General features: G+C 46.0%; 4 protein-coding genes, 1 long non-coding RNA gene, 1 other non-coding gene and 1 pseudogene across 55 annotated transcripts, besides 40 other annotated features; 3 read left to right on the top strand and 4 right to left on the bottom strand.

Moving 5' to 3' along the window:
* Positions 11,083-11,739: an enhancer, noted in NCBI's record as "OCT4-NANOG-H3K27ac-H3K4me1 hESC enhancer chr10:74057879-74058535 (GRCh37/hg19 assembly coordinates)". NCBI's record gives its function as "activates a minimal SCP1, AML or CMV promoter by ChIP-STARR-seq in naive H9 embryonic stem cells {active_cell/tissue: H9 hESC(naive)}" and the evidence as "EXISTENCE:reporter gene assay evidence [ECO:0000049][PMID:30033119]".
* Positions 11,381-11,470: an enhancer, noted in NCBI's record as "active region_3539". NCBI's record gives its function as "activates an Ori minimal core promoter by ATAC-STARR-seq in GM12878 lymphoblastoid cells {active_cell/tissue: GM12878}" and the evidence as "EXISTENCE:reporter gene assay evidence [ECO:0000049][PMID:35858748]".
* Positions 11,761-12,030: a silencer, noted in NCBI's record as "silent region_2472". NCBI's record gives its function as "represses an Ori minimal core promoter by ATAC-STARR-seq in GM12878 lymphoblastoid cells {active_cell/tissue: GM12878}" and the evidence as "EXISTENCE:reporter gene assay evidence [ECO:0000049][PMID:35858748]".
* Positions 12,391-12,690: an enhancer, noted in NCBI's record as "active region_3538". NCBI's record gives its function as "activates an Ori minimal core promoter by ATAC-STARR-seq in GM12878 lymphoblastoid cells {active_cell/tissue: GM12878}" and the evidence as "EXISTENCE:reporter gene assay evidence [ECO:0000049][PMID:35858748]".
* Positions 13,695-13,989: an enhancer, noted in NCBI's record as "tiled region #1217; HepG2 Activating DNase unmatched - State 8:EnhW". NCBI's record gives its function as "activates a minimal TATA promoter and a strong SV40 promoter by Sharpr-MPRA in HepG2 cells {active_cell/tissue: HepG2}" and the evidence as "EXISTENCE:reporter gene assay evidence [ECO:0000049][PMID:27701403]".
* Positions 17,233-17,282: a silencer, noted in NCBI's record as "silent region_2471". NCBI's record gives its function as "represses an Ori minimal core promoter by ATAC-STARR-seq in GM12878 lymphoblastoid cells {active_cell/tissue: GM12878}" and the evidence as "EXISTENCE:reporter gene assay evidence [ECO:0000049][PMID:35858748]".
* Positions 17,483-17,622: an enhancer, noted in NCBI's record as "active region_3537". NCBI's record gives its function as "activates an Ori minimal core promoter by ATAC-STARR-seq in GM12878 lymphoblastoid cells {active_cell/tissue: GM12878}" and the evidence as "EXISTENCE:reporter gene assay evidence [ECO:0000049][PMID:35858748]".
* Positions 22,841-23,341: an enhancer, noted in NCBI's record as "H3K27ac hESC enhancer chr10:74046277-74046777 (GRCh37/hg19 assembly coordinates)". NCBI's record gives its function as "activates a minimal SCP1, AML or CMV promoter by ChIP-STARR-seq in naive H9 embryonic stem cells {active_cell/tissue: H9 hESC(naive)}" and the evidence as "EXISTENCE:reporter gene assay evidence [ECO:0000049][PMID:30033119]".
* Positions 33,770-34,293: an enhancer, noted in NCBI's record as "H3K4me1 hESC enhancer chr10:74035325-74035848 (GRCh37/hg19 assembly coordinates)". NCBI's record gives its function as "activates a minimal SCP1, AML or CMV promoter by ChIP-STARR-seq in primed H9 embryonic stem cells {active_cell/tissue: H9 hESC(primed)}" and the evidence as "EXISTENCE:reporter gene assay evidence [ECO:0000049][PMID:30033119]".
* DDIT4 (DNA damage inducible transcript 4) lies at positions 33,824-35,936 on the bottom strand. The gene is made up of 3 exons (NM_019058.4): positions 35,800-35,936; positions 35,439-35,703; positions 33,824-35,165 (listed from the first exon to the last, which is right to left on the bottom strand). The coding sequence occupies exons 2-3, from the start codon at positions 35,641-35,643 to the stop codon at positions 34,672-34,674; spliced, it is 699 nt and encodes a 232-aa protein (NP_061931.1). The 5' UTR covers positions 35,644-35,703; positions 35,800-35,936; the 3' UTR covers positions 33,824-34,671.
* Positions 35,562-35,681: an enhancer, noted in NCBI's record as "active region_3536". NCBI's record gives its function as "activates an Ori minimal core promoter by ATAC-STARR-seq in GM12878 lymphoblastoid cells {active_cell/tissue: GM12878}" and the evidence as "EXISTENCE:reporter gene assay evidence [ECO:0000049][PMID:35858748]".
* A 212-nt stretch (positions 35,937-36,148) lies between the features above and the next one.
* DDIT4-AS1 (DDIT4 antisense RNA 1) lies at positions 36,149-38,474 on the top strand. Of its 3 annotated transcripts, NR_186444.1 has the most exons (3): positions 36,149-36,196; positions 36,787-37,010; positions 37,343-38,474. It is a non-coding gene; the product is annotated as a DDIT4 antisense RNA 1 (long non-coding RNA). The 3 variants fall into 3 exon arrangements; NR_186445.1 differs by having other exon boundaries at positions 36,149-37,010; NR_186443.1 differs by having other exon boundaries at positions 36,149-38,474.
* Positions 36,392-36,915: an enhancer, noted in NCBI's record as "NANOG-H3K27ac-H3K4me1 hESC enhancer chr10:74032703-74033226 (GRCh37/hg19 assembly coordinates)". NCBI's record gives its function as "activates a minimal SCP1, AML or CMV promoter by ChIP-STARR-seq in primed H9 embryonic stem cells {active_cell/tissue: H9 hESC(primed)}" and the evidence as "EXISTENCE:reporter gene assay evidence [ECO:0000049][PMID:30033119]".
* Positions 36,916-37,439: an enhancer, noted in NCBI's record as "NANOG-H3K27ac-H3K4me1 hESC enhancer chr10:74032179-74032702 (GRCh37/hg19 assembly coordinates)". NCBI's record gives its function as "activates a minimal SCP1, AML or CMV promoter by ChIP-STARR-seq in primed H9 embryonic stem cells {active_cell/tissue: H9 hESC(primed)}" and the evidence as "EXISTENCE:reporter gene assay evidence [ECO:0000049][PMID:30033119]".
* Positions 38,407-38,907: an enhancer, noted in NCBI's record as "H3K27ac hESC enhancer chr10:74030711-74031211 (GRCh37/hg19 assembly coordinates)". NCBI's record gives its function as "activates a minimal SCP1, AML or CMV promoter by ChIP-STARR-seq in naive H9 embryonic stem cells {active_cell/tissue: H9 hESC(naive)}" and the evidence as "EXISTENCE:reporter gene assay evidence [ECO:0000049][PMID:30033119]".
* Positions 38,908-39,408: an enhancer, noted in NCBI's record as "H3K27ac hESC enhancer chr10:74030210-74030710 (GRCh37/hg19 assembly coordinates)". NCBI's record gives its function as "activates a minimal SCP1, AML or CMV promoter by ChIP-STARR-seq in naive H9 embryonic stem cells {active_cell/tissue: H9 hESC(naive)}" and the evidence as "EXISTENCE:reporter gene assay evidence [ECO:0000049][PMID:30033119]".
* Positions 48,388-48,497: an enhancer, noted in NCBI's record as "active region_3535". NCBI's record gives its function as "activates an Ori minimal core promoter by ATAC-STARR-seq in GM12878 lymphoblastoid cells {active_cell/tissue: GM12878}" and the evidence as "EXISTENCE:reporter gene assay evidence [ECO:0000049][PMID:35858748]".
* Positions 48,518-48,657: an enhancer, noted in NCBI's record as "active region_3534". NCBI's record gives its function as "activates an Ori minimal core promoter by ATAC-STARR-seq in GM12878 lymphoblastoid cells {active_cell/tissue: GM12878}" and the evidence as "EXISTENCE:reporter gene assay evidence [ECO:0000049][PMID:35858748]".
* Positions 48,828-49,037: a silencer, noted in NCBI's record as "silent region_2470". NCBI's record gives its function as "represses an Ori minimal core promoter by ATAC-STARR-seq in GM12878 lymphoblastoid cells {active_cell/tissue: GM12878}" and the evidence as "EXISTENCE:reporter gene assay evidence [ECO:0000049][PMID:35858748]".
* Positions 48,828-49,595: a biological region, named in NCBI's record as "NANOG-H3K27ac-H3K4me1 hESC enhancer GRCh37_chr10:74020023-74020666".
* Positions 48,952-49,595: an enhancer, noted in NCBI's record as "NANOG-H3K27ac-H3K4me1 hESC enhancer chr10:74020023-74020666 (GRCh37/hg19 assembly coordinates)". NCBI's record gives its function as "activates a minimal SCP1, AML or CMV promoter by ChIP-STARR-seq in primed H9 embryonic stem cells {active_cell/tissue: H9 hESC(primed)}" and the evidence as "EXISTENCE:reporter gene assay evidence [ECO:0000049][PMID:30033119]".
* Positions 49,708-49,777: an enhancer, noted in NCBI's record as "active region_3533". NCBI's record gives its function as "activates an Ori minimal core promoter by ATAC-STARR-seq in GM12878 lymphoblastoid cells {active_cell/tissue: GM12878}" and the evidence as "EXISTENCE:reporter gene assay evidence [ECO:0000049][PMID:35858748]".
* Positions 49,808-50,027: an enhancer, noted in NCBI's record as "active region_3532". NCBI's record gives its function as "activates an Ori minimal core promoter by ATAC-STARR-seq in GM12878 lymphoblastoid cells {active_cell/tissue: GM12878}" and the evidence as "EXISTENCE:reporter gene assay evidence [ECO:0000049][PMID:35858748]".
* Positions 54,435-54,729: an enhancer, noted in NCBI's record as "tiled region #8691; K562 Activating DNase unmatched - State 5:Enh". NCBI's record gives its function as "activates a minimal TATA promoter and a strong SV40 promoter by Sharpr-MPRA in K562 cells {active_cell/tissue: K562}" and the evidence as "EXISTENCE:reporter gene assay evidence [ECO:0000049][PMID:27701403]".
* Positions 54,435-54,855: a biological region, named in NCBI's record as "Sharpr-MPRA regulatory region 8691".
* Positions 54,616-54,855: an enhancer, noted in NCBI's record as "active region_3531". NCBI's record gives its function as "activates an Ori minimal core promoter by ATAC-STARR-seq in GM12878 lymphoblastoid cells {active_cell/tissue: GM12878}" and the evidence as "EXISTENCE:reporter gene assay evidence [ECO:0000049][PMID:35858748]".
* Positions 60,257-60,823: an enhancer, noted in NCBI's record as "H3K27ac-H3K4me1 hESC enhancer chr10:74008795-74009361 (GRCh37/hg19 assembly coordinates)". NCBI's record gives its function as "activates a minimal SCP1, AML or CMV promoter by ChIP-STARR-seq in naive H9 embryonic stem cells {active_cell/tissue: H9 hESC(naive)}" and the evidence as "EXISTENCE:reporter gene assay evidence [ECO:0000049][PMID:30033119]".
* Positions 60,689-60,788: an enhancer, noted in NCBI's record as "active region_3530". NCBI's record gives its function as "activates an Ori minimal core promoter by ATAC-STARR-seq in GM12878 lymphoblastoid cells {active_cell/tissue: GM12878}" and the evidence as "EXISTENCE:reporter gene assay evidence [ECO:0000049][PMID:35858748]".
* Positions 60,824-61,392: an enhancer, noted in NCBI's record as "H3K27ac-H3K4me1 hESC enhancer chr10:74008226-74008794 (GRCh37/hg19 assembly coordinates)". NCBI's record gives its function as "activates a minimal SCP1, AML or CMV promoter by ChIP-STARR-seq in naive H9 embryonic stem cells {active_cell/tissue: H9 hESC(naive)}" and the evidence as "EXISTENCE:reporter gene assay evidence [ECO:0000049][PMID:30033119]".
* Positions 61,393-61,960: an enhancer, noted in NCBI's record as "H3K27ac-H3K4me1 hESC enhancer chr10:74007658-74008225 (GRCh37/hg19 assembly coordinates)". NCBI's record gives its function as "activates a minimal SCP1, AML or CMV promoter by ChIP-STARR-seq in naive H9 embryonic stem cells {active_cell/tissue: H9 hESC(naive)}" and the evidence as "EXISTENCE:reporter gene assay evidence [ECO:0000049][PMID:30033119]".
* Positions 64,408-64,487: an enhancer, noted in NCBI's record as "active region_3529". NCBI's record gives its function as "activates an Ori minimal core promoter by ATAC-STARR-seq in GM12878 lymphoblastoid cells {active_cell/tissue: GM12878}" and the evidence as "EXISTENCE:reporter gene assay evidence [ECO:0000049][PMID:35858748]".
* On the bottom strand, positions 74,000-93,848 carry ANAPC16 (anaphase promoting complex subunit 16). 9 transcript variants are annotated; one of them, NM_001242546.2, is made up of 5 exons: positions 93,722-93,848; positions 89,481-89,806; positions 85,804-85,972; positions 79,420-79,494; positions 74,000-76,859 (listed from the first exon to the last, which is right to left on the bottom strand). In NM_001242546.2, the coding sequence occupies exons 3-5, from the start codon at positions 85,943-85,945 to the stop codon at positions 76,744-76,746; spliced, it is 333 nt and encodes a 110-aa protein (NP_001229475.1). In that variant the 5' UTR covers positions 85,946-85,972; positions 89,481-89,806; positions 93,722-93,848; the 3' UTR covers positions 74,000-76,743. The 9 variants fall into 9 exon arrangements, 7 of the variants coding, with proteins under 7 accessions (NP_001229475.1, XP_047280536.1, XP_047280538.1 ...); XM_047424580.1 differs by having other exon boundaries at positions 89,481-89,800; XM_047424582.1 differs by having other exon boundaries at positions 93,788-93,848.
* Positions 92,047-92,588: an enhancer, noted in NCBI's record as "H3K4me1 hESC enhancer chr10:73977030-73977571 (GRCh37/hg19 assembly coordinates)". NCBI's record gives its function as "activates a minimal SCP1, AML or CMV promoter by ChIP-STARR-seq in primed H9 embryonic stem cells {active_cell/tissue: H9 hESC(primed)}" and the evidence as "EXISTENCE:reporter gene assay evidence [ECO:0000049][PMID:30033119]".
* On the top strand, positions 92,726-213,828 carry ASCC1 (activating signal cointegrator 1 complex subunit 1). 38 transcript variants are annotated; one of them, NM_001198799.3, is made up of 13 exons: positions 93,584-93,653; positions 96,529-96,673; positions 99,029-99,128; positions 105,355-105,438; positions 106,336-106,433; positions 112,871-113,049; positions 148,186-148,322; positions 156,872-156,991; positions 176,679-176,803; positions 181,693-181,778; positions 206,893-207,010; positions 207,448-207,526; positions 212,410-213,828. In NM_001198799.3, the coding sequence occupies exons 2-12, from the start codon at positions 96,562-96,564 to the stop codon at positions 207,489-207,491; spliced, it is 1,203 nt and encodes a 400-aa protein (NP_001185728.1). In that variant the 5' UTR covers positions 93,584-93,653; positions 96,529-96,561; the 3' UTR covers positions 207,492-207,526; positions 212,410-213,828. The 38 variants fall into 38 exon arrangements, 37 of the variants coding, with proteins under 37 accessions (NP_001356014.1, XP_024303800.1, NP_001356015.1 ...); NM_001369085.1 differs by lacking the exons at positions 93,584-93,653; positions 105,355-105,438 and adding an exon at positions 92,726-93,039; NM_001369087.1 differs by lacking the exon at positions 105,355-105,438.
* Positions 93,168-94,163: an enhancer, noted in NCBI's record as "NANOG-H3K27ac-H3K4me1 hESC enhancer chr10:73975455-73976450 (GRCh37/hg19 assembly coordinates)". NCBI's record gives its function as "activates a minimal SCP1, AML or CMV promoter by ChIP-STARR-seq in naive H9 embryonic stem cells {active_cell/tissue: H9 hESC(naive)}" and the evidence as "EXISTENCE:reporter gene assay evidence [ECO:0000049][PMID:30033119]".
* Positions 93,168-94,186: a biological region, named in NCBI's record as "NANOG-H3K27ac-H3K4me1 hESC enhancer GRCh37_chr10:73975455-73976450".
* Positions 93,757-93,946: a silencer, noted in NCBI's record as "silent region_2469". NCBI's record gives its function as "represses an Ori minimal core promoter by ATAC-STARR-seq in GM12878 lymphoblastoid cells {active_cell/tissue: GM12878}" and the evidence as "EXISTENCE:reporter gene assay evidence [ECO:0000049][PMID:35858748]".
* Positions 94,067-94,186: an enhancer, noted in NCBI's record as "active region_3528". NCBI's record gives its function as "activates an Ori minimal core promoter by ATAC-STARR-seq in GM12878 lymphoblastoid cells {active_cell/tissue: GM12878}" and the evidence as "EXISTENCE:reporter gene assay evidence [ECO:0000049][PMID:35858748]".
* Positions 95,346-95,845: an enhancer, noted in NCBI's record as "H3K27ac hESC enhancer chr10:73973773-73974272 (GRCh37/hg19 assembly coordinates)". NCBI's record gives its function as "activates a minimal SCP1, AML or CMV promoter by ChIP-STARR-seq in primed H9 embryonic stem cells {active_cell/tissue: H9 hESC(primed)}" and the evidence as "EXISTENCE:reporter gene assay evidence [ECO:0000049][PMID:30033119]".
* Positions 95,846-96,347: an enhancer, noted in NCBI's record as "H3K27ac hESC enhancer chr10:73973271-73973772 (GRCh37/hg19 assembly coordinates)". NCBI's record gives its function as "activates a minimal SCP1, AML or CMV promoter by ChIP-STARR-seq in primed H9 embryonic stem cells {active_cell/tissue: H9 hESC(primed)}" and the evidence as "EXISTENCE:reporter gene assay evidence [ECO:0000049][PMID:30033119]".
* On the bottom strand, positions 119,147-119,962 carry RPL15P14 (ribosomal protein L15 pseudogene 14; annotated as a pseudogene).
* Positions 119,323-119,493: a silencer, noted in NCBI's record as "fragment chr10:73950125-73950295 (GRCh37/hg19 assembly coordinates)". NCBI's record gives its function as "represses an EF-1alpha promoter that drives an FKBP-Casp9 reporter gene in an ReSE screen in HepG2 liver carcinoma cells {active_cell/tissue: HepG2}" and the evidence as "EXISTENCE:reporter gene assay evidence [ECO:0000049][PMID:32094911]".
* LOC124902572 (small nucleolar RNA SNORA36 family) lies at positions 128,871-129,002 on the bottom strand. Its single transcript, XR_007062402.1, has one exon. It is a non-coding gene; the product is annotated as a small nucleolar RNA SNORA36 family (small nucleolar RNA).
* On the top strand, positions 220,828-250,826 carry SPOCK2 (SPARC (osteonectin), cwcv and kazal like domains proteoglycan 2). 3 transcript variants are annotated; one of them, NM_014767.2, is made up of 12 exons: positions 220,828-220,869; positions 221,246-221,720; positions 236,950-236,958; positions 237,312-237,357; positions 237,602-237,716; positions 239,434-239,548; positions 241,559-241,673; positions 242,128-242,247; positions 242,740-242,958; positions 245,620-245,682; positions 246,698-246,835; positions 246,955-250,826. In NM_014767.2, the coding sequence occupies exons 2-12, from the start codon at positions 221,532-221,534 to the stop codon at positions 247,098-247,100; spliced, it is 1,275 nt and encodes a 424-aa protein (NP_055582.1). In that variant the 5' UTR covers positions 220,828-220,869; positions 221,246-221,531; the 3' UTR covers positions 247,101-250,826. The 3 variants fall into 3 exon arrangements, with proteins under 3 accessions (NP_055582.1, NP_001127906.1, NP_001231879.1); NM_001244950.2 differs by lacking the exon at positions 220,828-220,869 and having other exon boundaries at positions 221,309-221,720; NM_001134434.1 differs by lacking the exons at positions 236,950-236,958; positions 237,312-237,357; positions 237,602-237,716; ... (5 more) ...; positions 246,698-246,835; positions 246,955-250,826 and adding an exon at positions 222,868-223,634.
* Positions 228,299-229,083: an enhancer, noted in NCBI's record as "H3K4me1 hESC enhancer chr10:73840535-73841319 (GRCh37/hg19 assembly coordinates)". NCBI's record gives its function as "activates a minimal SCP1, AML or CMV promoter by ChIP-STARR-seq in naive H9 embryonic stem cells {active_cell/tissue: H9 hESC(naive)}" and the evidence as "EXISTENCE:reporter gene assay evidence [ECO:0000049][PMID:30033119]".
* Positions 239,590-240,091: an enhancer, noted in NCBI's record as "H3K4me1 hESC enhancer chr10:73829527-73830028 (GRCh37/hg19 assembly coordinates)". NCBI's record gives its function as "activates a minimal SCP1, AML or CMV promoter by ChIP-STARR-seq in naive H9 embryonic stem cells {active_cell/tissue: H9 hESC(naive)}" and the evidence as "EXISTENCE:reporter gene assay evidence [ECO:0000049][PMID:30033119]".
* Positions 240,272-240,779: an enhancer, noted in NCBI's record as "H3K27ac-H3K4me1 hESC enhancer chr10:73828839-73829346 (GRCh37/hg19 assembly coordinates)". NCBI's record gives its function as "activates a minimal SCP1, AML or CMV promoter by ChIP-STARR-seq in primed H9 embryonic stem cells {active_cell/tissue: H9 hESC(primed)}" and the evidence as "EXISTENCE:reporter gene assay evidence [ECO:0000049][PMID:30033119]".
* Positions 250,827-262,042: the final 11,216 nt, after the last annotated feature.

The raw sequence follows: 262,042 nt of genomic DNA, 5'->3' as shown, positions 1-262,042 counted from the left end.
AGCAAAATGTTCTGGTCTGTGTTGATAAACAACAGTTTGGGCAAGAGAGAGGCTACAGCAGGGACGGAAGGGAAGCAGAAGGGAAGCGGGAGGCACTGGGGGTGTTGAAGGTGGGGGTGGGGGCGTGTGCCCAGGGGTGACCGTGGCCCCAGCCTGTAGCTCCCAGAATGAGGGGGGAGCAGGGTGGTGGGCAAGCTGTTGTTTTCTCAGCTGACCTCACTGGACGCACATGTCTGGGTGTGGAGCACTCTGCAAACCACCTGATGCCATAAACATGAAAACAGGAGAGGAGACACCCTGTGAGGAAGAAAGTGTTCTTCCTGGATGCCGGTTGCGCGGATGAGGGTGTAATCAACAGCTGAGGGCAGTGCAAACATGGTGTGATTCCCGTGGCCAGGCGGATTCCTCAAAAGTCAGCTTCTTGGAAAAGGTGGCAACTGGGAGCCCATCATGGCTCCGGACTGTAATCAGAGCCCCCGTGTCTGGCACTCACCTCCTGGCAGACACAGTGCAAGCCTGCAAGGGCATCTGGACCTGGGAATCACCCCATATGAGATTTCCTGGGACTCGGTCCCCAAACCTCATTCCCCCAGCAGGATCTTCCACCAGAATGCCCCTTCCTGCCGCTTACTCTCCATTCACTGAACTCTATGCTACCTCCAAGACCCCCTGTATTTCTCAACTCCTCCTGTGGAAGCCCTCCAGATCACCTTGGAAGGGCCTCAAAACTGTGTTGTTCAGAACTCCGGCTGCTCTTGTTGTCGGTACCCCTCACATAAACCTCACGGTGTGGATGTTGCCTAAACATCTGCTCTGTGCACCGAATCGGACACAATGGGGAGATACAAAGACCCCTAGAGACCCAGGAGCTGCTCTCAAAGACTTTACAGCTCGGTTGGGGTCCATGGAGGGCAAAAACACGAATGAGTGTGTGCTAAGGGTTGAGTGAGGGCTACATCAATGTGGTGGGATGTCAGCGAGGAAGGGGATCACTCCTGGTTTGGAAGGAGGGATCCAGTTAACACAGTAGCGAAAGGGTGCCCCACCCAGTTAGTTTAAGCTCCTTGAGTTCAAGGTCCTTCTGAAGCCAGCACACAGTATCTGCTAAGCCGATGACTGTGGTTCATGACTCAGAGTCTCCTGACCACCCTCTGAAATCTTTGTTCGGGACCTGGAGGCTCTCCTTGGCCTCCCTTCCCTCTGTGGAGCTGGAGGAAGCAAAGCTTGCCTGAGCCAGGCTGATGGAGGAGGCTGGCCTCACTCTTTCCTGTCTGCTGGCAGCAGCTCCTGCCTTCCTGTCAAGGGCCTGTTCCTCCCCAGGCTGGTTATCTGTTCCTGGCTCACTGCCATGTCCTGGCTCTTTTTGTCCACCAGAGTTTGCAGCTCCTGCTCAACCCAAAGGCCAAGGCCAGAGAGAAACCCCTTAGACTGAGGATCCCGCCAGGAAAATCACAGACACCTCCCCCAGGAAGGGCTGGGGGATCTCTCTCATCTTCCTTGGCTAAGAGACAGATCTCTTGGAGAAGTTTAGCAAAACCATGGCCCTTGCTTCTCCTCTTGAAAGTCCTGTCACAAGACAGACCGGCCTTCCCTCATCCTTGGCCTTCATACATATATATATATAAAGTGATCTGCCCGCCTTGGCCTCCCAAAGTTCTGGGATTATAAGTGTGAGCTACAGCACATGGCCTGGGCTTCATATTTTATTTTTATTTTCTGGGACAGGGTCTTATTCTGTCACCCAGGTTGAAGTGCAGTGGCGTGTGATCACGGCGCTCTGCAGCCTCAAACTCCCAGGCTTAAGCAATCCTCCCACCTCAGTCTCCCAAGTAGCTGGAACTACAGGCACATGCCACCACACCTGGCTAATTTTTGTATTTTTTGTAGAGATGGGGTTTCACCATGTTGTCCAGGCTGGTCTCGAACTCCTGGCCTCAATTGATCTGCCTGCCTTGGCCTCCCAAAGTGCTGGGATTACAGGCTGAGCCACCGTGCCTGACCAGCCTTCATATTTTAACAGGACCAACCTTACCACCTCACACAGTGACTGGCTACCTCTGTGTTTTCATGTGAACAATGTCAGACAGGCCCTTACCTCAAAATTTTAGCCACCAGTCCGTCAAGGTGTCGAAATTGCACTAGTAGCCCTAGCTTCGGGAGGCATTTATAAAAATAGAATTTGTACACACTTAAAAATGGTTAAAATGATCAATTTTATGCTATGTATATTTTACCACAAAAAAATCTGGGGGGCCAGATGCAGTGGCTCACGCTTGCAATCCCAGCACTTTGGGAGGCTGGGGCAAGCAAATCACCCAAGGTCGGGAGTCCAAGACCAGCCTGGCTAATATGATGAAATCCCGTCTCTACTAAAAATACAAAAATTAGCCAAATGTTGTGGCAGGCACCTGTAATCCCAGCTACTCAGGAGGCTGAGGCAGGAGAATCACATAAACTCAAGAGGTGGAGGTTGCAGTGAGCCAAGATCATGCCATTGCACTCCAGCCTGGGCAACAAGGGTGAGACTCCATCTCAAAAAAAAAAAAATTTTTTTTTGAAAGGATGTGCTCCAGAAACAATGCTGTGTTTCCAGATGATAGAATTTGGGGTATTTTATATTTTACTTTCATTTTTATATTTTAAAAATATTATTTAATTTTTTAAAACAACTGGGACTATATTATTTGTTATAATCAGAGAGGAAAATGCCAGGCCGGGCATGATGGTCACGCCTGTAATCCCAGCACTTTGGGAGGCCGAGGCAGGCGGATCACTTGAGGTCAGGAGTTTAAGAGCAGCCTGGCCAACATGGCGAAACCCCGCCTCTACTAAAAATACAAAAACTAGGCCAGGCGCAGTGGCTCACACCTGTAATCCTAGCACTTTGGAAGGCCAAGGCTGGCGGATCACTTGAGGTCAGGAATTCAGGACCAGCCTGTCCAATATAGTAAAACTCTGTCTCTACTAAAAATAAAAAAATTAGCTGGGTGTGGTGGTGGGCACCTGTAATCCCAGCTACTCGGGAGGTTGAGGCAGGAGAATTGTTTAAACCCAGGAGGCAGAGGTTGCGGTGAGCAGAGATGGTGCCACTGCACTCCAGCCTGGGTGAGAGTGAGACTCCGTCTCAAAAAAATAAAAAATAAAAAAGGAAAGGAAAATTCCCTTTCTATTTTGAGAAATAAATGCTTTGACTTTTAAACTTTAAAAAAAAAACAAAAAAACCACAATTCAGCCCCCAGAGAGGCAACAACTGAAGTCAGCATCTACCTATCTTCCTAGCTCAGAATATTTTGAAAAGAGTCCCCTCGAGAATACTGAAGAAATGCAGGTTTCTCAGCCCAGATGGCCGAGCAGCCTCCAGTGATTCTGAGGGTAGGTAGGTCTTGGAACCCCAGCCTTGGAAACTCGGGGGCAGAGCTGCCAGAGGAGAGGGGAAGGGATGCTCTAGCCCCTCCAAACTGCTTCTGACCCCCCTCACCAGCCACCTGCATCTGTGGCTGTGGTCAACCACTCCCTCTCAGGGCCAGGGGCCAAGACAAGCTTTGTCCCAGTGTCTTTAAGTTGGAGCCTCCTTGCTTAATAGATGCTTTGGGGAGGCCAGGTGTGGCGGCTCATGCCTGTAATCCCAGGACTTTGGGAGGCCAAGGCAGGTGGATCACCTGAGGTCGGGAGTTCAAGACCAGCCTGACCAAACATGGAGAAACCCCGTCTCTACTAAAAATACAAAATTAGCCAGGCGTGGTGGCACATGCCTGTAATCCCAGCTACTTGGGAGGCTGACGCAGGAGAATTGCTTGAATCTGGGAGGTGGAGGTTGTGGTGAGCCAAGATCATGCCATTGCACTCCAGCCTGGGCAACAAGAGGGAAACTCCACCTCAAAAAAAAAAAAAAAAAAAAGATGCTTTGGGGAAATGGCAAGAATGGCCACCTTGATGGCAGGGTACACCAATCTTGGGGGCTGGAGCAGACCTCTGGAGGTCATTCAGTCCGTTCTCTTGCCTCCAGGCAGCACTGGAATCATCCCAGCTGGACAAGTCTTTATCTTGTTTTGAGCACTTCGGAAGCTGGGCTCTCCACGCCCTTCCTCGGACACTCATTCTGATGTCTAAACATTTCTTGCCAGGAAGTTCTTCTTCAGGTCTAATTCAAACTCCTGATGCTATGAGTTGCCACCCTGTGGCTCTTGTGGTTCTGGCAGGAGACAGGAAAGTACTGCGTGCTTCTTGCCTTCATCTAGGTCTGGAGTCATCAGTGCCTTGAATGTTGATTAAAATCTTAACTTGCTGTGTGATCCTAGGCAAGGCACGACTACCCTTTTAGTCTTAGTTTCCTTGTCTGTAAAGTGAGACCAATGATGCTCATAGTGCAGGAACTGAGAGGATCCAATGAAACCATGAATGTGTGGATGAGGCATAAAGCTCGCTGCTAACCTGAGACTATCATTACTATTCATAAATAAGCACCACCTTCTCCCTGAACCATCGTATAAGACAGTTTCCAATGTGGTGCTATGCAAGATAATTTTAGGTGATACAAGAGCAAGTATTTCTAATTAAAATTTAATGTGATGTGACTGGGCGCGGTGGCTCATGCCTGTAATCCCAGCACTTTGGGAGGCCGAGGTGGGCAGATTACTTGAGGTCAGGAGTTTGAAACCAGCCTGCCTAACTTAGTGAAATGCTGTCTCTACTCAAACAAACAAACAAAAAACATTAGCTGGTGGTGGTGACACGTGCCTGCAATCCCAGCTACTGAGGAGGCTGAAGCAGGATAATCACTTGAACATGGGGGTGCGGGTGGGCGGAGGTTGCAGTGAGCCTGGATCGCACCACTGCACTCCAGCCTGGGCGATAGAGTGAGACTCCATCTCCCCTCCCCCACAAAAAAGCAACCTAACATTGTTTTTTGTTTGTTTTTTTTGTTTTTCTTTTTTTTAAGACGGAGTGTCGCTCTGTCGCCCAGGCTGGAGTGCAGTGGTGCGATCTCAGCTCACTGCAAGCTCCGCCTCCCAGGTTCACGCCATTCTCCTGCCTCAGCCTCCCCAGCAGCTGGGACTACAGGCGCATGCCGCCACGCCCGGCTAATTTGTTGTATATTTTTAGTAGAGATGGGGTTTCATGGTGTTAGCCAGGATGGTCTCGATCTCCTGACCTTGTGGTCCGCCTGCCTCAGCCTCCCAAAGTGCTGGGATTACAGGCGTGAGCCACCGCGCCCGGCCTCCTAACATTGTTTTAAAGAAAAAATATTTGCCGGGTGCGGTGGCTCACGCCTGTAATCCCAGCACTTTGGGAGGCCGAGGCGGGTGGATCACGAGTTCAGGAGTTCGAGACCAGTCTGGCCAATATAGTGAAACCCCATCTCTACTAAAAATACAAAAAATTAGCTGGGCATGGTGACAGGCACCTGTAATCCCAGCTACTAGGGAGGCTGAGGCAGGAGAATTGCTTGAACCCAGGAGGCAGAGGTTGCAGTGAACCAATATCACACCATTGCACTCCAGCCTGGGCAACAGTGCAAGACTCCGTCTCAAAAAAAAGAAAAAATATTGAGTGCATAGCCCTCCAGGTAGCTCTGAGGCTGGGACAGGAATCATGAAGGTGGCTTGAGAAACGCAGGCAGAGTGGGGATGGCAAAGCTAAAAAACAGGAGGCTGCTTCCCAAGAGTGGGCAAGAGAGGCTGAGTAAGGAATGGGATGAGAGGCAAGGACCCTAGAGGAAGCAGGAAGACAACAGGGCAGTGTGGAGCAGGACTGTAGAGTGGCTGAGCAGGTGCAGCCCTCTCTGGGTTCTGGAACAGTCTGTTGTGTAGAGCTGGGCTGTCTCCAGCTCCAGCAAAGCCAGTGGGCACGCAGTGCTGGGCTTCCTGTTCATATTCATGGCCCCCAAGATTCAGCACCCCTGCTACACTCAGCTCTCCCATGCTGGGGGATTGGACAACTTTAACCCCACCTTGAATTCCCCCTGCCACGTCGCCCATTGGTGGTCTGTCAGCCCAGGTTGAGCAGCTCACCCAGTGACAGGAAACTCACAGAATCCCAAACAGAATCCCTTCTCCTCTCTCAGTGTGGGACTGGGCAAAGAGGCCTGGCAGAAAATGTTCTCTCAGATGCCCTGTGTGCCAAGACCCTTGCTGGACCCCAGGAATACAGGTGAGTGAAGGGGGCACCTGCTTAAGCAGCTCACAGCTGAGCCAGGGAGACCCACGGGGACTCGGGCCAGTCCCTCATGCAACCCTGCCTGTGCTGGAGCTGTGTCTAACACTCAGCGGGGCCCGGGGAAACGGTCACCTCTGCCTCCCAGGATCAGGGACTTCCACTGAGGTTTGTGCCCCAGGAAGAAGCTCCAGGCTCCTCATTTACCCACCAGACCACCCCAGCACTGAGCATTGTAATACTCCCCCTTGAGCCAGGGTGTCTCAAACCCTGAGGTCTAAGATGACGGCTTCTCTGAAGTCTGAAAGCTCTCTCTGATATTTTTAAATGTTTGTTTTCATTTTGGAATAGTCTTTTAAAAAATTAATATAGGCCGGGCACGGTGGCTCACACCTGTAATCTCAGCACTTTGGGAGGCCGAGGCGGGCGGATCAACTGAGGTCAGGAGTTCAAGACATTGGTCAGCATGGCCAATGTGGTCAAACCCCATCTCTACAAAAACACAAAATTAGCCGGGTGTGGTGGCACACCCCTGTAATCCCAGCTACTCGGGAGGTTGAGGCAGGAGAATTGTTTGAACCCTGGAGACGGATGTTGCAGTGAACTGAGGTCACGCCACTGCACTCCAGCCTAGACAACAGAGCAAAACTCCATCTCAAAAAAAAATTAATATAAACATATTCCACATCATCTGGATTCTTGGCTTATAGCTGATAATGTGATTGCAGAATTTTAGTGTCTACATATGCACAGATGTTTATGAGAAATAGTTAACTTTTTTTACAAAAATTGAAGCAGAAGCTACGTACAGAAAAACACATGCATCTTAAGTTACAGCTGGATAAATTTTCTTTTTATTTTCTTTTTTTTTGAGATGGAGTCTCAGTCTCACTCTTGCTCAGGCTGGAGTGCAGTGGCACGATCTCAGCTCACTGCAACCTCTGCCTCCTGAGTTTAAGCGAGTCTCCTGTCTCAGCCTCCCAAGTGGCTGGGATTACAGGCACCCACCACCACGACCAGCTAATTTTTGTATTCTTAGTAGAGACGGGGTTTCACCATGTTGGCCAGGCTGGTCTCGAACTCCTGACCTCAAGTGATCTGCCTGCCTCAGCCTTCCAAAGTACTGGGATTACAGGTGTGAACCACTACGCCCAGCAACAGCTGGATGAATTTTCACAAAGAGAATGCACCTGCTGGCTGGGAACCGTGGCTCACGCCTGTAATCCCAGGACTTTGGGACACTGAGGCAGGTGGAACATGAGGTCAGGAGTTTGACACCAGCCTGAACAACAAGGTAAAACCTTGTCTCTACTAAAAATACAAAAATCAGCCAGATGTGATGGCACGTGCCTGTAATCCCAGCTACTCAGGAGGCTGAGGCAGGAGAATCGCTTGAACCTGAGAGGCGGAGGTTGCAGTTGAGCTGAGATCACGCCACTGCACTCCAGCCTGGGTGACAGAGCGAGACTCTGTCTCAAAAAAAAAAAAAAAAAAAGAAGAGAATGCACCTGCAAAGCCAACACTCAGCTCAAGAAACAGACATTATTGCCCCCATCTCCCCGCCCGCCCCGGAGTCTCTCCTCCTGGCAACCTTCCAGTCACCACACTCCAGAAAGGTAACCAGTCCCCTGACCATAGATCACTTTGGCCCAGTTTTGAATTTCATATAACTAGACCATACAGAATTGTGTCCGGAATTGGTGGGTTCTTGGTCTCACTGACTTCAAGGAACGAAGCCGTGGATCCTCGCGGTGAGTGTTGCAGTTCTTAAAGGCGGTGTGTCCGGAGTTTGTTCCTTCTGATGTTCGGATGTGTTCGGAGTTTCTTTTTTCTAATGGGGTTCGTTGTCTCGCTGGCTCAGGAGTGAAGCTGCGGACCTTCACGGTGAGTGTTAACAACTCTTAAGGTGGGGCGCCTGGAGTTGTTCATTTCTCCCCGTGGGTTCCTGGTCTCGCTGGCTCAGGAGTGAAGCTGCAGATCTTCCCAGTGAGTTTTACAGCTCATAAAGGCAGTGTGGACCCAAAGAGTGAGCAGAAGCAAAAAATGTATTGCAAAGAGCAAACGAACAAAGCTTCCACAGTATGGAAGGGGACCCCAGCAGGTTGCCACGGCTGGCTCGGGCAGCCTGCTTTTATTCTCTTATCTGGCCCCACCCACATCCTGCTGATTGGTCCATTTTACAGAGAGCCGAGTGGTCTGTTTTGACAGGGCGCTGATTGGTGCGTTTACAATCCCTGAGCTAAACACAAAGGTTCTCCACCTCCCCACTAGATTAGCTAGATACAGAGTGTCCACACAGAGGTTCTCCAAGTCCCCACCAGAGTAGCTACAGTGTCCATTGGTGCATTCGCAAACCCTGAGCTAGACACAGCGTGCTGATTGGTGTGTTTACAAACCATGAGCTAGATACAGAGTGCCGATTGGTGTATTTACAATCCCTTAGCTAGACATACAGGTTCTCCAAGTCCCCACCAGAGTAGCTAGATACAGAGTGTCCATTGGTGCCTTCACAAACCTTGAGCTAGACACAGGGTGCTGATTGGTGTGCTTACAAACCTTGAGTTAGATACAGAGTGCTGATTTGGTGTATTTACAATCCCCTAGCTAGACATAAAGGTTCTCCAAGTCCCCACCAGACTCAGGAGCCCAGCTGGCTTCACCCAGTGGATCCCGCACCAGGGCCGCAGGTAGAGCTGCTTGCCAGTCCCGCGCCGTGCGCCCGCACTTCTCAGCCCTTGGGTGGTCGATGGGACTGGGCGCCGTGGAGCAGGGGGCGGCGCTCATCGGGGAGGCTCGGGCCGCACAGGAGCCCACGGAGAGGGGGGAGGCTCAGGCATGGCGGGATGCAGGTCCCGAGCCCTGCCCCGCGGGGAGGCAGCTAAGGCCCGGCAAGAAATCGAGCGCAGTGGGCCGGCACTGCTGGGTGGGCCGGCAGTGCTGGAGGACCGAGTACACCCTCCGCAGCCGCTGGCCCGGGTGCTAAGCCCCCCATTGCCCGAGGCCGCTCCTAATGCGGGGCCCGCCGAGCCCACGCCCACCGGGAACTCGCGCTGGCCCACAAGCACCGCGCGCAGACCCGGTTGCCACCGGCGCCTCTCCCTCCACACCTCCCTGCAAGCTGAGGGAGCCGGCTCTGGCCTTGGCCAGCCCAGAAAGGGGCTCCCACAGTGCAGCGGCAGGCTGAAGGGCTCAAGTGCCGCCAAAGTGGGAGCCCAGGCAGAGGAGGTGCCGAGAGCGAGCGAGGGCTGTGAGGACTGCCAGCATGCTGTCACCTCTCAGAATGACTCTCAGTGTCGGGCCTCATTCTCTCAACGTTACACCTGTGGGAATAATCCATGCAGTTATATGTAGGTGTACTTGACAGTGTTAACTTCCTTTTTTTTTTTTTTTTTTTTTTTGGAGACAGAGTCTCGCTCTGTCGCCCAGGCTGGAGTACAATGGTACGATCTCAACTCACTGCAACCTCTGCCTCCTGGGTTCAAGTGATTCTCTTGCCTCAGCCTCCCAAGTAGCTGGGATTACAGGCGCCCACCACCACGCTGGACTAAGTTTCATATTTTTAGTAGAGATGGGGTTTCACCACGTTGGCCAGGCTGGTCTCAAATTCCTGATCTCAAGTGATCCGCCTGCCTCAGCCTCCACAAGTGCGGGGATTACAGGCGCACACCACCACGGGCCCAGCTAATTTTTTTTTTTGTATTTTTAGTAGAGGCAGGGTTTCGCCACGTTGGCCACGCCGGTCTCGAACTGCTGACCTCGGGTGATCCACCCACCTCAGCCTCCCAAAGTGCTGGGATTACAGATGTAAGCCACTGTGCCCGGCCTTTTTTTTTTTTTTTTTTTTCAAGACAGAGTCTCACTCCATCAGCCAGGCTGGAGTGCAGTGGCGTGATCTTGGCCCACTGCAACTTCTGCCTAACAGTTGAAGCGATTCTCGTGCCTTGGCCTCCCGAGTAGCTGGGACTACAGGCGTGTGCCACAACACCCGGCTAATTTTTGGATTTTTAGTAGAGATGGGGTTTTACCATATTGGCCAGGCTGGTCTTGAACTCCTGACCTCAAGAGATCCGCCCTCCTCAGCCTCCCAAAGTGCTGGGATTACAGGCGTGAGCCACTGTGAGCCGGACAGTGTTAACTTCTAATCCAATACTTCTCAAAGTGGGGTCCTGAGAAAGGTTCTTGGGGTTCTGTGAATCTGCCAGTTAGAGAAAAGTGTATGTGGGTGCCTGCTGATTCAGAAGGGGGCTGAAAGCACCCAACTGTGGAGCACACAGCCCTGTCTTTGGTATTCACTTTGCAGCCTGGGCCTTGCCTAAAGTTGTAGTCCACACTCCTAGACTTGTTCTTCGGAGCCACTCTCAGGGATGCCTCTAGGCTTTGCAGACAGGTGGCCTCTAGGCCTTTGCTCCCTCTGCCTGGGATGGCGACCGTCCCCTTGCTTGGCTGCCTAGCAAGCACTCTGCATCTTGTGTTGGGGTTGCCTCCGCTGTGAGGCCTTCCCTGACTTCCCTGGGCCGACTCAGGCACCCCTTCTCCTGTGCTCCCCTGTGCTTTGTCCACGTCACCCCTGCAGCATTTCTCACATCATGTGGTCCCTGTAGGGTCTGTCTCCCCATTAGACTGTGGGCTTCTGGAGGCCACGAGCGTGGGGCAACACTGGACTCCCTCCCAGAGTGACTGAGGAGGGAGTTAGACACATCCCCACCCAGGGCCATCAGAGGCCAGGGCAGGGTTCTGACCCCAGCTCACCTGCCTCGTTAAACATGGGGCTCAGTTGCCCCTGACATCCCTGCACCATCAGCAAGGGTGGGCAACGTCAGAACTGCGGGCTGGGGCTTCCCTGGAAGGGCCCCGCTTGGGCCCAATGCCAGGCCCCACGGCCCAAGGGTGAGCTACTTTAGCAGGCAGGCATCAGTTTTCTCATTTATGAAATGGGGACAATGAACCTGGTCACCTTCCTCTTCCTGGGAAGAATACGAGGTTAATGAATGCTGAAGACCGGACATGACTGTACCTAAGGTGGAGTGCAGGCTGCCTGAGGCAGGGGAATGACCCTGGTGATCCTTAGCTCTCTCTTCCTGCGGGACACTGAAGGACAGTGTGAGACCCACAATTCAGCGCACCTGCTCACCTTGGTTCCCCATCCTGCCCTGGGTGGGTCTTGGCTTGGAAACCCTAATCCGCTTACTAAGCACCGACCCCACTCCGTGCCCTGCCCGTGCCATGTCCACTCCACTGCACTGAACTGGGTTTCTTTGTCCGTTTCAGCAGACCCTCCTCATCGTGTCCCTCTTCCAGGCAGCCTTCTCTTATAAATTTTGGGCATGCTGGGACTTGTCTACACTGTTGGCAATTGTCAAGGCTTTAGGTCCGAGTTGTTCCTCAACTTCTGACCCCCACCTCATGCTAACAGGACTGGGGCCACAGCGCGTGACTGCAATGTGGCCAGTCCTGGGAGAGCCGGCCTCGCCCCGCGGGGAAGCGGGCGGCCCCTCCGTTGCCATGGCAGCCGAGAGCACCCCCACGAGGCTCCTCATTGGCCACCAAGTCGAGGTCCCGCCTCCGCCATCAGAAGGGACCAACCAAGGCAGACCGGGTGCGACCCAGTTGAGGGATTAGCGGGTGACGCATCTCTCCCAGTCCCTCATGGAGACCCGCGCGCCCGCGATCCTACGGGCGCAGCCGTGGCCCTGGGTCGGGGTCACGCTCGCTGGGCGCGCCTCGGGCGGGGCTGGGGAGGTGCGGAGCTGGGGGGCGCCGCGGGAGGAGGCCACTCAGGCCGCTGGGGAGGGCCGGGCTGCGGCTGGGAGGTTTCCGAGGACGGTCAGGCGGAGGCGGAGGCCGTGCAGGAGGCGGAGGAGGAAAACTATTAAGGAAGGGGGTGGAAGGGCCCCGCTGGCTGAAGACCGCTGAGCTCAGGCGGTGGTAGGACCCTGGGCACGGAGTTGCATGGAACCCTGTTCGAATCCTGCTCTGCACCCGCTTGCGCTGTGGCCTCGCGCACGCGAGCCTTCCTGCCCGGGGGAGCGGGAAGGAGGGAGGGGAGCGGCGAACATCTACTTTGTGCCGATCCTTTTGCTGAAAACCCTAGTTTTCTCTCCAGGATTCCCTCAAAACGACCCTGAAATAGGTGGATGCTATCCTTAGCCCCATTTTACAGATGAGGAAACAGGTTCAAAGGAGGCTACGTGAGAAAAGCCTCGAGTGAGCTCAGTTCCCAGATGTGAGAATGATGTGGCCGGGTTGGTGGTTATCTGCGGGGGGAAGTAGGAGGTGCCCTGCCCACCCCCACGCTCAGGCATCCTGGCCGGCCCGGAAGGAAGAGTTCGTGCCAAGCCGTGAGACTCGGTGGTTTCCTGCAGCAAATCTGCGTCAGGCTCTCTCTGGGGGGTTAACCGCCGCAAACTGGTAACAGCGTCAGAAAGGGGAAACCGAGCTTTATCTGCGGAGGTCCCTGGGCCAGGGACAGCAGATTAAAGAACATGGAGGCAGGGCGCGGTGGCTCACGTCTTAAACCCAGCACTTTGGGAGGCCGAGGCCGGAGGATCGCTTGAGACCAGGAGTTTGAGACCAGCCTGGGCAAGATAGGGAGACCTCTTCTCTAAAAATAAAAAATAAAGAAGATGGAGCCCGCCCCTCGGGAAGGAGGGAAGGGAGAAAGTGTTTCTAACTCCTTATTGTCCTTTCTCTTCTTTTCTTTTCTTTTTTTGAGATGGAGTTTCGCTCTTGTTTCCCAGGCTGGAGTGCAATGGCGCGATCTCGGCTTACCGCAACCTCCGCCTCCCGGGTTCAAGCAATTCTCCTGCCTCAGCCTCCTGAGTAGCTGGGATTACAGGCATGCGCCACCACACCCGGCTAATTTTGTATTTTTAGTAGAGATGGGGTTTCTCCATGTTGGTCAGGCTGGTCTCAAACTACTGACCTCGTGATCCGCCCGCCTCAGCCTCCCAAAGTCCTGGGATTATAGGCGTGAGCCACCGTGCCTGGATCCTTGTTATTTCAAAACAGGCTGAGGTTCCCTCTGGAAGCCCCATTTAAGAACAGACCCATGGCCGGGCGCGGTGGCTCACGCCTGTAATCCCAGCACTTTAGGAGGCCGAGGCGGGCAGATCACCTGAGGTCCGGAGTTTGAGACCAGCCTGACCAACATGGAAAAAACCCCGTCTCTACTAAAAATACAAAAGTAGCCGGTCATGGTGGCGCATGCCTATAATCCCAGCTACTCAGGAGGCTGAGGCAGAAGAATCGCTTGAACCCAGGAGAAGGCAGAGGTTGCGGTGAGCCGAGATCGCACCATTGCACTCCAGCCTGGGCAACAAGAGCGAAACTCCATCTCAAAAAAAAAAAAAGAAAAAAAAGAAAAGAAAATTCACCATATGAATGTCAGACTCTTAATGATGCAAATGCCAGAAAACCTGACTCAAACTGATTTATGCTAAAAAGGGAATCTACTGGCTCAGGAAACTGAGAACCCCAGGCATGACTCGATCTGGCGACACCACGACGTCATGAAGACTCATTTCCCAGAGTCTTTGTACTTGTTTGTACTTTGCCTTTGCTGTCTTGGGAAGTGTTTGGGCTCCATGAGCACCTGCTGCAGCTGCAGGGGCACATCATCCCAAGTTCCAGTTGAGTAGAAAGAGGCTCTGTCCTTGGGAATTGTGACACATGTCCCGGGTTTCACTGTAACTGGACAGTTGGGGTCATGTGACCACACAGATACCAGGGGCAAGGCAGGAATAACCCTGTGTTGATTGGCAAATCTGTTCACAGGCCCCACACCTGCAGCCTCACCTGCTCCAATGGGCTGAAAAGGAAGGAGGGAAGAGGGTTTCTCCAAAGGAGGAACTGAAGAGATATTGAATGGGTGCCCATTGGTAACACCCCAATGCCAGGGCTTCAGAACCCACCTCCTGACCCCCTCTGCACCTTGTACTACAGGTGCCAGTCAGGGGGAAACGGATTGGAAAGTGAGGGTCTTGCCCTGGGAGAGTGCCCACCCCTTCCTCGCTGGTCCCATGTCAGTCGTCCCAAGTCAGTCCTCATCACATCCAGTGCCCATCCCCCTCCCCACCCCCTCACCCTGGCTCCTGTTGCTCCCTGGAGGGTCCTTGAAGCCCTTCTGGTTGCTGTAGCCCGGGCGACTGCCTGCCATGCCTCCGAAGGCCCTCCATGTTTAGCTGGAGTGATGCAGTATTGGGGGATCCAGTTGCCTCTCGTTTCTCCAGCAGAGGGGAGCTTCCTCAGGGACTGGCACTATGTTCTCCCTTCCTCTGTGTGTGGTCCCTCTCTGGGACCAGGCAGGATTTGTGCAGTGGGCAGCAGGCGTGATTTTGAGGGACCCTAGGAAGGACCTTACCTACCCCTGTATGCCTTACTTTTTAAAATCCCATAATTAGATGGGGTTTCACTCCTTTAATTCCTGTTACGATTCATATGCCTCTGAGAGAGAGTATAGTAGATCATTTCTTTTTTTTTTTGAGACAGAGTTTCACTCTTGTCGCCCAGGCCAGAATGAAGTGGCACAATCACGGCCCACTGCAACCTCCACCCCCTGGGTTCAAGCAGTTCTGCCTCAGCCTCCTGAATAGCTAGGATTACAGGCATGTGCCACCCCACCTGGCTAACTTTTGTATTTTAGTAGAGACAGAGTTTTGCCATGTTAGCCAGGCTGGTCTCGAACTCCTGACCTCAGGTGATCCACTTGCTTCGGCCTCCCAAAGTGCTAGGATTACAGGCATGAGTGGAGCATAGTAGATCTTATCATTCATTTACACTTTAGTGTGAAGTAGTTCACAGCATCCTTCCTGAGAGCAGGCACATATTAGGCACTTGATCATGGACATCATGCCTAATGTGTGCCCTGCTCTTATTGAAAAGCCTTTCATGCATTATCTCATTTAATCTTCACAACTCTGTGAGGTAGGAACTAGTATAATCCCTGTTTTACAGATGAGAAAACTGAGGTCCAGAGGAGTTAAGGACCTTGCCAAAGGTCTCCAAGCAGTGGAGCAGGGATGTGAACACAAGAAGTCTGGTTCCAGAGCCTGCACTGCCTATCCCTCCACTGAGATAATCCCTAACACTCTTTAGTTGACAAATGTATTCATATACATTTTTTGGGTCTCCCTACAATTCAGCGAGGTAGTTGCTATGGTCACTCCCATTTTATAGAGGAGAATATTTAAGTGGCTAAGTTCAGTCAATAGTGAGCAGCAGGTCCAGAGTTTAGACCAGTGCCCCATTTCAAATGGGCTCTTCTCCCTGGACCCCACACAGCACCTGGTAAGAGGAGAGCCTTGAGTCAGTTCCCTGGTGTCCTGGGGACAGAGGGAGAGTGTGGTGCGGATGGAAGCTGGGAGCTTCCAGAACAAACTCAACCCTTCCTTCATTCTTCCTCTTCTCCCTCCTGCCTTCTCTTCCTTCTTTCTACTCATTCATTCATCCACCTGACCACCTGGTAAGGGTCAAAGCTGTGGGTATGACCATAACAAGTGTCCCTCAAAGAGCTGACAGGCTAAAAACTGGCGGGGCAAGGTGGCTTATGCCTGTAATCCCAGCTCTTTGGGAGACTGAGGTGGGAGGATCACTTGAGCCCAGGAGATCAAGGCTGCAGTGATCCATGATTGCACTCTAGCCTGGGCTACAGAGTGAGACTGTCTCAAAACAAAAACTAACAACACATGCTGTTTGTTGAGTGTTAATGGTGAGTAAGGCTCTGTGCTGAGTGCTGAGCATGCCACACCCTCACAACCATCTTTTTTAGGTAGGAGACTGGGGCTTAGGAAGGACTGCCCCAGGCCGGGCGCGGTGGCTCAGGCCTGTACTCCCAGCACTTTGGGAGGCCAAGGCGGGCAGATCACCTGAGGTCAGGAGTTCGAGACCAGCCTGGCCAACATGGTGAAACCCCATCTCTACTAAAAATACAAAAATTAGCTGGGTGTGGTGGTGGGCGCCTGTAGTCCAAGCTACTTGGGAGGCTGAGGCAGGAGAATTGCTTGAACCGGGACCCGAGAGGCAGAGGTTGCAGTGAGCCAAGATCACGCCATTGCACTCCAGCCTGGGCTACAGAGCAAGACTACGTCTCAAAAAAAAAAAAAAAAAAAAAAAAAAAGGAAGGACTGCCCCAAGGCCAACTCCAGCCTGACTCCATAGTGGGAGCATCTCACCATCTCACCACTAGGCTGGACTGCCTCCCTCTTGGAGTATAGTGAGGGCCAAGTGGGTACTTATGGATAATGAACATACACACACACACACACACACACACACACACACACACCCCTCTGGCTCTTTGACTCCAGCTCCCAACACCAGAGGCAGCCATCTCTGCTGTCTTCTAGCACTTGCCTACCACCAGGAGCCAGGCCACCTCAAAGAGGAAGCAGAATGGGGAGGGCCACCTCACACAGCAGGGACAGGCCACACACTTCAGGACCTGTGGATGGTACCTCTCAGGGAGATTGAACGAGAGTGACTTAACCAGAGCTCCTAGAAGGGCTTGCAGGGTGTGGGGGAGGCCTTGACTGGTCTCCCTGGACAGACTTCTAAGCATGACTTCGTTGCGCCTCAGTTTCCTATTCTGTATTTGACCTGCTTACAAGCTGCATCTGAAGGATTAGCCATCGGAAACTTCCTAGAACTGGCTGGATGCTTCATCCGCCCTGCCTGCTGACCTGGTTCTTCCCTGTTCTTCATGGCGATGGTTTGCTACTTTACAGATGTGGAAACAGGGCTCAGAGGGGTGGGCCCAAGCCACCTAAGGAGTGTTAGAAATTTAATGTGAGAACCCACCCAGGTCTCAATTTTAATACCCCATCAAGTTTCTACTAAGCACTCACGTATGCCAGAGTCTGAGCTAAGCCCAGGAGATAGAGCAGTGAGCAGGGTAGGTTTTTCCCACCTCTGGGGCACCAATTCTAGGAGGGGTGCCAGACAAAGAAATGATGTAGGACAAAGTGACAAGAGTGAGAAGACTTGGCAGGGCAGAGGACAGTGGGCTGCTCAGGGCTGTGTCAGCTACCATACTTGGGAGGACCCAGCGGAGCAAAGGTTTGGGGACTGTGGAGTTGCTGTGGGGGAGGCTGGGGTCGCAGATCTCAGTATTTCTGTCTTAAGTGGGGTGCTGACTCAGAGGGAGAGAGTTGGAGCTACCTCAGCCTCAAAAATACCGAGACCAAGCCCACTTTCAGCCTCTGCCGCTGCTCTCAGGCCATACTCTGCTTACCTGGAATTTCAAACCCAACAATTTCCTTGTCTTGGGTGGTTTCCAGCCCCACCTGCTTTCCTGGAGCCTAGCTCATCCATCACTCCTGCCAGGCGTGTACTAGTGTCACTCTGAGTAACTCCAGGTACCCAGGGTGACCTCACCTGCTCCTGATTCAGTTTGAGTCATTCTCCCCATTTCTAGAAGATGGCTCTTGGCCATTCTTTTTTTTTCTTTTTTTAGACCGAGTCTTACTCTTGTTGCCCAGGCTGGAGTCCAAAGGCATGATCTCGGCTCACCGCAACCTCCGCCACTCGGGTTCAAGCGATTCTCCTGCCTCAGCCTCCTGAGTAGCTGGGATTACAGGCATGTGCCACCATTCCCGGCTAATTTTGTATTTTTAGCAGAGATGGGGTTTTTCCATGTTGGTCAGGCTGGTCTCAAACTCCCGACCTCAGGTGATCTGCCCACCTCGGCCTCCCAAAGTGCTGGGATTACAGGCGTGAGACACTGCGCCCAGCCAGCTCTTGGCCATTCTTACCTCGTGCTCCAGCACCTACGGCCTCTGGGAGCAGCAGGTCCCCCTCCCCAACCTGCTGATTAACCAAGTCTATGGCAGGGAAGGGTGGGGAAACAGAGGCAGGCCTGGGCCCACCTAAAAATGAGGCAGGATCCCCAGCAGGAGATGTGGGGGAGCCCTAGAAGGGAACCCTCAGCCATGGGAATTAACTCCCTCCCTCTTCAGCTCATCTCTGCTATCTCCTTTCCAATAATCACCAACATTCTCCAATCTACTTTCCTATTTTGAAATAATTTTTAAGTTTTTAATGTTTTTGTAGAGATGGGGTCTCGCTATATTGCCCAGGCTGGATTCAAACTCCTGGGCTCAAGTGATCCTCCTGCCTCAGTCTCCCAAATATTTATAGCTGGGATTATAGGTGCGGGCCATCACGCCAGGCTTACTTTCCTGTTTTTAACAGGAAAAGGACATTACGTGGGAAGAACAGCGATTGTTAATTGATCATTTGATTGATTGAGCTGGGCACTCTCTAGAAATTAGAGTCTTACAATATTTCATGATTTGTTTTCATTTTCCAGATGAGGAAACTGAGGCTCAGAGAGGATACTTGACTTATCCAAGGTCACACAGCAAGGAATTGGCTGAGCTGGGTTGGAACCCAGGTGTATCTGACTTCAGAGTTGTTTAACCAGGGCCATGTACTTAACCACCACACTCCCCAGCTGCCCACAGATGGGAGAGATAAGAGGAAGATCACTCCACCCACAGAGCTGGAGCCTGCTCAGATCCAGCCTCATGCACCACCCCCAGATCCCTTTGTAGTAGTATAGGAGGGGACAGGAGCTCTACCCAAGAGTTTGAGGGCCATCACTTCCTTAGTGGGAAGAGCCCACCACAGGGCACTCCCCTTGCGAGCGAGTGGGCCAGACCTGTGCAGCTTGGTAGGAGTCATGGCTGGGGATCCTGCCTCATTTGTAGGTGGGCCTAGGCCTGCCTGTCTGTTTCCCTAACCTTTCCTCCCATAGCTGGTCCCTAGTCCCCTACAGATTCCTCCCACCAGCCTCTTGGACTCCAGCCTCCCTCTCCCACCCATCCAACCCTCATGCCAGACGAGGCCGTGCAGCTAGGAGCTGTTCCTTCCAACATGGAGACCACTGCCATGTGTGGCTGTTGAGCCCTTGACATGTGCCTAATGCTGCTGAGGAGCTGCACTTTAAATTTTATTTAATTTGGCCGGGCGCAGTGGCTCAAGCCTGTAATCCCAGCACTTAGGGAGGCCGAGGCGGGCGGATCACGAGGTCAGGAGATCAAGACCATCCTGGTTAACACGGTGAAACCCTGTCTCTACTAAAAATACAAAAAAATTAGCCGGGCGTAGTGGCGGGCGCCTGTAGTCCCAGCTACTCGGGAGGCTGAGGCAGGAGAATGGCGTGAACCCAGGAGGCAGAGCTTGCAGTGAGCCGAGATCACGCCACTGCACTCCAGCCTGGGGGACAGAGTGAGACTCCGTCTCAAAAAAAATTTTTTTAAATTTAATTTTAATTAATGTACCTCTAAGTTTAAAAAGTGATACTCAGCCAGGCAAGGTGGCTCATGGCTCATGCCTGCAATCCTAGCACTTTGGGAGGCCAAGGCGGGCAGATCACGAGGTCAGGAGCTCAAGAGCAGCCTGGCCAACATGGTGAAACACTGTCTCTACTAAAAATACAAAAATTAGCTGGGCGTGGTGGCGGGTACCTGCAATCCCAGCTACTCAGGAGGCTGAGGCAGGAGAATCACTTGAACCCGGGAGGCGGAGGTTGCAGTGAGCCGAGATTGCACCGTTCCACTCCAGCCCAGGCGACAGAGCAAGACTCCCTCTCAAAAAAAAAAAAAAAAAAAAAGTGATACTCCATTCAGATATTGGAAAATGTTTAAGTATGTTTGGAACAACTTGTGTACATGAATCTAGTTTTTCAACTGCAAATTTTATGAAATCTAAATACAGATCATTTTTCTGATGAAAATTTAGCAAATGCTGCCGGGCGCGGTTGCTCATGCCTGTAATCCCAGCACTATGGGAGGCTCAGGCGGGGTATCACGAGGTCAGGAGATCAAGACCATCCTGGCTAACACGGTGAAACCCCGTCTCTACTAAAAATACACACACACACACACACACACACACACACACACACAAATTAGCCGGGCGGGGCGGTGGGCGCCTGTAGTCCCAGCTACTTGCGAGGCTGAGGCAGGAGAATGGCATGAACCCGGGAGGCGGAGCTTGCAGTGAGAGGAGATCGCGCCACTGCACTCCAGTCTGGGCAACAGAGCAAGACTCCATCTCAAAAAAAAAAAAAAAAAAAAAGAAAAGAAAAAAGAAAATTTAGCAATGCTGTAACTATAAACTAGGTACCAGATTTTGGAGACATAGTTAAAGAAAATGTAAAATACCTAATTCATATTTTTATATTGATTCATGTTTAATGATACCATTTTTATGTCAATGTTTGTTTGTTTGTTTGTTTGTTTGTTTTGAGACGGAGTTTCGCTCTTGTTGCCCAGGCTGGAGTGCAGTGGCGCGATCTCGGCTCACTGCAACCTCCGCCTCCCGGGTTCAAGCGATTCTCCTGCCTCAGCCTTCCTGAGTAGCTGGGATTACAGGCATGCAACACCACGCCTGGCTAATTTTGTATTTTTAGTAGAGACGGGATTTCTCCATGTTGGTCAGGCTGGTCTCAAACTCCGGACCTCAGATGATCCACCTGCTTTGGCCTCCCAAAGTGCTGGGATTACACGGGCATGAGCCACCAGGCCCGGCCTTTTATGTCAGATTAAATAAAATGTTATTAAAGTTAATGTCACCTGATTCTATATTTTAGTGAGGCTAATGGAAAATTTTAAATTACTTATGTGGCTCTTATTATATTTCTTTTTTTTTTTTTTGAGACAGAGTCTTGCTCTATCCCCCATGCTGGAGTGCAGTGGCGTGATCTCAGCTTACTGCAACCTCCACCTCCTGAGTTCAAGCGATTCTCATGCCTCAGCTTCCCGAGTAGCTGGGATTACAGGTGCCTGCTACCACGCCGAGCTAATTTTTGTATTTTTGGTAGAGATGGGGTTTCACCATGTTGGCCAGGCTGATCTTGAACTCCTGACTTCAGCGATCTGCCCGCCCTGGCCTCCCAAAGTTCTGGGATTACAGGCATGAGTCACCGCACCCAGCCCTGTATTATATTTCTATTGGACACTGCTAGCCCGGAGGTCAAATGTGGAGGTTCGCCGCGCACGGTGGTTCACGCCTGTAATCCCAGCACTTTGGGAAGCTGAGGTGGACAGATCACCTTAGGTCAGGAGTTCAAGACCAGCCTGGCCAATATGGTGAAACCCCATTTCTAATAAAAATACAAAAAAAATTAGCCGGATGTGGTGGTGTGCACCTGTAGTCCCAACTACTAGGGAGGCTGAGGCAGGAGAATTGCTTGAACCTGGGAGGTGGAGGTTGCAGTGAGCCAAGATCAGGCCACTGCACTCCAGCCTAGGCAGTAAAGTGAGACTCCGTCTTAAAAAAAAAAAAAAAACAGGCCGGGCGCGGTGGCTCACGCCTGTAATCCCAGCACTTTGGGAGGCCGAGGCGGGTGGATCATGAGGTCAGGAGATCGAGACCATCCTGGCTAACAAGGTGAAACCCCATCTCTACTAAAAATACAAAAAATTAGCCAGGCGCGGTGGCGGGCGCCTGTAGTCCCAGCTACTCGGGAGGCTGAGGCAGGACAATGGCGTGAACCCGGGAAGCGGAACTTGCAGTGAGCCGAGATTGCGCCACTGCAGTCCGCAGTCCGGCCTGGGCGACAGAGCGAGACTCCGTCTCAAAAAACAAACAAAAAAAACAAGTGGAGGTTCGAATCCTGTCTCTGTGTGTCCTTGAGCAACTTCACAAACCTCTCTTGGCCTCAGTTTCCTCACCTATAAAACAGGTGGCACCTTTCCCATACAGTTGCTCAGAGGAATGAATGAGATAATGTTTGTAAGGCACTTAGCACAGTGCCTGGCATATAGTAGGTGCTCAGAAAAAAAAAAAATATATATATATATATAGTTATTATAGACTTCCTTTCACCAAGACATTCCAAAGTACAGATCAGTGAATCTCAGCAATATTTACTGAGGCTGGATGCGGTGGCTCACACCTGCAATCCCAACACTTTGGGAAGCGAAGGTGAGAGGATTGCTTGAAACCAAGAGTTTGAGACCAGCCTGGGCAACAAAGTGAGACTCCCATCTCTACGAATAACAATAAGAACAATAAAACATTAGCTAGGTGTGGTGGTGCATGCCTGTGGTCCCAGCTACTTGGGAGGCTGAAGTGGGAGGATCACTTCAGCCTGGGAGGTTGAGGCTGCAGTGAGCTGTGTTTGTGCCACTGCACTACAGCTTGGGTGACAGAGCAAGAAAAAATAAAAACAAACAAACAAAAATGACTGAGCTAGCTGTGTGCCAGGCCCTTGAAACAAGCCCAGCAATACCTCTGCTCTCATGGAACTCCCATCCTGTAGAAGGGAGGTGGCCACTGAACAAAGACACAGGCTAACTTCTGGTGGTGTTAAGGGCTGTGGGGGAAAATGTATGCGGAGCTGTGCTAGAGGATGGTTGCTTTTGCAGGGGTGGCCAGGGCATGCTGCCTTGTGGAGCAGGGGACAGTGAGCTAAATCTGATCCTCTAGTAGCTGGCCAGGGGATGCTCTGAGGGAAGAGTGTTCCCTGCAGTGGGACAGGCAAGTGCAGAGGCCACAGCACCAGCCCCTGCAACGGCTGCCTGTTTTCTGTATTCCGCAATCGGCTTCACCATACTTTCCATTTCTTGGATCCAACTCTCTCCTGGCCACTGCACTGTCCCTGTGTGCATGACAACCTTTGTAAAGCTGGTCCACGTTATTTTCTTCCTCATCTGTTCTTTTTTTTTTTTTTTTTTCTGAGGTGGAGTCTTGCTCTGTCACCTCTGTCACCCAGGCTGGGGTGCAGTGATGCTATCTGGGCTCACTGCAACCTCTGCCTCCCGGGTTCAAGTGATTCTCCTGCGTCAGCCTCCCAAGTAGCCAGGATTACAGGTGTGCGCCACCACGCCTAATTTTTATATTCTCAGTAGAGACAGGGTTTCATCGTGTTGGCCAGGCTGGTCTTGAACTCCTGACCTCAGGTGATCCACCTGCCTCAGCCTCCCAAAGTGCTGGGATTACAAACGTGAGCCACCGCGCCCGGCCCTCGTCTGTTCTGCACTCTCCTGTCTGCCTAGCAAGTCTCCGCCCTTCTTTGCCCCTCCAACTCTGGTCCCTTATTCTAGGAAGTTGCCCCTGGTCGTTCCTGTTTCCCCTGGTCTCTCTCTGGGGCTCTTCTAGACTGAATGCTTGATTCAGCACCACCCTGCCTCCAGCCCCACTTCATCTTTCTAGATCAGTTGTGGCTCCTCAACAAACTTGCCCCTTTCCTAGGGCAAGAACCAGAACATTCCTCCTAGCACTGAGTTGAGCCATTCAATAAAACCTACGGATTGCCAGTGCTTGGCTCTGGGGAAACCGAGAGGCATGTCTGCCCAGGCAGAATGGAAAATCCCCCGATGGGGGAAGGGCCGTGGAAATTTCTTCTTAACGTTCTCCTTCCAGATTTGGACATGCCCCAGAAAGCAGTCAAGCATTTGCTCAGTGACCTGCAAGAAGGCTCTGTTCTTCCCACCCTGAGCCCCGTGCGCCGCCCCAGGCTTGAACCCAGGGAGGGCGACCGGGTGGGGCTGGAGGAAAACAGCAGCAGTGGCGGCTGGCAGCTGAGCTTTGCCTCATAGAATCTCTCTTAGGTGTCATCCAGTCCCATCCCCTCAGTTCAAAGATGAAGAAACAAGGTCAGTGGAAAAATGAGGCAAAACCACAGGTCTCACCGTTCCCAGTCCAAGCTCTCTCTGTTGCCCCATGTTGCTCGATTTCCTCATCTGTAAAATGGGAATAATAATAGTAGCTATTTTGTAGTCGGTGATAGGTAAAGTGAGTTGAAGATGCGAAAGAGTCCATAAATATGGGCTATTTATCCTCTCCAGTCCTGAGCCTGCCCTTTCTTGCAGCCCCATGGTACAATATGCAGTTCTCAACCCTCTCCTCTGACTTCCTAGAACATCCTAGAATACTAGAAATCCAGAGCTCTCATCTGGCCCCTCACCACTTACCACCTTGTAGGAGTGGGTGCAGCAGGACTTGCCTGTTGAGGTATTTGGAGTGGGACTGGGGTGTAACAGGGCATGAAAGTGCTTGGAAGTATTGTGCACTGGTGGTGGGAATGTAAAATGGTGCAACCGTTATGGAAAATAGTATGGCAGTTTCTCAAACGATGAAAAATCAAATTACCATATGATCTAACAATTCTACTTCTGAGTCTACACCTAAAAGAAGTGGCAGCAGGGACTTGGCGAGATAACTATACACCCATGTTCATAGCAGCACTCTTCACAATAGCCAAAGGATGGGAGCAACCCAGGTGTCTGTGACAGATGAATGGATAAGCAAAATGTGGTGTGTGCATACAACAGAGTACTATGCAGACCGAGAAAGGAAGGAAATGCTGTCACGTGCTACAACATGCATGAACCATAAGGATATTATGCAAAGTGAAATAGGTCAGTCACAAAAAGACAAATACTACATAGTGGCCAGGCACGGTGGCTCACACCTGTATTCCCAGCACTTTGGGAGGCCGAGGCGGGTGGATCACAAGGTCAGGAGTTCAAGACCAGCCTGGTCAACATAGTGAAACCCCATTTCTACTAAAAAAATACAAAAATTAGCTGGGCATGGTGGCATGTGCCTGTAATCTCAGCTACTCGAGAGGCTGAGGCAGTAGAATTGCTTGAACCCGGGAGGCAGAGGTTGCAGTGAGCCGAGATCATGCCACTGCACTCCAGCCTAGGCAACAGAGCAAGACTCCGTCTCAAAAAAAGAAAAAAAAAAAAAGTCACAGCCAGGCGCAGTGGCTCATGCCTGTAATCCCAGCAACTTTGGGAGGCCGAAGCCGGCGGATCACTTGAGATCAGGAGTTCAAGACCGGCCTGACCAACATGGTGACTCCTCATCTCTACTAAAAAATACAAAAATTAGCTGGGTGTGGTGGCGGGCGCCTGTAATCCCAGCTACTCGGGAGGCTGAGGCAGGAGAATTGCTTGAACCTGGGAGGCGGAGGTTGCGGTGAGCTAAGATTGTGCCATTGCACTCCAGCCTGGGCAACAAGAGTGAAACTCCATCTCAAAAAATAAAAAATAAAATAAAATAAAAAAGACCAATACTACATAGTTCCAGTTATATGAGGTACCTAGAGGAGTCAAATTTCTAGAGACAGAAATTAGAATGTTGGTTGCCACGGGAGGAGGAAATAAGTTGTTTAACGGGTACATAGTTTCAATTGTAGAAGAGGGAAAATGTTCTGGAGATTGGTTGTACAATGATGTAAATATACTTAACACTACTAAATCATATGCTCAAAATGGGTCAGATGGCAAAATTTTTATTATGTGTATTTTACCACAATAGTAGTAATAATAATAATAATAAAGTGCTTGGGCTGGGCGCAGTGGCTCACAACTGTAATTCCAGCACTTTGGGAGGCCGAGGAAGGCAGATCACCTGAGGTCAGGAGTTTGAGACCAGCCTGGCCAACATGGTGAAACCCCAACTCTACTAAAAATACAAAAATTAGCCTGGTGTGGTGGCGGGTGCCTGTAACCCCAGCTACTTGGGAGGCTGAGGCAGCAGAATCACTTGAACCCAGGAGGCGGAGGTTGCAGTGAGTCGAGATCATGCCACTGCACTCCAGCCTAGGAGACAAGAGTGAAATTCTGTCTCAAAAAATAATAATAATAATAATAAAATGCTTGAAAGTAGCCCAAATGGGCCTCTCCAGGAGATGTTGGACTTGAGCTATCATGGTCTTTCTTATCCTTCCCACCTTCCACAAGTGTTCTTTTAGCATTTTCTATAAGCCAGACACAAGGCTAGGCACACGAAAATTGACATTCTATTGGCCAAGACAGAGAATAAATAAAATTTGAGCCAAAGTGATCATAGCTTCTTTTTGCTTTCCTTTTCTTAGTGAAATTTTACCATATTTACACTAAACGAAACCATAATTATGGAGCTATAATTTACTTTTTAAACTTCCAGAGCTTTTTTTTTTTTTTTTTTTTTTGAGACAGAGTTTCACTCTTGTTGCCCAGGCTGCAGTGCAATGGCCCCATCTTGGCTCACTGCAACCTCTGCCTCCCAGGTTCAAGCAATTCTCCTGCCTCAGCCTCCCGAGTAGCTGGGATTACAGGTGCATGCCACCGTGCCTGGCTAATTTTTGTATTTTTAGTAGAGATGGGGTTTCATCGTATTGGTCAGGCTGGTCTCAAACTCCTGAACTCAGGTGATCCGCCCACCTTGGCCTCCCAAAGTGCTGGGATTACAGGCATGAGCCACTGTGCCCGGCCCAGAGCTTACTTTATATGCTTTTTTGGGAGTGTTAATTTTTTTTTAATTGAGGTATAATTTGCATGTAGCAAAATGCACCCTTTTTTAGATGTACAATTCCATGAATTTTGACAAATGTATATTTAAAAAACTTTATTGATATAATTTACGTATCACAAATTTCAGTGGATTTTAGTATGTTCAGACTTCTGCATCCATCACCACAATCTGTCTTAGAATATTTTCATCACCCCAAAAAGTAACTTGAGACCCATTAGCCGTCACCCACTCTTTTCCTCAAACTCCCAGCCCTAGGCAACCACTAACCTACTTTCTGTCTCTCTGGATTTTCATATTCTGGACATTTCATATAAATGGAAACATACAATATGTCATCTTTTGTGACATGCATCTTTCATTTAGCGTAATGTTTTGGAAGCTCATCCATGTTGTAGCATGTATCAGAACTGCGTTTCTTTTTATTGCCAAATAATGTTCCATTGTGTGGCTATGCTACACTTTGTTTTGTCTGTTGATGGACATTTGGGTTGTTTCCACTTTTTGGCTATTATGAATAATACTGCTATGAACATTTGTGTACAAGTTTTTTTGCATAGACATACATTTTCATTTATCTTGAATGTATACCTAGAAGTGAAATTGCTAGGTCCTACGGTAACTCTATGGTTAGCATTTTGAGGAACTGCCAAACTGTCTTTTTTTTTTTTTTTTTTTTTGAGATGGAGTCTCGCTTTGTCACCCAGGCTGGAGTACAATGGCAAGATCCCAGCTAACTGCAATCTCCACCTCCCTACAACTTCCACCTACCGGGTTCAAGAAATTATCTTGCCTCAGCTTCCTGAGTAGCTGGGATTACAGGTGCCTGCCTCCACACCGGGCTAATTTTTGTATTTGTATTAGAGACGGGGTTTCACCATGCTGGCCAGGCTGGTCTCCAACTCCCAACCTCAGGCAATCCACCTGCCTCAGCCTCCCAAAGTGCTGGGATTATAGGCGTGAGCCAGTGTGCCTGGTCGCCAAACTGTTTTTCAAAGTGGCTGCATCTGGCCGGTGCAGTGGCTCACGACTGTAATCACAGCACTTTGGGAGGCCAAGGTGGGCAGATCATCTGAGGTCGGGAGTTTGAGAACAACCTGGCCAACATGGTGAAACCCCATCTCTACTAAAAATACGAAAATTAGCCGGGCATAGTGGCTCACACCTGTAATCCCAGCCACTCAGGAGGCTGAGGCAGGAAAATCGCTTGAACCCAGGAGGCGGAGGTTGCAGTGAGCCGAGAACATGCCACTGCACTCCAGCCTGGAGACAGAGCAAGACTCCATCTAAAGTAATAATAATAATAATAATTGCCTAATCTGAGATCATGAAGATTTACTCCTATATGTCTTCTAAGAGTTTTATAGTTTAGCTCTTCCATTTAGACTTATGATTCACTTTCCACTTTGAGTTAATTTTTGTGCATATATATGTATTTTTTTAATTTTTATATTTTAGAGACTGGGTCTCCCCACATTGCCCAGACTGGCCTTGAACTTCTGGGCTCAAGCAATCCTCCTGCATCAGCCTCCCAAGTAGCTAGGCCTATAGGCACATACCACATACCCAGCTATGTATATATACTTAAAAAAAATCAGGTTTATTGATGTATAATTCACGTTAAAAAAATTTATTTTTGGCTGGGCGTGGTGGCTCACGCCTGTAATCCCTGCACTTTGGGAGGCTGAATCGGGCGGATCACAAGGTCATGAGTTCGAGACCATCCTGACCAACATGGAGAAACCCCGTCTCTACTAAAAATACAAAAACTAGCCAAGCATGGTGGCACACACCTATAATCCCAGCTACTCAGGAGGCTGAGGCAGAAGAACTGCTTGAAGCCGGGAGGTGGAGGTTGCAGTGAGCCGAGATTGCACCACTGCACCCCAGCCAGGGCGACAGAATGAGACTCTGTCTCAAAAAAAAAAAAAAAAAAAGAAATCTCAAAAATTAGCCGGGTGTGGCAGCATGTGCCTGTAATCCCAGCTACTCCGGAGGCTGAGGCAGGAGAATGGCTTGAACTCAGGAGGCAAGGTTGCAGTAAGCCAAGATCGCGCCACTGTACTCCAGCCTAGGCAACAGGGCTAGACTCTGTCTCAAAAAAAAAAAAAAAAATGTTTTTCCTGGGAAATTAGGGATAGGGAGATTTGAGTGTATGCCCATTTTCTCTTCTCCTTATGCCCCACGTTTTACTTATTAAAAGCGTGTGTGATTATGTAGGTGTGTGTGATTATGTATGTACATGTGTGTATGTGTGTGAGAGAACTTTTTTTTTTTTGAGATGGAGTTTCACTCTTGTTATCTGGGCTGGAGTGCAATGGCGCCACCTCGGCTCTCTGCAACCTCCGCCTCCTGGGTTCAAGCGATTCTCGTGCCTCAGCCTCCTGAATAGCTGGGATTACAGGCGCCCACCACCACACCAGCTAATTTTTTATATTTTTAGTAGAGACAGGGTTTCACTATGTTGGCCAGGCTGGTCTCGAACTCCTGACCTCAGACAATCCGCCTGCCTCAGCCTCCCAAAGTGCTGGGATTACAGGTGTGAGCCACTGCGCCTGGCTGAAAGAACATTTTTATATCAGCTTCTTAAGGGTTCCTACTTACTTTGACTTTCTCTTGCAGCCCACATGGACCTGTTAGTTATATAGTATATAGGGTGAATGAATAAATGAGTGACCGAGTGAATGCAGCCCACCAACCTCTACATTCAGAGCCGCCAGCTCCACATAGCCACAGGCTGCATCTGCTGCCCCAGAAGTTTCCATGAAGCTGCCCATGGCTGGGATCAAGATGGAAGCTTCTCAGCTGGGCCCCTGCATGGACACGTCTAGGTTTAATGGTTTTCTCTCTAATTTGTGAGTCCTTCTTAAAAAGCCCTTCCATTTCAGGATAATTACGGAGTCCTGTAATGGTCTATTAATTGGGCCTGGTTTTTGTGCCCACATTTCCTCAGCTTCCTCTGGGGTGCCCCAGCAGTACTTGGTTTCCTCCAGCAGCCAAAGTAGGATGTGGCTGACCCAGGCTGCACCTGAGCTGGGAAACTGGGAGGGCTTGTGGGGATTGAGCGGAAGGCCCTGGAGGTAGAAGACCACACACTGCTCATCTTAGTCCTGCAGATCCCTCACTGAGCTCCTCTGCCCCTTGGCATTTCCTCCTGATCCATGAGGTGGAATTAAAGGAATTTTTTTTTTTTAAACAGAGTCTCAATCTGTTGCCCAGTGGCGCAATCTTGGCTCACTGCCACCTCCGCCTCCTGGGTTCAAATGATTCTCCTCCCTCAGCCTCCCGAGTACCTGGGACTACAGGCACACACCATCACGCTTGGCAAATTTGTCTATTTTTAGTAGAGACGGGGTTTCACCACGTTGGCCAGGCTGGTCTCGAACTCCTGACCTCAGGTGATCCACCTATCTCAGCCTCCCAAAGTGCTGGGATTACAGGTGTGAGCCACCACGCCCAGCCTAAAGGAACCTTATATGTAATGCTTAATATGTACCAGAATTAGAATAATGCAACTTAGAAGTATAGCTGTCTGAACATATTTCCCCCAAGTGGAGGGTTTGTTTTTCTTTCATGCTTTTTTTTTTGACACCGAGTCTTGCTCTGTCTCCCAGGCTGGAGTGCGGTGGCGCGATCTCAGCTTACTGTAACCTCTGCCTCTGGGTTGAAGCAATTCTCCTGCCTCAGCCTCTCAAATAGCTGGGTCCACATGCATGTGCCATCACACCCAGCCAATTTTTGTATTTTTAGTAGAGACAGGGTTTCACCATGTTGGCCAGGCTGGTCTCGAATTCCTGACCTCAAGTGATCCACTTGCCTTGGCCTCCTAAAGTGCTGGGATTACAGGCGTGAAGCCACCGTACCCAGCCTTTTTGTTTGTTTGGTTTTTGTTTTTGTTTTTGTTTTTGGTCTTTTTGAGATGGAGTCTTGTTCTGTCACCCAGGCTGGAGTGAGAGCTGGGCTCACTGCAACCTCCGCCTCCCGGGTTCACACGATTCTCCTGCCTCAGCCTCCCAAAGTGCTAGGATTACAGGTGCCCACCCACATGCCCAGCCTTATTTTTCTTTTGAATTTGTTAAGGTCATATGTTGACATGGCTGTTAAATATTTATTTATTTATTTATTTATTTATAGAGTTCTCACTGTGTTGCTCAGGCTGGTCTTGAATTCTTGGGCTCAAGTGATCCTCCCACCTTGGCCTTCCAAAGTGCTGAGATTACAGGCATGAACCACCGGCACCCAGCCAACATGGCTGTTAAGATGGTAACTTTGAAAAGCTGTTAGAGGAACATAAGACCAGAGGGAACAGGAGTCAAAGGGTGGTCCCTATTAAAGGCACTTGCTGTGAAACCAGCCCTGCCATGCTTAGGCTGCCATCTCTATCCAGTCATGGGCGTCCTCTGCCCATAGGGGGCCTTAGTAATGTTGTTATATATATCATTTCCTCACTATCATTCCCACTTTACGGATGAGGAAACTGAAGCTTAGGAAGGTAAAGTTACTGGCCCCAGGTCATTGGCTAGGAAATGGCTGAGCTGGGATCTGAATCCAGATTTCACTAATGCAGGTGGCTTTAGCCACTAATGACACTACCTCCCTTCCAGGACCTTAGCCTTTAATATTCCTCTAAACTAGGTGGTAGGCTAATGAAAAAAACAAAAAACAAACAAACAAAAAAACAACAACAACTCTTTCTAACCCTGCCCTCCTCTCCTCGTAGCCTGAGAGTCTGAGGCTAGTGAGGGAATCTTATGTTCTCTGAGCTTAGAGAGAGGGCATGACCCAAGGCTCGGACAGCCAATGCTTAGTTAACCACTATGTGCCAGGCCTCAGGAGAACCTAGGGGTGTTCTATAGAGCTAGGGGGATATAAAACAAGTGCATACAATGAGATCATTGTATGCCATGTTTTCACACTGCAATTGTGAAAGATGGGGGGAGGGAAAGCAGAAAAGAGCCATAAAAAGGCTGGAACTTGCTCTAGGCCTTAAAGGAAGGACAGGGCTTGCCAGCAAAACTCAGGAAGATATCCTTGGTGGAAGGCACTAGAATGAGCGGAGTCTGCGGCTAGAGAAAAGGGCAGTCCAGATTGACTTGCCCCCAGTTAAGGGGAATGGTGGGAGGTAAGCCTCAGTAGGGAGTATAGGGCCCAACACCAAATGTCCTAAAAGACCAGCAGTGGAATCTGGCAATAGGGAACCATTGCAGGTTCTAGAGCATTGACCCGATGAGGTGGGAAATAGGAATAAGAGAGGGAATCCTGTAGGAAGGGAGGTAATCAGTACATATTTTCCAGGCCAAATAGGGCAATCTTTTTCCTTTCCTTTCCTTTTTCCTTTCCCCTTTCCTTTCCTTTCTTTTTTTTCTTTCCTTCCTTTCTTTATCAGATAGGGTCTCACTAAATAGGACAATTTCTGAAAGCATTTACCAAAGTTGATTTTATGTGTAGGTCTTTATAAGCTTTCTTAGCTTTCCTGCTTAGCAACAAAGAAGCCTGCCCCATTTTTTCTTAGCAAGTCCGGTACCTGGGGCAAAGCTCCCTGCCATGTCTTAGCAGACCTCAGGACCCAGAACTGTCTTGGGCCTCAGCAACCCTCTTCCCTTTACTGTGAGACTCAAGCTCAGGGCTCCCACTTGCGGACCCTTCTGTCCTGCTGCAGGAGGATTTTCAGGCCCTGTGAGAATGAGGGAAGCCAGTTTGGCTCTGGGAGAGGGCATCTCAGCTGAGCTAGCTTGGGAACCCAAGCTTTGATTTGGCCTCAGTCTGACTATCTAAGAAAAGGTACGGTGCTGGGCTCAGCTGCCTCCTTGGCTTGGAGAAGGGCTAATGCTGACCAATCCATCCAGCTCAGGCCCCCAAATACCAACAAGACTCTGTACTCTGAAGACAATTGTTTCCTTGCTTCTCTTTTGAGACTGGGGAGGCAGGGTCGTGAGCATTGGCACAGATCTCAGTTCCCGGGAAAGTGCCCTTCAGACTCAGCCCAGGTGTCAAGCTTGCTTTACTCCCAGCCCTGAATCTCAATAGGCTGGGAGTGGACAAAGTCAGCCCTTATCCAAGAAGATGACCATTCCAGGGCTTGGGCCTCCATTTACTAATCTGTAAAACATTAAAAACCCCTGCCGCCACCCACCCCTCACAGGGTGGCTATTAGGAGGATGTGCTAAGAAAATGGGTGTGAGGGCTTTCCTCACACTGGTCTGGGCACCTTCTTCACTGTTCTCACTATCCATTTCCAAATGCACTTCTAATCCAAGTTTATCCATTTTGGGGAACAAATCACTCAGTTCTACCAAAGAGAGATGGGTCTTCCAAGTCATCGTAAAGTTTAGGACCCTCTATTGGAATCCCTGATGTAAATGCAGATTCCTGGGGCCCTGGCCCGGATGCACTGAGAATCTCCAGGAGGGCCCATGTGATCTGATTACACACGCTCAAGTGCAAGAGCCACTGTTTTAGTCTTGAGCAAACAAGGCCTGTCTGGGACCAGGAAGAGAAACAAGGGAGATAAAAACTCTCCAAATGCCAGTTGGTGTGGGTGGATGTAATTCCAGGGAAGAAGGGGGAAAGGCCCTGGGCTTCATCTGGCCCAACTCCAATTTGCCAATTTTTCTGACAAGGAACTTAGGGCCCAGAATGCACAATGCATCTTTTGTTTTTAGAGACAGGGTCTTGCTGTCACCCAGGCTGCAGCCTTGAACTCCTGGACTCAAGCAATCCTCTGGCTTCAGCATCCCAAGTGGCTGGGACAACAGGTCACAGAGGACGTCTGGGTGACCCAAGGTATCGTTAAGGTAGGCCTGCTATTTCCTTGCTCTCTAAGCCCTTAGCACTCCTTCCCTCACCTGTGTGTGTGCAAGGAGTTCTGCACCTGCCTGGTCCAGACTTCCTTCCAGTGGCAGCTCATGCCCCTCTTGGTTCCTTGTCCAGTGAGAGGCATGAGCTAAGTAGCATTTTTCAAACTCCCCCTCTTAGTCTTTTTAAATCCAGAGATAAGATTTGTAATTTTCATGATGGTAGAACAACTGATTTTTTTCTCCCAGAAAGAAAAAAGGTATTTTCTAGTTCTTTCACTGTTTATTAAAGACCTTGGGCTCAGTGGGCCCTCCTGTCTGGGCCTTCTAACCGGGGCAGCCAGGTGAGCTCTCCCTCTGGAGACTCTGGCTCGGTGGGAGGTCTGACTCACCCCCTACCTTCAGGGGTTTCCAGTGTGTTCTCCTAGTAGCTTCAGCCAGCACAGGGCCAAGGGTTCTTGGCACAGATGGCACACGGTACACATACCTCTGTCACCAGGCTGGCAGGCAGTCCCGGAAAGGGATGGAGGAACACACAGGTGGACCCCAGGGCCTGATGAGACCTGCCTTTCACTAGCACCCATCTCCCTCCTTTTCACTTCATGGTACTGATGAGAGACTCAACCAACTGTTTTAACAAACATGTTTATTAGAAAAGTAAAAAATATTGCATAGGTCTTAATACTTGAACATCAAGTGTATTCATGAACAGTGAGTATCTTATCTTCATGTAAACAGTTCTAGATGGAAGACCCAGATGGCACTCCTCCCGGGGAGGGGTTCCAGCCCCCACCCTCTCAGCCCCTCCCCTGCCAGCTCAACTCTGCAGTACACGATGGGGGAAGGCTTAAACGCAGCTGCCAGGTGTAATTTTTCAAGTGTCAAAGATCCCAAGTGATCCCTGACACCCACCCCTTCCTACTCTTACATTCATGCGTCTGTAAGATAGCTGCCTACAACAGGTCAGTAGTGATGCTCCGATCAGAAAAACAAGATACAAAACAAACAACAAACACACTTGGTCCCTTCAGACCAGTAAGATACACAAACCACCTCCACGACCTCCGACCTCCCCCCTCCCTCCGGCTGCTCTGAGGAGCACGTGCCTCTTCCTTCACCCTGGGCCGGGCTGGGGCGGGAGCAGCCCAGCTGCTCTCTGGATGTCACACCACTGTTAACTGTCAGTAACAAAAATAATAAGGTACATGCTACACACACATCCAGCTGGAAGCCTTGTTGGCCCCTAAGCCTTTGTTTCATGCTACAGTACTGAGGGGTATGTGTCCCCAATGCACAGCCACCCGCACACAACTCAATGAGCTTCCTGGGAAACACTATTCCCCCACCTCCACCTTAGGTGGCTGCCTCAGTTTTCCAACCACAGGAATCAGTCCCTCAGCTCCTGCCTCTAGTCTCCACCCCAAAAGTTCAGTCGTCTCTGTCTTGGAGGGCACTGTCGGCCCCCTCAGGTTGAAGTTCAACACTCCTCAATGAGCAGCTGTTCCGAGCTGTACAGCTTCTTCTTGATGACTCGGAAGCCAGTGCTCAGCGTCAGGGACTGGCTGAAGCCAGGGAGGAAGGGAGAGTTGGCGGAGCTAAACAGCCCCTGGATCTTGGGCCAGAGTCGTGAGTCCAGGCGCAGCACGAGGGTCAGCTGGAAGGTGGGCACCAGGCTGGGGTCGAGTGCCAGCTGGCCCACGCTGTGGCAGCTCTTGCCCTGCTCCACGCAGACGTCCAGCAGCGCCCCCCGCAGGCCGCACGGCTCGCTGTAGGCCAGGCGCAGTAGTTCTTTGCCCACCTGGCTTACCAACTGGCTAGGCATCAGCAGGCGCGCAGGGCGTCGAGAGCCCAGCCGCGCCTGGGCCAGGCTCTCCTGCAGCAGCTGCATCAGGTTGGCACACAAGTGTTCATCCTCAGGGTCACTGAGCAGCTCGAAGTCGGGCAACGACACCCCATCCAGGTAAGCCGTGTCTGGAAAGGAGAGCACACAGGAAGGGGTATTAGAGCGGCTTCAAAACGAAACGCACAGGCGGGGGAGGTGCTGTTTCCTTAAGAAACCAACGCTCCTTCCCACTCCGTGCCTCAGTTTCCGCCTCACTCACCTTATACTCCAATTCCCCCTGCCCCCAAGCAATCTGGGTCCCGATGGGATAGGAAGCCAAGGCGGCTCTGACCCCTTCCAGCACCGGGGCTTCCCCACCTTCCCGGCCCCTCGAGTCGCGTCGGCACCCGCCCACCGCTCACCTTCCTCCGGCCCGAAGCCACTGTTGCTGCTGTCCAGGGACTCGCAGTCCGAGCTCTCCAGGCTCGTGGAGCGGTCAAACCCCTCCTCCCGGGTCGCCGACCCCCAGGCTGAGCGCGGCGGCCGATCTGGGGTGGGAGTTCGGGGCAAGGACGAGGGCGAAGAGGAGGTGGACGACGACGAGAAGCGGTCCCAAAGGCTAGGCATGGTGAGGACAGACGCCAGGGCGTTTGCTGATGAACTCAGAGTGCCGGAGCGTAGAAGCCGCTGTAAGACAAGAGGGGGACCGACCAGGCGTCAGTCTGGGGACCAGACCAGACCAGACCGCGAGCTCTAGGACCCACACACAGAAGGGACACTCACCAGCTAGCGCGGTCAGCGAGAACTGCTAAGACAAGTGCGTCCTGCCGCTTGAATGGGTGTGCGAACCCGTGCCAACCACCGAGAGCCGCCCAGACCCGTCCCAGGTCCACGCTCGCACCTCCCCCTTGGCCTGCTGCGCCCTAGCACCAGCGCGGAGCAGCCTATAAGGACTAGCGCGGCGAGGCCACGCCTTCTCTGCGCCACGACCCAATCCAGACCCGGGAGTGTGGCCCGCCTTGGCCAATGGACTCCGGGCGCACGTAAGCAACGTTCTCTCCTGCCCGGTGACAGCGGCCGGGCCCCGCCTCCATTGAGCCCCAGAAAGCTCGCAGTCGAACCCCGACCCACCGCCACGCCCCCTTTCTGGAAAGGATCCGCGGCGGCTGCAGCTGCCAAGGTCCCCGAGGGCGCTCGCGGCAGGGGAGGATCAAGGAAAGACTTGTTTATTATAGGGTTGCATTGCTGGAGGAGGGGACAGCCCGTGACCAGGCTAGGAGGAGAGGCAGGGAAGCGTGAGGGGGCGGCGGGCAAGGAAAATGGTTGCCCCCAGCGTCTTGGATCCTAAAGCTTCGGGAACAACTGGGCACACACGGGGGGGATGCCCGTGGGACGGCGGCGCAGGAGCAGACGTTAGCCCGGCCTGCCCTCGCGCCCTTACCCCCTCTATCCCTGCTTTGCAAAGGCTCGGGATATGGGGGTGGGGTCCACAGACTGGGAAGCTCCGGGCACCATGCTGCCCCTTCCCCAAGGCCCCACCTGCCCATCCTGGCTGTTACTCTACAGCCCAGGACATAGGTTAATGGGGATCCCTGCCTCCTCCCAAACCCTATCTGCTTCCACTTCCAACTGCTCCCAAGGAGAGGGCTTGAGGAGAGTGGTTAGAGGAGTGTGGATGGGCCCGGGTTCATAGCGCCCAGTGCAGGGATGGAAGCGAGGATTCACAGCAGTCGGACTCACAGACCCATCCGCCCTCCCCGCGGACTGCAGGCAGCGCAGCCGGACCTCCCTGCCCGGGCGCCCCCCGGGTCCTAGCACCCAGCGCTCGCCTAGCGCTTTGTGTAAAAGATCCAGACGGTTGCATCAGGACCGAGGACCGAGATCTCTGGAAAAGCCAGGGAGTGCAATGGCCATCCCGTGTTTCATCATTCAGGCGGGGCCACAGGAAATCTGGCCTGGCAGCAGTGCTCAGAGGCTAACAGTGGTTGCTGAGGGTGGGTGGAGGTTGAGACGGACTCGACCTTTATTGCTCTAAAGGTTTATCAGTCTGGGACAGGAGGACCCTGATGGAAGAGGGAGCCAAACTTACATCAGATGCCCAGGGCCCCGGGGGCGGGCAAGGAACCTAACCAGATAGGCGGGCCTTGCCTCGGGTCAGGCTTGCTTTCGCGTGACAAATGACACTTGCAGGAGATGTCAGGCCACTGCCCTCCGCAACCCCCATCCCCACCCCAACTTAGAAAAAAGAAAAAGCTGACACTTGGGCCAAGACTTAGAACCTGAAAGAACCAGAATCCAAGCTCTGCACCCTACTCTCATTTGACAGGTGGGAGACCCACTTATGGAGACAAATTTATGGATTAAAAAAAGAAATCAGGGGATCCAGGAGACATCTTAAAGACAGCTGCAGAATGGAATAGTTTGTGAGCCACTGGGACTTTCAAGGCCTTCTCTTCCCATTCTTCAAGCTCTGTCGCTTGTTGGAGCCTTAAAGACACCAGATTGCTTAACAATGGGGATATAAAAATTAAAAATAATAAAAGACACTGGATCAAGGCGGCTAGTTGTTCTTGGAGGGCTGGAGTAGATGACATACTCTTGAAATCACTCTTACAGAGGTGACCTGCATGGGTGTGTCTTCCTGCTGGCCAGAGAGAAGATCTGAATTAATCCATCAGGAACATTCACATTTCCTCCAGGCTGATTTGGGCGGGACACCTAAACACCCTAAGGAAACAAGAGTTACGATGTTTTTTCTTCTTCTTCTTCTTTTTTTTTTTTTTTTTGAGATGGGGTCTCACTCTTTCACCCAGGCTGGAGTGCAGTGGTGCGATCTTGGCTCACTGCAAGCTCCGCCTCCCGGGTTCACACCATTCTCCTACCTCAGCCTCCCGAGAAGCTGGAACTGCAGGTGCCCACCACCACGTCCGGCTAATCTTTTGTATTTTTAATAGAGAGAGGGTTTCACCGTGTTAGCCAGGATGGTCTCGATCTCCTGACCTCGTGATCCGCCTGCCTCGGCCTCCCAAAGTGCTAGGATTACAGGCGTGAGCCACCGCGCCCGGCCTAATTTTTGTATTTTTAGTAGAGAGACGGTTTCACCATGTTGGCCAAGCTGGTCTCAAATTCCTGAACTCAGGTGATCCACCAGCCTGGGCCTCCCAAAGTGCTGGGATTACAGGCGTGAGCCACCACGCCTGGCCTTTTTTTTTTTTTTTTTGGACAGAAAAAAAATTCAGGAAAATGTGGAACACTGACCTAAAGAAAGCACAGGCTTTTTTTTTTTTTCCTTTTAAGTAGATATTCATAAGGAAAAGAATCCGGGTCCGGTTTGGAAAGGTCAGTTATTAGGAATCATTTATTCATTCAACAAACACCATCAAGACTGCCCAACAGTGTTCCAAGCACCTTTTTTTCATTCACTGTCTCCTTCTGTTAATAAAACAACTTGTCTCAAATGGGAAGGGCTGGTTAATGCGCACTGAGTAATTTTGTTTCTTTTCAAAAGAAATCTATTAGTGTTATTGTCTCATTGTGTTTCTAAAAAGCGATTAAAAAAAAAAAAGAAGGCAGTCCTATTGTTGGAAGTGTTTCCTAAAGTAGGAGGGAGTGGGTTCCAGGGTAAAGTCTCCTGCAAGGAGGCCTGGCAGAGGCCTGGGGGAGTTGGGAGTGGTCAGTGTCTTCCCCTGTGACAACTGCTAAAACCCCTGATAGAGAAAAGGCCTGTATGCCAGGAGAATCTCAAAGGTCGGGAGGAGGGTAAAGTGGGGGTTCTTAACTGCTAGCCTCTCCCAGGAGCCAGAGTGCAGGGCCTTGGTCCATCCTGTCCTGAGGTGGAGGGTAGATTCCCTTCCATCTGGCTGGAGCTGGAAAGACTTTGTAACCACCCTCCCTACACCGAACACCCCCTCACTCCACAGCTCTGCAAATGGGGCCCTTCTGGTCAGGAGGACGCTCCATCTCCTGGCCTCTGAACCAGACCTCATTGGAGCTCTCACAAAACCTAGAAACCCTGCATTTGGTGTCCACCCACCCGCTCCTCCTCCCCTCAGGCCAAGGTGGGCTTGCCTAGACATGCTTCCACCAGCAGCCTTGGCCACCCAACTCTGGCATCCCTTCCTCCAGGAAGCCTCCCCTAGCACCCTCATCCCGACACTCCATCCCTTAGGTGCCTTCCTCAGGGCATCTTTCCAGCCAGTGCATATCTTTGTTGTTAATAATTCTTTCCACTTTGGTCTTCCCACTAGACAGTAAGCTACTTGAGGATGGCGTTCTACACATCCTAACTTCAAGTAGCCAGCACTGTGCCCAGTACATAGAAAAGGCTCAGCAAATGTTCCTTGGATAAATACATGAATGAATGGATGGATGAATGAATGGCTAGATGAGGCAAGAACGTGGCTTCTCTGGCTGTGGCAGCTCACACTTTTAACCCACACACTTTGGAGGTGAGAGGATTACTTGAAGCCAGGAGTTTAGGACCAGCCTAGGCAACATAGTGAGACCCCGTGTCTACAAAAAATTTAAAAATTAGCCAGGCATGGTGGCTGATGCCTGTAACCCCAGCACTTTGGGAGGCTGAGGTGGGCAGATCACCTGAGCTCAGGAGTTTGAGACCACCCTGGGCAACATGGTGAAACCCCGTCTCTACTAAAATACAGAAAATTGGCCAGATGCAGTGGTTCACGCCAGCGTTTTGGGAGGCTGAGGCAGGTGGATCACGAGGTCAAGAGATCCAGACGATCCTGGCCAACATGGTGAAACCCCATCTCTACTAAAAGTACAAAAATTAGCTGGGCGTGGTGTCGCGTGCCTGTAGTCCCAGCTAGTTGGGAGGCTGAGGCAGGAGAATTGCTTGAACCCGGGAGGCGGAGGTTGCAGTGAGCCGTGATCTTGCCACTGCACTCGAGCCTGGGTGACAGAGCGAGACTCTGTCTCAAATAAATAAATAAATAAATAAATAAATAATAAAAATTAACTGGGCATGGTAGCACACATCTTTAGTCCCAGGTACTCAGGAAGCTGAGGTAGGAGAATCGCTGGAGCCTGGCCAGGGTTACAGTGAGCTATGATGGTACCACTGCACTACAGCTTGGGTGACATAGTGAGACAAAAACAAAAAGCACATGGCTTTTTCCAGAATTGCAGACACCCGCATCTAGATTCCCAGGATCTAGTGGGGCCTATGGGGTGCCTTCAAGAGGACCCTGATGCTACCTTTCCATCCTCTTTATGGCAAGTGCTGCCAAGAGCCTTGGACAGATCTGACCATTTCCCTTCCTCCTCAGCTGGGGTCTGGGAATGGGGCTTCTAAGCCAATCCAGTTCTTCCTCTGGAATATAGTCAGCGACCTAGCCCAGGAAACTGGGGAGAGACGTGAAATCTTGCAGAGGGCTGATCTGTTGTAGGGAATTTTTTTTTTTTTTTTTTTTTGAGACGGAGTTTCGCTGTTTCGCTCTTGTTGCCCAGGCTGGAGTGCAATGGCACGATCTCGGCTCACTGCAACCTCTGCTTCCTGGGTTCAAGTGATTCTCCTGCCTCAGCCTCCTCAGTAGCTGGGATTACAGACATGCGCCACCATGCCCAGCTTATTTTGTATTTTGAGTAGAGACAGGGTTTCTCCATGTTGGTCAGGCTGGTCTTGAACTCCCAACCTCAGGTGATCCACCCGCCTAGGCCTCCCAAAGTGTTGGGATTATAGGCGTGAGCCACCGCACCTGGCCTTTTTTTTTTTTTTTTGGAAACAGAGTTTCACTCTTGTTGCCCAGGTCTCAGCCTCCTGAGTAGCTGGGATTACAGGAAGGAAGGAGGGAAGGAAGGAGGGAAGGAAGGAAAGAAGGAAGGAAGGAGGGAAGGAAGGAAGGAAGGAAGGAAGGAAGGAAGGAAGGGAGGGAGAGAAATTAACCATTTCAAAGTGAACAGTTAGTTCAGTGGCATTTAGTACACTCACAATGTTGTGCAACCACTACCTCTATCTGGTTCCAAAACACCTTTCCTAACTCCCATGGAGGTCCTTTACCCATGAAGCAGTCACTCCCCTCAAAATGCTTTGAAGTGTTCCCTTGTTGGTAGAAGTAGGGCTGGGTGTGGTGGCTCATGCCTGTAATCCTAGCACTTTGGGAGGACAATGTGGGAGGACTGACTGAAGCCAAGAGTTCAAGACCAACCTGGCCAACATAGTGAGACCCCCATCTCTATTTTTTTTTTTTGAGACGGAGTCTTGTTCTGTTGCCAAGCTGGAGTGATCTCAGCTCACTGCAACCTCCGCCTTCCAAGTAGCTGGGACTACAGGTGCACACCACCATGCCCAGATAATTTTTTCATATTTTAGTAGAGATGGGGTTTCACCATTTTGGCCAGGATGGTCTCGATCTCCTGACCTCATGATCCACCCGCCTTGGCCTCCCAAAGTGCTGGGATTACAGGTGTGAGCCACCACACCTGGCCTATTTTTTTTTAATTAAAAAAAAAAGAAGAAGAAGCAGGGCTGCCTCTTTGCACAACTCCAGAGGATGCTGCTACCATTAGAGTCTGCATGAACATGTGTCTTCTGGAGAGTAGTGCTCCAGGGAGCACTCATCACATAGACACAATGTGCAACACGGCAGCCGCAAGACAACCCTGGTGGGGAGACTGGCCGACCTCTGAGCAGGAGTGGGCTGGTGTCATGTCCCAGGTGACTCAGGCCTCTGGAGTTGGTGATCAGGCCCCATGTCCCAGTGTCTGTGGCCAGGGCCCTGACCGTGCATAAACCCTGCCTCTTCCAGGACTGCACTCCATCAGAATAGAGCGCAATGCCGCAACCTGCAATTTAAAGTCAATGAGCACTCACTCCCGGCCACCTGCCCCTCCCCGTTCAGGCGGTTCCGTCTGGAGCACCGGTTCCCAGGGCCTCGGTCTGGCAAGTCACCCTGGTCGGGTTTGGGAAGTTGAACCAGATCTTGGGGTGGGGGTATGATTCCAAGAACCCCAGAATTCAGGATGGAAACCCCTGAAGGCCAGCCAGCTCGCTCGCATGCCTCTGCTTGGGGCGCCTCTGCAGCCCTTTGGAAATTTCTCATTGCGGCTGGTGGAAGTAGCTGGTGGAGGAGCCCGTGGGTCGAGGCATGAAGGAGAAGGTGGAGCATTGGGAGGAGGTGGAGATGAGAAGCCAGCAGAAGCGTTCCCAGGATTCTGTGGCTTTCTTGAAAAACAACAAACAGCTTGGTCAAAATAGCACGATTATAAATGCACCTGGTTTAGGAGGCTTGTGAAAAGCTGAAGTGAGGGCCTCAAGGAGGATTTTGTCTATCCTACTGGAGGGAGAGTTAAAAACTCAGTGAGGAGTCTTTGCAAATAAGGCTGCTTTTTGAAATGGAAATACTAACAATACAATGTATTGAGCAGTCTTTTTTTTTTTTTTTTTGAGATGGAGTCTCACTCTGTCACCCAGATTAGAATGCAGTGGCACGATCTCTGCTCACTGCAACCTCTGCCTCCCAGGTTCAAGTGATTCTCCTGCCTCAGCCTCCTGAGTAGCTGGCACTGCAGGCACGTGCCACCACGCCTGGCTAATTTTTGTATTTTTAGTAGAGACGGGGTTTCACCATGTTGGCCAGGCTGGTCTTGAACTCCTAACATCAAGTGATCCGCCTGCCTCAGCCTCCCAAAGTGCTAGGATTACAGGCATGGGCCACCGGGCCTGGACGGTATTGAGCAGTCTTTCAAAGTAGCTTTTAAAAATCTGTTGTCCAGACCGGGCGCGGTGGCTCATGCCTGTAATCCCAGCACTTTGGGAGGCTGAGGCGGGCAGATCACCTGAGGTCGGGAGTTCGAGACCAGCCTGACCAACATGGAGAAACCCCCATCTCTACTAAAAATAGAAAATTAGCCGGGCGTGGTGGCACATGCCTGTAATCCCAGCTACTAGGGAGGCTGAGGCAGGAGAATCGCTTGAACCTGGGAGGCAGAGGTTGTGGTGAGCCGAGATTGTGCCATTGCACTCGAGCCTGGGCAACAAGAGTGAAACTCCATCTCAAAAAAAAAAAAAAAAAATCTGTTGTCCAAGTATGCCCCAAGGAACAAATATAGTGCCATTCTACAGATGTGGACATTGAGGCTCAAAGTGAGAGTCCCGTAATCCCTCCGTGAACCAGTGGCTTTCATTTCAAGTCTGATTAATAATTAGAATCAGGCTGGGTGTGGTGGCTCATGCCTATAATCCCAGCACTTTGGGAGGCCAAGGCGGTCGGATCACGAGGTCAGGAGTTCAAGACCAGCCTGGCCAACATGGTGAAACCTGATCTCTACTAAAAATACAAAAATTAGCTGGGTGTGGTGGGACACCCCTGTAGCCCCAGCTATTCAGGAGGCTGAGGCAGGAGAATCGCTTGAACCCAGGAAGCAGATATTGCAGTGAGCTGAGATCACGCCATTGCACTCCAGCCTGGGCAACAGAGTGTGACTCCATCTCAAAAAAAAAAAAATTAGAATCAGCTGAGGAGCTTGTAAAACCGAGATTCTCATCTCCTCAACCCCCATTCTGATTGGGTAGGTCTGGGTGGGGTCCTTAGGAGCAAAATTCTCCAGGCGATTCTGATGCTTATCTTTAGTTGGGGTGCTTATTGACCTCTAGGAAAGAAAGATAGGCCTGGTTGGGTTAGGGGTGGGTGAGAGCTTGCAGCTGTGTAGACAGGGCTCACACGTGACAAAGGTGAGCTCACAGACAACCAGTTCTGCCTGGTTCTGCCTGGGGTCCTAGGTTTCCCAAGAAGTCATTTCCTCTGGGGAGAGGGCAGGGCAGTGGGAACCCCACAAAGGGCTAGGTTGATAAACCACCCATGCCAAGGGATAAGGGTTTTGAGAGCTGAGAGAGTAGCCTGAGGATTCTGGCAGACCTCTGTATCCCAGCAGTAGCAAAGGCACAGACAGCCTACCAGACTTCATGCAGCCCACCCGTCTCCAGCCCGCGTGGTCAAATGAGTTGTCCTAGGGACCCAGCCAGGCCTGGAACCTCGTCCTTCTGACTCCGGCACTGTCTCTTTTCTCCTCACCTGTCCCACTGACTGTCAGTAAGGAATCCCATCCACTTAGAGGCCAGGTTTCTGCCAGCCATTACTAAGATCCCTCTCCAATCCTAGGTTCTGAATCCTTATGAGGAGAGAAAGCAATGAAGTGCAGGGAGGGCTAGGCAACCCCCTCTCTCTAGTGAGTCTCTTAAACCTCGGCTAGCTCAGGCCCTGTGGAGTGAGAGGATAGGAGTCAGCAGACCTTAGTTGCAGGCTGTTTGGCCACTAAGGATGGATCGGAGTCTGGGCTGTGGCCCAGAAGCAGCCCCCAGGAAGCATACCATGTCTTTGAAGCCCAGAATTTTTATTACAAATAACACAATTTTGCATTTTATTATATATTTTATCTGTGTTAATTTCAGTAGCAAATGTTTAGATTACTTACTAGTTAAATTACTTAATTTCTCCCTCCAAAAAAAGAAAAAAACTTTTTTTTTCTTTTTTGAGACAGAGTCTCGCTCTGTCCTCCTGGCTGGAGTGCAGTGCCGATATCTCAGCTCACTGCAACCTCTGCCTCCCAGGTTCAAGAGATTCTCCTGCCGCAGCCTCACGGGTAGCTGGGATTACAGGCATGCGCCACCACGCCTGGCTAATTTTTTTATTTTTAGTAGAGACGGGGTTTTGCCATGTTGGCCAGGCTGGTCTCTATCTCCTAGCCTCAAGTAATCTGCCTGCCTCGGCCTCCCAAAGTGCTGGGATTACAAGCGTGAGTAACCAAGCCCGGCCTTCATACCTCAGTTTTGAAAACACGGAACTAGAGAATCTCAAAGACCTCTTCAACCTCTACAAGGATCATAGCAAAGGAGAAAGATATAATACATTCCATGGAGCTGCTTTCCCCCAAACCCCAGTCCTAGCCCATAGGACTCTCTGCAGGAGGCCTGCCAGAGAAGGTAGAAATAGGCATTTCAGCCATTTCAGTGCTTTTGCCTTTTGAGGGCTTCCAATTGGTTTACAATATGGAAATATTGTTGATATCCATATAACAAAGGGGGAAGCAGGGATGGGGGTTTTTCCACCAGCCTAGGGAGTATATGACAGGGGATGACAGAGATGATCAGGACCTGCCACAGTTGGGAAAGCCCAAACCCAGGCTCATCATTTGTCTGGACAGCAAAATGAGCTCACTCTATTGTTGTTGTTTTTCCTTCTAGAGAAGAAAGGAGACCAGGAGGACCTGTCTAGCCTCTGCGTTTCCCAAAGGGCTGGGGTGAGTAGAGCTAGATCAGCAGAGAGAAGGGTCAGCCTTCTCACTGTCAGGATTCTTCTGTCAGTAGAATGAACCTTAAAATCTTTCTTTTTTTCTTTTCTTTTGAGATGGAGTTTCGCTCTTGTCGCCCAGGCTGGAGTGCAATGGCGCAATCTTGGCTCACCGCAACCTCCGCCTCCCAGGTTCAAGCGATTCTCCTGCCTCAGCCTCCTGAGTAGCTGGGATTACAGGCATGTGCCACCACACCTGGCTAACTTTTTTGTATTTTTAGTAGAGATGGGGTTTCTCCATGTTGGTCAGCCTGGTCTCAAACTCCCAACCTCAGGTGATCTGCCCGCCTCAGCCTCCCAAAGTGCTGGGATTACAGGCATGAGCTACCATGCCCGGCTAAAATCTTTTAATGTTAAGATAAGCAGGTCCTAAGAGAGTACTCCTTCCAGCCCCCAACCTCCCCCACTTTATGGACAAGGAACTGACAGGGCAGGGAGCCTTAGGAGGTTCCAGGATCTCCCTCTCTCCTGGCAGTTAGGCCCCACTCAATCCTCTGGAACTTTCTTCTCCCTGGCTTTGGTCTCCTTCATCACCCTTCTGCGATGCCTCTAACCTCACTCAGAAGTGCATTTTATCTCCAGTGGCCTTAATAGTCAAAGGCTTGGGAAACTCAAGTCTAGGCAAAAGGCAGCTGCCCAGGTCTGCATGCTGAGCCTTTCTCTGGAACACCTGGGCTGGCAGGAAATGGAAGCTGCCAGCCCACCTGGCAATTTGCCATCTCTTCACAAAGATCTTTTTTTTTTTTTGAGGTGGAGTCTCACTCTGTCACCCAGGCTGGAGTACAAGTGGTGCAATCTCAGCTTACTGCAACCTCTGCCTCCCGGCTTCAAGGGATTCACCTGCCTCAGCCTCCCGAGTAGCTGAGATTACAGGAATGCACTACCACGCCCGGTTTATTTTTGTATTTTCAACAGAGACAGGGTTTCACTACGTTGGCCAGGCTGGTCTCAAACTCTTGACCTCAGGTGATCTGCCCCCTTCAGCCTCCCAAAGTGCTGGGATTACAGGCGTGAACCACCGCACCAGCCTCCTCACAAAGATCATTGACCCTTATGGAGCGCTTCAGGATTCTAAAAACACTTGCACAGGCCTGGCACGGTGGCTCACGCCTGTAATCCCAGCACTTTGGGAGGCCAAGGCAGGCGGATCATGAGGTCAGGAGTTTGAGACCAGCCTGGCCAAAATAGTAAAACCCCATCTCTACTAAAAATAGAAAAAGTTAGCCGTGCGTGCTGGCGGGCGCCGGTAATCCCAGCTACTCGGGAGGCTGAGGCAGGAGAATCGCTTGAACCCGGGAGGTAGAGGTTGCAGTGAGCCTAGATCGCGCCACTAGACTCCAGCCTGGGCAACAGTGTGAAATTCCGTCTCAAAAAAACCAAAACAAACAAAAAAACACACTTCCATATTTTTTAGGGCTTTCATAACTTTTTTTTTTTTTAATTTTGAGATGGAGTCTTGTGTTGCCCAGGCTGGACACGATCGTGGCTCACTGCAACCTGTCTCCTGGATTTAAGCGATTCTCCTGCCTCCGCCTCCTAAGTAGCTGGGATTACAGGTGCCCGCCACCATGCCTGGCTAATATTTGTATTTTTAGTAAAGACAGGGTTTCACCATGTTGGCCAGGCTGGTCTTGAACTCCTGACCTCAGGCGATCTGCTCACCTCGGCCTCCCAAAGTGCTGGGATTACAGGTGTGAGGCACTGCACCCAGCCTTATAACTTTTTGTCTTTTTCCACATGTTCTAAAGGATTTTCATAACTTTGTTAATAAAAATAACAACTGGAGGCTGGGCATGGTGGCTCATGCCTGTAATCTCAGCACTTTGGGAGGCCAAGGTGGGCAGATCACTTGAGTCAAGGAGGTCAAGACCAGCCTGGCCAACATGGTGAAATCCCATCTCTACTAAAGAGACAAAAAGTTAGCTGGACATGGTAGAGTGTATCTGTATTCCCAGCTTCTTGGGAGGCTGAGGTGGGAAAATCACTTGAGCCCAGGGGGCTGAGGTTACAGTGAGCTGAGATTGTGCCACTGCACTCCAGCCTGGGTCAAAAAGCAAGACTCTGTCTCAAAAAAAAAAAAAAAAAAAAAAAAGACTTAGGCTGGGCAGTGGCTCACACCTGTAATTCCAGCACATGATTTGGGAAGCTGAGGCGAGTGGATCACTTGAGGCCAGGAGTTTGAGACCAGCATGGCCAACATAGTGAAACCCTGTCTCTACTAAAAATACAAAATTTACCCAGGTTTGGTGGCATGCACCTGTAATCCCAGCTACCTGGGAGGCTGAGGCAGGAGAATCACTTGAACCCGGGAAGCGGAGGTTGCGGTGAGCCAAGATCGTTCCACTGCACTCCAGCCTGGGTGATAGAGTGAGACGCTATCTCAAACAAAAACGAAACAAACCAACAAAACAAAAATAAAGGCCTGGTATGGTGGCTCACACCTGTAATCCCAGCATAATACTGGCCTGGTACACTGGCTCACACCTGTAATCCCAGCATTTGGGAGGTGGAGATGGGAGGATTGCTTGAATCCAGGAGTTCAAACCAGCCTGGGGCAAGTTGTGAGAACCCCATCTCTACTAAAAATTAAAAAACAACAACTAATATATGTGTGTAGAGTTTGTAGGCAGGACAGACCTCATCAATGTCACTGCACAGGTGAGAAAACTGAGATTCAGATAGGTGCAGTGAGTCACATAGTGTCAGCAAGGCTGGAGCCAGGACTCTACATCTAGGCTCATTTCCTGATCCCAGGCAACCCATACTCTTAGTTGTAAACTAAAAGGGACTGTAAATGCTGGAAAGCGGGGGGTCAATGTTGTAGGGTGGGGTGTAGAACAGTTGGAGTGATCTTCTGTTATCGCTAAGAATATGTTGACCCAAGAGACTTTCTCTAGGTCAGCCCTTGTTTTATCTGATCAGGTTCTTCCTCCCCCTGCAGAATTCAGCAGCACCTAGCAGTGCTGACTCAAATGGCAAGTCCGACTGACACTCGAGGGGTTTCCCTTTAGCTGCCACCCTCAATCCCAGAAGTGACAGTGATTCTGTTACCATATCCCCCTCTGGGATCCTCCCCCTGGGAGCTCTGGGGTCCCATAGGAAGGCCACTCTGGGAATTGCTGCCTGTGAAGAGGGGCCCTTCCCCACCCCAGTTGTCCCGTACGTAATCCACAAAGGGCCAGACGCTGACATAGGCACCCAGGAGCCACTGCTGAATTTTTTATACTTAAAAGTAGCCGCACAGAAACACAAAAACTTTCAGACTCTGCTCCGGGAACTGGTGCACGCAAGAGCTTAACTGATTTCGCCGCGGTCTGCGGTGGCTTGTCTGGGGCCAGCGGGATGGGGGAAGGGAAGACCCCCCACTCAGCTCGCTCTCGCCTCCCTCCACAGCGGAGGTGCGACCTCAAGGGAGCGCTGCCGCCGAGGTGACAGATGCAGAGCAGCTGACTGGGGGAAGGGTCCAATCTCCGTCGACCCCCTACTAGGGGAAGCGGGGGACGTGACTTGGAGAACGTGCGACTGAGGAACGGGAGGGGGATGGAGGGAGAGGGGGAACGGGGAGGAGGGCGGGGCTGGCCCTGGCCCCGCCCACCCTCGGGAGGAAGGAGGCTCCTCCCACTGCCCGGGAGGAGGGCAGCCAGGCCACAGAGATGCTGAGCTCAGCATTTGGGGCCCCGGCGGCTGGGTGGGGGCAGGGCGCAGGGTTGGCGCCTTTCTGGTGAGAGCCCTAGAGAGGAGAGAGGGGGAGGGAGGGAGAGGCCGAGGAGGCCCTCACACCCCTGAGGCTGTAACTCTTCTCCAACCGGGTGGGTCGTGCTAACAAAGCGGTCTCTGTTGGGGAGGGGAAGGCTTCCTGGGTGTGCGCAAACCCTAAGGGATGGGGGAAAGAATGTCTGTGACTCACTACCCTAAACCCTGACTTAGCCCCGAGAACTCACGTCAGAGAGGCCAAGCCTTTGTGCCCTCTGACCCCAGGATTGATTTGGTGGAGGGAGCGCAGGGCTGCCCCTGTAGGGCTGCAGTCCCTACTGCCCTGGCTACCCCAGCTAGTGCAGGAAGGAGTTGTATTTAAGGCAACCTTGAAAAGTGCAGGGGGCATCAGCTTGGGAAGGGAAGCAAGGAAAACCTTTCTACCCACTTGGCACAAAGGGCTACCCAGGCCAGGCGGGTGGGTGGCTATTTTTGAGCTGACCTACATACCTATTTGCCTCTTTATCTTTTTATTATCACACATGGTTATTATGGGAACTTTTCTTCAGCACTTAGTGCAGCTGATGCGTTCGATGAGGGCTGCACAATAAGGTGTGTTGCCTCCCTCGCCAGGAAGTTTTTAAGAGTGTCTGGGCCAGGAAAGAAGGTCATCAGTAGGCCTGCAGCAGCTTCCCCAAGCTCTTGCCACATGGAACAGGATCCTGACCCTGACACCCCCATCCAGAGCTGGTCGCCCTGGAGGCAGATGATGACATTCAGATTTGACAACAGGATCACTGGGTTTTGCTGGGGCCTGAAGCCCCTCAGCCTCTGAGCCTTGTTGCTTGCAGAGGCTGACTCCATAGTCCTACAGCCCCACACTATGGCTTTCCTGCATAGATGGAGCAAGGGATGCTCATCTGCATTTGAGTTGTGGGCAGAACTGGTTTGGGATTTACTGCTCTGATTTTTCTTAAGTAGAAGCAAGGAGAGCCTGGAACTTTCTGTTTATTTTACCTCTGTTCAGCCTCACTAGGACCTCCCTCTCCAAACCTTTTAATAGCTCCCCATTGCCTTTAGAGCCAGTCTGGCTGCTTAGTTCAGCCTCGCAAGCCTCGGGGGCAGGCTCTAGATTCATTTCCCACCCACAGCCCAGAAGGGGAAAAACACATATGGTTCTAATTATATCTGAAACGCTCTTAAATTTTCCATAAAGTACAGTATGCATGGCTTTGTGTATACAACTTTGCATAGTAATATGTATGTAGATATGCAAAATATATACAGCCACATAAGGTGGATCATAAAGAGAACATCAACAAAGGATAAGCATATAATTTACAGTATTTTAATCATGCTAAAGACAGACACATAGACCTGGAAGTGAGACTGGCAGAGGTCACAGCAGATTTTTCTCTTCTCTCATCTGGTGCTCCCACTGGGATAGGAAATCTTTGGCCCTGAGAAAAACGGATGCCTGTACTCCTTAACATGCTCTTTTAAAAAAAAAAAAAAAATTAATTTATTTTTTTGAGGCAGGGTCTTGCTCTGTCCCCCAAGCTGGAGTGCAGTAGTGTGATCTCAGCTCACTGCAACCTCTACCTCCTGGGTTCAAGTGATTCTCCTGTCCCAGCCTCCAAAGTAGCTGGGATTACAGGTGTGTGCCACCCACCTGGCTAATTTTTGTATTTTTAGTAGAGATGGGTTTCACCATGTTGGCCAGGCTGGTCTCAAACTCCTGGCCTCAAGTGATCTGTCTGCCTCAGTCTGCCAAAGTGCTGGGATTGCAGGCATGAGCCACCGTGCCCAGCCATAATTTACCTTTTCCAGATTCCCTGTGCCCGGTGAGATGCCATTTCTGTGGGGTCCCAAGTGGCTTCCCTTCCAGCTTGCTCCTACCTTCACACCAATTACTCTTCTTCAATGCACTTCCCACCTTATAGCTACAGCTCACACTCCCAGCTTGTGTTAAGCTCCAGGTCCTTTGAGAAGCCCTCCTTGAACAGGTTTGGGAACCCTCTTGTTCCCCTGCTGGAGAATTCAGGGTAGCGAGTCCAGGCCAGGCCTGGTGCCTTGGAAGCCTGTGCTCAATCACACAGCTGTGCATGAGTATGAGTTGCTCCCTTCTCCTTCAATAGCTTTTTTTTAGATGGAATCAAACTTTGTCGCCTAGGCTGGAGTGCAGTGGTGCAATCTTGACTTACTGCAGCATCCGCCTCCTGGGTTCAAGTGATTCTTGGTCCTCAACCTCCTGAGTAGCTGGGATTACAGGCACCCGCCACCATGCCCAGCTAATTTTTGTATTTTTAGTAGAGATGGGGTTTCACCATGTTGGCCAGGCTGGTTTCGAACTCCTGACCTCAGGTCATTTGCCCACCTTGGCTTCCCAAAGTGCTGGGATTACAGGCGTGAGCCACCGTGCCCAGCCCAGTAGCTAATATTGAAAGGATCCTATCCTGGGTCTGATGCTCCATCAGATTGTAAACTCTTTCAGAGGTCATATATTTCAAATCTTTTTTTTTTTTTTTTTTTTTTTTTAGACGGAGTTTCGCTCTTGATGCTGAGGTTGAAGTGCAGTGGCTGGATCTCGGCTCACTGCAAACTCCACCTCCTGGGTTCAAACGATTCTCCTGCCTCAGCCTCCGGAGTAGCTGGGATTACAGGCACACACCACCACGCCCAGCTAATTTTTTTGTATTTTTAGTAGAGATAGGGTTTCACCATGCTGGCCAGGCTGGTCTTGAACTCCTGATGTCAGATGATCTGCCTGCCTCAGCCTCCCAAAGTGCTGGGATTACAGGTGTGAGCCACCAAGCCTGGCACATATTTTAAATCTTAAAACAAAAAAAAAATTGTTTTTATTTTTAAAATGTTTGGTAGAGACAGGGTCTCACTATGCTGACCAGGCTGGTCTTGAACTCCTGGTCTCAAGCAATCCTCTTGCCTTGGCCTCCCAATATATGTATTGTAAGTCTTTTTTTTTTTTTTTTTTTGAGATGGAGTCTCACTCTATCACCGAGGCTTGAGTGTAGTGGCACAATCTTGACTCACCGCAACTTCCACCTCCCGGGTTCAAGTGATTCTCCTGTCTCAGCATCCCGAGTAGCTGGAATTACAGGCACGTGCCACCATGCCCATCTAATTTTTGTATTTTTAGTAGAGACAGGGGTTTCACCATGTTGGCCAAGCTGGTCTCAAGCTCCTGGTCCCTAATAATCCAACTACCTCAGCCTCCCAAAGTGCTGGGATTACAGTCATGAGCCACCGCACCCAGCTGTCTTATATAAATCTTTAAATACCCTCTGCCACCACCACTATAATTCCCCCCAACACACCCACACACACCCCTGTCCCAGTGTTGGGATATATACAGTATATACTCAACAAGTGTTTGACCCAGAATTGAATGGAACTGGAGCCCACATGTGACTCAAGGTCAGTGTGGAATCAGCAAGAAATCTCCCTGACCCCTCCCAGGCGGTGGGGAACTCTACTCCCTCTGAACTCAGCCAGCACTTATTATTGTCACAGAAAGTTAAAACTGAAAGGGGGATTCCCCTTCTTGTACATTTGAGGAGAATAAAGGGGAAGTGTCCAGAATCTGGTTCCAGTGTGGGAACCAGATCCCACAGTCTGCTGGTATCTCTCCACTGCAGCTTGTTACCTCTTCAGAGGGGGCTTCCCCGGTTGCCTGCAATCCCTTCTTCTCTCCTGCTGTTTCCTTTCAAACCACTAATTCCCTTTGTAATCATTCATTCATCTATCTCTGTGGATGTCCAATGCCTGACTTTCCCAATACACTGCAAGCTCTAAGAGGCCAGGGTTTGTATCTATTTTGTCCTGGATCTCCTGGTGCCCTGCACAAAAAGCCCAGCCCACAGAGTTTCCAATAATAATATATGAAAAAAAAAAAAAAGAATGAGGCCAGGCGTGGTGGCTCACACCTGTAATCCCAGCACTTTGGGAGGCAGAGGTGGGTGAATCACCTGAGGTCAGGAGTTCAAGACCAGCCTGGCCAACATGGCAAAACCCTGTCTCTACTAAAAAAATACAAAAATTATCTGGGCGTGGTGGTGCACACCTGTAATCCCAGTTACTTGGGAGGCTGAGGCAGGAGAATCGCTTCAACCTGGGAGGCAGAGGTTGCGGTGAGCCAAGATCGTTCCACTGCACTCCAGCCTGGGTGAGAGAGTGAGACTGTGTCTCAAAAAAAAAAAAAAAAAAAAAAGAATGAGTATCCGTATGGCCTGCGAACCTCCATACATTTCCCCAGGGCAGTGCTGAGACTGGCTCAGAAAGTGCTGAGTTGACGTGTCTGGAGAGTTCCTTGCCAGGAGCTCCAAGGCAACACCTGGTCTTGAGCAGCTTAAGGTATATGGGGGCAATAGACACCTAGTGAATAACCCTACCACCAGGAAGAGGTTTATACTGGGGATGACAAATCAGATTGGGGATTGGAATCTAGCAGTGGTGTGGAGGGCAGATTGGAGGTTGGAGACCTAAGGCAGGGAAACAATTAGGTCATGATTGCAAAAACTGAAAACCACCTAAGTGTCTCTGGTAGGAAAACAGTTAAATAAATTACAGTACATCCCAATCATGGGAAATTATGTGGGTGTTAAAAAGAGGGAGGTAGATTTTGGAAAGATGTCCAAGATCTGCTGTGAGGTGACAGGAACAGGTTGCAGAACAATTTGTACAGTATAATCCCAGGCTGAGGGGAGACAAAAGAGGACACTCCTCTGCAGATACACACTTTTAAACATGCTGAGAAAACATCTAGAAGGATGCTGGAGAAGCTGTTGAAGAGGGATAAAAAAGTTTTTTCTTTTTCTTTTTTTTCTTTTTTTTAAGACAGAGAGAGTCTCACTCTGTTGCCCAGGTTGGAGTGCAGTGGCGTGATCTCGGCTCACTGCAACCTCTGCCTCCTGGGTTCAAGCGATTCACCTGCCTCAGTCTCCCAAGTAGCTGGAATTACAGGCTTGTGCCACCACACCCGGCTAATTTTTGTATTTTTAGTAGAGATGGGGTTTTGCCATGTTGGCTAGGCTAGTCTCGAACCCCTGACCTCAGGTGATCTGCCCACCTCAGCCTCCCCAAGTGCTAGGATTATGGGCGTGAGACACCGTGCCCAGCCTACTTTTTCTTTCTACACCTTTTACACTGGTAGATTTTTACCATGAGCTTATATTCTTTTCACAAGAATTTTTTTTTTGCTATGGCAGGATTGGGGGTGATGGGTAAGGAGGTGGGGTGGGGGCTGGACAACTGAGACCCAGTGAGCAGTGCCAGGGAGGGAGGCCTATTGACAGATGGACAGGACTGGAACCAGGGAGGAGGCTACAGGGCCATGGCACCTGGGGGGTGGACCGGGGGAAGCACAGTGCCGTGTAGGGGGCCTCACTCAAGGTGATTGATCTCCACAGTGCCAGTGACCCTAGGCAAGGGACAACAAGCCCATGGCCAGGAAACCCTGAATTTGGGGAACAAGGGCAAGGAAAGGAAGTAGGTCGAACTTTAGGACCCTACGGATTCCTTGGCCGTTAGCACCATCCTTCGGGTACAGACCGTTCTGGCTGCAGCAGGGAAACAAACAGATGAAGGAGGGGCCAAACCCCAGCCTCCGCGGGAGGAGGTCGGCTTGCTACCAGCCCTGGTGTTCCTGGGAGCGTGCCCTGGTTCTCTGCTGGCTCTTTTGGGCTGCCCGCTAGCAGGCCAGGCTAACTTCCAGGCCTGGGGTGAGAGGCCAGGGCATCTGGCCCCTTCTGGAGGCCAAGCCCCTTCCCAGGACCCAGAGCAGAGGAAGCTAAAACAATGCTGTTCATGGAGAGATTGCAGGGGAGAGAGAGCTGGGTGGGGGCGGAGAAGGTTCTTGGCTCTTAGAAGCCAGTGAAAGCCTGCAGAAGGTCAAAGGTAGAGGAGTGCTCTGTGATTCTGAGACGGCACCTCATTTATCTCATAAACACTTGCTCTGAGCCCAAGTCCAGTGGTAATGCCCCTATGCAAAGCTGGATAAGTCGCTCAGAGGGACTCTGCCTGGGTCTTGTCTCCAGGGCCTCTCTGCAAAAGCCCCTGTGTGCCAGGAGCAGCTGAGGCCTTTTCACAGGTGTCTATTTATTATACACTAGAACCTTCTAGAAGAGGTATTCTGGTTTTTTTTTTTTTTTTTGACAGTCTTGCTCTGTCACCCACGCTGAAGTGCAGTGGCATGATCATAGCTCACTGCAGCCTCAAGCTCCTGGACTGAAGTGATCCTTTGCCTCAGCCTCCTGAGTAGCTGCGACTACAGGCATGTGCCACCATGCCTAGCTAAATTTTAAAATTTTTCTTTTGTACAGATGGGGTCTCTCTATGTTGACCAGGCTGGTTTTGAACTCCTCCTGCCTTGGTCTCCCAAACAGTTGGGATTACAGGCATGAGCCTCAATGCCTGGGCTAAAGGCGGTGTTTTTTTTTTTTTTGTTTTGTTTTTTTACAAAGCAAGAAACTGAGGCTGGTGCCTTGCGCATGATCACATCGTTAGGAAGTGATAATACTGGGATTCGAGGCCGGGTGCGGTGGCTCATGCCTGTAATTGCAGCACTTTGGGAGGCCAAGGCGGGCAGATCAACTGAGGTCAGGAGTTCGAGACCAGCCTGGCCAACATGGTGAAACCCTGTTTCTGCTAAAAATACTAAACCCTGTCTCTACTAAAAAAATACAAAAATTAGCTGGACATGGTGGCACACGCCTGTAATCCCAGCTACTTGAGAGGCTGAGGCAGGGAAATCGCTTGAACCCGGGAGACAGAGGTTGCAGTGAGCCAAATTTGCACCACTGCACTCCAACCTGGGTGACAAGAGTGAAACGCTATCTCAAAAACAAAACAAAACAAACGAACAAAAAAAACTGGGATTCGAGCCTGGGTGTGCCTATGTCCCGCTTATAATTTGGTTGCTTGGAGCTCAGAACACATTCTCCCATAGAAATTATGCTGTAAGTGGTGGTTTGGCTGCCATAATGGCCTAGCTCACCCAGGGTATAGCCGGAATTAATTCTATGTTTCAGTACGGTTGTGGATGAACCAGGCTTCTGCGGACTAGCCTGGAAACCCACGAGAGAGGGAAAATGTGTTGAGGGTTTGCCCAGCTGGGAACTCTTGCCCTTCCTATAGCCACCTGGCTCAGGGCAAGTAGGCAGTATGGTGGATCAGGGAGCATTTGCCCATTTCAGAGCTCTGCCAGCAGACCATGGTGAGTTTTAGTTGTTTACAGGAGTGGGACAGAACATCTGGCAGGTTTGACTTTGGGGAGACAGAAAGTGCAAAATGAGATATGTGTTAATTTTCAGATTGAAACTCTTAGTCTTTTTCTTTCTTGTACTACCTCTCAACTCCATACAGAGTCATCTTAGATCTTTTTCCTCTAGGATAGGGCACTAAAGGCATGAGCCAGGGTTTACCTTCATGAAACATGGCATCTGCCTTGGAGTGGGTGAGTGACAATAACTGCACAGGGTTAGGAGTGCTGGAGATCAGAGCAGCTGTTGAGAAAAGTAAGGAAGGATCACAGCTCTTATAGTGACTTCAGGGGAAACACTCATTCGTTCAACAAACATTTGCTGTGGGTGTGCTGGGCACTGTGCTGGTTCCTTTCATGGTGCTTCTGTTGCTCAAAGAGTCCTGGGCAGGCATGACTGTGGCTCTCAGATCCAGAATCTTAGCATTGCAAGGAATCTTTTTACAAATGGGAACTGCAGCTGTTCATTAATTCAAAAAAGCTGGAGTATTGGACGTTGTGCTAAATGCCGAGGATCCATGAAGCATGAAAATTGAGATCTAGAGAGAGGTGGGAAGTGATTTGCCCAGGGTCTTAATCCAGGATTCCAGCATCTGGACCAGAAGCTACCTTCTCAACCACACCCATGGCATTCTTGCCTCAGTGTGCCCCAGCCATTTTTGAGGATTCCTTCTGTTTCCCAGGACCGGGGTTTGGGGCCTGGGGAAAGGCCATAAAAAAGCAGTAGATTCCTTTCTATCTGGTAACAACAATGCCTGGGGTCTCCCCTAGAGTGAGGGTTGGAAGATCGTCCTGTTGGCTGGAGTTCAGAAGGCTTAGGAAACTTCTGTCAGTTCTTTCTTTTTTTTTTTTTTTTTTTGAGATGGAGTCTCGGTCTGTCACCCAGGCTGGAGTGCAATGGTGTGATCTCAGCTCACTGCAACCTCCGCCTCCTGGGTTCAAGTGAGTCTCCTGCCTCAGCCTCCCGAATAGCTGGGATTACAGGTGCCCGCCACTACGCCCAGCTAATTTTTGTATTTTTAGTAGATACTGGGTTTCACTATGTTAGTCAGGCTGGTCTCGAACTCCTGACCTCAGGTGATCTGCCTGCCTCGGCCTCCCAAAGTGTTGGGATTATAGGCATGAGCCACCTCACCTGGCCCTGTGAGTTCTTTAAATGAGCCACGTGCTCTCTAAATTCTGGGTCTTCACAAACACTGTTAGTTCTGCCCAAACCGCTTTTCCCAGTCTCCTTCATCTGGCAGATTTATCTCCCTCCCCTTTGGGTCTCAGCTTAAAAATCTGTCTCTTCTTCAAGGAAATGTTCCTGGACCCTCAGCCTTGGATCCCCCTGCTCTGCGGTCACCTATGGTACCTGGCATAAGCCTCCATGCCTGGCCTAAAGGAGGTGTTTATTTTACAAAGCAAGAAACTGAGGCTGGTGCCTTGCCCACGACCACATCGTTAGGAAGTGTTAGGAAGTGTTAAAACTGGGCACGTTGAGCCCAGGAGTTCAATACCAGCCTGGGCAACACAGTGAGACCCTATCTCTATAAAAAAAAAAAATAATAATAATAAGAAAATTGGCTGGGTACGGTGGCTCACGCCTGTAATCCCAACACTTTGGGAGGCTGAGGCGGGCAGATCACAAGGTCCCCTGAGATAATCGTGAGCCCTCAGGACTGCTCCTACTTACTATATGTCTTTGTTTCCACTGGACTGTGATCTCTACGAGGGGCAGAGACTCTGTGTATTTGTTTTTGGCAATTGTGTGCCCATTATCTCAGCCAGGGCTTAGTATACAGTAGGTGTTCATTGTGTAGTTATTGAGTGACCATGAGCTGTAGCTGGGGGAAAGGCCATCTAGTGAGTGGCTTTAATTCAAGTCATTCAATGACTGTGGATCAAGGACTCCACACACACAAGGCAAAGGTGTGACTGGACGGGATACAAAGATGACTTGGAAAAAGAGATTTGCAATCTGGTAGGGAGGGTATAATCTAGAACTTAGTTCAAAAATTGCAAAGATGGGCTGGGAGCAGTGGCTCATGCCTGTAATCCCAGCACCTTGGGAGGCCAAGGCAGGCAGATCACCTGAGGTCAGGAGTTTGAGACCAGCCTGGCCAACATGGCAAAACCCCATCTCCACTAAAAATACAAAAAAAATTAGCAGGGCGTGATGGCATGCACCTGTAATCCCAGCTACTCGGGAAGCTGAGGCAGGAGAATTGCTTGAACCCGGAAGGCAGAGGTTGTGGTGAGCCAAGATCGCACCACTGCACTCCAGCCTGGGCGACAGAGTGACTCCATCAAAAAAAAAAAAAATTTTTTTTCAAAGATGGCCAGGCACAGTGGCTCACGCATGTAATCCTAGCACTTTGGGAGGCCGAGGTGGGAGGATCACTTGAGCTTAGGAGTTTGAGACCAGCCTGGGCAACATAGTGAGATCTTGTCTTTATTATTAAAAAAAAAAAAAAAACAAAACAAAGAAAGAAACAAACAAAAAAACCCAAAGAATTGCAAAGATCTAACTGGAGAGCCTCCATCCCCCTCCTAAGTCCCCTCTCCTCTGCTGGCCCACTGATCCTTGGCTATGGGACCCAGCATATGCCTCTGAGTTCCAGGACCTTACACAGCACAGAAGAATCCAGAGGCTGATGTGGCTGCTGCATAGAGGCTTATGGCAGCAGATCAGCAGTTGAGGGAGTTCATGCAGAGGGCAGACTCTCCTGGCTCTGAGCAGGCCAGGGCGGGACTCAGGCTCAGGCTCCTCTGGACAGCTCTGGGCCCACCTGCCTGAGCTTTTATCTATTTCAGAGAATCATTAAGAAAGTACCAACCAGGTGTGGTGGCTCACACCTTGTAATCCCAGCACTTTGGGAGGCTGAGGTGGGAGGAAGGCTTGAGTCCAGGAGTTCAATACCAGCCTGGGCAACACAGTGAGATCTGTCTCTACAACAATAACAACAACAAAATAAGAGAATTGGCTGCGCATGGTGGCTTATGCCTGTAATCCTAACACTTTGGGAGGCTAAGGCGGGCAGATCACAAGGTGAGGAGTTCGAGACCAGCCTGGCCAATATGGTGAAACCCCCGTCTCTACTAAAAATACAAAAATTAGCCAGGCGTGGTGACGCATGCCTGTAGTCTCACCTACTCGGGAGGCTGAGGCAGAAGAACTGCTTGAGCCCGGGAGGTGGAGGTTGCAGTGAGCCGAGATTGCACCACTGCACTCCAGCCTGGGCGACAGAAAGAGACTCCGTCTCAAAAAAAAAAAAAAAAAAAAAATTAGCGGGGCTTGGTGGTGCAAACCTGTAGTCCCAGCTACTCAGGAGGATGAGGCAGGAGGATCAATTGATCCAGGGAGGTTGAAGCTGCAATGAGCCAAGATCACGCCACTGCACACTCCAGCCTGGGCGACAGAATGAGACCCTGTCTCAAGCAAACAAAAAATAAAAAAGAGAAAGCATCTATTCTCAAAATCACCTGGAGAGAAACTTTGAGAGAAAATGCTCACATTCATTGCAAGAGTTTGAAATAATGCCTCAAAATCAGTTATCCCGAAGTGACATGAGACCTGCATCCAAGAACCTTTAATAAATAGTGGCAGCCAGGCATGGTGGCTCACGCCTGTCATCTCAGCACTTTGGGAGGCTGAGGCAGGTGGATCACCTGAGGTCAGGTGTTCAAGATCAGCCTGGCCAACATGGTGAAACCCTGTCTCTACTAAAAATACAAAAATTAGCCCGGTGTGGTGGTGGGTGCCTATAATCCCAGCTACTCGGGAGGCTAAAGCAGGAGAACTGCTTAAACCCGGGAGGCAGAGGTTGCGGTGAGCCGAGATCATGCCACTGCACTCCAGCCTGGGCAACAAGAGCAAAACTCCATTTCAAAAATAAATAAATAAATAAATAAATAAATAAATAAATAAATAAATAAATAAATAAATACTGGCATAGGCCAGGCACATAGTGGCTTATGTCTTAATCCCAACATTTTGGGTAGCCGAGGCGGGAGGGTTGCTTGAGCCCAGGAGTTCGAGACCAGCCTGGGCAACATAATGAGACCCTGTCTCTACAAAAAATACAAAAATGAGCCAGGGGTGGTGGTGCGTGCCTGTAGTCCCAGCTGCTCAGGAGGCTGAGGTTCACTTGAGGCCCGGAGTTGGAAGCTGCAGTGAGCTATGAACGCACCACTGCATTCCAACCTGGGTGGAAGTGAAACCCCCCTTTCTAAAATAAATAAATAAAAATAAATACTGATGTTGGTTGTTCCTCTCAGTTTCCCTGAACCTCAGTTTTGTCATCTGAAGGATGTTTTGTTATGAGGGATATGAAACGCGACTGTGTGATGGCACCCGGCACGCTGAAGATGCTTTGGAAATGCGGGATGGGTCAGAATCTTAAGTGCTCGGAGTCTGGTGGCCGGGGGCCTCACCCAGCAGGAGGACACAATGGAGACAGCCTCCCTGGGTCATACAGTGGGCTGCACGCAGGTGCAGGCAGGGGAGCCAGGCCTGAGGCTAGGTAAGAGGCAGCACTAGGACCCAGGGGCCACGTATGCAGCAGGCTCCGCCGGATAAGTTCTCAGCCAGAACACAATGTTCTCAGTGTACCCACAGGAAACCCTGAAGAAGAGAACTGCACATGGCCTCTGCTGGGTGTGTTCTGGTCACAGCCTTTTATTCTTTTTCCTAACCTCAGTCCCCACTTTCACATCCTGTAACCTGCATTGCTGCCCCACCCCACCCTGCTGGGCTGGTCCCAGGTCCCAGGAGAGCAACCAATGCAGGAAGTCCAAGGCCTGGCCAGGTTTTACCATTTTCAAATAAGACCCGTTTGCCTCTAACCCTGGTTTCCTGAATCGCAACCCTTTGTGATGGAAACTTGCTTTTTACAGTGCAGAAGGCAGACACTGGGGACAAAGTTGTATTTCTGCCATGGCAAGGATCTTGGCCCACAGGCAAAGGAAACAGCTGATGCCTCATACCACCACCTCCCTTCCTCTCTGAAGGCCGGGTCCCACCTGGGACAGGGGAGGGCCTCCGTCGCTGCTGCCTGAATCAGAGGGAACTTGGAGCTGCCTGGGGGATCAGCGCCAAGTTTGGAGCAGAACATCCTATGATGTGGTTCCTAGTTTTTATTTCCACGAATGCTATAATATGTTGTCCCACCGAGCTATTTTTATTGAATGGAAAAAAAAAAAAAAGCAAACCTCTGCAAAACCAGCAGTCCTCTGTTAGACGGAAGGACAAGGTGAACTTTTCACTTCCTTCCCTGCAGCCTATCAACTCAGTCCGTGGTTTGGTGTCACCCACACTCTGTGCTATATTCAATCTCAATTTTTGCCTCCTTGTTTTTGAAGCTGCAGGAGCAAGGCTCTAAACCTATGTTTCTCCTGCTAGTTGCATGAGGCTTTTAGAAGTGCCTTTTTGGTGAATTCTCACAACAGCAAAATAGAGATCTATCAGCTGCTTGCCAGCTGCAGGCAAAGGTGGGTCTGAAGAGAGTGAACAAGGAGGGGAACCTTGAGAAACCCAGCACAATCCCAGCCAACTTCTGGCAAACTGCACTGTTGGGAGCTCCGCACAGGCTGCATTCCTGCCACGTTAATGAGAGGCCTGGCCATTGAAAATAAGACCCAAGCCGGAGGGGGTGGCTCATGCCTGTAATCCCAGCACTTTGGGAGGCTGAGGCAGACGGAGGACCTGATGTCGGGAGTTTGAGACCAGCCTGACCAACATAGAGAAACCCCATCTCTACTAAAAAAATGCAAAAATTAGCTGGGCATGGTGGTGCATGCCCGTAATCCCAGCTACTCGGGAGGCTGAGGCAGGAAAATCGCTTGAACCCGGGAGGCGGAGGTTGCAGTGAGCCGAGATCACACCACTGCCCTCCAGCCTGGGCAAGAAGAGTGAAACTCCGTCTCAAAGAAAATAAGACCCAGTGCCTCTATGAAGCTCCATGAATAAGGCTCCTTCTACCCTGGCATTGCAGAGTCCCTTTCCAGATGTTGGTTGGTAAAAGGGTTTTCATGTGTCCTAGGCCTGTAGATTCAACTGGGTGCTTCCTAGACTGGCCCAAGCTCAGGGATTCCCTTCTTGGAGAAGAGGTTTCCAAAAGCAGGCAATACTGCTACTCCTGGGGAAGTCTGCTGAAGGCTGGGGGCCCCAAAAGACCTGTGTTCCGATCTTGGTTTTGTCAACTTGATGGAGCCTGTGCAAATCACTTTCCCACTCAAATATTTTCATAACTTTGTCAATAAAAATAACAGCTGGAGGCTGAGCACGGTGGCTCACACCTGTAATCTCAGCATTTTGGTAGACTGAGGAGGGGGGATTACTTGAGGTCAGGAGTTCGAGACCAGTCTGGCCAACATGGTGAAACCCCATCTCTACTAACAACACAAAAATTAGCCAGGTGTGGTGACACATACCTGTAATCCCAGCTACTTGGGAGGCTGAGGCAGGAGAATTACTTGAACTTGGGAGGCAGAGGTTGCAGTGGGCTGAGGTAACGCCCCTGGACTCCAGCCTGGGCGACAGAGCGAGACTCCATCTCAAAAAATAAATAGCTGGGCGCAGTGGCTCACGCCTGTAATCCCAGCACTTTGGGAGGCCGAGGCGAGTGGATCACCTGAGGTTGGGAGTTGGAGCCCAGCCTGACCAACATGGTGAAACCCTGTCTCTACTAAAAATACAAAATTAGCTGGGCATGTTGGTGCATGCCTGTAATCCTAGCTACTCAGGAGGCTGAGGCAGGAGAATCACTTGAACCCAGGAGGTGGAGGTTGCGGTGAGCCAAGATTGCACCATTGCACTCAGCCTGGGCAACAAGAGCGAGACTCCATCTCAAAAAATAAATAAATAAATAAATAAAAATAAATAAATAAAATAAAGAGAGGGCTGGGTTAGAGATTGTTGTTGCACGTTGAATTGTGTTGTCCCCACTCCAATTTGTATTTTGAAGTCCTAACCCCAGTATCTCAGAATGTGACCTTATTTGGAGATGGGTCTTGAAAGAGGTCATCAAGCTGAAATGAGATCAGTAGGGTAGGCCCTAACCCAGTGGGACTGGTGTCCTTATAAAAAGGGGACATTTGGACAGAGACATGCATAGAGGAAAGACTAAGTAAAGAGACATTGGGAGAAGATGGCCAAAGAGACAAGCCTGGAACAGACTTTTTCCTTCACAGCCCTCAGAAGAAACCAATCTTGCCAGCAGCTTGATCTTGGACTTCTAGCTTCCAGAACTGCAAGACAATAAGCTTCTGTTGTTTAAGCCACTCAGTCTGTGGTATTTTGTTATGGCAGCCCTGTCAAATGAATATAATAGCCAAGGACCCTGTAGTCTTAGGCTGTAGGATTTTCTCCTGCCATCCCTGCCATAACTTGGTGGCTTCCTCCCATCCCACATGGTCTTTTCGTAAATGACATCGTGCGTGGGGAGTGCTTGGCACAATGCCCCACATATAGTAACCCTTCACTCACCATGTGTTAACCATGATGAATGTTCCCAGGGTTCCCAGTGCCTGGGTGCTACTTCTACCTACCCTGAGACACTGGGTACAGAATGAGAGGTGTGAATTCTGAGCCCAGGCCCTCCTGATCACTCCTACCTTTGTTATTGAAGACTTTCCATCCCCCTCAGCAGCTTCCAATTAGCCTCCTTCTAGGAGCCTACCTTTTTGTTTTGAGACGGAGTCTCACTCTGTCGCCCAGGCTGGAGTGCAGTGGTGTGATCTCAGCTCACTGCAACATCTGCTTCCTGGGTTCAAGCGATTCTTGTGCCTTAGACTCCTGAGTAGCTGGGACTATAGGCGCGTGCCACTATGCCCGTCTAATTTTTGTATTTTTAGTAGAAGCAGCCTTTCTTTTTTTTTCCTTTTTTTTTTTTTGAGACAGAGTCTCGCTCTGTCGCCCAGGCTGGAGTGCAATGGCGTGATCTCAGCTCACTGCAACCTCCGCCTCCCGGGTTCAAGCAATTCTCTGCCTCAGCCTCCCCAGTAGCTGGGATTACAGGCACCCACGACCACGCCCAGATAATTTTTTTGTATTTTTAGTAGAGACGGGGTTTCACCATATTGGCCAGGCTGGTCTTGAACTTCTGACCTCGTGATCTACCAGCCTCAGCCTCCCAAAGTGCTGGGTGTGAGCCACCGCACCCAGCAGAGGCAGGGTTTCACCATGTTGACCAGGCTGGTCTTGAACTTCTGACCTCAAGTGATCTGCCCGCCTCAGCCTCCCAAAGCGCTGGGATTATACACCTGGCCTGGCCTAACTCTTTTAAGTGGAAAGTGCACTGTGGCCACAGAGTCAGCAGGGTAGAAAAAGAGACTGCAATAACTCAGAATGGGAGATTGCTTATCTGCAAGAAATTCCCCTTTGCAGTTGGAGGAGGAGTTGATCCCCAGGGTCAAGTGAAGCTGCAGACTTTTGGGACTCAGCCTCTGTTTTCCTATTTGCCTAATGAGGACACTCCTTGGCTGGCAGGGTACCAGATAAGGCTTAACTACAGGTGGTGTCAGGGCCCTGTGCTTTCAGATAGCAAGGCTGCCTTTCTCCTTGATCCTTCATTCTCCTCTTCCAGAATCTTTTCTAGCCCTCGGGATGGATACCTCTGTGTTGAGAGATGCCTTGGGGACAATGTTCTGCCTTCTTCCCGGCTCCTGAGTCAGGTTTCTGGAGGCCATGGAGTCTTATACTCCAGCTGTGGTCTTGGGCTGCTCCTGAGAGTCTGATTTTCCTTTTCATTATCAGGAGTGCAGGCAAAAAGCATTCTCTAGCCTTGAGCATTGGAGCAGGATTACAGAATGAGCCCTGAGTCCTTTCTGGGGAATGACATTGGCCTGGGATGGCAAAGTCCTAGGTTGTCCTCCGATCATTGTGTGTTTATTTTGAAAGCTAAGTCACTCTGACTTTGTAAGATATTACAGATTGACTCTATTTTGGAGACTGCAGAAAGTTAAGTGGGTAGAGTATGACTTGAACAGCCCCCCAAACGTAACCTTTCGGTTTGCTAAACAAATGAAATGTCTGTGTTTGTTGGTTTATCTTCAAATATATGTCTGGAGATTTCTGAGAACAGAGAGGGAGAGAAAGAGTGTGGGAGTCTACTTCAGGCTTTCAGGGCCCAGGGCAAAAGGGAGGAGAAGCCATATGGGGGAAAAACATCTTTCCACAATGTCCATATACTTTAAATGTGATACTTCAGGCTGTCTGTTATCCTGGTTTTGGCTCAGAGCCCAGAAGGAAGGCTCCTTCGATAATTCTTTGCGTGTTTAGGACATATGCCTCTCCCTTAAAGTAAATAAATAACTAAAAATCTGTGAATGCTGTCTGCAGTCACAGCAAAAATACTGCTCACCACCTAGTGGTCTGCAAAAATCACATTTGCTGCATTATACCAGCCGATGGGTCTAACCCTTCCAGGCCCAGCCGAGCCTGCTTTCTAAGTTATTTATTGTGCAAGTTGGGATTCTTGGCCTCTTAGGCGTCCCTGGCTCTTTCTGAAGAATGTGCTTTGGATGGAAAGTGGAGTGTGGTGAACAAGGCTCAGACAATCTGGTTCTTGCTTCCTTCTCCTGAGACTTCTCACCACACCCCCGTTTACGTGCTGTGCTCCATCCACACCAAATGAGCTGCAGTTCCACATGTGTGTTCCAAGGGACCTGGAGTTCCTGACTTTGCACATGCTGTTCCCTGTGCGTGGAACGCTTCTTTGGCATCTTTCCCTTTGTGTGTGGCGCGCTGTCTCTCATCATCATGTTCAAGAGCAGGCTCGCCTTCTCTAGGAAAGGCTCCTTGTCATCTCCTCGGCATTCCCACTCCCAAGTCCTCTTGGCTTCCATGGCAGCCTGTACAGACCAGGGCCATGGCCTTATCCCACGGTATATATTGCACGCGTCTGTTTACTCCTCTGCCTCTTCTATGGGTCCAAGAGGCTTCCAGATCTGACTACATAACTGTCATGTGCAACCCCCCTTTCCCTTAGACCTACTAGACCCCAGGAATGAAGCCAGGATTCTGCATTTTTTATTTTTTTCAGCTTAATTCTGAAGAATGCCAGGTTTGGAAACTATTGCCCTTTTTTTTTTGAGACGGAGTCTCGCTCTTTCGCCCAGGCTGGAGTGCAACAGTGCGATCTCGGCTCATTACAACCTCCGCGTCCCGGGTTCAAGCAATTCTTCTGCCTCAGCCTCCCAAGTAGCTGGGACGACAAGCGTGCGTCACCATGCCCGGCTAATTTTTGTATTTTTAGTAGAGACGGGGTTTCACCATGTTGGCCAGGCTCATCTTGAACTCCTGACCTCGGGTGATCCATCCACCTCGGCCTCCCAAAGTGCTGGGATTACAGGCGTGAGCCACCGTGCCCGGCCTGCCATACCTTTTTATTTCTCTTTCCCTACACATTGCCTGTGTCATAGTAGACCCTCAATAAGTGGTTGACCCTGTTAGTTTCTCTCTGGGGGCCTCTTTTTGTTTTCACTTCCCTCCCTCTCCAGCCTGGTCCAACAATTTGCTTAGCCCCTTACCCCTACCATGCAAGACTTCAACCACCAACTGCTCATTTTTTCCATTCCTCCTGCCAGGCTGCTGGGAGCTGCTGGTGGACTTCCCCAAAGAGTGGTGCTACTGTAAATGCAAGGCCTCTCACTGCAACAGGCCCCTGAATAGGTTTGGCAAGCCTTCTGACCCTGGGACACAGGCAGTAGGCCAACTTGCCTCTCCTTTACTGAGAAAAGAGAGGCCACTGGATGGGAATGCCCCCTCTTCCTGCTGCCCCTCCTACACATTTACCCACAGCAGCACATCCTGTTCTCCCGCCTCACGCCAGCCAGGCTCTGGCTCTCACCTCCTCCCACTTCCTCAGGGATCCGTCCGTCAATTATCCCCTTTTTCTTTTCTTTCTTTCTTTTTTTTTTTTTGAGACGGAGTTTCACTCTTGTTGCCCAGGCTGGAGTGCAATGGCGCGATCTCAGCTCACCGCAACCTCCGCCTCCCAGGTTCAAGCGATTCTCCTGTCTCAGCCCCCCGAGTATCTGGGATTACAGGCACCTGCCACCATGCCTGGCTAATTTTTGTACTTTTAGTAGAGATGGGGTTTCGCCATGTTGGCCAGGCTGGTCTCGAACTCCTGACCTCAGGTGATCCACCTGCCTCGGCCTCCCAAAGTGCTTGGATTACAGGTGTAAGCCACCGTGCCTGGCCAATTATCCCCTTTTTCTTTGACCTCTCCCATTGTAAAAGAAAAAAACGAGCTCTTTGCTATGCATTCTCCTTTAACTGTCCCCCTCTCAGTCCCTCAGTTTTTGCTTCCCCTTCCCGTTGAACTTCTGGAAAGTGTTGCCTGGATTTAGCCCCACTTTCCCCTCCTCCCCTCACTCTTCCCCCACAGCATTCTGGCTCTGTCTCTGCTACCCAGAGATGGCTGCTCTTAAGACAAGGTCACCAGCCAGGCACGGTGACCTTGTAATCCCAGCACTTTGGGAGGCCAGGGCGGGAGGATTGCTTGAGCTCAGGAGTCTGAGACCAGCCTGGGCAACATGGCAAAACCGTGTCTCTACCAAAAACACAAAATTAGCCAGGTGTGGTGGCATGCATCTGTAGTCTCAGCTAATCAGGAGACTGAGATGGGAGGATTGCTTGAGCCTGGGAGGGCGAGGTTACAGTGAGCTGTGATCTCATGCCACTGCACTCCAACCTGGGTGGCAGAGTGAGATGTTGTCTCCAAAAAAAAAAAAAAAAAAAAGTCACCAACAGTCTCCATGGTAAGATCCCAACAGCAGGCAGGGAGTGGTGGCTCACATCTATAATCCTAGCACTTTGGGAAGCCAAGACGGGTGGATCACCCGAGGTAAGGAGTTAGAGACTAGCCTGGCCAACATGGCGAAACTCCGTCTCTACTAAAAACACAAAAATTAGCTGGGCATGGTGGCGGGCGCCTGTAGTCTCAGCTACTCAGGAGGCTGAAGCAGGAGAATTGCTTGAACCCAGGAGGCGGAGGTTGCAGTAAGCCTTCTCCATCCCTTGTCTCAATTGCTTGGCTGCACCATATACTGCTGTTTGCAGCCTTCTTCTCAAAATGTGCTTTCCCCTTGGTTTCTGTGACGCCGTATTCCTTGTTCCATGTCTCTCTGGGGACTTCCTGCCAGTTGCTTTCCTGGATCTTCCTACTTTGCCTGTCCCTTATATGTCTGCATGCCCTGAGGATCCCTCCCTGGTGTGATTCTCTCCTCACTCCATGGGCTGTCTCCCTGGACAATCTATCCACTCTCCACCTTTGTCTTAATAAACACCTCCAGGCTGCTGAGTCTCAAATCTAACTCCAGCCCAGCTCACTCTCCAGACTATAGACCGGTGGAGTCACTTGCCTTTTGAACAACTCTGTAGCCTGCTTCCCTCTCTGTACCCCATCTCAGTGAATGGTACCACTAGTCCCTCAGCTCCTGACACAAGAAAACTTGGGTGTCCTCTCTGAGTTATCCAAGTTCCACCAGTCACTGAATCCTGTATATGACTTTTTTTTTTTTTTTTTTTTGAGTCTCGCTCTGGCCCAGGCTGGAGTGCAATGGCGCAATCTCGGCTCACTGCAACCTCTGACTCCCGGGTTCAAGCGATTTTCCTGCCTCAGCCTCCTGAATAGCTGGGAGTATAGGTGCCCACCACCATGCCCGGCTAATTTTTCTCTTTTTTGTAGATATGGGGTTTCACCATGTTGGCCAGGCTGGTCTCGAACTTCCTGGTCTCATGTGATTTGCCCCCCTTCATCTCCCAAAGTGCTGGGATTACAGGCATGAGCCATCATGCCAGCCTTTTTTTTTTTTTGAGACAGGGTCTCGCTCTGTCACCCGGGCAATAGCACGATCATAACTTACCGCAGCCTTGAGCTCCTGGGCTCAAGCACTCCTCCTGCCTTGGTCTCTGGAGTAGCTAGAACTACAGGTGTGTGCCAACATGCATGGCTAATCTGTAATTTTTTTTTAGAGGTGGGGGTCTTGCTATGTTGGCCAGGCTGGTCTTAACTCCTGGCCTCAAGCGATCCTCCCACTTGGGCCTCCCAAAGTGTGGGATTACAGGTGTGAGCCACTACCCGCTGCCACTTCTCAAATCAAGTCCATCCTCTGTCTCCACATCTTTTTTTTTTTTTTTTTTTTGAGACAGTCTCACTCTGTCGCCCAGGCTGGAGTGCAATGGCATGATCTTGGCTCACTGCAACCTCTGCCTCCTGGGTTCAAGTGATTCTCCTGCCTCAGCCTCCTGGGTAGCTGGGATTACAGGCACCCACCATCATGCCCGGCTAATTTTTGTATTTTTGTAGAGATGGAGTTTCAACATGTTGGCCAGGCTGGTCTCAAATTCCTGACCTCAGGTGATCCGCCCACCTCGGCCTCCCAAAGTACTGGGATTACAGGCATGAGCCACTGCGCCCAGTCATATCCACACCTTTAATTTGGCCTATAGTCATCTCTTACCTGGACGACCTCAAAGGCTTCCTAAGGAATCTGGCTCTCGCCACCACCAATTCTCCACTATTCCCTCCAAGTAAATTATCTGAAGTATAACCAGATCTTGTCATGCTCCTGCCTCAAGCTCATCAGTGGTTCCCCACTGTCCTCTGGTTGAAGTTCAGATTCCTTAGCAAAGCCCACGAGTCCTACCCTCTGCCTTATTCTTGCCCTTATCACCTATGAATCAATCATAACGAACCACCCGCAGCCCCACAAAAGCAAGATGCCCTTTCCCACCCTTGGGCCTCTGCAAATTGTATTCCCTCCACCTATAAAGTTCTTCCTTCCCACCCCACTTACTTTTTCTTCAGGTCTCAGCCTAAACCTCATCCTTCATTAAAGCCTTCTCTGATGCCTGGCCCAGCTGGATTAGTTGTCTCTGCTATGGGATTGTCCAGCACCTCATGCTTTCCCCATCAGAGCAATTATTACACTTAAAATGACCTTTCTGTTCCTCTTAATATTTATTTATAAACTTCTTGAGGTTGATGACTGGGTCTTGTTTTACAGCATATCCTTAGCATCTAGCAGACACTAGACACACAGTGCTAGCGTCTGCTGAAAGAATGACAGACATTTGGAAAGGAACATCCTCTCTATTGCTGTAACAAATTGTATGTTGTTTCATTACCTGCTCTAAACAGGTTTTTTTTGGTTTTCTTTTGTTTTTTTTTTGAGACGGAGTCTCACTGTCACCCAGGTTGGAATGCAGTGGTGCGGTCTTGGCTCACTGCAACCTCCACCTCCCAGGTTCTAGAGATTCTCCTGCCTCAGCCTCCTGGGTGGTTGGGATTACAGGCGTGTGCCACTGCACCCAGCTATTTTTTTTTTTTTTTTTTCTGAGACAGTGTCTTACTCTGTTGCGCAGGCTGGAGTGCAGTGGCATGATCTTGGCTCACTGCAACCTCTGTTTCCTGGGTTCTAGAGATTCTCCCACCTCAGCCTCCCGAGTAGTTGGGATTACAGGCGTGCACCACCACACCAGCTAATTTTTGTACTTTTACTAGAAATAGGGTTTTGCCATGTTGGCCAGGCTGGTCTCCTGACCTCAGGTGATCTGCCCACCTCGGCCTCCCAAAGTCCTGGGGTTATGGGCGTGAGCCACCGCACCTGGCCCCACCTAATTTTTGTATTTTTATTAGGGATGGGGTTTCACTATGTTGGCTAGGCTGGCCTGGAACTCCTGACCTCAGGTGATCTGCCCGCCTTGGCCTCCCAAAATGCTGGGATTACAGGTGTGAGCCACTGTGCCTGGCCTCTAAACAGCTTATATTATAAAAAGAAACAGGCTGATTTGGGAAAACAACTCCTCCTTGGGAAACTTGACAGACACGAGAAATTAGAGTAACTGTGAGGTGAGATTAGCTCGTGGTTGCTGACATGTGAACCTACCACCAGGCCCAGGGCAGGAGCCCATGAGGACGGCAGGGAACCACCAGTGCCCTTTGCCTTGGCTCATCGCGTAGATGGGATCACATGAGATATGACTGCTTTGGAACGGCTTCCATTTGTTCCACAGCCTCCACCTGTCAGGGTGACGTTATAGGCACTCTGGGCTGAGATCTGGGTGATAGTCTTGGCTCTGCCCATTAACTATCTGAATTACCTCAGGGATTACTCCACTATGGATTTTGCCCTAGAAATAGCTAGTAGTTTCTTTTATTTATTCATTTATTTTGAGACAGAGTCTCACTCTGTCACCCAGGCTTGAGTGCAGTGGCGCGATCTTGGCTTACTGCAATCTCCCTCCCAGGTTCAAGCCATTCTCCTGCCTCAGCTTCCCATGAGGCTGGGATTACAGGTACCACCACACCTGGCTAATTTTTGTATTTTTAGTAGAGACAGGGTTTTCCCATGTTGGCCAGGCTGGTCTTGAACTCCTGACCTCAGGTGATCCTCCAGCCTCACCCTCCCAAAGTGCTGGGATTACAGGCGTGAGCCACGGCGCCTGGTTTTGAAATAGCTAGTAGTTTCTAAAACAAAGGTAACACACAAATTCCTATGTCATTCACTCAGGAGAGACCTATGATATACCTACTACATGCCAAGTAGTATCCTAGGTACTGACGATGCAGCAGTAAACCAGACAGACAACGTCCCAACTTCCTATATGTAAATGAGGGGTGAACTAGATGACCTCTAAGGTCTCTTTCAGCTCTGCAATTCTGAGACCCTCTCTTTGACCAGATGCTAATAAATTTATGCACAGAAGGCTAGTGGCAAAGCATCAGCCTCCTTTGATGCAATCTCCATCCCAAACTTAGCTCTGGGAAAACAGGAAAAGATCTGGTATCACTACAGTCTGCCTGTAGCCCAAGCTTTTAACTCTCCCAAGTACCTGTTATTTAAGACTTTTATCTCTTTTGTGAAATGAAAGGCTTGGTTTTGGTTGAACTTTAGGCAATTAAAAGGCCTGGCAAGATATTTTCGGGAAAGTTAGGTGCTTTGGCAAAAGGACAGGGAAAGGCAAAGCAGCCTCCTCTAAGTGTAGTATTTCTTTTCTTTTCTTTTTTTTTTTGAGACGGAGTTTCGCTCTTATTGCCCAGGCTGGAGTGCAATGGCGCGATCTCAGCTCACCGCAACCTCTGCCTCCCGGGTTCAAGCGATTCTCCTGCCTCAGCCTCCTAAGTAGCTGGGATTAGAGGTGTGCGCCACCATGCCCAGCTAATTTTGTATTTATAGTAGAGATGGGGGTTTCTCTGTGTTGGTCAGGCTGGTCTTGAACTCCCGACCTCAGGTGATCTGGCCGCCTTGGCCTCCCAAAGTGCTGGGCTTACAGGCGTGAGCTACCACACCTGGCCTTAAGTGTAGCATTTCTTACACTTGCCCAAAAGGGCGCCAGCTTCTTGAGCAGCTTCCTCCTCTTCCTCTGGATGATAGGAATCTCCCAGCTCTGGCCCCTTCCCTTTACAGAGGTGAAAGTTCTAGCCTTAAGGCCCAAAGTTTCTACCACTTCTGTATCTGGTACTCTGACTGGGAACAGCAGATTCCAGGACTCCCAGCCATGTTGGGGAAGGGGAGCCACAGGCTGCAGGTAAATGGGCAGATAGAGAGAGATCCTTGGGTCAGGAACTTGATTTAGTTTCCAGACACTGTCATTCCGGTGTGTCACCTATGGGATGGCACTAATCAATAACATGTTTGTGTATCAGTGAAAACTCTGGACTTTAAAGCTGATGCTGGATAATTGTGAAGTCAAAATGGGAAATTTTTGTACGACTGTGTAAAACTAGCTATTTTACTGTTGATATCTCATTACGAGACAAAACAGTTATATAGAATTATGTGTCAGATTGATATGAATAATTTTTTTTTTGAGGCACAGTCTCGCTCTGTCGTCCAGGCTAGAGTGCAATGGCTCGATCTTGGCTCACTGCAACCTCTGCCTCCTGGGTTCAAGTGATTCTCCTGCCTCAGCCTCCCGAGTAGCTGGGATTACAGGCATGTGCCACCATGCCCGGCTAATTTTGTATTTTTAGTGGAGATGGGGTTTTTCCACGTTGGTCAGGCTGGTCTCGAACTCCTGACCTCAGGTGATCCGCCTGCCTCAGCCTCCCAAAGTGCTGAGATTACAGGTGTGAGCCACTGTGTCCTGCCCCATATTGAATCTTAAGAGGGTATGCAGAAGCCAACATACAGCTAATTCCTGTTTCTGAAGAAGCTGTTCCTTCCTCATGCTCAAGATCTCTTTTTGCCAAGCCCTGGGAGGGAGGACGGAAGGTAGCGGAAGCCTTATTTTCTCCAGGTAGTTACTTCCTTTTACCATTTAATCAAAAGTTTTAGGATTTTTCCTAATACAATGTGCTGGGTTGGGTTTGGTGGGATGTGGCATAGTGAATCTAAAAGAAGCTGCTTTGGATTCTGGCTGAGTTGAACTTAAATCCAGATTTGGCCATTGACTTAGCTGTGCAGCCTTGGCAAGTGACACTTGCTCTGAGCTTCAAGTTCCTTTTCTATATTAGGGGGTATTACGTATCTTGCTGTGTTATTCAGAGGATTATAATTCATGCCTGTGAGTGACTGGCACAAGAGAAGACAGATGACAGATCAGCAACTGGGACCATCTTTGAGCCCAAAGCATAGTAACAGGCGTTGTGGACGATGCAACATAATGACTGACAAAAAGGTATAGAGAGGGAGGTACTCTCTTTAAAAAATTGTGAGAGTCTTATTCTTGGTAAGACTAAAATAGCAGCTAAGTGATCAATGAGAAAGGTGCTTCAAAAAGCATTTTTGTTTAATGCTAAGATCACTTCAGTTTCCAAGGTCATATAAAGAAACATCCAATTTAGAGAAAAAATTCTGTAATAAGTTCAAATACCAAAGCGTAAAGATGATGTAACACAGTGCCTATGCTGCATGGTTACACAAATGAAACGAGAAAGGTAGTGATTGCTTCTAAATTCTCACTGAAAATCCAATTTAAAGGTTTATTGCAGTCTAGGTATTTTTAATTTTTCCCTTGGTGATTATCAAGATGGTTGATGCTAATAAGTACTATTAAAAAACTAAAATGCTGTCGAATATGGAACTTCTTTTAGTTAAGAATTATTAATATAGAAAATGTGAGTTGGTGGACTGGTACTTCTTGTGCTCTGATTTTTATTTATTTATTTTCTTCTTTTTTTTGAGACAGTTTCGCTCTTGTTGCTCAGGCTGGAGCACACAGGCACGATCTCCACTCACTGCAACCTCCGCCTCCCGGGTTCAAACGATTCTGCTGCCTCAGCCTCCTGAGTAGCTGGGATTACAGGCGCCCGCCACCACGCCTGGCTAATTTTTTTTGTAGTTTTAGTAGAGACAAGGTTTCACCATGTTGGCCAGGCTGGTCTCGAACTCCCGATCTCAGGCAATCCGCCTGCCTCAGCCTCCCAAAGTGCCGGGATTACAGGCGTGAGCCACCACGCCCGGCTTTATTTTTTTTTTTTTGAGACAGAGTCTCGCTCTGTCACCCAGACTAGAGTGCAATGGTGTGATCTCAGCTCACTGCAACCTCCGCCTCCTGGGTTTAAGCGATTCTCATGCCTCAGCCTCCTGAGTAGCTGGGATTACAAGTGTGTGCCACCACACTGAGCTAATTTTTGTATTTTCAATAGAGACTGAGTTTCACCATGTCGGCCAGACTGGTCTTGAACTCCTGACCTCTAGTGATCCACTCACCTCAGCCTCCCCAGGTGCTGGGATTAAAGGTGGGAGCCACTGTGCCCAGTCTCCAATTTGCTTTAGAGGCAATAATGAGATGAATTATCAGGCAACTGGGATCTATTCCAAGTCCGAGATTTTCTTCTGCCTGGGCTATGTGACCATGAGCAGGTGTTTAACTTCACAGGGCTCAGGCTCTTAACCGACTGAATGAGGTCACCACCTCCCGTCAGGTAGAATGTGTTAAACATTTTGAACTCTTGAGATTAAGGCTAAATGCTACTGGGATTATATTTACTTATAATTAAGCAACTCTAAGCAGATCAGATGCAAGTTATTAATAAGGAACCAGACAAATGTTGTCTAAGGCAAAATTTGCATACAACGTAATAAATGATTATACCAGTTGTTTACTGTGGAAAGTGGGGTCCCATGAAGGAAAACAGCACATCTCTTAGCCTTCCAGGTTTTCCCCTATCATGGTATAAAAACTTACTTGAGGCCAGGCGCGGTGGCTCATGCCTGTAATCCCAGCACTTTGGAGGCCAAGGTTGGGGGGATCTCTTGAGGCCAGGAGTTCAAGACCAACCTGGGCAACATAGCAAGACCATGTCTCTTTAAAAAAAAATTGGCTGGGCAAGGTGGCTCACGCCTGTAATCCCAGCAATTTGGGAGGCTGAGGCAGGTGGATCACCTGAGGTCAGAAGTTCGAGACTAGCCTGGTCAACATGGTGAAACCCCGTCTCTACTAAATATACAAAAAATTAGCTGGGTGTGGTGGCGGGTGCCTGTAATCCCAGCTACTTGGGAGGCTGAGGCAGGAGAATTGCTTGAACCTGGGAGGTGGATGTTGCAGTGAGCAGAGATCGCGCCATTGCGATACAGCCTGGGCAACAAGAGCAAAACTTCGTCTCAAAAAAAAAAAAAAACTACTTAAATATCATTAAGATAAATTTATGTACTCCTATAAAGACAAATATCCCTTAAGTAAAGCCAGTCTACCATTTGTTTAGGAGAGATGGTTTTTAGATTCCCTTCTTCTAAAAAGTAATTTGACCTCTTCACTTCATCCCAAATCCCTGAGATTTTGAAAGGATAATGCCACCAATTTGGAGCTCTTTCAAAGGATTTATTTGCTACAGAATTGCTTGAGTCCACCAATGAGAAGAACTCAGGATTTCTGTGTTTAAAAGGATTTTGCTTACTGCTTTATTTTTACAAGTGCTGCCATATCCAAAAAGCACTTCTTTTTGCCAGCATTTGGCATGTCTATAAGAGGTTAGAAAAAGTCAGAATCTATAGAATTGATGTCTAAAAATAGGAAAAAAAAAAGAATATTTAAAAATTCCTCATTTGGATAGGTCCTGAGTTGAAAACACATTCATCTGCAAAATAACTTTTTTAGGTCAGAATGCTATATTTTTAACCACAGATGCTGACCTTGACCTTGACTGGTAAATATTTCCAGGCACCATATGGATGACAGGACAGACGCCATTCAGTTGGCCAAATCTGATATATGCCCTACTTGGCTTGTGAAAATTTTTGAGTATCTCTTAACCCCAAACCTCCTGGTTCTCTGAAACTGATTGTCTTAATCTGATTCCCAATACTTTTAAAAACAAATAAACAAAACATTCCCTGAAAGATCACACATATAAGTATTTGTTGCCTGTGAATAGATACAGAGAAACCAAGTACAAATGTGCATTAACAATTCAGTGACGTAGCTGTGGATCTCTGGATGGCTATGTAAGCTGTGAGAAAGTCCCCCACTGGCTTTGCACTTGCTGCGCACCAGAGGTGACCATCCAGGCAGTATCAACCTGAAGAGGGGGTGAATCCCAGCAGCTGCTCGATGGGCTTAAACCGCCACTCGTCAGCCTCCAGCTCTTCTACCAAACCAGCTAGTTTTTCCATCCGAGCAACTTGCTGATCTGTAAGGAGTCAAGGAAAGAATATTATGCAACAACGTATTACCCAAGAGACTGCCACCAGCCACCAAGATGATGACTGGTATAAAAATAATTTCTAGGCCGGGTGTGGTGGATCACGCCTATAATCCCAGCACTTTGGGAGGCCGAGGCGGGCGGATCACGAGGTCAAGAGATCGAGACCATCCTGGCCAATATGGTGAAACCCCATCTCTATAAAAATACAAAAAAAATTAGCTGGACGTGGTGGCATGCGCCTGTAGTCCCAGCTACTCGGGAGGCTGAGGCAGGAGAATCGCTTGAACCCTGGAGGCAGAGGTTGCAGTGAGCCGAGATCGTGCCACTGCATTCCAGCCTGGTGACAGAGTGAGAATCCGTCTCAAAAAAAAAAAATTTCTAGATGGATTTTTTTTTCTCCTCAAGATTCTCTCTCTTTTTTTGGGGGGTGGGGTGGGGGTGGGGAATGGAGTCTTGCTTTGTTGCCCAGGCTGCAGTGCAATGGCGCGATCTCGGCTCACTGAAACCTCTGCCTCGTGGGTTCAAGTGATTCTCCCGCCTCAGCCTCCTGAGTAGCTGGGACTACAGGCACCCGCCATCGTGCCCAGCTAAGTTTTTTATTTTTGTAGAGATGGGGTTTCACCATGTTGGCCAGGCTAGTCTCGAACTCCTGACCTCAGGTGATCTGCCTGCCTCAGCCTCCCAAAGTGCTGGGATTACAGACGTGAGCCACTGTGCCCGACCCTCAAAATTCTCATAATGGGGTCTTATTCTATGCTGGTCAGAAGCTTAATTTTTTTTTTTTTTTTTTTTTTTTTTTGAGACAGAGTTTCACCCTTATTGCCCAGGCTGGAGTGCAATGGTGTGATCTCAGCTCACTGCAACCTCTGTCTCCTGGGTCCAAGCGATTCTGCTGCCTCAGCCTCCCGAGTAGCTGGAATTACAGGCATATGCCACCATGCCTGGCTAATTTTGTATTTTTAGTAGAGATGGGGTTTCTCCATGTTGGTCAGGCCAGTCTCGAACTCCCGACCTCAGGTGATCCGCCCGTGTCAGCCTCCCAAATTGTTGGGATTATAGGCATGAGCCACCGTGCCCGGCCTATTTTTTTTTTTTTAAGTTGGAAGTTTCTTCTAATGTTAAAAGAAGAAAGGCTGGGCGCAGTGGCTCATGCCTGTAATCCAAGCACTTTGGGATGCCAAGGCAGGCGGATCACAAGGTCAAGAGATCAAGACCATCCTGGCCAACATGGTGAAACCCCATCTCTACTAAAAATACAAAAATTAGCTGGGCGTGGTGGCGTGCACCTGTAGTCCCAGCTATTTGTGAGGCTGAGGAAGGAGAATCACTTGAACCCAGGAGGCAAAGGTTGCAGTGAGCCGCGATCATGCCATTGCACTCCAGCCCGGGTGACAGTGAGAGACTCCGTCTCAAAAAATAAAAGTCATTTTAAAATAAAATGATCACATTTTCAGGATGTGCCCTATTTTTTTCCAGAGACAGGGTCTCACTCTGTCACCAAGGCTGGAGTATGCCTCCTGGGCTGAAGCGATCGTCCCAACTCAGCCTCCCACGTAGCTGGGACCACAGGCATGCACCACCATTCTCCACTAATTTTTGTATTTTCTTTTTTTAGATATGGGGTTTCACCATGTTGCCCAGGTCAGTCTTGAACTCCTGGGCTCAAGCAGTCTTCCTGCTTCAGCCTCCCAACGTGCTGGGATTAGAGGCATGAGCTACTGCACCCGGCCTGGATGTGCTCTGTTCCTAAAAAAAGTACTCATCCTCTATGCCATAGTGATTTGTGGACTAAAATCCTAGGGTTAGAGGCAATTACAGCTTTTCCCCCTACATAAAGTTTCAATGGAGAAATGGTCTGGAGGGGGAACACAGTTTGTTGATGCAGAAATGAAGGCCTGGTGAGGCCTAATGTAACAGAAAAAGTGTTATCAGGATGTTAGAGTATAGACAGACCAGGAGGTATCGTACAAATACTTGAAGATGATGATGGTAACCAGTGGAGGACAACAGTAAAAGGAGGTTTCAGACAGGAGAGGAAAAAGTAACACAAGAGGAGCAGGAAGCACTGACTCCCTGGAGGACCAACTTTTTTTGTTTTTCAGACAGGGTCTCTGTTGCACAGGCTAGAGTGCAGTGCTGTGATTCCGGCTCATTGCAGCCTCAACCTCCCGGGCTCAAGTGATCTTCCCACCTCAGCCTCCCAAGTAGCTGGGACTACAGGTATGCGCCACCATGCCTGACTAATTTTTTCTTTGTAGAGATGCAGTTTCACCATGTTGGCCAGGCTGGTCTCAAACTCCTGACCTCAAGTGATCCACCCGCCTCAGCCTCCCAAAGTGCTGGGATTACAAACGTGAGCCACTGCACTCGGCCCCAACCTTAAGCCTCAATGTGGACATTATGACTAGATTAAGACCTAGAATGTTCTTTAATTTAGGAAGTCCACTAAAATAGCCTTGCTGAGTTTGGGGATTTTTGTCACAGCCTCATCCACCCCCTAGCAAATTTATTCTCACAGTCAAGTACGCAACACTCATGTGCTTACCATGTTTCACCTGTTTAAGCGTGGATGCCACTTGATAGCTAAAAACAGATTCGCAGAGGAATCTCTCAGAGCCATCTACAAACAAAAGGAGAAAAGGTTTTAATCTGCTCTAAAGGTTTTATGGCTTCTGATAAACCAAGTAAACTTGTCTATTCTTTTCCCTGCTTGTACATTCAGGGTCTAGTTCTCAGTGTTTACAAAGACGGGTTCTGCTTCATTTAGAACTAAGACTGTTATAAAAGCTATTTATTCTATACCTAGAATATTAAAATAGTCCCTCTACTTAAGAGTTTAAAAATAGTGTTTAAAAAAACAAAAACAAGAAACCTCCGTCTGATGTCCTGGTCAACACTTCCCTCCTCCCAACCTGAGAGTTCCTTAATGTTCTCCTGTATGTCAAGCAAACACTGGCAGCTGACACATTTGGCCTTGTGGCTGGCTCCTGTAGTGTCAAAATATAAAGGTTCACCAAAACTCCAAATCATTTTCAGTCTAAAAAACAAAGCTGAGGAAAAAATTGTTGATTTTTAATATATCAAATTACATCACTCTGACAATCACAGAACACTGCTGGGAAATTTCATTCTGTGAACGCAAACTGTAACCTTGATTTTCCAACTGAACCAAAACACTGCAATTTGGATGACGATAAGAGTATGGTGCAAGTTCAGAACCTAGAATTGTACTGGTGCCAAGAACTGCCAACAAGAAGTGGCCAACTCAGTTGCCACAGCACTTGGAAGATGATCATGAAACATAAGCTAGTTCATGTTATTCCTTGTCAGGCAAGGGCTGATACAGCAAAACATATTCTCAAAAATTTACAGCTCACGTAGAAACATTTGATTTTTAAAAAGGTAGCAGAAACCATTTGGGGGATGTACCTTATTGCGAAAATCCTAAAACAAACGGGGAGAGAGGACACAGCTGTCCTTTTTCAGGCAGTACTTCACGTTAGCACTACTAGGCCTCAAGCATTCACCCATCAATCATGGGTTGTTGTGTTGGCCAGGTATTACATGGCAAGCAGACAGGACTAACACATTCTGGCCTCATGCTGAGTTTCACACAAAGGAAACCTTATTTCAGAAGTCACAATAACCAATTAAAAAAAAAAACAACTATAGATACTGTATCCAAAGAGCTTGAATATATAACCAAGAGGGCATCCTTCCAATATCATCTTCAAAGTGATCAAAAAAAAAAAAAAAAGAGAAAAAGAAAAAAATGAAAGTATAATTATTGGGATGTATACTTTTTGTATTCTTCAGAGACAGTGTTACATTCTGTAAATTCAAACTCAGTCTCAAAAAAAAAAGGGGTTTGAATGTCAGCAGTCATTATCCTATTCATATTCTTGCTTAAAAAGTCCAATTATAACTCATATTTTATTTTAGAAAGAGGAAAGCATAGACAATTAGAGTTTACCTCCCAGATGGTTTGATCCTGAACTTTAGGATTACACACAAGGCAGTGGGAATTATAGGCTATAAGGATCAGGCCAAGATGTATATGGAAGCTCCTGAAAGTGCCACCTCTCACTTGCATTTAATCACAGGCACCATTAGGATAAAATAGTTAAGTTGTGATATTTGCATATTTTCCTTGGTAATGAACTTCAAAGCAAAAGGATATAAGCTAAACTTTCAAAAAGGAACCTCTGCATTTCACTCCACCACACTATATGCCTGTGGAACACACTTTTGCTGATTTGCAGCTCCCTATTAACGTCCAAGTCCAATTGCTTCTTAGCCACATCCTATTAGATGTGGTATCAGTACCAGTCTAAAGCCTGGAATTGCTCCAGAACGGAGTCAGCTGGGGGCAATCTCTTCCATTTAGAAACTGTAATCAAACCCTTTGTAACACAGCAGGTAGCAATACATCAGCTTTCCTTGTCAGGGACAAGCACAGGTCATAAACAGGGAAAAGTTTAGTAAATTACCCAAATCTAACACCATAGCCAACTCCAATAAATAAGGATGGTAACAAATACATTAAAAAGAATATTACCTCACAGTAGGCAATTAGACAATGCCAGATAATTTATACTTCAGTGGCTACAATGTCTCTAAAATACAGCCACTGATGGGCTGGAAGGCAGTTTCTAATGTGCTCAGTAATAACTGGGTGAGGACAATTTTGGCCAAGGGCAGGAGAATGCTGCAAACTGCTGTATGCTGCTTATGTGAGGTGTCTGTTATCAGAGAGCAGAGGCACAAAAAAGTTAATTCACAAGGTTAACTACAGGTGATTTGGGTTTACTATCCTAGACTCACAAGGATGTAACATCAAGTTGAACCTTTTGAGATTAAAAACAGCATCCATCCTTGATTCCTAACTGCTTTTGTTCCTTACTCTTGACAGGCAACCCTTCCTGCTCTATTTTCATATCCTTTTTTTTTTTTTTTAAACCAAGTCTCGCTCTGTCGCCCAGGCTGGGGGGCAGTGGCATGATCTCGGCTCACTGCAACCTCCGCCTCCTGGGTTCAAGCAATTCTCTCAGCCTCCTGAGTAGCTGGGACTATAGGCACACACCACGATGCCTTTTTTTTTTTTTTTTTGTATTTTTAGTAGAGGTGGGGTTTCACCATATTGGTCAGGCTGGTCTCGAACTCCTGACCTCAGGTGATCCGCCCACCTCGGCCTCCCAAAGTGCTGGGATTACAGGCGTGAGGCACCGTGCCCGGCCTCTATTTTCATATTCTATTAAACTATTATTGGTCAGGTACATGTGTGTTAGATTTATTGTATAATAGAATAGTATCACCTATAAACATGGTAGAAAATGCTTCCAAATCCAACATCCTTACATTTCAGAGTACTCTTCTCAATTTAATATTCTTGATTTGACCAAGAATATTAAATGGGTTTAGGGGTTGCCATCTCTACATTATTTTTCAGTCTTTAAGTGTAATACTCTTTATATTCTTAAGATTTTAGATTTTTAAAGATTATCTTAATCTTTTTAAGATTTAAGATTATTGGTAAAACTTGAAATGTAAGAAACACAATCAAAACTGTGCACTGTGTATTTATACTTAATATAAATGTATCCTACAACAGAAACACAACACATTTCTCCATGAAGCATATTGAGATGGAATAAAAATGGATAGATCTATAACTCGTTAGAACATCAACATTCAGACTAATCTCAGAAGCCTTTCTTCTTCAATATCTCCACATAATTTGATGTATACTGACAAAGAATGCTGATAGCTTTGAGACTGTGGAGGTACCTCCTGTATTAAATTCCTCTTATAGCTAGAATTTAAATGACTTTAATCTTAGAGCTCCATTGTTGAATATGGATTCTTCTGCTGCTATAAAACTCATTAAGCAATTTAAGTGTCTCCCATTTTTGATTTGTTTTGTGGGAAACTTCCTTAATACTAGGTCTTTGCTGCATATAAATGAAGTCATAATATAGTTTTAGCACCAAATATGGTAACAGGGCCCCAATTGTTCACTACTTCTAACCAGACTCAGTGATACTAACTTGAGTATTTAGTTAACACAATTAAAGAAAATAAAAAGGCAAAGAGAGAAGTACATGTATCACTAATTACATATGCTACCTGGTCATCTACCTCACCACTAGTCATAACCCAAACCAATCCTAGGGAGCTCTATGGTCCCAGAGTCCCCCCGTGGTTTCCTGTCACAAATGATTTTGGGCTTAACCCGTAACTCTTTTTATTATTTCTGATTATTCATCACCCCCAAGGCCAACTATAGTTTGTATCTTTTCTTTTCTTTTTTTTTTTTTGAGACAAGGTCTCCATCACCCAGGCTCGAATGCAGTGATGCGATCACAGCTCACTGCAGCCTCCACCTCCCAGGCTCAGGTGAACCTCCCACCTCACCTTCCTAAGTAGCTGGGACTACAGCCACGTGCCACCACACCCAGCTAATTTTCTATTTTTTCTAGAGACAGGATTTCGTCATGTTGCCCAGGCTGGTCTCAAACTCCTGGGTTCAAGCAATCTGCCTGCCTCAGCCTCCCAAAGTGCTGGGATTACAGGTGTGAGTCACTATGCCTGGCCTATAGTTTGTATCTTTCTCACAGATATTCCTAGATTAGTTTTAAAATATAGTTGTGTAAATTTGAAATATTAAGGCCAGGTGCGGTGGTTCATGCCTGTAATCATAGCACTTTGGGAGGCTGAGGTGGGCAGATCATTTGAGGTCAGGAGTTCAAGCTCAGCCTGGGCAACATGGCGAAACCCTGCCTCTATTAAAAATATTAAAAAAATTAGCCAGGTGTGGTGGTGGGCACCTGTAATCCCAGCTGCTTGGGAGGCTGGGGCAGGAGAATCACTTGAACCCGGGAGGCAGAGGTTGTAGTGAGCCAAGATCGAGCCACTGCACTACAGCCTGGGCAACAGAGCGAGACTCTGTCTCAAAAAAAAAAAAAAATTGCAACACTTAAAGGAAAAAAGATCAATATATAATTAAGCACTAAAATACTAGAATCAAGTAAATTTTGAATCCTTAATAGGTTATTCCCCAAAGCTTTTTTTTTGCTTTTTTTTTTTGAGACAGAGTCTTGCTCTGTCACCAGCCTGGAGTACAGTGGCATGATATCTGCTCACCGCAACCTCTGCCTCCCAGATTCAAGTGATTCTCCTGCCTCAGCCTCCTGAGTAGCTGGACTACAGGCATGCGCCACCACATCCAGCTAATTTTTTTGTATTTTTAGTAGAGACGGGGTTTCACCATGTTAGCCAAGATGGTCTCAATCTCCTGACCTTGTGATCTGCCTGCCTTGGCCTCCAGAAGTGCTGGGATTACAGGCGTGAGTTACTGCGCCTGGCCTCCCAGTGCTTTTTAAAAATTTATTATTACTATTTTTTGAGACAGAGTCTCATTCTGTCACCCAGGCTGGAGTGCCATGGCATGATCATGGCTCAATGCAACCTTGAACTCCTGGGCTCAAACAATCCTCATGCCTTGGCTTCCCAAAATGCTGAAATTTTAGGTTTGAGCCACCACTCCTGGTCCCAATGTTTTTCAAAATATGGAAGACTGCCTTCATGAGAAGGGCCTGGATGCTGGTAAAAAATGGACTCCTGAGCTACACCCTAGACTAATTCAGAAACTCTAAGGTGGGCCCAGAAATATGCATTTTATTTATTTATTTATATATATTTTTGAGACAGAGTCTTGCTCTGTCACCCAGGCTGGAGTGCAGTGGCACAATATTGGCTCACTAAAACCTCTGCCTTCTGGGTTCAAGTGATTCTCCTGCCTCAGCCTCCCGATTAGCTGGGATTACAGACATCGCCACCATGCCCAGCTAGTTTTTGTATTTTTAGTAGAGATGGGGTTTCACCATGTTGGGCAGGCTGGTCTCGAACTCCTGACCTCAGGTGATCCACCCGCCTTGGCCTCCCAAAGTGCTAGAATTACAGGCATGAGCTACAGTGCCTGGCCAGAAATGTGCATTTTAAGTAACCTCTTTGCTCTTCAAATGACATGCTTACAGCCTGTACCCTGATCTTGGCCAGCCAGTCAGCCAATGATGCTGAACAAGATGGTGAATGATTTGATGCAAATCTGGCTTTGGTGCTATAAGAACCACACGGCATCATGCTGCAGTGGGTCAGGAGTCATGTTCACACAAAAGGGCAATGTATTAGCTTTTATTCCCTCTTAGAACCTTTCTGACAGGGTGAATCTATCCGTAGATTAATCACCCTAGAAAAAAATACATCAAACCTACTACCATGGGAGGTAGACAGGTGCCAGGATAAAGCAAACTGGAGTAGGAGGTCAAGAGAATTCCTGGATTCAGTGCTGCCTCTGCGTTTTTTTTTTTTTTTGAGACAGAGTCTCATTCTGTCACCCAGGCTGGAGTGCAGTGGCGAGATCTCGGCACATGGCAACTTCTACCTCCCAGGTTCAAGTGATTCTCCTGCCTCAGCCTCCCCAGTAGCCGGGATTACAGGCGCCTACCACCATGCCCGGCTAATTTTTGTATTTTTAGTAGAAATGGGGTTTCACCATGTTGGCCAGGCTGCTCTCAAACTCTTGGCCTCAAGTGATCCACCTGCCTCAGTCTCCCAAAGTGCTGGGATAACAGGAGTGAGCCACCGTGCCCAGCCCTGACTCTGCCTTTAACCTGGTCAAATCACTTAACTTTTCTGGATCTAAATAACTCTAGATGACTTCATTGATTTCCAAAGTCCTTTTCAGCTCCAAAATTCTGATTCTGGAGCAAGACTTGTTTTTAAAGATACTATTTTGAGATGGGGACAAGAAATGAAATGTGGAGCTGAAATCAGGGCAAACTCATCTTTAATCCACTTAATAGCTTCTTTACAATTAATATGCATTGCAGATCTGAATCCAATTATTCAGAAAGCAGCATGAGATCACCTTCTAACATCTCTCCAGCTCCTTTGGGGTAGGTGAAAAGGGCTTTCCGTGGTGGGGCAAGGTCTGAGACACTGAAACCAGATCCAGTGACAGAACTTCCACTGACCCCACCAGCTGAGGAGGATGATGATGAAGCAGCCATTTCCTCTCTAGCAGAGTTCTTACTTCACTACAGAGAAAGAAAAACAGCAATTGGCAAGTTTATGGAAGTGAGAGTGACAACATTTCATTCTAGCTGCTGTAAGGGCCAGCATACAGTTTTGTAAAGAGTTAGCTCCCCTTTTTTCTATGCTCTCTACTTTCACAATATTTTATTGATGTCTCAGGCCAAAATATCAGTCAGGTTTTGAACTGAAAATATGCTTAAGAATAGTATATCTACTTAAAACATGAATTCCTACCATTAGCGAACTGTTTATGTCAACTAAGATTGACTGTGGGTGATTTATGAGTTATGAAGGGGTGATATGGCAGTGCCAAGGCAGAAATTTGACAGAGGAAATAAGTTATACGAGGATAAAAGCATCACACTTCATAGGACAGTTTTTCTTGGATACATCCTGATCAAGCCACAACAATAAATTATAATATTTTCCAAATAACATTCCAGAATAACACTGTGTTCTGTTCCCAGGGAAGGGGAACTAGTTAGGAAATACATATTGGCTTTCTCATTAAAAATTAACCTTTTGGCCAGGCACGGTGGCTCACGCCTGTAATTCCAGCACTTTGGGAGGCCGAGACGGATAGGTCACCTGAGGCCAGGAGTTCAAGACCAGCCTGGCCAACATGGCGAAACTCTGTCTCTACTAAAAATACAAAAAAATTTAGCAGGGCGTGGTGGTGGACGCCTCTCATCCCAGCTACTCAGGAGGCTGAGGCAAGAGAATCATTTGAACCCGGGAGGCGGAGGTTGCAGTGAGCCTGGGCGACAGAGCGGGACTCTCAAAAAAAAAAAAAAAAAAAAAAAAAAATTAACCTTTTCATCTAAATGTAATACCCAAACTTATCACTTGGTGGCATCCCAAAACTGGAACAAAAAGTTCAGGAAACAATCTTGGAAACCATGGCCTATTATGAACAGAGCACCTACCTGTGAGTGTTTAATCCTATTTCATACCAAAAAATGCAAATGTTAACGAGAAAACTGTACTGAATACATGACACCTTACAAAAGTTCAAAACAAAACCCTCCCTTTGCCACAGAAGCTTACACGACTTTAACAAAAATTCTAAAAAGTGTATATGGTATTTTCTTTCTTTCCTTTTTTAATTTTTTGAGACGGAGTCTCGCTCTTGTCGCCCACGCTAGAGTGCAGTGGCATGATATCGGCTCACCGCAACCTCCGTCTCCTAGGTTCAAGCGATTCTCCTGTCTCAGCCTCCTGAGTAGCTGGAATTACAGGCATGAGCCACCATGCCCAGCTAATTTTTGTATTTTTAGTAGGCACGGGGTTTCACCACGTTGGCCATGCTGGTCTCAAACTCCTGACCTCAGGTGATTTGCCTGCCTTGGCCTCCCAAAGTGCTGGGATTACAGGCATGAGCCACTGCGCCTGGCCTCTTTCCTTTTTTTTTTTTTTTTAAATAGAGACAAGGTCTTGCTATGTTGCTCAGTCTGGTATGTATGTATGTATTTATTTACGGAGTCTCGCTCTGTTGGCAGGCTGGAGTGCAGTGGCGCGATCTCTGCTCACTGCAACCTCTGCCTCCCAGGTTCAAGCGATTCTCCTGCCTCAACCTCCTGAGTAGCTGGGACTACAGGCGCGTGCCACCACGCCCAGCTAATTTTTGTATTTTTAGTTGAGACAGGGTTTCGCCATGTTGGCCAGGATGGTCTCCATCTCTTGACCTCGTGATCTGCCTGCCTCGGCCTCCCAAAGTGCTGGGATTACAGGCATGAGCCATCATGCCCGGCCAGTCTGGTCTTTAACTCCTGGTCTCAAGTGATTCTCCCACCGTGGTCTCCCAAAGTCTCACTGCGCTCAGCCCTCTAACAAGTGTATTTAGTATTTTTTAAAGAAAAAATGGCCGGGTGCGGTGGCTCACACCTGTAATCCCAGCACTTTGGGAGGCCGAGGCGGGTGGATCACGAGGTCAGGAGTTCAAGACCAGCCTGGCCAACATGGTGAAACCCAATCTCTACTAAAAATACAAAAATTAGCTGGGCATGGTGGTGCGTGCCTGTAATCCCAGCTACTTGAGAGGCTGAGGCAGGAGAATCGCTTGAACCTGGGAGGCAGTGGTTGCAGTAAGCCAAGACTGCACCATTGCACTCCAGCCTGGGCAAAAGAGTGAGACTCTGTCTCAAAAAAAAAAAAAAAAAAAAATTTAGCTGGGTGTGGTGGTGGGCGCCTGTAGTCTCAGCTACTCAGGAGACTGAGGCAGGAGAATCACTTGAACCTGAACCTGGGAGGCGGAGGTTGCAGTGAGCTGAGATCATTCCATTGCACTCCAGTCTGGGTGACAGAGCCAGACTCTGTCTCAAAAAAAAAAAAAAAAAAAAAAAGAAAAGAAAAAATGGTCTAGTGCCATGCTAATAGAACTTTCTGCCATGATGGAAATGTTCCAGTGTTCTATTTCTGCACTGCACAATATGGTTGCCAGTAGCTTCATGTTGCACCTATAAACTGGTGTGACTGAAGAACTGTATTTTAAATTTTATTTAATATTAATTAAAATTTAAGTAGCCACATGTGGCTATTGGCTGTTGTAATGGATAAATTTCTAGTATTTAGATTAAAAATAACTTTATATTGAATTGTATACTTTAAAATGGCAAATGGTTAATTTTATGTTATGTGAATTTTAGCCCAATTAAAAGAAAGGACTTCAAAAAGGATTGCAGGCTGGTGGCTAACGCCTGTAATGCCAGCACTTTGGGAGGCCAAGGTGGGCAGATCACCTGAGGTCAGGAGTTCAAGACTAGCCTGGTAAACATGGCGAAACTCCATCTCTATTAAAATACAAAAATGAGCTGGGCGTGGTGGCAGGCGCCTGTAATCCCAGCTACTTGGAAGGCTGAGGCAGGAGAATAGCTTGAACTCGGGAGGTGGAGGTTGCAGTGAGCCGAGATAGCGCCATTGCACTCCAGCTTGGGCAACAAGAGCGAAACTCCATCTTGGCGGGGGAGAAAAAAGGATTGTAAAATGAATTTCCCTCTATAATGGTCAGAGAGAATTTTAGCTGAGTTTTTTTTTTTTTTTCTGGCCAGTCACGTGAAGCAGTGGGAGTGGAAAAGGAACAAAGAAATCTGTAACTGGTGGTGATCAGTTACTGTAAACACCACTTCACCTAGACCAGCCTGAGTATTTTTCTTTCGGGTTTTTTTTTTTTTTTTTTTTGCTAGTTGCAAAATGAACATATTTATTATAAAAAAGTTGAAACATATTTGTTTTTTGAGGCAGGCTCTCGCTCTGTCACCCAGGCTGAAGTGCAGCGGCGTGATCATGCTATTGCAGCCTCATCTCCTGGGCTCAAGCAATCCTCCAACCTCTCAACCTCCCAAGTCGCTGGGACCTGACCTCAGGTGCATGCCACCATGCCCAGCTAATTCTTTTTACTTTTAGTAGAGACAACTTCTCACCATGTTGCCCCTAGACTGGTATGAACTCCTGGGCTCAAGCAGTTCTCCCACCCTGGCCTCCCAAAGTGTTGGGATTACAGGTGTGACCCACCATGCCTGGCTGAAACTTATGTTTTCTTTTCTCTTCTTTTTTTTTTTTTTTTTTGAGACGGAGTTTCCCTCTTGTTGCCCAGGCTGGAAATGGCGCGATCTCGGCTCACAGCAACCTCTGCCTCCCGGATTTAAGCGATTCTCCTGCTTCAGCCTCCCGAGTAGCTGGGATTACAGGCATGCACCACCATGCCTGGCTAATTTTGTATTTCTAGTAGAGATGGGGTTTCTCCATGTTGGTCAGGCTGGTCTTGAACTCCCGACCTCAGGTGATCCACCTGCCTTGGCCTCCCAAAGTGCTGGGATTACAGGCGTGAGCCACTGCACCTGGCCATGTTTTTTGAAAACAGAAAAAAGTGAGGAAATGAAATACAAATATAAATTTATATACATAAAATCCAGATTCCTAGTAAGGAAAATGATATAGTATGTCTTGAAATACTGGCTGTTCTGTTTGCTTAATTTTGTGATGAAGATTTAAGGCTGTTAGAGAAGCAGAGCTTGGTTTCTGATTTCATTACATGTCTATAAGTAACACTGATTAATAGTGAAGTGGGGTATGGGAACGGTAAAACAGCTATTATAACTAGACTGTCAGCAAAAATGCAAATTGATTAATGACATTTTATTTTTTATTTTGTTTGGAGACAGAGTGTCGCTATGTTTCCCAGGCTGGAATGCAGTGGCACTATCCTGGCTAACTCCAGCCTTGACCTCCTGGGTACAAGTTATCCTCTCACCTCAGTCTCCCGAGTAGTTGGGACTACAGGCACGTGCCAGAACACCCCACTAATTTTGTTTATTTTTTGTAGAGAGGAAGTCTCACTATGTTGCTCAGGCGGGTCTCCAATTCCTGGGCTCAAGTGATCCTCCCACCTCAGCCTCCCAAAATGCTGGGATTACAGGCCTGAGCCACTCTGCTCAGCTGACATTTTCAATCTTGTTATTAGATCACTCTTCCTCTTTTCTCTGAGCTCTGATAACTTTCCAAATTGTACTCATATCCACAGAGGCAACAACTTTGGGAGTTAGATTAATATCCAATCTTCCGGACTACACTGGGTCAAAATACAGCCTGACAAGTTTTTGAATTGTTTTTGAACTTAAGCAGTAAGGGACCAGGTCCAAATCTCTAAGTGAATTCCTGGTGGGATTCAAATAAAGTATACAGACAACTTAGCCATCTTTTGGAGAGCAGCTCAGTCTTTATTTCCCATCAGTTCAGAGTAGAACCCACGGTGAACTGTTTATATATCTCACCTAAGATTTAAAACTCTAATCTATTTTACCTACACCCTGATAAATGCTCTATTCAGTTGCAAATGCTTTATACTTTATATTTTGAAGTCAGGTGCTGAGCAGAGCACCCAAGCAACTGCCAGAGTGAGGACAGCTTCAAAAGGTAGCCACAGTGTGACTTCTAAGCTGAATATAATCAAACGAACTCCCTTTCATCCTGTTTTCTTCCAAACTCTCAGAACTACTATCGTTCCACACACAAAACAGCCAGGGTTGAAAACTGGAGCACAGAATTAGCATAAAGCTAACTTTAAATAAGCAGTTTTCTGCTGAGGTGGAAGGATATACCTAAGTAATTTCTAGCTCTAAAGATTTAGGTTAAATTTTGAATGCTACCAGCAAGTGGTAAATGAGAGTAAAGCAAAACTAATAAACCCTAGATGGTAACTGCTCTCAGGGCAGGAATTAACTGATCACCAGAACCAAACATAACACCTGGCCTATAGTAAGGAAGTAGTTGTTCACTTCAGTAAATGTTTGCTGAGTGAATTAAATATTTCACAGAAACCACAGATTCCTTAAAGGTCATCTAACCCAACTTCCCCATTTTATATATGAAAAAATAAAACTGAGGTGTAGAGACAATTTTAGCTTATCTGCTGTGACATTTTGAAGCAATGGCTTGTTGGTATGTTATTTGTCATGTGCAACGTAAAGCAGCATAATGGGTAAGATTATGAAGCCTCTCTGAGTTCTGGTTTTGCTACTTACTTGCTGCATGACTGTGGACACATCATTTAACCCATTTATGCCTAGTGTTCCATTACTGGAACGCTAAGCATGTGGGAGTTATTTATACCCTACTGCTCAAGGTCATCGCCAAGGTCTGATGCCAAAAATGTAAAAAATTGCAACCTCCGGCATATATATATATATATATATATATATATATATATATATATATATATATATATATTTTTTTTTTTTTTTTTTTTTGAGACAGAGTTTCACTCTTGTTGCCCAGGCTAGAGTGCAATGGCACGATCTTGGCTCACTGCAACCTCCGCCTCCCCCTCCGGGATCTTTTTGTTCCTTAGTTGTCTTATCTGCAAAATGGGAAACAGGTTGAGTACCCTTCATCCGAAATGCTTGGGACTTGGAAGTATTCTGGATTTCGGATTTTTTTTTCAGGTTTTGGGATATTTGCATTATACTTAATGATTAAGCCTCTCAAATCCGAAAATCTAAAATTCAAAATGCTCCAATTAGCATTTCCTTTGACCATCCTGTCAGTGCTCAAAAAGTTTTAAATTTTGGAGGATTTTGGATTTCTGGATTAAGGATACTCAACCTGTAATAACGGCACCTACCTCACACAGGTGTGACAAAGATTAGTTAATACACGTAAAACACTTGGAACAGTTACAGGCTTAGTAAACACTTCATAAATCTTGGCTATTCAAAGTCATTAACGGAGAGTTACTACTGAGTCTTTTTTCCTATGCAGATCCCAGGTTTTCATACTTACTATGAAAAAACCTCATGGGAAAAGTATTAATTCTCTCCATCTAACAGAGTCAGCAAGCTCCCACAGGAGAAAGAATCTGTTCAGGAGGAGGGCCAGTGCCTTCTATTAAGCACTTTACACTTTCCTTTTTTTTTTTTTTTTGAGACGGATTCTCGCTGTCACCCAGGCTGAAGTGCAGTGGCGCGATCTCGGCTCACTGCAAGCTCTGCCTCCTGGGTTCACGCCATTCTCCCGCCTCAGCCTCCCGAGTAGCTGGGACTACAGGCGCCCGCCACCACACCCGGCTAATTTTTTGTATTTTTTAGGAGAGACGGGGTTTCACCGTGTTAGCCAGGATGGTCTCGATCTCCTGACCTCGTGATCCGCCCGCCTCGGCCTCCCAAAGTGCTAGGATTACAGACGTGAGCCACCGCGCCCGGCCTACACTTTCATTTTAAGGTTCAATGATCTTAAGAAACACCCTGCCACCTTCGAAAAGTCTTTCTACCCTCAATGCCGAGCACAGAACCTGGGGCAGTGTTTCCACTGTGCTTCCAGTCCCGAGCATTTCGGATGAATGAATGATGAACAAACGACAGAACGCAGGGCGAGCAGCTCAGCAAAGGTCATGCAGGAGATAGAGAAGCGCTGTGTCATGAGTATTGGATCATTATGGATTTTTTTCTTTCTCATTGTGCAGATCTATTCGCACAACTCTATCTTCAACCAGTTTGCCAGGCCCACCGGAGGTGCCCAGTAAAATTTTGTCAAACAAATACTGATGATGAAGTATCCTGGGACTTGGCCCTGTCAGGTAAGTTGGGGCTGACAGTGGAGATCCTCACAGGAGAGTAACGATGCTTTGTGGACACAGATTGCTGTGTCCGAGCTAAGATGCTTAAACATTTACTTCATGTACGGCAGGGATGACCTCGCATTCATATATTTATGAATATAAATTCCTTTCCTTTCTAACAGATATATGCCTATTTTCTTAAAAAGAGTAATTCCTTAAAAGTTCCTACCCTAGTACAAAGGCAAATTATTACAAGTAATCATTAAATTCCATCATCAACAAATCGTTCCACTTCAAAACAGCTGGATTACAACCCAAACCAAATAGATGCCGCAGCTGTAACGGGGGGGGGGGGGGGCGGGAACGGGGCGGGGGTGGGCGTGGAGAAAAAGTGGCCAGAGAGGGGAGCGCTCAGAACACCAGCGGCTCCCAAGCTAACTCCTAGCCACTTTTCCCACCCAGCTGGGTCCCCAGGAAACTACGCCATCGGCGCTGTCCCACTGCGCAGGCGCCAGCCCTCGGCCCGCATGCGCACTCGGTCAAACCCGGCCTGGGGAAATTTCCTATCGCACGTCTGCTGCAGCAGTCTCCTGTTTCTCCTCCTACCTTCTCCATTTTTCTAGTCCCTGCAGGTAGGATCCTGGGGGTTAACTCCCTTTTCACCAAGCTCCCGAGGGCCCTCGACCCCTCGGCCTCTTACCTCAGCGGCTTTAGCACTTTCCCCTACAGCCCCACCCCCAGGACCAGCCTGAGTGGCTGCGCTCACCACGACGAGGACCGCGGCGTGTTCGCCCCCCAACAGACGGAGCCAGCGGCGAAGGCGGCGTGCGCGCGCCCGTGCCGTGGTGGGCGTGGCCGGGGCGGAGACGCGAGGAGGGGAGCAGAGAACGCGCTCGCGTAGAGGAATTCCGGGTCCTCCTCCTCGCCCTACCTTGGTTTACCTGCAGCCGCCTAGTCCTCTTCTCCTTCTCTTTGATGATTCAGGGCCTCGGCTTCCCTCACGATATTGCAGAAAGACACAGCTTTCCTCTTCCTCTCCAAACCACCTCGAAGCAGGGTTAAGTTGGTTATTCCTCTCTTTCCTTCCGAGCAGTCTCGTAGCGCAGGGCCATGTAGGACAGGTAGATGCTGCATTTGCTGTCTCCGCGACAACTGCCTGTTCTTCCGGAGCTCGTGGTCTGAGGGCCCGACTTTCATCTTAGTCTGTTTTTGTGGGGAACATTTTTTTTTTAAGCTTTTCCTTTGAAAGTCTTTTTTCGTTGAGAACTTTAGAGGCCTCGGGGAATAGGCCACTGGGTTGTGATGTCATCGAGTATTGCTAATGATGTGCCCTTTTCCTCCATCCATGTCGGTTTACCTTCTGTGTTGTTATTTCTCACGAAACCTCTTCTTGGTTCTGTAAGCGCACAACTCATCAATTATTATTTTATTTATTTTTTTGAGACGAAGTCTCGCTCTGTCGCCCAGGCTGGAGTGCAGTGGCGCGATCTCAGCTCACTGCAACCTCCGCCTCTCAGGCTTAAGCCATTCTCGTGCCTCAGCTTTCCCAGTAGTTGGGACTACAGGCGCCCGCCACCACACCCGGCTACTTTCTGTATTTTCAGTAGAGACGGGGTTTCATCATGTTGGCCTGGCTGGTCTCGAACTCCTGGCCTCAGATGATCCGCCTCGGCCTCCTAAAGTGCTGGGATTACAGACGTGAGCCACCGCGCCCACGTTGGCTTGAACATTAGTGTATTTAGTAAGGATCAACTTGTTTTCTTTGGAACTTTTAAGTATTTTGGGCTTCAAGACTATCTAAGCTGTACGTGGTAGGAATATTGGTTGAATTTAACCTCAGCTAGCCTGTAAGGAACCTTTGTTTCCTAAATTATTGATTCATTAAGTGATGTGACCAGAAGCTTGGCTTCGCAGTGAGCGATGTGCATTTTGTTGGGCAGTGGCCTGTGGAAATTGGATTCCCCCCTTCAGCAGTATGTTGGTCTGAGAACCATATTGGTTAAGTTGTTATTTTAACTGTGCTTTAACAGACAACTGGAACTGATTGTTTGGTATGAATTTCTAGCACCTCTAAAAGTACTTAGGGGCTTTTTTTTTTCTGGATGGTTAAGTGTATTAAATATCCCTCATTGTCTTAATTATCTTGCTAGATAGAAAGAGTTTGCTGGGCGCAGTGGCTCACGCCTGTAATCCCAGCACTTTGGGAGACTGAGGCGGGTGGATCACCTGAGGCCAGGAGTTCCAGACCAGCCTGGCCAACATGACGAAACCCCATCTCTACTAAAAATACAAAAAATTAGCCGGGGGTGGTGGCAGGGGCCTGTAATTCCAGCAACTGGGAAGGCTGAGGCAGGAGAATCGCTTAAACCCGGGAGGCAGAGGTTGCAGTGAGCTGAGATTGTGTCATTGCACTCCAGCCTGGGCAACAAGAGCAATACACCGTCTCAAAAAAAAAAAAAAAAAAAAAAAAAGAGATATTGTGCAAATGGTTAGATAACCACTGAAGTTTGCATTTTACTCATTAGGTTAAAGTAATAAAGAGACCTTTATTCTCTCTTTCAAAGCCATGGACAGGCTGTGTTTATATACGGGCATTTATAATGCCTTTTATTTTTAATCTCTCTTTTTTTTGTTGTTGTTGTTGTTTTTTGAGAGACAGGGTTTCGCCATGTTGCCCAGGCTGGTTTCAAACTCTTGGGCTCAAGCAGTCCTCCTTCCTCAACCTCCCAAAGTGCTGGGAGTACAGGTGTAAGCCACCATGCCTGGCCCTTTTCTCTTTCTCTTTTTCTTTTTCTTTTTTTAAGACGGAGTTGTGCTCTGTTGCCCAGGCTGGAGTGCAGTGGCGCGATCTTAGCTCACTGCAACTTCCGCCTCCTGGGTTCAAGAGATTCTCCTGCCTCAGCCTCCCGAGTAGCTGGGATTACAGGCACGTGCCACCATGCCTAGCTAATTTTTGTATTTTTAGTAGAGATGGGGTTTCACTATGTTGGTCAGGCTGGTCTTGAACTCCTGACCTTGTGATCTGCCTGCCTCGGCCTCCCAAAGTGCTGGGATTACAGGTGTGAGCCACCACACCTGGCCCTCTTTTTCTTTTTTTAGAGACGAGGTCTCACTATGTTCATAAGGCTGATCTTGAACTCCAGCCTCAACCAATCCTCCCACCTTGGCCTCCCAAAGTGCTGGGATTACAGATGTGAACCACTGCTCCCCTCCCTTCCTTCTTTTTTTTTTTTTTTTAAGAGTGTATGCCTTTTAATCATTTTTGGGGGGGGGGTGATAAATAGTTTACAAATTACTTTGCTGTCTAGAGTGAGCCAGTGTGGTAGAAAATGCAGCAATTAACCTAAACTGGTTTACAGATGGGAAATCCAATGGGAAATGGTGCTGCTTTTGTGTGGGAGATACTGTGAACTGATGCCCAATTCAGACCTGCATAATGGTTCAGACACTAGAGATAGGAGTTTTAATTCTCACTAAGAAAGGTAAGATGGTAATTATATTTTTCAGGGCATAATTGGAATATCATTTGGAGAAAGTGTCATGGAAGTTCTGCGTCCACAGCTTATAAGAATTGATGGCCGGAATTACAGGAAGAATCCAGTCCAAGAACAGACCTATCAACATGAAGAAGATGAAGAGGACTTCTATCAAGGTAATCCTAGTTGCTCTTTGGTCAGATAAGAAGTAAAATGTCCTGTGTATTGTAGGATCAATTTTTTGTTTGTTTTAATGTGTTTCTGTGTCAGCACTGAAATTTGAGATGTTTGGCCTCATATAGCTCCATTTATGTTCATGTCTAAGGGTACTGATGAGTTTGAGTTTAGCTGAAGTGTTTTTGGTTGCAATTTATAAGTTATGTTTCTTCTTTGTACAGAGGTTTAAATATCATAGAGAAATTTTAGTTGTTAATATTAACCATTAATATTCTATGACAAAATTAAGTTCCGTTGTAGAGTTGTAATTATTATTATTAATAATATTATTATTATTTGAGATGGAGTCTTGCTCTGTCACCTAGGCTGGAATGCAGTAATGTGATCTCCACTCACTGCAGCCTCCGCCTCCCAGGTTCAAGTGATTCTGGTGCCTCAGCCTCCTGAGTAGCTGGGATTACAGCCATGTGCCAGGATGCCCAGCTAATTTTTGTATTTTTAGTAGAGACAGGGTTTCACCATGTTGGCCAGGCTAGTCTCAAACTCCTGACCTCAAGTGATCCACCTGCCTTGGCCTCTCAAAGTGCTGGGATTACAGGCATGAGCTACCGCACTTGGCCCTAAAGTAATTATGTATAAATTTTTGAAATAAATGAACGTATGTATTTAGTCCATTGCCCAATAATGTTACCAAAATCCTCAGATGGTCATGTCCCTTTTGTAGAACATCGTGGTTTTTGCATGTAATCTACACACATCCTACTTTAAATCCTGTCTTATGATACATATAATACCTAATACAATGCAAATGCTCTGTAAATAGTTGTGGTACTGTATTGTTTTTTATTTTTTATTTATTATTATTAATTTTTGAGACAGAGTTTTGCTCTTGTCACCCAGGCTGGAGTGCAGTGGCGTGATCTGGGCTCTCTGCAACCTCTACCTCCCGGGTTCAAGCAATTCTCCTGCCTCATCTTCCCCAGTAGCTGGAACTACAGGTGCCTGCCACCACACCTGGCTAATTTTTGTATTTTTAGTTGAGATAGTGATTTGGGCTCTCTGCAGCCTCTACCTCCTGGGTTCAAGCAATTCTCCTGCCTCAGCTTCCCCAGTAGCTGGGACTACAGGTGCCTGCCACCACACCTGGCTAATTTTTGTATTTTTAGTTGAGATAGTGTTTCACCATGTTGGCCAGGGTGGCCTCAAACTCCTGACTTCGGGTGATCCTCTTGCCTTGGCCTCCCAAAGTGCTGAGATTACAGGCATGAGCCACCATGACCGGCCTGTATTGTTGTTTAATTTTTATTATTTTTATTGCTGTATTGTTATTTTACTGACTTTTTTCCAAGTAATTTTTTTTTTTGAGGCGGAGTCTTGCTTTGTCACCCAGGCTGGAGTGCAGTGGCGCGATCTCGGCTCACTGCAAGCTCTGCCTCCCGGATTCACGCCATTCTCCAGCCTCAGCCTCCTGAGTAGCTGGGACTACAGGTGCACACCACCATGCCTGGCTAATTTTTTATATTTTTAGTAGAGACGGGGTTTCACTGTGATAGCCAGGATGCTGGGATTACAGGCATGAGTCACCGTGCCCAGCCGTAATTTTTTTTTTAAGAGACAAGCGCATTCTGGAGTGCAGTGGCACGACCTTGGTTCACTGCAGCCTCACCTCCCGGGCTCAAATGATTCTCCCACATCATCTTCCTGAGTAGTGGGGACTTACAGGCATGTACCATCATGCCCAGCTAATCTTTGTAGAGATGAGGGGGTTTTACTTTGTTGCCCAGGCTGGATTTTTTTTTCAAATATTTTCAATCTGCAGTTGGTTGAATCCACAGATGGAGAATCCCTGGATATGGAGGGCCAACTGTATATAGAAACCTTTGATAAAGTTTAGTTTATTAATCAGGCACAGTAAGAGATTAATAACAATAACTAACAAAATAGAACAATTATAACAATACATTGTAATAAAAGTGATGTGAATGTGGTCTCTCTGTCTCATATCCAGTATCTTATTGTAGTAATAGTTTTGGACAGCAGTTAACTGCAAGTAATTGAAACCTTGGAAAGCGAAACCACAGATGGGGGGAACTACCGTATGCATATGCTACCTTCCCAGGGTTCCAAGACTGAAAGATTTAAAATAGTCATTATGTGTTTTTTTAAGGTTTATTTCCTATACGATCGGGTCAGAAGGAGTATCAGAGCAGTGTCATGGAATGTACAGTGTCCGGCTGTTCTTTATGCCTGTGTATTGCTTTTTTTAAACCTCAACAGCGGTTGACAGCTGAGGCGAAAGCTGTTGTCCACAGAGCAACATTGTTTCTGAGTGAGATGTGATGGTTTCTGTGCAGGCTCCATGGAGTGTGCTGATGAGCCCTGTGATGCCTACGAGGTGGAGCAGACCCCACAAGGATTCCGGTCTACTTTGAGGGCCCCCAGCTTGCTCTATAAGTGAGTCATGTCCCCAACAGTTTCATGGGAAGACACTTCCAGGAAACTCAGCGGGAAGTGGACCCTTTGGTCTTCCATACTTATTGCAGTGCTTGATTACTAATGATAAAATAGTGTAGTGTTATGTCCTGAAATGTCAAAGGACTGATTACAGATTAATTTCATTGTTCCACATGTATCACTAAGCTGATTTTGCCTCTTGTGTTAGGCCATTCTTGTGTTGCTATAAAGAAATACCTGAGGCTGGGTAATTTATAAAGAAAAGAGGTTTCGGCCAGGTGCGGTGGCTCACGCCTGTAATCCCAGCACTTCGGGAGGCTGAGGCGGGTGGATCACCTGAAGTCAGAAGTTCAAGACCAGCCTGGTCAACATGGCGAAACCCCGTCTCTACTAAATATACAAAAATTAGCCGGGTGTGGTGGCAGGCATCTGTAATCCCAGCTACTTGGGAGGCTGAGGCAGGAGAATCACTTGAACCTGGGAGGCAGAGGTTGCAGTGAGCCGAGATTGTGCCATTGCACTGCAGCCTGGGCAACAAGAGTGAAACTTAGTCTTAAAAAAAAAAAAAAAAAAGAAAAGAGGTTTCATTGGCTCATGACTCTACAGACAGTACAAGCATGGCACCAGCATCTGGGGAGGCCTCAGGGACCTTTTACTCTTGGCAGAAGCTGAAGTGGGAGCAGGCATGTCACATGGTGAAAGCAGGAGCAAAAACGATGGGAGGTGAGATGTCACACACTTTTAAACAACCAGATCTTGTGTGAGCTCACTCATCGCCAAGGAGATGGTGCTAAGCCATCATGAGGGATCCACCCCCATGATCCAAACACCTGCCACCAGGCCCCACTTCCAACACTGAGGGTTACATTTCAACATGAGATTTGGCAGGGACACAGATCCAAACCACATAACCTTTTATTTAATTTATTTAATTTATTTATTTATTTTGAGACAGAGTTTCGCTCTTTCGCCTAGGCAGGAGTGCAATGGGACGATCTTGGCTCACTGCAACCTCCGCCCTCAGGGTTCAAGCCATCCTCCTGCCTCAGCCTCCTGAGTAGCTGGGATAATAGGTGCCCACCACCATGCCTGGCTAATTTTTGTATTTTTAGTAGAGATGGGGTTTCGCCATGTTGGCTAGGCTGGTCTCGAACTACTGACCTCAGGTGATCCACCTGCCTCAGCTTCCCAAAGTGCCGGAATTATAGGTGTGAGCCACTGCACCCAGCCTATTTTTATTATTGTATTTTTGAGACAGGGTGTCGCACTGTTGCCAGGTTAGAGTGCAGTGGCACAATCTTGGCTCACTGCAGCCTTGACTGCCCGGGGTAAAGTGATCCTTTCACCTCAGCCTCCCAAGTAGCTGGAACCGGCACACACCACCAAGCCTGGCTAATTTTTTGAATTATTTGTAGAGATGGGGTTTTACTATGTTTCCCAGGCTGGTCTTGAACTCCTGGACAAAAGTGATCCTCCCACCTTGGTCTCCCAAAGTGTTGGGATGAGCCACTGTGCCCAACTACCATATCCCATATTACCTTTTAAATATCTCTTTTTTTTTTTTTTAAAGACAGGGCTTTGCTTTGTTACCCAGGCTGCAGTGCAGTGGTGCGATCTCGGCTCACTGTAGCCTTGACTTCCTGGGCTCAAGTGATCCTCCCACTTAAACCCCCCAAATAGCTGGGACTACAGGTGTGTGCCACCATGCCTGGCTAATTTTTTGTATTTTTGGTAGAGACAGGGTTTCTCCATATTGCCCAGGCCGGTCTTGAACTCTGGAACTCAAGCAGTCCACCCGCCTTGGCCTCCCAGTGGGCTGGCATTACAAGTGTGTTAAATATCTTTTGAATCTACCAGCTGTCTGTATCTTCACTGCTACCTCTCTGCCTTTTCTGTGGATTACTTAAAATAGCCTGCTTATTGGTCTCTACACACACACACACACAAACACACACACACACACATTTTTTTTGAGATGGAGTCTTACTCTGTCACCCAGGCTGGTGTGCAGTGGCATGATCTTGGCTCACTGCAACCTCCTCCCCTTTGGTTCAAACGATTTTCTTGCATCAGCTTCCTGAGTAGCTGGAACTACAGGCCTGCACTACTACACCTGGCTAATTTTTGTATTTTTAGTAGAGGTGGGGTTTTACCATGTTGGCCAGGCTGGTCTCGACCTCCTGACCTCAGGTGATCCACCTGCCTCGGCCTCCCAAAGTGTTGGGATTACAGGCGTGAGCCACCGCACCCGGCCACAAATGTTTTCATTTCATCCACCTTGATAGCATTCTGAAACACCTATTAAAGATAAAATTCTCCTGGAATATGACCAAATCAGGCTCTAGTGACATTTTTTCCTAAGAAACATGATTTTAGAAAGTTGTGGCTCAGTTTCCTGGAAAAAAAAAAAAAAAATCAGTGTAACAGGTCTTGGTGTGAATCTGCTGTTGCTAAGGTGTGTAAAAGTTCCTTGCATGATTCTGACTTGATAATCTTTTGATTTCTCTATATTCTAAGCACTCATTATGTGTCAAGTGACTTGCATGTTAAATTAGGTATTGGGTCTGATAAATCCTAATTAATAGGTAATATTTACTCGGAAGGCTGGGTGTGGTGGCTCATACCTGTAATCCCAGCACTTCGGGAGGCCAAGATGGGAGGATTGCTTGAGCCCATGAGTTGGAGACCACCCAGCTTGGGCAACATGGTGAGACCCTGTTTCTACAACAAAAAATAAAAATAAAAAAAATAAATTAGCCAGGCGTGGTAGTGAGTGCTTGTAGTCTCAGCTACTTGGTAGGTTGAGGCAGGAGTATTGCTGGAGCCCAGAAGTTCAAGGTTACAGTGAGCTATGATTGTGCCAATGTAATTCCACCTGGGCGACAGAGCAATATCCTGTGTCAAAAAAAAAAAAAATACTAAGATTTCTTTCTTGGGAATAATTTCTGTAGGCTTATTTGGATCAAGAAAGAAATTACCTGGCCAAACTAATTTATAATCAGAGCCTAATATTGTCAACACCTGTCCATGGGTTATGTCTCATGCTGTGGTTCTTAGCCTCAGGTGCACAGGAGAATCATCTGGGGAACTTCTGAAAATCCCAGGGCTTGGGTGCACCCCAGACCGATTAAATCAGAGTCTGTGGGAGCAGGACCCAGGTATCACTATTTGAAGCCCCCCAGGTGATTCCAGTGTATAGCCAAGACTGAGAACCACTTGACCTGGTAGGAATTTCCTCTTATGTATTCAACCAAGGAGTCACCTTGTCACTGCTTATTTGTATTATTGTAGCAAATATTTTATTTATTTTATTATTTTGAGACGGATTCTCACTCTGTTACTCGGGCTGGAGTGCAGTGGCACGATCTGGGCTCACTGCAATCTTTACCTCCCTGGTTTAAGTGATTCTCCTGCTTCGGCCTCCCGAGTAGCTGGGACTACAGGCATGCGCCACCACACCTGGCTAATTTTTTTGTGTTTTTGTTAGAGACGGGGTTTTGCCATGTTGGTCAGGCTGGTCTTGAACTCATGACCTCAGGTGATCTGCCTGCCTCGCCTCCCAAAGTGCTGGGATTACAGGCATGAACCACTGTGTCTGGCCTATAGTGAGTATTTTAGATTTTCCATGTAAACCTCTTTTCTGTCCAGTTATACTTTTAACTGAAAAGGTGCCAGTATAGGTTTAATGAGGATAGCATATGTCATGCCGCACACCTGTTGACTTTGATGGGGATGGCACCATGTTAGAGAGGCTGGGGAAGAGACCCAGAGCCAGCAAATGAGACAGAGGATTTATTGAGGGGACTTGCATAAAGGGTGGTGCTGTGGTGGTGGGCTGGACAGAACTTCAACTGCTTGGAAAAAGCATACAGTTTATATAACATTTCCACTTAGCACCCTGCCCCTAGCAGCCATCACCTGGCAACCTTTATTTAATCCAAAACAAAGGGCCTCAATCCTCTGTATGGCCTGGGTTCCATAAACGGGTCAGGGATTCAGATGTTCCTCATAGATAAAGGAATGAATCTCTGGGTTGGAATGAATCCAAGCCGGATTCCGTAGTTTGGAACTCTGAACACATAATTCCTTTTAGATCATAGGGTGATTCTCAGGTAGGCTTAAGTTATTACTGTCAGGGTCCTTCTCCCGGTATGCTTAATCTACTAACGTTAGGGGCATCTGCCCTACAGCATGGACTGTATGGAGCTCTGTGCCACTTATTGGGAAGCTCTTTCATATATGATCACATTTAATCCTTACGACAACCTTATGACAAATAGGTATTATTCATTCCATTTTAATTTAATTTAATGTTTATTTTTTTTTGAGACGGGAGTTTCGCTCTTGTTGCCCAGGCTGGAGTGCAATGGCATGATCTCGGCTCACCACAACCTCTGCCTCCCAGGTTCAAGAGATTATCCTGCCTCAGCCTCCCGAGTAGCTGGGATTATAGGCATGCGCCACCATGCCCGGCTAATTTTGTATTTTTAGTAGAGGTGGGGTTTCTCCATGTTGGTTAGGCTGGTTTCCAACTCCTGACCTCAGGTGATCCACCCGCCTCAGCCTTCCAAAGCACAGGGATTACAGGCGTGAGCCACCATGCCTGGCCTCTTTTTTTTTTTGTTTTTGAGACAGAGTCTCGCTCTGTCACCCAGGCTGGAGTGGAATGGCACAATCTCAGCTCACTGCAACCTCTGCCTCCTGGGTCCAAGTGATTCTCCCGCCTCAGCCTCCCGAGTAACTGGCATTACAGGCATCTGCCACCATGCCTGGGTAATTTTTGTATTTTTAGTAGAGATGGTGTTTCACCACGTTGGCCAGGCTGGTCTTGAACTCCTGACCTCAGGTGATCCACCCACCTTGGCCTCCCTGGGATTACAGGCGTGAGACACCACCCCCAGCCAAATTTAATTTAATTTTATTTAGTTATTTTTTTGAGACGGAGTCTCCCTCTGTCGCCCAGGCTGGAATGCAGTGGTGCGATCTCTGCTTACTGCAACCCCTGTCTCCCAGGTTCAAGCAATTCTCCTGCTCAGCCTTCCAAGTAGCTGGGATTACAGGCGCCCGCCACCACACCCTGCTATTTTTTTTTTTTTTTTTTGAGATGGAGTTTCACTCTTGTCACCCAGGCTGGAGTGCAGTGGTGTGATCTTGGCTCACTGCAACCTCTGCCTCCCGAGTTCAAGCAATCTCCTGCCTCAGCCTCCCGAGTAGTTGGGATTACAGGTACCTGTCACCACGCCTGGCTAATTTTTGTATTTTTAGTGGAGATGGGGTTTTACCATGTTGGCCAGGCTGGCCTCGATCTCCTCACCTCAGGTGATCCCCCCCACCTCGGCCTCGCAAAGTGCTGGGATTACAGGTGTGAGCCACCGCACCCGGCATTGAGCCACCTTGCCTGGCTTTGCTAATTTTTGTATTTTTGGTAGAGACAGGGTTTCGCCATGTTGGCCAGGCTGGTCTTGAACTCCTGACCTCAAGTGATTTGCCCGCCTCTGCCTCCCAAATTATGGGATTACAGGCATGAGCCACTGCACCTGGCCTATTTTTATTTTTTTAGAGACAGGATCTCACTTTGTCACCCAGGCCAGAGTGCCACTGTGTGATCATAGCTCACCATAGCCTTGAACTCCTGGGCTTAAGGGATCCTTCTGCGTCAGCCTCTCACTTCATTTTGATAAGTGAAGAAGTAGGCTTACAGTGGTTATATGAATTCCAAGGTTTGTTTGATTCTAAAGCCTTTTAAACCTCAACCACTTTGCTTTCTAAGGTGCTGAAGCCTAGATTATTAATAGCACTTTGAACCACTGCTTTTTGTGATAGGCTTGTTCACTAGCCACATAGTAACAAACTGGAGCCTGACAGAAAGCACTCCTAATTGGTAAGGTGGGAAAACAAAGACCTCACAGAGTTTGGTGCCCTACAATCTCTATCCCAACACACAGGAAAACCACTTGGAAATTACAGACTTCCAATCTTCCTCTAAACATCTTATTTTTAAAAACTGGCTTACTATAATAGATCTTAAGGGAAGTAATTGGGCTTTCTTATCCCACGCAAAAACTAACGAATAGTTTTAGACATAGTCATCCGTAGAATTGGGTACTGTAATTGAAGTCATAGAGGTTAAAATAACGTTGATGACAAGGAGTTCTTAACTTGATAGCCCTGTGATGGCCTCTTAGTGCTTTATAGACTCTGAAACTTCTCTCTTGGGATTCGGTAGTCTCATTCACTTGAACACATCAAACGACTGTGGGTTCCAGAAGATAACTTTGGATTGTCAGAATATTTATACTTGGAAGTCCAGGCAAGTAATGTAAATGAGTCAATAAGTGATTTAAGTGGGAGTGATGGGGATTGTGAGCTCATGTCCCGTCTTCATGGGGTAGTCGAGAGTTGGCTGTAGCTCGCTGTTGCCATGAGTCCTCAGATATTCTAATTTTTCTATTGAAAAAAATTGAAAAAAAAATTTATTTTTTGAGGCAGAGTCTCGTTCTTGTCGCCCAGGCTGGAGTATAGTGGTGCGATCTCAGCTTACTGCAACCTCCACCTCCCGGGTTCAAGTGATTCTCCTGCCTTAGCCTCCCAAGTAGCTGGGATTACAGGCACCCTGCTGTCACACCCAGTTAATTTTTGTATTTTTGTAGAGATGGGGTTTTGCCATGTTGGCCAGGCTGGTCTCGAACTCTTGACCTCAGGCAATCTGCCCACCTCAGCCTCCTGGAGTGCTGGGATTACAGGCGTGAGCCACTGCCGCCAGCCTAAAATATTTTTTTAGAGACGGGGTCTTACTCTGTTGCCCAGGCTGGTCTCAAACTCCTGGTCTCAAGCAGTTCTCCCACCTCAGTCTTTTGAGTAGCAGGGATTACAGGTGTGAGCCACTGCACCTGCTGGCCAGCTTTTCTTTCACTTTATTGCAGACCCAGATTTTAAATCTCATTTTGAGAAGCAAACGGGTGTTGGGCATGGTTTTTCTATCTCTGCATTGAATTGGCTATAGGGCCAAAAACTCATCTTTGCCAATGACTTTACTGCAGCATGTTCTAAAGCTAGATGACTTGTAATTTCTTCCGCAAATATTGAGCTTTTACTGAACTACTTTTCTGTAAGGGAGTATCTCTTGTCACAAAGGATTTAAACATAATGAGGTTCTTTATTTTGGTACATTTTGACTTAATCTTCTTTTAATTACTTTATGTTACAGGCATATAGTTGGAAAGAGAGGGGACACTAGGAAGAAAATAGAAATGGAGACCAAAACTTCTATTAGCATTCCTAAACCTGGACAAGACGGGGAAATTGGTGAGACTCAGTAGATATAAGTTACATTTGAAGTCACTTTTGCATGTTTATGGAATAATGTAACCAACTGCAGTGTTTAGTAACTATGTTTTCTGTGGGGTTCTAGCTATGGGCTTTTTCTTTTCTTTTTTTTTTTTTTTGAGACGGAGTTTTGCCCTTGTTACCCAGGCTAGAGTGCAGTGGTGTGATCTCGGCTCACTGCAACCTCCGCCTCCCGGAATCAAGCGATTCTCCTGCCTCAACCTCCCTAGTAGCTGGGATTACAGGCATGTGCCACCACGCCTGGCTAATTTTGTATTTTTAGTGGAGGCGGGGTTTCTCCATGTTGGTCAGGCTGGTCTCGAACTCCTGACCTCAGGTGATCCTCCCCTCTCGGCCTCCCAAAGTGTTGGGATTATAGACGTGAGCCACCGTGCCCGGCCAGCTATGGGCGTCTTTATGGTTTATCAGTACCAGTCTCCCAAATGAGGAAAGATGGAATTATATAACCTTATCTTGATTGAGTACCTGGGCCTTAATTTTATACTTTACCATACATTGATGGAATAAAGCTTCCAGATTTCACTGTGTATTAGGAGATTTCTTTTCATGCTTTGGTAACTTGAAATGGATTTGTGAATTGTTTCCAATTAGAATTAGAGAAAATCAATGAGATCAGTGAATATAAAATAAAGTTCAGCCTTTTCCATTGTGCTCTCAATTTTTTACCCTTGATTTTGTAGACTAGGAAGGAAATTATAAGAGTAATGATTAAAATAATATAACTTGACTCAAATAACTGTTCTGATAAGGAAAAATAGTTTAGCAGTATAAATCAAGTTAGAAAGTGTCTGTACCAAGCCTCAGTGTAAACCAAGGGCATAGGCTTTTGTTGTATGTACAATGGCTTTGAGTGAGGGGCATTGTTAGGACAAAACTGTAAACTCATTCTGGAAGGATGGAATTTTTTTTTTTTTTTTGAGACAGAGTCTTGCTGTGTTACCCAGGCTGGAGTGCTGAGGTGCAATCTCAGCTCACTGCAATCTCCGCTACCCAGGTTCAAGCGATTCTCCTGCCTCAGCCTCCCGAGTAGCTGGGACTACAGGTGTGTGCCACCAAACCCAGCTAATTTTTGTATTTTTTGGTAGAGACAGGGTTTCGCCATGTTGGCCAGGCTGGTCTCAAACTTCTGGCCTCAAGTGATCCACCCACCTTGGCCTTCTAAAGTGCTGGGATTACAGGCGTGAGCACCATGTCTGGCCGATGGAACTTTTTTAAAGTCAAAGAGTGCAGCAACCTCCAATAATTCATTAACCCATTTTCTTTTTCTTTTTTCATTTAAAAATTTTTATTTATTTTTTATCCAGACAGGATTTCACCATGTTGCCCAGGCTGATCTTGAATTTTTGGTTTGAAGTGATCTGCCTGCCTCAGCCTTCCAAGGTGCTGGAATTACAGGCATGAGACACCATGCCCGGCCTTTTAGTCCTTTATTTTATTTTATTTTATTTTTGGAGACAGAGTCTCTGTTGCCCAGGCTGGAGTGTAGTGGCATGATCACAGCTCAGTGTAGACTCTACCTCCTGGACTCAATCAATCCTCTCATCTCAGCCTTGCATAGCTGGGTCTACAGGAACACGCCACCACACCTGGCTAATTTATTTGTATTTTTTGTAGAGACAAGGTTTTGCCACATTGCTCAGGCTGGTCTTGAACTCCTGAGCTCAAGCGATCTGCCTGCCTTGGCCTCCCAAAGTGTTGGGGTTACAGGCAAGAGCATGTCGCCCAGGCTAGAGTTGATTGGCTCCATCATAGCTCACTGTAGCCTTGAACTCCTGGGCTCAAGCAATACTTTTCCCTCGGCCTTCCAAGTAGCTGGGACTACAGGCGCTTAGCACCATGCCCAGCTAATTTTTAATACTTTTTGTAGAGATGGGGTCTTGCTATGTTGCCCAGGCTGGCCTTGAACTCCTGGGCTTGAGCGATCCTCCTTGGCCTCCCAAAGTGCTGGGATTATAGACAAGAGTCACTGCGTCTAGCCCCATTTTCCATAAATGTTCATAGATTGTATTGTTTTTGCATAAAAAATTATAAGTACTCTTTTTCATTTTATGTTATGTGAGAATAATCACCTTGACTGGGGACAGTGGCATATACCTGTACTTCCAGCACTGTGGGAGATTGAGGTGGGAGGATCACTTGAGACCAGGAGCTCCAGGCTGCAGTGAACTGTGTTCATGCCACCACACTCCAGCCTGGGTGACAGAGTGAGACCCTGTCATACACACACACACAAAAGAATAATCACCTTGACAGCAGATAAGTAGCAATTGACTTTTTGGACAACAGTGCTGTCCCAAAGAGCTTTCTGTGTTGATGAGAATGTTCTATATCCATGCAGTGTAGCACAGGAGCCGCACGTGTCAGGTACTGGTCATGCGTATGACTTTGAGTACTTGAGATATTGCTAGTATGAAAGGAACTGAATTTTTTTTTCTGAATTTTTACTTTTACTGAATTCTGATTAATTTAACTAACTAGCTGCATGTGGGCTCCCATATTGGCCAGTGCAGTGACACAGTTTTCTCTAGGTAATGTCAACAAACTCTAGCATTAGAACTTTTAACAGCATTTGGAAGGACTTTTATTAAAGTAAATATTCAGTTTATTAGAATTATAAGTGCAAAATTTTATTTTCCTTGAGTTTTAACATTCAAGTTACAAATACCAAGGTCATTTTATAATTGCATTAAAAGTTACTTCATCTATTTTTTTTTTTTTTTGAGATGGAGTTTCGCTCTTGTTGCCCAGGCTGGAGTGCATTGGCATGATCTTGGCTTAGTGTAATCTTGGCTCAATGCAACCTCCACCTCCTGGTTTCAAGTGATTCTCCTGCCTCAGCCTACCAAGTAGTTGGGATTACAGACATGTGCCATCATGCCTGGCTACTTTTGTACTTTTAGTAGAGATGGGGTTTCTCCATGTTGATCAGGCTGGTCTCCAACTCCCGACCTCAGGTGCAGCCAGCCTCAGCCTCCCAAAGTGCTGGTATTACAGGTATGAGCCACTGCGCCCAGCCCTAATTTTTTCTGATTATAAAATTAATACATGCTTTCAAAAAAGAGAAAGCTTGCAGAAATTATATATAAGGTATACATGGAAGTCTCTTATAATACGAACCCCAAACATAATTGCTATTAACACTTGTTATATGTTCCCCATTTTTTCTATTTGTGTAGTAAGTTATATAATATTTTTTATTGCAGTAAAATTATAACGTGGTGTAAATGTGGAGACCCTAGCCATTTTAATATACTAGATTCATTCCAGAACTTATCCAGAAAAGGGTAGACAGGCTATAAAGACTCCATTTTAACTTAGCACAAATGTTGCAGTGTGAAAAACTAGTGTGTCAGGCTGGGCTTGGTGGCTCATGCCTGTAATCCCAACACTTTGGGAGGCCTAGGTGGGAGGATCACTTGAGCCCAGGTGTTCAAGGTCAGCCCGGGCAACATGGCAAAACCCCATCTCTACAAAAAAATACAAAAATTGGCTGGGTGTGGTGGCACATGCTTGTAGTCTCAGCTACTTGGGAGGCTGAGGTGGGAGGATCTTTTTATCTGGGAAAGTCGAGGCTACAGTGAGCCAATCGCACCAGTGCACTCCCTCCTGGGTGACAGAGCGAGACTGTCTCAAAACAAACAAAAAAACAGAAAACAAAGAAGAGAAAATAAAAACTAGGCAGGCGTGTTAGCTCATGCCGGGGTGGGCGGATCATGAGGTCAGGAGATTGAGACCATCCTGGCTAACACGGTGAAATCCCGTCTCTGCTAAAAATACAAAAAATTAGCCGGCCAGGCCCAGTGGCTCACGCCTGTAATCCCAGCACTTTGGGAGGCCGAGGAGGGCACATCACAAAGTCAGGAGTTTGAGACCAGTCTGACCAACATGGTGAAACCCTGTCTCTGCTGAAAATACAAAAATTAGCAGGGCATGGTGGTGCACACCTGTAATCCCAGCTACTCAGGAGGCTGAGGCAGGAGAGTTGCTTGAACCCGGGAGGCGGAGGTTGCAGTGAGCCGAGATCGTGCCACTGCACTCCAGCCTGGGAAACAGAGTGAGACTCTGTCTCAAAAAAAAAAAAAAAAAAAAAAAAATTAGCTGGGTGTGATGGCATACACCCGTATTCCCAGCTACTTGGGAGGCTGAGGCAGGAGAATTGTTTGAACCTGGGAGATGGAGGTTGCAGTGAGCCGAGATCGTGCCACTGCACTCCAGCCTGGGCGACAGAGCAAGACTCCATCTCAAAAAATAAAAATAAACATACAAAATTAGCTGGGTGTGGTGGCTCACACCTGTAATCCTAGCATTTTGGGAGGCCAAGTTGGGTGGATCACAAGGTCAAGATTTTGAGACCAGCCTGGCCAACATGATGAAACCCTGTCTCTCCTAAGAATACAAAAATTAGCCAGGTGTGGTGGCACGTGCCTGTAATCCCAGCTACTCAGGAGGCTGAGGCAGGAGAATCGCTTGAACCTGGGAGGCGGAGGTTGCAGTGAGCCGAGATTGTACCACTGCACTGCAGCCTGGGTGACAGAGCAAGACTCTCTTGAAAATAAAATAAATAAACTGGCTTATTGATCTTGTAGAGAAGTAAAGTATATAGAAAAACCAAATGTATTGGTTAGAGTAAATTGAATTGTGATGTGAAGTCAAGTCTGCAGTTGCATTCGTGTGATATTTGCTCTGATTTACCCATTTCTTTTGTGTCTCCTAAATTAGAGAAATCAGAGAAGGAAATGATCTGGTAGCTTTTAATCCTCTAGACAAGGATCTGGTCTTGTCTGTTTTGAAATCTCAGGCAATGGAACATCAGAAGCTTCTCCACCTCCAACCACTGTAGAGACAGAGTTTCAGTAAATTGCCTAGGCTGTCTGGAACTCCTGGCCTCAGGCAATCCTCCTGCCTTGGCCTTTGCCCCAGAGTGCTGGGATTACAGGCATGAGCATGCCTTGCCTTCTTTCTTTCTTTTCTTTCCTTCCTTCCCTTCCCTTCCCTTCCCTTCCCTTCCCTCCCCTCCCCCTCCCCTCCCCTCCCCTCCCCTCCCCTCTCCTCCCCTCCCCCTCCCCTCCCCTCCCCTCCCCTCCCTCCTCACCCCTTCCATCTGCTCCCTTCCCTCCCCTCCCCTCCTCTCCCTCCTCACCCCTTCCATCTGCTCCCTTCCCTCCCCTCCCCTCCCTCCTCACCCCTTCCATCTGCTCCCTTCCCTCCCCTCCCCTCCCTCCTCACCCGTTCCGTCCCCTCCCCCTTCCCCTCCCCTCTCCCTCCCCCCTCCCCTCCCCTCTCCCTCCCCCCTCCCCTTCCCTTCCTCGTTCCCCCTCCCCCCTCCCCTCCCCTTCCCTGCTCCCCCTTCCCTTCCCTTCCCTTCCCTTTTTCTTTCTCGGTTTTTACTTATTTTGGGTATCCCTAAGGGTAGAATTTCTGGGTTATATGGTAAGTCTATGTTCAACTTTATTTATTTATTTATTTATTTATTTATTTTGAGACAGGGTCTAGCTCTGTTGCCCATGCTGGAGTGCAGTGGCGTGATCTCAGTTCACTGGAACTTCCAGCTTGCTAGTTCAAGCCATTGTTGTGCCTCAGCTTCCCAAGTAGCTGGGATTACAGACATGTGACACCACACCCAGCTAATTTTTGTATTTTTAGTAGAGATGGGGTTTTGCCATATTGGCCAGGCTGGTCTTGAACTCCTGACCTCAAGTGATCTGCCCACCTCAGCCTCCCAAAGTGTTGGGATTACAGGCGTGAGCCACTGCACCCAGCTATGTTCAACTTTTTAAGGAATTACCAAACTTTTTCATAGTGACTACACCATTTTACATTCCTACTAGCAAGGGTTTGCTTTGTAGTACTTGAATTCATTTTTCTACTTTATAAGCTGTCTTAAGGATATTCTTTTTTTTTTTTTTTTTTTTTTTTTGAGATAGAGTCTTGCTCTATTGCCCAGGCTGGAGTGCAGTAGCACGATCTTGGCTCACTGCAAGCTCCACCTCCTGGGTTCCCTCCATCCGTGCCTTAGCCTTCCGAGTAGCTGGGACTACAGGCGCCCGCCACCAGGCTGGCTAATTTTTTGTATTTTTAGTAGAGGTGGGGTTTCACTGTGTTAGCCAGGATGGTCTCGATCTCCTGACCTCGTGATCCACCTGTCTCGGCCTCCCAAAGTGCTGGGATTACAGGAATGAGCCACCGTGCCCGGCCAAGGATATTCTATTTTTAAGCCTCATTCTGCTTACATTGAATTAATTAGCAGTTTTCTTATATTTGTTATTGTCCCCTGTTTAGATTCATATACGCATTCAGAACTGCTTTAGCTCCTCAGAGGTGACAGTATCAAGAGGTCCTGTTTTATAAGCATTTGGGGGTCCTTGAGCAGTTTACCCTTTCTTCTTTGTTTACAGTAATCACTGGCCAGCATCGAAATGGTGTAATTTCAGCCCGAACACGGATTGATGTTCTTTTGGACACTTTTCGAAGAAAGCAGCCCTTCACTCACTTCCTTGCCTTTTTCCTCAATGAAGTTGAGGTTCAGGAAGGATTCCTGAGATTCCAGGAGGAAGTACTGGCGAAGTGCTCCATGGTAAGTGCAAACAAAGCAAGAAGGTTAAAAAAAAAGTTAAATATAAAAAGAATACAAAAATGGTTCATAAATCAAACAGTAGGGAGTTATAAACTTCTTCCCCCACCAAAAAAGATAACTATTTCTTTTGGCTTCTTATATTGAACTGAAAAAAAAAGTGTATGGACATATCAGCTCATAAGTTTCTATATATTACAGAAATGTCTTTAAAAAATTTTAACACATATCGGGCCAGGCGCAGTGGCTCATGCCTGTAATCCCAGCACATTGGGAGGCCGAGGTAGGCAGATCACTTGAGGTCAGGCGTTCAAGACCAGCCTGGGCAACATGGTGAAACCCCGTCTCTACTAAAAATACAAAAAAAATTAGCTGGGTGAGGTGGCATGTGCCTGTAATCCCAGTTACTTGGGAGGCTGAGGCAGGAGAATTGCTTGAACTTGGGAGATGGGGGTTGCAGTGAGCCAAGATCGTGCCACTGCAGTCCAGCCTGGGAGACAGAGTGAGATGCTGTCTCAAAAAAAAAAAAAAAAAGATTTAAGACACAAATGGCTCATCCTAATAGACACACTATTCTGCATCTTTTGGGTGGTAATGTTAATGAGATGCCATTATCTGTAGATCTTCTGACTTTGGGCGGTCATGGCTCATTTGGGATTAGTAACTAAAAGACAAATTTGCATGTAGAATTGCCATACTTAGATAACAGTGAAATGCTTGTGACCAGGATAATAGCAGATAATCCAGATTAGAAAACAAGTTTTAAACTCATTTTGGATATCAGTTAGTTGATTTTAAAAAATGTATATTGATTCAAAAAAGTATGAAAGCAATATGTTTATTATAGAAAATTTAGAAAATACAGAAAAGATTAATAAAAAATCATCCATAATTCCACTACTGAGAGATGCTGTTACATGATTGCTATATATGTGTGTGTATCAATGTGTCTGTACACTCACATACTTTTTTTTTTTTTGAGACAGCGTTTCACTCTTGTTGCCCAGGCTGGAGTGCAATGGCTCGATCTTGGCTCACTGCAACCTCTGCATCCCGGGTTCAAGCAATTCTCCTATCTCAGCCTCCTGAGTAGCTAGGATTACAGGCATGCGCCACCATACCCGGCTAATTTTGTATTTTCAGTAGAGACAGGGTTTCTCCATGTTGGTCAGGCTGGTCAGTCTCGAACTCCTGACTTCATTGCATGCCGGCCTGGGGAAGAAGAGTAAAAATCCATCTCAAAAAAAAAATAAATAAAATAAAATAAAATTTAGCTTGTATATAATCTTATATTCTAGTTTTTTTGAAAGCGTAATCATTCTACCATGAACATTGTTTTGTCATTGAAGAAAGACCTAAATCTTGGCTGGCATGTTGGCTCATGCCTCTAATCACAACACTTTGTGGAGGGCTGAGGCAGGTAGATTGCTTGAGCTTGGGAGTTTGAGACCAACTTGGGTAACATAGCAGCAAAACCCTGTCTCTACAAAAAATACAAAAATTATCCAGGCATGATGGTGTGTGCTTGTAGTCACAGTCACTTGGGAGCTGAGGTGGGAGAATGGCTTGAGCCTAGGAGGTGGAGGTGTCAGTGAACTGAGATTGTATTATTGCACTCCAGCCTGGGCAATGGAGCCAGACCCTGTCTCAAAAAAAAAAAAAAAAAAAAAAAAACACAGCAAAAAACACACAAAACCTAAAAAACCCACAAAACCTACTTCGTGAGAACAAGTAGGAAATTATAGCAGTGATGACTAAAATAACATAATCTGGGCCGGGCATGGTGGCTCACACCTGTAATACCAGCACTTTGGGAGGCTGAGGTGGGTTGATCACCTGAGGTCAGGAGTTTGAGACCAGCCTGACCAACATGGAGAAACCCCGTCTCTACTAAAAATACAAAATTATCCGGGCCTGGTGGCGCATATCTGTAATCCTAGCTACTTGAGAGGCTGAGGCAGGAGAATCGCTTGAACCTGGGAGGCTGAGGTTGCGGTGAGCCGAGATCGCACCTTTGCCCTCCAGCCTGGGCAACAAGAGCGAAACTTGTCTCAAAAACAAAAAACAAACAAAAACAAAACAAAACAAAAATCTGATTTCATTAACTGTTCAGGTGATTTGGTTTCGTAATGGCTACCTACTGTTCTATTATATGGATATGTAATTATTTAACTTTTTTAATTTCTATTTTGTTATGAGTGCTGAATACATTTTTCTGCACTAGTGGGTTATTTTACTTATACTGTTTATTTTACATATACTGTTTTTTCACTAGAAGTGAAAAAACAGTATATGTGGATGTATGAATTTTTCAACATGTATAGACATCCAGATTACCTTCAGGAAATCTTATAGCACTTTATGCTCCAAACTAGAGTTTTCTTTAGGTTTCCTTTCCCACTTTTGCCAGTACTGGATGTTATCATTCTTTTAAGGTTTTTGGTTTTTTTTTTTTTGTATTTCAGTTGACAAAAAATACTGTGTCATTGCTTTACTGTTTATTTATTCAATTATTTGTGAGATAAAGCATTTTCCTGTATTTTGTTTATTCATGTCTTGGCCCATTTTTCTTTGGGAGTGTTCTTTTTAAAAATTTATTTGTAGGAGCATCATATATATTAAGAACATCAGGCCAGGTGCAGGGGCTCATGCCCGTAATCCCAGCACTTTGGGAGGCTGAGGCGGGCAGATCACGAGGTCAGGAGATGAAGACCATCCTGGCTAACATGGTGAAACCCCGTCTCTAGATTGAGACCATCCTGGCTAACATGGTGAAACCCCGTCTCTACTAAAAATACAAAAAAAAAAAAAATTAGCCGGGTGTGGTGGCGGGCACCTGTAGCCCCAGTTACTCGTGAGGCTGAGGCAGGAGAGTGACGTGAATCCGGGAGGTGGAGCTTGCGGTGAGCAGAGATCGCACCACTGCGCTCCAACCTGGGCGACAGTGATGTCTCAAAAAAAAAAAAAAAAATCAGTATTATTTCATAATTTACATTTAGCTTTTTAGTTAATTTAGAATATGTTTTGATATACAGTAAGAGGTAAGACTTTAACTTTTTAAACCCCTATTTAGCCAATTATCCTCTGAAGAATTAAATTTTTTCAATTTTATCTTCAACATTATTATAATTAAAATGGACTTTTTTGGGGTATACATGTCTATGAATTCTAAAACATGTTTAGATTTCTGTAACTACCACAACAATTAGGATACAGAATAGTTCCACCCCAAAAACTCCCTCATGCTCTCCCTTTATAGTCACCTCTTGCTCACCCACAACCCCTGGCAATCACTGAGCTCTTCTTCACCGTAGTTTTATCATGTGTGTGTGTGGTGTGTGTGTGTGTGTGTGTGTGTGTGTGTGTGTTTTGTTTATTATTTGTAGTTTTGTCTTTTTGAGAATGTCATATAGATGGAATCATACAGTAGGTAACTGGCTTCTTTCACTCAACATAGTGCTTTTGAGATTCATCCAAGTTGTGTGTGTCTCAGGAGTTTGTTCCTTACTATTTCTGGGTAATATTCTACTTTATGGATATGCTACAATTTGTTTCTCCATTCACCCATTGGAGGACACTTGGGTTTTTGCAGTTTTTGGCAACTATGATTAGAACTGCTGTAAACATTTGTGTATGGGTTTTTGTGCGAACCTAAGTTTTCATTTCTTTACAGTAAAATACCCAGGAATGGGGTTGCTGTGATGTATGGTAGGTGTATATTTAACTTTATAAAACACTGCCAAACTGTTTTTCAGAATGCATGTACTGTTTTGCATTCCCAACAGCAATTTATGAGAATTCCAGTTGTTCTCCATCCTCACTAGCATTTGATATTATCACTATTTGTTATTTTTGCTATTCTAATAGCTGTGTAGTGACATCTTATTGTGGTTTTGATTTACATTTCTTTAATGGCTAATGATGTTGAACATTTTTTCATGTGCTTTTTTTGCCATCCTTATATTATCTTTGGTAAGGTGTCTGTTCATGTCTTTTGCCTGTTTTACAATTGGGTTGTTTGGCGGGGGGCAGTGCCCCATGCCTGTGATCCCAGCACTTTGGGAGATGGAGGTGGGTGGATCACTTGAGGCCAGGAGTTTGAGACGAGCCTTGCCAACAGGGTGAAATCCGATCTCTACTAAAAATACAAAAATTAGCCAGGCACGGTGGTGTACATCTGTAATCCCAGCTACTCGGGAGGCTGAGGCACGAGAATCACTGGATCCCAGGAGATGGAGGTTGCAGTGAGCCAAGATGGTGCCACTGCACTCCAGCATGGGTGACAAAGTGAGACTGTCTCAACAAACAACAACAATTGGGTTGTTCTCTTTTCTTCTTTCTTTCTTTTTTTTTTTTTTTGAGACGGAGTCTCGCCCTGTCACTCAGGCTGGAGTTCTATGGCTCGATCTTGGCTCACTGCAACCTTCGCCTCCTGGCTTCAAGCGATTCTTCTGGCACAGCTTCCCAAGTAGCTGGGATTACAGGCATGCATCACCATGCCCGGCTAATTTTTTGTATCTTTAGTGGAGATGGGGTTTCACCATATTGGCCAGGCCGGTCTTGAACTCCTGACCTCGTGATCCACCTGCCTCAGCCTCCCAAAGTGCTGGGATTACAGGCGTGAGCCACTGTGCCCTGCCAGATTGTTTCCTTATCATTGAGTTTTTAGGGTTCTTTATGTATATTGTTGATACAAGTCCTTTTGAGGATATGTGATTTGCAGATATTTTCTCCTAATCTGTAGCTTGTCTTTTCATTCTCTTATTCGTGTCTTTTGTAGAGCAAAAGTTTTAAATTTTGATAAAGTCTAGTTTATTTTTTTTTTATGGGTTGTACTCTTAATGTTATGTCTAAAAAATCTTTTCCTGGCCGGCGTGGTGGTTCATGCCTGTGATCCTAGCACTTTGGGAGGCCGAGGTGGGTGGATCACTTGAGGTCAGGAGTTCGAGACCAGCCTGGCCAGCGTGGTGAAGCCCCGTCTCTACTAAAAATACAAAAAATTAGCTGGGCATGGTGGCGGGCACCTGTAATCCCAGCTACTAGGGAGGCTGAGGCAGGAGAATTGCTTGAACCTGGGAGGCGGAGGTTGCAGTGAGCCGAGATCACGCCATTGTACTGTAGCCTGGGCAACCAGTGAAATTCCATCTCAAAAAAAAAGAAAATTTTTTTTCCTAACCCTCAAATATGAAGGTTTTCTTTTTAGAATGTTTATGGTTTTGGTTTTTTATATTTAGATCTATGATTCAGTAATTTTTTTGTACGAGATGCAATATTTAGGTCATGGTTCATTTTTTTACATATGTATGTCCATGCTATACTTTTTTTTTCTTTTAAAGAATTTATTTTAAACCTATTATACCACATAGTATGTTTTATACACTGATATATAACTCCCTAATAAGATAAAGCAAAGACAAAAATGTTTATCTTATTAGAAACAAGATACAACAGCCAGGCGCGGTGGCTCATGCCTGTAATCCCAGCACTTTGGGAGGCCGAGGTGGGTGGATCACGAGGTCAGGGGTTTGAGACCAGCCTGACCAACATGGTGAAACCTCGTCTCTACTAAAAATACAAAAAAAAAAAAAATTAGCTGGGCATGGTGGCGGGCGCCTGTAATCCCAGCTACTCGGGAGGCTGAGGCAGGAGAATCGCTTGAACCTGGGAGGCGGAGGTAGCAGTGAGCCGAGATCGCGCCACTGCACTCCAGCCTGGGCGACAGAGCGAGACTCTGTCTCAAAAAAAAAGAAACAAGATACACCACCGCTTACTGTCTTCAAACATTATTGCACTTTAACTTCCTTTTTTTTTTTTTTTTGAGACGGCGTCTCGCTCTGTCGCCAAGGCTGGAGTGCAATGGCGCGATCTTGGCTCACGGCAACCTCCGCCTCCCGGGTTCAAGCGATTCTCCTGCCTCAGCCTATAGAGTAGCTGGGACTACAGGCACCTGCCACCACGCCCAGCGAATTTTTATATTTTTAATAGAGATGGGGTTTCACCATGTTGGCCAGGATGGTCTCGATCTCTTGACCTCGTGATCTGTCTTCCTCGGCTTCCCAAAGTGCTGGGATTACAGGCGTGAGCCACCGTGCCCGGCCTTCACTTTAACTGTCTTAATTTGACAAAGCATTCATTAAATAATTTGCAGACTAGCTTTAACAGACAAATAACACCTGTAAGCACACATGACTGTCTTAAATTGTTTATTAGGTATGAATTTTACAAACTTTACTTATATTAGCGATAATGGTGGAGCTGGAGAGTATTGCGCCTTCTCCAAGCTGCCCTGCGAGAACCACCAATAGTGTGGTGGAACTTATGGCCCTTTCCAAGGCCACGGCTCTTTCGGCCTGCAGATGTCAGCCCACGCATCTCCCTGTGGTTGTGGACTGGTTTGGTGATCCACTGGGTGTCAGGATTTCTTCTGATAGCTTTATGGACTGGATCAATGAGGATAACCTCAAAAAATTTGTATGTGGAATCTTCACCAATCCAATATTTAAGTCATAGATCTAAATATAAATTCAGGACTCTCAGAACTCCACAGTGACATCCAGCTCATTCCTCTGCAACAGATTGAAGGCTTCAGGCAAACTTTAGCTAGTTAACACCATGATGGACAGGCTTGCCGTAAGTTGCACCCTTAGGAACTGGGTGTTTTCGGCCACCACAGCGAACATGAATCCTATATATAATGTAACCTTGCTTGGTCTTGCAGCCCAGTTGCTGCGCTTTATCAGGCTGGGTGGGGTGGGGAGCACTGTGGAGGGCAGAGAGCTGGCGGTACTGCCAGCAGTGGACCCTCAGAAGAAAGCACATGACATCAGACTGTTTCTTTCTCCGTAGCTCCTGGATATACTTGTGTGCACTTGTCTTGGCTTACCTGATGGCTGCCGCCAGACAGAAAGGCTGTACTTTCTTAATCTTATAGTGAAGACAGAAATAAAAGCATTTGGAATAAAATAGAACAATGGTTCATGTCTTTGGTTCTTTTTTTTTTTTTTTTTTTTTGAGATGGAGTTTCGCTCTTGTTGCCCAGGCAGGAATGCAGTGGTGCGATCTCGGCTCACTGCAACCTCCGCCTCCCAGATTCAAGCGATTCTCCTGCCTCAACCTCTCAAGTAGCTGGGATTACAGGCATGCGCCACCATGCCCAGCTAATTTTGTAGTTTTAATAGAGATGGGGTTTCTCCATATTGGTCAGGCTGGTCTCAAACTCCTGACCTCAGGTGATCCACCTGTCTTGGCCTCCCAAAGTGCTAGGATTACAGGTGTGAGCCACCCCACCCGAACAGTATCTTTGGTTCTTCAGACAGATGGACTTAGTTCTGATTTTGAGTTCTTCAGTCTATGTGGACTTGGACAAATGAACTTCTCCAAATATTTTTTTATTTTTATTTTTTTTTGAGATGGAGTCTTGCTCTGTTGCCCAGGCTAGAGTGCAGTGGCTCGATCTCTGCTTACTGCAAGCTCTGCCTCCCAGGTTTGCGCCATTCTCCTGCCTCAGCCTCCCGAGTAGCTGGGACCACAGGCGCCCGCCACCCCGCCCGGCTAATTTTTTTTTTTTTTGTATTTTTAGTAGAGATGGGGTTTCACCGTGTTAGCCAGAATGGTCTCGATCTCCTGACTTCATGATCCGCCCGCCTCGGCCTCCCAAAGGGCTGGTATTACAGCCGTGAGCCACTGCGCCTGGCCTAACTTCTCCAAATCTTTATAGCCTACTTGGGAGGGTTGTAGGAAGGATTAAATGAGAGACACGCTGGATGAGGTAGCTTAGGCCTTCTAATCTCAGCACTTTGGGAGGCCGAGGCTGGAGGATTGCTTGAGCCCAGGAGTTCAAGACTGCCCTGGGCAATTTAGGGAGACCCTGTCTCTACAGCAGATAAAAAATTAGCTCGCAGTGGTGGCACATATCTGTAGTTTTAACTACTCGGGAGGCTGAGGTGGGAGGATGCTTAAGCCCAGGAGGTCAAGCCTGTAGTGAGCCATGATTGTGCACTACTAGCCTGGGTGACAGAGTGAGACCCTGTCTCAAAATAAATATATGAGATGACATAAAGAACTCAGCATGGTACTTGATACATAATAAGCATTTAATAAATGGTAGTTGCTACTCCTGCTATACTTTACTGCGAGTTAAAGTTGTTAGTATTATTTGGAGTGTGAAGAGTAGATAAAGGGTAGCTTTGAAAGTTGTGGCAAAGTGAAAATGTTTTGGGTGAAAACTTTTACAAGATCTTTTCTTCTTTCTTTCCTTCCTTACTTCCCTTCCCTTTCCCTTTCTCCTTTTCCTTTTCTTTTCCTTTTTTCGATCAGGTTCATATTGCTAAAGGTAGTCTTAGGTGTTAGAATACAGTGAGAGATGGATATGCAGTGTTAGAAGTATTAGAAACCAGGTCGGGCGTGGTGGCTCATGCCTGTAATCCCAGCACTTTGGGAGGCCGAGGTGGGTGGATCACTTGAGGTCAGGAGTTCGAGACCAGCCTGGCCAAAATAGTGAAACCCCATCTCTACTAAAAATACAAAAATTAGCTGGGCGTGGTGGTGTGCACCTGTAAACCCAACTACTTGGGAGGCTGAGGCAGGAGAATCGCTTGAACCCAGAAGGTAGAGGCTGCAGTGAGCCACAATCATGCCACTGCACTCCAGCCTGACAGAGCGAGACTGTCTCAAAAAAAAAAAAAAAAAAAAAGAAGAAGTATTAGAAACCAAGTACTTTTGTGGTGTATGGGGTGAGAATTAGTAAAATTGCTTATTTATGAAGAGGGCTATGTAGGTGAATAGATTCAGATTGGGCACATACAAGAGATGGCCTGAGCTTAGTGTAGAATTGTAAAACCAATTTTTTTTTTCTTTTTTTTGAGACAGACTCTCACTCTGTCACCCAGGCTGAAGTGCAGTGGTTTGATCTCGGCTCACTGCAGGCTCTGCCTCCTGGGTTCAAGCGATTCTCCTGCCTTAGCCTCTCGAGTAGCTGGGACTACAGATGCCCACCACCTCTAACTGTAAAAAGTCAGTTTTAATAAGTTTAATCAGCCACACCTGGTTGATTTTTGTATTTGTAAAACCAGTTTTTTTTTTTTTTTTTTTTTTTGAGACGGATTCTCGCTCTGTCACCCAGGCTGGAGTGCAGTGGCGTGATCTCGGCTCACTGCAAGCTCCGTCTCCCGGGTTCTCGCCATTCTCCTGTCTCAGCTTCCCGAGTAGCTGGGACTACAGGCGCTCGCCACTGTGCCCGGCTAATTTTTTGTATTTTTAGTAGAGACAGGGTTTCACCGTGTTAGCCAGGATGGTCTCTATCTCCTGACCTCGTGATCCGCCTGGCCCAGCCTCCCAAAGTGCTGGGATTACAGGCGTGAGCCACCGCGCCCGGCCTAAGAGAAGGGGTTTCACTGTGTTAGCCGTCATGGTCTCGATCTCCTGACCTTGTGATCCACCCGCCTCGGCCTCCCAAAGTGCTGGGATTACAGGCGTGAGCCACTGTGCCCGGCCTTGTAAAACTAGTTTTTAAGTGACTAACTTTGCATTTATGTACTTAAATAAGGCCATATCTATGAGGAAAATACATATATGTGGATGTTAATATCACTGAACCATCAGAAAATCATTTTTCTCCTTAACATTTCATAACAAGATGACTTCGTTCTTAGTGGGAATGGAGGGTGGGGTAGGAGATCAGGAACGCTGAGGTTTCAGTATAGCCCAGTACTGTTTTGGGGAGTAGGGGCTAAGTTTTGAAATTATTTTAACTGGTAAATGCAAACTAGTTGAAGCTCAGTCATTGTATATATTCTTTGGAAGGATACAAATACCAGGTATAAGACAAGCAGATGTGTAATAAGTTAGTCTTTTTTTTTTTTTTTTCTGGGCATGTGCATGTGCATCCGCTTTCTTCCTTTTTTTTTTTTTTGGCTGCTGACATGGCTGACAGGGAACAAACACTGGAATTACTGCTTTGATTTCGCCAGAATGAGCTTGTTCGCTGTGAACGTCATGCTGGCCTTAATCAGTCCAAAGGACTTCCTTCCTGCTTTCAGGGAGACTGCGTATTAACATAGTCTCTTTTCTGTCTTCAAATTCGGCCCTGATAACAGCTGGAAATAAGCACAGCATTAAAGAGGAAATCAGTAAGGGACCATTATCTAGATTATATGGAAGAGATTTTTAGTAAGTTTCATTCTGATGTTAGAATGACACGAAGATGGCTATGAAAGCCTGTAGGCACTTTCCAGTAGTACTCTGCATTTATTACCTCAATTTATGTGAGTTCTCTTCTACAAGATTTGAAGAGCAAATACCTGTTCACTGAGATAGCAGTTGTTTTCTGAGAGACTGTGGGATTTTCAGTTCTTTTGGCTCCTCTGAAACTCATTTGTCATCTCTGAGAGTTTCCTCATCTCTAAAATAGGGATGATCTCAACATTCCCTTGCTTAATAGCATAAGAAAAAGATAGCATCTCTTGGTACAAAATCTCCTGGCTCATAAATTTTTTGAATACACATATATATTTGTAATATATGTTTATTCTCCAGGTGCAGTGGTGGGCACCCCAGCTACTCAGGAGGCTGAGTCAGGGAGGATAGCTTAAGCCCAGGAGTTCAGCCTGGGCAATGTAGTAAGACATTGTCTCTACAAAAAAAAAACAAAAACAGTTATATTCTTTTATATTTTATATTATATTACTTTTTTAATTAATACGTATGATATTTCAGGTCCATACATTAGAAGCTAACTCCCATTTTTAATTGCTGTGAAGTATTCTGTGAATGTACCTTAGTTTATTTAATCAATCCTCTATTGATGGAACATTAGAGGAAATTATTTTTATTAAATAACACTGCAGTGAGCATCTGTACATGCATCTTTCTGTTTGACTCCTGGTTTCTTTGGGATAAATTCTAAGAGGTAGAATAACATGGGTTAAGGGAATGCAAACTTTAAATTTTTTCATAGTTTTTTCCATTCTGTTTTAAAAGTCAGTTTTAATGAGTTATACTTTATATACAACATTATAATGCACTTGTTTTAAGAATATGGCTTGATGAGTTTTGATGAAGGTATACACCAGTGTAACAACCATCACAAACAAGATATTGAATATTTATGTCACCCTCAAATATTTCTTTCCTCTGCAGTTGATCCCCACTCCATCCCCTCACCTCCTACCACTGATTCCAGGCAACCACTAATCTATTTTGTGTTGCTATTAGGTTTCCCTTTTCTAGAATTTTAAATGAATGGAATTATATGATATATAGTCTTTTGTGTGACTTTTTTTGGTTCAATATTAATATTTTTGGGAGTCAGTCATGTGTGTTATAGGAGTTTGCTGCTTTTTATTGTTGAGTGGTATTTCTTTGCATGAATGTACCACTTTATCCATTCAACCCTGATAGATGTTTGGATTGTTTATAGCTGGAGATTTCTTTATCTATTCAACTCTGATAGATGTTTGGATGGTTTCTAGTCTTTGGCTATTATAAATTTGTGCAGAAATCTTTGTGTTCAGTATATGTTTTTATACCTCTTGGGTAAATACTTAATAGTGTAATTGTTGGATTATGTGCAAGTGTATGTTTAGTTTAATAGGAAACTGTCAGATCTTTTCCCAAGGTGGTTGTGCCCTTTTACACTGCTACAAATGATGTGTGAGAGTTTAGGTTGCTCCACATTCTTACCAACACTTAGTGGTGTCTATCTTATTTTAATTTAACCCTCTCTAGTAGGCATCTCATCATGGTAGCTCATTGTGGTTTTTATATACATTTCCCTCATGGCTGATACTGCGAAGCATCTTTTCATGTGCTCATTGGCCATTTGTGTATCTGCCTTTGTGAAGTACCTGTTCAAATATTTTGTCTATTTTTGTTGTTGTTGATGGTATTTTAGCTTTTCTTTTTATGGTGAAATATACATAACATAAAATTTACCATTTTAACCTTTTTTTAAAAAGTGCGTGATATTGCTTATTTAAAATTTTTTTTGTTTCTTACTATTGTGTTATAAATTTTTTTTTTTTTTTTGAGATAGAGTCTTGCTGTGTCACCCAGGCTGAAGTGCCGTGATCTTGGCTCACTGCAACCTCTGTATCCATACTGATTTTGTATCTACTTGTTCTTTTAGTTGCGGAGAGAGGAGTGTTGAAATCTCCACCTGTAACTGTGGATTCATCTATTTCTCTTTTCAGTTCTACCAGTTTTTTCCACACCTTCTTGATAAGATCCTTTTATAGTTATGAAATATCTTTCTCTATTCCTGATAATGTTCCTTGTTCTGGTCTACTTTTTTGATGTTAATATAACCATTCTAACCTTCTTTTGATTAGTGTTTACACTATATATCTATTTCTATCCTTTTACTTTTAACATATTTGTATCTTTATATTCAAAACAGGTTTCTTTTTAGACAGCATATAGTTAGGTATTGTTTCTTATTTTTAAATTGCAGTCTGACATCTCTACCTTTTAACTGGAGTAGATAGAACATTTACGTTTAATGTAATTCTAGCTATGGGTGAGTTTAAATCTACCATCTTATTTTTTGTTTCTTTCTGTCTCTTCTTTATTTTTTTTTTGGTCTTCTTTGTTCTTTTTTGTTTGTTTCTGTTCATCTCTTCTTTGTACCGCTTTTTTTTTTGGATTGAGGGTTTTATTTATTTATTTATTTTTTGAGATGGAGTCTGGCTCTGTTACCCAGGCTGGAGTGCAGTGGTGCAGTCTCGGCTCACTGCAACCTCCGCCTCCCCGGTTCAAGCGATTCTCCTGTCTCAGCCTCCCGAGTAGCTGGTACTGCAGGTGCATGCCACCACACTTGGCTAATTTTTATATTTTTAGTAGAGATGGGGTTTCACCATGTTGGCCAGGCTGGTCTCCAACTCCTGACCTCAGGCGATCTGCCCTCCTCAGCCTCCCAAAGTGCTGGGATTACAGGCATGAGCCACTGTGCCCAGCCTAACATTTCTTATAGTTCAGATCTGTGGGAAATAATTTCTCTCAGCTTTTATTTGTTTGAAAAATTTTTTAATTCACCTTCTTTTTTGAAAGATTTTTACTGATTATAGAATTCTAAGTAGTTTATTCTTCTAGGACTGTGAACATATAATTCTACTGTCTTCTGGCATTTATAGTTTCTTTATTTTATTTTTTATTGAAAAACATTTTTTTTGAGACATGGTCTCACTCAGATACTCAGGCTGAAGTGCAGTGGTGCAATCTCAGCTTACTGCAACCTCCACCTCTGGGGCTCAAGCAATCTTCCTGCCTCAGCCTCCCGAGTAGCTGGTACTATAAGTCTGTACCATCATGCCCAGCTAATTTTTGTAGAGATGGGCCTTTGCTGTGTTGCCCAGGCTGGTCTCAAACTTCTCTGGGCTCAAGCAATCCAACTGCTTCAGCCTCCCAAAGTGCTGGGATGGCAGGTGTGAACCACTATACCTGGCCAGGTATAGTTTCTAATAAGAAATTTGTTGTTGCCTGGGCTCAGTGGCTCACACCTGTCATCCCAGTACTTTGGGAGGCTGAGGTGGGTGGATCACCTGAGGTCGGGAGTTCCAGACAAGGCTGGCCAACATGGGGAAACCCCATCTCTACAAAAATACAAAAATTAGCCCTGTATGGTGGCGGGTGCCCGTAATCCCAGCTACTCAGGAGGCGGAGGCAGGGAGGATCGCTTGAACTTAGGAGGTGGAGGTTGCAGTGAGCTGAGATTGCACCACTGCACTCCAGCCTGGGCAACAGAGTGAGACTCTGTCTCAAAAAAAAAAAAAAAAGAAATTTTTTGTCATTCTTATCTGGCAGCCTTTTTTTTTTATTGGAAATAATTTCAATGTAGAAAAATTTGTATAAAGATAGTATAAGGAATATACCATAAGAAAGTATAAGCTTTAATGGCATATGATCTGATACTGTCCTTTATATTTTCCCCCCTCAGTACAAGATCCAGGGTAAGGTCAGGCATTGCATTTAGTTTTTTGTCTCTCTCTCTCTTTTTTTTTTTTTCTTTTAGAGACAGGGTGTTGCTATGTTGACCAGGTTGGTCTCAAGCTCCTGGCCTCAAGTGATCCTCTGGCCTCAGCCTCCCAAAATGTTGGAATTATAGATGTGAGCCACCATACCCAGCTTAAGTTTTTATGTCTCTTCAACCTCTTTTAGCAGGAACATTTTCATACCCTTTCTGAATTTTATATTATTGACTTAATTGAAAAATAATACAGTCCTCTTTAGACTTTTTTCCTTATATATATTTATCCCATATAGTATCTAGCCTTTTTTTGTTGTTGTTAAACAACCCTGCCGTGGCACCTGCCACTGCTTTCAATGGCCTCCATCCTGATATCCAGACTATGCCACCATTCCCATTAGCCCTCCAAGTCAGGTGAGACAGCAACCAGTCCCTCAGGCAGCCCCACACAAGCCAGAACATTGAAGCTAGTTCTATTTTTGCTCCATCCTGAGGGAAGAGCTGGAAATTGGGTAGCTTCTTCCCAGTGGTGGGACAAGGTGGGACAGATTGAGTGGGGCAAGGATGAATGAAAATGGCACAAAGTTTTCTACCACTTTGAAGTGTGACCTTTTCATGGTTAGGTGTATGTTTGGTTCCTGCAACTTCTTAACTGGTTTTTAGGGTTCTTCCTAAGCTACTTTGGTCTGTATGTTGTTATTTGATATGTCCATGGGGGAATGAGGGCCTAGAACTTCCTAGTCTCCTTTCTTGCTGTTTCACTCCAGTTTTGTATAATTTTCAGTCATTATTTCCTCGAATGTCTTTTCTTTCCTTTTTTTCTCATCTCCTTCTGGAACCCTGATTACATGTGTATCAGAATACTGGAGGCCGGGTGCGGTGGCTCACACCTGTAATCCCAGCACTTTGGGAGGCTGAGGTGAGTGGATCGCTTGAGGTCAGGAGTTTGAGACCACCCTGGCCAACATGGTGAAACCCCATCTCTACTAAAAATACAAAAATTAGCTGGGTGTGGTGGCACACGTTTATAATCCCAGGTACTCGGGAGGCTGAGGCACAAGAATCGCTTGAACCCGGGAGGTGAAGGTTGCAATGAGCTGAGATGGTGCCACTGCACTCCAGCCTGGGCAACAGAGTGAGACCATCTCAGAAAAAAAAAATCACTTGATATTGGTGCACAAGTTACTGAGATTCTGTCCAGACGTTTTTTTTTCTCTGCTTCAGTTTTCCAAAAATAGTTAAATATTCCTTAAGTCTCATGTATGGTTCATGAAAAAAAAAGAAAAAAATTAAATATTCCTTTATTGTTCAAAATTTTTGTTTTTCCAATTTTATAATGTTAAAATCTGTTTGTTTTTTAAATTTCAGCTTCTATTTTGTTTTTATTTCTGAAAAGCAACCATGTATGAAAATAATTCAGTTTCTTTTTATCTTAGTTCATCAGACCAGACTTCCTAAAACTGAATGTAACTTGTCTGTTAGTCCAAGCTCAGTAAGTCTTCAGCCTCTTCAGTCCCATCTCTTCTAGGCATCTTTAACTGTTGATATATTAGACTCAAGCAGGCATTTTTGTAAGATGAGAGGCAAATAGGCCGGGCGCGGTGGCTCACACCTGTAATCCCAGCACTTTGGGAGGCTGAGGCAGGTGGATCACAAGGTCAAGAGATCGAGACCATCCTGGCCAACGTGGTAAAACCCTGTCTCCACTAAAAATACAAAAATTAGCTGGGCGTGGTGGTGCGTGCCTGTAGTCCCAGCTACTCGGGAAGCTGAGGCAGGAGAATTGCTTGAACCAGGGAGGTGGAGGTTGCAGTGAGCCAAGATCGTGCCACCGCACTCTAGCCTGGTGACAGAGTGAGACTCTGTCTCCAAAAAAAAAGGCAAATGAATAGAATAATGCTTTTGAACCAATCATCTCCCGTAGCCCATTTCAATGTCCCAAAGTTTCGTTAACAGAACAGGGAAGCTGCCTTGAACTGAACTCAATTCTTTGGAATCAGCTTCTATTTTAGATTCAGGAGGTACATGTATAGGCTTGTTACATGGGTATATTTTATAATGCTGAGGTTTGGGTATGACTGATCCCCTCACCCAGGCTGCTTCAGGTTGTATAGTTTCTATAGATGTGTCTTCAAGTTCACTGATTTTTTTTTTTGAAGTGTCTAATCTTTTGTTAATCCCATTTGATGGAATTATCAATTTTGATTTTTGATTTTTATATATTTTTTGAGACAGAGTCTCATTCTGTTGCTCAGGCTGGAATGCAGTGGTGCGATCTTGGCTCACTGCAACCTCCGCCTCCTGAGTTCAAGTGATTCTTGTGCCTCAGCCACCTGAGTAGCTGGGATTACAGGCACACACCACCACACTTGGCTAATTTTTGTATTTTTAGTAGAGACAAGGTTTCACCATATTTGTAAGACTGGTCCTGAACTCCTGGCCTCAAGTGATCTGCCTGCCTAGGCCTACCAAAGTGCTGGGATTACAGGTGTGATCCACCGTGCCTGGGTAGCTCTTTTATTTTTTTATCTCTTGAAGTTCCATTTGGTTCTTTTTTTTTTCTTTTTTTCTTTTTAAGACGGGGTCTCGCTCTGTTGCCCAGGCTGGAGTGCAGTGGCACAACCTTGGCTTACTGCAACCTCTGCTCCCTGGGTTCAAGCAGTTCTTATGCCTCAGCCTCCTGGTTAGCTGGAATTATAGGCATGTGCCAACATGCCTGGCTAATTTTTGTATATTTTTAGTAGAGATGGGGTTTCACCATGTTGGCCAGGCTGGTTTCAAACTCCTGACCTCAAGTGATCCACCTGCCTTGGCCTCCTAAAATGCCGAGATTACAGGTGTGAGCCACCGTACCCGGCCGGTTCTTTTAAAGTATTTTTCTTTTCTGTCATTAGTATTTTTATGTTTTTTTAAAAATAGTTGAGTTTCACCACTGGAACATTTGGATTGTTTCCACTTATGGGATATTATGAATAAAGCTGCTGTTCATGCATTTTTTTTCTGCTAGTAATCTATAATATTGTAAATTAGCCTGAGTGTCCCACTGTTTTTATTCACTCAATTGATAATTGAGTGATGTATAAAATAGCAAATATGTATTGAGCTTTGTATTTTGCTAGACAGTGTTCTAAATGTCTCCTATGTTCATTTTGTTTAATCTTCAGTCCCTCCCTATGAGGTAGGTATTTATATCTCATTTCACTGATGAAGGAATGGAAGCTTAGAGAGAGTAACTTGCCTAAGGTGCCACAGCTAGTGGATGCCACAGTGTTAAGTAGAGCAGTGATACGAAGTTGCGTAGGATCTAGCATCTGCTCTAATCCAATAGAACAAATAGTTGACAGTCCTAGGGGTCACTGAGGAAAAGTTATTTGAATGGGAAAAAAATATCCTGTTAAACAATTGAAGACATTTTGATGGTTGCTTGCTAATCAACTGACCAACTGCTAACCAACTATACCAATCTTTCAGCAGGCATTTTCAAGTGAGAACAGCCTTGACTGGAATTCGGTAATAATTTGGACAGTATTTGAGGGTTTAAAAAAGAGCAGCAGGCCGGGCGCAGTGGCTCACACCTGTAATCCCATCACTTTGGGAGGCCAAGGCAGGTGAATCAGTTGAACCCAAGAGTTTGAGATCAGCCTGGGCAACCAAAACTTGTGTCTACAAAACATACAAAAATTAGCCAGCCTGGACAACAAGGCAAGATCCTGTCTCAGGAAACAACAACAACAACAACAAAAACAAGCAGCAGAGCTTTCCACTTTTGCTTGGGTTATTATTCAAATCATATACTCTTCCCGAATTGTTGAAAAGAAGTGTCATATGGATCAGATATTATCTAAGGACACGTTCATTAAGATGTCTGCCTTCAGTCCTGGTTCAGGACTTAAGAAGGTGAGACTCTTCATCTTCTGAAAAAAAAAATTGATATTATTAATGTTTATTTCTTTTTTTGAGAAGGTAAATTTATTTTTCTTTATAGCTTATGTCAAATACGTCAAGTGCTTTTGGGATCTCTGATATGAAAGATTCTGTTGAAATATCAGGTTATAGTTTACCCTACCTTATGAGTTTTCTATTGCTGTGTAAAAAATTACCACAATCGTAGCAGCCTAAAACCACACCCATGTATCATCTCACAGTTCTCTGGTAGTTTCATAGTACTGCAGGTCGGAAGACCCAGTGGGCTGGACTGGGTTGTCTGCTTAGGGTCTCACAAGGCCAAAATCAAGATGTTGACCAGACTGGTATCTCATCTGGAGGCTCTTGGGAAGAATCAACTTCCATGTGCATTCAGGTTGTTGGCAGAATTCAGATCCTTGTGTCTATATGTCTGAAAGTGCCGTTTCCTTGACACGTGACTGCTCTGGCTTCACCAAATCCTTCTTGTGTCAGATCTGACTTCTGCCACCAGCCAAAGACTCTGCTTTTTAAACAGCTCATGGGTATAGATTAGTCTCATTGGGATAATCTCTCTCTCTTAAAGTCCGCTGTACCATAGAACATAATATAATTTGTAGGATTCATACATTATCACAGCCACAGGGTCCACCTACAACCTGGATTATACCAGGGTAAAAGGTCATTAGGGGTCAGTCTGAGAATTCTATCACAGCTATTAATTTTCATTGTTAAACGTTGTTGTGAAGGTCACATTTTTGGTACAACAGGCAACTTTTCTATGCTCAGGTCTCATTCTATCCTTCTGATCATCCTTCCTTGAACATAATTCTTTCTTCCTTTAAAACAGTCAGCCTCTTTTTCCTCTTTGTTTGGTAGCAGACTTGTCCTTGACCTCACCCTTGGCTCTTCATGTTAACTGAATTTACCTTTTAGGATAGCATTCCCTGAAGTCACCTTTCTTTGTGTTCATCTGTTATATAAGAAATATTGTTTGACTGCAGACATTATCACTATCATCCCTGTGCTTCAGTTCCCTAATCTTGAGTATTTAATGTAGGATTTAGCTGCTCACAGACATTAGCAAGGTATTCTTCATCTGTGTGATCTGCAGATAAGCTGCACCTTATTTTTTCATTCTTTCGTCTCTTGCATTAAGATTCAAAGATGTCTCATTGCCTGCAAGTTCAAGAAGTATATTACAACCTTGTATATCTCTCAATCATTTTTTAGCTAGTAATGCTGCTATAATTCCACTTTATCTCACAGCAGGGTCCAGTAGAAAGCACATCAGTAATGAAAAACGGTAATTCAAAACCATGTGCAGTGGAACATTTGAAGGCTTATAGATCCATCTGAAGCAACAGGGGATTTCTCAGGCTGCCTAGAGAACCTGAATCAGTTATAGCTGCAGAAACTACATAATTCTGCTCATATTGTAACATGGAGGCTTACACTGGGCAGAATGGGTAATGGGTCTGCATCCCCCTAACTCCCTCAGGCAGGATTTTTTTTCCAGTTAGTATTAGTCACTGAAGAAGAAAATGTTTATATAAAAGCTTTAGTGTATAATTTAGGATTTTTCATGTTTAAGGGTAGTTGTAGGATTTGTAGTTATCTTTTGAACTGATTTAGAATGAAGATGGGATAGTTGTCTTTGGTTGTAAGGAAAATTGTAAAAAGCCCCAAGTTCTGATTGTAAAACCTACCAAGTTGGGTAGGAAAGTAAGAAAAGGAAATATTTACAAGATTCATATATTGTCCCATTTCGGTGGAGATACTAGTTTTGAACAGGTTTTTGTGTCTTATTGATTCATGCACTAGTTATTAAATGTCTACTTTATACCAGGTATATATAACATATAGGACATATTATGTGCCAACAATGGACTCTACTCTTAAGGATCCCATACTCTAGGGTGTGGGAAATAGACTTCTTCCAGAAATAGGTACCGTGTTGTGAGATAAGTGCTACTAGATAAGTGCAGTGTGTACCCAGAGGAGAAATTCTGTAGTGGTTGCAGAAGGCTTGATAAGGGAGCTGACAATTGAACAGTCTGGAAGGGACAGGAGTTTGTGCCAGGCTGGCAAATGGGGGCAGGGAGCATTCTGCGCAGAGGAAATGTCACTTGTGAGGTATTCAGGGGAGAGTGAGGAATTTGTTAAGGCTGGTACTTAGAAAGAGGTAGAGTAAGGAAGAGGTAGGAGTTAAGAGTGGAAATGACATGGCACCCAAGTTGTGAAAGCTCTTGTGTGGGTTAAGGATTTTGAATGTAATATCCTATAGAGAGTAAGAAAATAGTTAAGGCTGGGCATGGTAGCTCACACCTGTAATCTTAACACTTTGGGAGGCTGAGGTGGGAGGATCCCTTGAGTCCAGGAGTTTGAAACCAGCCTGGGCAACATAGTGAAACTCTGTGTCCACAAAAAATAAAAAAAATTAGCCAGGCATGGTGGTGTGTACCTGAGGTCCCAGCTACTTGGGAGGCTGATGTGGGAGGAGGATTGCTTGAGTCCAGAGATAGAGGTTACAGTAGCCATGATTGTGCCACTGCACTCTAGCCTGGGTGACAGAGCGAGACCCTGTCTCCAAAAGAAAGAAAGAAACAAACTAGTTAAGATTTTAAGCAAGGACTGTGATGAACTTAGCACCACAGAAAAAAAATTGAAGGCAGTGTGGAGGATGTCTTGAGAGGTAAGGAGTTGGGCACCAAGGCAGGTACCAGTTGGGAGGCTATCGATACTGTCTATTGAAAGAAGAATAGGGTTTGTGGCATATTCAGGAGGGGATATATTCCAAAGATATTTCAGAGTTCTGCTCTGAAGTGGGGATAATAATGGTATTAATGTTACAGTGTTGATATGAAGAGTAAATGAGTTAATAAGTTTAAGGTGTTTGGAGCAGAGCATGGCACATAGTGCCGAATGAATGTTATTGTTGTTATAATTGTAATTATTGCTGTACCAAGTAAGACTTGTAGTAATCCCATGGGTTACAAAATGGAGGGGAAGGAAGGAGTGGCATTAAGAAGCAGCAACAGATCTCTCTTGCGCTGTTAACCCATCAGAAACGTGAGAGGAACCAGGGTCTGTCTTTGGGAATAAATGTAAGTTGAGTAGATGCCTTGCTAACTAGTGCTTTCAAGTAACTATGGAGGAATAGTGAAGTTTTTAGAAGAGTAGGCTGAAGGATTCTTTGTGCTCATCTAAGGTAAGTGGGGTGGTGCATCCTTTAGTGAGGGGAGATGCTCTTCACTCCTCTTTAATGGGTAAAGATCTTTAGACAATGCATGAGAAGTTCTTTTCTCTGGTCAGTATAAAAGCCCATGCTTGAATGTTTGTCCACGTTTTAAGAACCTCTCCACTTTCTTGTAATTATGTATGAATAAATAGAATTTATAAGCCAGGAGAAACAAAACCCTTTTTTCTAAAGCTTATACAGCTTAACACAGTATTTCGTTAATAACACATAGTGACTTGCAAATCAAAGTCAGCTTTTCTGAACATTCTTAAAGAATAATGGAAATGACTCAGCAGAGCCTAATTTAGCTTCCAGTGCTGCTTTAAAAGGGAGAGCAAAGATGGCATTTGTCTAGTGCTGCACAGTCATGTAAAAAGGAAGAGGGGGAAGCTTGTATTTATTCCATACTACTGTGTGCCAGAGACTTCATATGTGTTTCATCTGCAGAGCAAACCTGAGACAGAAGTATTGTCTGTTTTATAGATGATGAAATTAAGCTTCATAGCAACTGAGTAACTCACCTAGGGTCATGCTGCTGATAGGTGGCAGAATTTGAACATAGGCCTGTCTGGTTGCACAGCCAAATGCTCTTTTCATCACTTTGCCTTATTTGAATAACTTCTTTAGATGAATGAACTTCATATCACCTGCCCAGAAACAGTTCTACAAGATTTGGCCATAAAAAAAGAAAGAAAATACAACGAGTATAGGGGAAGCATGCATATTTTCTCTTTTTCTTTGCATAGAATATCAGAAAGTGAATTGGTAGATCCCTCACACATAATCTATTTTGTTAGCAGATAATTATTTAGGTTTTGTGGGAACATGTAAAAAGTTTGTAGGTCCTTTGACTTACAGGTAAACCAGGCCACCTCCCTTATTTTACAGAGGAGGAAGCCGAGGCTAGAGAAGTGACATGACTTGCCTAATTACAGCTGGTTTGTGACAAAGTTAGAATTAGAACCCTAGGCTCTCTACTCCAGGTTAAAGGCACAAACGTTTGTTATACCTGGAGTTCCTAAAAGATGATATATGTGAATATGATTTGAGAATTATTTTTTGTCTCTGGCAATTGGCATGTACCACCAAGGCAGAGAGCTATAAATTATTTACATTCTGGGTGCTACACATTTGGATCAGATTCTTCACTAGCATGTAGTGGAGTGTGAGCTTACAGGTCTATGTCTGGAGAGAGGCCTCCCTTCTACTTGCTGACAGCTCTGGCAGTTGCACCTGTGTTGTATCCCATCTCATGGAAAGGATGGTTGAGCTTTAAGGAAGCAGAGAATGCTTCATGATGGACCAATCCATACTGCTGTCTACTGCCCTTTTCCCCAAGCTTGATATGTGTAGATTTTATTATGTCTTGTTAATTGTTCCTACTGATAGTATTATTAGCAGTTCTGCCCCACTCGAGCCCAGGGTGCTGGATTAAAAGTGATGCCAGTGAAGGGCCTGTGATGATGTGGTGACTGCTAGTGGTAAATCATGAGCTGCAGTTTGAATGAGAGGGCTAAGCTCCATGCACTCAGGACTGATGAGTCAGGACATGACCTTGAACTCGGTGAACTGTGACTTAGGCATGTACATAAGTTTTCTTTAGAGGAAGCTTTCGCATGCATGGATGAGGCCTTATTTAACAAGAAAGAAACTGAGGCTTAGTGATGTTGTGACTTAGTCATAAAGAAACATGTTTATTTTCATAAACAAAACTGCCCCAGGAAATTCCTGTTACTTCACTCTTTGCTTCTCCCTGCTGGGTGGAAGGTCAATACCATTAGAACTTTCAGGCGCCAGCCTGGGTGGCCAACCTAATGGAGTAAGATAGTTCCAGCTCCAAGTAATGGCAAGCTTGGAGCAGGGCCCAGTGTAATTAAACCCCTGCAGTAAAGAATTTGATGTTCGTTGGTCTTCATTCATCTCAGTGAATGGGCTTGGGGCAGGAATATGATGATATATTCCGAGCAAAGAAAAACAGTGGCTCTAGAGATTTATGCCGTTGCCTTGAAGGTTGTTTGGTTCCAAATTAAATTTAGATAATTCAGTAAGAGAAAAGTTTCTCTTGGTAGATGGCATTGTGAGGTAGGGCAGAATTTAGAGCGTTTCTCCATTCATTAAAAGACTGTCCAGTGGAGTTACTTGTAAATTATATAGTCTACAGTAGAGTTAAGGATTATTTGAACCCTTATGACTCATAATTCCAAAAAGGACTTTCGATCGTGTGACCCTTAGGTGTCCTGTCTGTACCTTGTCTTGCTCCATTGCCTTCTGTGTGTTTTGTTTCCCAGTACTTGGTGTTTTGGTGTTTTCTTGGCAAGTAAACTCAAGTTGACTAGAGTGCTAGGCTCCCAAAGGGTAAGGCAGGGAAAGCAAAGTTGTAGAACTTCCTTTTTCTAGCTGGGTATTAGAGCAAATTTATGCAAGAGAAAGTTGAAGAATAAAGAGAAAGAAAAAGGAAGAAAGAGCAATGGAATATCAAAGTGACTGAGATAGTAAGCTGGGAATTTTAAACCATTAGGCCATTTTCCCCTTATGTTTCCTAGTCATTTCCAGGTCTAGAAAGGTACTTGTGTGCACTTTCAGGCCTTTAGAATTGAGTCTGGCTCTACTAGTTAAGTCTTGATTTGGCATGCTAGTGACAGGGCATTTCTTTCCCTCATTTTTCTCTCTCTAGTCACTATATTTTATATATAAAAAAATATAAGAAATATATATATAATATAAAAATATTGTATATAACATATATAAAAATATAAAATATAATATATAATATAAAATATATAATATATAATATAAAAATATAATATATAATATATATAATATAAAAATATAATATATAATATATATAATATAAAAATATTATATATAATATAAAAATATAAAATATATATTATATATAATATAAAAATATAATATATAATATATAATATAAAAAATATAATATATAATATAAAAATATATAATATATGTAATATATATAATATAAAAATATTATATATAATATATATATTATATATTTTTAGAGGAACTAGTGTAATTTTACCTTTAAAACATCTCAACATTGGGCTGGGTGCAGTGGCTCATGCCTGTAATCCCAGCGCTTTGGGAGACTGAGGCCAGCGGATCACTTGAGGCCAGGAGTTCAAGACCAGCCTTGTCAACATAGCGCAACCCCATTTCTACAAAAGAAAAAGAAAAAAAGAAAAAAAAGCCCAACATCTATAAAAGCTTAAAAACAAACTGTTTCCTCTTTTATTTGTGCTTAGAGTTTTTCTTTTTTTTTTTTTTTTTTTTTGAGACTGAGTTTTGCTCTTTTGCCCAGACAGCAGTGCAGTGGTGCAATCTTGGCTCACTGCAACCTCTGCCTTCCGGGTTCAAGCGATTTTCCTGCTTCAGCCCTCGAAGTAGCTGGGATTACAGTTGTGCACCACTAGGCCTGGCTAATTTTTTGTATTTTTAGTAGAGACGGGGTTTCACCATGTTGCCCAGGCTGGTCTCGATCTCCTGACCTCGTGATCCGCCCGCCTCGGCCTCCCAAAGTGCTGGGATTACAGGCGTGAGCCACTGCACCCAGCCTTGTGCTTAGAGTTTTTCTAAAAAAACTTCAAAATTGTTAAATGTAACACACATCAGAAGACGATACAGAACAAATGGATGCTTTTATAACCACCGTGTAGGCTGGAGATACAATCTTATCAGCACCCTAGACTTCCTTGTCTTGCCTTTGTCTTCTTCCCCTGAAGGGTAACCACTGTCCCAACTTTTACAGTAATCACATCCTTAGTTTTCTTTAGTTTTATCACCCAAGTGTATTTCCCCAAAGATGCCTTAAAAAACATTTTGGGAAGGGGGCATGTGACAGGCAGAACAATGGCCCTCCAAAGATATTCACATCATAATCCCAAAACCGGTGACTATTACCTTTTATGGCAAAAGAGACTTTGAGATGTGATAAAGTTAAGGATGTTGAGATGGGTCTTTATAAGGGAGTTGGGCTGGGCGCGGTGGCTCACGCATGTAATCCCAGCACTTTGGGAGGCCGAGGTGGGCAGATCACTTGAGGTCAGGAGTTCGAGATCAGCCTGGCCAACATGGTGAAACCCCATGTCTACAAAATTAGCTGGACATGGTGGCGGGTGCCTGTAATCCCAGCTACTCAGGAGGCTGAGGTAGGAGAATTGCTTGAAGCCAGGAGGCGGAGGTTGCAGTGAGCTGGTATCTTGCCATTGTACTCCAGCCTGGGCGACAGAGCAAGACTCCGTCTGAGAAAAAAAAAAAGAGGAAATCAGGAAGGTCAGAGTCAGAGAAGGAGAGGTGACGATTAAAGTGGAGATTGAAGTGATGTGACTCTGAGCCAAGACATTCAGGTAGCCTCTAGAAGCTAGAAAGCTCAAGGAAGTGATTTGCCCTGGAGCCTCCGCAAGGAATGCAGCCCTGCTGACTCATGTTAGACTTCTGACCTCCAGAAGATGGTAGGATAAGTTCGTATTGTTGTAAGCCACAAAGTCTGTGGTAATTTGTTATAGCACCAATAGAGAATTTATACAGGAAGTAGTTTTAAACTCACAGAAAAGTTGAAGAAAAGAATAGTATCCTTTATTCAGATTCACCTATTGTTAATATTTCACTATTTGTTTTCGTATTCCATTTTTATCTTTCTCAACTGCTTTAGAGTGAGTTGCACATGTCATAGCCCTTTAACCCTAAATATTTCAAAATATTTTAATTAAAAATATTGGGGGGGGTGGGATCTTGCTATGTTGTCCAGGCTAGTTTTGAATTCCTGGTCTCAAGCTATCCCCTCAGCCTCCTGAGCAGCTGAGACTATAGGCGTGCACCACTGTGTCTGGCAAAATTTTTTTTTTGCATAATAATGTTATAGTTCTCAACCTCAATACGTTTAACATTGATAGTTTTATCTAATTTACCATCCACGTTCAAATTTTGTCACTTAATCCAGTAATATCCTTTGTAGCATTTTTTCCCTCTCTAGTTTGGGATTCAGTCTAGGATTAGGTGTTGTATTTAATTGTCATGTTTCTAGCCTCCTTGAATCTGGAACATTTCCACAGGCTTTCTTTGTCTGCCTTTCTTTCTTTTTTTTTTTTTTTTTTTTGAGATACAGTCTCACTCTGCTGTCACCCAGGGTGTAGTGCGGTGCTGTGAGCACCACTGCACCTTGAACTCCTGGGCTCAAGTGATCCTCCTGAGTAGCCAGGATTCCAGGCACGGTGCCACGCCGGCTCTTTGTCTTTCTTGACATTGGCTTTTTAAATAGAATGCTTCTCACTTTTGATCTGTCTGGCATTTCCTCATGAGTAGACTTAGGCATTCCTGGATGGAGCATTGCATAGGTGATAATGTGTCCTTCTTAGAGTATACAGTGTCCCTCATTGGTGATGTTAATTTTGACACCATCCAGTCAGTGTTGATTAATTTCTTTATAGTTACTATATTTTTACCTTTCAACCGATAAGCAGTCTAGAAGAGGACATTTTAAGACTATGCAAATATTCTGCTCCTCAACAAAATTTCTCCTTAGATTTAACATCCTTTAATGATTCTTGCCTGATTTTTTTTTTTTTCTTTGAGACGGAGTTTCACTCTTGTCGCCCAGGCTTTAGTGCAATGGCACGATCTTGTCTCACTGCAACGTCTTCCTCCTGGGTTCAAGCAATTCTCCTGCCTCAGCTTCTTGAGTAGCTGGGATTACAGGCACGTGATACCATGCCCTGCTAATTTTTGTGTTTTTAGTAGAGACGGGGTTTCACCATGTTGGCCAGGCTGGTCTCGAACTCCTGATCTCAGGTGATCCGCCCATCTTGGCCTCCCAAAGTGCTGGGATTACAGGCGTGAGCCACCACGCCCGGCCTTGTGTTTGTTGATTCTTTCTTAACCCCCTCTAGTGTGGATTTGATATTCATTTAAAATACAGTTGGGTTTATTTTTAGTTTACTTTCAAATTAGGTTTCTTTCCCTTTTCCATACTTGTTTATTTTATGTTTGAATATGTAGACCATTAACGTGCTTCCAAAAGTCAAAACTATGTAAGAGGCATACATACCCAGAAGTGTCACACATTCTTGTATTCTTTCTGCCCCTTTCTCCTTCATCCCTTGTGGGTGACCAATATCATTGTTTTCTGGTTTATTTGTCCTGTGTTTTTTTTGTAAAAATAAGCATATATATATTAATGTATGTTTTCTTATTTTCCCTTCTTTCTTAAATGGTAGCAAGTATAGAAGCTCTTCTGCACTTGTCTTTTTTTTTGAGACAGGATCTTGCTCTGTCACTCAGGCTGGAGTGCAGTGGCACTATCACAGCTCACTGTAGCCCCGACCTCTGGGACTCAAGTGATCCTCCCACTTCAGCCTCCTGAGTAGCTGGAACTACCGGCATGCATGTGCCACCACACCCGGCTAATTTTTGTATTTCTTGTGTAGACGGGGTTTCACCTTGTTACCCGGGCTGGTCTCAAGTGATCTGCCCACCTTGACCTCCCAAAGTGCTGGGATTGCAGGTGTGAGGCAACCCGCCCTGTCCTGCACTTTGCATTTCTCATTTAATAATAGGTCCTGAAATATCACTCCAGATCATTGTATACATGTGTTTATACATAGTTTGCAACCATTCTATACTTGAGCATTTAAGTGTTCTGCAGTAATGCTGTAATGTCTAACCTCATGCATACATATTTTACGTTGTTGATGTATCTTCAGGATAAATTCCTAGAAGTAGGATTGTTGGGTATATTAATCTGCTCAGGCTGCTGTCATAGAATACCACAGACTGGGTGGCTTAAACAATAGAAATTTGTTTTCTCTTAGCTCTAGAACTTGGAAGACTAAGATCAAGGTGCTGGCAGGGTTGCTTTCTGCTATAGCCTCTTCCTGGCTTGCAGATGGCCACCTGCTTGCTGTGTCCTCATGCGACTGTTTCTCTTTGCCGGCCTTTTCTCTGTGCTTTCTCACTCATGGTGTTTCTTCTTCTGAATAAAGACACCAGTCCTGTTGGATTAGGACCCCACCCTTATGGCCTTGTTTAACTTTATCCCCAAAAGGCCCTGTCTCCAAATACATTTACATTGAGTGGAAGGGCTTCAGCATATGAATTTGGGGGGCACACAATTCAGTCTAGAGCATTGGGTCAGATGGTAAATACTTATTTATAGTGTCTTTTGTTTTGTTAGATATTGCCAAATTTCCCTCCACAGGGATTGTACCATTTTGCATTTCTGCTAGCAATGTATGAAAGTGCCTGTGTCCCTACAGCCTCTCCAACAGAGTGTATTGTGAAGCTTTTGATTTTTTGTCAGTTTGATGGGTGAGAAATGATATTCAGTGTAGTTTTAATTTGCATTTTTTAAATGAGCAAAATTATATGTCTTTCTACATGTTCGAGTCATTTTTATATCTTTATTCATGTGAAGTGTCTGTCTTTTGCCTATTGTTCAATAGCATTTTGAGTTTTTTCTTTGATTTTTAAAAGTATTTTATTTTATTTATTTATTTATTTATTTGAGATGGAGTCTCGCTCTGTCACCCAGACTGGAGTGCAATGGCACGATCTCGGCTCACTGCAACCTCCACCTCCCAGGTTCAAGCAATTCTGCTGCCTCAGCCTCCTGAGTAGCTGGAACTACAGGCGCGTGCCACCACGCCCGGCTAGTTTTTTTGTATTTTTAGTAGAGACGGGGTTTCACTGTGTTAGCCAGGATGGTCCCGATCTCCTGACCTCGTGATCCCCCTGCCTCGGCCTCCCAAAGTGCTGGGATTACAGGGGTAAGCCACCACCAGTGAGCTAGCCAGGTGTGGTAGCTTCAGGTGGGAGGCCTGCTTAAGGCCAGGAGTTTGAAACCAGCCTGGGCAACATAATGAGACCCCATTTCTACAAAAATTTAAAAAAAATTAGCTAGGTGTGGTGATGTGAGCTTGTAGTCCCAGCCACAGGGAGGCTGAGGAGAGAGGATCGCTTGAGGCCAGGAGTTTGAGGCTGCAGGATTCATGATCATGCCACTGCACCCCAGCTTGGGTGACAGAGGAGACCTTGTCTTAAAAAAAAAAAAAAAAAAGACATAGACACAACTTATTTAACAGCTTCATTAAGGTATAATTTACATACCATAAAATTAATTCATTTTAAGTGTACAATTTAGTGATTTTAAATAAATTTACAGAGTTGTGCAGTCATTACCACAATTCAGCTTTAGAACATTTCCATCACCCTAAAAAGATCCCTTGTGCCTGTTTGCCGCCCCACTCCTCACCACAGGCAACTGTTAACCTGCTTTCAGTCTCTTTAGATTTGTCCTTTCTGGACATTTCATGTAGATAGAATCATATAATACGTAGTCTTTTGCATCTGGCTTCTTTTATTTAGCATAATATTTTGAGGCTTATCTATGTTTTTGCATGTGTTAGTAGTTCATTACTTTTGATTTCCGAATAGTGTTGCATATATGGCTAGCCTACATTTTGTTTATTCATTCACCAGTTGGTGGACTTGTGGATTGTTCCTACTCTTTGGCTATTATAAATAATACTGCTGTGAGATTTCATGTACACATCTTGAGGTGGATCTTTGTTTTCATTTCGTTGGGTAGAATCCTAGGAGTGAAATGGCTGCATTGTATTTTTTTTGTATGAATTTTTGTAAATTTATGTTTAATTTTTTGAGTAACTGCCAAACTGTTTTCCAAAGTGGCCGTGCTGTTTTACAAATTTATATTTTACAAAGTGGCTGCTCGGTTTTTCCATATCCTCATCTACACTTGTTATTGTTTATCTTTTTGATTATAATAATTCTGATGGGTGTGAGGTGATATCTCATTTTGGTTTTGATTTGCGTTTCTTTAATGACTAATGATGTTGAGCCTCTTTTCATAAGTTTGTTAGCCATTAGTATATCCTCTTTGGGAAAATATCTGTTCAAATCTTTAGCTTATTTTAAAATTGGATTATGTATCTTTTTATTGTTGAACTTTAAGAATTTTTTATGTTTATATTTATCAGATGTAGGATTTGCAAATGTTTTTCTCCCAAATATTTTTCTCTGTGGCTTATCTTTTCATTTTCTTGATGATATCTGTTGAAGCACAAGTTTTAAATTTTGATTAAGTTCACTTTATCCATTTTTTTTTCTTTTATGGATTATGCTTTTGGTGTCATATCTAAAAAAAGGCAGATATTGTGGGTTTTGTTTTTTTTTTGTAGAGAAAAAAAACTCAATTATGTTGGTTTTTTTCTCTACAAAAAGAAACATGTTTGCCAGGCTGGTCTTGAACTGGTCTAAGTTGCCCAGGCTGGTCTTGAACTCCTGGCCTCAAGCGATCCTTCCGCTTTGGCTTCCCAAAGTGCTGAGATTTCAGGCATGAGCCACTGTGCCTGGCTAGAAAAGGCAGATGTTAAAACCACTTTCCTTTGATAGAATTATGAGATTCTTTTTATTCTCAGGCCTAATTTAGTGATTAGATCCATTTATTGAGTGAGCTGTGTTGAAATGCATAAGGACTTGCCTCTGGGTGGTGGTCCTATGGTCCTAGCCCACTTTGGGCAACTATTACTAGGAAGGCTATGTATATAATATTGATCAAAAGTATAGACTTTAGGGCTTGACTGCCTGGGTTTGAATTTTGACCTCATCTCTTCCTAGCAGTGTTACCTTGGGAAAGTGGCTTAATTTCTCAGTGCCTCAGTTTCCTCATCTGTAAAGTATGGATGATAATAGTGCTTCTGTCATAAGATATTTGTCTATACATTGCATAGAAAACGTTTGGAGCAGAGCAAGGGCCCAACAAATATTACCGTTATTGCTGGGGAGCAGTTCTCAATTGTAGTTTGGGATGGAGTTGTGCATATTAAAATAATTTGAGGGGCTTTGCATGCCTTTTCTAATGTGGCAGGCCATGGGTTAGAGAAGCTGGGGTGATAAGCCTTGCACTTAGCCTTCCTTGACACATTTAAAGCTGATTGTTCCTTACAATCACTTTCATTAAATTAGGCAATTTGGGTTGATGTGTGGAATCACAAAACTTTTCATCAGATGTAAAAATAGCTCAAGCTCCATTAACACTTAGAAAACGAAGAGTCAACTAACTACTGTTGCAAAGGCAAATATTAGGCAGTAAGCCTTAGGTAAACCAAGAACAGGATGTAAGCTATTCATACTTGATAAAATACCTTTCTCTGCCTTTGGAGCATTTTATCAGGCCAGAGACCTGATTATACAATAAGAACTTGCAGTTCAGTGATAGGATTCCTGTTTCATTCCTGTTGGAATAGAAGAGCTTCAACTTGGCCGGGCGCGGTGGCTCATGCCTGTAATCCCAGCACTTTGGGAGGCTGAGGCGGGTGGATCACCTGAGGTCAGGAGTTTGGGACCAGCCTGACCAACATGGAGAAACCCCGTCTCTACTAAAAACATAAAATTAGGCGGGCATGGTGGCGCATGCCTGTCAATCCCAGCTACTCAGGAAGGCTGAGGCAGGCAAATCACTTGAACCTGGGAAGCGGAGGTTGCAGTGAGCCAAGATTGCACCATCGTACTCCAGCCTGGGCAACAAGAGCGAAACTCCGTCTCAAAAAAAAAGAAAAAGAGTTTCAACTTTTTTTTTCTTGTTTTCATTTGCAGAATGAGATTAATGAAATTTGAGACCTACCTTCCTTTAAAAGGGACCCATGGACCGATATGGGTATACTATCAATAATTTATAAAGAATTCTTAAAACTCAACAATGAAAAGACAGTTTTGAAATGGGCAAAAGATTTTAGTAGACATTTCTCCAGAGAAGATGTACAAATATCCAAAAAGCACATGAAAAGATGTCATCATCATTGATCGTTAGTGAAATGCAAGTCAAAACCACAATGTAATACCACTTTATACCCACAAGGATCGCTATCATTTTTTTAAAAAGCAAGTGTCAGTGAAGATGTGGGGAAACAGGAGCCTTCATACATTGCTGCTGGGAATGTTTGTTAGTTCAGCCAATGTAGAGAATGGTTTGGTGGTTTCTCAAAAGTTAAACATAGAATTGCCATGTGACCCAGCAGTTCTCCTCCTGGGTATATACCCTAAATAACTGAAAACATATGTTAACACAGAAATTTGTACACAAATGTTTATAGCAGCATTATTCCTAATAGCAAAGGTGCAAAAAACCCAAATCTTCAATAGATGAATTAATAAACACATTTTGATACATACATACACTAAAATATTATTTAACTCTAAAAAGGAGTGAAGGAGTGATAATGCTACAGCTTGGATGAACCTTGAAAACATCATGGTAAATGAAAGAAGCTGGTCACAGAGGTCTTATATTGTATGATCCTTTCTATATAATATATCCAGAATAGATAAATCCAAAGAGACAAAAAGCAAACTAGAGGTCACTAGGGGATGGGGCATGGAGAAAGAGGAGTGATTATTTATTTAAATGGGTATGAGGGCTGGTCATGGTGGCTCATGCATGTAATCCCAGCACTTTGGGAGGCTGAGATGGGCGGATCACCTGAGGTCAGGAATTGGAGATCAGCCTGTCCAACATGGTAAAAACCCTGTCTACAAAAAATCAAAAAATTAGCCAGGAGTGGTGGCAGGCACCTGTAATCCCAGCTACTCAGGAGGCTGAGGCAGGAGAATTGCTTGAACCCGGGAGGCAAAAGTTGTAGCGAGCCAAGATCGCATCATTGCACTCTAGCCTGGATGACAGAGCAAGACTCCATCACAAAAAATAAAAATAAATATAAAGTAAATAAATAAATGGATATGGAATGCTTTTATCAGATGATAAAGTTTTGCTACTAAAGAATGCTGGTGGTTGCACAACATTGAATACACTAAATATAAATACTGCTGTATTGTACACTTTAAAATGGTTAATTTTATATTATGTGAATTTCACCTCAATTTTAGGGATTCATGAGGTATATTTACTTTTTGTGCTTCCCAGAGCCAAAATTTTTTTTTGGAGACAGAGTGAGTCTCACTCTGTCTCCTAGGCTGGAGTGCAGTGGTGCGATCTCGGCTCACTGCAACCTTTTCCTCCCAGGTTCAAGCAATTCTCCTGCCTCAGCCTCCGTAGTAGCTGGGATTACAGGCACACACCACCACACCCGGCTAATTTTTGTATTTTTAGTAGAGACAGGGTTTTGCCATGTTGGTCAGTCTGGTCTCGAACTCCTGACCTCAGGTGATCTGCCTGCCTCGGCCTCCCAAAGTGCTGGGATTACAGGCATGAGCCACCGCGGCCAGCCAGAATTTCATTCCTTTTTGAGGCTGAATAATATTCCACTGTGTGTATATACTACGGTTTGTTTATCCATTCATCTGTTGATATACATTTGGGTTATTTCCATCTTTTGGCTGTTGTGAGTAGTGCTTCTGGAAACATGCATGTACATGTATTTGAGTCCCTTTTTCAGTTCTCTTGGGCATATACCTAGGAGTAGAATTGCTGGGTCATGTGGTAATTCTATGTTTAACTTTTTGAGGAACTGCCAAACTCTTTTTCACAGAGGCTGAGTCATTTTACCTTCCTAGCAACAATGTATGAGGGTTCCAATTTCTACACATCCTCGCCAGCACTTGTCATTTTCCATTATTTTGATTTTTAGTGGGTGTGAAATGGTACCTCATAGTGGTTTTGATTTGCATTTCCCTAAGTGACTAATGATGTTCATGTGCTTGTTAGCCAGTTCTGCTTGTTAGCCATTTGTATTTCTGCCTTGGAGAAAAGTCTATTCCAGTCCTTTTCCTTTTTTTTTGAGACAGAGTCTCACTTTGTCACCCAGGCTGGAGTGCAATGGCGTGATCTTGGCTCACTGCAACCTCTGCCTCCCAGGTTTAAGCGATTCTCCTGTGTCAGCCTCCCGAGTATGTGGGATTACAGGCGCCTGCCACCACACCCAGCTAATTTTTGTATTTTTGGTAGAGATGGGGTTTCACCATGTTGGTCAGGCTGGTCTTGAACTCCTGATCTCAAGTGATCCACCCGCCTCAGCCTCCCAAAATGTTGGGATTACAGGCGTGAGCCACTGTGCCTGGTCCCTTTTCCCATTTTAAAATTGGGTTCTACTGGGTTCTGTGGCTCACACCCATAATCCCAGCTATGCAGGAGGCTGAGGCAGGAGGATCGCTTGAGCCCAGGAGTTTGAGGTTACAGTGAGCTGTGACTGCACCACTGCAGTCCAGCCTGGGTGACAGCAAGACCCAGTCTCTTAAAAAATAAAAAAATTGGGCCAGGCGCGGTGGCTCACTCTTGTAATCCCAACACTTTGGGAGGCTGAGGCGGGCGGATCATGAGGTCAGGAGATTGAGACCATCCTGGCTAAAATGGTGAACCCTGTTCTCTACTAAAAATACAAAAAAATTAGCCGGGCGTGGTGGCGGGCGCCTGTAGTCCCAGCTACTTGGGAGGCGGAGGCAGGAGAATGGCATGAACTCAGGAGGCAGAGCTTGCAGTGAGCCAAGATCACGCCATTGCCCTCCAGCCTGGGCAACAGAGCGAGATTCTGTCTCAAAAATAAATAAATAATTAAAAAATAAAAATATTAGATTTCTTTTCGTTGTTGAATTGGAAGAGTTCTTTATATATTCCGGATACTAGACCCTTATCAGGTAAATTACTTGCAAATATTTCTGCCATTCTGTAGGCTTCTTTTCACTTTCCTGATAGTGTTCTTTGATGCACAAAAGTTTTTTAATTTGGTGAAATCCAGTTTATTTTTTTCTTTTGTCGTCCATGTTTTTGGTGTCATATCTGAGAATCCATTGCTGAATTCCAGGTCATGATCTATTTTGTTAATTTTTTTATATGGTAGGAGGTAGTAGTCTATCTTTATTCTTTTGCATGTGGGTATTCTATTGTTCTAGCATCATTTATTGAGGAGACTTTCTCTATTGAATGGTCTTGGCACCTTGTGGAAAATCACTTGGCTGTAGGTGTGTGGGTTTATTTTTGGGGACTCAATTTTATTCTTGCCATTTGCCTTTGTATGGGCTGAGTTTCTTGTTTTTCTCTCTTTGATAACAGGATCATGGGGTTGACAGCAGCATTTTCCAGAATCCTAAAAAGCTTCATCTAACTATTGGGATGTTGGTGCTTTTGAGTGAGGAAGAGATCCAGCAGACATGTGAGATGCTACAGCAGTGTAAAGAGGAATTCATTAAGTGAGTAATTCTCAGGGATGGGGGTTGGGTGGTCTACCTGGGCTGGCTTCTTTTTGGTATTACAGACTTGTTTTTGAACCAGAGGGTGTATAACATGGGAAGGACTCATGTGATTTGATGGAGCCCACTCAGGCAATACAGGCTAACCTCTCATACCAGATTCCATAACCTTAATCACATCTACAAAAATCTCTTTGCCATGTAAGATAGAATATAAATTCTAGAGAGTGGGACATTAACATCTTTGGGGGTCATTATTCTGTCTATTACAGTAACTCAAACATTATAACACGATTCTCTAGGAGAGTCTTCATTATATTTTAGAAACACTGTGTTTCTTTTTTTTTTTTTTTCCTGTCGCCCAGGCTGGAGTGCAAACATTATAACACGATTCTCTAGGGAAGTCTTCATTATATTTTAGAAATACTGACTTACTTTCTTTTTTTTTGTTTTTTGAGATGGAATCTTGCTCTGTCGCCCAGGCTGGAGTGCAGTGGCGCAATCTCGGCTCACTGCAAGCTCTGCCTGCTGGGTTCTCGCCATTCTCCTGCCTCAGCCTCCTGAGTAGCTGGGACTACAGGCGCCCGCCACCGCGTCCGGCTAATTTTTTGTATTTTTAGTAGAGACGGGGTTTCACCATTTTAGCCAGGATGGTCTTGATCTCTTGACCTTGTGATCCGCCCGCCTTGGCCTCCCAAAGTGCTGGGATTACAGGCGTGAGCAACCAAGCCCGGCCTCTTTTTTTTTTTTTTTTTTAATACAAATAATTTTATTTGATTCAGCAAGAATTTTAAAAAATAAAACTTTTTTTATTATTATTTTTATTTTTATTTTTTTTAGGGACGGGGTCTTTCTCTGTTACCCAGGCTAGCTAGTCTCAAACTCCTGGTCTCAAGCAACTCTCCTGCTTCGGCCTCCAAAAGTGCTGGGATTACAGGCGTGAGCTGCCATCTCCAGCCAGTTCAGAAAGGATACCAGAAACAGTCTAAGCAATCTGTTTTGACTCAGGGAAAGCATTACTGTTCTGAGGGCAGAGTTGTTATTCTTTTTTTACTGTAAAATTTTAATTTACACATACATCTGGCATAACAGCTTTATTTCAAAGAACCGTATCTTCCCCTATTTCCCTTTACTTTCTTCCTTTTACTTAAGATTGACAAAAGAGAGAAATGTGAAAGCCAATTCACTCAAATAGTTTTTTTACTCCATTCTTGTAGGCAGGCCCCATGCTATTCTAACATGGCCTTATAGAAATGGTTTACCTGGTTCATTGGATAGAACAAGGTAAAAGGATCTAAAATTTTTCTCTAGTTATGTTGTATATGAAACTGTTTAGCCAAGAACAGTGGCTCACACCTGTAATCCCAGCACTTTGGGAGGCCGAGGCGGGCAGATGACGAGGTCAGGAGATCGAGATCATCCTGGCTAACACGGTGAAACCTTGTCTCTACTAAAAATGCAAAAAATTAGCTGGGCATGGTGGCAGGCACCTGTAGTCCCAGCTACTCAGGAGGCTGAGGCAGGAGAATGGCGTGAACCCGGGAGGCGGAGCTTGCAGTGAGCCGAGATTGCGCCACTGCACTCCAGCCTGGGCGACAGAGTGAGACTCCATCTCAAAAAAAAAAAAAAAAAAAGAAACTGTGTAATACAAACACTTTATGGGCCAGTTATCTTTTTCAACTAATTTTTTCAAAGACAAACTATTTTTCTTGAGCAAGATCATAAGCTGATAGGGTTTGCAGTCTTCTATCCTTTCTGAATCTCAGAGAGCAAAGAACACTTCTTGTCATGTTCTTTGCTCAGTAACGGACATATCTGTTTTCTCTAGATCTTACCTGAAATTCAAAATAATTTGGTGTTTGTCATTAGATACTTTCCATTTCCCTTATATAAAGCAAAGCATTATGCTTTATTTTACAAAGCAGGGCAGTTTTACCTGGTTTAAGGATCAGTTCTGATACTTTAATGTATTCCCAGTTTACTTTTTGCTAAACTAAACTGAAAGCTACTACATTTCCTTGGCTGCCATTGGGATAATCCTGCTAAGAAAAAATTTAAAGGTAGATAAAATATTTTGTTTAGAGAAGTACTTGTTCTTTTTACCTTATGAAAATCAGGTCACAGGTTTTTAATCACTGAAGGTTTATCCTAAGCTATGCAAAGATTTAGCTGAGTTCCTCCCTTTTATGTTTCTTGGTGCCTTTTGTGACTAAATGCCAAATCTCAGCCCTTTAAGCATGTCAGAGTTAGTGTGCCTGGGGAATAAAGAGCAGTTTTAATAGTTCCTCAGAATTTTTGACATGACAGTATGAAAACAGTAATTGTAGTTTTTCAAATTCAGCAAAGCTTTTGAAATAGGACAAAGTTACCCTGCCAAAAATCTGCAGTGCATGCAAAAATTTGTTTAAAGATGCTCTTTTTAAAAAGCTGGAAAGATGTGGAACCAGCGAGTAAAATAAAGCAAGCCTCCCCAACCTTCTTCTCCTGATTTCTCCCATCACATGCATTTGTTTAAAAAGTGCAAAACTGATTTACTTCTGAGAAGAGACTACTTCTTAAAAAAACAAAAAGGGTACTTCTGTTAAATCTCTGGTAAGTAAATCAGTAAATTGGATCATCGAATTTTTTCTTGCTCTTTGACCTTAGTCTTTGTGCTTGGTGTACTTAGAAAAAATGTCCATAAATAATGGCATTTCTAACCTGAACCTTTTATGGTGTAGTGGTCCCAAATTAAAATATGAAAGGAAAACACTGAAAAATGAACAGACCTGTACATAGTGTGCTGTAGTTTAATTTGATGGTTTTTAAAATGGGAGTATTGAAATAAATGTGGCTATGTTGGAATTTGATTTAAACTGTGGAGCTGTATGGCTATATTGAAGAAATGAGTAGTTGAGTATTCATTTTAAATTTGGGGGTAGTTTTTTAATTTGAAGGATGCTATGAGACCAAAAACAGGAGTTTTGTTTCAATTTTTCAGTGAAAGGCTCTTGTAGCTCTATAGATTTTGAATGAATTATTCAGTGTTTAGTAAATTCGGAAGCTCCGGCTGTGTCCCTGGTGACTTTCCTTTGTGAGATGTAGGACACAGACCGTGCACTGGCTCTGAGTACGGAGTCTGACAAATGTGCAGCTCTTCTTCAGTCACAGCAGCACCCTCCTGTGCCTCAGTGTTTCCAGCAGGCCTGACGTCAAACCAAAGAAGTTTAAAGGGACTAGAAAGAGGAGAGAAAATACGCGTGAACAAACATTAATGCCTGATTATTGCCTCACGTGTCATCAGTTGGAAAGTAATTTGCTTACTGGTGTCCCAGATGTAATTGTTTGGCCACTAAGACAAAGAGTGTTTATCGGGCAAACCATCGGATTTCTATCCTGCTCTTTCATCTCCCTCTTGATAAATCTCAGGGGTGGGTTGAAACAGTTTGTGTTTCTGCTCATAAAGCAGGCTTTGGATCCTGTTTCATTGTTTCTAATTTTTTTTCTTCTTAGTACCCCATCTAATTCCAAGTATTTGAGGTAGTTAAGAGTGAGGACATGTATACAAAAGAAATGTTACAGTCAGAGATTTAGAAACCATAAGGATGGTATAGGGAGAAAATTCTATCTGAAAGTCAAGGTAAGGTAATAATTGTACTTGAGCATTAAAGTTTGGTACTATTTTCTGACACCAGTGTACTTGAACTAAATTACAAAAAGAAATACACCACTTAGTATAGTTCTTGTCTGATAAAAAGCAGTATGACAATTTTTTTTATAGTTTAAAAAAATTTTCAGTTGTGGTAAAATACAACATAAAATTTGCCATCATAACCATTTTAAGTGCATAGTTCAGTAGTGTTAAGTACACTCAGGTTGTTGTGAAGCCAACCCCAGTATAACAGTTTTTTCAGGAGAGTAACCTTTTCTGGTTCTCGATCCATCAAAAGTTTGTCATGTAAATCTTAATAAAGAATGCTGAATGATGATTGACAGTGTCTTTAACAGGAATTTTGCAGAAGATAAAAACATTGTTCATATGGGTCTTTCTTCTGTTGACCTTAGAAATTGCAGATATAACATTAAATATAACCCATTAAAAACATTTTAGTGGGAATCTAAGCCAATGGTGTGGTGATGCTTTCTGGTGATATAACTATGCAGGGTGAGAGCTTTAAAAATGTCGGAGGATGTGTATTTAGTGTGAAACTTTTTTTCAAACAAACTTTTTTGACTTCATTTTGATAGGATTCAGTGGCAATCTTTCAAATCGAATTCTTTGGCTAGTACTTGGAATGAAGATACATTGTGTATTGATGGAAGCTACATACCTCAGATGACAGTTCAGAGCTTGGCTTGTGTTTTGAAACATTTCACTTCTTATTAGAGGTGGCTATAGGAAGACTTATTATGATCAAGGCTGTAATTTTTCTTAATTAGAAAAAGTATCTGGGCCGGGCGCAGTGGCTCATGCCTGTAACCCAAGCACTTTGGGAGGCCAAGCTGGAAGGATTGCTTGAGCCCAGGAGTTTGAGACCACCCTGGGCAACATGGAAAGAAAAGTGTCCGCCTAAAATAGTTGAGTTACTAGTTTCACACTGAGAGAAGTTTTGGTCTTATGCAATAATAAGGCCTTGAAGTGTTAAGGGAATCTTTACTACTAGGATTCCTAGGCTACAAAGAGCATCCCCATGACCTGGGTTCAATGTCAAGACAACTTTTTCCTTTTTTTCCAGCTGTCTTTTGATTGATCCTAAAATCCTTTTTTTTTTCTTTTTTTTTTTTTTGAGATGGAGTCTTATTCTGTCGCCCAGGCTGGAGTGCAGTGGCGAGATCTCTGCTCACTGCAAGCTCCGCCCCCTGGGTTCGCGCCATTCTCCTGCCTCAGCCTCCTGAGTAGCCGGGACTACAGGCGCCCGCCACCACGCCCGGCTAGTTTTTTGTATATTTAGTAGAGATGGGGTTTCACCGTCTTTCAGCATGTTAGCCAGGATGGTCTCGATCTCCTGACCTCATGATCCACCCGCCTTAGCCTCCCGAAGTTCTGGGATTACAGGCGTGAGCCACCGCACCCGGCCAAATCCTTTTGTTTTTAAGGCAGTACCACATTTTTACTTAATGACAATATAGCATGTGTATTATGCTGTTCTTGCATTATTGCTATAAAGAAATACCAGAGACTGGGTAACTTATAAAGAAAAGAGGTTTAATCGGCTCACAGTTCTGCAGGATTGCAAGAAGCATGCTCGGCTTCTCGGGAGGCCTCAGAAAGCTTCAATTATGGCAGAAGGTGAAGGGGATCAAGCACATCACATAGCAGAAGCAGGAACAAGCAACAGAGAGTGGCAGGGGAGGTGCCACACACTTTGAAACAAGTAGATTTTGTGTGAACTCAGAGTGAGAGCTCATTTATCACCAAGGGGATGGCCCAAGCCATTGACAAGAGATCTGTCCCCATGATCCCAACACCTCCCACTAGGCCCCACCTCCAACATTAGGGATTACAATTCAACAGGAGACTTGGGCAGGGACAAATATCCAAACTATTTAATATATCAGCCTGTGACCATATTCTTCTCAAAATTGTCCAGAACAGCTTCCCCCTTAAAACATCCATTTAATGTTTGCCAGAGATTTATTGAACACCCATTTTGTATAAGTCATGGTGTGAGATTTTGAGGATATAGATGTGGATAAGATGGAGAAAGTGCCTATCCCCTTGGGGTTTGGAGAAGGCTGCGCAGTGAGCTGATTTTTAATTGGGTTTCAGCATGGCACAACAAGGCCTTTTCTGGTTGCAGTACAAGTTTCTTTATTAAGGGGTCCAGGAAGAAAACAGGATGGTGGGGTTTTACTTAACACAAAGGTAATACGTGTTAATTTTAGGAAAACCAGTAATTACAGATACACAAAAATAAAATATCATTTTGTAATCTTACCACTAAAAAATAATTACCATTAGCACTTTGGATATGTATATGTATGTTTTTCCTTTGAGGTGTAATTTACTTACACTAAAAATGCACAGATCTTAGGTGTAGTTGATGAGCTTTGACCAATGTCTATACCTGTGCAACCTCACCCAAATCAAGACGTGGAACATTGCCATCACCCCATGAGGGTCCCTCATGCCTTTTTCCAGTGAATTCACTTCTCCCAGAAGCAACCTCTGTTCTGATTTCTATTACATAGATTTGGTGGTTTGTTTTTAAATGTCCCATAAATAGAATTATTTAGTATATACACTTTTGTGTTTGGTTTATTTTGGATATTTTTTAAAATTTTAACTTGTTAATGGATAATACATTTACATAGTTCAAAAAGTTGCAAAGGATACGCAGTGCAGTTTCTCTACCACTGAAATTCATCAGCCACCTGCTTTCCTCTCTAGAGGCAACCAGTGTACCACTTTCTCTGTATCCTTCCAGGGATTTTATAGATGTATGAACAAATATATATAACATATTTTTTATACCTCCATCTTTTGTACAAGTAGCATAGCATGCACATTGTTGTAAACCTTTTTTAAAACTTAGAAATATAACTTATTATATCAGTTTTATATATCATTTTATATCAGTTTTTAATGTTTTTTATATTGTTTTATATCAGTACCTAAAAGCTTCCTTAGTCACATGTATAGTTTATTTATTGCTCTTAGTATTATAATTTATCTAATCAGTACCATGTTATTTGACTTTTAGTCTGTTGCCAATCTTTTGGTACTCAAAACAAAACTTTATGCCTCATTTAAAACCCTATGCATAGGCCAAGTGCAGTGGCTCACGCCTGTAATCCCAGCACTTTGGGAGGCCAAGGCAGGCAGATGTCTTCAGCCCAGGAGTTCAAGACCAGCCTGGGCAACATGGCAAAACCTAGTCTCTACTAAAAGTATAAAAATTAGCCAGACATGGTGGCACATGTTTATAATTCCAGCTACTTGGGAGGCTGAGGCACAAGAATTGCTTGAACCTGGGAGGTGGAGGTTGCAATGAGCCAAGATCACGCCACTGCACTCTAGCCTGGGTGACAGAGTGTGGCCCTGTCTCAAAAAAAAAAAAAAAACCCTATGCATAAATTATTTCTCATAAATATGAGTATATTCTTATTGCATCATGCTAAGAGGCACATATTGTCTGGTTGTTTCTTTTACTGTTAATATTCAGCTTGGTCAGTGGGTTCAGGTGTGGTCATCATGACCATTATTTATAGAGCTCCTCTTTAGAGAGGTCACTTTATATTTCCCCCAGCCTTTTGCCCAAGTTTTAGCAGCCATTGGTGATCATTGTCAAGATCTATTATTTTATCAGGAGTTGCAAGATTCTAATTTTGTTGTTCCTTCTGCATTTATTAGTTTTGGAGTTCTTCTGTAAAGGAGAACTTTGCTTTATCAACAGTTACACAAGTTGATGTGTAACTGAATTCAAAATTGTTTCCTTAGCTTGGGCTCCTGGAAATGGAATTGCTTGGGGAAAGGGTTTTTATTGATGAAGGCTTCTCATAAATATTGACAGATTGCTTGTAAAGATGTGATATCAGGCTGAGCGCAGTGGCTCATGCCTGTAATCACAGCACTTTGGGAGGCCAAGGCGGGAGGATCACCTGAGGTCTGGAGTTAAGACCACCCTGGCCAATATAGCTAAACCCCATCTCTACTAAAAATACAAAAATTAGCTTGGCGTGGTGGCAGGTGCCTGTAGTCCCAGCTACTCAGGAGGCTGAGACAGGAGAATCACTTGAATCTAGGAGGTGGAGGTTGCAATCCGAGATCGTGCCATTGCACTCCAGCCTGGGCGACTAGCAAAACTGTCTCAAAAAAAATAAAATAAAAAAGGCCAGGCGTGGTGGCTCACACCTGTAATCCCAGCACTTTGGGAGGCTGAGGCGGGCAGATCACGAGGTCAGGAGATCGAGGCCATCCTGGCTAACATGGTGAAACCCCATCTCTACTAAAAATGCAAAAAAATTAGGCGGGCGTGGTGGCGGGCGCCTGTAGTCCCAGCTACTCGGTAGGCTGAGGCAGGAGAATGGTGTGAACCCGGGAGGTGGAGGTTGCAGTGAGCCGAGATCACGCCACTGTACTCCAGCCTGGGCAACAGCAAAACTCCGTCTCAAAACAAAACAAAACAAACAAACAAAAAAGTAAATAAAGATGTGATATCAGTTTATACCTCCACCTTTGTTATATGAGTGAAATGCTGTTTGTAACTTGTAGAAATAGTAGAGATGGGCGCCTGAGAGATGAGCCAACATAGTAAATGTCTTTATGGATCAGAACTGTCATCACTTGACTTTCTTCATGAGACAGTGCTAATAAACTGGTATTGGGATAAATGTAGTTTGACATTGGAAATACTTTCCGGTGTTTTCCAATTTGTGTGCATTGAAAATTTATTAATTTTGAAATTAGAAGGGCAATTAGATAATGTTAGGAAAAAACACAACTACCATGTTTTTGTACACATGTAAGTAACATACATATTTGACTATGTGTATTAACCATGTTTCAAAATAAAATAGCCCTCTTAGCTTAAACAGTTATAGATATCTTAATGCTTTTTCCTTTGCAGTGATATTTCTGGGGGTAAACCCCTAGAAGTGGAGATGGCAGGGATAGAATACATGAATGATGATCCTGGCATGGTGGATGTTCTTTACGCCAAAGTCCATATGAAAGATGGCTCCAACAGGTATATTTCTGGAATGCTTCTTTGTTTCAATCAAGAGGTACCTAAAAGCATCCTCAAAAGTTTGATTCATTTTGATTCCTTTTCTTTGAGTTCTTATTGTAAAGAACATGTTAATTATTTCTCTCTCTTTTTTTTTAATAGTAAGTTAATCTCTTGAAAGAGGAATTTGTTGTAGGAAAAAGTATCAGATTTTAAGTCTGACTTTTAGGATGGGGGTCTTACTATGCCCAGGCTGATCTCAGCGTCCTGGGCTCCAGGGATCCTTCTGCTTCAGCCTCTCAAGTAGCTGGGACTATAGGCGCGCACCCTGCACCAGGCTAATGTGGTAGCTACTGAGTTACTTGGATAACGGGTATTGATAGTAACAATCTAGTCTTTGTGAACTCAGTGGTTCCTTTGTGTTTTCCAGGATAAGAGGCAGGAAGGATGGCATTTTAGAGTATGAGTTTCAAACGTGATGTAATGCAGTTGTAGTGGATACCAGGACAAAATGGGGATGAAAACTTTACCAACTTCATAGGGTTATTAATCTTAATTTTGGCTGGGCATGGTGGCTCACGCCCGTAATCCTAGCAGTTTGGGAGGCTGAGGTGGGTGGACTGCTTTAAGCCCAGGAGTTCAAGACTGGCCTGGGCAACAGAGTGAAAGAAACTCTCTCTATACAAAAAAAAAACACAAAAAACAAAAAAAAAAAAACCCAAAAACAAAATTAGCCAGGCATGATGGTGTGCGCCTGTAGTTTCAGCTGCTCAGGAGGCTGAGGTGGGAGGATCACCTGAGCCTAAGGAGGTCAAGGCTGCAGTGAGCCGTGATCACACCACTGCACTCCAGCCTGGGTGACAGAGCGAGACCCTGTCTCAAAAAAAAAAAAAAAAATATTGGCCGGTTGCGGTGGCTCACGCCTGTAATCCCAGTGCCTTGGGAGACTGAGGTGGGCGGATCACGAGGTCAGGAGATCGAATCCACCCTGGCTAACACGGTGAAACCCCATCTCTACTAAAAAAATACAAAAAATTAGCCGGTGTGGTGGCATGCTCCTGTAGTCCCAGCTACTCGGGAGGCTGAGGCAGGAGAATCACTTGAACCGGGGAAGCGGAGGTTGCAGTGAGCCGAGATGGTGCCACTGCACTCCAGCCTGGTGACAGAGCGAGACTCCGTCTAAAAAAAAAAAAATTTAAAAAGATTAAATTACTTAAATTATTTAAAATGCTTAAAATAGTGCTTGGCACAGACTTACATTATCGAAACATCAAAAAATGTTTACTCTTTTTTTTATTATACTTTAAGTTCTAGGGTACATGTGCACAATGTTCAGGTTTGTTACATATGTATACATGTGCTGTGTTGGTTTGCTGCACCCATTAACTCGTCATTTACATTAGGTATTTCTCTTAATGCTATCCCTCCCCCGGCCCCCCACACCACAACAGGTCCAGGTGTGTGATGTTCCCTGCCCTGTGTCCAAGTGTTCTCATTGTTCAATTCCCACCTATGAGTGAGAACATGCGGTGTTTGGTTTTCTGTCCTTGCATATAGTTTGCTCAGAATGATGGTTTCCAGCTTCATCCATGTCCACAAAGGACGTGAACTCATCCTTTTTTATGGCTGCATAGTATTCCATGGTGTATATGTGCCACATTTTCTTAATCCAGTCTATCATTGATGGACATTCGGGTTGGTTCCAAGTCTTTGCTATTGTGAATAGTGCCACAATAAACATACGTGTGCATATGTCTTTATAGTAGCATGATTTATAATCCTTTGGGTGTATACCCAGTAATGGGATTGCTGGGTCAAATGGTATTTCTAGTTCTAGATCCTTGAGGAATCACCACACTGTCTTCCACAGTGGTTGAACTAGTTTACATTCCCACCAACAGTGTAAAAGCGTTCCTATTTCTCCACATCCTCTCCAGCACCTGTTGTTTCCTGACTTTTTAATGATCACCATTCTAACTGGTGTGAGATGGTATCTCATTGTGGTTTTGATTTGCATTTCTCTGATGACCAGTGATGATGAGCATTTTTTCATGTGTCTGTTGGCTGCATAAATGTCTTCTTTTGAAAAGTGTTCATATCCTTTGCCCACTTTTTGATGAGGTTGTTTGATATTTTCTTGTAAATTTGTTTAAGTTCTTTGTAGATTCTGGATATTAGCCCTTTGTCAGATGGGTAGACTGCAAAAATTTTCTCCCATTCTGTAGGTTGCAGATGTTTACTCTTTTTAATTTTTTGTTCTTACTACACCTACATCCCTCCCAGCGATTCTCAGTCTGCAGTTGAGGCGATTTCTAAGGCTGGCCTTGGCATTCAGAGCCATTTCCAATGTTAACATCATTTATTAGTTGAATCAAAGCTTTTGGTGAACAGAGAGCCCCACATGCACTGGAAATTTGTTTTTGTGTGGTCTTTTTATTTAGGGCAGGGTAGAAGAAGGTTCACACTGAGCCAGAAACCTTCTAGAGAAAATCTGATTCTCTAGGCAGGCTCCCACATTTATTTGCTTTCCTGCAGGATTTCTTATAAGGTTTCTGTTATCTTAATTTGAATTGATAATCTCAATGGTGTCTTATCTCATTTCATTTGGAAGCAAGTTTTGGGGAGAAGGGAGGAAAAATGGTATAGAATGGCATAGGAGCTATTTTGGTGTGTGTTCTGTGCCAGATTTTTCTTTTTTTTTTTTGAGACAGAGTTTTGCTTTTGTTGCCTGGGCTGGAGTGCAGTGGTGTGATCTCAGCTCACTGCAACATCTGCTTCCCAGGTTCAAGCAATTCTCCTGTCTCAGCCTCTCGAGTAGCTGAGACTACAGATGCCCACCACCATGCCTGGCTAATTTTTGTATTTTTAGTAGAGACGGGTTTCACCATATTGGTCAGGCTGGTCTCGAACCCCTGACCTCACGTGATCCACCTGCCTCGGCCTCCCAAAGTGCTGGGATTACAGGTGTAAGCCACCGTGCCTGGCTGCCAGATTTTTCTTTTCCTCAATATCTGGTGTGTGCCTAAACAGCATACTAATGACCTACCTTAAAAACCAGGAGCACATTGTTACTTTATAGGAGATCACATACTAGGATATCCCAAAACATTTCCGCCAGGTTGAAATTTGATATCTGGATCATTTACTTTGTGTTCTAAGTATCCAAATGCCTTCACAGTATTCTAGAACTACAATGTACTATGTATAGGGTAGATTATTTTTCAACTTTGTGAACAGAAACAATGAATCATCTAAGATGGCAGTTCTGAAACTTTTTGGTCTCACAGTCTCATAATTCTTAAAAATTATTGAGAACCTCAAAGAGTTTTTGTTTTACATGAGTTGTATCTGTCAGTATTTACCTGAGTAGAAATTAAAACTGAGAAATTTACTTGTTTATTCATTAAAAAATAACACAACAACACTTTTTTTTTTTTTTTTTTTTTTTTTTTGTGACGGAGTCTCGCTCTGTCGCCCAGGCGGGAGTGCAGTGGCGTGATCTAGGCTTACTGCAAGCTCCGCCTCCCGGGTTCACGCCATTCTCCTGCCTCAGCCTCCTGAGTAGCTGAGACTACAGGCACCCGCCACCACGCCTGGCTAATTTTTTGTATTTTTAGTAGAGACAGGGTTTCACCGTGTCAGCCAGGATGGTCTTGATCTCCTGACCTTGTGCTCTGTCCACCTTGGCCTCCCAAAGTGCTGGGATTACAGGCATGAGCCACCGTGCCCGGCCACAACACTTTTTTTTTTTTAACTGAAAAGTAACACTATTTTCCAACCCCCAAATTTAGTGAGAAGATAGGCATGGTTTTACATATTTTTGAATCTCTTTAATAGAAGACAAATGGTTTCTCATACCTGCTTCTGCATTCAGTCTATTGTGATATGTTGTTTTGATTGAAGTATATGAGAAAATCCAGCCTCACAGATACAGATATGTAGTTAGAAAAATGGGGAGTACATTAATGATCTTTTCAGATAATTGTGGATATCTCATACTACTCTAAATTTGACAAGTCATAGTTTTTTTTTTAAAGATTAGTTGCAATGTGGAATCTGAACCTGTATTAGTGAACATTCATACTCTCTTACATTAAAATCCATTGGTCTGTTACACATTTTGACTGGATCTTTAACCCATGCATGGTTTTCTAACATCAGTTATTTAGAAAATACTGGTTCACTGAGTTATGCAGATTTCTCAAATGTTGACACATTTTATTTTGCAGTATTTAAAATATGTTAATATCACTACCAATTTCATCAAAATTTTTAAGCATTGGGAAGCTGTCAAACTGATGGTGGCAGATACACATTTTCCAAAATTCTAATTTTTACTTGAAAGCTCGAATTTTAATATTGGCACCAAATACTGATAGTTATTTTCCTTGATTTTCTCTTTTGAGAAAATGTCTGCCAAACAGCTAGGCCTGAATAACTATAATTTGTCTGTGGTTCTTTTAAGTAAAGATGGTGTTCTATGGATCAAGACTAGTTCAGCTCACAATTCAGACAGCTCACAAGTGCGTTTTTCCAGACAGCCATCTACTTAGGTATATGGACCCAGTACTTTATTCATTTATTTTTTTAAATTTTCTTTTACTTTTTGTATTTCTTTTTCCAAAAGGAACACAGCTTGAACTGGTGTTTTATACATACTGCCAGTTTCATCACACAGGATATTAAAAGATGTGCACTCAAGGGCTGAGATTTAATAAAATCATTTTTACTGCTTTATCAAGATTAAATGAAACTTAAAAAAAACCTGTAAATATATAGTGAAGAATATACTGCTACTAGCACAGTTTGATGCCGTTACTGTAATTCATGCTAGGGTGCCAGCAGCTTTACCTACTATTGCTTTTGCACCATTAGTGCAAATGTCATCCCCGTTAAAAAGATAGATAATGTCATAAATATTATAAAAATAGTTTTGACCTATGGACTCCCTAAAAGAGTTTCAGAGACCTCCAGAGACCCACAGACCACGTAAGAACCACTGGTCTAAGTAATATTTTATCTCTAACATTTTAGATTATAGTTTCCAGGGAATTATAACTAACTTTGGTTAGCACTTACTCTTGCCTGGCACGGTGCTTAGATTGTATTATTTCCATTTAGTCTTCGTAACATCTGTGTAAGATAAATACTGTTTTTATGCCCATTTTATAGATCAGGGAAGTTCAGAGAGCCTAAGTGATTTGGGTAAGGAACATATAGATAGCAAAGCTGTGCCCTGAACTAAGAAGGTTTTCAGTGTGTATATGCTAAGTTGAGTAGGATAGACTATGTTCCAATTCTTAGAGTGGAAAATTTAACTTAAAATTTATTATTTTAGGCCAGCCACAGTGGCTCATGCCTGTAATCCCAGCACTTTGGGATGCCAAAGTGGGTGGATCATCTGAGGTCAGGAGTTCGAGATCAGCCTGGCCAACATGGCGAAACCTTGTCTCTACTAAAAATATAAAAATTAGCTGGGTGTGGTGGCTCATGCCTGTAACGCAGCTGCTCGGGAGGCTGAGGCAGGAGAATCACTTGAACCCTGGAGGCAGAGGTTGCAGTGAGCCAAGATCGTGACACAGCACTCTAGCCTGGGTAACAGAACGAAACTCCATCACAAAAAAAATAAAAGGTGTTGTGAAATATCCACTGAATCCACTAGTGCAATCAACCAAGAACATTTTTGGATAATTCTCACCTCTTGTACTGCTCTAGTTTTTCTTTTCTATTGTCTATTCCTCTTCCTGACAATAGCCACTTTTGTATTATTTCAAAAAGATTTGTAAATTCCCCTTCCAAAATCTAGGATGCCTAAGGGACTTATTCACTTATTTAATTTCATTAAAAAACTATCTGAATGCCTCCTTTGTGCAAGATATTTTGCAAGACAGTGCAAATTGATACAGAAGCTAGTAACACATGGCCCTGTTTTTAAGGACCATTCAATCTTTTTCTTTATGTGAAAAGACAGCTCAATACAAGAACTGTGTGTAGTAAAATACATGTAATGAAGATACAAGCACTTAACTTTTTTTGGTATGCTTTCATATGTAGTATTTTAAATCAAAGATTCCCTTAAATGATTGAATGTGAAATGCCTGACCTTTAAAAGGACGTAACCACTTAGATCAGATTTGTTCTCTGGAAACAGAGAGCTGGGACAGTAGAGTTACACTTACTAATGCATCCTCGGTTTGGTTTGGTAAAGTGTGACTGGTAAGAAATTTGTTTAAGGAAGCTTTTACATTAGCTAGGAGTCAGCTGTTAGGACTTATACACTGAACACTGTGGCTATTCTGTTTTGTCTGTTACTCTCTAAACCCTCCACCTTTGTCCCTTGTCCCTCTCAAAAGAATGGTTTCTCCTATTTTGCTGAGAACATGAAGCCACTGCCTCAACTTCCTCCTTTTCCTATCACAGTTCACCTATTTTCATCTCCTGCACTCAACTCAATTTCCTTGTTTTTCTGAAAACGTTCACTCTGATGAGACTAATCCTTTTACTTATTCTCGTGACCCCATTTCTTCTTATCTCCTCAAAGACCTGACACCCTCGGTTATTCTGCTCTGCATGGCCTTTCTAGTCCCCTTTCCCCAGGCATTCTTTGAATGCCTAGGATATGCAGGGCAGTAGACCATAGCGCTTCTGTCATCCACAAGAGGCAGATGGCAGCCATTAAGATCCACTAGGGTGAGGCTGTGATTGAGATGCCAGGGCTGTCGGGAAGGGCAGGACACCTCTGCCCACGGATGGGCAAATCTCCTAAAGGAAGGCTTCATGGAGGAGGTTTCTTTGCTGAATAAAGAGTTTGCAGGCTAAAGGAGTACCTTTTTAGGAAATGGGAATAAATAGCAAATGCAAAGTCACAGAGGCACGAAAGAGCATTATTTTCCAATAGAATGTGTGAGATGGGAATGGGGTAAGGTGGGAGATGAGGCTGCAGAACAGGCAGGGTTTAGATCTAGAAGTGCTGTTATATGCCACTTAAAGGAAGTTTTTTTCCATTTGGTCATTTGTTTATTCAACAAAACTTTATTGAAAGCCTACTGTATCCCAGGTACTGTGTTATAGTCTGAGTATAGAGTAGTGAATAAAGCCAGACACAGCCATTGCTCCAGTGTAGTTTACAGACAAGTGGGGAAAACAGACATTAACAAATACCACATGAATATATTAATGTAATTGCAAAGTGGGATAAAGACTGAGCAAGGGAAAAACGATGCTCTCTAACAGAGGGAAACTATTATGGCAATTTAGGGAAGAGATTTAATAACACTTACCATTTTCACTGCTTTATCAAGATTAAATGAAACTTAAAAGAAAAAGCCTCAAGGAAAGCTTCTCTAAGGAATTGATGTTAAAAGCCTGTCTAAGGAATTGATGTTAAACTGAGATCTAAAAGAGTTGGAGTTTGCAGGCTAAGAGTGGTGGGAAGGTTCTTTCCAGCTTTTAGGCAAACAGAAGAGCAGAGCAAAAGCCCCATGGCAAGAAAAAGCCTGGCAAACTCCAGATATAGATGGGGCATGAGGAGTAGGAGAGTGATACAGATGGAGACCTGAAGAAATTAGAGGGGTGCTTGGATTAAGGTAGAAGCAGTAGATAAGAGGAAAAAGATTAAATGCAAACAATACATAAAAAGAAATCCACATCAAGATAGATCATAATGGAACTACAGATCATTAAAGACAAAGAGAAGATCTTAAAAGAAGCCACCTATGGAGGATTGACAATTATGACGACAGCAGACTTCTCAATAACAATAACAGAAGCCAAAGACAGCAGAATGATATTTTCTGAATGTTAAAACAACTGGCAACCTGGAATTGTGTACTCAGGAAAAAACAAAATATTTAAACAACAAAGGTATGAAATAAAAACTTTCAGAGATGAACAAAAACGGAGAGAATTTACCACTGTGAGATAACCACAGTAAAGGAACTTCTAAAGGGTATATTTCGGAAAAGGAAAATGAATCCAGAAAGTCTGAGATATAAGGAGGCTAGTATGAGATGCAGAAAGCAATCGTGGGTAAATAAAATAGTCTGTATAAAATAATGATTTTATATTTAAGGGGGCGTTTAAAAATGATAGAACTAAAATATCAACTAACAGCAGGTAAATCAGGACTAAGGGGAATTCTAGAATTGAAGTATTCTAGAGTGTTTTTTTTAATTTCAAGGGAGAGGCAGGATATTAAGATATTAATTAACTTTAGACTTTGAAAAGCTAAATGTACATAGTAAAAATTTAAAAATAAGTCTAAAAATAGTGTAAATTCCAAACAAGTAGAGACAGAAAAAAGGGGACAAACACAAATTCAATCCAAGAAGGGACAAGAAGCATGGGAAAAAGTGGAATGAGCAGAAATTAAGAAGTAAGGTGGTGGGAAGAAATCCAGACATATAATAATTACAATATATGTTAATGGAATAAACTCACCAGTTAAGAAAATATAGGATTAGATATAGCCAAAATTAAGTTATATGCTTTTAATAAGTGACATGTCTACATAAGGTTGAAATAGTACAAAGGAAAAAGATATATGAGGCAAACACCAAAAGAAAGTTGGCGTAACTGAATTAATATCAGACATGATAAACTTAAAGAAAAAATGCAGCCAGCTGTGGTGGCTCACGCCTGTAATCCCAGCGCTTTGGGAGGCCGAGGCGGGTGGATCATGAGGTCAGGAGTTCAAGACCAGCCTGGCCAAGATGGTGAAACCCCATCTCTACTAAAAATACAAAAATTAGCTGGGCGTGGTGGCAGGTCCCTGTAATCCCAGCTACTTGGGAGGCTGAGACAGATAATTGCTTGAACCCAGGAGGTGGAGGTTGCAGTGAGCCAAGATCACGTGTGGGCAACAGAGTGAGACTGTTAAAAAAAAAAGAAAGAAAGAAAAGAAAAAATGCATTATTAGCAATAGAGAAGGCTATTATATATGATAAAGGGTTCATTTTACCAGGAAGATATAACAGTTCTGAACTTGTATGAGCCTAATAGAACAGCCTCAAAGTAGATTAAGTGAAATTTGTATAGTTAATTTTTTATTAGGGAAAAACTGAGAAACCCTTCATCATAGGAGGAGATTGCAACCTATTTCTTAATTATTGGTAGATCAAGCAGATATAAAGTCAGTAAAGATACAGAATATTTTAACCATGAGCAAGTTTTATCTAATACTCATCTCTGGAATTATATGCCCAGTAATTAGAGAATTCATATTCTTTTCAGGCACATGGAACAGTAGAAAAAAAATGATTACATACTAGATCATAAAGTAAGGCTTAGTACATTTTAATGAGTTGGTATCTTGCATATTATACTTTCTGACCAGAGATAAAACAAGGTTACCTACAGTTACCAAATTATTAGGAAATAATAAGGGAGTTTGAGGCGTGGTGGTATGCATCTGTAATCCCAGCTACTTGAGAGGCTGAGACTGGAGGGTTGCTTGAGCCCAGGGGTTTGAGGCCAGTCTGAGCAACAGAGAGACCCTGTCTCTTAACAACAACAACAACAACAAAAAGGGAGTTTAGTAAGGTGATTGACTGTAAAATCAGTATAATAAAATCCTTTGGTTTTCTGTATACCAGCAGCAAACAGAAAGCAGTATCATTTAAAATAAAACACATTTATAGTAGCAACAAAAATTATAAGGAAATTAGGAATAACTATGACAAAACACATTTAATAACACATTTAATACCTTTTTTTTTTTTTTTTTTTCCTGAGACGGAGTCTCGCTCTGTCACCCAGGCTCGAGTGCAGTGGCACCATCTCTGCTCACTGCAAGCTCCACTGCCTGGGTTCACGCCATTCTTCTGCCTTGTCCTCACGAGTAGCTGGGACTACAGGCGCCCACTACCATGTCCGGCTAATTTTTCGTATTTTTAGTAGAGATGGGGTTTCACCATGTTAGCCAGGATGGTCTAGATCTCCTGACTCGTGATCCACCCACCTCAGCCCTCCCAAAGTGCTGGAATTACAGGCGTAAGTCACCATGCCTGGCCCATTTAATACCTTTTTGCAGGAAATTATAAATAAATTGAGAGACTATATGAATTGTATGCAATTATATACTACATGTGTAATGGAAACGAAGTATCAGGAACAGGAGGGGGAGGTATTTAAAAGTCATTACTCTAGTCCAGCTGAGAAGCAAAGAAGGCCTGAACTAGAGCAGTAGCAATGAGAATCACGTGGATGCAAGAATAGTGAAATCTGGCCGGGTGCAGTGCCTCACACCTGTAATCCCAGCACTTTGGGAGGCTGAGGCGGGCAGATCACCAGAGGTCAGGAGTTCAAGACCAGCCTGGCCAACATGGTGAAACCCCGTCTCTACGAAAAATACAAAAATTAGCCGGGCATGGTGGCACATGCCTGTAATCCCAGCTCCTCCAGAGGCTGTGGCAGGAGGATTGTCTGAGCCTGGGAGGTGGAGGTTGCAGTGAGCTGAGATCACGCCACTGCACTCAAACCTGGGCAACAGAGGAAGACTCAGTCTCACCAAAAAAAAAAAAAAAAGTGAAATCTGCTGGATTTGGCAATTTTCTGAAAGTAGAGGGTAAGAATAAGATGAATGTGAACTCTCATGACTAAACTGGTTAATCTCAGGAATGCAAAGATGAATTAGGAACAGAAAAATCTAATAATATCCTACTAAATGGGTCAAATTAAAAAATAATAGCTAAGTGCATGGCTGAAAGACTTTTGATAAAATTTAATATTTTTTCAAGAAACTTTCAAAAAATAAAAATAGATACTGTCTAATATGTCTATTTTAAATCAACAATCATATTGAACAGTAATATACCAGGTTTATTCCCATTACAATCAGAAAACAGGGTTGCCTACATTTATCATTAATATTAAACACATTGTTCTGACAGTTTTGGCTAATACCCCAGCTACAGAGACAATTTTAAAAAGTACATAGGTGTTGTGTGGGAAAATTTTTTTAGAAGACCAATGGTCATTATTTGCAAATAAATAGCATTCTACTAAAAATACTTGTAAAAGCTTTAACATTGATAAGAGATCAGTAAAAGTGCTAATAAGTAGTTAGACAAAAGATAAATATCCAAAAATAAATAATTTAGTATCTACAAAGTACCAGGCATTGTATCAGATACCGTAAGGGAAACAAAAATGGGTACAATGGCTCTTATGTTAGGGAGCTTAAATCTATTCAGTAATTCATCTGTTACAAGGAAGGCTAATTTTAAAAGTAGAAGAAAACTAGGTAGATGTTTGATAAGAGACATGAGAAGGTCATTGCTGGTAAAAGTATAAATTAATATAAGCTTTCTAGAGAGCATATTCGCCTTTTACTCCCAGAGTTTTATTTTGTATTTCTTAGACTTTGCTGATTTTCCCTGTAGGAATTTATCCAATGGAATTAATCAGAAATATGGGGACAAATATCTATATGAAGATCCCGATTACAGTATTGTATATAACAGTAAATACTGGCGGCAGTCTAAATGGTCATCAAAATCAAATTGATGGAAAATAAACTGTAGAACATCTGTAGAATAGAGAATACTGTGGGTTGACTAAACATTATATCTTGGGAAAGTATTCACTGTAGATTATTATGTGTTAAAAAGAGATTACAAAGCAATTTGTATACTGACTTCTATCTCAAAAGTGGGAAGAGAGAGCAATAGAAGAATAAGTCAGCCTGGATACATAAACAATTTACCAGTCGTTATTTGTGGATAACAAGTAATTTTTTTCTTTTAGCTTGTCTGATATATATCTATATATATCTGTATATCTATATCTCTATGTCTATATCTATATCTATCTATCTATCTATCTATCTATCTATCTATCTATCTATCTATCTATAAACAATTTGATGTTATACTTGGTATACTTGGTCAGCTCCAGGTTAGTGGTAATTAGTATGTGCTTGTAAGTGGTAGAATTGTGGTTTGACCCAGCTCTGTTTGACTGTAAAGCCTGTGCTTATGGGACAGAAAGAGGACATTAAAAATAAGTGGATATAGTCTACTCTTTTGAGCGTTTGGTGAAAAGATGAGAGAGGTATATATGTGTGCATTAAATTCCACAGTGGTGCAGCCCTGCATCACTATACATAGTTTGCCATCTTCCTTTCACAGCCAAGCCTCTTTTTACATTGTTTTTGCTTACAAAAATAAAATCTTACAGATGGGTGAAGTGAAAATTAAACAGTTCCTTTTCCCCCTCCTCCAACTCTTGAGTTTTCCTCCTCAGAGCAAATACCGAGAGTCATTGTCTATGCATATAATTTTACATAAATTGATCACATTACACATATATTTCTGCAGTTCATTCTTGTGAAATATAACCTACACATTACTTTTATGTTAGTGAATATAGATATTATGAAACACTACTACATCAGTCTAAGCAATAGCTTATGTACCATAGGACTTTGCTTAAAAATCTTTCATCATTTCTCATCATCTTTTGAATTCATAATCCTCAGTCTAGCATTCAAGATCTTCCAGTATGACATCATCTTAATACTTCAGCTTTATCTCCCACTATCTAGTGCCTGCCCTGGGCCCCAGCCTGCTTCATTATTGGTTGTTGATCTTTTGTTGTTAATATTGTTTCTTGTGACTGAAATTTCCCTTATATTACTCCTCTTTTGTCCAAATGCTATTTCTCTTTCCTCTTGCCATCCTTTCTTCTTTTTCTTAAATAGACTGTAAGATTCTTGGGGGCAGGGAGTTATGTGTTATTTGGCTGCCTTTTGTAATGCATGACATAGATGTTCGAAGAATGTTTGTTATTTATTCATTTAACTGATGTAAAAAAATGCATTGAGTGCAGTTAGCTTCTTATCCTAAGCCCGTCCTCCTTGCAACCTATACTGGTCCTAACCCCACTATAATCTCTTCCACTTTTAAATTACCCGAAACACTCTGTATTGCTTATGTTATTACCAAAATCTACTTTATAGTCTCATAAAAATAATAACAAAATTTTATCTTAGTGGATTGTAGATCTATTAATAACAAGGACCATCTTTGCTTAGTTTTTATTCTTGTAATCACTAGGATGATGTCTGTACACAGTGAGCGCTCAGGAAGCATTAATTGGATGGAGCTGAATTAAATTGGGAGGGAAAGCCCAAACAAAAGCTTGAAATTTGCACTTTCTAGGCAGTCAGTGATCATTCTGCAGCACAAACTCCTTATTTGTAAAGATGGTCCTGGAATGCTTGAGCTTTATAGCACTTACAGGCCTTTAAACTAAGAGCTTAGATTTAGTGCATTAATAACTGGCTTCTGTTTTCAAATCCAAAGCACTATCTAAGTGATAAAGCTGCTTAAGAATAATTCATTCCTTTTTTCATAGCAACCCTGTTATATTTAATTTGCTTATTAGGAAGCAAAGGCATAGAGAAGCTTTGTGATTTATTCATAAACAGGAAAGGATCAATGAAATAAGAATTGAAATAATATACTGTTAGAAATGGCTGGGTGCCGTGGCTCACACCTGTAATCCCAGCACTTTGGGAGGCCAAGGTTGGGTGGATCACGAGGTCAGGAGATCGAGACCATCCTGGCTAACACGGTGAAACCCTGTCTCTACTAAAAAATACAAAAAATTAGCCGGGCGTGGTGGCGGGCATCTGTAGTCCCAGCTGCTCGGGAGGCTGAGGCAGGACAATCGCTTGAACCTGGGAGGCGAAGGTTGCAATGAGCTGAGATTGTGCCACTGCACTCCAGACTGGGCAACAGAGTGAGACGCCGTCTCAAAAAAAAAAAAAAAAAGAAAAAGAAAAAAGAAATATAGTGACATATTGTCAACCTGAAATTTAACGATTATGTCCAAGTACCCTTAAGCTCTCTTAATAGAATTCCAAAATATTTGCTATCTGTGAATTCATTCATGAATGCATGTAAAGACTGTTGAGCACTGATTATGTGCCAATTAGGCATTAGTTTAGGTGCAGAGATAAAACAGTGAATAAGACAAATAGCCAGTCTTCGTGGAGTGCACAGTGAATTGAAAACAGAACAAGCCGAGCGCGGTGGCTCACGCCTGTAATCCCAGCACTTTGGGAGGCCAAGGCCAGCAGATCACCTGAGGTCAGTGGATCAGCCTGCCCAACATGGCAAAACCCCATCTCTGCTAAAAACACAAAAATTAGCTGGGTGTGGTGGCGAATGTCTGTAATCCCAGCTACTCGGGAGATGGAGGTTGCAGTGAGCCAAGATTGCGCCACTGCACTCCAGCCTAGGTGACAGAGTGACTCCATCTCAAAAAAAAAAAAAAAAAAAAAAAGAAAGAAAGAAAGAAAAAGGAAACAGCACAGGCTGCCTGTAGACTTGGATTCTGGTTCCTCTGTCACTGACTGAGCAACCCAGCCTCTCTGCATCATTTCCTTCTGTGTAAAAAGAGCAGGTTACACTAGAACTTTTTAAAGGATATTAGTCCCTTCAAAGTTTTGAGTCTGTAAATTGTCAGAAATCCTAGTTTTCCAGAAAGACAAAGGTGGAAACTGATTTCTTTCATGTAGTCTGTTTAGTTTACTTACTCCAGTATTTCATGCTTCGTGTTTCATGTTCAGTTTTATATAGCTGAACTCCCTGTCTACTTTTTTTCTTCAAGAGATTAAGGGGGAAAGTGAGGAATTATTCTGTTGTGATTTGTAACTGAAGTGCAATTTGCGGTGCATGGTTATATTCAGACCTAAGTTATATTTAGAAATATATGGTTCAGCCAGGCACAGTGGCTCACGCCTGTAATCCCAACACTTTGGGAGGCCAAGGCAGGTGGATCGTTTGAGGGCAGGAGTTTGAGACCAGCCTGGGCAACATGGCAAAACCCTGTCTCTACTAAAAATACAAAAATTAGCCGGTGGCAGTGGCACACGCCTGTAATCCCAGCTACTCGGGAGACTGAGGTAGGAGAATCGCTTGAGCCTGGGAGGCAGAGGGTTGCGGTGAGCTGAGATCGTGCCACTGCACTCTAGCCTGGATGAGAGAGTGAGACCCTGTCTCTGAAAAAAAAAAAAGAAGAAGAAGAAATATTATGGTTCTTAGATGGTGTTAATCAGAAACTTTTAAAAGCAGTTTATCTGAAAATTTTTTCTGATTACGTAACCTCACCATCCATAGATATACATTTAACACAAAAGGTTAAGTGTTTATCTGCGTGGTGAGGTTATGTTTTCCTTTTTATGCTTTTCGTACTTTTTTCATATGTTCTATAATGAGCTTGTATTATTTTTGTAATTGGGGAAAAAGATTAAGATAACTATATAAGGAAGCACAACATCTCTCTTAATTGGTTTCCGTGCTTTTAGTTGTTTTTCGTTTTTCCTTATGTTTTTTCCTTTTTTTTTTTTTTTTTTTGAGATGGAGTCTTGCCCTGTCACCCAGGCTGGAGTGCAATGGCGCAATCTTGGCTCACTGCGACCTCCGCCTCACGTGTTCAAGCTATTCTCCTGCCTCATCCTCCCAAGGAGCTGGGATTATAGGCATGCACCACCACACCCATCTAATTTTTTGTATCTTTAGTAGAGATGGGGTTTCACCATGTTGGCCAGGCTGATCTCGAACTTCTGACCTCGTGATCTGCACGCCTTGGCCTCCCAAAGTGCTGGGATTACAGGCGTGAGCCACTGCACTTGGCCTGTTTCTTGCTTCTTAAAAACTGTCATTGATGGCCTGGCATGGTGGCTCACACCTGTCGTCCCAGCACTTTGGGAGGCCAAGGAGGGAAGGTCGCTTGAGGCCAGGAGTTCAAGACCTACTTGAGCAATATAGTGATACCCCGTCTCTACAAAAAGTTAAAAAAAAAAAATTAGCTGGGCATGGTGGTATGTCCAGAATTGGTTCCTTCCGGTGGGTTCTTGGTCTTGCTGACTTCAAGAATGAGGCCGCGGACCCTCGTGGTGAGTGTTACAGTTCTTAAAGATGGTGTGTCCGGAGTTTGTTCCTTCAGATGTTCAGATGTGTCCGGAGTTTCTTCCTGCCGGTGGGTTCGTGGTCTTGCTGACTTCAGGAGTGAAGCTGCAGACCTTTGCAGTGAGTGTTACAGCTCTTAAAGGTGGCGCATCCGGAGTTGTTTGTTCCTTCCGGTGGGTTCATGGTCTTGCTGACTTCAGGAATGAAGCCGCAGACCCTCGTTGTGTTAGAGCTCATAAAGGTAGTGCGGACCCAAAGAGTGAGCAGCAGCAAGATTGATTGTGAAGAGTGAAAGAACAAAGCTTCCACAGCATGGAAGGGGGACCCAAGTGGGTTGCTGCTGCTGGCTTGGGTGGCCAGCTTTTATTTTTATCCCTTATTTGGCCCCGCCCACATCCCCCTGCTGATTGGCCCATTCTGATTGGTCCATTTTACAGAGTGCTGATGGGTGCATTTATAATCTTTAAGCTAGACACAGAGCGCTGATTGGTGCATTTTTACAGAGTGCTGATTGGTGTGCTTACAATCCTTTAGCTAGACACAGAGTGCTGATTGGTGCGTTTTCACAGAGTGCTGATTGGTGCGTTTACAATCCTTTAGCTAGACACAGAGCGCTGATTGGTGCGTTTTCATAGAGTGCTGATTGGTGCGTTTACAATCCTTTAGCTAGACACAGAGCGCTGATTGGTGCGTTTTTACAGAGTGCCGATTGGTGCATTTACAATCCTCTAGCTAGGCAGAAAAGTTCTCCAAGTCCCCCATTCAACCCAGGAAGTCCAGCTGGCTTAACCTCTCAGTGGCATTTACTTGTAGTCCCAACAACTTGGGAGGCTGAGGCAGGAGGATAGCTTGACCCCAGGAGTTCAAGGCTGCAGTTAGCTGTGATTGTGCTACTGCACTCTAGCCTGGGCAGCAGAGTGAGATCATGTCTCTTAAAAAAAGAAAAACAACAACAACAACAACAAAAAACAACCCTCGGTTTCCTATGGCTTACCAAGTAAGAGTCCAATGCTGCCTGACCCATGTGGCCTTCACAGCTTGGCTTCAGCCTGCCCTTCCCTTTCTACAGATTTTCTCCAGTCCTTGAATGTATTGTGTTCTTTGACATTCAATCTCTCAAATACTCAGGAGAAACATTGTTTTAGAGTCACCTTCACTTCTTTGATTCCCTTATACCAGAGAATCTCACTTCTCACCACTTACAGTGCCACTGTCCCAGCCATCTGGGTGATTGCCACAGCCTCCTAACTGCCTTCCTGCTTCTGTCCTGCCTCCACTGCTGTCTGTCCTCCACACAGCAGCCAGATCATGTCAGTCTTCTGCCTAACACCCTCCAAAAGCTCCCACCTCACTCTGTAACTACTGAAGTCGTTCCATGGGCCTGAGAGCTTCAGCTAACCTGGTCACACCTCTCCGACTTCATCACTTCTCTCTTCCTAGTTTCACTGCAGACACTGGCATCCTTTCTATTCCTCAGTCCTTCTGTGCATATGCCTGTCTCAGAAATGCGTATTTGCTGTTTCCTCTCTCCAGAATGCTTTTCCCTCAGGTCTCTGTCAAATGTCACTTTATTAGGGAGACCCTTCCTGATCACTCTACTTAACATAGTGCCCCCACCCCCATTCACACTCTACTCCCTCTCTGCCGTTTCATCTCCTTCAAGGCATGTGGCACCCAGAGGTGTGCGTGTGTGTTTGTTCATTCCTCCTACCTGAATGTGAGCTGCACAAGGGTGGGGCTTGTTTTGTTCACTGCTGTGTTCCTATCACCTGTGAACACACCATCCTTTGAGGTCTTGTTCTGTCCATTTCCCCTATTGCCTGGTTTCCTTTTCTTTCTCTGTTGGATAATTTCTTGTCAGTAAGCGTTTGCAACTTTTTCTCCTCATTGAAAACACACACAGCCCTCACTCAACTCTGTATCTTCAGATTCCCCAGGTATTCGTTTCTCTCCTTCCTTTCAAGTTTCTTGACAGAGTTATGTGCACTTCCTGCCTTCCCTCCTCTCTGGCTCCTCCGTCAGAAGATTTCTATCCCCAGTGTGCTAGCAAAACTGCTCTGATAGAGGACTCTAATTGTGAGAAACAAGGAGGCATATTTTTGCTTTTTTTCTTTTCTCGAGTGTTGTACTGTACGGTTATTCCTTTTTTCCCCCTTGTAATTCTCATTTCAGCCTCTCTGAAGTCTTCCTGTTCTTATTTCCTCATCCTTATCAGTTGTCTTTGCTGGTTCCCAGGTGGCTGGGACAGTGGCACTGGAAGTGGTGAGAAGTGAGATGCCCTGGTATAAGGGAGTCAAAGAAGTGAAGGTGATTCTAAAACAATGTTTGTCCTAAGTAATTGAGAGATTCAATATCAAAGAACATAATACATTCAAGGACTGGAGAAAATCTATAGAAAGGGAAGGGCAGCAATGAAACAGAAAGGCAGGCTGAAGCCAAGCTGTGAAGGCCACATGGGTCAGGAAGGATTGGACTCTTACTTGGAAGACCATAGGAAACCGAGGGTTGTTTTTTGTTATTGTTGTTTTTCTTTTTTTAAGAGACGTGATCTCACTCTGCTGCCCAGGCTAGAGTGCAGTGGCACAATCACAGCTCACTGCAGCCTTGAACTCCTGGGGTCAAGCTATCCTCCTGCTTCAGCCTCCCGAGTTGCTGGGACTACAAGTGCATGCCACCATGCCCAGCTAATTTAAAAAATTTTTCTTGTAGAGACGAGGTATTGCTATATTGCTCAAGTGGATCTTGAACTTCTGGCCTCAAGTGATCTTCCCTCTTTGGCCTCCCAAAGTGCTGGGATGACAGGTGTGAGCCACCATGCACGCGCCACTACCACCTGGCTAGTTTTTGTATTTTTAGTAGAGATGGGGTTTCACCATGTTGGCCAGGCTGGTCTCAAACTCCTGACCTCAAGTGATCAGCCTGCCTCAGCCTTCCAAAGTGCTGGGATCACAGACATGAGCCACTGCACCCGGCCCCTTCTAATTTTGGATTTGCCACTTAGTTTTGTGAAGTTGGTCAAGTTTTGTAACTTCTCTGTGCCTTGGCTTCTGTATTGGTAAATAGGGATAATAATTGGTTATGAGGATTAAATGATTTAACAGATAAAAAGTGCTTAGAACTGTGCCTGACACATCATAGTGATGTTGACTGTTGAAGTAGCCACCTAGCTGACTGACCTCTGTAGCTGTTCCTCTTCTAAAGCCCTTCCCACTCTGCTATTGAGTCAGCTTTCAAAAATGGACATCAGACCACATAATTCCCTTTTGAAAGTCTTTCTGTGGCTTCCCTAATCTGACCACTGCTTATAGACTTAGCTCATCTCCATTGTCCCTTTTCTGTCACTCTCTGTCATAACTGTATTGTAAATAATTGACAGTTTTTTGAATATGCTGTGATCTTGCATGCCTTGGCATCTTTGCACTTGCTGTTTCTTCTTCTACTTGAAGTGCCCCTCCTTCCCTGGTGTTATTTGCAAATCTTTAATGATCATTCCAGACTATGTCTAAACCTCCTGTGGAAACCTGGCCCTCTCCATGTAGAGTTGATCACTCCCTTCACGCTCACCATAATATATTGCCATCATTTATTTCTACTATCTGTTAAGCAGACAAACAAGACTGATCTTTAGCTCCATGATGGTGGGAGATGAGTCTCTTATTCTTCCTCCTGTGATGCAGGGCTTTGTATGGTGATTAGCACAGAGCACATGCTCCATAAACATTGTTGAATTGGTAATCGCATGTTCAGAAGTTTACTAAGATTTCTGCATTACTTTTCTCCAATTTCTCCAGGCTACAAGAATTAGTTGATCGAGTGCTGGAACGTTTTCAGGCATCTGGACTAATAGTGAAAGAGTGGAATAGTGTGAAACTGCATGCTACAGTTATGAATACACTATTCAGGAAAGACCCCAATGGTAAGTCCCCCAGAGAACTATAGCACAGTTTGTGATCAGCGGCCTTGTGGCATCTCTGAGGTTTAGGTAGAATGAGCTATCAAAGAATCTCTGATATAGCTTCTTTTTTAGACCTCTTAGCTTATTCTGATGAGCATAGTAGAGGTGGGCAAGAACATATATAGCATGGAACTGTGGCTTCCAGATCTTTTATTTCTGTCACACATAGGATTGCCATATTTAGCAAATACAAATACAGGATGCTCTGGTAAATTTTATATAAACAGTGAATAAATTTTTGGCATAAGTATGTCGCATGCAATACTTGGTGGCTTTTTTTTTTTTTAAAGAGAAAAAAGAAAGGAAGGTGAGCTAGTGAAAGTAAATGTTAAATCAGTGTTTCTCAACTGGGGGTTATTTTGCCCCCAGATGACATTTGGCATTGTCTGGAGACATTTTTGGTTATCATAGTTAGGGAGCTGGAGATGGGTTGCTGCTGGCACCTAGTGGGTGCTGTCTAACACTCTACAATGCATGGGACGGTCCCCCATGACAAAGAATTATTCTTCCCAAAATGTCGTAGCACAGAGGTTGAGAAACCTTGTGTTAAAATAATAGTTTTTTTCTTCATGGACTCTGAGCCTTTTTATAAAAATGCCTTGTTTTAATCCTTGATTTGGGATAGTTGTTTATTTCAAAAAGAAGTTTTCTTTTCTTCCTGTCCCTATCTCCAAAGTGAAAGCTTCTCTAGTACCTTCAGCATCGGATCAGGAGTCACACATTCAAGCCATATGCAGCTCTTCCTTCCAAGACTCGTGGTTCAAAATACACTAGCAGCACCAAGGTCACGTATTCCGGTTTCATTTCCTTTCTTGAGCCCTGACCTTGGTTTTAGAAAATCTAGGTGGGGGCCAGGTGCGGTGGCTCATGCCTGTAATCCTAGCACTTTGGAAGGCTGAGGCGGGTGGATCACTTGCATTTAGGAGTTCAAGACCAGCCTGGCCAACATGGTGAAACCCCGTCTCTACTAAAAATACAAAAATTAGCCGGGTGTGGTGGCACATGCCTGTAATCCCAGCTACTTGGGAGGTTGAGGCAAGACAATCGCTTGAACCTGGGAGGCGGAGGTTACAGTGTGCCGAGATCGCACTCCAGCCTGGCAACAGAGCAAGACTCCTTCTCAAAAAAAAAAAAAAAAAAAAAATCTATCTAGAGGAGAAGATAACTCCATCAGGACTTGAATCATTGACTATTTGTAGGTTTTTAGTTAGGACAATTTGTGTGTCCCTTTTAGTTAAGGCACGTCTTTTAATTTCTCTCAGATATGTACCAAAGATCCCAACTGGCAATCATTTGATAATTAACCCCGTTTAGTTACAGTCATGGTAGGACCAAGAAATTTGTAGCTATCTAGTTATTAGTTCTAAAATACTACTATTTTGTGATGCCATATTGAATTTTATTTAAGACTTATAAATAAATCTCTATTTTACTTTTGAGAACACTGAGATTAAGAGAGCTTCAAATAACTCAGTTAAAGCCTATATACTCTTGTTTGGGTAGGTAATAGAATCCAAAACTTTGAACTTGTTCCAGTTGAGTGTGTGTGTGTGTGTGTGTGTGTGTGTGTGTGTGTGTATTTTTATTTTATTTTTTTGAAATGGAGTCTTGCTCTGTCGCCCAGGCCGGAGTGTGCAGTGGCGCCATCTCAGCTCACTGCAACCTCCGCCCCCCAGGTTGAAGCAATTCTCCTGCCTCAGCCTCCTGAGTAGCTGGGATTACAGGCACCTGCCACCGCGCTCAGCTAATTTTCGTATTTTTAGTAGAGACAGGGTTTCACCATCTTGGCCAGGCTGATCTTGAACTCCTGACCTTGTGATCCACCTGCCTCGGCCTCCCAAAGTGCTGGGATTACAGGCATGAGCCACTGCGCCCGGCCCAGTTGAGCATATTTCTTTCCTTCGGGGAGTAGTAGTACAGGAAGTAGGAATATTTTCAATATCTATGTATTATAATGCAGCTTGTCCAGTAGAAGCATGTAACTAGGTTTGTGCTATTTGTTTTATTCTGAACAGTGTATTTTAATTTTGGAAAACAAATTGAGAATCCCCTGAGATGATGTACATTTTAACATTATTATGTAAAGGCAGAGTTTCAGAACTCTGGAGTATACTCTAAATTTATTGTTTCAGAAGACATACTGTATTAAGAAAACGGTCTGTGATGATTGAAGTATTCTGTATCTGCGATGTCCAATATGGTAGCCACTAGACACATGGGGTTATTGAGCACTTGAAAGGTGGCTAGTGAGACTGTGAAAGTGAACTTTTATTTTTAATTTTAATTAAAATTTATGGGAAAACATCTGGATAGTGGCCACTGTTTTGGGCGTTGCAGGTATAGACAGTATTTTATTAGACATTTATTAGCTATCAGTACATTTTCCATTTGTCTTAGTCCTTAAATATTTGTTCAGAGCTCTTAAAACTATGTCATGGTCCATCATTAACTAATCTCTTAACACAGGAAGAGTTCAGATATGTAGGAATCTGTATATTCTAAGTTGTGTGGATCCAGGTTTATATTCAGTTAGTACTAGAGCTTTATATAAGAGAGTGTTGTGTGTTTACAGTCTAGTTATCCCTCTATTTGCAGATGTTCAAAATATAATTGCTTTATTGAGATATAATTCACATACTCTACAATTTACTCTCTTGATATATATATATAATTTAGTGGTTTTTAGTCTGGTTAAACTTGTATAGCCATCACCACAATCAGTTCTAGAACATTTTCATCACCCTAAAATGAAACCCCATACCCACTGGCAGTCACTTTCCATTTCTTCCTACCCCTCTCACTCTGCCCTCCCCTGACCTCCACCAAGCCCTAGGCACCACTTGCCTACTTTATGTCTCTATAGAGCTGCCTGTTCTGGACATTTCATATAAACAGAATCATGCTGTATGTGATCTTTTGTGGCTGGCTGCTTTCACTTAGCATAATATTTTCAAGGCTCATCCATGTTATAACACATCAGTACTTTATTCCTTTTTTTGTTTTGTTTTCTGTGTGTTTTTTTTTTTTTTTTTTTTTTTTTTGAGACAAGGTCTCTGTTGCCCAGGCTGGAGTGTAGTAGAGTGATCTTGGCTCTCTGCAACCTCCACCTCCCGCACTCAAATGATTCTCCCACTTCAGCCTCCTGAGTAGTTGGGAATACAGGCACATGCCACTACACCCAGCTAATTTTTAAACTTTTTTTTTTTTTCCTAAGATGAAGTTTTGCTCTTGTTGCCTAGGCTGGAGTACAGTGGTGCAATCTTGGCTCACTGCAACCTCCGCCTCCCAGGTTCAGGTGATTCTCTTGCCTCAGCCTCCTGAGTAGCTGGGATTACAGGTGTGCGCCACCATGCCTGGCTAATTTTTGCATTTTTAGTAGAGACGGGGTTTCACCATGTTGGTCAGGCTAGTTAGTCTCCAACTCCTGACCTAAGGTGATCCACCTGTCCCGGCCTCCCAAAGTGCTGGGGTTACAGGCATGAGCCACCATGTCTGGCTTAAACTTTTTTTTATAGTGACAAGGTCTCACTATATTGCCCAGGTTGGTTTCAGACTCCTGGGATCAAGTGGTCCTTCTGCTTCAGCCTCCCAAAGTGTTGGGATTACAGACGTGAGCCACCATGCCTGGTGCTTCATTTCTTTATGGCTGAATAATATTCCATTGTATGGATATGCCACATTTTATGTATCCTTTCATCAATTGGTGGACATTTGTGTTGTTTCCACTTTTTGATATTTATTTGGTATCAATTTATTTGTTGTTCTTTTGCAACTTCACACATTCTCTTTCTCTTAATTTTAAGTTGTGAAATATGCACGGGGTTGGGATCTTTGATTAAGAGCATCCTTCTCATTAGAGACATAGTTCCATAGTTACCCATGTGCAACTCCAGTGGGCTAGCTGAAATGTATTATGTATTATGTTCATGGAGTTTTTAAAACTCTAGATGTATTTCATCAATTCTGGCCTAGTACCCTCCTTACTTATAAAAGTAAAATAACGTACTTAAATGTGGAAATAAGTATTTTTGAAGGTCTGTCAGTGGGTAGGAAATGATTAATATTTCAGAAAATATTCTGAGTTAATTCTTGAGGATGCTTTGAATTTTTTGTACTCTGGACTCTCCTGTATTGAATTTTTACTTGAGAAGGACATGAAATGATGTTACATTTTTTTTCTTTCCTGTTTCCCTCTCTTTTGATATTCTTTTCCTTGCCAACCTTTAAGGATGTCTTTTGAGATATGCAACCCAAATTAACTTAAGAAGCTAGAGCACAGCTTGGTTTAGGCTAAGGTCATAGATTTGCTGCATTCCTGTGTAGAATATCTGTAAGGATACCTTTGATTGCAACTGAAGGGCTCTTTTTCCTCTGGGGGAAGCCCTTAAATCAACCCAGAGCATGAGTTTTGACTAGCTAATGTGTGAACTCTTATGTATTTTTACATATTTAAAATTATATGCCACTTTTCTTGGATCTATAGAACATAAGGAACCTTTGAAGATCACTTAGTCCTGCCTCTCACTTTGTCAATGAGGAACTAAGGTCCACAATGGAGACATAATTTGCCTAATAATGTAGCTAGTTGCATAGTTAGGAATATATAGTGAGTGCCTGGAGAATGTCGAATGAATAGATGAATGAATAAATGTATACTGAATGAATTGTTGACAGAACTGAGACTAGAAGCCAGGTCTCTTGATTCATAGCCTGACATTTTTCCTCTTCATTATGCCACTTTCCAGGTAGTTCATGAAAATTTTGCTAGTCGTACCTATGTACCTATAGAAATCCAAGAGAAAACAACCAATCAATCTAAGCTTCTAACATTATCTTTGGAATATTTACAGCTGAAGGCAGGTACAATCTCTACACAGCGGAAGGCAAATATATCTTCAAGGAAAGAGAATCATTTGATGGCCGAAATATTTTAAAGGTCAGTATGAAGCAGAGTGAATTGGAAATCCTTTGGCACATGTCCTAAATAAGGCAGGAAAACAAGTAGTTCTCCGTATATTTCTTCATACTTCTTCATACTTTTTCTCATACTTTTTTTTTTTAATTATCTAAAGGGAAAGAGAGGAAAAGTAGCTGGTCCTCTTAAGGCTTTGGCACTTCTAGAGTATTTGAAATTGGTGGTTTGTTTGTTTATTTGTTTATCTGAGACAGTGTCTCGCTCTGTTGCTCACGCTGGAGTGCAGTGGTGCAAACACTGCTCACTGGAGCCTTGACCTCCTGGGCTCAAGTGGTCCTGCCACCTCTGTCTCCCAAAGTGCTGGAATAACAGGTGTGAGCCTCTGCACCCTGCCTGAAATTGGTGATATAAGAAACACTTAGGAAAAAAAAAAAAAAAGAAACCCTTAGGTATTCCAACCACTTGGATTCATAGAAATAAGTTGATTTCAACCTAAGTTTTACTCTGTACTTATGAGGTTTGAGCTTGCATTTTTTTTAAGTGGAAAATAATTATTTGTCTTGTTTTAGTAGATTTTTCTCTTTACCCACAAAGTCAATCTCTGCAGTGGCTTTATAAGCCATTTTTACTCAGGAACAGCCTATGTCCTAAAAAGTAGATGGTCCATTTTTGACCATTGAAGCTTTGCCTTTCTGAGTGTTGAATTAATCTATGAAATGTAAGTAAAGGGGTTCTTCAGGATTACATTTGTCTTTCTCTAACAGACTACCCTTCTGTAATATTCATGATTTATGCCTTCTCCATCAGGTTAGCATGCCATTGTTCCTCTGGACAAAGAGAAACATAAGTTGATACTAATGGAGAGGTTTTCATTTCTTCTTTTCACTTGCTCTGTAAGGGTTTAGGTCATTTTCAAGGCTATGGGTGTTTTGCTGAGGTGGAGGAGGGAGTATATGATAACGTCAGAATAGGCTTTAGCTTTAGAAATGCTTTTACTTTTTCTTCCCTATTCCACCCTCCATTCCCTTATGTTGTCTCTTTACAGTTTTTTTGCCAAATGCCTAATGTGACCCCATTGCTTTAATTAATGACATCACTCTTCAGCAGCTGTGACTGCTTACCATGGAGCCCAATAGGGCAGTGTCAGCCATCGTCTCAGGCATTCCCGCACCTGCATTGCAGAGCTATGCTGAGTCCTTCCTTTCCTTGATATGTTTTCTCTTTTTGAGTAGTTTTCTTGTTTTTGAGGTAGCTTTGGGTTTGAGTGGCAGGCTGCTAATGAATTCAGTTGTAGTTAACTTTACTGTTTTTTCCAGGCTACAGCTTCGGTGTGATATGAATCTTTCTCCTCCTTTATCTCCCTTCTTTGGGGATTTTCCAGTATCACAATGAATTACTTTGCTTTTTGTTGTTGTTAATTTGGTTAAGAAAGAAAATAGACTGAATGGGGAAAGAAATCTTTAGGAATGGCTCAAAGCCAACTGGGTTTTCATGGAATTAAAACTGAAGCCTTGTGTGTTGGTACAAGTCAGGTGTGAGGTGCTTTGACATCTGTAAGAGTGGGGTGATGGCAGAGAGCCTGTTGGGTGGCCGTATGAGCAGTGTGGAGCTCTTACCTTGCTATAGAATTTCTCTCATTCTGGAAAGTAAGTTTTCAATTTAACTGCTTTTCCCTGAAATCTTCTGAACCACCCCAGTGATGATATGAATGTAGCTCCCTCTGGTGTTGACAAGGACTTGCTATATCAGTAATACCCTTATTAATTCAAGCCCAATCACTTTTAGAGCTGGACCTAGCTAGGTTCTTGGAGACCATTTAGTCCAATTCCCCACTTTAATCTCTGACATGAAATCTACTAAGGTAAAGTGACTTGCCAGAGGTACCGCTAGTTAGTAGCAGAATCTGAATCAGAAAAGAAAGACTCAAAACTCACAAATTGAGCATTATTTTCTGCTGCCTCCCGTAAAGATGCCCAGTGTTTAGGTAGAGACCATTAGATATTTGAAGTTGGGCATATCTGCCTGATCTGGGATAATGGCCAATTAAAGCTTGTTTCATTAATGGTGGGGCAGTGAGTGTGCCAATTAGTCTAAAACCGTAGCTAGTTAATAATTAGATTTTTGTATCGAATATAATATCAACACTAACAGAAATACTTATTGACTATATACCATCTGCCAGACTATGTGCCTTAAAGATGAAACAGTCATTATGATACAATCCCTGCCTTCTAGGAGCTTCCAGTCCGTGAGGGGTACAGATAGTTAATAGACAATTAGAATATAAAAACCATGGGGTGAGTTATGGACAAGTGCCTTTGACCACAGATAGTTATGATGACGTATCCTTTAGTATAGTATTTAATATTTTACTCCTTAATCACTAGTTCCAGAAAAATAATCTTTCACCTATGTTCAATCAAGAGAATTAGCTTCTTTTTTAAAATAAAAGTAAATGTGGGCTCCAACAGTTACCTCCCACCCCCAACACAGAGGCAGTTAAATATGCTTGTGAAGTAGCCATAGTCCACCCACCTTTTGGCATTACCATGAATGGACACGTCTTTCTCAATTAAAACATGAGAATCCATGGCTCCTGAAGCCCTTAAAATAAAAACAGGATTTAGAAAACCAGTGAACTTCATATATATAGTTTTTGTATGATATGAAATTATTATGCTTAGAAAGAAAAAAAATCAATTTCACTAACAAGATAGGAACTGACTTGGAGTAAACAGAAAGGTTAACTGTATTGGTTGTTAAGGAGCCCAGGCATACGTGTGCAGCATATTAACAGCTGCATAGGCCAAGGATCAGGAATGCTGGTGATGGGAGGCAGCCTTAGAAAAAAAAAATCAACTTCATCTACTATTCAAAGAGAAACAAAACAAGAAAGAAAGTCATTGCTCATTGCTGTAAGAATTTAATGAGTAACAGCCAATTGCTATTCTACTCCATGAAGAAAATTGGTTCTTTTGGCTTGGTATAATATGTGTTCTGGGAGCCTTAGTAAGAAAAAAGAAATCTTTAATGACTGTTGCAGATGGAAGCCACATTTTTCTTTTGTACAGCTTTTTTGAGAGTTGTTGCAGCTGTAATATACTAGTGTCTGGTTATTCCTAGTTAAAAATAAGAAAGTCTTGCCCTAAGAAAGACTTTGAATTAAGAACTGACAACTAGAATCATTCTCCTGTGTTATTCAAACCTGAAAAAGAACAAACATATTTGGTTATGGTGGTTTTTTATGGAAAAGTGCCAGATAGCTCCAAAAGGAGGATGCATGAGTGAAGAAGACCTAGGCCAAATTAATGGGATGGTGTCCCCTCAGAGAGTATCCATTTCTAATCTAAGAGATAGCAAAAAAAAAAAAAAAAAAAAAGATGTTGTTTGTTTAGCCATAGGCAGTGATAAATTTATAATTGGAGAAATCATGCTGACCTAAAGACACACTGCCTGGAAGTAAATGCTCCCTCACTAGCTAGAAGTAAAATGGTCATTAATTGCCAGCTTCTGGGGAGAGAGGTAATGACAGTCTGTTTGGGGTCTTAAGCAATAGAATCAGTATTCCAAGATTGTGCTCTCAGCAGATTGAACCAGGGGTACAATGTTAACTGTTCAAAAGCATAGCTTCTGACTGCAGAGTGAAGAGGAGGCATTAGAGCCCTAGGTTGTACTCATCAGAGAAGGTGATATGGTACAAATAAAGGCACAGTGATATATTTGGGAAAGAATGGAAAGTACTATAGGTCTAAAGTCAGAGGATAGTGTAAAAGTGCCATTTCTTTAGACACTTAGAAATCCTGGAAAATATAAGCCATGTAAAAGGGAGATGAATTTGTACCTTTTCTATTTTATATATAAGAATCTTTTAATTTAGAGAAAGAAGAGACTGGCAGTACTAAACTAACTGTATTAATTTTAAATACTTTCCCCTGAAAATATGTTTTAAATCTCTAGCCACATTGAGACTTTTCTTGAAAGATGTGAATGAGCCACCCAAGTATTTCATTCAGTTTTGGTTTTGTCCCATCTCTGTTCTTCAGAGCCTTTAAAAGGGCAATTATAATGAATAAATTTCAATGAGATCTTTATTTAGTTTGCTTTACTTAGAGACATTTTTATGAAGGAAGCTTTTAAAAATACTGTTTATTCTTTTTTGCTGAAATATATATGTGTATATTTATATATGTACATGAGACGTACATTTAATGTTTAACAAATAGTCATAAAATGAACAATGTGACTACTACCAAGGTCAAAGAGTGGAGCCTGCCTCCCATGCTCCTCCCGGGAGACTCTTTAGTCAGTCTGTCCTAAGGGAACGAAAGCACAATTAACTTCTTAAACACTCTCAGGGGAGAGACTTGTTTTGAATGAATATTTTGTTTTGAAGTATTAGAAGAGTGTTGAAAAGATAAATTCAATTTTTTTTTTCTAGAGGACAGAGAAGGGGGGTGAGATTTAGAACTATGCGGTCACTTTTTAAAAAATTTAATAAACTTTATTTTTTAGAGCAGTTTCAGGTTCACAGCAAAATTGAGCAGAAAGTACAGTGTTCCCAAATGCCCCCATCCCTGCACACGCACAGCCTCCCCCACTATTGGCATCTGATACCACATTGGTACATCTTTAAAATCGATAGGCCACATTGACACATCATCACCCATGGTCCGCCGTTTACATTAGGATTCACTCCTGATTTTCTCTATTGAGTTCCTCTTTTCAGTTATTTTCATTTCTGCTCTCATTTTTTTTTTTTTTTTTGAGACGGAGTCTTGCTCTGCCGCCCAGGCTGGAGTGCAGTGGCACGATCCCGGCTCACTGCAAGCTCCACCTCCCGGGTTCATGCCATTCTCCTGCCTCAGCCTCCCCAGCAGCTGGGACTACAGGCACACGCCACCATGCCTGGCTAATTTTTTTTGTATTTTTAGTAGAGTCGGGGTTTCACCATGTTGGCCAGGATGGTCTCGATCTCCTGACCTTGTGATCTGCCTGCCTCGGCCTCCCAAAGTGCTGGGATTACAGGCATTAGCCACCGCGCCCAGCCTCTGCTCTGATTTTTTAAATTATTTCTTTCATTCTGCTTAATTTGGATTTAATTTGTTCTTACTTTTCTAGTTGCCTAAGGAAGAAGCTTAGATTATTGATTTTATATCATTTTTCTTTTCTAACATGCACTAAATACTATAAATTTCCCTCTGAGCACTGCTTTTGATGTATCCTACAAATTTTGATAAGTTGTATCTTCATTTTCATTTACCTTAAAATATTTTAAATCTCTCTTGAAGTTTCTTTTTTAAAAGTTAATTTTTAATTTCTTTAGGTATAGGGCCTCATCGCTCTGTCACCCAGGCTGGAGTGCAGTGGCACAATCATAGCTCATCGCAGCCTCGAACTCATGGACTCAAGTAATCCTTTCACCTCAGCCTCCCAAGTAGCTGAGACTACAGGCATGCACTGTCATGCCTGGCTAATTTTTATTTTAAATTGTTTTGTAAAGATGGGGTTTCACTTTGTTATCCAGGCTGTTCTCTAACTCCTGGGCTCAAGCACTCAGCCTCACAAAATGTTGGGATTATAGGAGTGAGCTACCACACCCAGCTAAGGGTGTGGTAGCTAAGGTCTTTTTGTTGGTTAGAAGTGTGTGTTGGTTAGAAGTGTGTGGGTTTTTTTTTTTTTTTTTGAGACTGCGTCTGGTTCTGTTGCCCAGGCTGGAGTGCAGTGGCACGATTTTGGCTCACTGCAACCTCCGCCCCTGCAGGTTCAAGCAATTCTCATGCCTCAGCCTCCCACGTAGCTGGGACTACAAGCATGTGCCACCACACCCAGCTACTTTTTGTATTTTCAGTAGAGATGGGGTTTCACCATGTTGGCCAGGATGGTCTTGAACTCCTGATGTTGTGATCCGCCCACCTTGGCATCCCAAAGTGTTGGGATTACAGGCGTGAGCCGCTGCGCCTGGCTGAAGTGTGTGGTTTAATTTCCACCTATTTTGGGATTTTCCTGCTATCTTTGTTATCACTTTCAAGTTTAATTTCATTGTGGCCTGAGAGCAGACACTGTATGATTCTATTCTTTTAAATTTATTACAGCGTATTTTATGGCCCAGAATGTGATCTGTTTTAGTCAGTGTTTCCTGTGAGCCTGAGAAGAACATGTAATCTGCTGTTGTTGGATAAAATATTCTATAGATGTCAATTATATCCAGTCAGTTGGTAGTGCTGTTGAGTTCTACTATATCCTCACTGATTTTATGCCTTCTGGATCTGTCCATTTCTGATACATGGGGTTAGTTAAAGTCTCCAACTATAATAGTGAGTTCATTGTTTCTTCTTGCTTCTGTCAACTTTTGCCTCATGTATTTTGACACTGTTTTTAGGCACATATGTGTTAAGGATTGTTAGGTCTTCTTGGACAGTTGATCTTTTTATCATTATGTATTGCTCCTCTTTATTCATAATAACTTTCCTTGCTCTGAAGTTTGCTCCATCTGAAATTAATATAGCTACTCAACTTTCTTTCAGTTAGTGTTAGAATGGTATATCTTTCTTCATCCCTTTATTTACTTTTCTTTTTTTTTTTTTTAAGAACCCATCTATGCTGGGACATCCCTTTATTTTTAATCTCTGTGTGTCTTTATATTTAAAGTGAGTCTCTTGGCTGGGTACAATGCCTCATGCCTGTAGTCCCAGCGCTTTGGGAGGCCCATGTGGGAGGATCACTTGAGGCCAGGAGTTCAAGACCAGCATAAGCAACACAGTGGGACCCTGTCTCTACAAAAAATTAAAAAAATTAGCTGGGCATGGTGGTGCACGCCTGTAGTCCCAGCTACTTTGGAGGCTGAGGTGGGAGGATCGCTTGTGCCTGGGAGGTTGAGGCTACAGTGAGCTATGATTGCACCATTGCACTCCAGCCTGTGTGACAGAGCAAGACCCTGTCGCAAAATAAATGAATAAATAAAAAGTCGGTCTCTTATAGACAATATATTGTTTGGCTGCTTTATTATTATTATTTTAATTTAACACTCTCTGTCTCTTAATTGGTGTATTTAGACCATTGATGTTTAAAGTGATTATTGATTAATATAGTTGGATTAATGTTTATTATATATGTTACTGTTTTGTATTTGTTGCCCTTGTTCTTTGTTTCTATTTTTGCCTCCCACACTTTTTCTGCCTTTTTTGGTTTATTTGAGCATTATATATAATTTCTTTTTCTCTTCTTTCTTAGCATATCGCTTATACTTGTTTCTCCCTCATTTTTTGAAGGATAATTTCACAGGGTTCAGAATTCCAGGTTGATGGAGTTTCTTTCTCTCAACAGTATTTCACTCCACTCTCTTTTTGATTGCATGGTTTCTGAGGAAAAGTCAAATGTAATTCTTATCTTGGCTTCTATATAGGAAAAGTATTTGTTTTTTCCCTTCGGCTTCTTTCACGATTTTTTCTTTATCTTTGGTTTTCAGAAGTGTGACTATGATATGCCTAGGTACAATTTTTTTTTTTTTTTTGGTCTTTATTCTGCTTGGTACTCTCTGAGCTTCCTAGATCTGTGGTTTGGAATCTGACATTAATTTAGGAAAATTCTCAGTCTTTATTCCTTCAAATATTGTTTCCATTCCTTTTTTTCTTCTCCTGGTATTTGCATTGTGTGCACCTTATATCTTTCGTAGTTGTACCACAGTTCTTGGATATTCTGTTGTGTTTTTTCAGTCTTTGTTCTCTGCTTTTCAGTTTGGGAAGTTTCTGTTGTCATATCCTCAAGCTCAGAGATTCTTTCTCAGCCATGTCCAGTCTGCTAATGAGCCCATCAAAGGCATTCTTTATTTTTGTTACAGTATTTTTATTATTTATTTATTTACTTATTTATTTATTTGAGATGGAGTCTCACTCTGTCGCCCAGGCTGGAGTGCAGTGGTGCAGTCTCGGCTCACTGCAACCTCCGCCTCCTGGGTTCAGTCAATTCTCTCGCCTCAGCCTCCCGAGTATCTGGGATTACAGGCACCCGCCATCATATCTGGCTAATTTTTGTAGAGATGGGATTTCACCATGTTGGCCAGGCCAGTCTTAAACTCCTGACCTCAGGTGATCCGCCTGCCTCGGCCTCCAAAAGTGCTGGGATTACAGGCGTGAGCCACTGCACCCAGCCTGTTACAGTGCTTTTAATCACTAGTATTTCTCTTTGATTCTTTCTTAGAATTTCCATCTCTCTGCCTGCATTATCCATCTGTCCTTGCATGTTGTCTCCTTTATCCATTGGAGTCCTTAGCATATTAATCATAGTTGTTCCCAGTATGATAATTCCAGCACGCCTGCCATTTCTGACTCTGGTTCTGATGTTTGCCCTGTCTCTTCAAATTGTGTTGTGTTGGTTTTTTTTTTTTCCTTTTACTATGTCTTGTAGTAATTTTTTGTTGAATCTGGACGTGATGTACTGGGTGAAAGGGACATGATGTACTGTTGTGTGATGGTAAGGTTGGACGGAGGGGAAGTGTTCTGTAATTCTGTGATTAGGTCTCAGTCTTTTGGTGAGCTTGTGCCACTGGACTGTGAATATCACCTATGCTTCTCATCACCCCCGTTAGGTGGAACAGGATGGTTAGAGGGGCCCCTATGTGGAAGACTGGAGGGAGCTGAGGTGGGGTTCCTACACATGGAAGGTTAGTGCCCACTAGGGCTGGATATTTCTCTTCCCCACTGTGGATGGCTAGAGGGGGCTGGAGTTGGATATCATCCTTCCCCTAGGTATGTTAAGCTTTCATAAAACCCCAGCAGGTTAGGCTCTGGTAAAATAGTTTCTCCTGAGGGCAGGCCTTGTTAAGAACAAAGTGGTCTGGCATATTTCAGAATGGTTCTTTTATTCCTCCCCCTGCTGGAAGCAGGAGGCCAAGTAGAGCTCCTGGAGGTAAAATTACAAAAACTTTTGGTGAGGTGGTTCCCTGGAGTTTCTAACTCTTAGACTTGTCCACACAGCCTCTAGCAGTTCGTCAATTACAGTTAGGTTACTCCACTCTCTGGAGGTTTCTCCTGTGGGTTTCTTCTCCCTTGTGATTCTCTGTATCCACCTGTGTGTGTCTCCAGTTTTGGGGGCAGCAATTTGTCCCCGACCTCAGTCTTCTGACAGACCTATGAAGAGTTGTCAAGGTTTCAGTCTGTTCAGCTTTTCCCTTGTTAGGATGGAGTGGCGACTTCCGAAGTCCTTAATGCTAGACTGGAAACTAGAAGTCTTGTAGCTTTTAAAAAAAGATATTAATGCTTGCAAAGGGAGACTAGCATTTAGAAAGTATATTATTTCTTTCTTTTTCTTTTTTTTCTTTTTTTTTTGAGACGGAGTTTCATTCTTGTTGCCCAGGCTGGAGTGCAATGGTGCGATCTTGGCTCACTGCAGCATCTGCCTCCCAGGATCAAGCAATTCTCCTGCCTCAGCATCCTGAGTAGCTGGGACTACAGGCGTGCACCACCATGACCGGCTAATTTTGTATTTTTAGTAGAGACGGGGTTTCACCATGTTGGTCAGGCTGGTCTCGAACTCCTGACCTCAGGTAATCCACCCGCCTTGGCCTCCTGAAGTGTTAGGATTACAGGCGTGAGCCACCATGCCCAGCCAGAAAGTGTATTATTTCATTTGAGGAAGAAAACGTTGTTTCTTTTTATTATCCATTTTTATTATTCGATTCAATATTCAGCCATATTATATACTGTTTTTGAAAATTATTTCTTTTCTTTTTTTTTTTTTTGAGATGGAGTCTCGCTCTGTCACCCGGGCTGGAGTGCAGTGGCACGATCTTGGCTCACTGCAAGCTCTGCCTCCCGGGTTCACGCCATTCTCCTGCCTCAGCCTCCCAAGTAGCTGGGACTATACGCGTGTGCCACCACCCCCGACTAGTTTTTTGTATTTTTAGTAGAGATAGGCTTTCACCGTGTTAGCCAGGATGGTCTCGATCTCCTGACCTTGTGATCTGCCCGCCTCAGCCTCCCAAAGTGCTGGGATTACAGGCGTGAGCCACCATGTCCGGCCGAAAATTATTTGCTTAGTCACTTGGCTCTTCTTTAGATTTTTTTCTCAAAACTCAAATTTCTCAGAAAGTCTTTCCTTGATTATCTATTGCTAAATGTCCCATTGCACTATTATAGCAGGATATATAACAGCAAATGGAATTTAGGATAAAGTTATTGTCCCTTGATTTTCACCATGGCTCTTGTGCCTTTTTTAATACGTTATATTTCTATGACTGGATATTTTAACATTGTTTAAGTAAAATCACTAGCAGATGTCACTTCTTCTCCAGGCTTTTAAAGCTAATACACAAACTGCAGTTCAGTTGGCCATACTAATATTTTGTAATAGCTTTTATATATAGCATTGAAAGCAATGACATTATTCTTGACAATCATGTGAAGTAGACAATTGTTAGTGAAACAGATATGCAACTTCCTGAAGAATCATTTGGAAAGTAAAAATGTTATTTAAAAGGATCAATTAGAGAATGAGAGGGTCCTTGGAGATTACATATATGCACTCACATATATGCATATTTAATCAAAGACTGGAAGAAAGAGTCAAGGAAATCTCTGGCAAATGGCAAAGAGAAAATATGAGGGGAAAATATGACAAAGAGCGTTCTCAATCAGTGCAAAAATTAACATTAGTGTTCTAAAAGGAGGAAATAGACCCTAAGGTCTTGATCTTGGATGAAAGAGGCTCTGAACTGGTAGTGCTTCCAGGCATATGGCAGTAGCAAACAGAAATCTCTGGAAGAAGGTACCATCACCCTCTGCCTAAAAATATTCCTCCAGGGAACTTTTTCTCCAAAAGTGGCCAATACACAGTCAAAGATGATTAGACATAAGAGGAAACCAGTCACAATAAGCAAACAGACTTATAAAACTCATAAATATATGACATACTAGAGTTATCAGACTTGGACTAAAAACAACTATGCTTACTGTGTTCGAAGAAATCAAAGCCAAGCTTAAATTTGTTTTTTAATTCTTAAAATTTAAAAAGCCAGGCATGGTGGCTCACGCCTGTAATCCCAGCACTTTGGGAGGCTGAGGCAGGAGAATCGCTTCAACCTGGGAGGTGGAGGTTGCAGTGACCTGAGATCATGCCACTGCACTCCAGCCTGGGCAACAGAGTGAGACTCCATTGCAGAAAATAAAAAATTTAAAATATAGAGATGGGGTCTTACTGTGTTGCCCAGACTGGTCTTGAACTTCTGAGCTTAAGTGATCCTCCTGTCTTGGCCTCCCAAGTGCTAGGATTAAAGGCATGAGCCACTGTGCCTGGCTGGCAAGCTTAAAATTTTTATCAGAGAATTGGGAACTATTAAAAAGAAAAACCAATATAACAGTTCTGAAAAAGAACCAAATAGAAATGCTAGATCTATAAAAGGCAATAACTGAAATAAAGAGCTCAGTGTATGGGTTTAGCAGCAAATTAGACATAGCTGAAGAGGGAAATCGTGAACTGGAAGTTAGATCAGAAGAAATTATGTAGAATGATGCATAGACAGAGATAAAAATTACAGAAAGAGAACAAAACGTTCAGGATAGTAAGTGAGAAGATCTAACATATATTTAATTGGAACCTCAGAAGGAGAGAATGGGGCATGGTTGGTGAAAAACATCAATCTGAAGATTAAAGAAGCCCAATGAATTTTAAACAGGAACTCTGTTAAGTGAGCTTATATTGTACTTTGCTTTCTTACAACTTGTGACTGAATCATGGACAACATTAACTAAACTACTTGAGTCCTAACAGTTTTTAAACTGATGGCCAAAATTTAATGGCAGTATCTACATTACAAAGAACAAAAAGCAGGAAGTTCAGCCAAAGAATGCTTTTCTTGAAGTAGGTTTTTAAAAAAGAAGGAAGGATAAAACTATTCAGGATTCCTTTTACTATTCTTATTACATTTTTATAAGTGTAAAACTATGTTGAAATAAAAAATTTTATGAAGAAAGAAGGACAGACAGGCATACACTTAGGAGCTTAGTAGGACACTTAACCATTTGGGGTGTACGTGTGTTTATATAGCACCTTCCAGAAAAGTTTGTTGATTCTTGGCTGTGTCTTTTTGCAATGTTTACGATAGATGCACCTTTTATTAACTGTTGATCTTACCACATAAATTGGGCCATTTGATTTCAAAGAGTGTAAGAATTTAATTGGTATAAAGAACAACTTTCTTATTAGAGTGTTTCATATTAGAGCAATTTACTAAGAAAGTAGCTGCATCTTTCATGAGAGTGTTTTTTGTTTTAAGGAAGGAGAACCCATTTCTCTAGTCTGAATAAACACTATAAAGCCATTCTTCCTGCCACCGTCCCTTTCAGACTAGTCCCTATTTATTCTCTCCAACCTGTCTGCCACCTCTACCATTATACCAAAACAACACTGTAAAAAGTCATTGATAGCCCCTGTTTGTTCAGTGCCTTGACCTACTTTTACTTTTTCCCCAGTATCTGCACTGAGAGTGTTAAGCCCTTTTCTCCTTCAAATGCTTTCTTCTCTTGGCTTCAGTGGCAGCTGGCTCTCCTGGTTTTCTTCCTGACTCTGGAGCTACTTTTTAAAAAATTCACTCCATAATATGTCTATTCCCTAAGGTTTTGTCCTTATCTCTGTGTTTTTCTTTTACTACAGTCTCCCTGTATTCAAATGATACTTGTTCTTCAAAGTCCAATACAGATACTACCTCTTCCTTAATGGTAAGAGCTGTCCAAATCAATAGAGCTCTCTCCATCTCTCAGCTACCCCCCTCTCCCTACTTTGATTGTTCAGAGACCTCTTAGGTGCCTCTCAGTGCTTAGCAATGTGTCTTGCACCTGGCAGGCACTCAGGAAACTTTTTTGGAACTGTTTTCTACAGACATCAGATTTTGGAAGGAGAGAAGAAAAAGATTTTTTCTTATGCATCAATAGAACACTAGATTTGCCAGAGGGGATATTTTTTGCCTTGTACTTCATATAATAAACTCTTAAAGCAGGACTTGGCAAACTACTGTTTGAAGGCCAAACGTGGCCCACCACCTGTATTTTTTATGGCCCTCTAACCAAGAATAGTTTTTACATTTTTTAATGATTGAAAAAACATCAAAAGAAGAATACTGTACTATTTAATGATGTGAAAATTATGTGAAATCCAAATAAGTAAAACTTTGTTGAAACACAGCTCAGCTCATTTACTTACACACCATTTGGCACAGTTGTGTACTTGTGGTGGAATCCGTGTGGCCTCCTGGCCTTTAAAAAAAAAAGTTTGCTGACTCCTGTCTTAGAGGTTAGAGTTTAGTTTTTCTTTTATTTCACCCAACACAATTTTGCTTTATGATTAAATATGATGCATTTATTTAATAGGCCCTCAAGATAAACTAATTATGTCATAAAGATATAGTTAACAACAGTCAATCCTATTGAATTTCTGTTTAACTAATTATTTTCATTTCTAGCAAATGTTTCTTTTTTTTTTTTTTTTTTTGAGACGGAGTCTCACTCTGTCACCCAGGCTGGAGTGCAGTGGTGCGATCCAGTTCACTGCATGCTCCGCCTCCCGGGTTCACACCATTCTCCTGCCTCAGCCTCCCGAGTAGCTGGGACTACAGGGGCCCGCCACCATGCCCGGCTAATATTTTGTATTTTTAGTAGAGACGGGGTTTCACCATGTTAGCCAGGATGGTCTCGATCTCCTGACCTCGTGATCCGCCTGCCTCGGCCTCCCAAAATGCTGGGATTATAGGCGTGAGCCACCACGCCCAGCCATTTATTTCTTTTTTAAAATTAGGTTACTCAACTCAAGAAAAGAGAGCCGCAAACTGAATATACCTATAGCTCATACTCACAATCTTTCAAGTTCATTTCTCAATTAAATTTGATTGCAGCTTTATTACTACACATAGCAAGACTCAGCTGATAAAGATAATAATGAGCTTACATTTACATTTAACTTTCTTTTATTTCAAAATACATCCAAAATTAATTCTGTGCTTCTCTATGGTATGCACTGATTAACTTGAAACATGGACAGTGATTTTGTTTGAAGGCAGCTTCATTTATGCCTTATTACAGAAGGTATTAATAAAAAATATTGAATGAAAAATAAAGTGCACTGAACTTGCAAGTAAATGGTGCTAATTTTACAATTAGCATGAATGTCAGAAAAATGTGAAAGTTTAGGAAGGAGATTGTGACAAGACATCCTGCTAGAATATGGTGCTTTGTTAGTGATAAGATATGGCTCTGCCTCCCTTCTTTGATGATGAAAAGCTATAAAAATAGGAGATTGCAGAAGATTATTAGGGGCTTTTCATATTTTGACAGCAATAGAAAAGCAATATACTATGTTTTAAAGGATCTGAAAGACTTCTGACAGGTGATTGGGCAGTTCCTTAGAGCATCAGATATATAAGGAAAAAGTACAGTTTGAAATGCTTCAGTTTGGTGTTGTAGCTTCTTATTTCAGTCTATTTAGGGGGTGAGGGAAAGGAAGATTCAAATCTAAGCTGTGTTTCACCAAATTTTTTCCTTGGAATTTTTAAATGTGTCTTATGTGTTACTTTGCCTGGACAGTGAAGTCTTAAAACACTAATGAGAGCATCTGAAGATATGGCTGTCAGTGAGGTGAAACCATTGTTAACATGGAACTGCAAAACAAGAAATTGACTGATTTTTGGCAGAAGCCAACATCCATTCTGGGAAGATGCACCTTCCCTGGTCTGTAAAATACCTTTGCTCTCTTTTGAATTCATGTTCACAGGTTATTCCTCTTTGCAGTGGGACTGGAATACTTCCATGTGTTGTCCTGGGTCAGGCAGGGAATGATGCAGGGTTTTTGAAAGGGCCCAGCCAGCACAATAGCAAGAAATAGAAAAAAAATTAAGAGGTTAGCATTACCTTTCTTAAAATCATTTCTGGTTCTTATCAGAATGAAAATAAATATTTGGTAATGTTTATTGAATACCTACTAAATATAAAACACTAAGCTACATGCTTGCTTGGTGCATTTGAGGGAGGGGGAATAAATATTCAATTGTCTTTGGTTCCTGTGATGTCATTCTTATGAACTCTTTGAACGGGATGTCTGTTCTTACTGTAGAAAATACTTATCTTTTTTATGTGTTCATTTCTAGGACTGTTCATATTATTTTGGATGTAGTTCACTGATGAAATGAGTGGGTCACTTTGGGTCCATTGTATGTTGGGGTTTTTTTTTTTTTTTTTTTTTTTGGAGGCAGAGTCTAGCTCTGTTGCCCAGGCTGGGGTGCAGTGGAGGATCTCGGCTCACTGCAGCCTCCACCACTTGGGTTCAAGTGATTCTCGTGCTTCAGCCTCCTGAGTAGTTGGGATTACAGGCGTGTGCCACCATGCCTGGCAAATTTTTGTATTTTTAGTAGAGATGGGGTTTCATGTTGGCCTGGCTGGTCTTGAACTACTGACCTCAAGTGATCCACCCACCTGGGCCTCCCAAAGTGATGTGCTTACAGGTGTGAGCCACTGCACCCGGCCGTTGTTTTTTTAAATTGTGGTAAAATATACATAAGATTGGCTATTTTAACCATTTTTAAGTGTACAATTCAGTGGCATTAAGTACATTCATGTTGTTACGCGACCATCATCACTATCCATCTCCAGAACTTTTTCATCATTCCAAATTAAAACTCATTTTAATGAACAACTCCCCATTTCCCCTTCTCCTTGGTAACCACCACTCCAGTTTCTGTCTCTATGAATTTGACTACTCTAGGTACCTCATGTAAGTGGAATTGTACATTTGTCCTTTTGTGTCCAGTTTATTTCACTCAGCATAATGTTTTCAAGGTTCACCTATGTTGTAGCATATGTCAGAATTTCATTCCTTATTAAGGCTGAATATTATTCCATTGTACATATATTCTGCATTGTGTGTTTTTAGCTACAGTATAAACAAACCAGTAGCAGAATATAAATCTGGACCCAGAGATGGTGACAGGGCACTGTCCTCTTTGAAGCAGCCCTTTGTTAGAGACCAGACCAAATAAAACCGTTTTAGTTTCGGGGGCTTTGTATCAACAATGGCTAAGTGTTATTCCAAATGTTAGAGGACACTGGTGGAAAGAGGTAAAAGAAACAAGAGTGAAGCTCACTATGCTATGAAGCTGTGATGTCTTCTTAAAAAATGATGCTTGGCCTGGCGTGGTGGCTCACGCCTGTAATCCCAGCACTTTGGGAGGCCGAGGCGGGAGGATCACGAGGTCAGGAGATCGAGACCATCCTGGCTAACACAGTGAAACCCCGTCTCTACTAAAAATACAAAAAAATTAGCCGGGCGTGGTGGCAGGCACCTGTAGTCCCAGCTACTCGGGAGGCTGAGGCAGGAGAATGGCATGAACCCGGGAGGTGGAGCTTGCAGTGAGCCAAGATCGCACCATTGCACTCCAGCCTGGGCTACAGTGAGAGACTCCGTTTCCAAAAAAAAAAGATGCTGTCTTCCCCATATCCGAGGGATGAAACAATTTTAGAATTAATACTCAAATGTGAACATTATTATTACAAATTAAAAGCGAGAAAATGGTATAATCAGAAATTCAATTCAGAGTTTATTCTCTCAGTTGTAGGTTAAAACTTTGAATTTTTTTTTTTGAGATAGGGTCTTGCTCTGTCACCCAAGGCTGGAGTGTAGTGGCATCATCTTGGCTTACTGCAGCCTCAGTCTCCCAGGCTTAAGTGATCCTCCCACTTCAGCCTCCTGAGTAGATGGGACTACAGGCGTGTGCTGCCACACCCAACTAATTTTTGTATTTTTTTGTAGAGATGTCTTGCCATGTTGCCCAGGCTGGTCTTGAACTCCTGGGCTCAAATGATCCACCCACCTTGGCCCCGCAAAGTGCTGGGATTACAGGCATGAGCCACCACGCCTGGCCTGATACCAATTTCTTAAATTGTAGTGGCCTTATGACTGTGACATGCACGGAGATGATAACCCTCTCTCTCTTCCAAAGCATTTTGCTTATTTGACATCTAGCCCACACCTTTGCAGAGGGGAAGGAGGGCCATCTGAATTAGATTATAGAAAAGTGTGTGTTAGAGTCTATAAAGTTACAGTGGTGCTACTCAAGGCATGTTTCCTTTGGTTCTGACAGAGGATGCAGTATTTCATGTCTTCCCGTCTAATGAGGTAACTTAGTTGAAAATAACTTAGTTGATAACATGTGGCAGCCTCTCTCCCCTCTTCCAGGGAGCCAATCCAAGGCCAGCCATTATTTGGATAGCTGTTATTTATATGCATGTGTACTCTTTGCATTGTCTGATGTTGCCTAGAGACATCTGATTTGCTTTTTTTGAGACGGAGTCTCGCTGTATCACCCAGACTGGAGTGCAATGGCGTGATCTCAGCTCACTGCAACCTCCGCCTCCCGGGTTCAAGCGATTCTCCTGCCTCAGCCTCCTGAGTAGCTGGGATTACAGGCACGTGCCACCACGCCCAGCTGATTTTTGTATTTTTAGTAGAGACGGGGTTTCACCATGTTGGTTAGGCTGGTCTCGAACTCCTGACCTCATGATCCACCCACCTCGGCCTCCCAAAGTGCTAGGATTACAGGCATGGGCCACTGCGCCCGGCCTGATTTGCTCTTTAACTTCTGGATGCTGCCTTGTTGGTGGAGAAGTTGGAGTGGAGATGGCCTGAGGCTGGTGACTGGTTTCCTCCATGCTGCTCCTGAATCTGTTGCCTTGGCACAATAGTCAGCCACTTTGTGCCCAGCCTCCCAAAAGCCGGGGGCCAGGAAGAAATGTCCCTGTTGCTGTCCCCTGTGTACTCCCCTCTAAGGATTCATTTCTGCTGACTTGCTCTTCCTTTCTACTGTGTAATACGGAGACCAAACATTTATCTTCTGTTGCATTTGTTTGAGGGACCATTATGAATAATACCTGAGGGAAGATGACCACACCAGAAATAAGAGCATTAAGAAGAGGTATTTTTCTAAGGGAGAGAATTTATCTGCAGAAACATCATCTAGATTAGTTCTGAAAGGGCACCTGCCCTTAGGGTTGCTAGTCACAGGCTTGAAGAGTCTCTGCTAGCCATCAGCCCCAGGGGCAGTTTTGTCAGGTAAAGCAGTAATACCCATGCCCTGTGGCAAGGCTTCTTTGGGAAGAAATAATGCAGCAAATTGAACTTTCACCTCTCATCTCTGAGGCTAATTCTGTGACGTAATGTGGAAACGGGCGGAGTGTGCCTAGCCTGTGCCGAGATTAGGCGGAGATTAGGTGTGGGTTCTCCAGCCGGGTCAGCGTAGCCTCTTTTCTCCTCTACCTCCTACCCCTACTCATATTATTTTCTTACTATTTTTCAAAATTGAAAGACTGCAGAGAGGGGAAATCCCTTGGCATTTTGAATTTTGAGGTGCTCAGCAGAACTGCCTGGCATCCTGTTTGTATATAGCGGTTTTAATTCATCCTCTAATAGGTCATTTGGCCTTACCAGCAGTCTTAAACTTGATAATCCTTACATCAGCAGTGAGCCTCAGGCCAAATTCCCAAAGTGCATCCCTGAGTGATTATTTGAAGGAAGTTTTCAAGCCTTCCCTCCCTGGCTCTGTTTGTCTGCCTTCTGCCAGCACATCCTTAGGTCAGGCTAATGCTCATTTGAGCATTCCTCTTGCTCACTGCAGCAAGACAGGCAGGTGATTTGAGAGCAGGATGAGTGAGGGGAAGTTGCTGTTCCCATTCTGTGCAAGGAATGCCATCTCAGTCAGTGGAGAGGGGACTTGGGCTCTGGGGACACACAAGCCTTTTGGTACTATTTTAATGGAGACAAAAACAGGAGTGGCCTGCTGATGGGTTGAAAAATCACAGCTGTTCTACTGACTTAACAGCCTTTTTGCTGCTCTCCTAATAGAGGCCACGATGTTGATAAGAATTGCTCCTCCCACAGACTGCCCTTGACCTTTCTCCTTGGATCTGAGGTGCCCCAGGCCTTCTGGAAGGGCATTATGTCCTCTCTTTTATTGGCTATTATTAGCTACTATAATATTATTGGCTCTCACACCACTGATCACTGCAGTCTGATGTTTCAGATTAAAAGTGGCATCTTGGGCAGAGTTAAGCTGTGTTTGGAGATGACTCTAGGATAGTCACTACCTGCCACCCTCATTGTCTTTTATTCTGAAGTAGATGTTCCTATTTTGGTCTTTAAAAATATTACAGCCCTATGAGACCAGATAATGACTGTAGAGCCTGTAAGCTGTCAGAGTACCTGATAAACCTTCTTCCTTTTTTCTTTTAAGGATACTCTGCATTTTGGTTCCTGCAGTGATGCATTAGAGATTATAGTCAGTGAGTGACAATAATAATCAGAGCTCAAAATTTCATCTTATAATTTATCTTTAACTGCAGAACATCTTTGTAAAGGATCATCCCTGTTTAAAGATGGAGAAATTGGGGGAGGGAGTGGGTCTGTAGTCATTGATAATGTCGACCAGCAATAATGGAAAGGATCAGAACTCAGTTTTTAAAAGTTTATTCAAGTGAAAAGCTGGGAATGGCCATTTGGGAAACAGGGACTTCACAGAAATGAGGTCAGTGCTTAAAGTTAAAAGTTAAGGTCCTGCTTATATAGGCAGAAAACAAATTTAGTAGGATTATAACATTTTCTATACAAGGTTGGTTTATGAGCTATAATTTAGTTAATTACAGTTTGTTTTCTTTTCTGTACAGCTTGTTTTCACTTCCTTTCCAACTTAGGAGTGTAGGACCTGGCATGGTGGCTCACGCCTGTAATCTCAGCAGTTTGGGAGGTGGAGGTAGGAGGATCACTTGAGCCCAGGAGTTTGAGACCAGCCTGGGCAACATGGAAAAACCCTGTCTCTATAAAAAATGCAAAAATTAGCCAGGCATGGTGGCATGCACCTGTAGTCTCAGCTACTCAGGAGACTGAGGAGGGAGGATCTCTTGCGCCTGGGAGGTGGAGGCTGCAGTGAGCTGTGATCACGCCACTGCACTCCAGCCTGGCTGACAGAGTAAGACCTTGTTTCAAAAAAAAAAAAAAAAAAGAAAAAGAAAAAGAAAAAGAAAGTATTTAACATACCATCCTAGATGATGTGATAGTCTTTTAAGTCTTTGTATGAGAAATGTAAGAGGGAAGTTTAATCAAAATGAAGATCAACAGTTAAAAGGGAAGGGATCTTCTCTGGCACTGTTTATTCATTTACAACCATTTACAAAACAGTGTAGGTGAGGAAAAAGGCTAATCTATAATCAGAAAAACAACAGTTACAGCTGCCCAGGTTACAGATACAAGTTTAAGTGACTCACATAATCACATTCCCTTAAGCCTTACAATATGTTAAGATTCCAACAGCTTAGATTTTGAATTACTTATTTTCACAATAGGAAAGCATTAAAAACGTCTAGTCTGCCCAAGAAACTTTTTGTGCCCTTTCTTCAGTAGAAAAGAAATATCAATTTTTTTGTACCTAGGTGAAGGTATGTGTGTCTGTGTGTAGAGGAGCATGACTTACCTTAGGGTAAACAGACTCAATTACATTCTTCTGTGATGATGTTTAGAAAGAATCCACTTGGGCACAGCCCATGTGAGTATTTTTAAAGTAGATGGAAGGTTTTTTTTGACCCCGGATGTGGTGGATCTCCATTTCCTTCTTGCCTCTTCCTACCTCCCACATTTGGTCTCCTCAGAAGTAATCTCACAGGTGGCCCAGAAGACAAATGCACGGTATTTGGCAGAAACTCAGAATTTTTTTTTTTTAGGTTTGAGGAATTTTAATAAACATAACTTTGAAACAAAATTTATTTTTTTGGGGGGGGGGTAACTTATTTGTGAACTTAATTCTTTTTGATGACTTAACTCCCAATAAAGTGATCTTAATTCTGAGTGAGATTAGTAACATGACATACGAAGAACCTTGATTTTTTTTTTTTCAAAATCGATTATATTTTTAGTCTGGTATTTGTATCTTTCTGTTTGCTCCCTGAAGTCATACTAGTCCTGTACCTACATGCCTCTTTTATGAGGAATGCATCTGAAATATACCATTATTTGTTTTGATGTTTTGCAATTGGGATCTTCCAAGGGCTGTGATGATAGCTTTTCACATCATTTGCTCCTCATTCTTTGCTATCTGGTTGTATATGCACAGCCTAAGGATGGACCTGCTTCCCCACTTGGCATTCTTTGGTACATATTTGTTATTGGAATTGAGAGGCCCATACACACTGCCTTGTGGACGTGGCCTTCCACTGGCCTGTATCCTAGGCCTCATCCCAGGAACTCTTAAATTTCTCTGACAGTATTAGTGGTCCTAGCTTGTCCCTGTTTCTTATATAAATGGGGATAATAATGCTCAGCTCTGGTTTATATCATAGCAATTTTTTTGGAGTTAATGAGCTGGGCTTTGTAAGACACTTTTAGATCCTTAGATGAAAGGTGTTATTTAACCACAGCAAGGCTTCATACTGGGAGTGCCTTCCCAAAGAGCTCAAAGTACTTGTCAGCCTGTCTTCTGTTCATACCATCCCTCATAGGGAGGTAGGTGGTTAAGTGTTATTATTAAGTACAAAATAGTGTTACTACTTTTATCTATAAACGGGATAATTGTGAGAAATAGAAGTTGGTAAACAGGCTGTGGAAGAAAAACACTGGGAAAACCTCAAAGTAGCATGCATTTGCTATTCCTATTCACTCTGCTTTGAGTTTCAAAAGTCTGATTGCCATACATGAGAACAATAGCATCCTTTCTTAGAGAGAAATATGACCTAGAACATCCTTCTAAATACTTGAATTAATTGAACCCCCTGTACTTACTTTCAGTTGCATCAGATTATATTCTAAAGGTTGGTTTATCTCATGTGTGTCAAGAATGATTATAAATAGCGTAAGACTTGAATATTTTGAATTTTCATTTTTAACTTCAAAACTGAATTTCTTCTTATTCAAGTAGTATTGAGACAGCAAATAGTTCACCGAGGCCACCAGCACAAGAAGTAGATTTTCTTAAAAGAGGGATCTTGGAAGAGAGTAACCACAGCTTTGTCTAAGATTGAAGAAAAGAGCGAGCCTCATTTGGGAAAGCCAAGTGAGCAGGGATCCCCAGCAGATTGTCACTGTGCTGTTGCGGACTGGCCATTTATTCGGTTCTATAGCCCGAGGTCACAGATATAAGAAAAGGCCCCTCTCCACCCTCCTCCCCACCTCTGTTTGAGATTGCCAGTTTCATTTTGGCAGCCTTGTTGCATTTGGAGTTATTTCTGGTCTTTGATGGCTGTGTCACAGGGCAATGGGGAAGGAGTAGAAGCTTTGAAACGAATGCAAGGAAAAATAACCACAGTGAGCCCTTAAATCTTGCTATTTGTTTTCTTTCAGTGTATACCACAACATTACCAGAAATCAATAATTCCCTTTGTGTTCTCCCTAGGAAAGAAACATGTACAAACTGAAAATGGTAGGCTTCACAGATCATGTGAGCAGGGGACAGCAGGATGGTTGGATTTTATCTTGCCATTGTTTGTCAGGGAAAACCTTGATTTTGACCAAAAACCTTTCATCAAAGGTCTACATTTCTCTCTTTACTTGGTGATAGGAAAAGTTTGTTTAATTTTCTAAAGATATTATTGATGCAGGATTTTTCTTGACCTCTTCGTCAGACTTGTGACGGGGGTGCCCCATTTATTTGGCTCTCTGTGCTCAACCCCTTGTGGGAGGGAGCACGTGAGCAAGTGAGTATGGGATCTGGCTGGCCATTTTGGGTGCTGGCAGAAGCAGGCTCTGTGTGGGCCCCGTGGCAGTGTCTAGGTGAGGGTGCCAGCGATCCCCAAAGCCCCAGAGGGCATGTTAGAATGTTCTCTTTGTCCCGCTGTCTGTGGACAGCAGCGTGTGATCAGCTCAGTGGTACCCTTGCCTCGTCATGTGGGGTGGCTGCCCTCTGCCACTGAGGGCAAAGGGCCAGTGTGACAGCCTTTTCTGGGTACCCGCACCCAATGGGTCCTGAACTCTTGTCTGGCATCCAAGAAGAATGAGGTTGCCCAGACACTTGAAGGATGTTGAAGGCAGAGAATTTTATTAAGTGATGGAAATGGCTCTCAGCAGACATGGGAGCTGGAGAAGGGACGGGATGGGCAAGTAATCTTACCCCAAAGTCTGCCTGTTTCTGGCTGGCTCTTCCCGGAAGTCAAGCCATCTCTCCTCTGGAGTCCAGCCATCCCTCTGAACTCAAGTCATAAGTCACCCCGCCCGGTGTGGTTTTAAATTTTCTTAAATCGTCCAAGTCAGTACTTATTATTTACTAATTATATCACAGCGATTGGCAGTTTTAATCCTATTTCCATTTCCTCATTAAATATTTGTAGTTTTGTGTACTGTTCGTTGTTATGTTCCTTTATAGCAGGTTTTAAAAAATACTGACTTCCATAACAACAGGGCTGTATGTGTGTGCGTGTCAGGGAAAATGTTTTCAGGTTTCAAAATCCCCAAGGGAATTGTTATAAAACAACAGTGAGGAGAAAAAATTCAACATGATTCAGACACCTTAACTAGATTCTTTTTTAATTTAAATTTTTCCTGTTAGGTCTGTTACTTTCTAAACAATACAACACTTTGTTCTTCATGTTTAGTTCAGGTTCAAAAGAGCAACCAAGTTTCTTTTTTTTAAACTTGTAGTTTAAGCTTTTTCATCTTTCCCCATTCAAATACCAAATTAAATATAGCCTTTTAGTTGACTCGTGCTTATTTTCATCCAGAATTCAATTAAAATGCTTCCAGCTGAGCTAGAGCCATCCGATTCTTAAACCAGGTCCAGGAAAAGCAGTGGCAGTGAATATAGGAACAGCAAGTGAAAGAACATGTTCATTTCAGTCTTTGGGAGTTGTCTGGGTCAGCGTTCCTCACTGTGGCTATTTAATGGGGCTGTGTTTCAAGGGGAGCCACTCACATTAAGGGGCAATAGAGTACAGGAATCAACGGGCTCAGACTCTAGAGTGAGGCTGTCTGGGTGTGAATCTCAGTTTTTTGCCTTTATTTTGTAGGAGAGGAAAGATTTCTTCTCTCACCCATCACTAGGTTCATGGCTGAGGCCCCTGTAACAAAAGTCAGATTAATAAGAGAAAAACATACAAATTTATTTAATACAAGCTTTACATGACACGGGAGCCTTCAGAATAAAGATCCAAAGGAAGTGGTAACTTGTGTATTTTTATAAGTAGGTTTGATAAAGGTTTTGTAAGTAGGTTTGATTTTTATAAGTAAGTTTGACTGTCATGGAGAAGTATGGTTGGAGGACAAAGGGTGTGGCCTAATGGTAATAAACTGAGGGGAGGCTTAGCAAGGCCTGTTTGTTCGGATTCTTTTCTATGCTCTATGTCTTCACAGATAAGGATATTCCTTTCCTCTGGGCAAAGGGAGGGTATCTGTCGAATGAGGGTCTTATGACCTGCTTCAGGGGAGAAGAGCAGGAGGTCACAGGACGGCCTTCATAGGTCTTCATAGGTTTTATCGTCTGCTTCAGGGAAGAGGGGCTGTGGAAGGTGAGAGAGACTTTCCTGCTTCTGCTGTTTGCTCAAATGCCAAGGTGCCACATTTTGAGAAGTCCTGAACACCATCAACTTCGTGTGTGTCTTTAGGCAAATTACTTAAGCCATCTAAACCTAAGGCTCATCTGTAAATGGGGATTAATCATAGGATCTATTGGCCGGGCGCGGTGGCTCACGCCTGTAATCCCAGCACTTTGGGAGGCTGAGGCGGGTGGATCACGAGGTCAGGAGATCGAGACCATCTTGGCTAACACGGTGAAACCCCATCTCTACTAAAAATACAAAAAATTAGCCGGGTGCGGTGGCAGGCGCCTGTAGTCCCAGCTACTCGGGAGGCTGAGGCAGGAGAATGGCATGAACCCGGGAGGTGGAGCTTGCAGTGAGCTGAGATCGCGCCACTGCACTCCAGCCTGGGCGACAGAGCAAGACTCTGTCTCAAAAAAAAAAGGAAAAAAAAACATAGTATCTATTTCGTGGGGTTGTGAGGACGCAATAAGATAATTCCTGGCACATGTGTTTACTTAATAAATGTTGGCTGTTGTCATCTTTATTACTGTTGTTGTCAATACCTACATATTTCTAGTTCACTTTGATCTTTTTTTTGTTTTGTTTTGAGACAGAGCTTTGCCTTGTTGCCCAGGCTGGAGTACAATGATGCAATCTCCGCTCACTGCAACCTGTGCCTCCCGGGTTCAAGTGATTCTCCTGCCTCAGCCTCCCAAGTAGCTGGGATTACAGGTGACCGCCACCATGCCTGGCTAATTTTTGTATTTTTAGTAGAGATGGGGTTTCACCATGTTGGCCAGGCTGGTCTTGAGCTCCTGACCTCAGATGATCTGCCTGCCTTAGCCTCCCAAAGTGTTGGGATTACAGGTGTGAGCCACCACATCCGGCCAATCTTTTAATGTATAATTATTGGCATTAGGTAACTTTGTTTTTAAAATCTCCTGTTATGATAATTGTGAGTTCATAAAAATTAAAGTTGACATGGTAAATACCATTATAAGCAGAGTCAAAAGACAAGTGACAAACTAGAGGAAATACATGTATTTGCAACTTGTAACATAGACAAAAAAGGTTCATTTCCCTAGTATAAAAAGAACTACAACTCAATAAAAGGAGGGACGCTCATAAAGCCTTTTATAGTGATCTGTTTCCACTTAACTGTGCTACAGGTGTCTCTGATGCATATTCTCAGAGCCTACCAGGAAAATCCTAGAATCGAGAAGGGCTTGGGACACAGAGAGCTAGTGGGTAAGATACAGCCGTGAGTGTGTAAACACACCTGAACTTGTTGTTTTCCCCATGAAGTAGCTCCCTTTCAAAAATGTTCTGTTACTGTCAATGGCAGCCTCATATACACCCATTGGACCCATCATCACTGATTTTTCCATCTCCTTCTCATCTAGAAAGTCACCAAGGCGTTTCTATGTTTCTTTTGTAATTTTTATTTTAGGTTTGGGGGTACATGTGAAGGTTTGTTACACAGGTAAACATGTGTCACGGGGGTTTGTTGCACAGATTATTACATCACTCAGGTATTAAGCTCAGTACCCAGTAGTTACCTTTTCTGCTTCTCTCCCTCCTCCCTCCCTCCACCCTCAAGGAGGCCCCAGTGTCTGTTGTTTCCTTCTTTGTGTTTATAAGTTCTCATCATTTAGCTCCGGTCTGTGTTTCATTTATAGTTTCATTCATGGCTTCATTCATTCATTCACATCTGCTCCAGTCTTTCCAAGCCCACTGCCTGTTTGTAGTTGAGACACTCAACATCACCCTCATGACTGAACTACTACCATGGTCTCCTTTTTTTTCTTTATCTTGTTCCCTTCTCCAGTCAGCACAATACATCATACCCAGGTTAATCTCCCTAAAACATGGTTTTCATCTTGGGCCACCAACCTACCCTAAAGCCTTCAGTGGTTCCCCACCATGTAGGATGAAGTATAACTTGTGAACTTGAGCCTCAGGTCCCCCAGACACCCTTAATCTGATTCTCCTTCCTTCTGTCTTTCTCACTGCTTCACTCTAGGAACCTTCCAAACATCTAAACTGTTTGCCTGGCCCAGCCCACCATGCCCATTTCTGCCTTCATGCTGCCCTCCCTCCTCTGTGTTACGCCCTATACCTGCCACAAGGCCCAGCTCAGGTCTCGTCTCCTCCAGATGGCTTTCCTAGGTCCGCAGCCCTCAGCATCCCTTGTTTCCTTACCTCCTGCTGCATTTATTGATGGCCTGTACCTCTCATCTCACGCACTTAACCTTTACTACCTATATTGTTTTAGGTAAGCTTTTTTCATTAAAGTAGAACATACATACAGAAAGCTACACAGATCACAGAGTAAAGGACTCAGTGACTTTTCATAAGATGGACACACCCAGGTCATCAGCATTTCCCTCTTCTGATATGCACTCTCCCTAACGAGATGGTAAGCACTTGGGAGACAGAACTACTTTCATGTGCCTCTTTGCATGAAAATGCATAACATCAGGTGCTCAGCAATATTCCAGATCAGGAACTGAAGCTAAGAAAGAGATCCAGGTTTTCACAAATAAGAAACATGTAGAAATGTCCCCCGCCTCCTTGATTTGAAGTAATATAATTTGGCAAGTCCTGTTCAGAAATTCCTTGGTGGGAACTGATACATTAGACCTTTAAATTCAGTCTAGACAAGTGCATGTCATAGTTTTCTCTTTCCAGACTTGGGGATGTACATGGACATCTACAGCATTAGTTTTCATTGTCATTTTGTCCAGCAGATATTTATCGATCAGATGCAGTCTACTAGATAATGTTACAGTACAGTAGGATCCAGCTTCTTCCTCTGTAGGGCTTATATTTTAGTGAGTCATTAGAAATAATTGATAGAACTAAAAGACTTAAGAATAAAGATACATTGGCGGGACACAGTGTCTCATGCCTATAATCCCAGCACTTTGGGAGGCCAAGGCAGGAGGATCACTTGAGCCCAGGAGTTCAAGACCAGCTTGGGCAACCTAGCAAGACCCTGTCTCTATTAAGAAAATAAATAAAAAGGAAAAAAACAAAGAATAAAGATATAATAGGCTGGGCATGGTGGCTCATGCCTGTAATCCCAGCACTTTGAGAGGCCAAGGCAGGCGGACCACCTGAGGTCAGGAGTTCAAGACCAGCCTGGCCAACATGGAGAAACCCCGTCTCTACTGAAAAATACAGAAATTATCTGGGTGTGGTGGTGTATGCCTGTAATCCCAGCTACTCAGGAGGCTGAGGGAGAATAGCTTGAACCCGGGAGGCAGAGGTTGTGGTGAGCTGAGATCGCGCCACTGCACTCCAGCCGGGGTGACAGAGAGAGAGAGAGTCCGTCTAAAAAAAAAAAAAAGATATAACAATAACTAAGCAGTAAGATAACTGAAAAATTGCTAGTAAATTATCTGTTACTAAATCATAAACATAGAGGACAAGAACAGAGGTAGGAAGGGTGACATGAAGATTGGCACTGGCACTAGGGACGTCTGGATGAGAAATCCATTTGTTGTGATATTATCAAAAGGTATGAAAGAACATGGCGACTTACAAAGGTAAAATAAATACAAGGGTGATGATGGCAGAGAGATATTTAAAAACATCATAAGAAATACCATACGGAAATACCATATTGCTACGGAAATACTAATTTTCCATAGCACTTTACAGTTTACAAGATATTTTTTATTTTTTTTAAACCCTGCTCAGTGAGCACACAAGGTACTTGTACTAGCTTTTTTTTTGGTTTATTTGTTTGTTTGTTTGAGACAGAGTTTCTCTCTTGTTGCCCTGGCTGAAATGCAGTGATGCAATCTCGGCTCACCGCAACCTCCGCCTCCCAGGTTCAAGCGATTCTCCTCCCTCAGTCTCCCGGGTAGCTGCGATTACAGGCATGCGCTGCCACGCCTGGCTAATTTTGTATTTTTAGTAGAGACGGGGTTTCTCCATGTAGGGCAGGCTGGTCTCGAACTCCCAACCTCAGGTGATCCCGCTGCCTCAGCCTCTCAAAGTGCTGGGATTACAGGCATGAGTCACCGCGCCTGGCCTTGTACTTGCTCTTATGAGGTCTTTGCCCATTATGATCTTGTGCCCCTGTTGTGGTTGGTACAGTGGGTGGTGCCTTCTGTCCACAGTCACACAGCTTACATGTCTGGGCATACGTTTAGAATCCAGCACTCTTTCCACAGCCTGCTCTTGCCTTAGTGGATGTGAGAATTTATGTTTAGTTATCTCTCTCAATTCTTCTGTTATTGCATTGCAGTCACATCCCAGCTAACTTCATGATTGCTACATTTGCTATTTCCTTAAACCTGGAGTAGGAGAATATCCCTGGCAGATTCATGCTGTCTGTAGGCCATCTGCATAAGGTGAAGTGAAGTCATGGGTCGGTCACTTGCAGCTTCTCACTGTGGCCTCCCCACTACTTGAAAACATGGGCACAAAGAGAAGAAGGTAGCACTCACAGGCTGCCAATCCTTAAAAAGTAACTTGTTGAAAGTATTATGAGTTTCCTTTTAGTTTTCTTTTGTATTGTCTTTTATTGCTTCTTTGGTTATAGCTTTTCTGTACCTAGAAGGCTTCAGTTTGCAGAGCTATAAATCTGTCAGTCTTAGTGACGTGTCTTTCACTTCAAATTAGTGTTCAGCAAAGGGATTAGCAGATAACCATTTCAGGCTGAATTTCTTTACATAAAAGGGTGGATATGGTTTAAGCAGGCTGCCAAAGCCAGGAAGAGAAGTTAATTGTGTAAATCAATGCAGGCAGGAGCTGATCACCTTTCTGAAACACAAGACAATGCAGCATACAACCTCTAAATAGATCTTTGGGGTCAAGTTGATGTCATGTTGAAGAATCAATATTTACTGGGCTTTATAAAGTTAGCCTTTAATGAACCCTCAGGCATTTTGCTAGGCCATTAATTGCAGGAAGAGGAAAAGCAATGGTGGCCAAGGTCCATGTTTGTGGAGGTTGTATAAAAATAAGTGAAAAGACAGTCACTTGTCCATGTGCAAAGGTCCCCTCAGGCATCGTTGGGGACATGTGTCACAAGCCTTTCTTGGGGCCAGGTATGGTGGCTAATGCCTGTAATCTCCGTGCTTTGGGAGGCTGAGATGGGAGGATTGCCTGAGTTTAGGAGTTGAGGCCATGATTGCACTACTGCAATCCAAGGCACTCCAGCCTGGGCAACAAAGCGAGAGACCCTATCTCTAAAAAACAACCAAGGCTTTCTTGGGATTGTACTGACATTTTAAGAAAGAGCAATTCCTACATCCTAACAGAGGAAGGTACGCTCTTTACTCTTTGACGCTCCTTATTCAGGCACTATGGCTGCATTTTCCTGGGATGAATTCTGATGTCATTTTGGGTCCTGCCTTATAAATGTGGTAATCACAAAGTCCAGTCCCTCTTGGAGTATGTATGGTTCATCCCTCACTCTGACACACTTTTGAAAGCTTTTGTAAAGTACAGGATCATAGCAAAAAGTATTTATTTTAGGTCGCTGGCTTGAATCCAAGTCTAATAAAGGTATTTGATAAGTAATCACTTGTACTTGTTCTGTTGGCAGTAGAAGTGTCCCTTGGGTTGTTCTGTGTGTGTGTGCATGCTCTGTGTCCCTCAGTGGTTTGTCTGAATCACTTGTGAGTCAGGAGCCTTATCTTCTATTTATTTTAGTCAGCGCTCCTAACAAATGGCGTTGATTAGATATATGTTACGTCAAATTTAACCCTGGTGCAACAAAGCCGAGATCCCTGCATGGTCAGTCACTGGAAGTCAGAAGCAGCCTGGTCAGACTCTGTGAGTCAGGGTGTGGCCATGGGGCGTTTGCTATAAGTTCTTGGTCATATCTGGTCAGTAGATGAATTTCGGATTTGACTTTTCAGAACCTCTTTCTCTGGTGCATTTGTCAGGGGAGACTTTAGAATTAATCAGAGAGAAGAGCTGGCTGTTCTTTTCTCACTCCCACCCCCATCCCTCCTCTCCTGGATCATTATTCAGAGTAAACACTGAAAAGAAAAAGCATGAGAGATTTGTTGGGATTGTTGTGGTTTGGTGTTTTTACAAGATAATCTGATGTTTAATATTTTCATCTATACTTTAAATATTCATTCTGGGTTTTTATTCTTCCTTTTCAGTTGTTTGAGAACTTCTACTTTGGCTCCCTAAAGCTGAATTCAATTCACATCTCTCAGAGGTTCACCGTAGACAGCTTTGGAAACTACGCTTCCTGTGGACAAATTGACTTCTCCTGAGGTGGATCTTGGAAAGCACTAGAAACTAAACATCTTCACCAGGTGCTGAAGAAAAGTGTCTTCGTTTTAATTGCCAAGCAGGGATGTGGACATTTGGATGGTGACTTTCCTGGGTGGTTCCCCATAGATTCACCATTGCCTCTAATGGTGTCTACACCCGTCATACTACCAGCTGAGATGGTGGTGGGCATAAGGAGAATTTGTGCCTATAACCCTTAGTGTGTTCTGGTTTTTTTTCTTTTAATTTTTAAATTGTCGTAAAATACTCATAAAACATACTGTCTTCACCATTTTTAAGTGCACAGTTCAGTAACGTTAACTGTTAATACATTCATAATGCTGTGTGGCCGTCACCGCCGTCCATCTCCATAGGCTTCTCAGCTTGTAAAATGGAAACTGTACCCATTAAACAGTAATTCCCACTCCTCCCAGCCCCCGCAGCCACCATTCTGCTTTCTGTCTCTCTGGTTTTGACTATTCTCAGTATCTCATATAAGTGGAATCATACAGTGACTTGTCTTTTTGTGACTGGCTTATTTCACTTAGCATAATGTCCTCAAGGTTCATCCATGTTGTGTCAGGTGACAGGATTTCCTTCCTGTATTATACATATAATGGAATGTTCCGTTACATGTGCGTACCACACTCTGTTCCTCCATCAGTGAACACTTGGCTTGCTTCCTCTTGACTATTGGGAGTAGTGCTAATACAGACACGGGGGTGCAAATATCTCTTTGAGACTCTGCCTTTAATTCCTTTACCACCCAGAGTTTTATCTTTAGCAAAATAACCATTAAAGTTGTTTGCCTTTTACTTTGCTTGGTCTATCATTTTCCTACCAAAGTTTGTCCTCTTAATATTTGTTGGATTCCTGTTCCTTCACCCCATCCCCACCCTCATCTTCCCATGCCCCTGATGGAGTTGCAGTGTTGCAGCCCTTTTTTGTTTACTTTTCAAGGCAGCAGCAAAAGAAACTGATGATATCAGCAGGACTGTGCAGAGTTCCCTGGAAGAATGTCAGCCACAGGAGGCCCTCACTCCTCCCTCACCACGGACCAGCAGAGGGAGGCGGGAATGCTGGGGAGCCCCAGCCTCCCACCCCTGCCTCCTCACATTCTTCCTCCCTCCATGTCCTCTCCTTCTTCTCCTTCCTTATTCTTGCCTTGATTCTTTCTCTCTTTATATTCTTTAACTGCACTTCTGAACTCTGTGTTAAGTTGCTACATTGTGAGGACTGTGTCTAACAGTGAGATTTATTATTGGGACTGCACAAATCACTTGTGAATAAAATGTTTAACGGTGTTTCTGTTAGTATGATCACATAGTTCACATAGTTTGAATTTGACCCCTTCCTGTGTTGGGATACAATGTTGCCCTCACTTATTTACCAGCATAGCTGGATCATTCATGGAGGACTTACATATTAGTACCTGCAAGGTTGATTTTTTTTTTTTTTTTTTTTTTGAGACGGAGTCTCGCTCTGTCGCCCAGGCTGGAGTACGGTGGCACGATCTCGGCTCACTGCAAGCTCCGCCTCCTGGGTTCACACCATTCTCCTGCCTCAGCCTCCTGAGTAGCTGGGACTACAGGCGCCCGCCACTGCACCCGGCTAATTTTTTTTTTTTTTGTATTTTTAGTAGAGACGGGGCTTCACCTTGTTAGTCAGGATGGTCTCAATCTCCTGACCTCGTGATCTGCCCGTCTCAGCCTCCCAAAGTACTGGGATTGCAGGCGTGAGCCACCGTGCCTGGCCGCAAGGTTGATTTTTTTCCCAGAAGGCCTCCTCTTTCTACGGATATTCATTTTCTATACAAATTGAGATTTTACTTCACCTCAGATTGTTGTTAGGTGGCACTTGGGAATGAGTGCTCCAGGGACAGTGCTGAATTCTGAAGCTGACTATGGAGTTAATGCCCCATCTCATCTTGATGTGCCTCTCTCTCGGTTTCTTTCTGACAAGCCATTGGGCAACCTCAGCCAGGAAGTAAATGTCACTTCTTTTGAGTTTCTGAGACTTATGACTTAACATTTGTAGGAAACTTTTTTTTCTAAGTTTTTTGTCTTTGGAAAATTTAGCTTTATATATTGAATACCAAATTCTTTTTTTTTTTTTTTTTTTTTTGAGACAGGGTCTCACTCTGTCACCCAGTCTGGAGTGCAGTGGCGCAATCATGGCTCACTGCAGCCTTGACCTCTTGGGCTCAAGCTATCCTCCCACCTCAGCCTACCGAGCAGCTGGGACTACAGGCGTGCACCACCATGCCTGGCTACTTTTTATAAAAAAATTTTTTGTAGAGATGGGGTCTCACTGTGTTGCCCAGGCCGATCTCGAACTCCTGGGCTCAAGACATCTTCCTGCCTTGGCCTCCCAAAGTGTTAGGATTACTGCTGTGAGCCACCACACTGGGCCCAAATACCAAATTCTAAATAGAATTGGAAATTGTGTTATTGAGGATTTAGTGATTACTCTTCCCTATGTCTTGTTAAGTAATTCTTCTCAAGTTGTTTGCCTTTTTCCCTCTGTTTCTCTCACCAGTTATACAGTGGGGTTTTCCAGAGGCTCTATGACGCGACAGCATCATCACTCTGGTGGTTAATGGAATGTGTGTTTGTGTATTTCTGAGTTCTCTAGAGTTTTGTAAGTTGGTAGGTATTGGTAGAATTGGAAAATTTTTAACATTTAAATTTTAAAAAATTCCTTTTTTTTCACATGCTGTGGTAGGCAGAGATAAAATATTCTCTCATGAAGTCTGTATTCCAATTTTGGGGACAGTATAGCTCTAAGGAAATACAGTTTTCAGTGCTGTTGTGGAAGAGGGAGTAACAGTTTTGATGTAGAACTTTTATGAAAAAGCAAAATGGTAGAGAGCAACAACAGTAAAAGGGTTAGAGTTAAGGTTCCCCTCTCACCAAATGATAATGGGGTAAATGTTGGAGGATTTGCTGCTGCTGTGCTTACAATCAAACCTTCCTTCATATTACTGTTTTGTAATTCATTCTACACTGAAATAGTTCATTGTACCTAACACTGCTCCAGCCAGCTTTTGAGGCACTGACTTCACCCTCAATTTCTCTTAAGAGGAAGAGGGAAAAAAATCTCTCACTCGCTACTTCACAGAATCTGTGTTGTTATACATGGAACTTTGTTATGGAGAGTAATTTTTATTTTAGACACATTGTAAATGTTTCTTACAATGATTATTTTTAAAGCAAGCTCTAGAGTTTCCAAAACTGGGCATTGAGTAGAATCCAGCATCGTAATAATTCAGATTTGGTTCCTGTTTGCCCTTGTACTGTGCTGGAGCTCACTGTCCTGGAGCTCAAGGGAACCCACTGGCACTAGAGGTGTATTGAGTTGAGTCAATGGAACACCTGTCAGCTTCCATCTCGATACCATAGGGAGCATGAATGTTCAAGCTCTTGCTGCTAGAAGTGATGAAAGTGGCTGCCGTTATGGTTTTTATTAATAGCTTTTTTTTTTTGTAAAATGTCCTTTTAAATGAAGACAAGTTTACTTTATGAAAAATAATCAAGTTTATGCTTTGTGCTTTTGTCACTGTGTGTTATACTTCAATTTAAATCGGAGGCTGAAACCAGAGGTTCGCTTGAGGCCGGGAGTCCAAGACCAGCATCGGCAAACTAGTAAGACCCCATCTCTACAAAAATAAATAAATAAATAAATAAATAAATAAATAAATAATAAATGAAAATAAATGTTAGCTTCCAGAGGTAACTACTCCCTATACATTTAGACATATATAAAATATGAGAAGTTAAGAAATTTTTCACAAATAATAGCTAATGTTAGTGGAGTGTTCACATTTGTTATTTTTTTGTGCATTAATTCAATCTTTACAATAGCCCACTTAAGTAGGTAATATTGTCCCCATTTTACAAACTGAGGCTTAACAAGGTTAAGAAATTTTCCTTAAAGTTGGGGGCAGTGGCTCACACCTGTAATCCTAGCACTTTGGGAGGCAAGAGGATTGCTTAAGCCCAGGAGTTCAAGACCAGACTGGGCAACATGGTGAGACACTGTCTCTACCAAAATAAAAGCACAAAAGAAAATTAGCCAGGCATAGTGGCATGCGACTGTAGTCCCAGCTACTTCAGAGGCTGAGGTGGGATCAATTGAGCCCAGGAGGGCAAGCCTGTAGTGAGCCATGATTACATCACTGCACTCTAGCCTGGGTGACAGTGAGTGAAACCCTGTCTCAAAAAAAAAAGGAAAAAAAAAATTGCCTTAAGTCATATAGATTGTACCAGCAGCTCTCACAGTGTGGACTTTGGACTTCTAGGAGTCCCCAGGAACCTTTTAGGGGATGCCTACGAGGAGGTCCAAACTGTTTTCATAAGAACGCTAAGGTGCTATGTGCCTTTTTAACTCATTCTCTCACGAGTGTTCAGTGGAGTTTTCCAGAGGCTCTGTGACATGGTGACATCACTCTGATAATTAGTAGAATGTGTGTGTGTGTACTTTTGTTTTCTAGAATATTGTAAATTGATAGATTTAGGGTATAAATATATGTGTTTTCAGAGATTAACTCAGTTTGCTGCCAGTGCTTCTACTGTGCTCTTACTGGCTATTTTCATTTATACCTGCTGCTGAGTCATGACCACCCAAAATCTACATGTTGAAGCTCTAACTCCCAGTAACTCAGAATGTGACTGTTTATTTGGGGATTGGGCTTTTAGTGGGGTGATTAGGTTAAAGTGAGGCTGTTAGGGTCGGCCCTAATGCAATCTGTCTGGTGTCTTTATAAGAAGAGGGAATTTGGACACACAGAGACACCAGACTAGTGTGTGCACAGAGGAAACGAAGACACAGCAAGAAGGCGGCCACCCTGCAGGCCATGAAGAGAGGGCTCAGGAGAAACCAGACCCACCAACAGTTTGATCTTGAACTCTGAGCCTCCAGAACTGTGAGAAAATAATCGTCTGTTGTTGAAGCCACCCAGTCTGTGGTACTTTGTTACGGCAGCCCCAGCAATGGATACACGTGCTGTAATGCAGAAGCTTATGCCAGACTCTGTCTTCTTCTGACCAGACACTAAAGAGATTTGTAAAACTGTAAAACAGTGCCACTCTCTTACTAATTTGGGGGAGCGGTAGAGACGGTTGTTTTTCATAAAATATTCTGTTAATATGAAATGGGTACATTTATTATTTTAAAATAAATTTAAATTCTTAATTTGATTTTCAAATACAGTAAATATCACTATATATATAACTCACAGAAACAAAAGTTCTTTGGGGTCCTCAATAATTTTTTAGTGTTAAGGGCTCCTGACGCCAGAAAGTTTGAGAATGGCTATACTATACTATACTTCCAAATGGGATCCTATTATATATGATCTTATATAACGAGCTTTTCTCACCCAGCAATACATAGTGGATCACATTGGTCTTTAATAGATACAGATCTACATCATTATTTGTAATGTCTGCACAATAGTCTGTTACAGGTATGTTTTATCCTTTAATTAGGTGGTTCCTGGCTAATGGACATTGAATTGGTTTCCAGGATGGGCTATTATGAACAATTCTGGATCTTTGTGTGTTTATCTTTTTGTGCTTGTGGGGTCATCTAGAAATGGAATTAAATGGATTTTAAGATACATTCAGGCCAGGCACGGTGGCTCATGCTGGTAATTCCAGCACTTTGGGAGGCCAATGCGGATGGATCACATGAGATCAGTTTGAGACCAGCCAGACCAACATGGAGAAACCCCATCTCTACTAAAAATACAAAATTAGCCGGGTGTGTTGGTGCGTTCCTGTAATCCCAGCTACTCGGGAGGCTGAGGCAGGAGATTTGCTTTTGAACCTGGGAGGCAGAGGTTGCAGTAAGCTGAGATCGCGCCATTGCACTCCAGCCTGGGCAAGAGCGAAACTCGATGTATTCAATTTGGGTTTCTTATGAGGAAACTAAGGTTTCTCTTCTCCATTTTAGAATTGCTAAATATTAAGTGCAAACAGAAAAATGTGTAAAATATATGTACCACTTAATACATATACCTAGCAGCAGCTCCTCATGTTTGGGGCTATTGTCTTGAAAAGGCTAACCTGCCAGTAATTCTTTCAAACATGAGGAAAACCAAGCTGGGTGTGGTGGCTTATGCTTGTAATCCCAGCACTTTGGGAGGCTGAGGAGGGAGGATCACCTGAAGCCAGGAGTTCAAGACCAGCTTGGCCAACATGGTGAAACCCCATTTCTACTAAAAATACAAAAATTAGCTGAGCATGGGGACGGGCACCTGTAATCCCAGGTACTCGGGAGGCTGAGGCAGGAGAATCCCTTAAACTTGGGAGGCGGAGGTTGCAATGAGCCGAGATCGCACCACTGCTCTCCAGCCTGGGCGACAGAGTGAGACTCCATCTCAAAAAAAAAAAAAAAAAAAATTGAAAAACCTTTTCTTTTTCTTCTTTTCTGTTTTCTTTTGAGAAAGAGTCTCGCTCTGTTTCTCCAGCTGGAGTGCAGTGGCACGATGCTAGCCCAGTGTAGCCTTAATTCCGAGGCTCAAGCAGTCCTCTCACCTCAGCCTCCGAGTAGCTGGGACCACAGGCATGTGCAACGTGGCTCATTTTTTAAATTTTGTATAGAGATAGGGTCTCGCTATGTTGCCCACGATGGTCTGGAACTCCTAGGCTCAAGCCATCCTCCTGCCTCTTGGCCTCCTAAAGTGCTGGGATTACAGGTGTGAGTCAGCACACCTGGCCCTTTTTTTCTTCTTTGTAAACTAAAACTATTGGCCATTTCCTACAAGTTTTACACCAGTCATCTGGAAATTTGGGTTCTTCTTCCTAAATAGCATTACTATTGGCTTCACTAATGGGACTGGAATGTTGTTGATTAGCTTTCGACACAGGACTAGTATTGACCCAGCTTGAAGGTGCTACAGAAGGCAAGTCCCACTGGAGAAGCTACCTGGGACTGTGGGAGCCATTTTGACCCTCAGAGTCTGGAGACAGCTATTGTCATATTGATGGGCATCTTGACAGCACCTTTCCAAACTCTTTATTCAGCAACTTTGGTAACTCTGGAAGCCCCTAAGATAGCACAGGAATGGGAGAGCTGTGGTATCTGGTACCTATCTCCTAAGTGCCTTAGAGATATATAGCTAGCTTTGCTAAAAACGAAAACAGAAACAAAAAAAAAAAAAACAACAAAAAACTAGGATTGTAGGATTGAGATGGTGGAAAAGATGGCAAATTTTGATGAATCTTCAGAACTATGGGACACCGTAGCCTTCTCTTCCCAACCAGAGGAAAGACTAACTTTTTAAAAAAATGCCCATTATGCCCACTTAGTATGTAATTTTGCTTGCACTTTACAGCAGTTTTAATGATGGTATTACCATTAGTTTTAGATAGAAAATAGGTAATTGCTCAAGAATCCAGCCAGTAAGTGGGATTCTGTCCTCTAGTCTCCACGACAGCAAGCCGTGCTCTCTCACTGTACAGCGCCAGGACACACCCAGGAAGAATGCTTTATTACTGTGAGATGAAGACGTCAATGGCCAGGGCCTCACTGCAGCACCACCACTAAATCCAACAGCAAAGGAAACAAGAAAACATGGAAAGGGAGCTATTGTTTTCTGTTTTCCCAACGAGACTCCGGCCTGAGCCACTGAGGCATTCAGAGTTCCCAGATAGGCCAGATTCAGGGTGACAAGGAACCTTGTAAGCTATGTTTTTTCCTACTGATTAAGATTATGTTTTTTAAAGCATTTTAAATTTTTATTTTATTTTTAGATCACAGCAGCTAAGTCTTTTTATAAAAACACAATCTAGGGCTTGGGTCCCAAAAGTTCACTAGGTTTTGTCCCATCAGATGATGTTTCCTCTTTAATGTATTTGTAATGTAAACCTGTCCCCATTTCTGCTGTGCTCTTGGGACTGTGGCCAGCCTCCAGCCTTCCCCGCTGGTATGTCAACATTTAAATCTACAGCCAATAAGGAGGGTCGCAGTTTCAACAAAACCCGAAACACCTCAAACAAAACCAGCACCCCACCCCAGCCCCCCACTCCCCGGCTTCCCCAGTGGCTTATTCAAACTAACTTGAAGTCAAAAAACCATAAGCAAATATGCCTTTTCCAAATTTGCAGCCTCCAAGGCAGATGAAATGGTCAGACATTTGCCTTTTAGGGTTGTCCTGGGAAGAGCTGACAAAACGGGTGACAGCCCCTAAACAGCTGCCTGGGGAGGAGGACATCTGCCTCTGTTTCACCAGCCACTCAGTGCTCAGGCCTTGCCTTGCGCAACGCGGTGCCGCTGGGGAGCAATGGTTCTGAGCAGCCAGTTGTTATACGGCTTTTGTCTTAACGAAGCCACCCATTACGGTAGAGCCATAACTCGCAGGAAGCCAGCTGTCAGGGCTGTGGCGCAGGCCCCTCTGGGTGGGAGGCAAGGGGAGAAAAACAGTGTCTGGCCAAATTCCCTTTCCGACACCTGAGCCTGGCTGGCTTTGTAACCGGAGAGTTTTGTGCCCTCTCCCCCATCCCATCTTCCCCGGGGAGATCCTGGGGCCCTTCTTGCTCTCCATCCTTTGAGGGAGCTCAGGGACATTTCGGGATTCTGGATTTCTTGGTCTGCAACTCCCTGTGTGCCAGGCGGGGCTGGGCCCCGCTGCGGCTGGCTGGCGTTTGGCGCTCTCATCGAGGGAGCGCTTCGCTTTGAAATCTACCCACTCCTTTTTTTTTTTTTTTTTTAAACCAGGTATGATGATGTCAAACGTGATGCTGATGCTACAGTTACAGCCCCTGCTGGCGCAGCCTCTCTGATTCTCTCTCCCTCTCCGCGTCCAGTGCTGGGCTTTTTCAGACAAGTGCATCTCCTAACCAGGTCACATTTCAGCCGCGACCCACTCTCCGCCAGTCACCGGAGGCAGACCGCGGGAGGAGAGCTGAGGACAGCCGCGTGCGCTTCGCCAGCAGCGGGGTGGGAGGAAGGACATTAAAATACTGCAGAAGTCAAGACCCCCCCAGGTCGAACCCAGACCACGATGCGCGCCCCGGGCTGCGGGCGGCTGGTGCTGCCGCTGCTGCTCCTGGCCGCGGCAGCCCTGGCCGAAGGCGACGCCAAGGGGCTCAAGGAGGGCGAGACCCCCGGCAATTTCATGGAGGACGAGCAATGGCTGTCGTCCATCTCGCAGTACAGCGGCAAGATCAAGCACTGGAACCGCTTCCGAGACGTGAGTCCGCAGGGCTGCCAAGGCAGAGACCCGGGGTTGCGGGTTCGGGGATTGAGCTCCGGGGTCTGCGGGAGCGGCCGCCGCACGTCGCAGCCCGAGGCTCCGCAGCCTGGCCGGCTAATTACACGGAAAGTAAACAGTACTGGGGGTCACAGCCCAGCGCCCCTCCCCTGTCCCTGCGGCCCGGGCCGGCGGCCCTGGGACCCCCCAGCCCCGGGACCCCCAGCTCCACACCTGCCCGACGCTCCGGGGTCGCGCGCTCCGGGGTCTCCCCTGCGGGCCGGGAGTGGGAAGGGGTGCGGGGCCGGGGGGACCCGGACCCCGGCTGCCGCTGGACCCCGACCCGGTCCCCAGCTGCGTTGTGCGAGCCGCCCCCGGGCCTGCCCCAGCCGCTGGGATGCTGCAGGCTGCACATACGGGGCACTGCAGCACCGGCAGGTCTGGGTGGGGCCGGCAGTGAGGGTGGCATCGGCTCGCGCGGTGCCCTCTGTTCCCACCGTGGGCTTTGCGGGAGGGGGACAGCATGGGACGGGAGTGTGACCGGGGCTCTGGGTCTGGGGTCCCAGCAGCCTTCTAGGCGAGATGGTGGAAGGCGTGTCCGTACGGGGGTGGGCTGGGGTCCCCGTGCAGAAGGGCGCGCGAGGACCCAGGCTGGTTTTCCCGGACCAACATTTCAGGGGGGAATCCAGCCTGGAGCGAGGGGAGCAGCTCGGAGCCAGAGGAAGGCTCCCGGCCCGGTGGGCTTGAGAAGCCGGGGAGAGTCCAGAAGCTGGGTTTGGGGGCCCCCGGCGGGCGCCGCCCGAACCCCGGCGTAACCTTGGGCCGAACTCCGCGGGGTGGGGGCGGGGGGGTAGCTGCGGCACTTTTGTTTACCGGCACCTGTGGATCAGAGGGGAAGTCGCAGGCGGCGGCCCGGCGGGGCTGGCTCCTTCCTCTCGGCCGGGCCGGGTTGGGGGCTGGGGAAGCAGGGGTGAGGCAGGGCGGGCGGAGGGTGTGGCTGGACCCCGAGATCGTTGGGGGTGCTGTGGGGGATGGGCCCGGATGCGCCAGAGGCGACGCCGGCTGCTCCTGGCGACCTGGTGCTCACCGCGGCCCTGACCCCAGAAAACCTCTTCTAGGACCCTGGCCCTTACTCCTCCTTCCCCAGGTTCCCTCGTCCGACCCACCCAGTACAACGCAGGCCACACCATGACCTCTCCCGTTTTCTCCTTAAACTGCGTGCATCCACAAGTTCCTTGGAAATTTGTTTAAAACACACATGCTTCATAGGCTATCCAGCCAAGTGATGGGAAGAGGCAGAGATTTGGATCTTTTTGTTACCGTCAGACAAGTGACTGTTTCTCCCCAAAGTCAAACTGGCAGGTTGTAATTCACAGAGGACAGCAGGAACCACGGGCAGCCAGGTCTCCAGGCTGAGTGGCCGGGCCCCGCGATGGGCTGCTGATCTCCGCCTTCGCCCCACATGCGACCTGTCCAGCCGCAGGAGCCTGGAGCCCCGCGAGGCCTTCCCGAAGCACCTGCAGGCCCAGCGCAGATGAGCCGCAGTCTCCTGCCGCTTCCTGGGCAGCAGCCCGGCCACAGCAGCGAGGGGGCGGCAGCAGGCCGGCCCATCCGGAATCCATGTGTCACTGGCCTAGGCCTCCCTCCGACTCGCTGGCTGTTTGATCTGCCAAAATGGGACCAGTGAAGGTCAGAGGGAAAAGAAATGCTTAATCAGAACAGGAAAGGTTTAAAATAAAAGATTCCTCCCCACCTCCCTTCTTCCACCTGCTTCCAATAGCCAGCTCCGTGGGTGAGAATAAATGACTTACTGCTTGACCCCATGGCACTGGGCTACCCACCTGTCTCTCTGTATTGGTGCCAACCACTTCCCCCTTCCTCTCATGCTCATCAGAAGAAAGGCACTAGATTTGAAAGTCTTCAGGACTTGCACATGTAAGATTCATGGGAAAGCTTTAGGTGTGTGTTGATTTTGGTAGCCTCAGGCTTTTGTAGGACAGATGTCCTCTAAAACCCCATTTAAGGTAGTCCTGGCTGCAGGAGGACAGGGTCAGGGAGAGAAGTAGGACAAAGAAGGCTGGGCAAGAGGGCCTGGCCCTGGGGATCTGTTGACAGCCTCTGCAGAAAGGCAGGAAGGAGGCTGCTAGCTCAGAGCCACTGCATTGCATAACTCTAGGGGTGCCACAATAGAAATGGTGCCCCCTGAAGTTGTGCAGTGCCCAGACAGTACACAGGGTCCCCACCAGCACTACAAACATATCCCTCTTCTGCCAGAAGAAGCCCTACTTCCTGCCTAAGGGCTGAAGGCACTCTAACTGGGCCCAGTAGCAACGGGCTTTATATTTCCATTAGGCCAGCTCTTTGGAAAATATGCTCCTTGGTTCCTCAAAGGAGAGAGGGGAATTTCGTTTGAACCCCTTAAGGGGTTACAAGGTTGAACTGGGACCTTGTTCATAACCCCAAAATGGTACAGGGCCCCCCTATTTGTCCTAGTAGGGTGGAGGCAAGCAGGACGAGTGGGATACTCTTGGGGAACAGGATTGGGAGGGAAATGCCTCATTCACATGGTGTGGACAGAACTGAAGGGGGAACTTGAGGGAATCAGGTTGAAAGGGTCAGGAGAATGAAGAAGAGCATGAAAACTTGGGGAGTTGCTCCACTTTGGAATTGGCCAGAGCTGGTTGAGAGGGAGCGCAGCTTAGCATCTTTCTCTGAGCACTAGGATTATAGGGAAGGCAGGATTTACCAGTTGAGTAATCCTCCCCTCCAGTGGGCTGAGGGCTCTTACAGCCTGTGCCTGGGTCGATCTCTTCTAATGCTGGGTGCCCGGCTGCCAGGGAGGAGGGGATTCTGGCAGAAGACGGGGGAGATTGTGGACTCCGCCTGGCTCCCTGGCCTACAGATCTAGCTGTACCCTGCCCTGGGCAGTCCTGGGCTTTTCCAAGCCCTGCTCTTCGATGCTCCTACCTCCCAATTCACTCCCTGCACAACTGGGTGGAATTTAATGCAGGTCTTTGGAACAAAGCATCTAGGGCCTAGAGGGATGGACACTTGGAGGAGACAGGTCCATTATACAGCATTCTTCAGGGCAGGCTCCACAGAGCTTGGCTACGAAGAGCTGACTGTTCTCTTTCTTCTTGGCTCTTCTCTACTTTGTACTCCACTTCTATGAAGTTTTCATTATATTTATGAGTGTCTAACACAGTGCTTGGCACCCAGGAGGCGCACAGTTCATATAAGTTGAATCCCTGATGCAGTGAGCACTCACATCTGCCATTAAATTAAATCAAATTAAAGCACTTTAATTTGAGTGGTCTCTTGTGCCTCTCAAGGATCTGGGAGATAGTTATTGTTACTTTACAGCCTACCATTTTATGGTTGTAGAAACTGAGGCACAGAGAAGTAATTTACCCAAAGGTCAAATAGCTAGTAAGTAGCAGAGCTGAGATTTGAATCCAAGTCATCTCACTTAATTTTGCTTTTCAGGGAATTCTAGGCCTCACCCTTAGCGAAAGTGAGAAGGAGGGGTCTACCCTGAAGAGCAAAGTATACTCTGGCTTGTGTCCTCTGAGTCTTCAAGGATGCCCTGAGTAGGAGTGTCACCTCCTAGGAAGGTGGGCCAAAGCCCTCAGTGTCTCCAGCAGCCTGCCTATAGCCTACTCCCCACCCAGGCCTAGCAACACTCCAGAGGCAGCTCTCCACCCAGGAGGGGCCGGGGTGCAGTGTGCTGGGACAGCTCTGGCCTGGGTGCCAGTTCGGGCTCTGCCGCTGACTGGCCCCAGGATGCCGGGCACATCACCTAAACCCTCTGAGCTTTGGTTTCAGACTAGGAAACTGAAAGGGACGCATAGGTGTGAAGGCACCTTGCCAGGGGGCTGGAGGGCTTCCAGGGCAGGTACTACGCTCCTCCCCCACGGAAAAACCACCAGATGGGTCCTCATTTCTAGGGCTGGCCCACACCATGCCTGTCCCTGTGAGAAAGACGTTACTGCACGCTCACTGTCACTCATTCACTGCAGATCTGAGCCCTTCCTGTATGCCAGGGACTTCACCATGATCCTGGGGTCTGGTCCAGGGATATTGTTACCTGCCGGCTAACAATATCGTGTGTTTAGGAACACCAAGAAGGCAAGTAGCAAGTAGCCACAAAGGGGCTCCCTCCTGACCACCCCTCCCTGCTTCCCACCCCACACACCTAAACCACTGCGAGTGTGGGGATGCGCTGCGCCGACGTCTGTGGGTAAGTGTGGGTGTGTGAGAAGAACCCAAAAGTGGGTCAGGATGGATTTCATAATTGGGGTTTGGGTCCTTTGCCAGATAAAGTGACTAAAAACAAAACAAAACATATAACAACAACAACAACAATTGGGGTTTGAGAATGGGAGGGTGGGCCTTTCCCTGACCTCCCCTCCACCCCACCTTCTAACTGGAGCTGGAGCAGTGTCAGCAGAGTGATGGGCTCTTGAACACCCAGCGAGACTCCAAGCCTGGGAAGAGAGGGAGAGAAGAGCCCTCTTTGCCTGGAGAGGCTGTCATATGCTACTCCAGTCTAGCAGCAGCCTGAGAGGATGGGAAGCCAGCACCCTCCCGTCCCCTTCTCAAAAAGGTCAGAAGGCTACCTGGAGCACAGAAGAGCTCTGTCCTACCCTAAGCCCCAAGGGCCAGAGAGAGTGCTCTGCTCATCTTCCCAGTGAGGGGACAGAACTAGCTGTGTGACCTTGCAGCAGCCACTTCACCTTTCTGGGCCTTGATTTTCCTGGTGGTTTAGTGGGGAGGTGAAACCAAATCATCTGCAGAGGCTTTAGCATGCTGTCACTCCAGGAAGAGCCTGGCAATGGCCTGGCCACCCACATGTATACCCTGCTTATCCTACCACACCACCGCCACAGGCTGGGCAGCAGGTCTTTGGGTTTAAGGAAGAGATTCTCTTTTTTCTCCAGAGAAAGTACCTGTGACCAGATTAGGGGAGGGTGTATATTAGCTGGAGACCAAGAAACCTGAGAAATGGGGCCTAATGGCATCTTGGGGCAAGCACCAGGCTGAGGACACACGTATCATCTCTCTTAGCGTGGGCTGCTGTAACAAGATACCAGAGATGGGGTGGCTTAAACAACAGAGATTTATTTTGTCCTCACAGTTCTGGAGGCCAGGAAGTCTAAGATCAGGACGCTGGCAGACTTGATGTTTGATGAGGGCCCTCTTCCTGGCCATTATAGCCTCACATGGCTGAGAGAGAGAGCATGAGCTCTATGTAGCCTCTTCTTTTTTTTTTTTTTTTTTTTTTTTGAGACAGGGTCTCACTCTGTCACCCAGGTTGGAGTGCAGTGATGCAATCCTGGCTCACTGCAACCTCCACCTCCTGGACTCAAGCGATCCTCCCACCTCAGCCTCCCAAGTAGCTGGGATCACAGGCACACACCACCATGCCTGGCTAATTTTTGTATTTTTTGTAGACAGGGGGTTTCACCATGTTGCCCTTGCTGGTCTTGAACTCCTGGACTCAAGCAATCCACCCCCCTCCGCCTCCCAAAGTGCTAGGATTACAGACATGAGCCACTGTGCCAGCCTCTAGCCTCTTATTCAGACCCCAATCTCATCATGAGGGCCCTACCCTGATGGCTTATCTAAACTGAATCCCTCCCCCAAGGCCCCGCCTCCTAATCGACTCCCATTGGAGGTCAGGATTTCAGCATATGGGTCTGGGGGGGACACAGATATGCAGTCCACAACCCCGTCTCTGCGCGTCTCCTTGCAGGAGCAATGTGGGTCTTCTAAGAGCCGTGGATGGGAAAAATGTATGCCCAGGCCTATGCCTGCATACACAGTTTAGATACCACTGTGCCCAGCCTCAGTGTGCAGACCTGGCCCGGCTGTGGCTCTTGAAGTGTGCCAGCCTCTGACCGCCCAAGGGCTTGGCCAGCATCCAGTTGCAGGTGTGGCTCCTTCCTTGGGGTTCCTGCAGCATTTATTGGCCATAACTCATTTGGCACAGGTTGGATGCTGCCTCATAGCATCACTTACACTGCGGGCTGTATCTTCAGAGTCCTTCTGCTGGTATTTGTAATGTGTGTTTGTCACATTCCTCCCATCGTGATCCCCTGAGGAGTGGGTCTGGGAACAGTCAGCCTTGTGTACCTTACCACCCCATCCCCAGAGCATTGCATGGGGTGTTTGGCACACAGTAGGTGCTCAATGTAAACGTGTGCACTGTGGCATGTTAGAGCCAGACAGGATCTCATCCAGCCCGTTCTCTGCACCCCTCCCTCCCCTCTCCAAGTAGCCCTGCTGTGGGTTCAAGTAAAGAGGGGCTGGGGCGCTGGTCTGATTGTGTGGGTGATTTGGGGAGATCTCTTCCTCTTCCGGAACCCCAAAAGGTTGGGACAAACACAGCAACAAGCCCAGCTCCCTGAATTTCAGTGATTCATTTGTGGGATAAAGGAGTGAATGATAAAGTGAAGGACGACTGTCCCCGCGTCTCCCTGTCCTTCAGCCCTCCGTGCCTATCCCTGGCTACAGCCAGTCTCCCACTTTATCCTGTGGAGAGGGTGCTCTGAGCCTCTTCCCCACTCCCACACCATATTATGCCCACAGAGTGGGCCAGCCACCTGTCAGACATGTGGATGGTGGAGACAGGGCTCCCTCGGGTAGAGAACAGATTCTGTAGGGTGGGGCGTCCAGCCCCCTCCTGCTGTCTTCCCCAACACCTGCCAGTCGGTCAAGGCTGCCCTGTATAGAAGGACAAGCCAGGCCCAGCTGGTGTCTTACCTCTGCCTGGATGCAAACAGCTCGCTCCTTCCCTGACCCCTTGTCCCCTGGCACAGGGCAGAGGACGCGAAGTCTCTGAAATCGTTCGGGCTCCTATTCCGCTCATCTCCAAGTTCTCAGTTTGGAAGAACTGGGGGAGCAGAATCCTGGAGACTCAGAAGCACTGAGCCCCACATTTCACAGGTGAAGAAACAGGGCCAGAGAAAGGGCAGGCACCTGCAACCCCACTCCTCTTGTGGCCTGGGGCTCTTCCCCTGCACCACGGCCTGTGGCTCAGCTCCAGCCCTGGGGTCTTCCTCAGACCTCCCTGGGCTTGAATTCTGACCCCCACCCCCATGTTCCAGGAGGGAAGCCAGGGTCCTGAGGCAGCTCAGAACATAGCCCCGGGCCCCTCACACCTCCCGCTGTTCTCTGCCCTTTATGGACTATTGGGGCCACCGCCCGGAGCAGGGACCAAGGACTAGGGCAGCCACCAAGATGCCACTGGACCAGCAGGGAGGTCAGGGCCCGGGCAGCAGGTGGGTGTTGGCGCAGGCATACCTGAGCCCAGGCCCAGCCCGGCTCCTGGCATGCAGGGAGTGATGATATGCACATTTTTGTCCTCCAAGGAAATTCCTCTGAGGGCAGAGGAGGTGGGAGGCCAGAGTCTTCTAGATGCCTGTCTCCTTCTGTTTATCCAGGCCTATCACAGCCTCTGCCGCCCCCTCCAAGAGAGGCTCAAGTATTTAATGACTGGCCCCTCTGCCCCCCACTTCCCAGCCACCCCCACCCCCTCACAGGGACACTGCCTCCCCAGGTGCCCTCTCCCAGGTGTGTGATGGGGTGTTAATCCTCAGCGGAGGAGGATCCCAGGTGTCCCCACTGGGCCCCACCTTGCTCTTTTCTGAGTCCTTCTGTCTGTGCCCTGTGGCTATTTCCAGGGAGGGCAGGAGGAGGCCACAGAGGCAAGCTTCTCTCCAGTCCTGGGCCTTCTTCAGTGGACTGGCCTCCATCACAGGCCCCGTTGCCTGAGGAATGAGGCCAAAATAATGGCAGATACAGGGCCTCTCAGAGGCTGAGCCAGGCCTGGCCCACTTCCATTTTTAGAGATTCTTGATCTATTAAAAAATGAAGAAATGCCGTAACAGGGTTAGGGAAATTGTGGTGTATTCAGTCTTATGATGACTGTCTTCTTTCCGTCCTGTCGCTGTGCCTCTGGCTGTGTGTCCTCAAGTGGAGACAATGTCAGATGTCCATATTGAGACCCCTTGTAACACTGAGACCCTACAGAACCTCTGCCCAGTCCTGTCCCTAGGCTCCCCGGGTGTGTGCCAGAGAACCCGGGGTTCAGGTGTCCTGTCTTGTGTCTTTTGAAAGTATGGAGCTTCAGTTCACAAAGTCCCCTTGCAGACATGATTGCCTGGGTTCTTCTGCAGCTCAGAGGGGAAGGCAAGGGGGTCATCCTTATTTTACAGCCAAGGAAGCCAGTCCAGCAAGGGAAGCGACTCACTTGCTGGCAGTCAGTGGCAAGGCCAAGCAGGAGCCCAGGCCCCTGAGTCCTTGGTGGTGAGGGGTGTAGGGGGTGAGGTCTCTCTGTCACACTGTGCTGCAAAGAAGCAGGTGGATCTTGACCCCATAAGCCAGGGTCTGGAGGGCTGCTCTTCTTTGCTGATTCGCTGCTAGGTCCCAAGCTTCATACCAGATGGAGAAGCTGGGAGAGATTGGGTTAATTCAAGCTGTGAAGTGAGCGGGTGATTTGGGTGCTAATTAAAATGACAGGAAGTAAACAGCACTTGGAAACACCCAGCATGTGCCCCCTAAGCCTGACTAGGCCTGCGCACTCACTGCTGTCTCCCCCAGCTTGGCTCAGTGGGCACCGTCTCCATGGCAACTGAGCTGAGCTGCAGAGATCAAAGCTGAAGATGGGTTAGCTCCAAACCAGCTGAACCAGGGGTCATGTGAAGGGGTTTCTGAAAAATGCCTGGAGAACGGGGGCCCCCAGGTGTCTTCCCCTTCCACCACCAGACCCTCCTCTCCTGGCTGCAAAACTCCCTGCCTAGGACTTGAAGCAGAGTTGGTGTGGTAGGAGAAACCACCTGTGGGCTGGGATTGGGCCTCCTGGGACCCACCCCTGGCCTAGGACTTTTTTCATCAGCTAACATTTATGGAGTGCTGGTTAGGGGCACGGATTCTGGAATCACAGTTCTGGGTGCAGCACTCTTCTCCTGTGCAATTGCTGTGTGACCCTGCCTAAGTCACTTAACCTCTCTGAGCCTCAATTTTATCATCTGAGACATGGAGATAATAATAGTAATGTTTCTTAGAGCTGTTGTGAAGAGGAAACAAGCCAATGAATGTGAAGTGTTTAGCATAATGCTTGCCACGTGGTAATTGCTATAAAGATGTCAGCTATTGTTAGGAGTGTGTATTACTAGGTACTAGATGTTGGGCATAGAGAGAAGAAATTTACATGGTCTCTGCTCTCAAGGAACTGGCTATTTAACTAGGGCGGAGTGAGGCAGAGGCGACATTGCCTGGTGTCACTGGAACAATGGTAGACTTCTGTGAGGCACAGCTGGCCTGAAGGATAAGGAGTGGGGCTCGGGAAGATGATGGCTGAGCTGGGTTTTGGGAGATGAGTAGAAATTCTGGGGCTGATGTGAACTTGCATTCTGGATGGAGACAGCTGTGCTGGGGTTTGGCCATGCTGGAACCTTGCAGGAAGGACCTGGAGCTGGGGTAGCCAGGGAGAGATCAAGAGAAGATGGAATTTCTTCTGTAGGTGACTGGGAACCCGTGAAAGGCTTTCAAAATATAATACTTATTATATTTTTTATTATTTTTAAAATTTATTTTATTTTTATTATTTATTTCTTTATTTTTTTGAGACGGAGTCTCACTCTGTCGCCCAGGCTGGAGTGCAGTGGCGTGATCTTGGCTCACTACAAGCTCTGCCTACCGGGTTCACGCCATTCTCCTGTCTCAGCCTCCCGAGTAGCTGGGACTACAGGCGCCCGCCATCACACACGGCTATTTTTGTATTTTTAGTAGAGATGGGGTTTTACCGTGTTATCCAGGGTGCTCGATCTCCTGACCTCGTGATCCGCCCGCCTTGGCCTCCCAAAGTGCTGGGATTACAGGTGTGAGCCACCGCGCCTGGCCTATTATTTATATTTATTATGATTATGATTATGTTTTTTCTCTTTATTACAAAGTAATATATGTTCATTGCAGAAATTTTGGGGAAAGTTGGAGAAAAGCAGAAAGATGTCAGAATTCTCTGTATTCCTACCCAGCAGTGGAAATGACTGTTACCATTTTGGTATAAATCCTTTTCACCTACTCACTTTCTTTTTCCCCAAAATGAGATCAAACTGTATATTCAGTTTCAAAGAGAGAGAGACCGGGTCAGAATTGTGTTTTGGAAGGATCCGGGTGGCCGCAGCCGTGTGGAAGACAGTGGGAGGAGGGAGACCCTCAGGAGGCGCTGCAGTTTTTCGGGTTGGGGTGGTCCTGGCCGGTGGGTGTAGGGCAGGGAGGGCAAGCGAGAGGGATTCGGGAGGGGAAGGGGCAGGACAGTCTTTGGGTTGGTGAGGGTGGCACGGTAAGCGTGCTCCAGGAACGGGCCTGGAATTGGAAGCAGGAGCCTGGGTTCTCCCAGGGCCGGCCTGCTCCTCAGCACACCTTGTATCGCTTTGTGTGAGGCACCCTCGGAGGGAGGAAGAATGGCTGTTCTTTTTCATCCCAGAGGCCCCGTGTTTGGGGTGAAGACACCCAAGAACATAAGCAAAATATTAGACATAAGCACAGAGCGGGAGGGACCTGAGGCCTGATGGCTGGCCCAGTGGTCTCTAAGCTGCCTGCCTAGAGCCAGCACAGAAGCGTGGCCCGAGCTGGGTACCACCCATGGGATTTCAGGGGTCTCAGGTAGCATGTGCGTGCTGGAAGGTTTAAAAAGCTCCTTGGGGAAGGGCACAGTGGCTCATGCCTGTAACCCCAGTGCTTTGGGGAGCTGAGGGAGGAGGATCACTTGAGCCCAGGAGTTCGAGATCAGCCTGGGCAGCATATCAAGACCCTATCTCTATGAAAAAAACCACCACAATAAAAATTAGACAGGCATGGTGGCACATGCCTGTGCTCCCAGGTACTTGGAAGGCTGAGGTGGGAGGATCGCTTGAGCCTGGGAGTTCGGGGCTACAGTGAGCTATGATTGCACCACTGCACTCCTGCCTGGGTGACAGAGCAAGACTCTGTCTCAATAAATAAATAAAAATAAAGAGCTCCTCGGCTGATTCTAAGGTGCAGTCACCACTGAGGTCCTCAACAACGAGGAAGTGACTTCTTTGAGGACACACCGTGGGCCAGGCTGAAAGTGGACTCCTGGTCCAGTGCCCCTTCTATGTCCTCTCTCTGCCTCCTCCTCCTCAGTGCAGATGCTGGTCCTCTCTTAAGGAGAGAGACTCTAACTTGTGGGGTGGGAGGGGGCGATGGGGAACCCTGACTCAGCTCCTCTTTTGTCTTGCCATCTCTGGCCAGTTGCTCTGCCTCTCTGAGCCTTCGTTTTCTCCTTTCTTCTGGTGTTGATCCTATTGGCTCTGACTACTTCACAGGACTGTGAGGATAAAAGGCAGACCCATCCAAATGCCTGGAGAGAACTTACTCTAAAAGCACCATGCAGGCTGGGTGCAGTGGCTCACGCCTATAATCTCAGCACTGTAGGAGTCTAAGGCAGGAGGACTGCCTGAGCCCAGGAGTTCAAGACCAGCCTGGGCAACATGGCAAGACCCCATCTCTATTAAAACATTTTTTTAAATTAAAAGCTTTACTCATATAGATAGGTAGATAGATAAGCATATATAAGCACCATGCAATACAAGCCACGAGCTCTTCCAAATCCCCATTTTCCAGGTGAGGTCGGCAGCAGAGCCACCTGCCACCACTCTCAGGTGTAGAACGGGGCCTCTGTTTCCTGAGAAGCCCCAGGTGCCCTGATCAGACTATTTCTCACAACTGCTAATGAGCCCACTGGGGTGCCATAAATAGACACCCAACACTGCACTGAAAGGCATTATTTGCACTTGCCAACAAACACCTTTTTTTCAGCTTAAAGGTGGCGCCAGCCCACACCTGGCCTCAGGGACCCCTCAGTGTGTCCTTGAGTTTTACCCTCAGAGTGGCCACTCCCCAGCTGCCCAGAGGACTTCCTCGTCATTCCTCCCCACAAGACCTCCTAGGGGACTCTCCTCGTATCCCTTCTGGTCTCTGCTGTCCCCATGGTGGCCTCTCCCTCTCCACTTTTTTGGGGTTCCTCATGTGGCATCTCTGTCCCTCATTTTCCGCACTTGCAGTCCGGGGGTCTCTTCTCCATCATAGCAGCTTTGATTTGTTAAGTGCTTCCTGGACCCCAGGCACCCCGCAGGTGCCATCTGCTTTAATCTCTGAGTAGTCCTGGGAGATAGGCACTGAGCCCCTCGAGGTCGGGTGCTTGCCCAAGGTGCACTGGTCGGGGGAAGCCTGGGGATCTGCAGGACCCCAGGGCCCTGCTCTCCTCGTCCCTCTCTGGCTGGCTGCCTTTGCTTTCCTGGGAGTGAGGGTCCTGGAATCCAGATCCACTGGGGCCCCTCCATCCTGCCTGCCCAGCCTGGCCACAGCAGAGGCAAAAAGTCGAGGCTGGAACCGGGGGCAGTGCTTTGCACAGAAGGGGCTCCCTCCCTGCCAGCTGAGTCAGGAAGGGAGTGGGGGATGGTGGAGCAGCTGGGGAAAGCCCCTTTCTTAGAACTCCCACGCCATCCCCACTTTCCCCCAAATTTCTAATCATAAATTCTTGGTCTTGACCTTTGAGAATCCACTGTGTACTGAGTCCCAAAAATTCCACTCACGGCCTGGTTGGAGGTTAAGGCAGCAGGGTTGGGCCAGAAGGTGGGAGTGAGCCGGTGCCAGGGGCCTCAGATGACACCCAGGGGCTGGAGGCACCTTCCCTACTTCCACTCTGGGGCAGGTGGGTTATGGGCACACAGATCTTGTTGGTTGAGGGCAGGTATGGTTGAGGGCTCATACCTCCCTCCCAGAACCCAGCCATTTCCCATCACCTGCACAGCCTTGTCCCCACCCCTGCCCCAGGGGATGATGGGTACAGACGGGAAGACCCCAGCTGATGGAGACCAGTTGCCACTTTTGCCCCAACCCTTGTCATCATGGCCTCAGCAGCTGCACCTCTCTTGGCCTCCCTCCATCTCCTGTGGGGTGGACCCCCAGCAGAGGACCCCTGAACCCTGAGGAGCTCCTGGAGAAGGCTTCGTTGGTTTTAGCAAACGAGGGAAGTGGTGCCTGCAGCCTCCCCAGAGGCTTGCCTGGGGGCTCAGGAGCGCTCAGGTCAAGCCTGAGGGATGGGGTGAGTGCTGGGCCAGGTGCCCCACAGGCTCCCAGGAAGCACCCCTGCAGCCTTCCTCTGTCTGCTCCTGGGCCCAGGGGCTGCGGGACTCTTGGCTGCTAGGACAGGTACGTGTGGGCCAGGTGTGGGCCGAGCAGAGGGATGAGGAAGAGGCTCAATGAGAGACAGAGGAGAGAGGGACACAGGAACACACGGGGAGGCACGTGAAAGCAAGAGGAAGAAGGAGAGAGAGGGAGAGAGCCGCCGTGGGCTCTCACGGGAGCAGTCTGCGGTCCTCCCGCCCTCCCCATCCTTCCCGACTCCTGCTGCCTCCTTCTCTCACTGCGGAAGAGGCAGGAAGGCCAGCCTGAGGGAGAGCCTCGAGTGTGAAACTGGAGGCTGCTCACAGAGTGGGTTTTGTTACCTCGTTTCTGGATAAAAACCATCTGGCACTGGGTGAACAATGTCCTTGTTAGTGTCCTTGTTTTCCTTCTGTCACTACACATGTGTGTGCATATGTCCACCTGTGCATAAATGAGGATGTGCATACACACAAACATGCCTGCACACACATGCTACATAATACAGACCTGTGAGTGTGCATGGGTGCACCTGGGTCTGCATAAATGCACACACACATGCAGAAGCATGCACTCAGGTCTATGCCTGTGCACACCGCATCTTTCTCGGTGGTGATGCCAACTGCTTGCTCGGGTCTGGCCCCTTCGGCCTTTGTCCAGGAGGCCTCACCCTGCCTGCTCTGACGCTTGCCAGCTTCCAGGGGAGGCTTCAGAAGCCTGAAGGCCTTGGATTTCAAAGCCCTTTAGGCACCCTTCTGTGTGCCCACTGCTGCACGCATGTGGGTGCCGTTTGGTGCCATGGCCCCACCGCCCTTTTCCCCCAGACCTGACAGCTCTGCTCACCCCTACACATCTCTGCTCCTTTGGGCTATGGCAGAACTCAGGATGAAGGGGGCAGCTGCGCGTAGCTTCTCATGCCCCTCTCCCCCCAGCTCCCAGAGCCCCTCCTGGAGCCCCACGCAGAGGAAGTGGGCAGCTGGTCCTTGTCACTGCCAGCCTGCAGGCCTGGGAAGCCCCCTCCTTGCCTGCCTGGCAGAGTTTCCACCAGGAGTGCCCTGGGACTGTTAGGTGTTTTTTAGCAACTGTCTCTGCCCCGTAGGGGAAAGGGAGGAAGCCAGATAAGTTGAGTGTTCTTGCCAGGGAGCTGGGTCAGGTGGGAGGCTCTCTGCCTCTGGCCACTCTGCGGTCCACGGGCCTGAGAGGCCCCTGCAGCTGGAGCAGGGTGAGAAGGTCTCCCTTGTGCCTTAGGCCTCAGAGAGTGTGTTGTAGCAAGAAAAGTGGTCTGTGCTGGGCATCGGGAGACCTGGGTTGTGTGACGGGAGGACCTGGGTCAGGTCATCTGTCTCTGGGCTTTCTCCGGCACAAAGGGGGGGCTGGACCAGGTGACCTCGTAGGACCCTTTCTGGGTCCTCTGCCTCTGAGGGTTTGAAGCTGAATCGTGATAACTGGGCAAGCCTCATCACAGGCATGGCCTCCTCCCTCACTCCGTGTATGAGCTGAGCTCTGCAGAGATGTCAGACCTTGAGCAAAAAGCATCCCTTTGCAGACTGGGTGAGGGGGTCTTCCTCCCACCTCACTCACATGGTGGGCAGAGGTCAGGAGTGGGGACTGACAAGGAAGGGGCCTTGGCAGGAGACAGACAGTGCACCGTTTCTCAGGCAGTTTCTGAGACACCCAGGGCATAGGCATGAGAAGCTCTGTTCCTACGCAGCATGGGCACCTCGGACATCTGTCCTGGTGGTGGGGCTGGGGCTGGACTGGGAACGGAGTGGGGGTGCCCCACCCTCTCAAAGCCACGGGCCCCTGCTACTCCTAAGGCCAGTCTTGAGCTCTGTGATGAAGACGTAAGAATACTGGCCTCTTATTGGGGTTCCTGGGGGTCAGAGGAACACAGCCATCGAAGGCCATTGCTCGGCCACATGATGAGGCAGGGGACCCCAGGAACACCAGAGGGCCTCACACTGATATCCCCATCTTTCTCCCTTTCTCTTCCTGCTCCGTTTTCCATGGCCTGCTGCTGTTCCCTGATCTCCAGGAAGTGGAGGTGAGTACTGCCCAGGACCCCACTCTGTGTGGTCTCTGCAGAGCACACCCCCTCCCCTCCTGTGTCCCTCCACACCCTCATTCTGACTTGCCTTCCCTGCCAGCCTCCAGTGTGGCATGGGAGCAATCAGGAGCTCACGGGAGAGGCTGGAAAGGATTCTGGACATGGGTTTATAGGGATAGAGGTGTGGGGGAGGCAGCTGGCAGGGCCTGGGTGGACAGGGGTCAGCCACCAGGATGACGGCCATTGGCACATGACATCGCTGGCCCAGGCCTCTCCTCGACCCCGCAGTTGAACCTCTGGGATATGGATCTTAGCCTTTCCCTTCTCCCTTGTCCCTCTCTGTCCTCTAGGATGACTATATCAAGAGCTGGGAGGACAATCAGCAAGGAGATGAAGGTAACATGACTCTCCCGGCGGGGGAAGGTGACTGACACGTGTGAAGACTTGAGACCAGAGGGCAAGCCCTTAGCCCGCTTGGGGGCTCCTTGAGCAGCCAGGCCCCGGTGGGGATGGGACTCCTGAGCTCAGGAGCTCTGGTTATCAAGGGCTGCTGGAGGGAGAGGCCTCCCAGCTCAGAAGTGGGGCTGGAGGTTCCTGGGTTCTCCCAGGTGACCTGTGTCCTGACTCTGTGCCCCTGCAGCCCTGGATACCACCAAGGACCCCTGCCAGAAGGTGAAGTGCAGCCGCCACAAGGTGTGCATTGCCCAGGGCTACCAGCGGGCCATGTGCATCAGTCGCAAGAAGCTGGAGCACAGGTGAGAGGTTTGGGGAGGTGGGAGCCCTGGAGGGGGTGTGTTCAAAGAGCAAGGGCTCAACTGACCCTCTCCTTATGAATTAGCCATCTACTGCTGTTAAATAAATTGTAAAACTTAGTGCTTAAAACAGCAAATATGTATTATCTGACATCATTTCTGAGGGTTGGAATCCAGAAGTGGTTCTCTTAGATGGTTCTGGCTCTGGGTCTGTCTTGAGGTTATAGTCAAGGTGCTGGCTGGGGCTGTTTCATCTGAAAGCTTGTCGGGCTGGAGGATCCACTTCTAAGCTCACTCTTATGCTCTTGGTGGGAGGCCTCAGTTCCTGATCATGTGGACCCCTCCATAGGGATGCTTGAGTGTCCTCACAACATGGCGGCTGCCTTCACCTAAAGTAAGTCATTTAAGAGATGAGCAAGGAGAAAGCCACACCATATGAGAACAATTACCAAACCCTGTGGGATGCAGGGAAAGTCACATCTCCTTTTTGGGCCTTGATGTAGTATCTCTAAGACAAATAGGTTAGACCATATAATTTGAGGTTCCTTTCAGCTCTGACATGCAGTGACTTCATGAAATATTTAAGGTGGTAGCTTGTGAGAGGTTGTAGCTTGCAGAGGAGAAAGGAGTGAGGGACATTTAAGGAAGCCTTAGCTCCAGCTGGGTGCAGTGGCTCCTGCCTGTAATCCCAGCACTTTGGGAAGCCAAGGCGGGTGGATCACCTAAGGTCAGGAGTTTGAGACCAGCCTGACCAATGTGGTGAAACCCCATCTCTACTGAAAATACAAAATTAGCTGGGCATGGTCGCTTGTGCCTGTAGTCCCAGATACTCGTGTGGCTGAGACAGGAGAATTGCTTGAACCTGGGAGGCGGAGGTTGCAGTGAGCCGAGATCACGCCACTGCACTCCAGCCTGGGTGACAGAGTGAGACTCCGTCTCAAAAAAAAAAAACACAACAAAACAAACAAAAAAAGGAAGTCTTAGCTCCAGCCCAAGGACAAGGCTCTGCCTGGCTCCAAGACCCTGGAAAAGGTTCCAGTTCCCTCCCTTCTTTCCTGAATCATAGAAGATGAAAGATGGGGTTGCAGTCTTAGAAGGCTGCAGGGGCATGGCCGGTAATGTAATGCATGAAGAGTGCTTGGTCACGGGCCACTCTGTGGAGCACAGGTGTGGTGGAAAGCAGGCAGCTGCTTCTTGGCCCTGGTCTATTACAGCTATGTAGGAATGCAGGTCCAGGACTCCCATGCTTCCATTTTTCAAAGACAGGCCAAGAATCCAGGTATTTATGTGAACTCTCCCATTTGGTAAATGTTAGTGCATAAATAACTCAATTAAAAAAAAAAACACTTGGTGGCCAAGTATGGCCCAGAGGTCATCAGTTTGCAACCTCAGATTTGGTCTGACCCCCTAAGTGAAGTGTGACCCCCTTTTACCTCTGGCCTTCAGACCTGGAGTTGCTACCTGAAGGCCCCATGGGACTCAGTGACTCCTAGAAGAAGAGAAGCTGGGGGAATTTATGCCCTGCTCAGTTGGTTCCACCCTTCTGAGCTGGAGGAGGGTCTGGCAGCAGTGTGGGGAGGGTGGGCAGGGGCAGGAAGGGGCTGATCTGCTGAAGATTGCTGCTGCCTTCCTGTTGGAACAGGTCTGCTCAGCCCTCCCTTCCCCTGCTCCTTCCTCATTGTCACTTCCACCCTGGTGTGCCCCCCACCCTCTCCTGTAGGATCAAGCAGCCGACCGTGAAACTCCATGGAAACAAAGACTCCATCTGCAAGCCCTGCCACATGGCCCAGCTTGCCTCTGTCTGCGGCTCAGATGGCCACACTTACAGCTCTGTGGTGAGGAGCCCAGGCCCCAGGTAGGGTGGGGGTGGAGTCACCTGAGGCCACAGGAAGCAGAAAGGATGACCCAGCTGGGGCCTCCGGAGGGGTTTCCAGGACTGAGGTGGGGCCAGATGGCAAGGTCAGTGTGTTCAATGCAGCCAGCCATACTGGGGCCACCTGCAGCCCTGGCTGGAACTACCTGAGAGTTGGAGCCAGACCCTGTCTGTCCCTGACCTCGGACAGGTGCAGGTGGGGAGTGGGGCCTGGAAGAGACACTATGGTCAGGTAACTGCAAGTCAAAGGAACTGAGGGAAGACCTCAGCCAAGTGTGGAGGGCTGTGGAAGAAGGAGCTCTGGCATCCAATTGTTAGTGGGGGAAGAAAGGAGGATTTCCACAGGGAGGCGCCAGTGTTCACCAGTGAGCAGGGGCCTTCTGGGGCAGCAGGAAATAATCCTCCATAAGAAGGTGATGGAAGAAGGAACCGATTGGGAGAATGAATTTGCACCTTATGTGGATTTTTATGAGGATTTCAGGAGACAATATTTGAGAAAGCATTTAAAAAATTTTAGGCTGGTCACGGTGGCTCACGCCTGCAATCCCAGCACTTTGAGAGGCCGAGACGGGTGGATTGCTTGAATCCGGGAGTTTGAGACCAGCCTGGGTAACATAGTGAGACCCTGTCTCTACAAAAAATACAAAAATTAGCTGGGTGCAGTGGCGTGTGCCTGTGATTCCAGCTATCTGAGAGGCTGAGGGGGATGCCAGGAGTTCGAGGCTGTAGTGAGCCATGATTGTACCACTGCACTCCAGCCTGGGTGACAGAGTGAGACCTTGTCTCCAAAAAAAAAAAAAAAAAAGTAACATAGAAATGCAGGTGCTGATAATGAATGTTTTTACTGGCAACAAGGAGTCGGGAATTGCTTGGTTTGGGAGGGCACTGACAGCTGGCTTGGGGTGGGTGCCAGGGCTGAGGGGCCTTCTTGGAGTGAGATGCAGATTTCAGTCACCCGCTGTGGGTGATGATTGACATTGCTGTGGGGATGAGGTCATCCAGGGAGAAGAAAGGGAGGAGAGAGAGAATGAGCAAGAGGCCAGGGCAGAGGCTGCATTTAGGAGGTGAGAGGGGTGCAGGGGAGCTGGCAGAGCTGGCAGAGAGGAGGAGGAGAAGAAGAGGAGCTAGTGTCCCACAACCCAAGGCCAGGGCGAGGTCTGGGCAGGACGCTGCAGTGCGGTCCGGTCCAGGGGTCACGCTGTCCTTTAGGGAGGTGGAGGTCAGCAGGAAGTCTGGCTTTCATCCCGGCTCATGGCCTTGGGCAAGTCACTGGGCCTCTGTGCGCCTTGCTGTTCTCTGCTGAGCAGGAGAAACCCAAGCCTCCCAAGTGAGATAATGTTGTCGAGCGCTGTGATGACCCGCTTCCCATTAGCAGCCGCCCCATGAGAAGAAAGAGATATGACCAGGAGAAAAGGCCCTGGTCAGAACCTGGCTTTAGCAGGCAGCTGTGGCAGAAGCAGTTCTTAGCGAAGGCCGAGGAATTGTTAGATGCTCCATAGGCGGTGCTGTGTCCTATCAGGAGAACTGAGAAAAGTCCACTGGGGTGACTGGGGGGAGATCATTGAGGGAAGGGCTGATGGCTGATTACAGAGGGACCAAGGAACAGGCCATGAGAGCCAGGGGGGCAACAGACAGCTAACACAGGGGAAGGGCGACAGGGGCAGGGGAGGGGTGACAGGGGCAGGGGAGGGGAGACAGGTGTCCTGGGAGGGACAAATCCTTAGAGAGGGCCGAGCAGGCTCATGGGAGCCTGCATGGCTAGGACCAGCTCTGAGCCCTGCTTCCCGGGCCCTGCTTCTCTCCACCGTGCACCTCAGTCTGCAGAGGAACCAAGAGGACCCTTCAGGCTGTTCATGGGCACTCCATGGGGGGAGGCAGATGTGGCTGCCATGAGAGGCTTGAGGGTGTCCCCAGCTGTGGGGACCCCTGGGGTAAGCCCTCAGTCCCCTGTTCCACCTTTCCCCATGTGCAGTGTAAGCTGGAGCAACAGGCGTGCCTGAGCAGCAAGCAGCTGGCGGTGCGATGCGAGGGCCCCTGCCCCTGCCCCACGGAGCAGGCTGCCACCTCCACCGCCGATGGCAAACCAGGTGAGGACAGTGCTGGGCCACCAGGCTAGGGGTGCTGAAGGGCCACCTGGCACCTCCTTCAGGGCTCTAGGGTGGTAGAAGAGGTGTGCAGAGCAAGAGGGAAGTGGCAAAAATGCAGAAAGCTTGAGGGAGCTGTGAGGTCAGAGGCCCAGATTAACACAGAGCAGGAGGCGTGGGCTCAGCCCTCGTTTCTCCCCTGGGTGCCTGGAAGGTGGGCAGAGGGAGGGACTCAGCCACAAGGAACCTGGGCTGTGTGTTTTTCATGCCAGGAAGGAGTGGGTGGTGGGAAATGGGAGAGGACTCGAGAGGAAGCCCCCGATTTCCACCTTCCCTTCTGCTGCTGCCTCCCGGACCCCTGCCCAGCCTCCTGGCCTGTAGGGCAGGATCCCAGACTGAGATCGAGCCTGCTGCTCCACTGCACATTCGCCCTCCATGCCTTCTCTCTGTTCTGCAGAGACTTGCACCGGTCAGGACCTGGCTGACCTGGGAGATCGGCTGCGGGACTGGTTCCAGCTCCTTCATGAGAACTCCAAGCAGAATGGCTCAGCCAGCAGTGTAGCCGGCCCGGCCAGCGGTAGGAAGCTTGCTGCTCTGCCTGGAGGAGGGAGGGAAATAGGGAAGGGGCTGAGGACACAGGTGTATGCTGGGCCAGTCTGCCCTTGTTCCTTCCTGCCAGACTCTGGGCCCTACAATCTGGGCCCCAAAAGAACCTTCACCCCAAAGAAGTCGGCTTCCACCAGAGCAGGAGGGATACCAGTTAGCTAGTAGGAAGAACTTAACATGGGTGGAGGGAGCTTAAACCCTGACATGGGTAGCCCAGGGAAAGCAGGAATTCTTTTCCCTGCAGGGCTTTCAGAACGGGTTTTGAATGGTTCAGGCATAGTCCTATGTGGAGGTGGAAGGAAGGACCTTTCGCCGTTCTCGAGTTTCTCAATCCCATGGTTAGATTCCAAGCTGCCCAGACCCAGAATAGAGGGCTGGGGCTGATGGCGAGGCGGAGAGATGGAGGGCTGGAGAAACGGCTGAATAGCCAGATGAAGCGTGCCTGAACCTGATCTTTTCCCAGGGCTGGACAAGAGCCTGGGGGCCAGCTGCAAGGACTCCATTGGCTGGATGTTCTCCAAGCTGGACACCAGTGCTGACCTCTTCCTGGACCAGACGGAGCTGGCCGCCATCAACCTGGACAAGTACGAGGTCTGCATCCGTCCCTTCTTCAACTCCTGTGACACCTACAAGGATGGCCGGGTCTCTACTGCTGAGTGGTGCTTCTGCTTCTGGAGGGAGAGTGAGTGCAGCCCCCCTCCCAGGCCCCTGCCTCACCCGTGTGGGCTCTACCCGAAGTTCCAGGCTCTCTTGGGAAGTCAGAGTGGCTCTTTCTTGGCTACGTCCCCAGGCCCAGCACTTTCCCAGCTTGCCCACTTCCTGCACTCCCTTAGGGCTTCATCCCTTAAGGCCCAGGGAAGCCAACACTTTCAGCTCCCTTCCTTGGCAGGCTCCCAGGCGGATCCAGATTTTGTGGGTCCTGAAGCTTATATACTTTTGGAGGTCTTCTTTAAGAAAGAGTTAAAAAAGAAATCCCAGCACTTTGGGAGGCCAAGGTGGGAGGATCATGTGACCCAGGAGTTGGCGACCAGCCCAAACAATACAGGGAGACCTCCTCTCTGTGAAAAAAAAAAAAAAAAATAGCCAGGCATGGTGGCATGCATTTGTGGTCCCTGCCACTTGAGAGGCTGAGGTGGGAGGATTGCTTGAGCCTAGGAAGTCAAGGCTACAGTGAGCTGAGATTGTGCCAGCGCACTCCAGCCTGAGCAACAGAGCAAGAACCTATTAAAAAAAAAAAAGAAGGAAAGAAAGAATATGAAAAATAACGAATGTAAACTTTCTGGGGCCCCTCAGAGGGCTTGGGAAGGGGCTGTACAAGTGAGGGTCTTAGAGGTGAAGATGCATTTGCTTCTCGGTGATTCTTCTTTTAGGCACATCTTAAATTTTGTGCCACCAATAAGTGATTACATACGTTGTCATCAGCCTTAGAGATGTGATGAAATTTCTCAGCTGAATATACCTGAAACCAGAGCTTTCAAACCAGAGTCATCTCGGAAAATGGAGGTCCCCAGGCTCACCTGACCTGTGTGGCTGGAGCTGGGGAAGCCCTGGTGTTCCTCACTGGATGCTTCTCCCCATCTTGGTGGGGGATCGGCAGTCAGGGCCCAAAGCTTCAGCCCGGGCCCCACCATACGCTAGTCAGGGACCCCCGGCAAGTGACCACATCTTTCTGAGTTCTGCTTCTTCATCTGCGTCAGGAAATAACAATACCTATCTTGGAGCCTGTTGTGAGGATGAGCCAAGAAAATCTGTGCAGAGCACCGTGTAATTCACAAATCCCTCTGCAAATGTGTGGTATTGTGATCTGTTTCACCACTCTGACTGCCCAGCCCTCCTGCGACCAGCATCACTCCAGCACTTTGACTTTCTGGGCCTTTGAAGGCCACTCCATCCATTCTGTACTTTCTTGGGCAGGAGGCCGGGAACTGTCCTCATTTTACAACCAGGCAGGCTTCCAGCTTGGAGAGGTGGGGACTTCCCAAGGTCGCAGACAAGTTAGAGGCTGGCTGCCGGTTACAGTCATGCGTCACTTGACGAGGGGGATACATTCTGAGAAATGCATCATTAGGTGATTTTGTCACTGTGCAAGCATCATAGGAGTACTTACACAGACCTTGGTGGTGCGGCCTCCTGTGCACCTGGCCCATTGCTCCCAGGTTACAACCTGTGCAGCATGTTATGTGCTGAATACTGCAGGCAGTTGTAACACAATGGTAAGCATTTGTGCATCTAAACATAGCTAAACATAGACCGGGCGCGGTGGCTCACGCCTGTAATCCCAGCACTTTGGGAGGCCGAGGTGGGTGGATCACCTGAGGTCAGGAGTTTGAGACCAGCCTGACCAACATGGTGAAATCCTGTCTCTACTAAAAATACAAAAATTAGCCAGGCATGGTGGCAGGTGCCTGTAATCTCAGCTACTTGGGAGGCTGAGGCAGGAGAATCACTTGAACCCGGGAGGCAGAGGTTGCAGTGAGCCAAGATCGTGCCGTTGCACTCCAGCCTGGGCGACGAGAGCAAAAATTTATTTTATTTATCTCAAAAAATAAAATAAGGCTGGGCGCGGTGGCTCATGCCTGTAATCCCAGCACTTTGCGGGGCTGAGGCGGGCAGATTATGAGGTCAGGAGATCAAGACCATCCTGGCTAACAGGGTGAAACCCCGTCTCTACTAAAAATACAAAAAATTAGCCAGGCGTGGTGGCGGGCGCCTGTAGTCCCAGCTGCTCGGGAGGCTGAGGCAGGAGAATGGCGTGAACCCGGGAGGCAGAGCTTGCAGTGAGCCGAGATCGCGCCAATGCACTCCAGCCTGGGTGACAGAGCAAGACTCCGTCTCAAAAAAATAAATAAATAAAAAATAAAAAAATAAACATAACTAAGCATAGAAAAGGTACAGTAAAAATAGTGTTGTAATCTTATGGGGCCACCGTCCATTGTTGACTGAAGTGTTGTTGTGTAGCGCGTGGCTGTATTTTCAGGCCTGGGAGTTCTCTCTAACATTCCCTCTAGCATTACGTTCCCCTGGGCTCTCTCATACTTGGGTGTCTGTGTGTTCACCCCACCTCCTCTTCTGAATCCTGTTACTCCTCTCATGGGTCCCTAGGACTTCTTGGGGACCTCAGGTCATCCACAGCTGTGGAATGAGCTCCCCTAAATAGAGAGTGAGCGTTTTCGTGCCATAGAACCCTTGTACTTCCCACCCCTGCTGTGGGGTGACCCCGTGTCAGAAACGGGGTGTTTTCATCTTGCAGAGCCCCTGCCTGGGTCTCTAAGCCTTGAAGGGCTCAGTGCATCCCCCCAGCACCAGGGGACAGTCCCATCAGAGGCTGCTTCTCTCCCCACAGAGCCCCCCTGCCTGGCAGAGCTGGAGCGCATCCAGATCCAGGAGGCCGCCAAGAAGAAGCCAGGTGAGGGGCCAGACCAGGCTCTCAGAGGAGGAGGTGGGGACGGCTTCCTGGGTTTGTCTGAGACCCAGGGCCTCCAGCCTTGGGCCTCATGGCAGACATGGAGCCCAGAGGAGGCCCTGGCCTAGGAAGACAGAAGAGGGTTGCCCCCTTCCTGTGTCTATCCTTGTGGTGGGGCAGGGACTCCCAATCTGCCCCGGGAAAAGTGTGTTTTAGGCACTAATTTTATGCCCATCCATGCTGGAGCTAGAGTTTGGGATACAGAAGGATCCTGGAACCCTCCACTGAGTTCAGTTTCCTTCAGCAAGGGTGTGACTAATGTTTTAGTGAGGCCACTCCCTGAGTGACACTCACTCACATGCTCCATAAACACCTGGGGGCCGGCCCCAGAGATACAACAGCAATAGACCCAGCCCAACTCTGAGCGGATGGCAAGAAGGATGCACTCCCTGGCCTCATAACCCTTTAGCTCGGGCCAGTCCGGAAACACACAACACACAAATGGACACACTAAAAAGACAGAACTAGCAGTGTGACCTGTACACAGGCGCCTGGGAGCTTCAGCTGGGGAGCCTGCAGGAAAGCAAGTGGGCCCCGGAGGCAGGTCGGACTCAGAGTGGCTGGGAGGAGAAGGCTGGGCCTTCCTAGCAGGGGACAGCCAGGCCGGCGGAACTGTGGGAGGATGGAGAGTGTCAAACCTGGTGAAGTCAGACTGGCTGTCCTAGAAGACTTGGGCCATGGAGTCAGGGAAACTGATGGGGCGGCTGGGAGCTAGCACAGGGGCCTGAGCAGTGGTTCAAGGAAGCGGGTTTCCTCATCTCCAGCGAGTAGAGCCGAAAGAATTGCTGGCTGGTGTCCAGCTCTCAGCATCTGGGCCTGTTGGGGGGTCAGCACCCGGTCTGGCTGGGCTCTGGGGGTGTATAGACTTCTGCTCATGCATGAGGACCTGAGGTCACCTCTCTGAGGGGCCCACAGCCTGGGCCCCTGCTCTGACCCTGCCTGGCACTGTCTCATTCAGGCATCTTCATCCCGAGCTGCGACGAGGATGGCTACTACCGGAAGATGCAGTGTGACCAGAGCAGCGGTGACTGCTGGTGTGTGGACCAGCTGGGCCTGGAGCTGACTGGCACGCGCACGCATGGGAGCCCCGACTGCGGTACGGGCTGGGCAGCTCAGGGCCTGCTGGGGGCCCAGGCCTGGGGGCCCTTGTCGTGGGATGCTGGGGGGTGCGTGCCAGAAGCTCCCTCACCCCCTGTTGGCTTGATCCCCTCACAGATGACATCGTGGGCTTCTCGGGGGACTTTGGAAGCGGTGTCGGCTGGGAGGATGAGGAGGAGAAGGAGACGGAGGAAGCAGGCGAGGAGGCCGAGGAGGAGGAGGGCGAGGCAGGCGAGGCTGACGACGGGGGCTACATCTGGTAGACGCCCTCAGGAGCCGGCTGCCGGGGGGGACTCAACAGCAGAGCTCTGAGCAGCAGCAGGCAACTTCGAGAACGGATCCAGAAATGCAGTCAGAAGGACCCTGCTCCACCTGGGGGGACTGGGAGTGTGAGTGTGCATGGCATGTGTGTGGCACAGATGGCTGGGACGGGTGACAGTGTGAGTGCATGTGTGCATGCATGTGTGTATGTGTGTGTGTGTGTGGCATGCGCTGACAAATGTGTCCTTGATCCACACTGCTCCTGGCAGAGTGAGTCACCCAAAGGCCCCTTCGGCCTCCTTGTAGCTGTTTTCTTTCCTTTTGTTGTTGGTTTTAAAATACATTCACACACAAATACAAATTGACAGGTCAAAATCCATGAAATGAGATCCCCCAGCCGTGTCCTCCAGCCCAGCCCTGACCCCTTGGTTTCTACCCTGGCTCCCCTTGGTTTCTACCCTGGCTCAACCGACCCCTGTCTGCCCTTCTCCCTCTTGCTTCTGAGGTCAAGCTCTGGCCTGCGAGCCTGTCCCCATTGCAAAGGGGAGGGAGGGGCAGGGAGCTGTCTACCAGCTGAGGTCCTCCCAAAACTGGGCCGATGTGGTGTGACATCCCCACCAGCCTCAGATGAGACGGGCCAGGACGCCCAGCCACAGCAAGCCCTGTCCCTTTGCCGGATCCCCAAACACTAGAGAAGCTCTCCTAACCCAAGGCGGAGAATGAAGGTGGTGGCGGCAGAGGAGGAGGGCAGCAGCTGAGAGGCCAGGGACAGGGTGCCTCGCCAAGCTGTCTGAGGTCTGTCCCAGGTGGCCCAGGTGGTGCAGGTAGAACAGGGTGAGGAGAGGGGGTCGGCTCAGCAGGAGGAGGCTGTGGCTGCAGAGCCTGGGGGAGCTTTTAGGTGTTGAGATGGGGCAGCTCTGAATCCTAGACCCTGGAATAGCCTGTCCCTTTTCTCTGGGTCTCGTGGTGGAGCCATGATCTGGGCTGCTCTCTTGGGGACACTGGGTGGTGGTTACACAGTTGACCTCTGCCTGGCTCCCCCTTGGTGCAACTCCTGCCTCCATCCCCCTTGCTGGGGTCCCCTCATCCACTTGAGGGCGCCTGAGGGCCAGGAGCAGCAGGCAAGGAGCCTGGGTCTAGGCTAAGGGGGTGTGTGCCCACCTCCTCCCTGACCCTTAACACTCCTGTCCTGCCCAGACCAACAGAGAGAGCTGTCCCTGAGACCCCGGAGAGAAGCAGCTGCCGAAAGCTGCAGCCTTTCCGCACTCTGAGACCATGATCTTCCTCCTGCCAGGGGAGAGCCACCCACAGGCCATGTCCAGCCCCACTTCCCTCAGCCCCCAGGGCTTCCTTCTGGCCCCTCTGAGGATTCCCTAGGGCTGCCCCGCAGAGGGGCTTCCCCAAGCTCTGTTTTGAAGCCTGCAATGTGGAAAAGTGAGAAGTCAGAGGGAACAGGACAGGTGCAGCCGGGCTCTGAGGCCACACCTCACACCTCGCTGTTCCCCAACATCCCCTGAGCAGTGTGAGCTCATCTCACCAGATGAGAAGAGGCCCTGTGCATTTCTTTTGTTTGTTTGTTGCTGTTTTCCCCCACCCATCCAGTTCTCCTCAGCAAAGCAAATTCCTTAACACCTTTGGTGGAGAATTTCTTACCCAGACTTGGGGCTGTGATGCCCTTCAGTGCGTGGTGAGTGCAGCGTGTGTGCGTGTGCCTGTGTGTGAACCTGGGGGCCATCCTGGTGGCCTGGGAGCGTGAGGAGAGGCCCCCTGTGTGCTGGGTGAGTGGTGGGTGTGGGGTCAATGCAGTGAGGCTCTCTGGGTGAGGCTCCCAACCTGGCAGTCCCCAGCCTCCCAGCATCTGTGAGCGTCTGTTGGACTTTACAGAAGAGCCTCATCCTGTCTGCCCCTCACTCTGCCCTGGAATCAACATCTTCCGAGTCCTTCTTGGGGGAAATAGCAGAGCCCCACTTAACTCCATAAACTGCTTCCCATTCCGCAGCCCAGTTCTGATTGTTGAGGTGTCGCGTCGTTCCAGGTCCCCCAGTCCCCTCTTTCTCCTGTCCTCTCTCTGTCCTTCACCTCCCCACTCCAGCCCCGGCTCAGTTCAGGGAAATGCTGTTCCACATCAGCCCTCTGCTCTCTGAGGCAGCCGCGCCTCTGACTCGGAGCTACTTGAAACTTCTGCTCTTGCTAGGATTGGAGTCTACCTATCTCTTCCATTTGTCCCAGCTGGAGTTCTGGAACTTTCCTCCTCGGGGTGGGGGTGGGGGTTGTTAAGGATGCTGGGGGGCCTGGGGAAGGAAGGAGTTCAGAGGAAGGGTGTCCCCTGTCCTCTTGATGTCACCCTCCGCTCCTGGGACACGTGCTCTCTCTGTCTCTGGGTCTTCTGGCTGTGCACGTTTGTGTGTCCTTGTAAATATGTTTTAGGAAGAAAGCAAAAGGGACTGAACTAGCCTCTGGTAGGATTGCAGGGGTCCAGCCTTGCCTGTTTCCGAAGCCCCCACACTGCCTTTCGCCCTACTGAGACTGGTCCCCTCAAAAGGTAGACAAAACAGCAGCTCCCTGTGGAGCTGAAGGGCGGCCTCAAAGTGGCTTTTTGTTAGACAAGGTTAAGGTTTCCTCATGAGCAAGGTTGCAGATCGGTCCTTCCTCAGCTCCTTGATTTGTGACCTTGACCAAGGGGCCTGCCACCCAGCCCCTCCAGTGCCCTCTCCTCGATGCCTCGCTCCTTCCTGCCCCCACTCCCCTGGCTTAGGCAGGTAGGGGAATTAGGGCCATGCTGGAAGAAGCTTAACCATGTGTTCAAAGAACGGTTTCTTGCTTGCTTGGTCCTGGAACTCCCCTTGGCTGCCCCAGGCCTCCTTGGCCCATGGGTGCTGGGGGAGGTGGATGTCAGATCTGGTAGGTTGCAGCAGAGAAAATAAATGTGCCTTGAGAGACCACTCAGAGAGGGTCCAAGGGTGATGGAGAAGGAAGCATGGCCTGGGAGCTTGGAAGGGAGGGGTGGTGGGTGGCGGCATCTTGACTGCCCCCTGTTGTCCCACACGTGGGGGGTGGTCACCCCCCTTCACTCCAGCCCGCCTGCCTTCAGCCTTCCATGAGCTTCACCTGCTTCCAACTTCACTTTGGAGGGGGTGGGGTCCGTTGGCATCAACACGGGGACCCTCTGCTTCACCAAAGCCCGAGCCCTCAGCCCCTGGGGAGAACAAATGGCTGAGCTTTGATACCTGGGGTCGTCGAGAGGCTGCGGGCTGGCGGCAGTCCCAGGGGAGAGACACCACAGAAGGAGACCCAGACATCCCGAGGAAGTTCCCAGCAGAGCAAACTGCTTTCCAGCCTGAAGCCTGCTTAAACTGTGTGATGTGCAATAACTGAGCTTAGAGTTAGGAATTGTGTTCAAGTGCTTGGATTTCCGTCTGTAGATTTAACTGCTGAAATTGTATCTCTCAGTAATTTTAGATGTCTTTTAAAAAATTGAAAAACAAAGTGTTAGACTGTGTGCGTGTGCGTTGATGGGCACTCAAGAGTCCCGTGAGTCATCCAGCCCTGCCTTTCCCCTGCGCCCCCATCCTCTCACGTCCCGCCCCGCCTCCACTTGGGGACCCTGCCTCGTGTCGTCTTTATCTGCCTATTACTCAGCCTAAGGAAACAAGTACACTCCACACATGCATAAAGGAAATCAAATGTTATTTTTAAGAAAATGGAAAATAAAAACTTTATAAACACCATCTGCTGGCAATACTCTGATTATTCTTACCCTTGGTATTATTTTTCACGAAAACAGCATTTATGGCTGAGCGTGGTGGCTCACACCTATAATCCCAGCACTTTGGGAGGCTGAGGCAGGACAATCCCTTGAGCCCAGGAGTTTGAGACTGGCCTAGGCAACATAGTGAGACCCCGTATCTATCAAAACAAAAAAATTAGGCTGAGAAGGAGGGGCAGTGGGTGAGGCTAAGGATTGCTTGAGCCTAGGAGGTTGAGGCTGCAGTGAGCTATGGTCGTGCCACTGCATTCCAGCCTGGGCAACAGAGGGAGACTATCTCTTAAAAGATAAAAATACAGTACAGTACAATTCAGTGGCATTTAGTACGTTCGCAGTGTCATACAGCCGTCACCACAATCCAACTCCAGAGCATTTTCATCCAGGGTATGAGCTTTTCAAAGACTTCAACCACCTCTTAGCAAACGGCTTGTGAGAAAGGTAAAACCAGTTGAGACAGCGCCGCTAGTGGAGTATGTATCGGGCCCTTACATGCTTGTTAGCATTATGATTCTAATTTTTAAATTTTTTTTTGAGACAGAGTCTCGCTTTGTCGCCCAGGCTGGAGTGCAGTGGCACGATTTTGGCTCACTGCCACCCCACCTCCCAGGTTCAAGTGATTATCCTGCCTCAGTCTCCCAAGTAGCTGGGACTACAGGCACCCGCCACCATGCCTGACTAATTTTGTATTTTAAGTAGAGACGGGGTTTCACCATGTTGGCCAGGCTGGTCTCGAACTCCTGACCTCTAGTGATCCTCCCGTGCTGGCCTCCCAAAGTGCTGGGATTACAGGCGTGAGCCACCATGCCCGGCCCATGATTCTATTTTTTTATGTATTTTTATTTTTTATTATTTTTTTTGAGACAGTCTTGCTCTGTTGCTCAGGCTGGAATGCAGTGGTGCAGTCTCGGCTCACTGCAACCTCCGTCTCCCCACTTCAAGCGATTCTCCTGCCTCAGCTGCCCAAGTAGCTGGGACTACAGGTGTGTGCCACCATACCCGGCTAATTTCTGTATTTTTAGTAGAGACAGGGTTTCACTCTGTTGGCCAGGCTGATCTGCCCACCTTGGCCTCCCAAAGTCCTGGGATTACAAGCATGAGCCACCACGCCTGGCCAGTGTGGCAGAAGAATACCTAAATGTCTTACTTTTATTTCTGGGATTATCTGAGCTGGGGGACTGTCGTCATTATTCTGTGACTTTTCTTCTCTTGGGCCTTGCCAACCCCTCACTAGACGTGTCTTTTAACAAATTGTTTGCGGTGTGGAGGGGGATGGAATCTGGGCACAGGAGCTCTAATCTCTAGCCCTGGAGCTTGCTAACTGTGGCCTTGGGCCAGGATCTGCTGGATGGATCACCTGTGGTAACCAGCCCCCGTGCTTTCCAAACAGCGAAAGCCCCCGGTGCCAGCCTGCAGCCAGGGCACGCTCTGCCCGTCTGGCTGGAACGACTCCTTAGGAAGGGAGCTTTTCTGCCATTCATTGTGTCTCAATGCCACCAGCAAGCTCAGACTTGGAGGCTCAGGAGCTTTCTGGAAGGTGGCGTGAGGAGCGATGGGGTTTGCCAAGGGGCTGCTCCCAGCATGTAGGATGAAAGGGATGGTGATGAGAACAGCGGTTTCGGATTCGGAGTGGCTAGGAGGAGCCTGCAGCCTGCTGAGGGGGAGGCCTTCTGAATGAGCGTCTTCAACCGTCAGGGAAATGTTGGCTTTTGTACCTGGCGGATTGACATTTGCTCAGGTGACGGGAAGCCAGAGGCCAGCCAGGGCCCCGGCTTCTGGAACAATCCTTCCATTGTCACCATGTCCTGTCAACCTGGGTTCCCAGGGTTCCTTGGCCCAACAGCAAACAGAGCATTGCCGGGGACAGGCCCAGGTGTCAACCTGCAGTACAGACGTGGCTGCGGCCGTTCGGGAAACCATTGCTGGAGCCCAGATGCGTGGGAACCCCCTGCCCACCCCCTCCCTGGGCACAGCACCGTCCTCAACCAGGCCTCCCCATGTGCCCACCGCATCCTGGCACCTTGCTTTCCCTCAGCATTTAGCCTCCTGGGAACAGGGTCTATGTATTGACTTCTCTCCGGTGAATAACTGGGTCCTGGGAACAAATCTGAAAGAAAAAACCCAGACTGCACACAGAGTCCTACAGGCAGCATTTCCCTCCCACCCGCCACCTTTGTGGAGAGCTCAGAGAGGTGAGGGGGTGTATTTGACCAAAAACAAACAAAAACCAGAACTTTTTATATTTTGAGCAAAATAGGTGAGGGAGAGGAGAGGAAAAAACAAACATTTCTATGTTCCCTTCAATGCCCTATGTCCTTTACATTATTATTATTATTATTATTATTATTATTATTATTATTATTCAGAGAAGGTTTCTCACTCTGTTACCTAGGCTGGAGTGCAGTGGTGAGATCATAGCTCACAGTAACCTCAGACTTCTGGGCACAAGTAATCCTCCCACCTCAGCCTCCCTAGTAGCTGGAACTACAGGTGTGTGCTACCATGCCCAGCTAATTGTTAAACTTTTTGTAGAGATGGGGGTCTTGCTATGTTGCCCAGGCTGGTCTCGAACTCCTGGGCTCAGCCTCCCAAAGTGCTGGGATCACAAGCGTGAGCCAGTCCAGGCTGCGTCTGCTGTTGAATCCCCTCAGCAACTCCACGAGGCAGGGATCACCAGCCACTCAGACCCATTTATGGATGAGAAGACTCTGTTTCCCAGGGCTGACCTTGGCTCAGGCAGGGGTGTGTGGTGGAGCCTTGGTGTTGCTCCAGGCCTGGCTCACTGCAAGTTCAGCTGCCCAGGGCTGTAGCCACTCCTGGCATGCCTCCCGCACTGAGATAATGCCCAAGGTGGAAAATCCTGTGTTTTCATCAGTAAGTCATGGTTGAATGTGGATGGGAGCGTGGGTACTGGGGAAGTACAGAAGAAGGTAAGACATGGAGATTCTTCCAGGACCTGCTTCTGAACTTGGGTCAGCACCTCTCCATGGGCCTCAGTTTCCCCATCTGTAAGATGAGGGGATTGGACTCAGTTGTCCAGTGTTGTGAGTCTGTGAAAACGTGCACAGGCAAACAAACAAACAAACAAAAAAACAAAAAACATGCACAGGTACGAGTCCAGAAAATGTCTTGTTAGGTTCGGGATTGTCTTGCTTTCTCTCTCTCTCTCTCTCTCTCTCACATTGCACATTTGGTGTGACTCTGCCACTGTTTCTCTGGAAGGGTGGGCATCCTTGATGCACCCCTGTGGGATGGGTCAGCCTCTAGAGAAAGCTGGGCTGACCCTTGAGGTCAAGCTCCTGCTCCCGCTGCCCATCCTCTTCTGATTCCAGCCATGCCAGTAGAGGGGAGGGTGGATGCCTTCCAAGTCTCCCAGGAATATTTGCTTCCCTGGCGCTGGTGGGGAAGGAGGCCCCTCCCTGCACTATCTCCTCTCAATCTCCTTATTTTAATTTTATTTATTTATTTATTTGTTCTTGAGACAGAGTCTCACTCTGTCGCCCAGGCTGGAGTGCAATGGCGTGATCTCAGCTCACTGCAACCTCCGCCTCCCGGGTTCAAGCGATTCTCCTGCTTCAGCCTCCCAAGTAGCTGGGATTATAGGTGCACACCACAATACCCAGCTAATTTTTTTTTGTATTTTTAGTATAGATGGGGTTTCACTATGTTGTCCAGGCTGGTCTAGAATTCCTGACCTCAAGTGATCCACCCGCCTTGGCCTCCCAAAGTGCTGGGATTACAGGCATGAGCCACCGTGCCTGGCCTCAATCTCCTTTATAGTCTATCTGAGGGGGAAAAAAAGCGAAACTATTTTTTTCTCTTCTACTCTCACTCTGTCAACACACAATACTTCCCCTTTGGTCACCAAAATGTGTGGGGATTTTTCTCTACACACCAAGTTGTTCTCCAGGGGACACCACTTAGCTGTCCCACATTCAATTCAATTCCTACACTGCCTGGAGAGAGTGACACATCGTGCAGGTCAGGGCTCAGTCCCACCAGGCACAGTGGCGAACTGGGAGGCCAAAATGGGAGGATGTCTTGAGGCCAGGAATTTGAGACCAGTCTGGGCAACAGAGTAAGACCCAATCTCTACAAAAAAGCAAAACAATTAGTCAGATGAGGTGGCATGCACCTACAGTCCCAGTTACTTGGGAGGCTGAGGCTGGAGGATTGCTTGAGCCTGGGAGGTCAAGGCTGCAGTGAGCCATAATTATACCACTGCACTCCAGCCTGGGCAAGAGAGTGGGACCCTGTCTAAAAAAAATTAAAATGAATTTAGCAATTTTAAAAAGGGCTCAGTCCCACAAGTCTGCCCCCACCTCAGATGCCCGTCACCAGCCCCAGGTTCTGACCTGTGCTTCTGACCTATGGGCTACAGATCAGGGTTCTCATACTCCCTCCTCAGGTTCAGTTAATTTGCTAGAGCCTTGCAGAACTGAGGGAGACACCTTTACCCATTTATGGTGAAGGATATTTCAGAGGACACAGATGAACAGCCCGATGGAAGAGATGCATAGGGTGAGGTGGGTGGGAAGGGACGTGGAGCCTCCATGCCCTCCATGGGCACCACCCTCCAGGAACCTCCATGTGTTCAGCTGTCAGGAAGCTCTCCAAACCCTGTCTTTTTGGGTTTCTATGGAGGCTTCATTATGTAGGCATGACTGATGAAATCACTGGCCACTGGTGATCGCCTCAACCTTTGGCCCCTCTCCCTTCCCCAGCGGTTGGGGGTAGTTGGTTCCCCTGGCAGCCAGTCCTTATCCTGAGGGTATCCAGGAGCCCCCCAGGAGTCACCTCATTGGAACAAAAGATGCTCCTATCACTCCAGAAATTCCAAGGGATTTCAGAGCTCTGTGTCAGAAGTTCCTATCACTCAGGAAATTACAAAGGTTTTGGGCTCTGGGTCAGGAACTGAGGGCAAAGACCAAATACATATTTCTTCTTATATCACGATATCACAGTCAGTGACACCAACAGAGGCTGCGCTCAGTGGGGCAACCTCTCCTCCTCCGCAGCCCCAGCCTCCTCCCTGACTCTGCCAGGCAGCTAGCTCCAGCCAGGTCCTCCAACACTCCCCTTGTCCTGGAGGGCCAGCCTGGGGCCTGGCAACGCCCAGCTGTTCAACATGAAGTTGCCCCAGGACCCCCAGGATCACCCTGGAGGGGCCCCCATCAGGAGACGCAAGACCCCTGGGCCAGGGCTGAGAGGGCCTGTTCACTTGCTGAGCTGCTGATGGGCAGGTGACGGCCTATCCTGCAGCAGTTAGAGGGCAGCTAGGGAGACGTGGGCTCCTACCTTTCTCTCCCTGCACCCCTTCTCCAGCATTGTTCCCAGCAGGCTTGGGACTCCACTGAACTTGGATCTCTTTGGTTTTGTTCCTTGTCCTCTCCCTCTGCTCACACACTGGGCTCCAAGGAGCCCGTTCAACCCCAGATTCTTGGATTCAGAATCCTGGGATCATCAAATCCCAGAGATGTCAAAGCTCATTTGGTCTGCCCCTTCCTTAGAGCTACACCATCCGGCCTTGACCCTTGGAGATGGGATGTCCACTTGGCTGGGTTTATTGCACCCTTGCTGTATGCAAGGCTCTTTGCTTATCAGGCTTGGAGAAATTGAGTTAGGTGGTGCAAAAGAGGATACAGAGGGAAATAGTGCCCGGCCTGCCTTAGGAAGCCCACAGTCCAATAAAAAAGACACAAGAACACGTGTCTCAGTGTGATTTTTCTCGGGGCAGGAAGGTGCTTTCCCAAGGGTTGCAAACTCTTTGTGAAGGGGTGACGGGGCCTGTGTGACAGTAGGGAGGGCTGGGAATGGTGGTGGTCTGCTGGGTGCACACCGTGTGCAGAGGGTGCTGCAGACCTTGTGCGTGCTATGGCTGGGAGGCAGGAAAGGATTCAAATGAAGACTGGAGAAATAGTTGGGGCTGAACTGTCCAGGCTAAAGTCTGCCTTCTAGTTGGGTACAGATTCATCAATACCTGCTGAATGAGTGCATTCCCCAGCTTAGCCCTGATCACCTGTCACTTGGACAGTTGCAGCAGCTGGCAAACTGGGCTTCTAGCTCCTTCCTTTCTAGCGCTCCTCGTCCACTTTTGTCATAACTACCATGGAGATGGGTGAGGTGGGGTCTTTCCTCTACATAAAACCCTCAATGACTCCCTACTACCCACAGGGTGAAAGTCAAGTTCCTTCACCTTTTGAAAGCCTGGAGAATTGGTCCTCACCCTTGTCATCAGCCTCATTGTCCTCCCTTTTCCCTCTACCCTCTGTGCCTTACAATCTTTTGCTTAGGGCTGCCCCCACTGCCTGAAAATGTTCACCACTCCTTTCTTTACTTTCCTACACATCCTTCAAAACCCAGGCCAAGCCAGGTGCAGTGGTGCATGTCTGTAGTCTCAGCTACTTGGGAGGCTGAGGCAGGAGGATCACTTGAGCCCAGGAGTTCAAGACCAGCCTAGGCAACATAGGGAACCCTTTCTCTTAAAAAAAAAATAAAACTGGCCTGGTGTGGTGGCTCATGCCTGTAATCCCAACACTTTGGGAGGCTGAGGCAGGTGGATCGCTTGATTCAATACCAGCCTGGGCAACATGGCGAAACCCCATCTCTACTAAAAATACAAGAACATTAGCCTGGCATGGTGGCAGGTGCCTGTAATCCCAGCTACTCAGGAGGCTGAGGCAGGAGAATCGCTTGGACCCAGGAGGCAGAGGCTGCAGTGGACTGAGATAGCGCCACTGCACTCCAGCTTGGGTGACAGAGTAAGATTCCGTCTCAAAAAAAAAAAAAAAAATTAACCCAGCTCAAATGTCATGACTTCCCTGACCTCCGCAGGCAGAGAGAACTAGGCTGCCTCTGCTCCTTGATGGCCTTGCACAGGCCTCTACCCTGCCCTGGGCTAGATATACGATATATCTATAAGGATATAGAACTGGGTTGCATCTTCTTGACTCCCTGAAGCGCTTCCTGCCAAGTTCTTTGGCATGTCTTGTCACATCTGTATCCTTGAGGCCTGGGCCTCGTGGGTAACCAGGACATACATTGAAATGAATGCATGAATGAATGATCTTGACCCAATTCAGCCCTGACATCACCCTTAGGCTACCTTCTCTACTTGTCATTTGAATATCATCCATGTCTAAAACATCTACCAGCCTGGCCAACGTGGTGAAACCCCATCTCTACCAAAAATATACAAAAAATTAGCTGGGAGTGGTGGCATGGGCCTGTAGTCCCTACTACTTGGGAGGCTGAGGCAAGATAATTGCTTGAACCCTGGAGGTGGAGGTTGCAGTGAGCCGAGATTGTGCCACTGCACTACAGCCTGGGTGACAGAGCAAGACCCTGTCACAAAAAATAAATAAATAAAAAATAAAATAAAATAAAACATCTAAGAGCACTCTTAGTACTTTTTCTCACCGTTGGAGATTCATTTCTCTTCAGTTACTTTAAACAATTTTACTTTTCCCTTTAGAATCTTTCTGTAAATTTTTTCCAAGCCAACATATCCCAGCTGCTTCTTGTTGGAAACCAAAATGTCAACACTTTACATGAATTTCTGAAAATGTTATATTTAGTTAAAAAAACAAGTTTTTAGTAATTTTGATTTACAAAATTTGCACCAGTAAATTTGGTGGCTGCATCTAAGGTATTTTGGTATTTTGGCAAATTGGCCTACTTTCTGCCTCTTGAACTTTTGTCCCAGCTTATATTTCAAAGAGAACTGTAATCCAAAGGAATGACTGAGGGTGGGCATGTGTGTCCTTTGGAGAGAGTCTGATTTGTTATCTTCTCTTACCCTATTCATAATTGACTTCAATTCACATCCCTGTGCTTTTTCAGCGTCACCCTTTTCAGCACTAAGCACCCATCAGAAAGTGCCCTGGAGTGACCTGTCTGAACCGGAGAGAGGGCTGCTGCCAGGATGGGCACCGTCTCCCTTTGCTTTCACTGGTTGCTTGGTCAGCAGGGGCAGGGTTTTAGAAACAGGACTGTACCAGCCAAGAGCCTTTGGTTGCAAGTGACAGACACCTACCTAACTCTGACTGGCTTAGACAGAGAAATAATGTATTGGCTCTCACAGAAGATGGGGATCCTGCAGCAAGTCTTGGAATTGAAGGAAGAATTTGAGGAACCAGGTCTTTGGGGATGGCAACTGTGAGTTCAGCACCCCAGGGCTCCTCCATGCTGACCGTCTTTGCTTTACTGTTTCTTTTCACCTGTTGGCCTCATTCTGTCTGACTCCTGATGGGCTGTCTCCATGTAGCAGGGAACAAGACTGCCCCAGCAGACAGAGAGAGCTGGTTGCACCCGAAATCTGCATATTAATCCCAGGGAAGGACCCTGATTGGATCCGTTACTGTTGCCAGGTGGATGGAATGCAGTGATTGGCCAGGTCTGGGCCAGTCATGTGCCCATGCTTGCCTCCAGGGCATGGGTCTATTACCAGGGGAAGGGACCCTGGAAAGACACAAAACCAACAGCCCTCTCTATACAAGAGGTGAGTGAAATAGCTTGAAGGAAAACCCCTGGGGAGGTGTGTAAATGTCAAATTCTTTATTTAGCATGCTTGGGGACCCAGGATTTTGTAAAGATTTAGACTCTGCTGTTTCATTTCAACCTACTGACCCCACTTGGCCACATAACTTCATCCAACTAAGCTCATTGCTCACTGCTTGGTGAAGAAATATTCAAGGAAGGGATGGATGAATGTTACTGTGCATGACCCACACGTTCCTCCTCTGGGTCTTTCACTGCTCTATCGCCTGGAATATGCCTTGCACTCCCACCAGTTTCTGCTTGTCTTGTCATAGCCATCCTTGAAGCCCAGTTCAGGTGCCACCTCTTCCATGAAGCCCTCCCTGATCCCACTACCAGCAGGGTTTCTTTCTTTTTATGATCTTGTTTCAACCCACTTTTTTTCAGTGTTTTCCAGGTACACTTCCCCCCACTTTTTATAGACTCTAGCCTGATTTTGTGTTGTTTGTGTTGTGTACCGGTTTAGCAGAAAGAACTTTCCAATGATTAGTCCATCACTCAGCTGGGAGATGTGAGCTCTCCCTCCCTTGAGGCTTTAGAGCAGAGGCCTGTTTGCGGGATGTTGTAGAAGGGCAAGGGTTTCCTGGGGATTGCATGTTGGTTTTCTAGGGCTGTCATGAGAAATGACCATACACTGGGTGGTTTAAAACAACACAAATTTATTCTTCCACAGTTCTGGCAGCCAAAAGTTCAAACTCAAGGTGTCAGTGGGGTTGGCTCCTTCTTGAAGTTCTTGGGGAGGATCTGTGCCAGGCCTGTCCCCAGCTTCTGTGTTTGCCAGCCATCCTTGCATTCCTGGACCTGCAGATGCCTCACTCTAGGCTGTCTCCATTTCCATATGGCCTTCTCCTCTGTGCCTGTCTATCTTCCTCGTCTTCCTCATTCTTCTTCTTCTCCTCTTTCTCCTTATCCTTCTTCTTGTCCTCCTTCTTCTTCTTTTTCTTTCTTCTTCTTTTTTTTTTTTTTTTTTTTGAGACAGGGTCTCATTCTGTGGCCCAGGCTGGAGTGCAGCGGTATGATCATAGCTCACTGTAACCTCAAATTCCTGGGCTCAAGTGACCCTCCTGCCTCAACCTCCTGAGCAGCTAGGACTACAGGTGTGAGCCACCAAGCCTGGTTAATTTTTAAAAATTTCTGTAGAGACTGGGTCTTGCTATGCTGCCCAAGCTCATCCCAAACTCCTGGCCTCAAGCAATCCTCCTTCCTCGGCCTCCCAAAGCATTGGGATAACAGATGTGAGCCACTGCACCCAGCTGGTATTCTCCCTCTTCCTATAGAGACATAAATTGTTGGATTTAGGGCCCACCCCAAATCCAGTATGATTTTATCTTCAGGTGATTTACTAATTACATCTGTAAAGATCTTATTTCTAAAATAAGGTCACATTCCAAGGTTCCTGGCGGACACAAATATTTGGGACTTATTATTCCGCCCACTACAGGGATTGTGTGCTGGAGAAACTGAACATAAACCACAGAGGCCAGACGGGTAACTGGAGAGTGCGGGTCTCTGCCTGTCATTGTCAGACTTGGCTTTCCAAAGAAGCCAGAAATCTGGATTTGTACGTAAAATATCTAGATTTTTAAATGCTGGTAACATATTAAGAACCTGGTCCCTATATTCATGCTTTATAGATAGCACATCTATAGGTCGCATTCAGCCTGTAGAGCAACCAGTTTGTGACCTCTAGTGGAAGCTCTAAAACTTGGCTTCTGTGAGCTCAGAAAGACAGCACGGACCTATGCACTTCTGCCAGTAGCCACCAGAGGGCGTGCTAGGCATTGCGTCAGAAAACGCCTCTGGCAACCAGGCCCAGGAGGTGGCCAGGGAAATCCAACGGAGGTTTTTCAAGTCAGGGAGTGGATGGGATCGGGGGAGGTCTGGGATTAGGCTAATGACCAAAATTCATTCTATTTAACATTTACTCTTCCATAATTGTCTCTTAATCTTTTATGACTGGTACCCCTTGTCCACTAAAGATACCTGCTCCCTTGGCAGACAAAACAAGTTCAAAAACAGCAAAAGAATACTACAGGGAAAAGAAAGGAACAGCCAACAATAACCATTTGAAGACTTTTCTTGATTATGAATCAATCAATTAACTTAAGAAAATTGACACATGGCTGGGTGCGGTGGCTGACGCTTGTAATCCCGGCACTTTGAGGGCCGAGGTGGGCAGATCACTTGAGGTCAGGAGTTTGAGATCAGCCATGGCTAACATGGTGAAACCCCATCTCTGCTAAAAATTCAAAAATTAGCCGGGCATGGTGGCATGCGCCTGTAATCCCAGCTACTCGGGAGGCTGAGGCAGGAGAGTCGCTTGAACCTGGGAGGTGGAGGTTGCAGTGAGCTGAGATTGCACCACTGCACTCTAGCCTGGGTGACAGAGCAAGACTTCGTCTCAGAAAACAAACAGATAAACAAACAAACAAACACCCCTCATGTACCCACCCCTAGCTTCAACAATTAGCAACTCATGACAAATCTTGGTCCCTCTATGTACTTTTTGTTTCTTTGCTGGAATATTTTAAAGCAAATCCCAGGCATTGTATAACTGTATCCCAAAATACTTTAGATAGACACATTGTTTTATTTGTTCTTTTATTGTTGCTGTTGTTCTTTGTTTTCCACCAGAGAACTAAC

The sequence above is a fragment of the Homo sapiens genome, chromosome 10 (genome assembly GCF_000001405.40).
Source record: "Homo sapiens chromosome 10, GRCh38.p14 Primary Assembly".
Lineage (NCBI taxonomy): Eukaryota > Metazoa > Chordata > Mammalia > Primates > Hominidae > Homo > Homo sapiens.
This window is presented reverse-complemented; position numbering and strand designations above follow the sequence as displayed.

Excerpts from the sequence above, each read along its gene's own strand:
- DDIT4 (NM_019058.4), bottom strand. The coding sequence starts at position 35,643 with ATGCCTAGCCTTTGGGACCGCTTCTCGTCGTCGTCCACCTCCTCTTCG. Across the intron at positions 35,166-35,438 it reads TGGCTTCGGGCCGGAGGAAG|ACACGGCTTACCTGGATGGG; the intron begins GTGAGCGGTGGG and ends TCTCCTTTCCAG.
- ANAPC16 (NM_001366791.1), bottom strand. The coding sequence starts at position 85,945 with ATGGCTGCTTCATCATCATCCTCCTCAGCTGGTGGGGTCAGTGGAAGT. Across the intron at positions 79,495-85,803 it reads AGCTGGAGAGATGTTAGAAG|ATGGCTCTGAGAGATTCCTC; the intron begins GTGATCTCATGC and ends TTTTGTTTGTAG. Across the intron at positions 76,860-79,419 it reads GCTTAAACAGGTGAAACATG|ATCAGCAAGTTGCTCGGATG; the intron begins GTAAGCACATGA and ends GACTCCTTACAG.
- ASCC1 (NM_001198799.3), top strand. The coding sequence starts at position 96,562 with ATGGAAGTTCTGCGTCCACAGCTTATAAGAATTGATGGCCGGAATTAC. Across the intron at positions 99,129-105,354 it reads GCCCCCAGCTTGCTCTATAA|TCTCATTCACTTGAACACAT; the intron begins GTGAGTCATGTC and ends GGGATTCGGTAG. Across the intron at positions 156,992-176,678 it reads ATGAAAGATGGCTCCAACAG|GCTACAAGAATTAGTTGATC; the intron begins GTATATTTCTGG and ends CAATTTCTCCAG.
- SPOCK2 (NM_014767.2), top strand. The coding sequence starts at position 221,532 with ATGCGCGCCCCGGGCTGCGGGCGGCTGGTGCTGCCGCTGCTGCTCCTG. Across the intron at positions 241,674-242,127 it reads CACCGCCGATGGCAAACCAG|AGACTTGCACCGGTCAGGAC; the intron begins GTGAGGACAGTG and ends TCTGTTCTGCAG. Across the intron at positions 245,683-246,697 it reads GGCCGCCAAGAAGAAGCCAG|GCATCTTCATCCCGAGCTGC; the intron begins GTGAGGGGCCAG and ends TGTCTCATTCAG.